General features: G+C 46.0%; 4 protein-coding genes across 5 annotated transcripts; 1 reads left to right on the top strand and 3 right to left on the bottom strand.

The window, feature by feature from the left end:
- Window positions 1-46,792: 46,792 nt before the first annotated feature.
- On the bottom strand, window positions 46,793-63,002 carry GOSR2 (golgi SNAP receptor complex member 2). Of its 2 annotated transcripts, XM_066588015.1 has the most exons (6): window positions 62,846-63,002; window positions 60,789-60,853; window positions 58,801-58,909; window positions 53,589-53,721; window positions 52,142-52,282; window positions 46,793-47,226 (listed from the first exon to the last, which is right to left on the bottom strand). In XM_066588015.1, exons 1-6 carry the CDS (start codon window positions 62,872-62,874, stop codon window positions 47,065-47,067), a joined length of 639 nt encoding a protein of 212 aa, XP_066444112.1. In that variant the 5' UTR covers window positions 62,875-63,002; the 3' UTR covers window positions 46,793-47,064. The 2 variants fall into 2 exon arrangements, with proteins under 2 accessions (XP_066444112.1, XP_066444113.1); XM_066588016.1 differs by lacking the exon at window positions 52,142-52,282.
- Window positions 63,003-65,271: 2,269 nt separating this feature from the next.
- Window positions 65,272-203,926, top strand: LOC136587544 (proto-oncogene Wnt-3). Its single transcript, XM_066586187.1, has 7 exons — window positions 65,272-65,406; window positions 66,042-66,156; window positions 86,936-86,990; window positions 170,845-171,086; window positions 192,831-193,096; window positions 197,047-197,530; window positions 203,442-203,926. Exons 4-6 carry the CDS (start codon window positions 170,930-170,932, stop codon window positions 197,524-197,526), a joined length of 903 nt encoding a protein of 300 aa, XP_066442284.1. The 5' UTR covers window positions 65,272-65,406; window positions 66,042-66,156; window positions 86,936-86,990; window positions 170,845-170,929; the 3' UTR covers window positions 197,527-197,530; window positions 203,442-203,926.
- LOC136587542 (protein Wnt-9b-like) lies at window positions 124,606-141,046 on the bottom strand. Its single transcript, XM_066586186.1, has 4 exons — window positions 140,933-141,046; window positions 131,138-131,394; window positions 129,555-129,820; window positions 124,606-128,689 (listed from the first exon to the last, which is right to left on the bottom strand). Exons 1-4 carry the CDS (start codon window positions 141,010-141,012, stop codon window positions 128,231-128,233), a joined length of 1,062 nt encoding a protein of 353 aa, XP_066442283.1. The 5' UTR covers window positions 141,013-141,046; the 3' UTR covers window positions 124,606-128,230.
- A 1,664-nt stretch (window positions 203,927-205,590) lies between the features above and the next one.
- On the bottom strand, window positions 205,591-277,108 carry NSF (N-ethylmaleimide sensitive factor, vesicle fusing ATPase). Its single transcript, XM_066587809.1, has 21 exons — window positions 276,996-277,108; window positions 247,135-247,220; window positions 244,426-244,525; window positions 241,765-241,804; window positions 228,731-228,897; window positions 226,377-226,484; window positions 225,108-225,183; window positions 219,716-219,871; window positions 216,664-216,863; window positions 215,550-215,715; window positions 215,387-215,461; window positions 215,119-215,306; window positions 213,780-213,875; window positions 212,365-212,521; window positions 212,144-212,277; window positions 210,195-210,261; window positions 210,035-210,114; window positions 209,792-209,926; window positions 209,593-209,706; window positions 207,985-208,040; window positions 205,591-206,515 (listed from the first exon to the last, which is right to left on the bottom strand). The coding sequence occupies exons 1-21, from the start codon at window positions 277,005-277,007 to the stop codon at window positions 206,488-206,490; spliced, it is 2,241 nt and encodes a 746-aa protein (XP_066443906.1). The 5' UTR covers window positions 277,008-277,108; the 3' UTR covers window positions 205,591-206,487.
- Between the last annotated feature and the right edge of the window lie 11,250 nt (window positions 277,109-288,358).

Below are 288,358 nucleotides of genomic sequence, written 5' to 3'. Positions count from 1 at the left end.
CTTTCTGTGCCAAATTCTGACCTCCCATCAGCACGGGGCAACAGAAATCTGGATTTATCTGACTAGGTGATGTTTTCCAACTGCTCAGTGATCCAAAATTTGAGCTCTTTTGCTCACTGCAGTCTCACCTTTGTTTCTCTTAGACACAATTGCGCTGGAACTGGTTGTCTGCTGTTATAGCCCATCTGTGCTAAGGAATAGCGAGTTGTGCTGTCACACGAGTTGGAGAATTAGTATTGTATTTGACTGTAATTTTCTTGACTGTGTACCATCTGTTCATCAGAATCATTCTTGACATACTCCTCTGACCCCTTTTGGTGACGTGTCGGATCCCCCTTTTCTGGATGTTTTGCCTTGATCACACCGTTGTCTGTATACTCTGCACACCATTACATGAGAAAACCCTACATGGTTGGCACTGTCATCCTGACCCCGGCTAGTCTAACACCGATGACCCGGCCTTGTTGGAAGTTACTCAGATTGCTGGATTTTCCCATCTAATATGGATTCACATGAAACTGATCCACAGAAAACTTGTCATGTGACTCCGGGGTCACAGGGATAATTTCAATACTGGGAAGCTCCAATCATGCAAGGATCGGGGGCTCTAAAAAAGTAGATATTCAGTGTTATACTAGTTTTAAGCCTCTGAATGTAAAAAAAAGCATTCTGGCTCATTAACAGCATACAGGTTTATGGCAAATAGTGAGCAATTGACACATCAAGTACATTTGGAAGTTAAAGAACTTTTAATTGTTATATTGAGCTTTTTCACATAAAACTGGGTACCTTCTTTAAGGCTCATTTAAACACAACGAGCCCCATTTAGCTCTAGCCAGGCGCTGGAGCGGAGAACAGCTGGATGCAGAAGACAAGCGGGGACACCCCGCTTGTCTTCTGCATCCTCTACTGGCAGCGCAAGGTGATCACTCATCTTGAGCGATCATCTTGCGCTGTAAATGACACAACGATGATCGCTCAAAAGTCGCTTGAGCGACATCTTTTGAGCGATTATCGTTGTGTCTAAATGGGCCTTTAATCTTTTGTGTACCCCCCCAACCACATGCCTCCCAACCATCCTGGATTCTGAGGGACAGTCCCAAATTTGAGACGCTGCCCCGCAGTTCCAGGCGACAGGAGGTATGTCATACTTCACCCCTCAACATGTAAAAAAAAACATATTATACTCACCTTCTTCGCTCTCTGCTCCACTTGCCGTCCCTTCTGTTCCTGCTGATCTCCCTGCAGTCACATGCTACTGCAATTCCTGGCCTCATAGTTAGCATTTAGGATAAAAGGGGCATGGCCGGTCATAAAAGTTGGCCACATTGCATGTCCCTAAATCTGGCTTTCCTTTCACAGCTCAAACATTGGGAGGTATGCACCCATTCATTGCTTATACTCATATTTTATCGCCTGTTCCCTACTGATGTCATTCTTCCATTTACAATAATCAGAGACAAGAAAATGAATGCAATTCCCAAATATGAAGCAGTAGCAAATATCAATGAATGGTAAAGAAGACGTGGTCAGGCGGTCAAGGAGTGTCATTAACGAGGCACGTGACTGGCAGATGGCCAGGGATTATGCAAGGGCAACAAGAAGACTGTTCTGTCTGCAGTAAGGCGTCTGCTCCATCACTCAAGGAGGTTTTATAGACTGTCATATTTATTCACAAGCAAGAGCCCAGATCTTGTGAGAAGAGCCAGCAGTCTTCACGGGCTGCTGCAAGCGCTCCGCGGCGGACCATTACAGGACATATCTGCAGTAGAGGTGTAATGAGGCATATTATACACTGTGCATGTCATATGTTATTGCCATATATCTCTGATTTTGCCTCTTTTACCATATCGTCCCTATCTCCTCTGCTCGAGGCTCATAACTATGGCACCATATTGCATTGTATGTAGACATTGCAAGTATATGGTTGCAAAAAAAAGTGAACCCTTTGGAATTACCTGAATTTCTGCATTGATTAGTAATAAAATGTGGTCTGGTTGTTATCTAAGGATTCCTTTACACCAATACTTTTGGGTTCAGTTTTCCTGCTCCGTTATGAGACCAAGAAGGTGGTACCCAGTGGCTGAATGGAACCGACTAATGGCAGAACTGAACAATGCTGAACAGACCCCATTGACTATAATGGGGTCCGTTGAGTTTGTGGCCCGGCTTCTGGCATCGTACATGATTAAATAGCACAGCATCATATTTTGTCCTGTATTTTAATTGAACTTCAGATGAACAGAAACTCCAAGACTGATGTGAATGAGCCCTTAGTCACAATTATACAGTAGACAAACACATTGTAACTAATAACACACAAACAGTTGTACCGTTCATGTCTTTTACTGAACACATTGAGTAATCATCCACAATGCAGGGAGGAAAAGTAAGTGTACCCTTTAATCTAATAACTAGAGATGAGCGAACCTACTCGGCCACGCCCCTTTTTCACCCGAGCGCCGCTATTTTTGAGTACTTCTGTACTCGGGCGAAAAGATTGGGGGGCGCCGTGGGTGAGTGGGGGTTGCAGAGGGGAGTGGGGGGGAGAGGGAGAGAGACAGGGCTCCCCCCTGTTCCCCGCTGCTACCCCCCCCTGCTCCCCCATGCCTCCCCCCGCCCCCCGAATCTTTTTACCCGAGTACGGAAGTACTCAAAAATCGCGGTGAGCGATCGAGTAATCGCTCATCTCTACTAATAACCCGTCGATTGCACTTTAGCAGCATTCTGTAGCTGCAAATTAAATTTGCAGACTGTTAAGGAGGAATTTTGGACCATTCCTCCCTGCAAATGTGTTTCAGTTCATCAATATTTCTGGGATGCCTTCCATGCATAGCTATTTTCAGGTCATGCCACAGTATTTTCATAGGGTTAAGACCAGGGCTTTGACTGGAGTGTTATAGGGAGGGAACAAGAGGCACATGCCCCAGGGCTTCCATCACCTTAAAGGGGTTTTCCCATTAAAGTCACCTATTCCCTATCCACAGATCAGCACACACGAATGCCGCATACAAATGGAGCTGTGTTGCACATGCACAAGAGCCACTCTATTCGCTTTAGTGAGAGATTGCCATGTGCAGCGATCTCAGTCTGTCCCACAGAAGTAAATGGAGCAGCAGTCGAACATGTACACCAGCAGTCCGTTCGCATGGGTCATTCAGGGTGCGCCGGTGTAAGGTGATGCTTATTTTTTAACAATCTTTTATTATTTTTTAATCTGTTTCTTTAAGAAAAGTATGTTAAGTGCCCCATCATAATGCTTTGGCACACAGCGGGTGCCTGTGTGGTATGTGTGGGGGAGAAAGTTAGAAGAGCCCTTGCTTTGTAGTGAAGTAGTGGCGTGAGTGCTGCAAGTGAGTCCCTGGCGCAACAAGTAAAGGAGGCTCCCATGTGTTTGAGATAGACAGGCCTATTACCGAGAGTTGAGAGCGAGGCCAATCACCGTGTGGAGAAGTATTAGGAGCCTGCTGCCGATGTCTGCCAACTGAGGGAAGTCCTGAGGTCAGAGCGTATCAGCGCCAAGATCTCCGAGTTCTATGTATCAGCCCAGCACCTAAATTGTCACTGCACTAGGCCAGCTTAAAGGTCCCTTTATCATAGACTTGCCTGTCAGGTACTAAGTTACCAGACAGGCAAGTCTATGGTTGGGCCAACAGCTCCCCTACGACTGATAGCAATTCTGCAGATACCCTGATCCAGTGTTGGAGCCATAGCACGTTACCAACTCATGGTAATTCTTCACTGGTCTCGAAATCGCTGGAGGTCCCAGCAGTTGGACCACCAACAATCAGACATTTATCCCCTATCCAGCAAATAAGGGCTGAATATCTGTTATGGAAAAACCTCTTTAAAGGATCTTGGAGGTCTATACCAGCTTCTCTACCTATGCTAGCTGGGTCTTCCAATCTGCTCCTTGCCAGCAATTTCCATTTCAACCCATGGCAGTCACAGTCTACAGGTAAAGTAACTCACCTCCAGAGAAAAAGGGTACCTTGATGGCTGTCAATAATCTTATCTAGGCAAGAAGAAGCGGAGTAAGTGAAGTACTGGCTTAGCTGTTCCCATTACTCTCAGTGGAGAGGCCTATGGACATGTGCACCAACCTCTTCTATACACTATCCTACCAAAAGTATTTAGACATCCCTATCAGTAGAATGGATCGTGTCTTATTAGCATGTCATATTTCCTAAGCCATGCTACATTAGATGTATCAGAAATTGTTTTTGATTGGAACTGCATGCTATTGGATATACAGATTATACAGCAGCACAAAGCGCAATACACTGGCTCATCTACAATGGTGCAAGGAGCGTCATCATTGGACTGTTGAGCAATGGAAGAACGTCTTATGGAGTGTTGAATCACACTGCTCAGCTTAACATGAGATGGAGGTACCTCTGTGTAGAAGATCCTGGGTTTCAACTTCTGCCTGAGTGTGTTGTGCCAACAGTTAAGTACGGTATGGTCTGGGGATGTGTTACGTGGCATGGTCCCAGTCCGTTGGTTGTAGTGACAAGAACACGAAGGTGTACACTGACAGTCTAGACAATAATGTGCTGCTGACAATGTGGTAATACTCTGGGAATGGTCGGCCATACTTCCAACAAGACAACGTGCCTTGTCACAAATCCAACGTTGTTTTATGTTGGTTTGAGGATATGGATGTCCCATGATTGGACGGGCTGCACAGAGTCCCAAACTGAACCCTACTGAACATCTTTGGGACGAACTGGAACGTCAGGTCAGAAAATAATGAACTGCATCCATCTTCTTGGAGAGAACTCACCAGATGTTTGCAGGATGAATGGAGAGAAATACCAACTGAAGTGTATCAGACATTCGTGGGAAGTATGCCACACAGAGTTTCCGATGTCATTAGGACCAAAGGAGCCCCAATAAGTATTAACCTATGGAAATAAATACTACTTTTGATTCTTACTCAGGTGTCCAATTACTTTTGTTAGGACAGTGTAGGGTGCAGAGTGTTAAGGCAGCAGAATGCAGTCCTAAGCTCTCACTCACGACCTGAAGATTGCAGGTTCAATCCCTGCTTGGTTCAGGTAGCCGGCTCAAGGCTGACTCAGCCATGCATCCTTCCGAGGTCGGTAAAATGAGTACCCAGCTTGGTGGGGGGTAATAAAAGAATTACCTGAAAGCGCTGCGGAATAAGTTGGCACTATACAAATAACAAGTCCCTTCCCCTGTATGTGACTACAATAGGGTGGCATAGGAGCCCCCTCTAAATGCTTAATCTGTCCCTGCCTGGTCTCTCCAAAACTAAATAGTAGATACCTGTAGCAAACTTAGTGCCAAATTATATTAACTGAAATTTTATAGAACTGCTGGATACTGAGCCATCAGGCAGGCGTGATCTATGGAGCATCTGCATGCCTCAAATACTCCGTCTTGCTATGGATGATCACACATTGCTATATACACAGGTTGCACCATTCGTCTGCAGTACCACAGGTGACGGAGGTGTCTTATTCCTGCCACACTGAGCAAGCGACGATCCAGGAAATCCCTCTACACCTAGACCATTGTTTTATTCCTTGAAGATATACTGTACCTGCACTAATTTCTTACAAAATCTCTGTGTAATGACTGTTATCTCAGCCCCCACAGAGTTCTCTGTTCATCCGCATGGCTTTTTATAGTAAGAAGTAGTGATTGGAGTTTGTGTCACTTCTCACCTGTTACTATAGCAACTCCGTGCACGGCCGTTCTATCCTAGGGTGTCTTTTGGGATCTACCCCCTCCTTCCTTCCTTAGTTACCCTTAATTAGTCCATATTAGCAGCGAGCGAGGTGGCTCCTTGCCAATGTTTAGGGTCTCTGCGCCCCCACAAGAAACGCAGTACCTTATATACGTTATGACAGACATATGATGAACTAGATTATTCATATTCTTATCATTACTATTAAAGGTGAACTCCTCAGAAAAGCTGAAAACTTTGCTCTGAGTGGCATCTTCATTTTGCAAAATTTTGTTGACGCCATTACTGGGAGCCCCCTAGTGGGAGGAGCGGGGCCTGAAGAAATGGTGAGGCACTGCCATAAGAACTCCATCTAGTTACTTGTTTCGAATGTTGACAAATAACAATGTGTGTGCCAAAGAGAAAAGGGTGGAGCACTCCTGAAAATATTCAGCTGTAACACAGTAACATATTATGTTAGGCTGAAAGAAGACAATGTCTATCTAGGTCAGCCTGTTTCTACCCACCCTTCCTTGTTGATCCAGAGTCCACAGACATGTGATAGTTCGGTGAAGTAATAGAGGGGTATTCCATAGATGGGGTGTTCTTTCACTTTTCACCTTTCCACTGGTTAAGTGAAGATGGGTAGATCAGTAGGGTCCGACCACTATAGTTATTTCTGTCAGCCCTATTGAAATGAATGGAGAAGCACTGTGCATGTGTAAGGGGGTGGTGCTTTCTTGTTAACCTCCCAGTGTGCAATTTATCTCTTCACTTTATAATGGTTTCATTGCTTTCTATATTAAGTGCAATATCACTTCAAGAAGCGGGTCGGTGGCTGCGAGTGCGAACAGGAGGATTACATGCGTCCTGTTCTTCAGAGGAGTTTCATGCAGAATTAAAGCAAGATGTGTTGTCTGTTCCTTCTACGGGGGATACTACTGTGGCGTTCCACCTCTGGATACTCTTCAAGCTGCCGGAGTGCTTTAGTGGTCCGGAGCCCACCTGGGTGTATTTATGGAGCAGTTTCCTTTGTTCCTGTGCTACAGCTGTGAGTGGATATTGTGTCGTTACTTTCAGTAACCGAGTCCTGAGCGTTCGGATCCCAAGAATACTCTTCCTCAGCAATCCATATCAGAAGTGAAAGCTCAGTGGGACTTTTCCATTGTTTCTTGTAAAAAGGGGAAAACCATGATCGAGGGATGTTGATCGACTATTGGTTGTGTCTATTTGCAACTGTTTAATTGCTGTACCTTGAAAAGCCCAGAGACTTTTCTTACCCACCATTTTCCATTTTATTTTGTAAAGTTTTAAGCATGGAACTGGGGTTCCCCCGACTTTGAGTAGCTGGAGAGAGATACGGATGCTCGGGAATATGTGCACCTGGCACCAAACCGGCCGATAGGCCACAGTCATCTGAGAGAGGTGGAGAGACAAGGGAGAGGGCAACCTGACCTTAAGCCTGGAAGGGTGTCCAGTTAACAAGAGATACTGTATAGTACCATCTCAAGAGGGAAACACCACCACCTTAACACATGTGTGGCCAGCACTCGATTGACTCTGGTTGGAGCAGCAATCCAACAGTGACCAGAAGTGGAGCCAATGGGTTCAGGTTGGGACTCTTGCAGCAGTCCAATTGTGGAACATCCATATCCTCAAACGAACATAAAGCAAAATTGAATTTGTGACAAGGTGTGTTGTCTTGTTGGAAGTATAGCTGACCATTCCCAGAGTGTTACCACATTGTCCACAGCACATTATCATCAAGGTACACCTCTGTGTTCAGGGTTCTTATAACTACAACCAACAGAACGAGTCACATGAAACATCCTCAGACCATAACGGAATCTCTACCATACATAACTGTTGGCAGAACACACTCAGGCAAAAGGAGTCCCCAGGATTCTCCACACCCAAGTACAGCCATCTGTTTTTAAGATTGAGTAGCACGATTGGCCACTCCATACAACATTCTTCCATTGCTCAGCTGTCCAGTGACAAAGTTCCTTGTGTAATGCGTTGGCCTAAGCGGGAGGCCCGCCGTGATGGGGAAGACCACGAGGAGACCAAGATGGATGTCACGGGTAGCTCTGTGATCTCTCCTGCCAGCGTCGCCAGCTTGGTCTAGCTCAGCCGCCCGCAGTACATAAACGTAGCAGTGAAGAATGTAAATGTCACGTGATGCCAGCACCCCTTTAAGGCCACTATTCACATGACGCGAAATAAAGAGTGCACAGTCCAATAATGAATTTTGCAGAAAAACAACCGGAGGTGCACGGTTGTACTTTTTACTCACAACTTGGCAGCTTTAAACTTACATCAAGTAGTTACTGATGGTAAAACAACAATTTTTCTGTACAGTTTCTTTCTTCGCCTCCACACCTTCACCGTTACTCTCTTACTAGGAGACACTCTTCCCTCTTAACGCAGATTGTCTTTAGCCCAGTTATCTGATAGACCGTCCGTGGGGTGTGCACTCCAAACTTATTAGCAGCATTCACTCAAGTTTCTTGCTCTTATTCTCAGACTTCTTAAATGACTTTCCTTCTCTTTTCCTGGCAGAAGGACCGTTATTCCACGTTTAGCTTAGCGCAGGAACATCCATCTCCTCCGACTACATTTTCTCAATCTTTTTTCCTCTAAACTCCACTTCACAACTACTCACGTCTTTCAACCATGTCACTCACGCAGTTAAAGGGATACACACAGAACTCACTCCCAGCAGGCATCCATATACATACGCACTACAGCTTCAGCCATTATACTTGCATCATTGTCGTTGGGCTGATACATTGCACTTTGTGATGGACGACTTGTATGCGGAGGCACAACTCATATATCCGATAGGGTGCAGTTCCCATCACAAACAATGGCTGACATCTCCAATGATATGCATCTTATGTAGCATGGTTTAGGACACATGACATGTTAATAAGACACAATCCATTCTACTGATTGGGGTGCCCAAATACTTTTGGAAGGATGTGTGTCAAGAAAAATCCTTGAGGCCGTTTAGTGCCAGGCACTTACCATCCCCTGCCAATTCTTTCCTGTCATTTTCTGTTGCCAGTGGATTATCTACAATGGGATTCAAGAAGGAGAAGTAATTTAATTAACGTCAAGCTTGAGACACTAAATAAGTTGTAATTTGAGGGTTTTGGAGATTGACTGGTCTTTGCATTCTTGAGATGGAGTTCTTCTTTAATTGACTGTTCATTATACTGAAATCAGACATAACATGCCAACTGAGGCAAACATTTCACAAGCCTCTGTTTGAAAAGCCCCAGAACAAGGCCAGTGCCCCCATAAGGCTGTTTTCACATTTGCGGCAGAGGATCTGTTTTCCTGCTTTGCTCAGGGAGCAGAAAAGGGAAGTCACCTTGGCAAACAGGTCAGTCTAATGACGGGACCAAACAGCGCTGAACGGACCCCATTGACTATAACGGGGTCCGTTCAGTTTCTGCTTAGCTGCCTGGAATATTACCGGGAAAAAAGTGCTGCATGTTCTTCATACTTTGCGGTATGTTTAGATGCTGGTGGAATCCCCATCAGTCAGACATTCTAAGTCTACATAGTAACATAGTATGTAAGGCCGAAAAAAGATAAATGTCCATCCAGTTCAGACTATTACCCCCTAATGTTGATCCAGAGGAAGGCAAAAAAAACTAATGAGGCAGAAGGCAATTTGCCCCATTTAAGGGCAAAAATTCCTTCCTGAACCCAATCTGGCAATCAGAATAATCCCTGGATCTATACCCATTTTTAAGTTATTAATGATTATAACATAATATTGTATCGCTCAAGAAATACATCCAGACCCCTCTTGTACTCTTATCAAATTTGCCATCAGCACGTCCTCAGACAGAGAGTTCCATAGTCTCACTGCTCTTACAGTAAAGAACCCTCTTCTATGTTGGTGTAGAAACCTTCTTTCCTCTAGACATAGAGGGCGCCTCCTTGTTACAGTCCTGGGTACAAACAGATAATGGGAGGGATCTCTGTATTGTCCCCTGATATACTGCATTTATACATAGTTATTAGATCTCCCTCCAGACATCCCAATTTTGATAACCTCTCTTGGTATTGTAGTCCGCCCATTTCATTTATTACTTTAGTTACCCGCCTTTGTACCCGCTCACGCTCTGATATGTCCTTCTTGAGTACTGATGCCGAAAACTGTCCACAATATCCCAGGTGTGGTCTGACCAGTGACTTGTAAAGAGGAACAAGAATGCTCTCGTCATGTGTCCCTAGACCTCTTGTGATGCACCCCATGATCCTATTAGCTTTGGTAGCAGCTGCCTGACACTGGTTGCCACTTTTCTGCCCCAACTTATCCAGACCCTCCTTGCGTCCTTTCTTGTTTTTAAATCTTTACATAGTTTTGTGTCCTCTGCAAATATTGATATTTTACTGTACAATCCTTCCACCAGGTCAATAATAAAGAAATTAAAAATAATAGGGCCCAATACTGCCCCCTGTGTTCCCCCACTAGTAACGGTGACCCAATCAGCGTATGTACCATTTATAACCACCCTCTGCTTTCTATCACTGACCAGTTACTTACCCCCTTACACACATTCTCCCCCAGACCGAGCATTCTCATTTTATATACCAACCTTTTATGTGGCACAGTATAAACGCTTTGGAAAAGTCCAGATACACAAGATCTGATGACTCTCCTTGGTTCAGTCTAGAACTTACCTCCTCGTAGAAGCTGATCAGGTTGGTTTGACAGGAGCGATCTCTCATAAACCCATGCTGATACGGAGTTATACAGATATTTTCCTTGAGGTCCTCCAGGATAGCATCTCTTAGAAACCCTTCAAACATTTTACCCGCAATAGAAGTCAGACTTACCAGCCTGTAGTTTCCAGGTTCACTTTTTGACCCCTTTTTGAATATCGGCACCACATTAGCTATGCGTCAATCCAATGGAACAGAACACATCACTATAGAGTCCGTAAATATAAGAAACAATGGTCTGTGTATCACAATACTTGATTCCCTTTAAAACCCAGAGGTGTACTCCAACGGGATCCGGTGATTTGTCTATTTTAATCTTTAGTCTAGTCCATCAGTGTTAAAGTCCTGGAGAACCCCTTTGAAATAGATTATGAGCCCCAGTGAAGGATGTGGTTGCTGAAATTTTGGATGCTGTGGCAGGACTAGACTATTGAGGCTCTGTGGCGAGGAAACACAGCATAATAGCACCTACTCCAAATGTTGTCTGCATTTATTTGTTTACACATTAATATATCCCATACTTATTACACAATCACTTGATCTTCTCACTGGGGCTCACACGTCCACCTGTAGCATGTTTTTGGAGTGTAGGAGAAACCAAAGTACAGGGAAGAAACCTACACAAACTGAGGGAGAACAATCAAACTACATGCAGATGTTGCCCTTGGTGAGATTTAAACCCCAGCGCAGAAAGGTAACAGTGCTAACCACTGAGCCACCATGCTTCCATGGGGTATATTATAGGGTTTAAATGGGTTTTCTGGCACTACACTATCGATTACCTATCCTCAGAACACGTCATGAATAGTTGATTGGTGGGAGCCCACCGAGTTGGATCACCACCGACTTAGTGGCGTTCACGTGAGCACAGCTGTTACTTCAGTCCATACCAGTAACAGCTCCGTACATTGTATAGTAGCTATCCATGGTATAGCAGCTTAATTCCATTCACTTGAATGCTTACTGACTAAGGCTTCTTTCACACGAGCGCATATTGGCTGGCCGTTTTCACGGATGGCCGATATGCCCTGTGATCTGATGCACTGGATTCCAATGCATCAGATCACATGGGCATATTTGCAAGACGTAAAAACGCCCGGCCAAGCCAATACAGCGGCGGGCGTTTTTACGTTGGGCCTAAAACATAGTCCTGGAACTATGTTTTCGGCCGGAATATGTCGGCCACTGCATGGGCTCCTATGGGAGCCCATGGCAGCAGCCGCAGGTGGGAGGGAGTTTAGCAGCATCTCTGCTAAACTCCCTCCCTCTATTCCTGTCTGCACGTTCTGTGCAATGGGAGGGGCGGGGCGGAGCTAAGTGCCGATCCGTCCCTCCTCCTCCCATTGATGGCTATGGACAAAGGGGTGGAGCGTGGGCAGAGCTAAGCTCCCACCCTATCCCTGCCCCTTGTCCATCACCATCAATGGGAGGAGGCGGGGCGGACCGGCACTTGGTTCCCCCGAACCCCCTCCCATTGCGCAGAACGACCGGGGAGGAACAGAGGTGAGCCTGCGATGGGGAGGGAGGAGAAATGGGCGATGGCCTGGGGCCTTACCAGGCCATATGAACGGGCGCACAAACATTTGATTTGTGCGCCTGTTCACCAAATTTTACACTCCCAACGTAGCGTATATCAGCCGGCTGTGAAAACTGCCGGCCGATATGCGCTTGTGTGAGAGAAGCCTTCTGATACATGTAGTTCACCATGAAGGTCTGCCACTTTGTATCTACTCTGTGTGGGATTATACACCAAGCAGCTACCCCCCTTTATATTAAGAGGCTGTGTGAGTGTCTGTCTCATCGGTGTCCCTCCCAGGTGCAATTAGCTCCCTCATTTGGTAGTTTGCTACCTGCATGCTGAGGGATGCAGTCATCTGCCCTCCTTAGTCAGTAAGTATAAGGCCATTTTCTTTGATTGTTTTTATGGTTTTATATTTCCCCATCTGTGACGCATTCACTTGAATGCGACTAAGCTGTTCTCAGGCCATGTGACTGATGAACGTGACATCACGTACCTGAGAAGAGAGCGCAGCCCTCACCCTAACACCATAGACTCTTCAGGAGGCTGATTGGTGGGGATCCCAAGAAGCGGACCCCAGACGATCAACTATTGACCTATCCTGAGGATAAGTTGTAGAAGGATGGCAAAAGTTTCTAGCGATGTATGAAAAATGTTTGGTTTATTCTATATTATTAAGTTGTGTACTGTTACCTTAAGAAACTGATTGCAGGGAATCACTGTCAGTCTGATGAGTGTAAGAAAAGCAAAGTGCCTCATAAATATGGGGAAGATGCAAATGCATTGTATTGTGCAGTTGATGGAAGAAAGCTGTATACAGTGATATAGGGATTTCAGGATCACATTTACGACCGGGCCCGTAAGCCAGGGGGGTCCAAAGGCCCCCACCACATTGGCAAGCAAAACTACACTCACTAGGCCCACAACCCTATAACTCAGATGCACACAAACTAAACTTAACACCTGTACCTGCCGATGTCTGACTTCGTGTTTGGCATCTATAGCGCACCTAACATGGGAGGAGAAGTCGGATGCACTGTACACTCTGTGCAAGCAGTCAAATGTTGGCATGTATAAAGGCCCATTTAGACACAACGATTATCGCTCTAAATTCGCTCAAAAGCGGTCCAGCTCTGTTCTCCATACCTGTATAACAGCCGGGCGCTCCGTGCAGAAAACATCTGGATACAGAAGACAAGCGGGGACACCCCGCTTGTATTCTGCATTTTCCGCTGGGAGCGCTAGGCTGTATGACAGCTGGGCGCTCCCAGCGGGGAACAGCTGGATGCAGAAGACAAGCGGGGACAGCTGACGCTTGGAGCGGGAAAACAGCTGGATGCAGAAGACAAGCGGGGACAGCTGACGCTTGGAGCGGGGAAACAGCTGGATACAGAAGACACCCCTCTTGTCTTCTGTTTCCCTGCTGGCAGCGACAGGTGATCGTTCATCTTGAGCGATCATCTTGCACTGTAAATGACACAACGATGATCGCTCAAAAGTCGCTTGAGCGACATCTTTTGAGTAATTATTGTTGTGTCTAAATGGGCTTTAATTGTTAACTTTAGTTAATCTTCCTTATTTGCAGGTCTAAAGGAGAGATAACACACAGACCTGTGACCCCTTAACATCAAGTTAGAGATCATAAAACTGTCACATTCCTTACCTAATTAAGTATTTACTTCTCTGCTCATCTTGTCTGGTATTGGTTTAAGTGCAAATTAGTCTCACTATGTCTGCGCCTTTTCATGTGTGTACATTTGTATGTATATATATATATATTTATATATATGCCCCATCCAGATCTGCTTCATTATGCCTGAGCAAGGATCCTGAACAAGGATCTGAAAGCTGGCTATAACATCATGCATTTTTGTTATCTATTAAAAGGTATCATACCTACAAGATTACTTGGCTTCTCTTACTGAGAACAATCACTTTAGTTCAGAGTTACAGCAGCTAGAAGGATGTAGTAGAGGGCAGATTTTCCCCATTTAGTGGGGATGCAGAAAAGGGCAAATTGTCAGCATGTAGGGGGCAGGGCACAATAACTTAGTGGGAACAGAAGAGGCATTATTACTGTATGGGGCACAAAGTGGGGCACTAGTACTATAGGGAGCACCAAGAGGGACATTGGAGATAGAGGCAGGACATAGAGAGTGTCCAGAGATAAGTCATTGCTTGAAGACGTTTTATAGCAGTCTGGGCCCAAATGAAGAAGAAAAGGACATCCCCAATTGGAGAAAACATGACCTGTGATCACTGGAGGTAAGTGAACTGTAATCACTATCACAGTGAAGAGCTGGCATCTAACTACTATCAGCTGATGGCATTATTTAGAGATGCCGTATCTGAGCCCGGGGACCAGGACCCCAAGCTGAAGTTTCGCACCAGGGCCTATGAGCCTTTAGCTACACCCCTTGCTGTGAAGGCTAGCACAGGCACTGTGGTAGGGGAGAATTCACGTGGGCCCCTGTTGTGGTATGTCCAGAAGGCCGACACGAGAGACAAAGTGGTGCCGGTTACCTTGACCAGCCATGACTCTGCTATGTCAGCAGTTGGAAGTGCATCTAAAGGCTGTCTCAAGGTGTTTCCTTACACACCTGTGAACATTTGCCAGTGAGAGAGGTTATCTTCAGGCAAGTTTCCGTATTACAGCATCGACAAAAGAGAATATGGCAGCGTCTTTTCTGTACTATTGTACCTCCAATCGATCAAGGATTCAATACGCTTGTTATCAGAGCACTCGCCATGAGCCAGAACCCTCCGAGGATCTACACCGATGCTGGTAAGTGGCCCTCATCCAACTCGGTACTACCCCATTTATATAAAGGACTGGAAAAGTGTACCCTCCTGACTGGTCTGTAACTTGTAACAAGGCCTTCAATAGTCCTGGAAAACTCCTTTAAGATGAGCATCTTCTCATATGGCACATAAGATGAGGCTACACTGAATTGTTATGCATCATCATTTGGGCGCGCAGCTGAAGATCAGAACTGATCATATCAGACCTTGGCTGTAATTAGTCTTACCTCTGTGGACTGATCCATGTAATTGCTTATTGATTCCGATAGGTAATAACATGTAGGTCTGATAATGATCTTAAAGGGGTATTTTAGACATTTACTATTGATGACCGATCGTCAGGATAGGTCATCAATAGTTGATAGGCGGCGGTCCACCGCTCACGATCCCTGCTGATCAACCGATTCTCCATCCCGTGGTCAGTGCAGCATGGCCGGGCGTCCACATCTGTAGTCAGAGCTTGAAGTGCTTCACTCCCATTGAAATCAGTGGCGGCGATGCCTTCTATTACACTTCCGGTTCTGACCTCTGTAAGGGGATATAGCCATGATGTGATTTGTTATTTCAGCATGGTGTGACATTTGGGTAATTATGCCTGTAATCCAGATCATAGAGCTTGAAGATTTAAGGCCTGTGTCACACGTGTGTATTTGCGCACATATTTGTGCACGCAATACAATATGAATAGAACCCATTGAGTTGAATGGGTTCATCCACATGTGCGTATTTTTCCTTTGCATTTCAGCCGTATGCCAATGAACATGACATTGCATGGAGAAAAAAGGCAGTACAATATCCCAAAAAGAATAGTTCATTCTGCAAAAACGCCATGCTTGTACACGCAAATATGTATACACTCATGTGATACCGGCACATACAAGGGGTCTCTGTATGTGCCCACTCTTCCTCTTATCTCCTGTAATCTTTGGTTAGGTTCCAGGCAGAGAGATAGACTGAGTGACTTCAGTGAGAGAAGAACGTGCAGCAGGTCCGCTGCAGAACACGGTCTGGACCCAACGGGCATAGAAGAAGAAGCAATGCCCCAACTGCATTGTCTCTTGGAACGGTCACATGCAGGGGGTCCTCTAGATATTTAGCTTGTGGCGGGCAGTACCCGGCTTGATTCTGTCAGTTACTAAGCGGTACTAGTTAACTCGGACTGTGAGTATCCAGATCGCAATATACGGTGTTGAGCGCAATTCTGCTAAAGGACTTGAAACTTTGGTTACACTCACTCGGGGAGAGGGCTCTATTTTTGGTTCAAACGGCCTTGTTGTAATTAGTGCTGACATATAATCATTGCATAGACTTAGAAACTGTTGTACGGTCGGACCGTAAAGTTGTTAATAAACAGTTCAAGTTTGTACAGCAAGGATGTTTAACGACTATTTCTACACAGAGGACATCCCCACCACCCTCAGCATCCCATAATTCCCTGGGCACAATTTAGGTATACTAGCCCGAACATACCAGTACTCGAATGGCCGACGGTCACAGATAACCCCATGGTGGATAGGGAGTCACCCCAGCCTACATCCAGGTCAGCGACTCCCTCTTCACTGCAATGAGGATCCGGAAGAGTAATAAAAGTCAATGTTTCCACTGATCTCAATGGGAGTGAAGCCATCTATTACACTTCTACCTCTGACCACCCATGCGGATGGCCAGCTCCTCTGCACTGAGAACAGGCCAGAGGATCAGCTGATTGGTGGGTATCCCAAGCAACTATTGATGACCTATCCTGAGAATAGCTCATCCATAGTAAAGGCCCGGACTACCCCCTTTAAGGTCAAGGATATAACAATAGCCGACCAGGCAGCTGAAACGACCCATCAGTAAAGGTCCCCATACACATTAATCAATAGACTGAATCCGCTGATTTCGACCTGACCGGATAACAACCGCCTCACAATTTTCCCCCAACAGATGATGTTTGGAGAAAGAAGGATTGGATGTGTTGAATATCAATGCCTGATCCTTTTGTTCCACTTGGGGATAAGTTGCTGCCAAAGCTGTCTGGTTTTACTTTTGCAACGTCCCGTAGGGTGACCCACACACATCGCATGCTCTGAGGAGCTTGGAGGGCAAGATGCTGGCTTGTCACGGCAGCATTTACCACGCTCCCTCACGGAGGGACGCATGCAGCCAAGGCCAGGGCAGCACTGGGCCTCTTATGGACCCCTCCAGCATGGGGATGCCCAATAAACATTAGGACAGGTGAAGGGGTTGTCAGGGGTGATGCCACCGTTCCAAAGTACCCCGGAATGAAGATCGGCAGGGAAAATAATGAGCCACAGACAGGAGTATAGTACCTAAGGTCCCAGGGAACAGTCAGGGCCTGGAATAACTTTACTGGATAACAACTCCACAGATGCAAGGCAAAAATATGCAGTGTTCCAAGTGCAGGTAGAATTGGAAATACATACAGACAAACTTGAAGATGAGTACCTCCCCCAGCGGTCCAGACTTCAGGACGCTTGGGCGTGAACAATTTAAGGAAGAAGAGTACCTCTGCACTGGGCCTTGTGTAGGAAAGGCTTAGGACTAGCTCACTCCCTCTCTCACTTACTGATCATGCTGATCCTTGCGCTCGGGAAATCTCTCCTTCTCTTCCATTTTCAGCATATGAGGGCTGAAGGTGCCCCCATGTGCATCTGTGCTTTGCTCTCAGATGGAAGCCCAGAGTGAAGAACTGTTAGAACTCCTTTCCCGCTCTCAATCACTCACATTCATAGCCTCTCTCAAACCACGTGATAGGACATAAATTGATACATATACAGACAGTCAGCTCACACTTTGCAGACATTATCCTCTTACTTGCTGCAGTTGTGCAATGCTTATAACTGAATGACAAGACAGTTTTGCACAGAGCATCTACGTAAGACATACATGTATGACATTATGGAGGGGGCCAGGAAAGCATGTACTAGGCCACTACACTTTTACTATTGATGACTTATCCTCAGGATAGGTCATCAATAGTTGATCAATGGAGGTCTAACACTTGGGATCCCTGCCGATCAGCTGATCCCTGGGCCTGCTGTCAATGCAGACGGTGCTGGAAGCAAATAGCACTGTCTATACTACAGTGGCCCGATTTGCTACTACAAGGCAAACCTCCCATGGAATTCAATGTGAGTTCTCCTGCATTCGGAGAATAGATCATCAATAGTAAAAGCCTGAGTCAACTTCTTTAAGGCAGCTCAGTCCAATTCAAGTGAATGGGATTAAGCTCCTATACCAGGCACAGCCACTGCGAAATTTAAAATGCTGTGCCTCATATGCAGTTAAGAGGCCACTACGGCGGCTTCTTCAGCTGATCAGCAGGGATCCTAAGTGGCTGACCCTTATGGATCAGATATTGATGACCTATTCTGAGGACAGGTCATCAATATTGGAGTCCTGGGAATCCCTTTAAAACGTACCTATCATTTTCAAAAACTTTTGACGTATCAAAGTGACATGTCAAAAATTTTGATTTATTGGGCCTGGGCTCTGAAATCTCTCCTGGGCAGAAACAAATGAGTAGAGCACTCAGCTGAGCACTTTTGCCCTACATTTGGCGATCAGTAAGGGTATCAGCACCCGGACCCTCACTGATCAAAACTTCTGATACATCACTATGATATATCAAAAAGTTTTTGAAAATGACAAGTACCCTTTAAAGAGCCACTACGGTGATTTTTTTTTCCATTCATTATGTAGCAACCCCCCCATCCCAGTATATATAAGGGAGCTAGTGTTACCTTGATTAGTTATTTCTTTCTGTCTGAAACTCCTGGGCTCTTTTTCCTCAGATGGTCATGTGATCTCAGTTCTGTCCAGCTCAGATCTACTTGGCTTTATGTGCTCTGAAATTAGTCAGTATCTCAGTTTGTGTGATGCTGTTACAAAACTGGGGTGAAAGGCACTTCTATCAATGATAATCACACAGTTCTTTTCACACCATTATAATAGAGGAGATCACAGCTCATCCTCCTGACTATATAGTTATAGTCTGTAGCTTATTTTGGTAAATGCAGAAGGCAAAAATGGTAGAGTCTCAGCTGTTGCTGTGCTGATGCATCATGGGATAGATATGAATCTGAAACAAAAATATCTCATTCTCAAGAGGGTGCCTGATACGCATCAGACAGGGGTTGCCCTACATGGAAGTGACTGTAATACACAAAGGAGACCTTCAGCGTGCGACAGACAATCAGGTGAGGGGGGCAGGCATGGAAAAATGTGTTTTCACCGGAGTGGCCCTTTAAGAGTGAAGTTCAGGGCAATCACTGTTGGCAGAATGATTGCTATCTGTGTTTATGACCAGCGTGATGTTGATGGGTCATCTTTTCATCGCTATCTGGAAACAGACGGGAACATTTGTGACTCATTGAAATACTTATTATGTCTGTAAACTGGTTGGTAAAGATTTTTGGCCATGTGGAGTATTGGCCTCGAATTACCTCACGTAACTGCGCCGAAGAATAGCTCTTCTACTAATGGATATTTATGTAAAGTTCTTACAAGGATTACTTCTATGTCTCGGAAAAGAGGTTCTTCCTTGCAGAAAATTGAATCTAATGACATGTTTGCCGAAACAGCAAATGTTAGAACATTAAAAAAGAAGAAAAATCCTAAAAAATACTTGAAGCAAGTCTGAGACTTCATCGCGTCCGACAATTTATGGCCATAGAAAAATGATCTCACTTCTGGTCTAATGCATATAAATGACCGGTATTACATGAGGTCCTGTGTTAATGTTACTTTGCTAGATAAGATGCTGGGAAATCAATTTTTATTATCTCTCAAACACTGCCCTCTTCTGGTCACAGGCTAACTTGTAGCAAAAACCCACAAACTTGTGACAGCAATGATAGATCGGCATGGGCATGAATATAGGGGGCTATAGTTGCAGTTGTGCCCAGTCATTGAGATTGAAGGGGTCCAAAAACTTCATTTGTCCCATACGAGGAGACCAGTGCTGGCCTTAGGTTAGATATCGGCCTGTGTAGAATTTTTTTTCGCGCCCCCATCATCATAAGCAAAAAATGATATATATTGCGATCTGCCTGTATACTGCTTGTATAAAAAGCAGCATACCCACACCTGAACAGCTCAGTAAATAAATACTGTACTGATATTGTACATAAATACAGCACCAGAGGCAAGCTCAGTACATAACTAAAGCATCAGAACCAAGCTCATAGCATAAATATAGCACTATAACCAAGCTCAGTACATAGATATAATACATGAACCAAGTTTAGTAGATAAAGACAGCACCAGAACCAAGCTCGTAGCATAAAGATACTGTACCAGAACCTAATTCAAATAATAAATACAGTACCAGAACCAAGCTTATAACATAAATACAGTGCCTGTACCAAACCCATAACATAAAAATAGTAACAGCTGCGGGTTTGTTGGTTCATGTCCATTTGTATGTTTATTTTCTGTCAGTTTTGTGTCAGTTCTGCTGAGTTTGTTTGCTATTTCTGCGCTAGGGTGACCCTTAGGGTCCTCTAATAGATGTGTCTTGCTAGTGTAGGGACTGCAAGACATGAGGAGCCTTGCCGTGGCCTTGCAGCTTAAGTTCATTGGCCAATGTAAGAACCAATTCCTCATACTTTTATAGCTATAACATCTTCTTATGTGTACAGATATGCATGGCGAGTGAGTGTCATCAGTCGGTTCCTGTTTGTGTCTTTGCCACCATGTCCAGTCTGAACTCTGTTTCAGGTCCATGTGTTTGTGATATACCCGCCTTTTTGGGCACGTTTGTGTGGGCCCTGTGCTTATTTGCCCACACGAACGTAACAACGATCTTCTGGCCGGGCGGACCTACGGATGGCAATCAGCCACAGCCTGCATTCGCCTGGTACTCCCCTTACAAGCTGATAGCCAGCACCCCTTGAGACCGCATGGGTTGCACATAGCAAAGGAAGGCCATGGAGGAGATCAATACTATAAATGATGTGCAATATTTGGAGCATACCGTTACATTCCTTGCATTAGGGCCTTGGATCTTCAATTTGCACCTCCGTCAGTTGGCTCTGTAATTTGTGCAGGGCAGATGTTTTAAAGTGCCAACCTGGACTGGAGTTTGAGATTCCATTCAGCAGGGCAATAGCGCCAGCTGAAATTTTTCCTATAGAGCATCTAGTTAATGGGGTTCTCTATTTGGACAATCCCTACTTTTTTGGAAAGGTGTCTTGACAATAAGATGACCTCCTGTTAGGACTCATCTGTAATCTGTAAGGAAAGCTGGCATTAAAAGTTTTTTGGGGACATAAAAACAAATTATAAAGGGTTAAAATGAAGAGAAATTGAATACTTACATGTCCTAGTAGCTCCTTGTCCAGCACTGCAGCCCCGGTGCACCCCGGTGCTGTTCATTGTGCATGTAACTGCTCACAGGCTTCAACTGTGATTCTTCTACGCCGCTCCCGGCTTCTGTGCGGCTGGCACTGAATAGAGAACCACCAGGATAGTTAAATATTCAACTTCTCTTCATTTTAACCCCCTATCATTTTATCTTATTGACCAAGAATTCTCTATGAGCATTAAATTTCCCTGCAGTGCCTCTACAGGGGATATAAGGCACTGCGCAGAGTCCAATCACATCAATGGGTTGTGTGTGTAATACAGGACAGGACAGGTCCTCCAGAGCGAGAGACACTCTTTGTAACCGCTCTTCACTCTGACCAAGAGATGAGGACCCTGAACAGAGAGTGTATGAAAATGGACATAGGGGTCTGTTTCGGTGAGAGGCACATAACCATTTTCCAGTCTACCACGGCGTCTATAGACATTGTAGATTTTACAGTGGCCTGAAGCTCCTCGGCTGACTATGAGATGGAATAATAAGTGTCTGGAGGTTATTAGGCGGTTACTATATAATCAATTCTCTAATACCCGGGAAGAAGATAGCTGCACGGCGAAGATACATTTTAAATGCGGGTTCTGAATATCTCGTCATCGTGTTACAAGCGGCTCGACATCTGTGGGTGTATATTTACAGAGAAGGGATTTTTATCTGTTTCATTGCTGACTACTAATTATAGGAGCCTCGTGTTATCTGACGGGAGAAGACACGGTCTGTGGGATGCAACAAGAAATACAGTATATGTGGTAGGACGTGTAAATAGAGGTGATCACGGAGAGCAATGACAACGCAATTAAACCTTCTGTGATCAAAATGCTAACAGTGAACAATGATAAATTCATGGGTGGTATAGATTTACTGTAACACTGGCCTACAACAGACATAAGTGCAGGGGGGAAGGGCAAGCCTCTATGCTGCCTGAGGCAAAGTGTGAAATGCTAGACCCCCCCCACACACACTAATTTTACAGGCATTGAAAGTGCCAATACCTAACACATATTTATCCATTGAGACTTGTCTGAGGTGGCAGAGCAATGATACCCACAGTTGTGGTACCAACAGTAAGTGTTCCCCTTAGTGGCCCCAATAATAATAGTGATCCCCTTAATGGCCCCAGGAGTTATAGAGATCCTGTTAGTGGCCCAAGTAGTAATACTGACTCTCATTAGTGGCCTCAGTAGTATTAGTGTCCCCCATAGTGTCTGTAGTAGTAATAGTGACCCTTGTTAGTGGCCCCAGTAGTAATAGTAACCCCCGTTAGTGGCCCTAGTAGTAAAAGTGTCCCCCATAGTAGCCCCAGCAGTAATAGTGTTTCACACATGGGTCCAAATAGTAATAGTGACCCCCCCTTTCTAGCTCCAGTAGTAATACTGTCCCCCATAGTGGCCCCAATAGTAATAGTGACCCCCGTTAGTAGCCCAATAGTGACCCTCCACCAGACAGCAACCCAACAAGCATGTAACTCACTTGCTCTGTAGTTGTAGTCTGGCGGCAGCGAGGGCTGCCACTGTCGCAATCAAAGTCTTTCACCAGGCCTGGAGACCTAACACCAGCGAAGAAGAGATCTCCTCCAACCTCAAATTCCTCAGAGGAGAAACCGTTTCCTGCTGCTACAAGGGACCTTCGCCAGATCAGAATGGAGCCTTTCTTTGTACCGTGGATCATCATCTACAGAGACAACCTTGAGGCTAGGACTGCTATCCCTCCAGGGTTGCATTCCTATGTGAGAGACTTTGAAGACCCCAGAGTGCAGCTCTACTTCAGTGCTTGGATGTGACCAACCTCAAGGGTAGAGTGGACTACCCTTGGTATTTACTCCTGCGGAGGACTCCAGCACCATGTCCCATTAGACCATTCTACGGGGCCAGGAAGAAGAGTGCTGTGTTGAGCTGCAGTCTCCTGAATGAGCCTGGAGGTAAGACTTAAGGACCCAGACAGTCCATCGTCCCTGGCTTCATTAGGAATAGGTTCCTGGACTAGCATCCCAACGTCCACCGGTTGCACTACAGACTCAGAATCTAAGGATCCAGCGGGGCCACCTATCCGTCCCAGAAGCACTTGGTGCTAAAAGAAAAAAAAAGACTCCCGTGTAAGAGAGACTTTGCTATACTCCATTTATTTTCTTAATTTAGAGTATTTATATTTCAGGACTTTATGTTTGTTTTGCCAGTTGAAACTTAAAAAGAAAAAAAGTCATGTTTATACATATGCCTACTTTTCTGTAAGTTTTTCATAGAGTTAAAGTAACATTACCATGTTCAAGGTTTAGTGCAGGAGAAAAAGAAAAGAAAAAAAAGTCCAAGTAAATTTGTTTGCACTTAGGGATATGTATGCTTGCTTAGAGTGTGTGTAAGGTGTATGTGAGACATCCAGTCTAGACGCGAACCTACTAATTACAAAACGCTCCAGTGTCAGTCTGTGATTCTTATCTGTTCCAGGAAACACAGCCTTGTTAACATTTTTTCTCTTAAGGCAGCTCAGCTGGGGGTATATACTTCAGGTTAGCGCCCTGCACGAGATCTTTGGGCAGTGATGGTCATTCCACTTACCCTTCATTTTGTCTAACCTACCAATCGCCCTTTTTCTATTTTGCATGTAGCTGCAGTGATGTGTCTCTTTCTTTTGTCTTTAGGGAGAAGAGTTATGTAAGTGCCCCACGGCTTATGTTAGTGCAACCTGGATTATGTCTAGCCTAACAAATTTTGTCTCAAAACGGTATGGCCATACCAATATTTCCTATACTCTGTCATAAAATTACACTACATATAAAGTAGTCAGACTACACTTGGAAGGGTGAAGCTTTGAGTAGCAACTGAAGGGGGGAGTTGTGTTTACAGGTGTCACCTTGCGCGCTCCATGATTGGGTAGAGGTCTCCAGAATGTTACCGGTACCAGGTAGAATGCTGAGAAAACGTACACTCGAGACTATAAACTCTGTGTTGAAGAGTCGCCAGGTCAGCTTTTTCTTAAGAAGGGGGGAGCTGTAGCTCTAGCTGCCCTCGGCCCTTTGGACATGTCCCTGATTACCCTCCAGGTGGGAGACGGTAGGGCCACTGTGACAAGGCCTACAACTATACCCTGTCTCCTAGGCTGGGGCCCGATCCTCGGACGCTGCATAGGATTAAGGGCAAGTGAGTTAAACACTTGTTGGCTGCTGCCTGGCCAGCACACAGGTGCAATTATTTTTTTCTGGCTATTAACTTGTCAAGTAAAAAATAAATACAGGCTGGATGGTCGCCCCTCTGAGGTTCTGCAGACTTCTGCCTCATGGTAGGGGCACTGCTGCATAGGTGGTAGCTATAGGATCCTCCTTACTTTATCTTACTGGTGGTAAGTTCCTTTAATGTATAAGCATTATAACATTGCAGTAATGCTTTAAGTTCTTAGGCTTATACATAGGAGGCCATGTAAAGCTGCGGTATAAAGTATAGGGGATGGAGAGTTCAGTAGCTGAAGCTTCTGATGATACGGGAGCTATATTTCAGATCACCTATGACTCTAAAAAAACAATGTAGCTTTAGTAAATGATAATAGTTCTCTTAGGCCCTGTGCACATCTGTGTTTGAAGCTCCGTTCAGAGCCTCCAGCGCAGATTTGTCCAAAAATCCCAGACAAAATAGTGCAGCATGCCAGGGCATAGAATGGGAGCCGGATGTGCCCCATTTTAGTCAGTTAGGTCCAGTCCCATCATAGGACAGATCTTTCTCTCAGAGGATTCCGTTTTTTCTGTTGCCAGGTTGGAGCAAGAAAGCTAAAACCCTGAATACAGATCTGAATGGAACCTTAGTGAGACTGAAAAGCAACCAAATAGTCAGCATTAACCTATTATAAAGGCATTTACTATGGCTGAAAAAGTTATGGGGGCACTGACTGTGGCTGGCAATGTTATGGAGGCATAGGCTGCAACTTGCAAAGTTTTGGAGGTTTGGGCTTCAACTGCCAAAGTTATGGAGTCACTGACTATGGTTAGCAATGTTATGGGGTTATTGAATGCAAATGAAAATGTTATGGGCCACTCAATGAAATCACAACGTTCTGGGGTGATTGGATTGGAATGGAAACATTATGGAGGTAGTGAAGGTAAATCACAATGTTGTGGGGGAGAGTAATGTAAATTGCAATGTTATGGGCAGAAGGGGTATGAATGGTCACATTTTCTTTAGGCTTTGTGCACACCTGCATGAAAAAAAAAACATCTATGCCTTTTTCATGTGTGTGCAGCTCCCTGTGGCCTCTGTATTCGGTCCGTATACAGCCCATGTGTCCGTTGTTTTCTCAGCATGCCCTATATTTTTCACATGTGCAATAAAAAGCCTAATTCTTTTTTTCTGTGTCTTAAAAAAAAGCCGTCTGTGTGCTCTTAGTTTTTTTCCCCTCATTGATTTGAATGGGTGAGTCTCATCTGTAAAACGGATCAGAATAGTGCATGCAATGAGTTTTGTCACGCATGAAAAAACTCACTAGTGTGTGTTGCCATATTGAGTAACACGGGTCCGTATGCTGGCAGTGTCAAGTCCGTTGGGTTCAGTTCACGGTTTCAGGGCTCAGTCACATGAGCGGAGGTCCGCGCGTATTTCTGCCCGGAAAAACGTCCGCACCTGTCAAGAAAAAGAACATATGGGTGGCAATGGAGCTGGTCATGCGGATTTTTGTTCGCACGTGGTGCGGGCATTTTTCCACGCAGAAATACGTGCGGATCGCCGCCCGTGGGACTCAGCCCTCAGTCTTTCTGTTTCTGGAGCCAAGAAACTGAAATAAAACGGAAACAAACTGATCCGTTTTCCCCCCATTGATTTCAGTGGGGCTTCAAAAAAAATGGAAAGCGAACGGAAAGGCTTCCATTACGTCAGGTTTCCACTTTTTTTCTTACGGAAAAATAATACTGCAGACTGCGCTGTTTTCCTGTCCAAAATAACGGAACGGAAGCAAACTGAAGCCTTTCCATTCTTTAAACACAATTGAAATCAATGGGGGAAAAAATGGATCCCTTTTTTTAAGTTTTATTTCAGTTTCTCTCCCCAAAAAATGGGGCAGAAAGATAGAAACCCTGAACTCAGGTGTGAAAGCAGCCTTAGTATATGGCAGTATTATGTACTGTCACATAAATGTGTTCGTATGTCCAACACCCCTTTTCAAAACCCTCCTCCTTATGGGTCCAGGGGTGTAACTATAGAGGATGCAGGGAATGCGGTTGCACCCGGGCCCAGGAGCCTTAGGGGGCCCATAAGGCCTCTCTTCTACATATTGGGAGCCCAGTACTATGAGTAAAGCATTATAGTTGGGGGCCCTGATACAGGTTTTGCATTGGAGCCCAGAAACTTCAAGTTACGCCTCTGCATGGGTCTTCTTCCCGGAGGCTGATTACAGGTGTCTTGCAGCTAAGGGACCTCTTGATCCTTCACTTCTATGGGTGCTGCCAAGTTTGTGCCTATTTTATCCCTTCGTTAGCAGCTGAAGTATCATATATACTCTGCAGTGCATCCACACATGAACATATTCCGATATTCATTAGCAGCGATGATCTGGACTCGTTCTGTCTTGTGTCGGCTGTGAGGAGCTTCCCTGAAGTTCTTATTTGCAGTTGCAGTAATGGTTGGCACATAGAGATTTGTCAGTTGCTAAGGCAATGGAAATGTGTAAGATCTGAAGACTGGTCACCTCCGAGTGTTCGTTAATATGGTAATGGTCCCTGGAGATATTAATATTCCAGTGTGCTATCTTCTAATGTCGGCTGTTTCTTAGTAGCAGAGAAGTTGTATAATAATAACCAAGATCTATGCTCAGCCCCAAAACGCGTCAGTTTTATAACATGTTATAGAAATGAATTCTTATAGTAAGGCATACACATAAGGCACATTGCTCATTGACTACACACATAGATTTAGGTATACACAATGTATAAGGATAGTATATAGTGCCTTGCAAAACCCTAAGGTCAATAGGTTTTACTGGAGGACAAACGACACTTAAAGGGTCAAGAAAAGCCGAGATGGGAAAACCCGGAAGCTCTTTTCCAACCACCTGTCGGAAAGAGTTGAGCGCTTAGAACAGCACCGTTTCCATGGCTTTCAATGAAGTGAATGGGAGCTATAGAAACAGCGTAGCGCATCATGCTACACTATTTCTGTAACACGGAAAATTACAGCCACTGTATAGCTTTCTTTCACTTCAATGAAAGCTATGGAAACAGTTCTTTGTATAGGCTCTGGTTGGGTGGCCTGTAGCCACCGAGATCGGAATACCCCTTTAAGGTGCCCAGTCTGCGCCCAGACTTTTTGTTCATGGGTTCTGTCTGGATCAGCAAAAATGGCATCTAGATGGAACCATAGTCTTTCGTTGCTAAAACAAAGACGAAGCCTGCAAACTTTGGTTTGCGTTTCAGGAGGTTTCTGTTTGAACCAGGGCTGGCACGCCTAGGGCACCACCTTGCCAAGGTGAGAGGGGGCACCATTTTATTGTTAACATTTTTTTTCTTGCAACACTTAAATTTCTATACATTGAGTTCCTCCATCAGAGATGGATGTCCTCATTGTTACGGACGTCCTCGAGCAATGAGCCTCTTTTGTATAGCTCACCGATCCTAATTCGTCTTCCTCTGCTACCGGTGCCTGTGTTGTACTGAGTTCCAATGCTGCCCATGTCAGAATGTAATGTACGTTGGTATCATGATGAATCTGGGGTCTGTATTAATGATGGGGTTTGATCTGGGGTCTGTATTAACCCTTTCAATCCACTGTCTGATCTCTGAAGACATTCTGATTGAAGGCTGTAAGAGCTCCGATGTCGGAAGACGTCCGGCAGGGTATTCTTACTGTATATTACTGGCCGCTATGTTGTCGGGGGACCTATCCAGCATGTCCCATACTGCAGTACTGGCTCTAGCCATCAGACAGCGCCATTGTATATTGGCAAAAAGAGAAAGCCCCCTAGGAAACCCTGAATCCAAAATTGGATTGTAAAGGGTTAATGTTGTGGTCGGACAAGAGGTTTGTATTAATTATGGGGCTGTATTAAGGGTCTCTATTAATTATTGGATTAAGTAAGGGGTCTGTATTACTTTGGGGTCTGAATGCTACTTCTGCACCCATTATAGCTATATCCCTGGCTCCACATGTCTCGGCAGCAAAGTCTGCTGCATTCAGGAGAGGTCGCCAGAATGCTCTGGGCCAAATGGAGAAGAAAAGTATAGGTTTAAATATATATATATTTTTTTTAATCTTAGAGTAAGGTGATTTTTAATTTGAATCTAGGGGTTGTGACTGAGGCTAGTGGGCCTAAAGCACCGAATCACCCTGTCCAATGCCAGAAAACAACAGAAACCTACTCACACAGTGACCAAAGCTTGCAGATTTGGTCTCTGTTTTAGTAATGAAAGACGATGGTTCACTCTAGATGCCATTTTCGTCAATCCAGATGGAGCTCTGAGAGGAAAAGGCTGGGTGTATTCTGAAAGGCAGTGTGAACCTACTCTAATGTGTATGGGCACCTTAAGTGTCATTTGCTATGAAATGGTATGGCTTTTTGCAGCAGAATTAACATTTACTCTAGAAGCTCCGTGGATGGGATTTTAGAATCCCATCCACATGCCACGGAGAAAATCCACAACGTTAATAGACTTGCGGCAGGTCAATCTATGCTGTGGATTTTCACTATGAATTTCGATCTTTCAAATAAAGTTGTTTAATCAGCATCAAAATCAATGTCAAAATTTGGTGAGCATCTGGTGCCAATTTTACGCTGCGCATCTGCAGCAAATCCGCTGTGTGTGAAGATAAGCTAGGGGCAGCATGGTGGCTCAGTGGTTAGCACTGTTGCCTTGCAGCACTGGGATCTTAGGTTCAAATCTCATCAAGGACAACATCTGCATGGAGTTTGTATGTTCTCCCCATGCAGATAGTTGCATATAGATTTTGAGCCCCAAATCTATGATGCTCAGGTTCAGACATTTCTAAAGACAATGTGGTTAGCCCCATAGTTCTACCCAGGGGCGTACCTAAGAGCTCAGGGGCCGGGGTGCAAAAGTTCAGCTCGGGGCCCCTACCCCCATATCTAGATCGTGCTGCAAACATGATCTAGCCCCTTGGCCAGAGGTATAACTTGAAGCTCCTGGGCCCCAATGCAAAACCTGTAACAGGGCCCCCAACTATAAAGCTTTATTCATACTACTAGGCTTACTATATGGAGAAGTTAGGCCTTATGGGCCCCCTAAGGCTTCTGGGCCCGGGTGCAACCGCATCCCCTGCATCCTCTATAGTTACGCCCATGGTTCTACCCAGGCTTCAGTCTGGATGCCACTTTCGGTGATCAGGCAAAACCCCTGAATGATGTGAACTAAGGCGCAGATTACTATTGGATTGTGCAGTGGCATGCTATCAATGTAGGCAGACTACATGACTGATGGGCCTGTGGGTATGTAGCCGAAGGTCCCCCCTACTGCTGTTCCTTGAGTGCCCACAGAGGGGACACCAGTAACCCCAGGGCTATGAAAGCCCCATAGGGGGACACTAGTACCACGGAGGGGTACATTAAGTTAGTGGCAGGATGGTAAGAGTGCACAGAGATGAGTTATAGCAGGAGGAAACCTAATGGACATCTAAGGATCAAAAACGAACTTCACCAAATAGAGAAGACACCACCTGTGATCACTGGAGGTAACTGCACTGCAGTCACTATCACTGTGTAGAACTGGTATTGGAATATTATATGGTGACTGCATTATTTAGAGGTATCTTTGACCTGAACAGCTGTATCTAATCCAACCTCATTATAGCTATGCTGCCTCTAATATAATTATTATTTTTTAATAGGGGACCCAATTCTAAGTTTTGCTATGTATGTCCCAGGGCTTGTGGATATGCCATGGATAGTGCCCCTTTATACGCCATGGATGGCTGCCATTGAGGGGGAATGGTTCCAGATACTAGGAAACTCCCACTTAAATGCACCCCTATTTGTGTTCTCTTTATTTCGGTTAGATAATCAGCCGAACATGTGATCGCACAAGGGGCGCACAAACTTTTGCATAGGACTGTATATAAGTATGGAGCACATAAACTTGCTTTTGCAGCCCTAGATAATATCCCTCACTCTTCTGCATGCTGTAGATTAACTTGTCTTCACTGTATAATAGAGAGGAACACACAAAGTCCCCAGACTCCTTACTATAGGCCCCCATCCCACGCACTCGCTTCTCTATACGTCTACTACATAGTGATTGAATACTTTATGTATGAAGCCATTAGGGTTGAACACTATTTTAAGGCTGTTTAAAAATAGCATCTTTGCGGACCCTTTGCATTATACTGCAGAGCAGCGCTCATAGCGGGGCGCCCATATTCACTGTACTGGTTACATCACATAGTAGCGAATCCAGGACCTTGTCCACCTCTGCACCAGGCTTTGTGGTCTGATTGCTTCTAATTAACTGTCAGTGGGTTTGTTATAGAAGAGAGGAGGCGAGCGGCATTATTGATCAGTACAGACTCCTGGCTGGTAGCCTGCGGGAGGCCGGGGGTGACAGCAGGCATTGCTCAGTTCTTTTGTCATTCACTGTCTGTAATGTACTTTAATGTGCAGTAGGAGCGTTGACAGGAGGCACCATGGGGACAGTACTAGACCCTTTATTCTTCAGCACACCCGCTTACTAGTTTTACATCCGGCAGATGTGGTATGTGCTACCCTGCTTGTGTACTCCTGTACATACCTACATACCTATGAGGCTAGGGGACCCCCGCCAATCACTGTATGAGATAGTAGCACCCCTTCAAGATCCTTATTGCACCATGTTACGAGTCTAATATATGCCTTTTAACCATCCGAAATCTAATGGGACAGTCCCAGATTTCGGACACTGTCCTGCTGGCCTATGAAGAAAGCCACATGTCCTGATTTTAACTGTTTCTGCTCCACTATCAGTTGCATCCCAGACGCGCCAAAGCAGAATGATGAAGTGGCCCCTACCAGACACTGCCACCCTTTACCAAGCGCAAGATCGGGGAAGGTACGATGCAGGAACAAGGGGCAAAGCCATGATCCACCTGGTGAGAAAGATGGGTGAGATAACACTTAAAGGGGTCCAAGTTAATTTTTTTTATATAGTTTTGCCTCCCCACCCCTGCCCAAATATATATAAAATCAATACACTCACCATGGCGCCATCCCTTCCACTATTACTGCATGGGGGCACAAGGGGTCATTCCTACTGTGAAGCTGGCAAAATAACTATAAAGGGTCAATAAGAGGGGAATTCTTATCAAGAAGCACTATTGCTGTGTGAAGACACTAAGGGGACATTTGTACTGAAAGGGGGCATAAAGAAGTACAATTACTGTGTCTCACACAATGGAGGGCACTATTACTGTGTGGGGGGCACAAACTTGACTGGGCAGGATTGGGCATGCATTGCCAAAGATAGGACAGGGTTAGGGCATGGCGTAACGTAAAAAAAATTGACGCACTTCAAAGAGCTTGTCCTTCTTTCTGGTAAGTATGGCAATATAGTACTTTTTTAATGCAAATCTATTTCCCAGATCAAAAAGAGAGGATTTAAGGAGCAAAGAGTCCTGATTGTGGATCTTTTTGGCTTAAAAGTCGGGACTTGGGAGGTCTGCGTATTCCAGGATGCTCCATAGACCGCAGCATTGCCTTAATTGGGGCAGCGCTGATCAGGGGCATGAACACTACAATGATCATATGTCTGCCGTTTCACCAGTCAGTTGCTCTACATGTATGACATATCCATAGATACCTATGCATGTGAGGTTTGGAGTGGCAGCTCTGAATGTATTCCCACCCCCATGGGGTGAGCGGTCCTATCATCTTTGTTGGGTATATTGATCTCTCATGTGGCATAGGTTCTCACACTCCAGCTAATTAGCCAATTACGGTACATCTTTTGCCATATCTGGCGGTTTGTATTTCATGTTTCCTCATCATTATTTTGTCCTCCAACATTTTGAAGTTTCCTCCTGATCTCGTCCTACTGCTTCCAACGGAGACAGTTTTGTCCAATACCCCCAACAACTAAACTTGTCACACCAGGGAGATATATATATATATATATATATATATATATATATATATATATTATATATGAATCCTCTGCACACCAGGAATTAGTATTTTGTAACATTTCTCTTCTAATCGTGATATGACTTTATTATCTTGTAGTCCAGTCTCCAAAAGGATTTAAAAAATTATAGCTGATTTCTTCCAGACTCCTATCAAGAACTTGTGGTGAATGGGCCTGAGCTGCAATACCACACATAACCTGTGGGAAGGTGTGGCGCTGATTTTGGAAGCTGGTTCATATTGTTAAATGGGCTGTCCAGTTGTTGGTCCATCCTTAATATAGGTCACACATAGTAGATTGGGTGTGGGGTCTATTGCCCGGGAACCCTGACGATCAATAGTTCACCTGATCTGTGTGTTTGTGCACTGTGCTGATCTCGGCAGGAAGCGGACAGCTCCATTCTTACTGCAGTGGCCAGGCTTGGTATTACAGGCAAAGTTGACATTCACTTCAGTGGGAATTAAGCCTGCAATAACAAGCCTGACTACTGTAGTAAGAACAGAGCTGTCTGCTTCATGCAGAAATCAGCTCAGTATACAAGTGCACCAGCGCTGTGAACACCTGATTGATGGGGGTTCCAAACGACAGACCCTGGCCAATCAAGATATTGCAAGCCTATGCTGAAGATAGACCATAAATAGTTTTCAATTGGATAACCCCTTTAACATCTAGTGTTGTTCTACTAAATTGAACTAAATAGAAATGTCCAGCTCTCATCCCAGTGGACAGGCGGAAATTCTGCCCTTGGAAGCTGCCATAGGATTGCGTTAGCAAACGCAATCCTAGGCAGACGGCTGCGGTTTGTCCGCGCGAAATCTTGCGCGGCAAACAAACCGCAGCATGCGAGCCCCGCACACAAACGTCCCTCGCCGGCTCCGGTCTGCGCATGCGGGGCGCGGGTGAGTACGCGCTGCTCTCTGCAGGCACTCGGGTCGGGTCCCAAGGCGAGAATTCTCGCTGCCGGATCCGACCCGGCCGTCTGCAGGCGGCCTAAAGCTTTATTTAAGTATAAAAAATTGTAAAATTAAGGCATCCTGGTTAGCCTACTAGTTTCAAACCACTTGCTAAGAGTAGGAACCCTGTGTGATTTGAAACTAGTAGGCTAACCGGGATGTCCGGATTCTATTATTTTTTAATATATGAAATAATAATGCTGGACATTCCTACTTGGAATTTAGCGCTACTACCTGCCCCCGTCCGGGTTCATCTAGCGCCACCAGTTTTTTAGGGAACTTCAGAGACCACTGAGTGGAGTTGAGCTTGGTAAGCAGTACTGCTACCGAATTGCTACTTGTAACAAGGTCAGGTAGTGTCATTTGACACCTGAGTGGCCCCTCCCAGATGCAATCTGCATACATTTTGCATACTGTTTATAGCTGCTATGGATGGCAGGAACAGTCAAAACGCCAAGTGTAGCTCTGTGGCCCAGTTTGGTACTGCAGCTCTCTGCCACTGAAGTGAATAGGAGAGAGCTGCAACATCAAATTGGACCACTGCACTAGGGAAACCCCATTGATCTGCTATTGGTGACCTATCTTGATACTTTTGATCCTAGATAATAGTTTGGGATGCAAGCTTCATGCTGCATAGTACATTCTTCGTTCAACATCGGCAAGAGTTCAGCTGGAAAGGACTTTCCGCACGGAAATTCTGCGACATCTCCGCTGCATGTGAACCCAGCCTAAGGCTCCGTTCACATCTGGATAAGGAATTCAGTGTTTCTGTTCCATCTTAGATGAAGAAAATAGAATTGCAGCTGTGACGGATCTGTCGCATGAAGGACTATTGGGTTCCATCACGATGTACATCATTTTATCTGAAAAAAATTGCGCTGTACACTGTTAGTATAAAAACGAAATGTCCCCCCCAGTCTTAGGGCTTATTCACACAGGCGATTTTCACATCCATGTGCCTATTTGCAACTGACTGCATACAGACATCACACGGACCCATTATAGGCAATGGAGTGACGGTCATCCATTCAAGTAAGTTGAGAATTAAATGCAAAGACTGGGGCTAGTCACAACTTTCTAGTTCTCAGTTGCCTTCATGCCCCTTCCTGTAGTGTGGCATACATCTGGGCCAGCAGTTCTTTGGCATCACCATGTACCGATCTTAAGGAGCCTTCTATCTACCATGTTTCACTTTAGGATTTTTAAAGGGCTTGTACCGGAATTTCAAGTTATCCTCTATCCAGATAACTTGCTGATCGGTTGGAATCTCACCCACCAATCCCAAGAACGGAGGTCCCGTGTCTCCCATCCTACAGTAAAGAGGATATTGAATAGCGCGATTGTCACAGAAGCACACGACTGCGCCATTCATTTTTAATGGGACTAATGGAGATAGCCAAGCAGGCAAGCGCTCTGGTATTTCCTTCAGCTCCATTGAAATGAATGGAGAGGCGGATGTGCATGCTCAGCTAGCGCTCTATTCAATGTGACGTCACTACGGTGGGAGAAGCGACACAGCGGCGGTGAGAGGCGGAGGACATCAGTGTGCTCGCTGTTTACCACTGATCACTGCTAAACTATTCTAGAAAAAAATAGGGCCGCATTCCTTGTCTTTTTGTACATGAGAAAAAAAACGGATGACATAAGCATAAGGCCGCTTTCACACAGGTTGCAAAATCGCACAATTTTCCAGCGATGCGATAGCGCCAGAAATTGAATGTTTGTGGAACCCATGTTTTTCAATAAGTTCCTTCACATTAGCGATGTTTTCAGTGATGCGATACTGCGAGGAAAAAAATCATGGCACACTCTATATTTGAGCACTTTGCGATTTTTTTTTTGTAGCCCATGTTTCCCTACTAGAGATGAGCGAACGTACTCGGTTCGGGTGTTTTTGGAGCCGAGTACTGCTTTTTCCGAGTAACTGACTACTCGGACGAAAAGGTTCGGGGGTGGGGGGGGGGGGGCGGCGTGGTGGAGCGGGGGGTAGCAGTGGGGAACAGGGGGGAGCTCTCTCTCTCTCCCCCCCCCTCCACTCCCCTCTGCGCCCCCCCGGCGCCCCCCCGAATATTTTCGTCCGAGTAGTCAGTTACTCGGAAAAAGTGGTGCTCGGGTCCAAAAACACCCGAACCGTGTACGTTCGCTCATCTCTATTCCCTATAGAGCCTCCTTGTTTATCGCATCACATTGCACGAACTAGCGATTTTCATTCGATGCAATACATTTTTAACATTCCCTACCCTAAGCATAAGCTCCAGCTGCATCCCTGAAAAAAAAAAAAACATACTTACTTAGGCTCAGTCCGGGTCCTCCTGCTGCTCTCCGGAGCTCCATTGTGCATTCTGCAGTGCTCATTCGCCCACAGAAGATCACTTCCTGGTTTCGAGTGTCATAAATCCTGCCTCCAGGAAACGATGGCTCTGATTGGCTGAGCAGCGCTAGATGACCCAATCAATGCAACGCCTGATGAACCAACACGTAGCTGTGATTGGTTCATCTATCGCTGCTTTGATTGGCTGAGCAGAGGTTGAAGAACCAATCGACAGCCAGTGCGTTGTGGAGGCGGGATTTATGAATTGGTTGAGCCATGGCATTGACTGGCTGAGCAGCACTAGATGAACCAATCAAAGCCATCGCTTCCTGGAGGCGGGATTTTTGAATCCCACAACCGAGAAGTGATCTTCGAGGACAGCAGGGTGCGTCGCAGAGCTCTGGAGAATAGCACAAGGACCCAGAACAAGCCTGCTAGGCAAGTATTCCTTTTTTTCAGGGAATGCAGCTAGGGCTTATTTTCGAGGTAGGGCTTAACCTTCTCACGATTTTATTACAGGCAGCAGCAATGCAATGTGCGATTTTTCACAAGAAAATGCATCGCTGTCGCTATAAAATTGTGGGAATAAAGCAGCGATATCGCCGCAAATTTTGTAGCGGCGATATCGGCTGTCGGCCATGTGAAAGAGTCCCTACAACCATACACAATGCATAGGGATGCAGCACAGACATACAGACGGATTAAAATCAGTCCGTTTCTTCACAGACCAAAATTGGGCACACCCGTGTGAATAAGCCCTTACTAGAGGGTCTCCTTCCCAACTTCGCACGATGCCTCCTGTTTGCCGCTGCTCCCCCTCCTGCAGGGTTATGGCTAGAGGATGCTGGGACAGGTGTATCCTGGCTATTGTTGATGCGTTGCCCAGAGGTTCAGCTTGTCCTCAACTCCGGGCGGACACTGAAAGACAAGGAGGAATATCTGTAAATGCCACAGCGGCTGGAAACCGTGCGAGTCACTGCGGACACCGCCTATGCTCAGAGCGCAGGACGAGCGGCCAGCACGGTCTTACTACTATCAATCTTTCCTCTGTCCATCATGTTTCACTGTTCCCTTCCGTCTCCTCTCCATCAGGCTGTTGCTTTTTTCCCATTCTGCAGCTGAGTGGAAACTCTCTGCCGCCCTTCTCCGCGCAGTCCAGCTCATAGTCTATTCACACGCTATCCCGACCAGGAACACGCAGCACACATGATCACGTATGTCGGGGCTTACAATAAGAATTGCAACTTTTTAGATGCAACATCTGTAGAAGTCGCTCGTTGCTCGCTGAACAAGGAAATAAAAATAACTGGTTGCTAGGAGACGCTGCGCATTTTTTTACTAAATAAGGAGAAAACTGTAAGAATCCGTAAATAGATGTATGGTTATGTAGAAGAGTTCAGGATTTTGTTTCCTTGCAAATAGAGCTAAACACGGGGACCAATCCTATAACATCAGTCTATGACTCCAATTACTTCATGTAACCTCTACCTATATCCCATCCCATTACTCCTATAAGCTCCCACTATATCTCCTATATATAACCTCCCCTATATCTACTCCTATTACTCCATATAAGCTCCCACTATATCTCCTATATATAACCTCCCCTATATCTACTCTTATTACTCCATATAAGCTCCCCCTTTATTTCTTCCCATTACTCCATATAAGCCCCTCTATATCTCATATATATTGTCTTCCCCTAGATCCCCTCCTATTGCTCCATATAAACTCTGCTCTATCGTCTCCTATTGCTCTAATATCTCTCTATAGTTACCTGCTATTATTCCATATAACCCACCCTGTATGTCCTCCCATTCAGAGGCGTAACCTGAAGCTCCCGGGCCCCAATGCAAAACCTGTAACAGGGCCCCAAACTATAATGCTTTATGCATAGTACTGGGCTCCCTATTTGGAGAAGTGAGGCCTTATGGGCCCCCAAAGACTCCTGGTCCCAAGTGCAACCGCATCACTTATAGTTATGCCCCTGCACCCATTACTCCATATAACCTCTCCCTAAATCTCCTCCTATTATTCCATATAAGCTACTCCTATGTCTTTCCCCATTACTCCTCATAGGACTCTCTATTAGAGATGAGCGAGCGTACTCGGATAAGCACTACTCGCTCGAGTAATTGGCTTTATCCGAGTATCGCTGTGCTCGTCCCTGAAGATTCGGGTGCCGGCACGGAGCGGGGAGCTGCAGGGGAGAGCGGGGAGGAACGGAGGTAAGATCTTTCTCTCCCTCTCTCCCGCCCGCTCTCCCCTGCTCCCCGCTGCGACTCACCTGTCAGCCGCAGCGGCACCCGAATCTTCAGACCCGAGCACAGCGATACTCGGATAAAGCCAATTACTCGAGCGAGTAGTGCTTATCCGAGTACGCTCGCTCATCTCTACTCTCTCTGTCTTCTATATATAACCTCCTCCTATATCTCCTCCCATTACTCCATATAACCTCTCCCTAAATCTCCTCCTATTATTCCATATAAGCTCCTCCTATATCTCCCCCCATTACTCCTCATAGGTCTCTCTATATCTTCTATATATAATCTCCCCTACAGTATATCTCCTCACATTACTCCATATAACCTCCCCCTATATCTCCTCTCATTACTCCATATAACCTCTCCCTATATCTCCTCCCCCTATTACTCCATATAAGCTCCTCCTATATCACCTCCCATTACTCTATATAATCTCTCCTATATCTCCCCCATTACTCATCAGCTCCCCTGATATCTCCTCCTATTGCTCCATATAACCTCCTGCTATATTTACTTCTGTAACTCCATATAACAATATTAATAGTAATCTTTATTTGTATAGCGCCAACTTATTTAGTAGCGCTTTCAAAACACATGGGGGAAACACAAACAATCCAACAGTTACATGTAGTATTCAATTATTAGGAACAGAAGGGGAGGGGGGGGGGGGTCCTGCACCAACGAGCCTAAATACAACATGGAGAGGATGATGCAGGAGGTACAGAGGCAGGGGATGTACACGGTAGGCAAAGTGGAGAAATGTGGGGTGCCATAGATAGACCGTAGTCCAGGCGTGCAGTGTGAGTGGCAGTGGGCATGTTATAGGGGGTGAGGGGGAGGATTAGGTCAGTCGGTTTGGTATGCTTCTTTGAAGAGGTGCGTTTTTAAGGTGCGTCTGAAGTTCTGTGCGTCGGGGATTGTTCGGATGTTTTGGGGTAGTGCATTCCAGAGGATCAGTGCTGCTCTAGAGAAGTCCCGGAGGTGAGCATGTGAGGTTTGTATTAGGGGAGCGTTTAGTCTGAACGTGTTAGCGAATCAGAGTTTGCAGGCTGGGTGATGTATGGACAGGAGGAAAGTGATGGGTACTAAAGCAAAGGAACTATGGGTGGAGACATGAGTTGGCCGAGCTTAGTGACAGGGAACTCCCAGGGCACACCCGCCATAAGCTCGCGTGGTGGACAGTACAGTGGCCACATTCCCCCCTTCAGTCAATTCTGAAATAGTGGCACGTGGGGAGCTTAATGAAAACTAAAGAGACTTTAAACTTTAGCAGCGGCTGCACGGATAACATGACTGATGCCGCATGTCGCTTCCTCCTCCAGGGGGGAGGAAGCTCCCCGCTGGCTGCACGTAAAACTTTTCCGGGGTGACAGTTACCCCACTGATTCCGCAGAGACCCACAGGCCGAACTTGTCCGAGCTCCCGCAGAGAGCTTTTGCTGGGTGACACTGAGCCCACTGATGCCGCTTGTCGATCCTCGTCCAGGGAGTAGCACCAGAGATGTACTGGCCCACAGCCCGACCTTGTGTACGCTACCTGCCAGTGATGAGGGACCAGATGCCGCTGAGGTCAGAGCAATCTGGCGACACGAGAAGGCACATTCCAGGTGATGGGGCAGAACATGGGCTGTCAGTCCTCGGGAGGCACGCCCACCATAGCGCCCCAGGGAGTGCTGATTACAGCTGAGGTGCTACATGGGCATTCTCTGTCACTCAGCCCGGACAACCCATCTCTCCACCGATTGTTTCCGTTGGCGACATAATGCATTAGTACCGAAGCGATGTAAAGTGGCGCAGTGCCATGGAGAGCTTTGTTGATGAGCTTTGATGAGTTTGAATTTAGTTCTGTAATTAATGGGCAGCCAATGCAATGACTGGCATAGTGCAGGGGCATCTGAGAAGCGTCTGGATAGGAAGATGAGTCTAGCTGCCGCATTTAGTATATATTGGAGAGGGGAGAGTCGTATGCCAGATACTGATATGGAGATATTGGGGGAAGTTCGGCTAGCAGAGGGTGGAAAGACGAGAAGGTCGGTTTTTGAGTGGTTAAGTCTGAGAAAAGGGGAGGACATGGTGTTTGAGATGGCGGACAGACAGTTGGAAAAGTTTTGGAGAAATGGTGTTGAGATATCACAGGAAAAGGTGTACAACTGGGTATCGCCAGCATAGAGATGATATTGGAGGCCAAATCTGCGAATGGTTCATCTTATTAGGGCTGTGTAGATAGAGAAAAGGAGAGGGCTGAGCACAGAGCCTTGGGGGACCCCAACAGCGAGGGGGAGCGGAGAGGAAGTAGAGCCAGCGAAGGAGATGCTGAAAGAGAGGTCAGAGAGATAGGAGGGGAACCAGGAGAGAGCAGTGTCCTGTAGGCCAATAGAGTGGAGCATAGCAAGGAGGAGGTCATGCTCAATAGTGTCAAACATTGTGGAGAGGTCAAGGAGAATTAGTAGTGAGTAGTCACCCCACAACTTGGCCGTCATGAGGTCGTTTGATATTTTTCTGAGAACAGTTTCGGTTAAGTCTAGAGGGTGTAAGCCGGACTGGAGGGGGTCGAGGAGAGAGTTTTCAGAGAGAAAGCGTGTGAGGCGAGAATAGACTAGGCATTCTTAAAGTTTGAAGATGAAGGGGAGATTTGAAATGGGCCAGTAGTTGTCAGCGTTGTCGGGACAAGGCTCGTTTCTTTTAGCAGAGAGGATATGATGGAATATTTGAGTGAGGAGGGGAAAATGCCTGAGGATAGCGCGTTTGCGTCGTGAGCCAGGGTTGCCGTGGTCTGCAGCGGAAGGCTCGGGTCACGAGGGGTGCTGCTTTATCCAGGGCGTGTATGAGGGTAGTGTAATAGTGTGCGGCAGCTAGATTGGGACATGCGAGGAGAGAGATGGGGGACAGGGAAGACAGTAAGGTGTCAGTAAACTATTGGGTGTGGACAGTCTGGAGGTTCCTGTAGTTGCAATAGGTAGGAGCATCTGGGGAGATGCTGCGGTGCCTGATGGAGAAGGAGAGGAGGTTGCGATCCGATAGTAGGTGGAGGGAGTTGATGAAGTGGGCAGCGGAGCAGAGGTGGAGGAAAATTAGATCAAGGGTTTTGCATCTCTGTGAGTGGGGGAGTCTGATAATTGTGATAGGCTAAGGGAGGAGGTGAGCGTTAAAATCTGGGATCCAGGTGGGGAGCTGGGGTAATTAGTGGGGATATTGAAGTCGCCCAGGATGAGGGTTGGGATTTAACAGGATAGGAAGGGCGGAGCCAGGCGGCAAAGTGGTCTAGGAATAGGCAGGTGGGACCCCAAGGCCAGTAGATAACTGCGACTCACCAGGACAGTGAACGGAAAAGTGGTAGGGTATGAGCTTTAAACGACGGGAAGGTGAGTGAGGGAACCAGGGGGATAACTTGGTAGGTGCAATTCAGCGAGAGGAAAATGCCTACTCCTCCGCCACACCTGTCATCCAATCTAAGGGTATGGGAGAATTGAGGCTGTCAATTACTCCGAGCCTGGGTTGGGATTGGTTAGAGAGAGTTAATACGGTCCCAGATTGGTTGGCGCAGTCGTGGATACTCAAGACAGTTTGGGGTGGTAGAGGGGAGATGGAAACGTAAAAACTGTGTGCCTTACACAAGCTCTGCAGTCTGGACTCTTATTTCACTGTTGCATCACGCTCAGAGGCACTGGCGTCACGTTGAACTCTTATTAGTGTTGGTTGCAGTTAGCCTTGTGTAATCTATCTACTGCACGGGCCATCGTTCAATGCAGAGTAGCCACCACCGTTGCAAGGCCTGAGTTGGTAGAAACCCACTCGAGTTACTCCTGCCAACTTCAGCTTGTTGCATATATACTCCCCTATATCTCCTCTTATTACTCTATATAACCTCCCTCTTTATCTCCTAAAACTCCATAAAACCCCACCCTTTATCTTATATTCCTGCATATAAGCTATCCCTAGATTTCCTATGCGCCATACAGCCTCTCCCTATATTTCCCTAATTACTCTATATTACCTCCCCCTGTATCCTCTCCTATTGCTTCATATAACCTCCCCCTATATCTATTATTCCATAAAACCTCCCTTATATCTCCTCCCATTACTCTATATAAGCTCCCCTTATGGATCGATATAAACTCTCCCTACATATCTCCTTTTGCTCAATTTAACCTTTTCATATATCTCCTATTACTCCATATAACCTAACCATATACCTCTCCCTTAATTTCTCCCCATTACTCCATATAACCTACCCTATATGTTCTCCCTTTGCTCCGTGTAACCTCTGCCTATATCTCCTCATTGCTGAATATAGCCTCCCATTATAGCTCCTATTACTCCATACAACCTCCCCTACATCTCCTCTCCTTACTCCATGTAACCTGCCCCTGTATCTCCTTCCATTACACCATATAACCATCTTCTAGCGTTCCTCTTATTACTCTATATAACCTTCCCCATATCTCCTCCTAATGCTCCATAGAGCCTCCCCATATCTCCTACTACTCCATACATCTTCTCCCAATGGTCAATGTAACCTCTCTATATCTCCTCCTATTACTCCATATAACCTCTCCCTATATCTTCTTCCACTACTCTATATAAGCCCCCCTACATTCTCAGCATATGGAATCAATATCAGATTCACGGAAGTCGTTGGAGCCCCCAATGATTAGCTGATTGAAGTGAGCACCATCCTTACTTCCCTGTATTCTAGGCAAAGCGTTGTACATTGTATAGTCACGATGCCTGGTACTGGAGATGAATCCCTCTCACTTGCATCAGATTGAGCAGCTCTCAAACCACGTGACCGACGAACGTGATATCACTGGCCTAAGAGGCCACAGCGCTCTGCAATCAGCTGCTCCATAGCGGTCTCAAGTGGCAGACCCCCCCCCCCCCCCCCGATCTGATATTGATGACCTTCCTTTATGACAGGTAATTACTAGAAGAATCTCCAAAATCCCCTTTAATGAAACGATTGTCTTGCCTCAGCTTAAGGCTTCAATCACACAGGCAAGAGTACTGCACATGTTTCTTGCGTTGTGAGACGCACAAAACTCGCACGAATATGAACTCCATTCGTTTGAACGGACTTCTTCACATGAGCAATTCTTTTTCCTTACAGCGATCCTGGAAGGATAAAAAAAAAAAAATCACAGCAAGCTTTAACTTTAGGCGTCCCTTGGAAAGCTTCGCTTATTGTTTCCGATAGGACCGTAACCCTTTCCAATCCACTGTCTGACGTCTGAAGACATTATGATTTAAGGCTGTACAGCTCCGATGTCAGAAGACGTCTGTCGGGGTTCTCTTACTGTATATTACCAGCCTCTCTGCTGTCGGAGCCTATCCAACGTGTCACCTCATGCAGTACTGGCCTTAGCCAGCATATAGCGCCATTGTATAACAGCAGAAAAAGAGTAAGCCCCATAGGAAAACCAGGATGCAAATTGGATTGGAAAGGGTTAAAGACATCGCATGGCACTAATCATGGGAAACACTTGCAATCCTCGGACGCATGTGAAATACGTACCTGAGGATCACAATTTCATAGAATGCAAGGCGTTTTTGAATGAAAACCGCATGCTGGCAAGGGTGATACAGGGCCAAGGATCTCAGCCAGATATCACGCTTGTCTGTGTGAATGTGGCTTATGGTGTATTTCTAAAAATTGCACAGAAATAGAACACATTGGGGGAAAATTTACTAAGCCAGATACTTCTGACATTGGGCTTAGTACGCATAATGCATCCCGGCAGCTCCGTGTGCCTTCTTAGAAAAGTCTGGCCTGGTGTACACTTCTGGTATATTTTTTGCCAGTTTCCGGTATAAATTATACATAACTGTCGGTCCAGGGCGGTCACTTTTGAAAAAATGATGGGGCTGGTGCAAAAAGGAGAAATGTCTCAAAAGTTTGCAACTTCTGAAACACTTTGTAAACATGCCTTTAGGCTGCATTCTCACAGGGCAGTTCGGCTGCCTGCAGACGAGCGGAAATCCCGCCGCGGGATTTCCCGCGGGATTTCCGCCGCTGAAAGTCTGCATAGGAGTGCATTACAATACGCACTCCTATGCAGACGGCCGCGGTTTGGCCGCGCGAAATCTCGCGCGGCAAACAAACCGCGGCATGTTCTAATTTCCTGCGGGGCACGCACTCACCTGGCCGCCGGCTCCGGTCTGCGCATGCGCCGGCTGCGCGGCAGCCGGCACATCAAAGAGCCGGGGCCGCCAGGCGCGGGTGAGTACGCGGTCGTCCCTGCAGGCTCTGGGGTCGGATCGCGCGGCGAGATTTCTCGCTGCCGGATCCGACCCGCTCGTCTGCAGGCGGCCTTCAGTTGCAATAAAATCCATGTCGCAATAAAAGTGCAATGTTGAAACAATGTGTTTTTACTATGTTTGTAGTAAAGTGTTGCAAAAAAAAAAACGCACTCAGTTTTGCAAATCCACTTTTTGGTGCGGGTTTTATTGCAACTGAACTGTCCTATGTGAATGGAGCCTTCCTGCTGTCTTCTGGAATAGAGGATACACAAAGGTAGCACATCTCGGATTACCTTTCCTATTCCCCACCTCATACCTTGATCAGCCAACTTGCAAAACAATAACATACCACTAGAGGGTGCTGTTTAATCATCACTAGATTCCCTATGGCTGTCACATACATATTTCTATGCATACTATTAGATATTATGCAAGCCAACTTGCTGCAAAAGTGCAATCATTCATTTGAAAACAATGAGATCAGATCTGCCGTTTGATCCGAAACCAAGTATGGTAATGGACCATAACAAACAGCTTGTGTCAATGGAGTCTAGAATGAACTACACATACCTATATGTACATTCCAGATGCTGAAAAATTTAGCAGTATTCATACAGCCGGCTGTGCCAAGCTCCGAGGAGCAGTCATAAGGGCTCTAGATGTACTCACATAGTCCCTGCCTGAATGAGCCTCTCCTTACCAGGTATCATTAATCAGTTGTCAGATGCGTAGCTGTGTCTTATCACCCACCGGACTGCCTGCCTATTCTGTTTGTGGGTTCTAGCAACTTAAAGGGGTTTTCCAGGGAAATACTATTGATGACCCTTCCTCAGGATAGGTAATCAATGGTTGACCCAAGCCGATCAGGTGCTTGCTGTCAGCGGCACCACACAGGGCTGCTGCTCCAACCCATGTGTAGTGGCCAGCGCTTGTAACTGCAGGTGCAACTTTTACAGTTACATGCGCTGGCCACTGCATAGGGGTCGGAGGAGTAGTTTCTGCTCAGTACTCCTGTTTGGCGGCGCTGACAGTGGGTGCTCGGTCAGCTAGGGGTCTGAGTGGTGGACCCAAGCTGATCAACTATTGATGACCTCTCCTGAGAAGAAGTCATCAGTAGCATTTGCCTCTGATGCAGACATTGACTATTTTATGACCGATTTCGCTCTACCACACTGCAGTATGACAGCTAAGAGTGCCATGATGGGGATCGTCAAGAGCTATTGCATGTGCCATGTTCAGCTTTAGCCGTTTTACCTGCGCCAACTGTCTGCCAATTTAACAAGCAGTTAACAATTAACAAATAGTATGTCAATCAGCTCGTTACTTCCACTTACATGCAGCAGAGGATCGGTAGTATGGGATGATTGATCAAGAGTACGTTCCCATACCTATACATCCCTTCTGTACAAGGGAGATGCTCTGCTGAGAAGCGAGCGTTTATATGCTAGCATAGATCCAATCGACTGATGAACAAGTATTTGCTCATCTGTAGGCTGATGGGGGATATATTCCCAAGGGCCAATGATCAGGCAAACAACTGCTCCCGCCTGTTGATCTATGCAAATAGGAATATGGAACAATGCCTCTACAGCGCCCCCTATTAATGGGCGGCATTCCTGCAAGTCAATCTCTAACCTTCTATCAGGCCTTGTAACAATGACTGGGAATATGAGCCAGAGTCTTCTCCAGTAGGAACCATGTACGGACAGACTGTTTTGGGGGTTTTGACCCTCATCGGTGTGCAGTAGGTCCAGCTCACATCAAGAGGCCTTAAAGGGGTTGTCCCGCGCCGAAACGGCTTTTTTTTTTTTTTCAATAGGCCCCCCGTTCGGCGCGAGACAAACACAAGGGATGGGTTAAAAAAAAAAAAAAAGTTTAGTACTTACCCGAATCCCCGCTCTGCGGCGACTTCTTACTTACCTTACCAAGATGGCCGCCGGGATCTTCACCCACGATGCACCGCGGGTCTTCTCCCATGGTGCACCGTGGGCTCTGTGCGGTCCATTGCCGATTCCAGCCTCCTGATTGGCTGGAATCGGCACACGGGGCGGAGCTACGCAATGCCACGTAGAAGGGGGCGGAGCCAGAACGCAGCTCGTGCCGAGACCCAAGAGAAGGGAGAAGACCCTTCTGCGCAAGCGCGTCTAATCGGGAGATTAGACGCTGAAATTAGACGGCACCATGGAGACGAGGACGCTAGCAACGGAGCAGGTAAGTGAATAACTTCTGTATGGCTCATAATTAATGCACAATGTACATTACAAAGTGCATTAATATGGCCATACAGAAGTGTATACCCCCACTTGCTTTCTCGGGACAACCCCTTTAAGACCTCTTTCACATGTACTGAAATTTGCAGCAGAATCCACACCAAACTCAGCTGGCAAATGTCAGCTACCCTCCGCAGATAAACTCTCTCCCCGCTGACAGAGAAAGGGAGGGAGAGGGAGTTTAGCAGTGGGGAGCGCTAGAACAATGAAGGGCCTCCCCGTGAGGATTCTTTTCATTGTTGTGGCGGTTGAGGGATTTCAGGGCTGCCGCGTCTGTTCACTGCAAGAAGCTGCAGCCGGCCATGTAAACTCATGGAGAATAGCCGTGACTTGATTGCGGTTATTCTTCATTCACCCCAAGTCCACTGGGACTCCCACCAATCACTTGGGGTCCCACATCCTCCAATTCCTCCTCACTGGCACACAAAGAACTCTAGGCTTACGTTTGCAGAAGACGGTGTGATCATAGCTAGGTAGAAGAACTTTGTGCCCAGTACATACCTGGCTATGATCACTCTCCTGCATGCTCCTCAGAGTAACAGTCCGTCAGCCAGCTTATGTCATAGCGCCGTGTGGCGCCACATACTTTAATAGACAATGTGCAGTTGAGTAAGAGACGTATTAAATACACTTAGGAACATCGGCATCTCTAGTTCGTGAAGCATTAATGTCTGTTAAAAGTCTATGTTCTTCTGAAAAACTTTCCACCTTCTTCTGCTTCTAGTGGCTTTACAGAGATTTCACAGCGTACGATGGTGGGGAGGGTTGGAGGAGCACAGAGAGGAGGCCGAGGCACAGTCCAGGGAACAGAGGGTTAATCCTCCAGCTCATGTCAGGTATTTGAAGACCAGGAACATGACCACGCAGGTCAGCAGCATCCCTCCAATCATGACGACCTTGTCCTGGAAGGCTCGCTTCTCGATCAGCCGCATAACCGTGTTGGAGAGGCCGAGCATGTTAGCAACGTCCAGGATCTTCTTCTGGGTGCCCTGCGGAAGGAAAAGGAGAAATGGGGGGAGGAAAGTAAGGGAAAGCAAACAGGGGTGAAGAAATGGCATTAGCAGACCCCAAAAAGCAGTCCTTACTATGTGCACATGCTCAGTAGTTCGCCCTATACATCCAGTACAGGGGCTCACAGTGGGGGAATGGGGGTGCAAGTATATAAAGGACTTTCGCTTATGCAGCTCATCAGAAAAGACAGATCCCCTTTAATAGCTAAAATAATGGCTGCCTCTACGGGGCCCTTTAAGAGAGGACTGTATATCACTTATTGAGTTCAATTTAAAAAACAGAATGCCATTAGCCCCCTCTAGTGGTGACTGCAGGTAGCCATATTTTTTTTGTTTAAAAGGATACTCCCACTGATGCACAGGTTAGGTGCTAAAACTCTTGATTGGTGGGCATCTCACTGCTGGGACCACTTATGAGAACAGACGTTCTCTGTTCCCTTCTCTGCACCCTTTACAGTAAGGGCTTCCTCACACTGGTGCATTTGGGCGCAGAAAATATTCAGCGCTAAGCACAGAGAATAGAACCTATTGATTTCAATAGGTTTCCTCTGATTAACGTGTTTTGCGCGCACGGTAAAAAGTAGGACCTGTTCTATTTTTCTGCAAAAAGTCCCATTGAAGTCTATGGGAGGTGCGAAAAAACAAAGCGAAGGGTGCGACACTACATAAAACGTAGGGGGGAGGGCGTTGGGACACAAAAGATGCAGGGGTGGGCTTTTTTTGCGCAAAGGCTCACGTGAAGTCGCCCTGAGGAGGAGCTTGAACATATGTGCTCTATACAACTGTATGGGGCTGGTGAAGATGGCCAAGTACAAGTGCTTGGCAATCACCAGCAATCCCAATAAAATGAATGGCGCGGCAGTGTGCACGCTGGGACCGCTCCTCCGTCCTACTGCTGCATTTGCACGGAGCATTTTGAATTAGTCTGGAAGCACTTTTGAATCATAGCAGAACCAGTAAAAAAAAGAAAAAAAAAGAAAAAAAACAAACCCGCATGCGTTTCTGATGCACTTTCGTTACTGTGGGTAACAAACACCTCACAACAAATCCAAAATGCCCCGTGTGAACACAGCCTTTCAGAAACACTTCTTATCCATGGAAGCCAAATCCCAGTGCAGCTTCAGTTTAAAGGGATTGTCCATGAGAGAGTGCCAATCTCACCCATGGGCTGGGCCTGGTGTTAAAGGGGCTGTCAGAGTTAGGGCTCATGTCCACGGGCAAAATATGATTTAGGATCCGCAGCGGATCTCCCGCGTGCGGATCCGCATCCCATAGGGATGCATTGACCACCCGCGGGTAGATAAATACCCGCGGATCGTCAATAAAAGGGATTTAAAAAAAAATGGAGCATGGAAAAATCCGGACCATGCTCCATTTTCGTGCGGGTCTCCCGCGGGGACGGCTCCCGCGGGCTTCTATTGAAGCCTATGGAAGCCGTCCGGATCCGCGGGAGACCTAAAATAGGAATTTAAAGTATTTACCATCCGGCGCGGGCGGGGAAGGTCAGCTGTTCCTCACGGCCGCATCTTCCTTGCTTCGGCTCGGCGGATGTGCCCGGCGCATGCGCGCGGCACGTCGGCGACGTGCCGGCGACGTGCCGCCGGCGTCAGGAATTCCTCCGCCGGCCGAAAATGAAGATCCGGCCGTGAGGAACAGCTGATCTTCTCCGCCCGCGCCGGATGGTAAATACTTTTAAATTCTTATTTTCGGCGCTCATGTCCGCGGGGCAGGAGGGACCCGCTGCAGATTCTACATGTAGAATCTGCAGCGGATCTGATTTTCCCCGTGGACATGAGGCCTTAAGGAAACTTCCTGTCACTGGGTCCCCCATGCGTTTAAATAACAAGTCAGTTACTCATCAGTTACTCCCCTGTCTCCAATCATCCTCCGGTCTTCACTGTCTTTTTACAGGCTGCTGTGACGCCCCATAAACCTACTGTAGCAGCCAATGACAGCACTCAGCCATGATTGCCAAGCACTGTCATTGGCTGCTGCAAAGTAACGTCACAGGGAGACCTGAGCTGGGAGAGCTAAGTAACTGATGATTTGTTCTTTTAAAGGGAATGGGGGACCCGGTGACAGGAGTTTCCTTAACTAGGACAACCCCTTTAATGGTAATGTTGTGGAGCCCAACACAGGCCTGAGATAGAGAGGTGCCATTTCTGGGAAAAGCAGACCACTTATCTTGGACAACCCTAGAGGCAACGAAGCCAGTTTTTTGGCCATTTTAAATAGAGAGCTCAAAATATCCTGCAATTGCAGAAGCAGCCCAGCGCCCGGGTCACTGGTTATGGCATGAAGAATTATATAGACTGCTCGAAAAATTAAGGGAACATTTAACTCCTTCCAATCCCCTGTCTGACGTCTAAAGACATTCTGATTGAAGGCTGTACGGCTCCAATGTCGGAAGACGTCCGGCAGGGTATTCTTACTGTAGATTACTGGCCGCTCTGTTGTCGGGGGCCTCTTCAGCATGTTCCCCCTAGGAAACCCCGAATCCAAAATTGGATTGCAAAAGGTTAAAACTGCACATCGGACCTCGATGAATGACAGATTGAAGTTGAAAATCTGGATATAAATTATCTAATCCACTGAGAACAAAAATGACAAACGGTGAACGGAAACAAGATCACCACCTAAATGAGAGTCAGAGTGCAAACCCGTGGAGTCTGTGTAGGACAGTCTGGTCAGAAACACGCAGACTAGTAGTCGTTGTGCAGGGCTCTGGCAGCGCTGCTCCGGTTTCCCCAGTCCTGATGTTGGGTTGACGCCTATCACGGCCCTCTCCTCGTATAATGCCAGTATCTGCTCCACGCTCTGGAGACACACCAAACCTTCTTGTGCCGGCACATATGGATGTGCTGTCCTGGAGGAGGATTGATTGGGCTGCAGGTAGCACCTTGTACCAAAAGTGACAAGGACACCAGCAAAATCTAGAACTTGAGAAGAATTGGGAAGGACAAGGACAAAGTGGAATTGTCTCCCACTTTTGGGGTGTCCCGCTGTCACTTTCATTTGCACCAAAGCAGGTGAAATGGATTCCCAATCACTTCTGCTTCCTACCCGGATAGATTGATATCCCGGAGTGACCTGGGGTTATACAGAGATGCTCAAGTGTTCCTGAAAGACTTTGAGCAATCTATGTTGTGTAGTCGCTCTACCCTTATAGTCATGTACTTGTAGAAACCTGTTGGATAGTCATGGATACAACAGACTACAACTAACAGTATGTGGACTATGGGAGGTTCAAGACAACAGCGTAAAACACAATTGTTAATGTCCTGCACAGCAATGAAGATCTAGAGAACCACCAGCAAATCCATCAGCTGCAAGTCAATCCCAGGATGAGTGCCGGAAACGGAGTGAATGAAGCAATAGGGGGGAAGACCCCACTTTAATGTGGCAGCACTTCTGGAAGATGTGACTTCTTGTAGGAGCAGAAACAGACTTTCAGGAACTTTGGTAAGAGGGTTCGCCAGGAGTAGATAAAAGGTATGTTGCCCCCAAAAACAGCACCACTCTTCTCTATGGAAGTGTCTAATTCTGGACAATCCCTCAAAGTGGCTGGTTCTTGAAACTAATGGAATAGTCCGGTTACCGGACAACATTGCCCCCTACAGCTCTAATTGTGTTAATATAAAAAGTGAAGTACCTACCCCTCCTCTGCCGTTAAGATCCAGCGCCGTATGCCCACTGTGGTCCCGTCGTTTGTTACAAATAGTGATGTCATCAGAAATCACCTGACTGCTGCAGCCAATCAAAGGCTGCAGTGTCACCGCTTTGAACCCCTGGCATTATGGCGCCTAGGATGTGGGCGTTGATGCCAGGAGAATAGGCGGTGATGCTGCAGCTCTGAGGCAACTTCCAATGACCTCATCAGCAACAAACATTGGGACCACGGCGGAGTTACAGCGTTGGATCGCAGCAGCAGAGAAAGGGCAAGTACTCACCATCTTGTTATTTTAACACAGTTGGAGCTTTAGGGACAATGTTGTCAACCGGACAACCCTTGTAAGTTATACCCCATCCATAGGATAGAGGAAAACTACCTGATCATTAGGAGTCTTACAACTGGGACCCGCCAATCAGGAAAATGGGGTCTGGAGTGTTTCTGAATGAATGGAGTGATGGCCGCACATGCGCAACACTCCTCCATTCATTTCAATGAGACCAACACAGAAAGTAGAAATCAAGAGCTCTGCTATCTTCAGCAGTCCCACCAAAATGAGTGAAGCAGCAGCAAGCATATGCGACGGATCACTCTATTCGGGGATGCTCCAGACCCCAACCTTCAGGTTTCCCAGCGGTTGGATCCCCAATGATCACATAATTATCTCCTGTTCTATAGATCGCAAATAACTTAAAGGGTAACTAAACTTTTTAAAGCTTTTGACTCATCACAATGACATGTCAGAGGTTTTCAAATCGGTGGAGGTCCAGCTGCTGAGAACCCCATCGAGTGCCAAAACAAATGGGCTGAAGGGCTCATCTAATTGCTGTGCTTATTTGGCCGTTTCCATCACTGCTTGGAGAGGTGTATAGGCTCCATTGAAAGTCTATGGAGCCCATACACAGTTCCCAATGAATGGGCACAGCGTCCAGCTGAGTACTTCTGCCTGTTGGTCTTAGTGATCGGTGAGAATCTCAGCACTCTGACCCTCATCGATCAAACCTTTTGACATGTCACTGGGACATGGCAAAAGTCTTAAAAAAGTTTAGACATACTTTAATGGGGCAACCCCTTAAACCTCACTGCCACCAGTTTATCACACGTTTCCTGCTGCTTCTAGTGTTTTATGTGAGCAATGTAGAGAGGACGGTCCGCAGTTAACAGCGCACTGCCATTTCTCTTCTCCTTTCCCCAAACTTAATCTTGTCCCTTCTGATTCCCCACCTTTAAGGTCTTCCTTTGGTCCCTCAGCCCTTCCAGTATACTGGTCCCACTCCCCAGAAGATCGTCCATCCCTTGGTGGGCATTACGGACGGATGAATTAAATTGGAGGGTCTCATCAATGTGTATTGAGGTCTCTGAATCCTGTGTGAGAAATGGGGAAGGGGGTGACCCCAGTGATTATGTCATATTTAAAGAAATCAAATAGTGTTAAATGATATGATCATTAGACAATCCATCACCCAGACTCATGTAGTAAGTTATTGACTCAACTGCATATTAGAATATCTTGCATGAAAAGCCGAAAACAGATGAAAAACACTGTGAATCCTATCCCCGTTAGCGCATACAGCTTCCAATTGGCCGGGAGTGCATAGATGAGCGATGCTCTGCCTCCAGATTATCTAGTGGGACTTCAATCTGCAGAACTTGATCTTTCCTAGACCTCTTCATGTTAAAAGGGCTTTTTCGCACCAAAAGAAGTCATCACAGGATGGGGAATAACTAGAGGATTGGTGGTTGTCCAACCACTTTGACCCTACCAATCATGAAAATGGGGGTTTCTAAAGGAGCCTAAATGAATGGAGCGATGGTCATGCATGCATACTACCACTCCATTGATTTCAGTGGAACTGCAGGGAATAGCTCAGCACTTGACTCTGCGATCTCCAGTAGTGCCATGGAAATGAATGGAGCAACAGTGCACATATACAACCACCGCTTCCTTTATTCGAGGGGAGATAGGGGACCTCCGTTCTCATGATTGATGGAGGTCTCAGCAATCAGAAAGTTATATCATACCCTGTGAAAAGAGGATAATTACTCTAGTTAAACTCTAAAAGGGGTTATCCCACCTAAACTTTTTATAAAGCTTAGCCATATGAACATGCCAGAAGTTTCAGAGGTCAAGGTGCAGAAACAGTGGCACAGTGGCATCACTACTCTGTGCCATGTATGGGCTCCATAGAAAGTTTATACAGTCCATACACTCGTCACAACAGCCAAACGGGCACAGTGCTCAGCTGGGTCCTTCTGCCTGTTCGTTTTAGCAATCAGGGAAGTTCTCAGCATGCAGACCCCCACCAATCAAAACTTCTGATATGTCACTATGACGTGCCAAAACTTTGTAAAAAGTTTAGTTATACTTAAAGGAATTGTATAGAATTAGAAAAATATGGCTGCTTGTCCACATGTTCTGCTCCTATAAACTTAATGGTGAGGACTTGCAATACCACACCCAGCCTGTGGACATGTGTGGCACCATTTTTGGAAGGAAGCTTTTCTAATCCTTTCCAACCCCTTTAAAAATGGCTCTTAGAAGGAACTACAGTGAATACATAGTTTGTGCGCTCTCTTCTCGGACTAGTAAGTAAACATAGTAACCCCTAATAGCAACATAATTATATATATGAATACAATGTAATTAAATGTAGGTGGAGATCAAACTTACATTGGTGGTGTAAGACCGTGTCATCAGCTCCTCTCGCTCTCTTTCCTGTTGCTCTCGGGCATAGCGCCGATGCTGAAAGTTTCGTAATGCCGTTTGTAAATGCTGCACGTCATATTTCAGCTGATCCACTCTCCTATTGAGACAAGCGAGCATTAGTCCAGCGGGTTCCATATAAGCTATTATCCCATGTTATATAGAGAGGATACAACACTTTCTTAAAGGGGTTGTGCCACGAAGGAAAAAAAAACAAAAACTTTTAACCCCGACTATGGGTTATATATCTGGTACTGCAGATCAGCCCCATGTGACTACTGCAGCAGGTGATTGGATACAGAAGTCATGCGGTTGGATGGCCGACATCAGCTATAGGGAAGAACAGAGGAGGGAGGACCAGAAGGAGTCGAAAAAGGATCTGCCAGCCAGGAAGCCAGCAGATCAGCTCCTTTAAGGTGGCCATTTTTGCAAGAGCGACAACCAGAAGGGACGCCACCTTGATAGTCACCTTTGCACTATTCTCTCAGTAACGGATAGTCATTGCTCATTGCATCAGCACGGTCAATGAATCATTTTTTAAGTAGCTGTAACAAATCTTGCTGCATATTTTTGTAGCTGGGGAGCGAGCCTCCCGGAAGGGTAATGGTTTATGCTTTATGTAGCATGGGTGACTTATACTGTCCCTCCGGGTATAAGGTCTCACTGCACATACTTGACAAAGACCCGTGTGGGGTCGATACGTGGCTTGTACATCCCCTCCTATCATGGACGATTAAAGGAACTTCTTTTATATATTGATGCTGCCCATCTGTGATCTATTCACTACACATACTGACCCGATATAAATATGTTCATGAAAGATCAGCGATCAGTTATCAAGAATTACAGCGGGATACAGCTGATATGGTTTCAGCTGTATCCTGCTCCCTGCAGAATGCGTTCTTCATCCCCCGCTTGGAGCGCTCGGCTGGGGAACAGCTGGCCCCCGCTTGTCCTCCGTATTCCCCGCTGGAAGCACTCGGCTGTATAACAGCCGGGTGCTCTGAGCAGGGGAACAGCTGGATGCAGAAGACAAGCGGCCCCGCTTGTCTTCTGCATACCCGGTTCGTTTGAGCGATCACCTTGCACTGTATGTATGTATGTATGTATGTATGTATGTATGTATATATATTAAAAAAAAAAAAGAGTAACTGTCTGTTTACTGTGAATGGAGGCGGGTGGCCATAAGAAAACGCTAGCAAAGAAGCAATAATTGCTGGGATGTAGATACTGAAAATGGTGGAGCAACCCCGTGGTGGCATTTCTTGGTCGCCTAAAGACTAATATCCGTGAACGATTAGTAGCAAACATGCATGTGTGGAGGCGCTGCTGACCAGCCTAGACCGCAGATAACAGATCATGCAATATATTGGAAATAGAAAAAAAATCTGGTGGTGGACGCAATTCTGCAAGAAGAAGTAACAGTAAAAGTTGGTATTATTTATCAGGGCTCCTTCACACTGGTGAGGGCGATATCAGTCCGTATCGCCCTCACCATCCACGTAAAACCTGTTAATGGGAGACGTTTTCACGTGAAAACAGCCTTGCAACTCTGCAGGGCTGAAGGAATCCCCCCCAGGGCTGTCACAGCAGAGGATGGCGGTGCCATGCAGGAAAACATCGCTAATGTTAATGAACCCATTCAGAAGACTGGGTTTCATTACTACGAGATTTATGCATCTCGCAAAGCACAAATCTTGCGGGAATTTCTCACCAGTGTGAAGGCAGCCTTAAAGTTAAAAGCCAGAAGAAAAACGCGTTGCGAGGCATAGCCTCTTCTTCAGTTATGCAGGGGTAAAACATATTCGGCTATGGATAAGATACTTGTGTCTAATGGCCAATATGGTGGGACACGGCCGATACAGTGAGGTAGGAGGTGAGGGAGAACTGAGAGTAGCTGTTACAGCAAGTGTTTGCTACTCTGAATCCACCCCCCACCCACCCCCAACACCCCCCACAATAAAGAGTACCATTTAAACTTTTACTGCTACGTCTTGGAGAACCAGAAGTTCAGTTCCAATAATTGCTGGGATGACAGTTGGGCACCCAAGCACCCAACAATCGTCCCATGTGAAAGGAACCCAAGTCTATTAAGCCCCGGTCTTCGCCAAGTTCTGGGCTGTCCTGGCACCCAACAACCACTGGCAGCCCCTGATCATCTTCCGAGCAGTGATGGCGTGACAAAAGGGGAATTGTCCCTGCCTGTCGACCAGCTGAGGTGCCATGGTCAGCCTATCTAAATGGTTAATCAGATCTAGCTCTGATCATGGTCACTGCCAGTGGGCGTCAGCTTTTTTTACACAGCTGTGACCCAGTGGATATGGAGTGGCTCCCAGGCCCGCTACACCCCCATGCGTCACAGAGCGTATATTTATGCCCTTTTGCACAAAAGGGTTAAGTCCAGGGTTCAGTCCGGCACAGGGAGGGTTAACAGAGGTATATACCTGCTCAATATGGAAACTAGAATCAGAACACCATACACAGGAAACCTGCTCTGTGCCCTTTTTCTGACCTGCTTCAATTAAAAGCTTCCCAAGAACGCCCTGGGGAGGGGGGGTGGAATCCGAGGAGGGGGGTCTGCATGCCAGCCTCACAAGTATTCTGCTTCTCACTCCTTACCACCCCCCCCCTTCGCTTCTCTTCTTAGTAAATTATTATTCTGCAGCTACTGCACCTTTTTGAAGTTGAGGTTATAACGGGAGATAGCATCGGGGAAGTTTTCTGATTTGAAACCATAAAAATAATAATAATTAGGATTATTGGAGCAATGACGTGTAAAGAAGTGCTTCCAGGTTCCGTTTCACGGTCGGAAATTTATAAAAAGCTTTTTAACCCCTTTGTGTTTTTTTTTTTATACAGCAGTGAATTGTAAAGTCCTTAAACTACAGATAAGTTTCACTTTGGTTACAGAGCAGACTTCGTGACAATACATTGCAATGTGCAACGTTAAAGGGGTTGGCCAAGTAGTGCCTTATCCACCATCTATCTGATCGGTGGAGGTCCGACTGCTGCGACCCCAACTGAGCAGGAGACTCCAAATGAATCTAGCGGTGATCAAGCGTGCACACTAGAGATGAGCGAGCATACTCGCTAAGGACAATTACTCGATCGAGCATTGTCCTTAGCGAGTATCTCCCCGCTCGGAAAAGGTTCGGCTGCCGGCGCGGGTGAGAGGTGAGTTGCGGCCATGAGCAGGGGGGAGTGGGAAAAGGGAGAGAGATCTCCCCTCTGTTCCTCCCCGCTCTCCCCCGCCGCTCCCCGCCCACAGCCGAATCTTTGCTCCCAAGCGGGCAGATACTCGCTAAGGGCAATGCCCGATTGAGTAATTGCCCTTAGCGAGTATGCTCGCTCATCTCTAGTGCACACTACCACTACATTCGTTTCGACTTGACTGCTGGATATAGCAGAGTACAAGCGTTCAGCAATTTCTGGCGGTCCAACGGAAATGAATTGAGCAGTAATGCGTACGGGTGACCAACGCTCAATTCATTTGCACACCTTCGGGACCCCCGTTCTCCTGATCAGACGGGGTCCCAGCAGCCAAATCCCCATTATTCAGATAGTTATTAACTATCCTGTAGATGAGGGAAAACTTCTTTTGGAGAGGAAAAAAAAAGGATAACGCACAAACGTAAAAAACGCATAGATGGAACGAATCCGGATGCCAAGCGCATTGAAATAGGAAACGCATTCGCCTGTGCGATCAAACCCTTACACTAGGACTCCATGGTGACTTTTGGCTATGTGACCCAAGATCTTGATATAGCATAGCTGAGATTGTATATATTGAGGAGTGTTGTCGTGCGAACATCCAGCAGGGTTGGATTTCAGACGCGTGTCACGTCACAGTGAGTTAGGGGCTGCAACATGACCCCAATACCATCATTAGTTGCTACATTCTGATCTTATGTAGCGGGACCGCAAGTCGATGTGTAAGTGTTCGGATTAGCTGCGCATTCGTTGACGGTTTTCACTGTGGAAATTCCACAACCTTTATGGCCTAAGTGATGGCATCCTAAGGCTAACTGCACACAGGGGCGAGCAGGATATCGGGCCGAAAAACGCGGCCCGATAACATGCGTTTTACCTGCAGATGTGAGGCGATTTTCAGCCCACAAACCCCTTGCATCGCTTCTGTGAAATTTCGATCCACTCGCAGGAGTTGATCAGAAGCATCTTCCATTGATTTCAATGGGAAGCCTCTAGAGATGAGCGAGTATACTCGCTAAGGCACATTACTCGAGCGAGTAGTGCCTTAGCCGGGTATCTCCCCGCTCGTCTCTAAAGATTCGGGGGCCGGCGGGGAGATCTCTCTCTCCCTCTCTCCCCCCCCGCTCCCCGCCACAACTCACCTGTCACCCGCGCCGGTCCCCGAATCTTTAGAGACGAGCAGGGAGATACTCAGCTAAGGCACTACTTGCTCGAGTAATGTGCCTTAGCGAGTATATATTCGCTCGAGTTTGGAGAGTCCCGCAACGCACACAACTCATGCAAGATTAGTGCTCCTGTGAAACCGGCCTAAATCTATCACCCCCAGCGTTCTGTCTAGGTTTAGCTCCCATAACAACCCCTCTTCCCAATTCTTATACTGGCTTGATAAAGGGCTAGTCCAACCCGAAACATTGCTGTATTGTATCCACACGGGAGCAACAATAAAGTTCCTACACAATTACTGCATCAGAATCAAATGTGTGATGTTGTTCTACCTCGTATTTAATAGCTTAGTGCCAAAAGTCAGAGCCATTGCTGCCGTCTGACGAAAGTGCTGCAAATATACTACTGCACCAAAAGTAATTGGATGGCTGAGCAAAAATTAAAAGTAGTATTAATTTCCATATGTTAGTACTTAGTGGGGCTCCTTTGGCCCTAATGACATCGGATACTCTCCGTGGCATGCTTTCTACTAAAGTCTGATACACTTCAGCCGGTATTTCCCTCCATTCATCCTGCAAATGTCCCTGTATTGGAAAACATTGCCAGAAATGTAGCAAAAGTACACCCTTATGGCAAACGTTCAGTCCAGTGAATACGGCGACTTTAAAAAGTATTTCATTTATAAAACCCTAAGCGATGTCCTTGTATGTGAAGGGTGAAAGTACAAATATTTCATGCCGGATGGCTCGTTAATGACCGATACAGTTACCCAATAGATTACACAGCGGAAGCCTTCATTACTCACAGTTTGGCATTCTGCCGCTTGCTGGGAGGTTCCTTGCTAGACAAGATCTCCAGACGCTCCAGGTTACTAAAGATCTGGTCTATTCTGGCTTGGATCTCGTTTTCTACGACTGGCAAAGAAAAGGTCAACAAAAAAAAAAAACAGATGGTCAGTTAGAGGGCGCTGTCCGAAGCTGGGTAGTGTCCTGCCATAAGTCTAATGGTCTCAGTACAAATATAATCCTCCACATGGGGGAAGGGCATTTATTAGCTGCGTCGCCTCATTTTTCAAGTAAAAGAAAGTTGCAAATTTTGATGCATGTCATTTTTGCACAAAAAAAGTGATTTTTCTTACCACTCACCAATTTTTAAAAAGTGGTTAGAAAAGTGGCTGGAGTCCCAGGAGGGGGTGTGGCCAACAGCTTCCCAGAGGCTTAAGGCAGGAAAATGGAGAACATTTTTGCACAACTTTACCCTCACTGGTAGATGTTGATTTTTTTTTAGAACAGACCAAAACAAGTAAAACTTTTAATAATCCTGATGCAATACTTCCAACGCAATTTTATTTAAGACTGGCATGTGAAAAAAGAAAAGCAGTCTCCATAATTATATTTTGTATTACGTAGGAAGGTATTAACCCTTTCCAATCCACTCTCTGACGTCTTTCTACATTCTGATTGATGTTTGTACAGCTCCAAGGTCAGAAGACGTCCGACAGGGTATTCTTACCGTCTATTGCCAGCCACTCCGCTGTCGGAGCCTGTCTGGCGCACACTGGCTTTAGCCAGCAGATGGCACTGTTGTATAACAGCAAAAAGAGAAAGCCTTTTAGGAGACCTTGAATCCAAAAGGATTGGAAAGGGTTAAAGAGGTTTTCCCACTCAAGACATTTATCCACTAGTCACAGCATAGGGCATAAATGTCTGATCGCAGGGTGCTCCGATCGTTGGGACCTCCATTGATGCTGAGATCTGCACATCCCGATTGAGCCATATGAATGAATGAATGGAGAGGCAATGTCTATGCATGACCACCGCTCCAGGGATGGTGGAAGATTGCCGAGCGCATCACTCTCCCTGCACATCAGCGCTTCATTTAAATGGGGCATTTGGTGTGCGCAGATCTCAGCATCACTGAGGGGGTCCCAGAGATCAGACATTTAGCCACTATCCACAGGATAGGGGGATAAGTGCCTTTAGTGGGATAACCCTCTAAAGTGGTTATCCCAAATCTACAATAATCTGAAATCCAACGAATAGAGGATAAGTTTAGGATCAGTGGGGTTCTCACTGCTGATACCCCATCGGTCTTGAGAACAGGGGGTCCTAAATCCTCCCCCAGGTCCTCACTGTGAGCTAGGAGATTGAAGGAATGGTAGTCGCACTTGCAACGTACTACTCCATTCACTTTCAATGGGACTGCTGGCTATTTCAGTCAGCCCTTTAAAATGAATGGACCAGCGTCTGCGCACGCACAGCTAGCACTCCATTCAGTTTGACGTCACTGCAGGTGGAAGAAACATCCCTGCGGCGATGTAAAGAAAGGAGCATGGGACCCCCGTTGTCAAGATTGGTGAAGAACCCCACCAATCATAAAGTTAATGTCTATCTTTCGGATAGAGGATAACCCCTTTAAAGGAGGTTGTCCAGTTGGGATATTTCAGACTATAGATGGTCCATTCACAGGATAAGTCAGCAATAGTAGATCAGTTGGGTTCATCAACAGGGACCTCTGCCGATCAGCTATTCTCTTGGCCAGTGCACTTTTGCAGTGAGACAATATCTGCAGGAAGTAGACAGCTCCATTCTCACTGCAGTGGCCAGGCTTGGTATTACAGGCCATTCACCTCAATGAAAACTTTGCTTGCAATACCAAGCCTAGCCACTGCAGTGAGAATGGAGCGGTCTGCTTCTTGCACAAATTAACTCAGTGCTAAGGTGCACAGCTGATCACCAGGTGATAGACCTCCCAAACTATTTATCCAATCTACTATGGAGCTATAATACTTACGATGTACAGACTGTTTGTCTGATGACTCCAGCCGTCCCATCTGACTCTGAACTTCATGGACATGTCTAAAAGAAATAAAGTACAATAATCATCAGCATAAAAGCCCATTTACACCAGCAGATAATGGCTCAAACCAGTTTGCAAAAAAAATTATTGGTATTCAAGTAGCTACTCAGCTAAATACCAATTATGTATGTAAATGAAGCCTTCCCTGAATGCAGTTATTAGCTCAAGGCTATTATCTGCGCTCAGATCCTTTGTTCTCCACCGGGGAAACAATGCTATCAGCACTCCCCGATGTAGCCGCTAAAATCAGCTGGTCAAAATCCGCACCTATGGATTTTTTTTAATGTGGAAATCCCGCGAAATTTGCCGCAGCGGACGATCTGCAGAGTTTTTACCCCGCGTAAACATACCATTAGGGCGGCTTCATATGTTCCTATGCACAGTCGTGCACACCTATGTATTTTTGCAATGGCCGAGGCTTTTTTGCGTATGTATCAACCTATATTTCTGTGCTTTTCATGCACGCAGGTCGTGTTCAGATGAACGCACTCCGATTTAAATGGCCAATGTAGCCTAATGAGTTCCAGAGGTGTCTTTTCCCCCGCAGATTTGCGCAATGTATTGCACACCTACTTGGGTATTGCGCACACATTTGAGCTGATCGGACACCCACAGTCAGTGCGGCTTCACATTGGGGTACAGAGCGGAAGCTGCTGATCTGACCCGTGCGGTAGCCAGCACTTTTAACTGCAGCCATCATTGATCTTAACGAGAGCTGCGCCTGCAATTACAAGCACCGGCCACTATGCAGGAGCCGGAGCAGTAGTTTACACTCCGTACCCTTGTGTTATGGTGCTAACAGAGATCGTCCAATCAGCTGCAGCCAAGAGAGTGATCCCCAGCCGATCAACTACTGATGATCTAGCTTAAAGATAAGTCATAAATAGTATTTTCTGGAAAACCCCTTTACCCCCACCGTGCCCGTGTCTATGGCACCAGCAGGCGTTGGTTTTTTGGACTACAAATTACAGAGCTAAAAAGTGTATTGTAATCCGCTTCTCGTGGCAATCTGGATGATCGCTCGGCCGTTAGGGAACAGAGACAATAGCGCAGCAGTCTTAAAAAAACGGAAATTAAACGGAATTTTTTTTTTTTTTTTACATTATAGACAATGGGTGACAGAAAAGACAGAACACTCCGCGTGGTTCCGTTTTGGATGCCCATTTAATAGATCTCTGTTTAAGGGTACGTTCACACGGCGCGGAAACACTGCGACATTTTCACAAAAGTGCGGATTTTGACGGAAGATCCGGAAGATCAGCGCCGAACGCGCGGCAAAACCGACTGCAGATTTCAAATCAAAGAACGGCGCGGATTTTGACTCGCTTTTGGATGCAGGATTTTCTACTGCAGAAATCCCCTAAACACGCTGCGCAAAAAGTTAGAAAGACGAGAGCGCAAGAACAGATCCGTTAGAAACAAATGTAAAACTGATACAAGTATTTTTTTTTATTTTTTTTTAAATAGTTCCAACTTCTGGATTCGTAAAAAAGGAGAAAAAAACTGAAGTTCCTGTTTGATTCCGTTTTTCTTGTCAGTTCATAAAAAAACCCCAAAAAAAACACAGATCAGCCTCAAACATTGATATGAGCGCACCGTCATACGGAGTACATTCACACCGTGGCTCCATCTTGGCAGGTGAAAAACCAAGAATACCGATACCGCCAGACGTGCGCCATACCAGCGCCAAATAGACCCCATTGACTATAATGGATTCTATCCAACTTCCGGCATTCCGAGCGGCATTTTCCCAGATGAAATAGCGCAATTTGCGGCACACCATTTTGTCCGGTGTTCTATGCCGGGTGAGCGCCAGAGATCCGAACGGAACCTCCAGCGCAAATGTAAACCTACGCCAAACGGAGTTACCTTGTATGTACGGATGATAGAGAGAAGGATACATGAGCCAAACAATAACAACAATGATATAAATCAGCATATTAGTAATACTGGTAGGATAACAACACGTGGTGATGGAGCTCCAGACTCACTTGTTGCTTTGGTGGTACAGAGCCTCCATGGCTCCAGCTCCTAGAGGTGGCCAATCTCGGCTCGGTAATCGATTACTTAGGGATCGGTAATCAGCAATCTACGCTGCTTTGCCTAGTTCCACTGTTCCCACACGTCATCACTTCCGGGTTCCATCAGGCCCCCTGAGCCTGGAGGCTGTCTACTTCACTGCCCGCTGCTAACATTAAAGCGATGCAGCAAAAAACACACGCCCTTTGTAGGTGAGCGGGGTTACGGCTATTATAATACTAGGTAATTGAATAGTGACTATTGGGAATGACGAAAGGAGATGTGACTGGGGTAGTATTGATACAGGCAGTGGGAAAGTAAAGGCTCGGGGGCTTTAGGGCTGTTGCTACGGCAACCAAGCGGTCGCTTTTATGTAGCTGCAGGCTATTGTTACTGATAAGCCTGCGGGTTAATAGGTGTATATATATATATATATATATATATATATATATATATATATATATATATGTGTGTGTATAATAAAATAAATTAAATAAACATCTAATATATATAAATATATAAATTACGTAAATATATATATTTGAGAATGTCCAGTCGCCCTGCAGTTTACAAGCTCGTTCGAGCGGCGTATTTCGGTCCGTGAAAATGAAGCGTATTTATGGACCAAAATACGCTGATTCCCTGTGCATTTCTGCCTTTGTTTTAGTTTCTGGGAATAGAACTCATTGTTTTTAATGGGTTCATTCGCAGCCGCATATTTTTCACGCAATTTTGGGTCACATTAAAAAAAAGCCGCAGCATGTCCTGTTTTGGTGCTTATGACGCACCAAATAGCCTATTGAAATTTTAAGTCGCAGTAAGGGCTCATTCACACACAGGTGAATACGCAGCATATTAAGCACATATTTTATAGAGCGAACGTGAACAGATAACGCGGCAAATAGAACCCATGGATTTTAATGGGTTAATTCTCACTTTATTTCTTTGCACCTGTTGTTTTCACGGGCGCAGAAAAATAGGACCTGCGCTATCTTTCAGCATTTTGCGCACCAAAGACCACCATAGAGGTGTATGAAAAGTGCGCTAACACGCACATCTGCCCGCATGAGTATGTATGAAACGCAGTGTATACTTGTGATCACTGGCACCTCGTTAGGCAAATTAGGCTTTTAAATCAGGGCGGGGTGATTCCCCTGCAGTGCCAACGTAAATACGCTTCATTAAAAAAAAATGCGCAGGAGCGAGTGTATCACGTTACACGCTCGTCTGTTGAAGCCTTTGCGTACATAATACACTGTGAATTGTTTTTAATGGGTTCATTCGCAGCTGCGGATATTTTCGGTTGCGTGAAAAAAATGCAGCATGTCCTATTGTGGTGCGTATTACGTAGCGAAATACGCTGCGCTTTTATGCGTGTAGAAGAAATGCGCAAGGAATCAGTGTATTCAAAGACTGAAATCCGCAGTACGCCCATGTGAATGAGTCCTTAGGCTTGTGTTGCTATGGTAACACGTGAAAACTTTGCACTGAGTGTTCTTCTCATGTTGCAAGTTGATAATAATTTAAGGGCTTGTTCACATCGGTGCTTCTACCGTTCTGCCGCGTCTTAGGCCGCCCGCACACGGCCGGGTCAGATTCCGCATGCAGGATCCCGCAGCAGAATCCGACCCTGTGCCCGGGCGGTGTTCCCTATGTATCCGTCCACAGTCTTTTAATCTGTGTTTCGGATGTGCCGGCCGTCGTGCCTGTGTATATGCGTAGTATAGATTATGCCGCGTTGTCGCTAGGTGATGACGTGGATCCCGCAACTTTTCCGCAATGATCATTGCGGAAGTGCCGCGGGTCAGACGGCTTCCATTGACTTCAGTGGAAACCATCCATGCGGATTTTGCACAGAATTGCAGCACGCTGCGATTTCTCCTGCACAAGTGGAAGATCGCAATCGTTTCCCACTCATGTAGAGGAAATCGCGTTTTTCCCATAGTATACTATAGTGGTATTTGCTGTGGAATCCGGAGGCAGTAGCTGCTGGCACTGGGGGGTGACACGTATCCCGCAATGCTTCCTCAGTTCTCTCGGCAGAAGTGCCGCGGGACAGACGGCTTCCATTGCCTTCAATAGAACCCGGCCGTGCGTAATCCGCTGAAAATCGCAGCATGCTGCGATTTATTCTCAGCGAACGGAAAAACACAATCGATTTCCGCTTGTAAAAATGAAATGGCGTTTTGCCATTGACTACTTAATTGGCTGGAGTCTGGAGGCAGACGCCCGCCGTGGACTTAGCAATGTAAATACGCCCGTGTGCAGGAGGCCTTAGTGATACAAATTTTCTCATTGAGTAGCGGCACATTGGATGAAATTTCCCTAAATCCACATTATGTAAAATAAATCCGCCCTGCTGTGCTGATTTCAAACATGTAGGATGTCCGTTTATTCCACGACAGTTTTTTTGACTCCCATGTGGACGTACCGTGAACGTATTTCTTCAGTCCTTATCTTCCAAACGATCTACAATTGGATGTGGAAAGACGCTAGTGTGTTGTAGAAGCACATGGAAGATACTGTGGCCAAGGTAATCATATAACTTCTAGTGTGGCTGATTCTGACAATGGCATTTAAAGCGGTTGACCAGTTGTAAACTATTTATGGCCTATCCTTAGGACAGTCCATCAATAGTAGATCTGCGGGAGCCTGCTGCCTGGAATCTCATCTGATCAGCTGTTCAGCAGGCTGGTGTGCTCACCCATTGTGCAGATTTCGGCAGGAAGCAGACTACTCCATTCTCACTGTGGTGGCCAGGCTTGGTATTACAGGCAAAGTTACCATTCACTTCAGTGGGAACTTTGCCTGTGATACCAAGCCTGGCCACTGCAGTGGTCAGAATTTGGCACAAGCAGCATGAATCGATGACCCCTTCCTGTCAACTGGTCAGAACATGTCAGCACCTCCATCTAATTTGTGGTAACTCCAAGACTCTTCCTGTTTGACTGGTCCAATATTCCTATAAAAGCATTTCAACATCTGCTGGATATCTATGCCACGATGGATGAATTCCTGCAGTTCTGAAGGCCAAAGGAGGTCCGATGCACTACTAGATGGGGGGCTCTAATTCACTGTGGAATGTTAGAAATGTGTTGGGAGCCTGATGAAGAGACTCCTTTTCACTGAGCATTCGCTAAGTTGTTTCTCACACCTTGGTCTATACAGATGATGAAACTCCTGCTTGGATTGGTCCCAGGCCTTGCAAGACCCCTGCTTTTTTCCATGGAGAATTTGACGTTGTACACAGAGTTGTGCCATCTCCAACTGACACTTTATTGAGGTTAGTTGGCCTTTAAGAGTTGTCACTTTAAGACGGATCTCATGAACAAGGGGAACGTGAATATAAAAATATTCAAAAACATCTCATTTTTGTGGCTGTTTACGTTCTATGCCGTCACTGTTTGATAAGTGTCATTCTTCGTCTCCTAGATTGGCTTCCAACTCTACACATGGATGAGACCTTATCATCTTACCCTCCCAGAAAAGAGCGTGTTAGAACCTCTATCCCTTCACTCTTGACAGATCAGCGTCTATTGCTCCCCTTCCCAAAAAAGATCAGAACTTGTCACTCTCCTCGCTTTCCCAACTACAGACCTCCACCCCAAGGGCAGAGGCTGCAGATTTTTGGGCAGGTGTGTCACAGGGGATGAGAATTGTAACATGTCATGGACTGAGCCCGCGGGTACAAATTTGGACACCGATGCTGAGGGGAGGAGGGATGGGGTCGGGGGCGTTCATGTAGTCACAACAGCCTTGGGGCGGACGCAGTAGGACTTAATGTTTTTAAAGTGACTGTGTATTGTAAATAGGATAAAAGAGTTACCGATCGCCGAGCATGCACTTGCCTCAGGGTCATTCTTATTTTTAGAGCCCCCCCACATATAAAAAAAAAGCAAAATACACTTTTTTTTGCCTATTTTTAATGTCTGAAAACTTCCTTCTTGGAATTTCTGGGTCAAATTAGTTATTAAAATCCTGTTTTAACTTACTTGAATAGAAGAATGAGAGACTCTAATAGATGTGCCTGACTCTACGTACGTGCAGGTATTAACCCAATGTCATTTAGCGTTAATGAGGATTGGCATCACATTGCTTTGTCACATTGGGCTTGTATTGTGAGTGAACACAACTAGTAGAACCCTGTTTCAGATCAAATTTGGCTAAAAGTTCAGTTCGGCACAAACATGAACCAGGCTTTTATCAAAGTTCTACCCAAAATAGGGTTCTACTTTATTTGGTGCGCTCACTACTACTGTAGTCCTAAAGACTGGTGTATAACACTGCCATAAATTCCCTTTATAATACTCGCGACTATAAACCCTTTAAATGCCCTGTACGATGTTCGTGGGTCCTGCACGGCCTCCCCCGCGGTGAGTTCGGGGAAGCTGTGCAGGTGTCATGGCAGCCGGGAGCCTTCTGAAAGGCCCCAGGGCTGCCTTAGCAGACTGCCTATCAAGCCATCCCCGTTGAGTGGCTTGATAGACTGCCTGTCAAATCGCAGTATGATGTAATGCTATAGCATTACGTTACACTGCAGGAGCGATTAAAGCATCGCATGTTATAATCCCCCAGGGGGACTCCCCTTTTGCCATATCTATAATAAAAAAATCGAAATCATAAAAAAATACATATTTGGTATCACTGCGTCCGTAAAAGTCAGTTCTATCAAAGTAGTGCATTATTTTTCCCGCACGGTGAACGTCGTCCGAAAAAAAAAATAAAGAACGCCAAAAATGCACTTTTTCAGTCACCCTGTCTCCCAGAAAAAAACGCTATAAAAAATGATCAAAAAGTCGTATGTATTCCAAATTAGTACTAACAAAAACTTCAGGACATCCCGCAAAAAATGAGCCCTCACTCAACTACATTGACAGAAAAATAAAAAAGTTATTGCGCACAGAAGATGGCGTACTGACCCATAGAATAAAGTTATCTTGTCGTTTTTGTTGCAGTTTGTGCGTCGTAAAAACAAGACGCACTGAAAGATGGCGGAATGTCGGGTTTTTTTCATTTTACTCCAATTTTTTAAAAGTTTTTCAGTACATTATATGGTACAATAAATAGCACCATTGAAAAATACAATTCATCCCACAAAAAACAAGCCCTCATACAGCGACGGCGATGGATAAATAAAGGAGTTATGATTTTTTTTTAAAGGGGGGAAGAAAAAACGAAAATGGAAAAAAAGGGGCTGCGTCACTAAGGGATTAAACAAGGAAAAGAAGTCCATGGAGAATCCGCTGCACTTCTGCACCAAATCCATGTCAAAATCAAGATTTTTACTGCTGCAGAAAATCTGTAGTGAATCTGCAACATGTGAAAATATCCTTAAGGCCTTATTCACACGACCATATTTATGCTGGTATGTAGCCGGGTTTAAAATTTGCCCAAAAATCGCGACTATCCAAAGCATAAGATTCCAATGTATTCATTCAGATGAACGATTTTTGGGTGAGTAAAAAAATCACATTGGGAGAAATAACACATACGTGACCGTTTTCAATCGCCGATTTTATACGCCGCGTCAAAAGATAGGTCTTGCGAGATACGCACGAAGCTCCCATAGACTTTAATGGAAGCGGAAATAAAGGTAGGGAGTTACTCTGTGTACAACACTGGAAAAGAACACAGCTGGCCTGATTTAAGAAGCCATCATGTTGTGGAGACGGGATTTATGAATTGACCAATCAATGCTGTGGCTCAGCCAATTCATAAATTGCATCTCCACAAAGCAATGGCTGTGATTGGCTAAGCAGCAGTTAAAGAACCAATCACAGCCATCACATTGGTTCATTGAGCGCTGCAATCCTTGTCTGAGCAGTGCTCAATAACCAATTAGAGCCATTGTTTTCTGGAGGCGGGATCTATGAATCCCGTAACCAGGAAGTGATCTTCTGTGGGTGGCGGAAGACTTCAAGAAGCGTGTCGGAGCTTCGGAGAGCAGCGAGAGGGACGTGGACTGAGTCTGCTAGGTAAGTATAATAAGACATCCCCTAAAAATAAGACCTAGCACCTCTTTTGTGGCAAAAATTAGTATAAGACGGGGTCTTTTTTTCAGGGAAGCAAGGTAGTACGCAAGCTTGGGCATCTTTTGACACAGCACCTGCACAGGATTTCATCAGAGGACAGAAAATTAATATGCCTGTCCATCAAAGCCCGGGGTATGCCTGGCGCGGCGATGCGGAGCAAATCTCATTCTTTTTGCCAAATTGTAATGCAGCATGGGAAAACTTCAAAAGAGGATTGTAAAGGAATCGGGGCACATATACAACAGTATATAGTGACTAGCTGATATACTCGACTTCGCCCGAGTTAATTTGGTACTGGTGTTTATCTGGTGTTCACACGGAAGATCTTATGAAGTCGTGCTAACTTTAGAGATACGGAGGAAAAAAATATGTTCACCATTTTGCATGGTTCTTTGCATTACCCAGGAAACACCACGTGGAGGTAACCATGCAACGTTTCCTTTATATAAAATGACATCAGGAAGTGAGAGAATAAGATTCCGTACGTAAAATTTGGATGCTAATTCTTTTGCGCTTAGAATTGAATAATCGAGTTGGGACCCATTAGCTTTTCCTATTTATGACATAATTTATGCTCATGCCAAATTTCTATGACATCGGGAAGTGAGAGAATTAGGTTACGTACGTAAAATTGGACGCTAGTTCTTTTGCGCATAGAATTGAATATTCGAGTTCGGACCTCTTTACTTTTCCTATTTTGGAGATAATCTATGCTTATGCCAAATTTCATATTTCTCCGACATCGGGAAGTTGGAGAATTAGTGGCGAGTCAGTCAGTCAGTCAGTGAGGGCTTTCGTCTTTTATATATAGAGATGTGACAATCTCATTATCAACACTATTACATGCAAAGCTTAGATTGCATGGGAAAAACCTGATGACAGGTTCCCTTTAAGAGGTTTGTATGTTTAGACAACCCATGTTTAAATGAATCTAGTCTATCACACTGATATTCGCATCAGATCCACTAATATTCCACATCTAGTGCAACCAAATGGTGTTTTCACATGTATCAGAAAACGTCTGCACACTATGGAAAAATGTTCATGCGCAGAAAAGCTGCGGCTTGGCCCCTTGGATGGGGATAATCGTCTTGTGTCAGAAATCCAAGTGTCGCCCTCAAATTTCATCTGCGGATCCTCTTATAATTACAGTACATGTCAGATTTGCCATAGAGAAATCCTCCATGACCGGTGAACATGCCTTAAAGACTATGGACACTTTTGGGGGGAAATTTTTAAAAAAGAGAAAATGTCAAAAGTTTTGATCAGTGGGCATCCTGCTGTTGAGACACTCTGATTACTAAAATGAAGAGGCTGCAGCGAGCGTTGCGTTCTTCGGCTGTCGATGTTCCTTTTTTGCTCCTCTCGGTAGCGGGAATATGGGTGCATAGATCTCTATATAAGTCTATGCATCCGCCTTCAGCTGGTAAGCGGACCCGACAGACAGCAAAGACAGTCAAAGGGGCACAGCATTTTGGTGAGTGCTATACGTAGCTCCTTCATTTCAATGATCAGCAATGGTCTTAGATCCCCACTAATCAAAACTTTTTTGACGTGTCAGTACTTTTTAAAAAGCGTTGTTACTCTTTAAATACACATATTTTGGGGCGACATTCATTTTTGCAATTGGGCTTATTTAAAATTTTTGCACACTTTGTTGTTTGCAATTTGTACATATCCCTGTATACAGAAAGTGCAGTCTAAGGCCGCCAGCACACAAGTGTTTTTTTCATCTGTATGTCAGACATGAAATAAACCTCAGACACCATACAGACCCATAATAATGATGCAGTACACACTACTGAGTTTTTTTCACGTAGGCATCGACTCATTGCATGCACCATTCTTAACTGCAATCACAGAAAACTGCCATTACTTACTGAGTAAGGAGTGCATGTAGATGCATCCTCCTCTCACCATGCAGGTAGTTGACTACCAAATGAGGGAGCTAATTACACCAGAGCGGGACACCGATGAGACAGCCACTCACACTGCCTCCTGATAATGAGGGGGGTGGATGCTTGGCGTACACTCCCACACATAGTGGATACAAGGTGCCAGACCATTCTGATATACTGTATGTAGTGCACCATGCAGACCAGCAACCTATTAATGACGCCATGATAATTCGGCGGGTTGCCCTGCACTTCCATCAGCAAACCGCATTGGTACTGCCACCCTGGGCTCCCCCTGGAGTCTTAAAGCTACGCTGCATGTGAATGATAGATAATAAATGCAAGGCATTGGTTGGATGTTGGCCAAGATACATGAGCCCACTAACCACTTCACGGTTCCTTGCGTTGTAGTGGGTCCCTACACTAATATAAATGCATCACAGAAGGGGAAATATAGAAAAAAAATTAAAAACAATCACAGGAAAACGGACATTACTTATTGAGTGAGGAGTGCATATCGATGCATCCTCTCACCATGCAGGTAGCTGACTACCAAATTACCTGTTTTACGGATGAGACTCGCCCATTCAAGTCAATGGGGAGACAACAAAAACCTGTCCTATTATAAGTCCGACATATATTTACAAGAGGCTCCGCAGCAGAAATGCAGTCCTAAGCTCTTACTCACAACCTGAAGGTTGTGGGTTCAATCCCCGCGGGGTTCAAGTAGCCTTCCATCCTTCTGAGGTCGGTAAAATGAGTATCCATCTTTTACCTAGGGGATAAAAGATAACTGGGAAAGGCAATGGCAAACCATTCTTTAAAAGCAGTCTGCCAAGAAAACGTCACCCTAGGTGTCAGTCAAGGCTCGGTGCTTGTGCCTGGGGACTTTACCTTTACCTTACTGTAAACTATGGACGGTTAGGATGTCTATATAGTAAAATTGGCAAAGGGTGAGGATGCAACTCGGTAAAGCAATGAATGCTCTCAGCTGCTCCTGGGGCCCCTGATATTTGCTTTTTTCATACACCAAATATTTCTGTCATTCTTGACTATATTAGTCACGGCATTAGTAGACAATATATGTTTTTTGTGTCTTCTCCCTGATTTCCCGTAATAGAATTCTATCACTTTTCCTTTTTATACTGAGTTTGTTTCGTTACTTTCTGCAGTATTTGCCTACATAGAAGTCCGTTTGCTTTTTGTTGCTACATCCCTTTTAATCTGGTACTAAGAAGCCCCTCTTCACATATCCCTTCCAGTGATCAGCCCTCTGATTTGTACTTATACGCGTAATTAGCAACAATATACTTATCCCTTTACTTCCAGGTCAGCGGATTAAACCTAGTCGTGATCAGTGTGCCAAACTGGCCGGCACATGTGATGAGAAGGTGGTTAGTATGTGTGTGGGGGCAATTACTGGTCCATTTTCCCAGGATAGAGGGAGACTGGAGGTTGTAACCCCTCTTAATCGGGTCAAATGTACTTACGTATCAATTTAGTGCGAAGGTATTTGATCAGTAACGATTTTATGCCTCGCACGGAACATCATGACCTTCGACAGCGGGATGACATCAGCATCCTCGTCTTGTGTAGCCGACATCAAAGATGTGAAAGACGTTTCAGAATCTTGAAGTGTAAAATAAGTTTCTTATTCTTATTGTGCAGAGATGATTTGCTCAGAAGCGATTACCACTAAACTCAGGCGAGCAGGGCACAATCGGCGCACTTCCAATGAAGCCTATGGCTGTCATTCAATTAAAGGAGTTTTACAGTCTTTTTTTTATACTTTGCAACTTTTTGAGTTACTTTGTGCTTCAGTTCTACAACATATGATTGCTGTCAGTGAATAGAAACTTTCCTGTTTACATCTGTAAGCTGAAAACTTGCCAGACCTTACCCCAGCTAAAGTCCCATTTACACGCAGCGATTATCGCTCAAAATTCGGTCAAAAGACCGCAGATGAGCGATCATTGTTGCATGTAAATGCTGCCATCGTTTACTTTTCGGCTGAACGATGATTTTAAGGTGAGCTTAAAATCCATCGTTCAGCTGGAGAGAAGATAACTGTTCTCTGACCACCTTTGCATTCCACTCTAGTGGAGAGCTTCCGGGTTTCCAGAGTCAGCTTTCTGCCTCTGCCGGCCTGATCCATCTGCTGGTTGGCTGATACAGCAAATCCACATTAAATCCCTAACAATAACAGGATCCACAGGTTGTGTTCTCCACGGGAGTCGGAGATTACATTCTGTTCTGCTGACAGCCTGTGCGAGAATAAAGGAGCTGTGTGCAGAGCTCAGACCACATTCTGTGCTCTCCAAACAGCTCCCAGAGGCCCCTTTACATGCAAATTAAGTAATAAAGTGTTAATGGACATTAGTGTCCATTAACACTATGCAAAATGATCGCTAAAACTGTCAATCTTTCAATCATTTGAAAGATTGTCTTTGCATGTAAATGGGCCTGAAGTTCACACTAGCGCTTTTTGTTTCCGTCCAGCTATTCCATTGTAGGAGCAGCTGAATGGAAAGAAAACACTTTAGTTTGTATGCCTACAGGTATGCATTGAAATTGAAGACCTTTTCAGTTAATTTTCTGTTGCCATTCCGTTTTTAAAACTGAAGTTAAAGTACAGCGATTTTGACTGTAGTTCAAAAAACAGAACTAAAATAGATTGCAACTTTTCCTTTTCTTTTTACAGCCCTGTCTACGGAAAACAGAAACAAAAGGAAACTTATTAGAGATGAGCGAGCGTACTCGGTTCGGGTGTTTTTGCACTCGAGCACCGCTTTTTCCGAGTAACTGACTACTCGGACGAAAAGATTCGGGGGGCGCCGGGGGTGAGTGGGGGGTTGCAGAGGGAAGTGGCGGGGGAGGGGGGGAGAGAGAGCTCCCCCCTGTTCCCCACTGCTACCCCCTGCTCCACCACGCCGCCCCCGGCGCCCCCAATCTTTTCGTCCGAGTAGTCAGTTACTCGGAAAAAGCGGTGCTCGAGTGCAAAAACACCCGAACCGAGTACGCTCGCTCATCTCTAAAACGTATCTGTTTGCTCTAATTTCTCATTTACATTTTATTTCCTTTTGGCGGCTCCCACAACATAACAGCTAGGCAAAAATAAATTCTAACGTGAACGTGGTGCTGTTTTTGGGAGAAAGCAGCCATGTGTTTTTTAAATCTTAGCCAACCCCTATGAATTAAAGCTATGGAAAGAACATTTTCAATGACTTTATATCGTGTCATCATATGGGGAGGGGTAAGAGATAATATGTAGAGTAAGGCCAGCTTCACACACGTGTATTTGCGCATGCACTAAGCAGAGAACAGAACACCTTGACTTCAGTGGGTTCATTCACATTTCCGTTTTTTACTCACGCATTTCGGTCATGCAAAAAACCACAGCATGTTCTATTTTTCTGTGTATTTGTGTACCAAAGGTTCCCACTAAATTCAATGTGGGGTACACAGATGCATGCGCAATACGCAAGGCCCCCTCCTTTTCTCTATCTACACAGCCCCTATTGCGGACAAACCATCAGGAGTTTTGGCCTCCAATACCACCTCTACGCCGATGACACCCAGCTATACACCTCTTCCCGTGACATCTCTGCACTTTTCCTCCAGAACATCACTAACTGTCTGTCCGCTGTCTCTAACACTATGTCCTCTCTCTACCTAAAACTAAACCTCTCTAAAACTGACCTACTGGTGTTTCCCCCCTCTACTAACCGACCTCATCCTGACATCTCCATCTCAGTGTGTGGCGCCATAACTGCCAGACAGCATGCCCGCTGCCTTTGGGTCATATTCAACGCCGATCACTCATTTACCCCCTACATCCAATCTCTGGCCCGGACATGTCAGCTGCACCTTAAGAACATCGCAAGAATCCGCTCTTTTCTCACTGTGGACACGCTAAAAACGCTCACTGTTGCCCTCATCCACTCTCAGCTCGATTATTGCAATTCGCTGCTGATCGGCCTCCCCTGCACCAGTCTCTACCCTCTCCAGTTCATCCTGAATGCGGCTGCCAGGCTCATCTTCCTGTCTAGCTGCTACTCGGACACCCCTGACCTGTGCCACTCACTGCACTGGCTGCCCATTAAATACAGAATACAATTTAAACTCGCTACCTTCATCCACAAAGCCCTCCACAGCGCAGTGCCACCCTACATTGCCTCCCTCATCTCAATCTATCACCCAGCCCGGGCTCTCCGCTCTGCTAACGAAACTAGACGGTGCGCCCCTCTAATTTGAACTAGACTCCGCCCCCAAGACTTCTCCAGAGCAGCACCAGTCTTCTGGAACGCACTACCAAACGATACCCGGGCAATCCAGGACTCACAAAACTTCAGGCGTGCTCTAAAAATGCACCTCTTCAGGGAGCCATACCATGTCTCCTAAGCCAAACCCCTCTGTACTCCGCCTGATAACATGCTCCCTGACCTACTGACTGCAATCCCTGCCAGATATCATCAACTGCCCCTGCAGTCATACCTATTCTGCCATCACACGGCTAAATGTCTAACCATTGTCTATATGTATAGCACCCCTCACTCTCCACCTCGCCATACCGCGCACATCTCCAGCCCCTTTACCTTCTGTATCACCCCATTATCTGTAGTATGTAAGCTCGTTGGAGCAGGACCCCCACCCCTATTGATTCCATCAACTGATGATTACTATGTAACCGTGGTTCTGTAATTTTTGTACTTTTGTCTTTCTGTATCCCCCCTGTCTATGTAAGCGCTGCGGAATATGTTGGCGCTATACAAATAAAGATTATTATTATGAAACACTACGTAATAGCACGGTAAATAGAACCCCTCTTAGACTCATTAAGACTAATTAGCAATTTCAATCGGCGCATCGTTGTTTGCCGCGCACAAAAAGTACAGTAAAATGCGTCAGTGCGCGCGTAAAAAAGCATTGTTCATGTCACAAAAACGCTATGCCCATGTATGTGCAAGTTTGTGTGAAGGGGGCCTAACTGGAAAGGGCATCTCTCTCGGGAACCGACACTTCCATGCATTACATAGTAAGCTCATTGATGTTAATGGGCGCTATGTAATACTTCATTTGCCCCGTGTGAGGTTGGTCACCATTTAATGATTGACTGCTATAGTCATGTGACATGACATCTCAATGGGCATGATGCTGATGCCCAATTATTAGTTTTTGATATCTTGCACAGCAAAGTTTTTTTTTTTTTCCTGATGTCCAACCTTATATCTGAAATCTCCTTTTAGGGCTCACACCCACTTGCGTTTTTTTAACGTTGCGTTTTTTTTAAAGTGATTGTTAGTGGGACTTTCTAATGTTAAAAACGCATCGCAAGTCGGCGCTTTGCAATTTTTGCGCGATGCATTTTTAACATTAGAAAGTCCCATTGACAATTGTGTAAAAAAAACGCGCAAGAAAAACGCAAGTGCGCAGGAGCCCTAAGGGAGTAAGCATTATTTCTTGAAGAGAATGTGTCATCAGAAAGTTACATATTGAATAAATCAAGTTTTTATGTTAAATATATTCTTAAATAATTATTTTCATGACAATTTATTTAACTTTCAAGATCTCTATTTTAAAAAAATCCTAAAATCCTGCAGTTTTCCACCTGGCCACTAAGCCTAGTAATAAGGTGACACTTCTTGTTCTGTAGCAAAAACTTTTCATCGGTTATCTCATGGTCATCACAGGCAGGATTACAATGAAGGGTTACATCTATATACAGATGACATATGCACATAGGATCCACCATTCACAATAGGTGATGTCACAGCTTACCTCCTCCTTCTTCCTGCAGAGGTCACAGAGCATGCCCACAACACTCTACCATAGAAGTTAATGGGTCAGATACTGTCCATTACATGAATGGCCCATGAGGATGCTGTAGAGCATATCTCTAAATGTTACTAACTGCAGTTCAGGCAGGATGGACACCCTCATCATCATGTACAGACAACAGAATGAAAAACTCTCCAATCAGAAAATAAAAGCAGATTAGAAAAATTGAATATATTTCAGTATTTACTTTTAATTAGCACAAAAATTGTAGGAGTTACATTCCCTTTAAGGCCCCCTTAATCACGTCGGCCGACGCTTTCCATAGCATTGCTATGGAAAGCGCCGGTACCTGTCCATGAGCGGACAATCATTGCGATTCTCCGCTCGCGGCGGGCAATTTGTGGCATGCTGCGAATTGCCCCGATTCTCCGCGGTCAGCCTATCTATTAGATAGGGCTGACCAGCAGAGATTCGGGAGTGGCTCCTGCTCCCGGACGGCGGGATACCGCATCGCCCGTGGACAGCTGGCCTAAAGGACTTTTATAATATTAATTTGCTAAAGCCTAAGGTCACCATACACATTAGATGGATGTTTGCCAAAGCCACCAATTTGAGCGGTACTGGTCTGCCCCTTAGTGTGTATGGGGGCGCCCTCACTCTCTTCTGACAGCAGATGTTGAGCATGTTGAAGTTCAATGTGCCTGATTCTTTTTATTCTCAGGGGAGATAAGCTGCCACCAGAGGACTGTGATAAAGGCTTACTTCCCTCTCCCCATTAAGAGCACATACATTCTTTATTAAAGGGGAAAGTCTGGGGAGAAGAGATTGTATTGAAATTTGCTCAGTGCTGTATATAAAAACATAAAAAAGGCATACTCCTGTTTTCTGATGACCCACAGCTTCCATTCGAATAGTGCCCGATCCCCCACTGTATTCTTCCAGCTCCAACAATGACGTCCCGTCACGGGGTCATGTGATCTCTGCTGGCAACTAACGGCTGATCCTGAATTACATACAGATGGTAATTGGCTGCAGTGGTCATGACCTTGTGACGGGACGTCATCACTGGAGTCTGAAGACGAGTGCAGTGGGGAACTGGGTCAAGGGTCTTGCCTGTTGCTGTGGGCACGGATGGGTCTCTTGTAGGATAGATAAGGCTGTGTCCCATGTCAGACTCTGGCTGACCCCATTGGCGGTATGGCTTGGCATCTTGATGGGATTAAAGAAAACAATCATTACGATCCTGCTGTATACATAACTGTTTTATTGGAAACAGAACCGAACAGTCACAAACAGTTGTCCACTTTCGATGAAGGACTACGCTGGAGGTCACTATCTCATTAGGGGGTTTTGCTTTCCTTTGGATCAACATTGGGGGTAAATAGGCTGAACTGGATGATGGATGGATTTTTGCAGCCTTACACTCTATATTCCTATGTTATATACAGTCTTATGCTGAATAGACACCACAGAAGATGAGCAATGTATGGACTTAACTCCAGCACTGTGATGAGAGGTCTCGGCATCATCTCAGTAGCAGACTGGTAGAGGACCCTCATCACGGTTGTCCATAATGACGCAAACCTCTCAGTCTACCTTGAAAGCGCCTGCTTAATCACCGCCACCTGTGCCCACGGCTTGGATGTGGGAAGGTAGACAGGCACGCCATTTGGTAGACAGAAAGTAGAACATGACTAGCCCAGGGCAGACATAAGACGGACAGCGAGAAGTGAGAAGTGGGAGAGAGAAGGAGATTATCCTGAGTGACAGTCATCAGTCTCCCCTCCGGGCACCGACTCTGACATCTCCATCTTACACAACACGGACCTCACAAGGTGTCTCTAACATACTCACCTCAGCTCCGGGGTGGCTAGCCAGTCTATGACTTAGAGCAAAGGAGGGCAATTAACTCTTAGCTTGCCTAGAGGTTTATATTTTCGTTATTCATCAGTCGGAATTTTGAAAGGGGGGAAATTTTGATAAATTCATATTCTGGGATTCCTAATTATTTATCTCCTTTGTGAAGGACCTGATAGACTAAGGGTCCGTTTACGCCAAATGAGTATCGTTTGAGCGAGCGAATGACGCCAGAGTTCATTCGGGCAGCTTGGTTAGACCGGCAGATACATAGTTGGCTCGTCCAAATTATAAATTGTACAGTTGTTCACATTTGCTGTATAAGTGACCTATTTCAACTGAATGATAAGTGAATGAGCCAACGATGATCTGCATAAAATGAATGGCGAACAACAAGTGAACAATTCTCGCTCGCCATACGGCCGTTGGACTGTTTAGACTGAACGATTATCGTTCCCTTTCACTCTTTGAGCAATAACACTGTGCAACGAATTTTCATAATTCACATGTTTCTGTAAAATTAAAACCTGCTGATTCCACCTGTAAAACTGAATAATGGCGGCACGTCTTGTTTTCAAGTTATTTAACCCCTTAGTGACCAAGCATTTATTTTTACATTTTAAAAAATTGTAACTCCTTCATTTATCTATCAACATCGCTGCATGAGGGCTTGTTTTTTGCGGGACATGTTGTGTTTTTCAATGGTACTATTCATTGTACCGTATAATGTACTGAAAAACTTTGAGAAAGTTCTAAGTGGAGTTAAATTCAAAACAAAAACAAAATTCCGCCACGTTTCAGTGCGTTTTGTTTCTACGGCCCACAAACTGCAACAAAAATGACACAACTACTTTATTCTAAGGGTCAGTACGATTACTACGATACCAAACTTATGTAGTTTTTTTTTTTTTGCTGTACTACTTTTATTTTTTTTTCAAAGACATTTAATTTTTTTTTATTATACTCTGCCACCATCTTCTGCGTGCAATAACTTTTTAAATTTTCTGTCCACAGAGTTGTGCAAGGACTCATTTCTTGCGGGACGTCCTGTAGTTTGTGTTACTACCATTTTGGAATACATACGATTTTTGATCACTTTTATTGCATTTTTTCTTAAAGACAGAATGACCAAAAAAGTACATTTCTGGCGTGCTTAATTTTTTTTTCGGACGACGTTCACCGTGCGGGGTAAATAATGCATTGCTTTGATAGATCAGACTTTTACGGACGCAGCGATACCAAATATGTATTTGTTTTAAAATTTTGATTCTTTTATTTAGTCTAACCAATGACCTGTAAAAACCCAGTTCATTCATTACAGCTTACTGGTGGATGATCCGCAGTGTTTCCTCCATGTGGAAACATACCCTATATATTACATAAACCTACCCTTATAGCGTTCTGTCAGCACGCGGTGTGCAACAGTGATTGCAATATAGTTGCACAATCTCTTTTATTATTCTTTTTATTAAGCAGGGTAATGGTGAGACAACTGGATTATTTGTATAGGCAGATTTCCAAAAAATACAATACAACGGCAATTGGATTACATTATTCCCCATAATTGTAAAACCTTACGTGGCAGAAAAAAATGGATATCATATTTGAATTCAGCGCACTAAAGTTACTATGAGCCGCCCATCTGCTTATCAATTACAAAAATTGTGTTGCAGTGTAATCGTTCCGTGTAAAAGGGCCTTCACATCATGGCAGGACTTTGTTTCTTTTACATAATTAATTGTGTTACTGTAATTGCATCTACTTACTGCTGGTTTCAGATCAGTTACACATTTGGACTTGTGTCAGGTAGACTGATGTGGATCCACCTTGCAACGCATCAGTTTGACTTTGGGCTATCTACATAGCACTTAGGAAACCCCAGTTTTCACCCTTGACCTCTCCAAGTTAGATTAGGTCTTCGCTGCAGGTCCTAAGCCCTTACTCACACAGATAGTCCGAGTTGTGTGGCTGTGGATGCTGCAGGCGGAGGCACAAGGTACCTTATGGTGTGAACAGGTGTGCATCCAAAGGACAGGTAATGGTGAGGGCTGGCTGCACAGGTGCAGTAACAAGGTCCACGCAGAAGGTCAGGGCAGGTAGCAGGCAATAACAAAGTCTAGAATCCAGGTCAAGGAGCACAGAAATCAGAATTGACAGCAAGGCAGCCAGAAGTCAGAACTGGAATACAAAAACAGGCTTTGTCACAATGGCTATAGGAGACTGATTGCTTAGGCATCCTCCATGATTGGAAGATGCCTAATATAGCTGGGGTGGCTGGTGGTTGGAGGGGGAGAGAATAGGGGAGCATGTGCTGGCCCTTTAAGAAAGGGAGAGGAGAGCACACAAGCCCTGCAGGCAGGCATCAGGAAGGTGTCGCATAGAATGGGGTTCTTTACTGTAAGAGTAGTGAGACCATGAAACTCTTTGCCTGAGGATATGGTGATGGCAAAGTCGATATAAGAGTACAAGAGGGGCCTGGATGTCTTTATTGAGTGATACAATATTATACGAGGGGCTGCTGATAAGTCTTTGGCTTTGTGTTCTTTTTTTGTTTCTATTGTAACAAATGTTACTTCACATGAAAGCCTTATGTGTCTAATATATGTTTTCAAAATGTTGTGTTTGTAGCTTATGGCGACAGTGATCGAGGCACGCAGGAAAACAAAATGCCGGAGTCTAAGGCAAAATTCACAGCAAATAAGAGCAGAGGAGTGATAAAATTCTGCAAGGAAAGTCTGCGAAGGATATTCATGGTGATATGTCGCAGACATTGGGGGGTCAATGCCCTTCATATTCTACAGTTAAGAACTGGGTTGCCTAATTTAAAACGGGCCACTTCAGCACCAATGATGAGGAACGTCCTGGACGACCGAGAGAGGTTGTTGTTCCGGAGATAGTCGATGCGGTGCACAACCTCATACTGGAGAATCGGCCAATTTCAGCTAAAGGAATAGCCGACATCATGGGGATTTCTGGTGAACGTGTTTGTGTCATTATCCATGAACATCTGAACATGAAGAAGCTATCTGCAAAGTGGGTCCCCAAATGTTTGACAACAGATCAGAAAAGCATGCGAACAAAAACTTCCCGGTCCATTTGTCAGCGTTTCTGGACTGATAAGAACTTCCTGGATCGACTGGTCACTATGGAGGAGACCTGGATTTATTCGTATGACCCTGAAACCAAGGAGCAGTCAAAAGAGTGGAGGCACAGCGGTTCTCCTCACCCAAAGAATTTCAGCCACTAAGGTGATGGCGTCTGTGTTCTGGGATAAGGAGGGCGTGCTGCTGGTGAACTACCTTCAAAATGGTTCCACCATCAATGCAAGGTATTACATTGAACTTTTGGACCAATTGAAGGCAGCTCTGAAGGCCAAAAGGTGCGGCAAGGTGTCCAAAGGAATCTTGTTCCTGCAAGACAACGCCTCCGCTCACACTGCACATGTGACCACGGCAAAACTGGTGGAGCTAGGCTTCCAGCTGGTTGACCACCCACCTTATTCACCAGATCTAGCTCCCTCCGACTATCATCTCTTTCCAAATCTGAAGAAACTCCTTAAGGGGACCAAATTTCACACCATTTCTGATGCCATGGCTGCTACGGATGACTGGTTTGAGGCACAACCAAAATCCTTCTTTTTGCAAGGCTTACAGAACTTGGAATACCGATATAAGAAGTCTGTTGGCATCAGTGGAGAGTATGTGGAATAAATGTAGAGTTTCATCTTCTTATCTCGTTTCTTTCTGGGTAAAGCCAAAGACTTATCAGCAGCCCCTCGTATGTTATAATCATTATTAACTTCAAAAGGGTCGTTGATCCGGGGATTATTCCGATTGCCAGATTGGAGTCAGGAAGGAATTTTTTTTCCTTTAAATGGAGAAAATTGGCTTCTACCTGATTGATTTTCTTTGCCTTCCTCTGGATCAACACTGGGGGTTAATAGGCTGAACTTTTTTCGGCCTTACATACTATGTTGCTAATGGAAGAGTGTGGCATGCAGTGTGTGGACAGTAACAGTTCCCAATCGCGGCCCCAGCAACAGATCAGCGGGGGAGCGATGGCGGCACGCTGTGAAACCTTGTTACTAGAATGTAACTAGTAAGTTTCGGTCGATGACTGCGCAAAGGAATGTTTAAGGTACGTTCACACATAGCAGCAGAAAATCCACACCAAAATCCATATGAAACCGTGTCAGTTGATGTAGTTTTTGACAGATTATTTACCTATTTTATTAAGTTTTATGAAGTTTCCAACAATTCCCGACTTGGCAACGGTTAATCAGTAGTTGAAAAGTAAAATACATATAAAATGAGGAAATATTATCACAAACAGACATAGTAGAGAAAAATACACATTTGTAGAACAGGCCTTCAATTCGGCTCAAACAACAGCTGAAGACAAAAAATGCCTAAACAAGAGTAACGCCAGGAACAACTCGTCCGCAGATATATAATACACAGTTCTGAGATAACCAAATATCAACACAGCTAAGTATAGCTTGGCAGCCTAAGGCCGTTTTTCACACGGCTGAGAAAATCGTGTGAGATTTGTGCGTTGCGAGACGCACGAATATGAACGCTATTCTTTTGAACAGGGTCATACATAAGAGCGATTTTATTTCCCATTGAAAAAAATAATTGCTGCATGTCCTAACTTTGGGCGTTCCCTTGGAATGCCTCGCATGGCCCATTGTTTTCAATGGGGCCGGCGTAGCAGCGCACAGCACACGAGCTGATTGTGAGTGTGATGTGATGTCAGGTTTTCCCATAAAAAAACAATCGCTACTTGGGAACGCTACTTCCCTGAAGTGATGTGAGGCGGTTTTAACACAAACATTTTTAAACTCACCAGCGCTGTTGCCCTCATGTGGCGCTGGTAAATCCGACTCTTTTCAGAGTCCTCCGCATGCACTTTTCCTATAGAATTGTATAGGGGAGCGCACACACGGGCTCAAAAAAGAGTCAGATTTTCCAGTGTGATCTTCAGAGGGCGACAAGGCTGGATTGCGAGAGTAGCAGCACCATAACTTACTTTATGGCGCTGTGAGAACGTGATAGGTTCCCTTTAATACCCTTTAATGCAGTGGTCTCCAACGTTTGGCTCTTCAGGTATTGCAGAACACCTAATGCATACTAGAAGTTGTAGTTTTGCAGGACCTGGAGAGCAACAAGTTGGAGACCCCAGCATTGTCCCATAAAATTAAGTTATCCTCTATCTACAGAATATGGGACAACTTTCTGATTGGTGGGGATCCGACGGCTGGGACCCCCACCAATCATGAGAACTGGGATTCTGATGGTGAATGGAGCAGTGATCAAGCTTGTGCATCACTGCATTCATTTCAGTGGGACTTCCATAATGCTTAAATTCGGCTTAAATACTCCAGCCGTCCCACTAAAATGAATGGGGTAGCGAAGTGCCTGCATGAACGTCATTCACTTTATTTGGGGACTTTCGGGACTCCTATTCTCATGATCGGTGGGGGTCCCAAGCTGTCTTATCTTCACTGATCTGATTCTGTGAATAGGGCTTAACTTCATTTTGTGGGACAAACCCTTTCATAGATAACTTCAAGCAGATGATATCTTTCTAAGGGGCCAGTAAAACTGACCGTCATTGCTTGAATTTCCTTAATAGGAAAAAGTGGTTTGAAAAAATAAATGTTCCAGACCCTCTTAGGAGCTGCAATCCTTCTCAAAAGAAACCAACATTTTAGGGAATAGCTGTTCATCAGAGTGGAACCACTTTAGGACATCTGAAGATGGTCTCTTGTTTATGGATTCCACCACAAACGTCTTGTAGAACATTAAGGTTATTTTCAGGACGTTGCCTTGTTTTCATTCCCTTTTTGCTTCGCTCTTTCAGTTGACAAATTAATAGTAAAACATCATGCAGATGCATCATAGCGGAGCTTATATCCCTTCGTCATAATCACCTTGTTTCATACTGAATTATTGTCACAACTCACCGGCACATTTACTCAACACACTTCCATCAATCTCTACACGGTTCACTGCGATATTACGTGTGTTTGTTTTTCTCTTTTCATCATTCTATAATGCTATGTTATTACTGGTTACAATTAATAGCAAATTTTTCTGAGGTTGTTCTAATGCGAAAAACCTCCAAGTCAATTCTTTGGGAAGTTGTGTAAATGCCAATGTGGCCACCAGTTTCCTGAATGCCAAGTTTGCCTAGTTATGCTGTAATACTGGATTGGAAGATGCATACTAAATGGTTACTCTATTAGAGACCCCCATCTAGTAGTGTGTTGGACCTTCTTTGTCCTTTAGAACCGCTGTGGAGTACATCAACAGGTATCAGAAGACCCAGGGTATGCCAAGACAACATTCCCCACACCATTACTCCAGCTCCACCTGCTTGACAAGAAGGGGTCATTGATTCATGCTGCTTGCCCCAAATTCTTTATAGCCCCTCTGTGCTAAGGAACGATGAGTTCTGCATGCTACTAAGGGAGTTCATTAAAGATTTCCCCTGACCTCTTTCTATCGCAGGATGCTGAAACTGCACATGTGTAATGATAAAAGTCTCTATAGGTTACCTGCCAATTTGCAACTCTGCACTGATAAGGGTCTTTCTTCTACAGGTGCTGAAGCTGTGCGAGGTCTGATAACGGACCCAGTGGAATACAGAGCAGTCATCAAGTTCCTTTACTTGAAAGGCCACACACCAAGGGAGATGTTCGATGAGATGAAGGAGGTCTATGGGGAAGATTCCCCATCAGATGATGTAGTCAAGAACTGGCATCATCAATTCAAATGTGGTCGGACTTCAGTGGAAACGGCTCCAATTCCAGGGCAACCCCACTCCGCTATCGAAGAACACACCGTCCAGTAAGTGGAGGCTGCCATTTTGGAAAATTGCAGTGTAACCATTCGTGACCTAGCCCATAATGTTAAGATTAGTGTCCATGGAAAAAATCATCCAAGACCATGTTCATATGCATAACTGGTATCCGCTCGCTGGGTTCCCCAGCTGCTCACACCTTTCCAGGAGCAGGAACGAGTCGAATACTCCTAGGCTCTTTTGACGATGTCCCATGGAAACCAGGAGGACTTTTTCAACAGGCTGATCACACAGGATGAAAGCCGGTCCATCACTGTGATCCAGAGATTAAAGTCCAGTCGATGCAATGGAAGCATCCGGACTCACCACCTCCAATGAAGGCATGTGCCCAACCCTCTGGTGGCATGGTCATGCTCACAGTCTTTTGGGACCAGCATGGAGTAGTCTTGATGGGTTTCTTAGCAAAGGGTACCATGATTACTGGGGCATACTGCGCTTCACTGCGGCAGAAACTGTGGGAGGCCATCAAAACCAAGAGACGTGGCATGCTCACCAAAGGTGTCCGCCTTCTGCAAGACAATGCCCCAGTTCATAACTCACATGTTGCCCAGATAGAAGCACGCTGTGGCGGCTTTGAAACTCTACAGCATCCCTCTTGATCACTGGACCTCGCACCATTGGACTTCCACCTCTTTCCAACAATAAAGTCATTTTTGAAGGGCGAGCATTTTCCTGATGATGAGATTCTGATTGCCGAAGTCAAAACGTGGCTTTTGGAGCAACCAGTCAACTTCTACAAGTGAGGTGTTTACAGATGCATAAACGGATGGGAGAAGTATGTGTCCCTAGGTGGCACCTATGTAGAGAAGGACTAATAGCTGGCCCAAGTTTCGTTGCTCTCAGTTCACAGGAAATGGGTCAGGGAAAGTCTTTAATGAACACCCCTTGCAGTTGGCGCACCAAGGTTGTATTTAGGTGCAATTTGCTTGACTAGGCAGTGACTGTTTATCAGACTGATTCTTGATATTCTCCTCTGATCTCTTTCATCAATGATTTTTTTTACATTCACAAGATCCCCTCTCACTGGATGTTTTTCCTTGATCACACTATTTTCAATATACTCTCCACACTTTTGAATGAGAAAACCCCACAAGGGTGACTTGTTAACTTTACTCTGAAAAAGACTTAAAGGGGCCGTTCCATGAAAATAAGTTATCCCCTGTCCGCAGGATAGAGGATAACTTGCTGAATAGAGTTTGAGAGCACTTGTGTGACTGCTGCTCTGTTCATTCTTGAGATGTTCTTGAGATAATTGGGGCTCCCAATGGTCAGACCCCACTGATCAGCTGGTTCTCCCCTACCCTGTGTCTACAATCTTTGCTGTTCTTATGAGCTAGAACTCCAAATATCTTACATAGCCAAAAAGTTAAATGATAACATTCTGGCTTCCTGTAGCCACCACTAGGGGGAGCTTACTGTATACCACTGTTGTATTGATTTCAATGTATAAATCATATGCAGGAAGCTCCTAAGCGGTGGTGGCAGAATATTGTCAATTGATTCATTTAATGTCTGTGCAGGGGATATGGAGCTCTGTATATATATAAAAAAAAACCTCCAACCACTAAGAACATGTATTAATCAGCAAAAATTTCCATATTAGGTGCTGCTAATATTCAGTTTTATTTTTCAGCAGGACAATCTGAAAATCTGAAGCAGGACCTGTAGGAGGCTAGCCTTAAATCCAGGTGTGTTTTACCTCCATGGCCACTAGTGATCTTTGTGCTATTTGATTGTACTGACTTGATGAGTCAGTTGACCATGTGTATTACTTAAATGCCTTCACTAATTTATATGTATGCAATACTTATTAGGTCAATGTTTCATATGTTCTTTGATCTCAGTGGCAGTACTGCTGTCGTAAAATGCCTTCGTGGACAGAGCATACGGGTGCAAAGAATACAATGGGGTTCTACCTGAACCGATTATTAATGATTTCCGCATTCCACAAGGAGAAAATCATGTTTATAGCTGACATGCAGAGTAGTCCGCGCTGTTTGTTGTTAAAATTTTACTGAAAACACAAACTTCCTGCCCAAAACAAACTCTAGCCCTCGGGGTATAGATTCCACATGACTATTGGTGAAGGACCCGCTGCATAAGGTTGTACATGCACACGATGGAAAATACCATTTGTGTTATATATAGTTAGTTTAGTTATAGTAAAGGAATTTATTTTATACAGTTTTACACCAGCTCCAATGTGTCGGCAGTGAAAAGCCCTGTAAATAACGGGTTGTACAAAGTGTGGCATAATCTGGGTCAGTCCTGCTGGTGCCAATATGTCAACATTCTGTAGAATTGCCAGACTGCCAGTTGGGCATTGAATCAATGCCAGAAGGTTGATCCCAGCAACAGTAACTTGTTGGCACTGTTAAAACTGTTAACGCCCTTTAATTCCTTCCCTTTAAAGCAGTATTCCGGGACCTTGATGCCTTTACTTCTTTTAACATGTCCTGCAGACTCAAGCAATTTTGCAAAATTCTTTCTTTACCTGCTCCGCTTAGATTGGCACCCCCTGGGGCCGGTCACATGATTCAGAGCAATTTCAGAGCTTTCTACCTATGTCATATCCATGTTCTAGTACCCTGTTGTACCGCCTCTAGGTTGGATGCAAGATGTGATACAGGTGGGCATAGAGGCTCTAGTACCCTGTTGTACCGCCACTAGCTTGGATACAAGATGTGATACGGATGGGATTGGAGGCATACAGGTTCTGTTTGGTATTCTGCTGCATATTGCTCCACATTTGCTGTAACTGAGCCTCTAAAGTAAACTCGTAAGCTGTCAAAATTGGCATCCCAGATGGTCCCATACATGTTCTATTGGTGGTAAATCTGGCGGTCGAGCAGCCATGGAAGTGTGACAATGTTGTGGGGGCTTCCTATGACCCACCTTGTGTGTGTGGCCGAGCATTATCCTGCTGCCTCTTGGAACCCGCCATCAGAGGAACACATGTGGCTGCAGGATGTCCTGAGCATATCACTGAGATGTCATTGTCTCTCGCACCACTACTAGGCGTGACCGATTGTTGTATGCGATGGCCCCTGAGACCATCACACCAGCAGTGGGGCAGTGTGCCACTCCACAGCAAAGGCAGGATTGAGGCCTCCAGACACGAACACGGTCATCATCGATGCCCAAACTAAACTTGGATTTGTCGCTGAAGACAACCCGGGTCCACCCTGTAGTGTCCAGTTTCATTATTCTCGACACCATTGCAAATGGAGACGACGGTGGATTTTAAAGGCAGTACATGTAATTGGCGCAGTGAGACCAAGTGTTCTTTAGCCAAGTGCCTGGAAATAGTTCCAATAGACACAGGGGCCTGTCACTTGTCTCTGGATGGTGGACATCTTGTAGCTGCTTGTGTTTGTTGGACCATCAGACGCTACTCTCTACCGGTGGTCTGTCGAGGGCTTCCTGAGCCCAGTCACCTTGTATGCCCTCACGCATCCACTGGTCCCAACACCCCCTGTGTGACAGTCTGGTCAGACGCTTCTTTCTACTGGTGGTCTGTAAGGGGCATCCTGAGCACGGTCACCTTGTGTGCCCTCACGCATCCACTGGTTCCAACACCTCCTAACAGTCTGGTCAGACGCTCCTCTCTACTGGTGGTCTGTCGGGGGCGTCCTGAGCCCGGTCACCTTGTGTGCCCTCACACATCCACTGGTCCCAACATCTCCTAACAGTCTGGTCAGAACGGCCGGTGGAGGACAATTCATTGATATGACCATCCAGCTTCTCACATCCCAATAATGCGCCTCTCTCAGATTCTGGTAAAGGAGTGAAATCTATTCTCTTCATCATGGTAGCTTCTAGTGGCCAACAAGCTATACAAGCGGGAGAAGAGGTCACTACACACAAGGAGCCTCCGAGAGCCTTTTATAGGCCAAGGGGGGAACCACTTTTAGGGCCTCCGGTAACAAGACCGTTCATCTAAACACCACAACTCTCATCATTTGTATATCTGCCTGAGATGTAACTGCATGCTGAATTTTGCAAAAGGACAACTCCTAGGAGCTGTTTTTTTTACAAAGAGTGAAAAAAAGCTATTTGAATTTTGTTTCGCTGTAATTAAACTGAGCAGCAGAATAAAGTTGAAGGGGGTATATACTATAGTTAACCTATCTTTAGTTTGGGTCATAAGTAATTGATCTGCTGGGGTCTCAGCACCCTAGCCGATCAGGTGATCAGCCGATCAGGTGATCAGGACCCCACTGTCAGCTCTGCTGCACACAGGACTATGGAGCAGAAGCTTCATGAAATCAATGACAGCAGTGCCTGTATTTACAAGTGCCAGACAATGCAAAGGGGTTGGAAGCCATCTGATTCTGCTGTGTCCCTTTGTATTGTGATGTGACAGCTGATCGGTTGGGATCGGCAGACCCTAACTGATCAACTATTTGTTGACCTATCCTGGGGATAGGTCATCAGTAGTATCTTGGGGACAGGTCATCAGTAGTATCCTGGGGATAGGTCATCAGTAGTATCTTAGGGACAGGTCTTCAGTAGTATCCTGGGGATAGGTCATTAGTAGTATCCTGGGGATAGGTCATTAGTAGTATCCTGGGGATAGGTGATCAGTAGTATCTTGAGGACAAGTCATCAGTAGTATCCTGGGGATAGGTGATCAGTAGTATCCTGGGGATAGGTCATCAGTAGTATCCTGGGGATAGGTGATCAGTAGTATCCTGGGAATAGTTCATCAGTAGTATCTTGGGGACAGGTCATCAGTAGTATCTTGGGGACAGGTCATCAGTAGTATGCTGGGGATAGGTCATCAGTAGTATCCTGGGGATAGGTCATCAGTAGTATCCCGAGGATAGGTCATCAGTAGTATCCCGAGGATAGGTCATCAGTAGTATCCTGAGGATAGGTCATCAGTAGTATCCTGAGGATAGGTCATCAGTAGTATCCTGAGGATAGGTCATCAGTAGTATCCTGAGGATAGGTTATCAGTAGTATCCTGGGGATAGGTGATCAGTAGTATCCTGGGGATAGGTGATCAGTAGTATCTTGGGGACAGGTCATCAGTAGTATCCTGGGGATAGGTGATCAGTAGTATCCTGGGGATAGGTCATCAGTAGTATCCTGGGGATAGGTGATCAGTAGTATCCTGGGGATAGTTCATCAGTAGTATCTTGGGGACTGGTCATCAGTAGTATGCTGGGGATAGGTCATCAGTAGTATCCTGGGGATAGGTGATCAGTAGTATCCCGAGGATAGGTGATCAGTAGTATCCCGAGGATAGGTCATCAGTAGTATCCCGAGGATAGGTCATCAGTAGTATCCTGGGGATAGGTCATCAGTAGTATCCTGGGGATAGGTCATCAGTAGTATCCTGGGGATAGGTCATCAGTAGTATCCTGGGGATAGGTCATCAGTAGTATCCTGGGGATAGGTCATCAGTAGTATCCTGGGGATGGGTCATCAGTAGTATCCTGGGGATAGGTCATCAGTAGTATCCTGGGGACTGGTCATCAGTAGTATGCTGGGGATAGGTCATCAGTAGTATCCTGGGGATAGGTTATCAGTAGTATCCTGGGGATAGGTGATCAGTAGTATCTTGGGAACAGGTCATCAGTAGTATCCACCTATCCCCAGGATACTACTGATGACCTATCCCCAGGATACTACTGATGACCTATCCCCAGGATACTACTGATGACCTATCCCCAGGATACTACTGATGACCTGACCCAGGATACTACTGATCACCTATCCCCAAGATACTACTGATCACCTATCCCCAGGATACTACTGATCACCTATCCCCAGGATACTACTGATCACCTATCCCCAGGATACTACTGATCACCTATCCCCAGGATACTACTGATCACCTATCCCCAGGATACTACTGATCACCTATCCCCAGGATACTACTGATGACCTATCCCCAAGATACTAGTGATGATGACCTATCCCCAGGATACTACTGATGTGATGTCCTATCCCCAGGATACTACTGATGACCTATCCCCAGGATACTATTGATCACCTATTCCCAGCATACTACTGATGACCTGTCCCCAAGATCACCTATCCTTTAAGTTCTGGCAATGGCATTTAAATGCACCAATCGACGTTCAAAGGTGCTGAACCTCTACCACACTGTCGCGATGAGATCGCAAGGTGCCGTCCAGGTGTCTTGGCAGCCGGGGGACTTCTAAAGCTCCCCCCAAGGTTGCCATGTATTTCTGACTATTACTGCTGGCAGAAATACCATATACAGCAATACTGAAGTATTGCAGAATATAGTATGAACGGTCAATAGATCGCATGTTCACCTTCGTAAAATTCCGATCTATCATAATAATGCATTATTTATGTCACATGATGAACATCGTAAGAAAAAAAACACAATGCCAGAATTGCGGTCACCCTGTCTCCAAGGAAAAAATGTAACGAAAAGCGGTCAAAAAGTTGTATATACTCCAAAATGGTACCAATAGAAACCACAGGTCGGCCCGTAAAAAACAAGCCTGCACACAATCCCACCAACAGAAAGATGAAAAGTTATGGTGGACAGAAGATGGAGGTAGAAAATAATTTTTTTGAAGATTTGTTTTTTAAAAGTAGTACAATCAAAAAACCTACCTAAATTTTGTATTGTCTAGAGATGTGCGAGCACCCAAGTGCTAGGGTCCGCGTTATTCAAGTTGAGCTTTTCGTAAAATTCGAGAGCTCTACTTGAGTAATGAACCCCATTGACTACAATGGGAGACTCGAGCATTTTTGTATGTGGGACACCGGGTCCTGAGCTTTTTTTTTTTTTTCTTGGTTCGTGTTCTCTCTCTCTCTCTCTCCCTCTGCCTGCCTGCCAGCCCAAAAAATTGCCATTGACGCGTGCTGCGTCGTGGCGGGGAGGGGCCAAAACAGGCATGTCACAACGGGGAGGAGCCAAAAACTGGGGCGGGGTCGAACACGGCGTGATGCTCGTTCGAGTAGCAAGCACCATCGAGTACACTAATACTTAAACAAGCATCAAGCTCGACAGAGTATGTTCGCTCAACTCTAGTATTGTCCTAATTGTACTGACCCACTGAAAAAAGTTACCATGTCATTTTTGCTGCAGTGTGTGCACCATAATAACTCTACCGAAGATGGAGAAATTGTGTTTATTTTCCATTTCACTCCCCCTGGAAATTTTTTAAAGTTTTTCAAGTGCATTATTTGTTATATTACATGGCACCATTAAAAATGACAACTCATCTCACAAAAAACAAGCCCTCAGACAGAAAAATAAAAGTTATAATTTTTTGAAATTGGGGTGGGGAACCGAAAATGGGGGGGGAAAGGGTTGCACCTTTAAAGGAGTTAAAGTATGCTTTTTTTCACAAACGCTGCAGCGAGGGCACCTGTCTGTGGCCGGGGCAGCATGAACCTAATGATGGGTTCACATGCAGTTGTTGCATTATATGGTTTCCAAAAAGCTATAGTGCAACAAGCTGGCACAATATGGATCACAGCCCGCTCTGTGATGGCACAAGCCGCGGTGGAAAACATGTACGGTTGGTGTAAGAGCCGTATTCCTAGCGGACGTCTCACCCTGCATAACACTGAAGCGACGCTTGGCTGGGATGAGATACCGCTGCATTCTTGCTGTAAGCAAAGCTCTAGTATCAGATGTGCCTGATGTTTTACAGCAGGAAGGAAAAGGGGTCAAGTTGGATGGGACAAGCCACTCTTATCTGCCATCAAGTTCCATCTCCCCATACAACAAACATGTATTTTTAATACCGGCCCTTGTGGCCTGCAGTTTCCGCTGTCTGCTCCTCTCTCAGCTGCTGGCTACCCCGTACATCACGAGAAAGCAGCTTAATCCTCCCAACCCTTCAGAACGGGGCATTACGAGCTTTAGTCTAAAAGTCCTTAATGGGTTTTTACAAGAATGCTCAGACGCTTCACCTCTCCAAGCTGTCACATTAGCTGGAGAGCTGATACCAGAGAGCGGGGAGATGCTGCTGGGTCATAAACCAGTTTTTTTTTTGTTTCGCTCCAGTTTTCAAAATAAGTGTTTTTTGGCTTATAGCATCAAACCTGGGAACAGGAGAGTGACAGGTAATGATCGGAGAGGCGAGCTAGGGTGGGCTAATGCCCCTCTGCAGCAATCATCTGACACGAGAGGCCTCTGCAGTCATTTCTGCTTCTCTCCCATCATTTAAACCGGATTAATCAGAAGCGGCGAACAGCAAAGAACTTTCCTTTTCAGCTAAAATTTGCCAAGTTTTTACATGCTTGTTTTCACTAAGTTAGTGGAAGGAGATTATATAAGTTGCAGGTTATATCATATGCTGTACTACTTTTCTGTGATACGCTTTGCGAGTTGTGTGTTTTAATATATGTTATTGGAGGAACGTTATAGGGCTGAACACATGCAAGCTCAATGTATATTAAAGGGGTTTTTCAACTTTTAGATGTCCCTCTAGTTCAGTGGCGCTCCTGTGGTTCCAGAAGCTCCTGCAGTGTTCATGGGACGGTTCATCGTTCATGTGACCACGGCAGCCAATCACTGGCCTCGGCGATTATGATCATGTCTGCATGAATGGTACGTGATCGCTGAAGTCAATGATTGCCTTCAGTGATCATGTGAACGATGAATGGCCAATGAACACTGCAGGAGCTTCTGGGACCAGAACAGCGGCACAGAACCAGAAGGACATTTACAAGGAGAGTATAATTCTTGTTTTACTTTATATGGTTAGGGTGCATACACACATGACGGATTTTGGTGCGGATTTTGATGTGGATCTGCAGCAGATTTCACCTTTGCAATTGAAGGGGTGAAGTCTGCTGCAGATATGCACCACAATCGGTGCCAAATCTGCTACGTGTGAATGCACCCTATAGACTCACACCCACTGGCGATATGACTTCCCTGCGTTGCGAGAGTGAGTGAAACGCATGATAATGAAACCAATGATTTTCAGTGGTTTCAGTCTCATTAGAAGAATCTGCGATATCACCCATTGTTTACAATGGGGCCAGTGGCAGCAGCGCTAGCCCCATAGAAAACATAGGGAGTACATTGCGCTCCCCTGCCACTGCTGTCACAGTGACCACGGGGATGAAGGAATGCCCTGTCACAGCTGTGGCAGAGGTCCACGATGCTATCTTATTGCATTCAATCGGGCCGGCACTGCTGCAGCCACATTGAAAGCAATGGAATGAACGCCACCACTGCGGTGATGTAAAAAAAAAAAAAGAACTCACCTAGAAGAGCCGTCCGGCTCTACTCTCCAGCCCCGGCAGTGTTCTTCTGTCTTCTGGTGGCCGGGGATTGAAAAATCCCCGCCTCCAGAAAGCGCTGCCTCTGATTGGCTGATCGCTGTGGCCAATCAGAGGCAGTGCCCAGCCGTCATTGAATAACAGCTGAGTGCTGCCTGTGATTGGCTCAGTGCTGTGGATTTTGATGCAGATTTTGGTACAGTCAGCAGCAAATCCGTCACATATGTGAAAATACCCTTATGGGTACGTTCACAAGTCGCGGATTTGAACCAAAATCTGCAATGTATGTTGTGCTGCAGATTTTAGTGTGGATGTACACCATTTGGTGTGGATTTTGACGCTTTTTTATGAGGAACCACAGCAGATTTCTCTACTCAATTGAAGGGGTGCATTCCTCTGCAGATCCACACCACAGGTATGTTCATATGATGGAAATCACAGCGGAATCTTCCATCTGAATTCTGCTTCTAAAAACCGTGTCAAAATCTGCATCTTTCTTGCGAGGTTTTTAGTGCAGATCTGCACGCGGATCTAGCTCTGTCAATGGGCGAAGTTCACGTGCGGAATTCTGATGCGTCAATAAGTGACATGTTAGATGCAGTAACGGGATTTTCTGTACCAGAGTTCTGCAAATGGATTTTGCCAATTGACAGGGCTAGATCCGCGTGTGGATCAGCGCCAAAAAACACATCAGAAAGACACAGATTTTAGAGGCGGAATTTACACAGAAAATTCCACCGTGAATTCCGCCATGTAAACATACCCTTATACTAGTCCCATTCGATTGTCCTTTACACTTTATAAGAGGGTCAGGAGTCCGTAAAGGGGAACCTACCTACCGCACATCTTAATAAAAGTCTCAGGGTTTTCTTCACTACATGGACTGGCGGCTGACCTGGCGGGGGCGTTTCAATTCTACAGCAGCACAGCCAGCAGCAATTAAATTAAGAAGCTGATGATGATAATGGAGGTGCTGCATATTGCTTGTGCCTACCTCTTCTAGGACTCCTTCAGGTCACCTCCAGACTCTTGACAGCCACTGGCCCCAGATCCAGCCAGATCTCCCCCGGCCCTCTACTTCTGCTGCTGTCCCTGGCTCACTGCTGCCCCGGCTGGTGGGCACTGCTCATGCTAGTACAGAACGGCACTACCCATGTGTGTGACGTCATCGCACTGCACAGTATGGCAGGGGAGGGTGCTGTGCCCTGCATGACTTATCTGCAAGTGCATCTAATGGGGGTGGGGAGGTAGTGGGCACCATGTACTAGTGGCAGGCAACACAGTGGTGGTAATCTAGTGGCAGATTAATAGGGGCGTAAAGGACAGCTGTAGGACCCTCTAGAGCTTCAGGCAAGAGGCGGCTGCCTCTATCGTGCCTATTTTAATCCACCATTGCGAACAGACTCCGGACAGCCCAGACAGAGAAAATTGTTTGATCGCGCTTACAAGCATGAGCAGATCCAACAGTTTTGTTCTCCACCACCCAGACACAGGTGGCACCTTCATTACAGACCCCTGTATCTGTCCAGACCATTTCTAGGCACTTAGCAGAAGAAGACTGGGTGTCACGCGCCCATTATGTATCTTATAATAAAATTCCAATACCATCGCCTTTATGTGCTAGACGGCGATGGAGTGGTCTGTGGTGACTCATCCAGGTTCTATTTGGGAGCCGACGACAGTTGTGTTAGAGTGCGGAGGCCTTGTGATGGGCGCTTCAATCTGCCTTTGCTGTGGAGCAGCACACTGCCCCCTGCTGGTGTAATAGTCTGGGGGCCATCGCATATGACAGCCAGTCACCCATAGCAGTGGTATGAAGGACACTAAAAGCTCAGCAATAAGTGACAAATCCTGCAGGCAGATGTGTTCCTCTCATGGCGGCTTCCAACAGGCATTTTTCAGCAGGATAATGCATACAGCGAGGGTTTCCCAAGCATGCCTGCATCAGTTGTCCACACATCCTTGGCCTAGCATCTGGTCAGCACATTTATCGTCGATCGAGCATTTATGGGATCCACTGGGACACCATATTTGGCAGCCTACGAGTGTGCAGGATCTAGAGGCTCGGTAGTAATATCTGTGCTCAAATGTGCTAAAGGATACCATGCGGACCCTGTATGCCTCCAGGCCCACCTGTATATCATCATGTATCCAGGGTAGAGGTGGCCCAACAGGGTACTAGAGCCTCCATGATTGCCTGTCTATCATCATGTACCCAGGCTAGAGGGGGCCCAATAGGGTACTAGAGCCTCCATGCCCGCCCGTATATCATCATGTACCCAGGCTAGAGGGGCCCAACAGGGTACTAGTGCCTCCATGCCCGCCCGTATATCATCATGTACCCAGGCTAGAGGGGGCCCAATAGGGTACTAGAGCCTCCATGCCCGCCCGTATATCATCATGTACCCAGGCTAGAGGGGGCCCAATAGGGTACTAGAGCCTCCATGCCCGCCCGTATATCATCATGTACCCAGGCTAGAGGGGCCCAACAGGGTACTAGAGCCTCCTCTGAATTGTACAGTTTCTCCCAATAAACCAATCCTTTCGCTCTAATATTGTAATCCCTTACATATATCATCATGACAATCACACAGAAAGTTTCATTTGATTCCAACAACAACTACTTAGTGCATTATTTGTTTTCTCGAATAATGCATATTATGGTCAGACGATGCCCGACTAGAGAAAACAAATAAGGCTCTGTTCACATCCGTGTTGAACAGCGCAGATCTGTCTCAAAATCCTGGAGGAAACAGTGCTCCATGCTGCGTTATTTTGTCCAGCAACATGTTGGAGCCGGAGGGCATGACGGAAGCCCTACGGATCCCATTATAGTCTGTTGAGTCCATCATAGAACAGATACGGCAGTCCATTTTCCTTCTCCCATGACCTATTTACAGGGTAGGTCATTAATAGCTAATTGGTGGAGTTCCTCCTCCCAGGACCCTCATTGATCAAGTATTTGCAATGCCAGCTGTCACCTTGTATGGGGTAAGAAGCACATAGCTCCATACATTGTGCAGTGATCTGCTGTGGTATTGCACTGGAGTGAATAGAAGCTGTTCCTGTAATACCACGCCAGGCCACTGCACAATGTACGGAGCTTAGTGAAGAACTGACCAACTAGGGTCCTGGGATTTCTCCTGGGACTTCTGAGTTAAAGGGGTTTTCTCATTAAAGACATTTATCCCCAAGCTAATGGATAAATATCTGATTGCTGGGGGCCTGAGCACTGGGAATCCAAGAAATCTTAAGCACCCGAATCCATATGTGAATGGAGCAGCTTAGTGCATGCTTGACTGCCTTTCCATTCTCTTCTATTGGATGAAGGGAGATTGCTGAGCGCATCAATCTTCACCTGTCATATAAAAGTGAATGGAGCGGCAGTTGAGCATGCACACACGGAGCATTTGGGTGCACTGCTCTTGTAATCGCTGGGGCTCCTAGAGCTTGATCTCCCAAGGATCAAACATTTATCTCCTATACTGTGGATAGTAGCTAAATATCCTTTACGGAGTATTCCAGACATTCTACCCTTTGCAATATTGAGACCTATGCTCAGGACAGGTCGTCAATAGTTGATCAGTGGTGATCTCCTGCTTGAGACCCTTGGAGATCAGTCGATCTCAGCCCACGCTCACTACAGCGGGCCAGAAGTGCAGTAGAAGGAATAGCACCCATCATACTACACTGCTCCTACTACGTCGGGGTCGGAGCTGGAAGTGTAATACGAGGCCTCACTCCCATTGAAATCAATGGAAGCTATACCTTCTATTGCATTTCCCTCTTCAACCCCAATGTGGACATCTGGCCCCATTGCAGTGAATGTGGAGGTTGAGATCAGCTGATCGCCAGGGGTCCCAAGCAGCGAATCCCTGCGGATCAACTATCGATGACCTGTTCTGGGCATCTGAGCAAGTAAATGAGCTATTTAAATTGTTTTTTGCAGACAGCTGAAAGTTTGTAAATTTGGCAAATAAACCTAATTTGCAGTGGGAGTTGAATAGTTTTGATTGCAACTGTATATAATCTAAACCGCCACCCAGTTGTATAGTGCAATACATTATCCTGATAACTTATATGCAACTTATCCCTATTTAAATTTTGCAAGATATCACAATTGAGTAAATGGTTGGATGTAGAGAAAAATGCAAACCTACAAAATGTTGTTCTTTACAGAGAGTGATGGGAGGATATACTAACCAAAATAAGGTGAGAATACAAGAACTGGGATGCAGATAGTCACCATCTGGAAAGTACAGTAGATTCTGCAAATGTGCAAATACTACAGAATCATTTGATTGAAGGGTGGAGTAACTGACCTATGGCTGAAGTAAGGCCAACTGAGGGGTGCACAGGAGGAGCTTAGACCTGACTAATGAGATAAATGTGAGAAGTGGCCGGAGCAGTGTCCAACTGTCCAGGATTGGCTTCTGCCCGCGAGTGTTGTAGTCTCTGGGGAGTCGGGACATACCTAACACCTGGCTTTTTGAGTCCTTCATGGGAAACCTTGTATCCTCATCATCCACCCAGTTTCGGCTGCTCAAGATCGGCCTCTCAGACAATGCTTTATCTCCCGCTGTTGCTGACTGGTACTCTTTTCGGTCTCCAGGCTTGGTCTCACCACCACAAGAAGAAGCAGATCTGACATCCTTCTTCCAACTTTATTAACGTTTTATGCAGAACTTGTTTTCTCCCTGGGCACTGGGAGGGTATAATTGGTGGACCTTAGTAGGACATCCCCACCTCTCTAACTCGCAGGCCTCTGGCCCAGCGCTTCACATACTCAGTCTACTTTCATTTTCTCTATAATGATTCTCTCCGCCAGAGGGCAGGGACCGCCTTCCAATTTATATCACACCCCAGTTGCTAGGGTGACTGGAATAATTCGGCACATTGTACCAGCCATGGATTTTCCTTCCCAGCATCCGGGGGGCGCAGTATTAAAACAAATGTTACCAAAAAAACAATATTTTAGGGAACAGTACCTCAAAATGTTCATGTGCAATATGACACCTTCTTACATAAATACACTGGACCATTTACGAGATAGATACATTCTTCAGTATAAAGGAACCATTGACATAACGGTATGGTCAACCAGAACAGAGATACCACCATTTACTGCCCATAAGAGGTAGAAACCAAGATGATCAACCAGAACAGAGATGCCACCATTGAATACCTCTATGAAGTGGAAGCCTGCTGAAGCTGGTACTCAAACATTCTAATCTTCTTAAAGATACAAAGCTATGCATTAAAATAAGAGTCTGCATCTCGTGTTTAATAAAATTCTGGAACCCCTTGCATTTCAGCTCCGCTGCTCTGTCCATGGTGCTTATCTTATTTTTCTTTACCCTCTCATACTGAATGGCGTCATTACCGATCACCCTATCTAGTAGCACTTTGGACCTTCTTTGGTATTCAGAACTACAGCATTTTGTTGTGGCGTCCATCCACAGGTATCACGGGACCCAGACTATGCCAGAAAACCATTCCCCACACCATTACTCCACCACCCTGAACTGTAGACCCCTAACTGGAAGGGTTCATCAATTCATGCTGCTTGGATCCCTGATCTGGATTCATATGATCAGGTGATGTTTTTCTGGGGGCCAATGGTACTGGAACTGGCCGTCTGCTGTGATAGTTCATCCATGCTAAGGAACAATGCATTGTACATTTGGATATGTTAGTTGGAGCACCAGAGTTGCATTCAGCTGCAACTTGCTTGACTGTGCAGCACCTGTTCCTCAAACGATTCTTGGCATCCTCCTGCGACTCCATCACGAATTGTTCACATCCACATGATCCTCTCTTACTGGATGTTTTCTCTCAGTCACACCATTCTTGGTATACAATACACTCCACTGCACGAGAAAACCTCACAAGGTTGGCAGTGACATCCTGGCCCCGGCTAGTCTAGCGCCAATGAGCCGATGAACTTCTGGAGATGCATTGATCGTCAAGGGTACCTTTAGATTGTTGGACACTTGCTGGATCCAGTTTAGTAACTAGGCATTTTCTGATGTAAAGATGGGCCATGGTGTGGTTTCCACCCCTATTAATGTTACAAGGTAAAGATAATTGTACATTATTAAAAACTTAAGTTATTATAGGGAGGGAAAACCCAATAAATGAGTTGCTTGTAGCTGTCACCTCTTATATACGGAGTTAGTATGAAATGTACAGTACATTTTATCCTAGAATGAGACATCCACCTATGATGGAAAACGGTGTAGTAGGTGGGGTGAGAGTCCCTTTTAGTGAGGTAGGGATTTAGAAAATTGAATTTTATAGGCTTTGCTTCTTAACACAGGAGGACCAGGTAGTTACATAGATGCTAATATAGGGATTGGGCCTGTCTAAAATAATGGGAGTTTATTTTAAATGTCTTTTACATTGAGATTAGTCTTCATTAGTTTGTATGCTTTTCAGCAGAACTTGCAGAAGGGTTGTCCCACCACAGACAACCCCTTTCAAAAAGGAAACGTGACCTTTAAGATACATAGGGGGTGAATGGGTCGGGGATGTCATTGTCTCTCTCCATACCATCCCCCAACCCACTCACCCCCTAGGTGTGTTTACACACTTTTTGGGTGCTCTCCTTAAGGGGACACAACACCCCTCCTGAGCCACGTAGCAGTCCTCTCACAAACTAAGCCAGAAACCTACTGCACACTGATGAGGGGCAAACATCCCGAAACAGCTGTATCTGCATGGTTATCTGGCTTCCTACTCCCAATCATTGTTAAGACTTGTTAGAAAGTCACATTGATTTGTAGGAATGTTGCCATCCAATAGGTGGCGCTGCAGAGATATTTTTCCATCTTCCTTATTTGCATAAATTGTCCCGACACCCCTTTTGGATGTTCTCCTTGGGGAGAGACTATACCATCCCCTGACCCACTCATCCTGTAGGTGTCTCCACACACTTTTTGGGTGCTCTTCTTAAGGAGACACAAAGCCCTTCCTGACCCACAGTGCATCAGGTGAAATTTGACAATGAATGGTCATTCCAGCCAACCAATGACAGGCCACCATCGTCTGGAAGTAACACTGCAATTTTCCATCTGATAGACAAAGATCTTTCATTTGCACAACGAGTCGCAATTCCATCTACCTGCGACATTTCCTGTGTAGTTGGAAGAATACGAAGTCAGAGATGGAGGTATAGAGTAAAAGAATCAAAATTACAGCAGTAGGTCCCTCAGCTAGTGACGGTACTCTTGCACTGGTCTTACCAGTGGGCACAATTTTAAGCCACCTTACTAAATGTGATGGGAACAAGGTGATGCTTATGGACTGATAGCTTGATTACAAAGTCTTATCCGCCTTTATACTGTGAATCTAGAGTTGCAGGTGAAGATAGCCCTGAATGCTCTAGAACAGTGTTTCTCAACTCCAGTCCTCAGGGACCCCCAACAGGTCATGTTTTCTGGATTTCCTTAGTATTGCACAGGTGATGTAATGATTGTCGGTGCCTCAGACATTGCCACATGTGTTCTTACTATAGGATATCCTGAAACCATGACCTGTTGGGGGTCCTGAGGACTGGAGTTGAGAAACACTGCTCTAGAAGGAGATGCTAGAAGACTGTACTCCTGTGACCCGAGTCTAAGCCCAGACTATTGGTGAAATTGGCCATGAATGATGTTTCTTTGAAAGAACATTTCCATAAAGATCATTTGTCTGTTGCCCGGTATCATTGAACCTGTATGGACAGACTATTAACATATGGACTATGATGGCCAGCATAGACTGAAATGTGTATGGGTGCGTCTCCTTACATGCGCTCGTTTGTTAAACCTAGTAGTTTCAGCCATCATTTTTGGATGAAATCCCTAATTCCTAAGGCCATCAGGTATCAAATATCTGTATATCCGTGCAAAGATGGAATTGTAAAGTTAGAAACTTTTTGACTGTTGAGCGCTAAAAATCAGATGGTCAAATTCAGCTTGCTGCTTTCAGGCCAATCTAGACAAATCCCATGAGCCGGGTAGAGTCAGTGCACCCAGACATTTGCTACTGGTGCCTAAACAATTGAGGTTTTCATCGATTTTTATGGAAATTCCTATTACCTGGATATTAAAATGATCAGATAGCTTCCTGGAGGAATCTATCTGTCTTCTGAAGTCAACAGCCACTTGTCAACTTCTGTTTTAGTTAATAATTGTAGTGGAGATGTGCACCAAGGAAGTGGGTCTGCAAACTAACATTATCATGCAGCTTTTTGTTAATATTATTGATTAAAGACTCTAATTAGAGATGAGCGAGCGTACTCGCTAAGGCAAACCACTCGAGCGAGTAATGCCTTATGCGAGTACCTGCCCGCTCGTCTCTAAAGATTCGACTGCCGGCGCGGGTGAGCGGTGAGTTGCGGGAGTGAGCGGGGGAGAGAGAGGGAGAGAGAAAGCTCCACTCCGTTCCTCCCCGCTCTCCCCCACCGCTCCTCGCCCCCGGCCAGCAGCCGAATCTTTAGAGACGAGTGGGCAGGTACTCGAATAAGGCACTACTCGCTCGAGTAGTTTGCCTTAGTGAGTATGCTCGCTCATCTCTAATTCTAATCCTTTCTTATTTTTCTCGGTGACATAGCTACACGGGCTTGTTTTTTATGGGCCGATTTGTATTTTTCAATAGTACCATATAAGGTACCATATACTGTATTGGAAAACTTGTAAAAATTTCTAAATGGAAATGGGTAAAATGGGAAAAAAAGCAACTGTGATATTTTTTTTTTTTGGGGGGGGGGTAAATGTAGTTCTGCTTAAAAAAAAAAAAAACCTTTTAAAAAAATAGCTTTTTGTTGCCATCTTTGTTGGGTCATGCTTGACCACATACTCTCCTCATGACTTGGTAAACTTTGCGATGGCGCAATTCACTTTTCTTCCTTGATTTTTCTATGCCAGGTATTGACTCTGTTAGTCTTCGTTTTCTTCTCTGTACTATGGGGCACCAAATAACCACCAACCAGGGCCAGGCCATCTTGCTAACCAGTAATTAATATCCGTTCTCATTCAACCTATGAGATGTAAAGATATGGTGGTTGTTAGGTCATCACTGCCTGTGTGGATGATCATAACATTTGGTGGTGGGGGGTTTTCAGCTACCTCTCATACTAGGTGGTGTAGCTGCCGCCACCTTAGGCACCTGTTTCCAAACCAATGAACTGTGCATGTGTCCTTTGGCAATCCGAGTTGGAGGCCATATGGCCTAATTGCTGCTGTCTTGGCGGCCCAGTAAATAGGGAGTGCCCAATGATAAAGACTGTTTGTTTGCTTGAAGAAAGAAATGGCAAGGCAATAATGGTAGCTAATATGATTTAGGCCCTGTTCACATGGGCGCCGCAGCATCGCCATGAGAAAATCACAGCGATATTGCATCGCATGCAAGGATTTTTGTGGGTAAGGGGGGCTTGAAATATAAGCCCTACCCCATAGATAAGCCCTAGCTGCAGAAAAAAGTCTACATCTCCTTAGAAGCGCTGTCCAGGGCTCCGCTGCAGCTTCCTACCGTATCCCCTGCACTGTTCTTCATCATCTCTTCTGGCCATGGATTGAAAAATCAGTGCTTCCTGGAAGCACTGGCTCTGATTGGCTGACACTTAGCCAATCAGAGACAGCCCTCGATGAATGACTGTGATTAGCTCATTGAGCGCTGGCTGTGATTGGCTAGGTGTCAGCCAATCAGAAGCAGCGCTTGCAGGAGGCGGGGATTTTTCAATCCCTGGCCAGAAGAGATGAAGAAGAACAGTGTCAGGGATACTGGAGGAAGCTGCAGCTGAGCCGGACAGCGCTTCTAAGGTGATGTTTTGTTTTTTTTTCTGCAGCCAGGGCTTAGGTTATGGCTTTGACAGTAGGATTTCCTACTGTCAAAGTTGCATTGCGCCGCATGTAAATCGTGTTTTCGTGCAATACAACAGAGAGGAAGGCTCCATAGGGAAACATGGACTACAAAACCTCACGATTCGCGTGCATATCGCCGGACCCGCAAGGCTTTTGTGTTGGCATGTCACATGCTACAAAACATCACACGTGTGAATTAACCCATTGGAAAGCATGGGCTGAACGAACACGATTTGTCGCATTGTCGCAACACGACAAAATTGTGCGACTTTGTTGCTCGTGTGAACGAAGCCTTATGGTGTGGTTGTTACTGTGTTACATTACGCACATAGGATTTGAATGCATTGGATCTCCAACTACCCAGGTGTGTTATCAGTGAAAAAATAACCCTTTTCCATGCAACATTTTTTTATATAACTCTCTTTTAATTAGGTTTTATAAATAGTAGAAAATACTAATTCCTAAGCAACTTTCATGATATATTTTTTGTTACTTTCACGTTCTTATTGCTTGTTTTTTTCTGCTCTGCACTTCCCGATTCTTTTTTTTCATGCGGTCACCATGGTAAAGCTACTTGCACATGGATGTTTTTTACGTTCGATTTCTAGACTGACAAATTGGTCCAAAAGTCAGATGGAAATAGGACCCGTTCATTTGAATTGGTGTAGCACACAGGCTTTTTTTAAATTCGCATTGGTAGTCCGGGTCAAAAAAAAAAAAATCATAGTATGTCCTATTCTTATCTGGTTTTTAAATGAGAACAGCACATGTCAATGTGCAGTTTTCAACACATCTTACAGCACACGAACGGTATGTCTGAGTGCTGACCGATGCGAGATGTGCCTGTGAATCTCAAGCTGAACTTTTAACCCTTTCCAATCCACTGTCTGACGTCTGAAGACATTCTGATTGAAGGCTGTACAGCTCCGATGTCGGAAGATGTCCGGCAGGGTATTCTTACTGTATATTACTGGTCACTCTGTTGTCGGGGTCCTCTCCAGCGTGTCCTATACCGCAGTACTGGCTCTAGCCAGCAGATGGCGCCATTGTATAATGGCAGAAAGAGAAAGCCCCCTAGGAAACCCTGAATCCAAAATTGGATTGCAGAGGGTTAAATTGCCTGTGTGTAAGTAGCCTAACCTGCATTAAAAATGCATTGCACTTGCATGAAAATCAAATGGCTTGCGATGCACTTTTTTAATGCTCCCATAAGAAAATAAAGGTCAATTCTTGGAGAAGAATGACACATAATAGGACATGCAGCGATTTTTGTAACTTGGAGACTTTGTAACTGTAGACTCTGCAGCCAATGACAGAGCACAGCACATGATCACTGAGCTCTGTTATTGGCTGCAGCACATGTGACGTCCCGTAAACTGGGCGGGACTGCCGCCAGTACACAAACAAGGAGCAGAGCGCCAAGAAGCGGTGCAGAACACAGCGGGGAGAGGCAAGTATAGGTCTTTTTGCTCTGTTACTGCTTGGGGAATGGGTTTTACACCAGACGTAGAACTCGGACAACCCCTTTAAGTTACATTTGGTGGATTAGCAAGAAATAAGGGACAGATGGAAGAGAACGTGACTGCAACATCAGACAACACGGGGTTTGTTTGTAGTGTAGTACATAGCCTTTAACCATCATTTCCCTTGGAGGGTCGAGGGGCTCTGCACAGAGAAGGCAGGAAACCCTTTTATCTTTGCCGGCAGGAATAGCTAGCATTCTATGTAGACTATAACTGGGCCGTGTCACATATCTTGTGTTAGACATAATGTATAATAGCCCGTCTCTATCTTATATGTCATCACAAAAACAAGCCATATAGATTTTTATGGTATTAGTGATATTTCCTTTTATGACTATAACTCCTCTATAAGGTCGCATGGCCAGCGCCGGGGTTATCCGACTACAATAGATTCTGGTGGGATTTAGATGTTTTCTCATATGGGATATGAGACAGAAAGTAGCTGGCCTGCCAGGAAATTTGAGGCTGGGCAAACAACATCACAGTCTATCTTTGCAATACAAGTTGTTACTGGGATAGTGGGGACTGAGTTGGAATACCTACACCCCCAGGAGAGCAGCCTTGAGTGCCCTGGAATAACAATAATAGCATGGGAAATGGGAAGTGTAGCATGCCGAAAACACAACCACGCATCGTATGCGATCTCCACTGCAAGGGTTAATTCCATGACCTACACCAGTCAGGACTAAAGCCATTACTGGCATTCCAGCTCACTGTATTACTTTTAGTAATACCTAACTATCCCCTAGCAGTCACAGCAGAGGTGATTGTGGTGATTGGAGTTGCATTAAGTTATGACTTCTCAAAGAAAAAAAAGTTTCGCAAAACTTCTTGTATTCACTTGTTATTAAGGAGGAAAAAAGAAGTATTGATTGGTACCTATAAATCTGAAGATGTGACACATAAAGAACAGAAAAGGATTGTGAGGCTCTAAAGTTATCCATTCATATACAGTAAAACAGTGATTGGGCGATATGGACGATTTTGGCCATTTTTAGCCTACTGACATTTGGAAAAAGTTACAAGCTATTCTTTGCTACGGCTCCAAGGTAAATTCTATTGGTTCTCCAGGTTGCACAAGGCATATTGGGGCAGAAAACATAATTACTGTAATACATCCAAGCTGGATGCAAAACACCTCATTCAGAGCTAACCTAATGTGTTGTCCTAATGTGGAAAACACAAGATATTTATAACGAAACCAAAAATTGGAAAACCGGAACCGGAAATCTGACCGTAACCTACTAATGTGATGAGACTTTACCTAAAAGCAGAGACCTTGCCCTGATGAGGGCGACCCTGATTCTCCCTAGTTAGAAACAGGGATATTGTTTGTTACAATAAATAACAATACATGCGGGGTAGATGTTAAACAAATATACAATAAGCCAGATGAAATACCAATGTAGAAATAGCAATTAGTTAGGAGATAGATGTTACAACACCCCAAATATCGTTAACACTAAACAGACGTATCTGTAGAACAGGACAGAGGCTGCTGTTTTGACACCTTCAGACTAGAAGTATAACCGGCATCTTCAATGAGGAGGAGCCAGAATAAATGTGTACAGAAACACGCTGATTGGCCGGCTGATACATGCACCTCCCAGTTGACCAATCCACCCACATTCCAGCAGAGAAGTGCTCATGTCAGCATCTAACAGTGGCTTGTGGATCACGTGAGCTGGCACTGCGATGTCACCTCCGTCCCGATTCAACATGGCCTGCAAGCCATAATATACTGACCCTTTATTAATGAGAAAGCGGCTTCAGTCCGGTCCCCGTCGCCCCATGTGATCCATACTTTAGTCCGTCACCCCATGTGACCCATACTTCGGTCCGTCACCCTATGTGACCCATACTTTGGCTAGCTGGATTCTCCAGCAGACTGGAAGTCACTGTACTCATTCCTGTGAGACTGACTCTGCGGCTTTCGCAAGGCATGAATGGAGGAATTCTCTTCCGGTCCACACAGCAGAGGCAGGAGGATTCAACTAGTCACATGGGACAACAGAAGAGCGGAGCATCATTCTCATCATTGAAGGGATCAGTCCATATATTATCTGCCCAGATATATGTATGGTAGTTGCATACCAGTGAAAAAAAAAACTTTTTCCCATCGTCGTCCTATTTAGTCCAACAAGCTACTAGAACAATTGGTTGGTCGGAATTATCAAAGGTTTATATGTATGGGCAGCTTTACACATTGTGGATAAGAATCGAGCAATGTCTGTGAGTGACCCAGTGTTGGGAAAGGTAGATACGGGTAGCTTTAAAGTGGTAGACCTGTAGAAAAAGGTTATATGGAGGAATGGAAGTTCTTAAACATGTTAGGGTTGGCACAGGTGATTTGGTGTAGAACAATGGATAAAGGTGATATGGGGGAAGAGTTATAGAAAAAGACTTGGCACAACAGGTTAGATAGTACTCTGAAGATATGTGCCCAGGTGTGGGACAACATATAGGGAATTAGTGGTACAGCCACTGTAATTGGGTCTAAATGGCACAGGACACAGGGTCTATTATAGTAGGGGGGGGGGGGGGGTCTATAGCATTGTATTTAAGCTTTCTAGTTACACGTATGCATTTGTTCCTCTTCTTCTTGCCGTGGTACATCTGACTTTGTTACCGTAATTCTTAACTATGAGTTCCTTAGTCTTTTTCATTACAATTGGTAAGAAGTTCTTGTCATTCTGTGAAACCTCAATAAAATTCTTAAAGGGTTTTTTCAGGCAAATGCTATTGATGACCCATCCTCTTCTTTATATCCGTATCTATCTGACGGTTGGCTTGTCTACTGGGGTGCATCAATAGGCACATCATTACCTTGTTGTATTGTTAAAGGGGTTGACCACATGTATAGGAAAGGGCCTCAATTTTTTTTTTTTTTTACAAAAACAGCACCACTCATGTCCATTGGCTGTATCTGGTATTGCACCTTGTTTACTTGAATGGGCATAACCTGCAATCCCAAACATAGGCATTGGGCCAGAGTGGCACTGTTTTTGGTGTAAAAACTTTTTTTTGTTCTTCTTCTGATCCAGGAAACCTCTTTAAGAAGTTATAGCTGAACACTGTTTAACAAGTCATAGTCAGTATTTTCTAAACCAAAAATAGGAATTAGCAGTTGGGTGAAGGTGGCACCATCTTATATTTTCTTCTTTATCAGAATAATTGGAATGGAAGGCTTTTCCACAGATATCAGTGACATACTGACGGGGTCTCCTCCCTGTACCGGGGACATTAATAATCCAGTAGGAATTTTGATGAGGCTCTTGGAATTTTCCGCAGCACATTCCTTTCCCAGAGGCAGAAATGAGTAGACCGGCACGTGAGTCTTAGCTGACAGGCCTTGTTTACCCCCAACGATGAGGGCGGCTCTGAAGATCTGAAAGTCGTAATGGGTCAGACCACAGTCTGAGAGAATTTCCTAAAAAATTCTTTGAAGGTGATGCGGGGATGATAGATGCGACTGCTCTGCCCACTATTCATCTCTGCTGTCCTTCTGAGCGTCTCTGTGCCCCTGTCCACTCATATTCATCCTACTAGAGCTATAGCTTATTCTCTAATTCATTGTGTCTACAGCTCCTGACGTTCTCCTACTTCCTGGCGTGTGTCTTTTGACTTCTTCCATATCCTTCCTTTTCTCCCTCATCTTCCTTCCTTACTCATTCATCACTTATTGCATCGCCATGTCTCATTTTCTTTGTCTGTTTCTCAATGTGCTGCTATCCGTCGTCCTATCAGAATACTCTCAGTATCTCCGTCTTTATCTTCTGTAACACCTTTTTTTCCATTTTCTCTCTTTCTTCTGTATTTCCTTCACTCTTTTATTTCCTTTTCCGTGTTTCCTTTTAGCTCTTTCCCCTGTTCTTTACCTCCTTACTTCTATTGCTTTTTTTCCTCTCTTAGGTCGGCTTCACACGGGCGTATTTGCACGCACAAAATTTGCGTGTGCAATAAGCTGAGAATAGAGCTCATTGATTTCACTGGGTTCGTTCACACTTCCGTATTTCCACGCGGATTTTGGTTGCACAAAAAAAAATAGAACGTGCTCTATTTTTCTGTGTATTTGCGCACCTAAATCCCCATAGAAGTCAATGGAGTTGCGCAATACGCAAGGAGATGTGTGAGACGCTGTGTAATTGCACAGGAAGAAGAACACATCTGGAACTCATTAAAACTAATTAGCCATTTCAGTTGGTTCGTCATTGTTTCCTGCGTGCAAATAAACATGCCCTGTGGGTGCAAAAAAGTACATTAAGATACGCCCAGGGGCCTAACTATAGAGGGTGCAGGGGATGCGGTTGCACCCGGGCCCAGGAGCCTTAGGGGGCCCATAAGGCCCGTCTTCTCCATATAGGGAGCCCAGTGCTATTAATAAAGCGTTATAGTTGGGGGCCCCGTTACAGGTTTTGCATTGGGGCCCGGGAGCTTCAAGTTATGCCTCTGAATATGCCGATGCACGCTCATTCTGCAAAAGCACAGTGCTCCGGAGAATACGCATACGCTGATGTGAAGCCAGCCTTAGGCCTCATTTACACAGCAGAGTTGTCGTGGAATACAGGTGGATTCTGCGCCAAATTTGCTTACTATCCATCTTCTGTGGATTTCAATGGGAAAATGCACTTTCTACCTCTTTTCTATTAATTTCTTTCTTTTTTGGTCTTTTTTTTTCTTTAACTCCTTTCCTTCTCTGTTTTCTTCTGTTTCTACTCCTTTCCTTCTCTGTTTTCTTCTGTTTCTATTTCCTCTACTTTCGTTCTCTGTTTTTCTTCTTTCTTTCTATTTTTTCCATCTCTCTTTTTCCTTTTCTGCTTCTGTATCACGTTTTTACTTTCTTTTTATTTATTTTTCTCTTTCCTTCTCTCCATTCTTTAATTCTCTCTCCTATTCGTCTTTATGTTTTCTTTTACATTATTCCTTCTCTTTGTTTACTTTTATTATTCTGAGTGTTTTTATCTTTTTCTTTTTTAATTGTCTCTTTCTTTTCCTTTTCTTTCTCCCTTTTCTCTTCAGTTTTTCTCCTTTTTTCTGTCTCTTTCACTCTTTATTCTAAAAGTTGTATTATTACAGAAACTTTGTTTCTGATAGTGTTTCTCTAACTTTTTATTCTGCATCATTTTATCTCTATTCCCTCATCCCCTCCTTATTTCCTTCCTTCTTTTCTGCTGTCCTCCTGTCATCCTTCCTTTCCTTCCACCCTTGCTTCCTCTCCTCCATCCTTCCTCCTCCCTTCCTCCTTCCTTGCTTCCTTCCTTCCTTCCTCCCTCATACTTTCCTTCTGCATATTTTATCTCATTGTGTTGTTCTGTAACTTCACTTTTCCTTGCATTTTTCCTCCTTTTCTCTGCCTCCCTCCCTAAAAAGTTCTATCTTATCCTTTATGTAATTACTGTGCAGCGCCGGGGAGCGGGCCCCACAGCCGAGGAGACAGCGGGGTAGAGAAGGCCTTGTCACGGGGCTGTACCATCTCCTCCCCTGGGGGTAGCACGGAACCCGACCAAGTTACTGCTGGGGAAGTTTCACGGGATAACCCAGACTGTGGACTAACTTAAGTCCTTTTTGTCACTTGTGACGCCACCATTCCATCCTCTGCGGTGAATCCAGAAGTTGTGAATAAAGAGTCCACATACAGGGATAAAGTTTGAGAGTAAAACCAGTTGAGCTCATTTACTTGTAGAAAACAGTTACAGTCCAAAACATTACACATGCCAGCAGGGTTCTAGTGCCAACACAATGGTGGTGCGACATGGAGGATTGACAGGATGTCAGATGAGTTCACAGTCCCAGTTATCTGTGGGGTTCTGCTCCCAGCCACTCTCTTTCCCTGTCCAGCTCTCTATTGGTCAACACTCATGTTTAGAAGTTGCACTCAGCACTGCATGGCGGCTCCTCTGACTCTCTCCTTCAGTGCTTAGTGGTAGCACTGGCACATCCTGGGTATGCTGGTCCCAAGCCAAGCAGAAGGGAATCAATCAGTGTCTGTGGGGTTCACTCACTTGCAGACTCTCACACTTCTGCTAGACTGCACACTGACTCCTGCAGGAAGACTAATTAACTTGCACTCACCTTGCAAACACATATAGGAAAACTGATCTTGTGACACACAACAAGATACATTTTTCAGACATAACCCAAGCATTAACCCATTCAGTGCTGCAGAGGCGCAATACACATCAAATTCACTCACGTAGAAGACACTGACAATACAAATGCCCAAGACAAACACATTCATACTTATGGAGGGGCCCCGTTAACTCTGGGCCACTACAACTGTACTTAACACTGTTGTTTCTAATACAGTTTCTCCTACGTTTTTATTCTACATCTTTTTACCTCTATTCCTCCCTTCCCCCTTCCTTCATTTTTTCCTTTCTCCTTCCTTCCCTCATACTTTCCTTCTGCACATTCTACCTGTTTGTTGTTCTATAACTTTTTTCTTTCCTTCACTTCTGCCCCTTTTCTCTGTCTCCTTCCCTCTCTATTTGCAATGTTGTATCTTGTCCTTTATGTATTTACTTTACTTAACACTGTTTATTTGTTCCTGATACTGTTTCTCCTACTTTTTTGGTCTGCATCTTTTTACCTCTGTTCCTCCTCCCTTTATTCCGTCTTTCTTCCTGTTTTCCCTCTCTTTCTTCCACTCTTCCTTCCTTCCTCCGCCTTCTCTTCCTTCCTTCCTCCTTCTCTTCCTTCCTTCCTCCACCTTTTCTTCCTTCCTTCCTCCTCCTTCTCTTCCCTCTTTCTTTCCTTCCTTCCTTCCTTCCTCCTCTTTCTCTTCCTTCCTTCCTTCCTTCCGCCCTCCCTCCCTTCCCACATACTTTCCTCCTGTGTCTTTTATCTCTTTGCATTGTTTTGTATCTCTCTTTGATGCTCTGTACCATTTTCTTTTCCTCCCTCTCTGCTTGCTTTCTCCTTTCCTCCGCTGTATCTCTCTCATCTGTGTTGTGGGATTGTGAGACCTCAGCACTGTCTAACAATCCCCCATCATTTTTCCGACTCCCCTTAGGGAACACTTGGCCTCCCAGATTGATCTTTACGTCTTGCTTTCCCACACCTGCAGTCATGCTCCTGCCACAGGACTTTGAAGCACTTGGAGACATGAGCATACTCATGTAGACACATGTTCATACACTGTCATGTACCCACACATATAAACAGTCACAACCATGCTTATACATACATATGGTGAAGTATAATATAGACATATGGGAACCATGCACATGAATGGCGGTCAGACCTGGATTGCTGACATCCCTCGTTCACACAAACAAATGTGAAAAAGTCGATGCTTAAACCCTTTCATTTACAACCTCAAATCCCAAAAAGTTGAGACGTTGTGTAAAATGTAAATTAATGTGAAGAAAAAAAAGATTTGGAAATGTCATCTAACCATATTGTGTTCACAGTAGAACATAGAACATATCAGAACGGGAAAGGGAGACATTTTTCCATTTCATAAAAAAAAAATTAACTCATTTAAAAAAAGTTGTCTCGTCTGGATGGGAGGATATGTTGTTCTACAACCTCTATATACTGCTCAGCATTGATAGTGCCTTTCAAGATGAGTAAGCTGCCCATGCCATTGGCACTAACGCAACCCCATGCCATCAGATTTGCAGGCTTTCGGACTGTGAGCTGATAACAAGCTGGGTGGTCCCTTTCCTCTTACGTCCACAGAACACGACATCCGTGGTTCCCATGAAGAATTTCACATTTTGAAAGCTGAGCCATTGCACCTAAGCCTGTATTATAAAGGTTATCGTATAGAATATATATAACTTTGTGGGTGGTTCTGGTGCTGTACTTATGTACTAAGCTTGGCCTTGGTCCTGTATCTATGCTATGGGCTTGGCTGTGGTACTAAATTTATGTTATCATCCTGTTTCTGGTGCTATATTCATGTTATGGCCTTGGTTCTGATACTGTATTTATGTACTGAGCATGGTTCTGGTACTGTGTAGTTATGTACTGAGATTAGTTTTGGTGCTACATTTATGAACAGTTTAAGAGTGGAAAGACACAGTGGGGCTGGCTACACACAGTCAAACCATGCCCACTTGCAGTGGCCAATGGCCGCGCAGTTTTGCCAGTATTTTGTGTGCCCATGATTTGGCTGGGTGCAGGCAGCTTCCACTGCAGAAAATCTGCGGCAAATCCACTACATATGAATCCTCATGGGCCAGTGTTCTTTCCTGGCCCCCAAGGCTAACATTGGCCAGCCAGTCACTGTACTGCACCGCACTTGGGTGGTAGACTGCAGCTCGTCTTTCTTGCATGAGCTGACCTCCAAACGTTATTTTAATTAGTGATTCTTACTATTATGGGTAAGTGGGGGCGCCAAAAAAGATTTTGCACAGGGCTGGTTTTGCATCAGTAAACTGGTTGGAAACAATGAAACCAGGGGCGTAACTATAGGGGATGCAGGGGATGTGGTTGCACCACTGCGTAGGACCCTTAGGGGGCCCATAAGGCCCCTCTTCTCCACATAGTAAGCCTAATAGTATGAATAAAGCATTATAGTAGGGGGCCCTATTATACATTTTGCATTGGGGCCCAGAAGCTTCCAGTTACACCTCTGATTGAAACATTTACTAACCTCATCCTAGAAACTACTTCTTATGCTTCTAGAATGTACCCTCGGTCATGTAAAAGTTGTGACCTTTTCACTCTCCTGGACAATGAGTCTGGTGACTGGGAACTTAGGAATGAGTTCCTGGTTTTATGACTAAGTAGACCATAGGTGTTTCCCATCATTCCTCAAGCCCGTACATGAGGCTTTCGAATGATACAACTAATTCAGTCATTTAGACGTTGATTGTTACATATTTACATGATATAAAAATGTCATGGGAGAAATGAAATGGAATATAAATGCATTATCTATCATTAGCCTAATTACTGTCAAGTAAAGGCAATTACCTGCCATGGTTTATAATAAATCATTCATATGTTGTCTGATGCACTTAGGAATCGGTTTCTGGATTAATGTCTCAAGTATTTTGCATTAATACTTTTGTGAAACTATAGAGATATTTAGTCATCTTCAAGACATTCTTAGAAAGAGGCACATGATACGTTTAGTGAGAAGATGTGCCGTTTAGTATGATTGCTTGTGCTTTGGTGTCATTGGCTGCATTTCATTGGACCTTTAAAGAGGAGCTGTCATGTAAAGGCAGCGTGGCTGGCTGCATAGCTCTGCGGCCCACTGACTCTAGCATCACTTATCTTTGTTGCATACTCACCTCCATTTGCCTCCTATACAGCTTCTTCTTATATCTGGCTCCCGGGCCAATGAATCTGTCAAATAGGCAGCCCCCACCGCTCACTATCATCAGGTAACGTCAGATTGTCAATGAAGTCTGACATCACCCATTGACTGCGGTGTGGACTGCCCACTTGACATATTCACAACTCCAGGAGCCGAATCTAGCAAAAAGTCATATATGGGGTAAGTATGAAGAAGAGAAAAGCAATGATAGAGTCAGTAGGGCCTTGGCTTGCCAGCCACCCTGCTTTTACAGCATGATAGGTCCTCTTAAAGGGGTTGTCTCGCGAAATCAAGTGGGGTTATACACTTCTGTATGGCCATATTAATGCACTTTGTAATGTACATCGTGCATTAAATATGAGCCATACAGAAGTTATTCACTTACCTGCTCCGTTGCTAGCGTCCCCGTCGCCATGGTTCCGTCTAATTTCGGTGTCTTCTTGCTTTTTTAGACGGGCTTGCGCTGTGCGGTCTTCTCCCTTCGGCTCCGCTCGGCAGCATCGGCGTTTTGGCTCCGCCCCCTTGTACGCGTCATCGCGTAGCTCCGCCCCATGACGTGTGCCGGTTTCAGCCTCCTGATTGGCTGGAATCGGCACATAACCCCACTTGATTTCGCGAGACAACCCCTTTAATTATTAGAAGATCAAACACAATTTTTCAAATGCCAGTTTAGGCTGGAATGAAAGACAGCTACACAGACTTTTTCTTTGTCGGAAGGATTATGCACAGAGACATAACTTGAAGCTCCTGGGCCCCAATGCAAAATCTGTAACAGGGCCCCCAGCTATAATGCTTTATTCATAGTACTGAGCTCCCTATGTGGAGAGGAGAGGCCTTATGGGTCCCCTAATGTTCCCGGGCCCGGGGGCAACCGCATCCCTTGCATCCCCTATAGTTATGCCCCTGACTATGCATATTCAGGCATTACACTGATTCCTTGAGGGCTCTTTCACACGATGGTAACGTTTGTGCGCCCATTTAGACGGCATGGGCCCCTGCGCATATACGCCAAGGCCGCCGTGCTGTTGCCCCTTCCCCTTCCCTCCTCCTTGCCGGCTCGCCTCCTCTCTCCTCCCCTCCAGCTGATGCTCTGCCCCTCCCACTGCTGGCTGCGGACAAGGTGAGGGGGCGTGAGCTTAGCTCCGCCTCCTTCCACCCCCTCCCATTGCAATCAGCCAGAGACGAGGAGAGAAGTGGGAGGGAGTTAAGCAGCCATGCTGCTAAATTCCCTCCTACCTCTGGCTGCTGCCATGGGCTCCCATAGGAGCCCATGCAGCGGCCGACGTATTCCGGCCCAAAAGATAGTTCCAGGACTATCTTTTGGGCCCGATGTAAAAACACCCAGTGCTATATTGGCCCAGCCGGGCACTTTTACATCGCGGGAATACAGCCACATGATCTGATGCATTGGAATCCAATGCATCAGGTCACAGCGTATATTGGCCGACCGTGAAAACGGCGGGCCGATATACACTTGTGTGAGAGAGCCCTAAAGAGATATTCCAGTGACATTAAATTATCTCCTATCCATAGGATAGGGGATAATAAGCTGATTGGTAGAGGTCTGACAGCTGTGACCTCCACTAATCGTCCTGTGTCCCCCTAGAGACCCACAAAGTGAATGGAGCAGCAGCACACATACTCTGCCACCGCTCATTTGATTCATAATTATTTAATTTTTCATCAATTTAAGAAGAGCGCTGGATATTGCAAATGGCTTGAACTCCGCTATTTTCGGTACTTCCTCTTGTAAATAAGGGTTTTCTCACTAAAGTCATTTATCTCCTATCCACAGGATAGGGAATAAATGTCCGTTCATTTGGGTCCAACCACTAAGATCCTCAGTGATCCTGAGAATGACGCATCCCAAATTCCCTATGTGAAGGCCCAGCGCACCGGTCCAGAGAACTGCTGATTGATAGGGTTTCCATACGAAGGACCCCTGCCGATCTCCTCGATCCTGAGGATAGACTATTTATAGTTACCAAATGGACAATCCCTTTAAGTGCCAGCACATTCAACAGCGCAGTAGATGGATGGTTATCGCTGACATTGGTCCTTACCGCCTCTCTCTTAAGGCCCCCATACACATTAGTGTTTAGTCATCCAACTATTGCCAAGGGAACTAACACATGAGTAGTGCTTCTTTTATTGTTTTAACGCATTTGCAGCCATTTGCAGAAAATGTTAAAAAAAAATTTCACACTTGGACAACCCCTTAGACCAGACCTGGTGATATTACTCGCAACTAGAAATGAGCGAACACGCTCGTTTAAGGCTGATGCTCGAGAGAGCATTGGCCTTTTTGAGTAACTGCTTACTCGTTTGAGCACCATGCGGGGGGGCGCGGGGGGGAGGGACAGAGAGATCTCTCACTCTCCCCCCCCCCCCGCCGCCCCCCGCATGGTGCTCAGATGAGTAAGCACTGCAGTTACTCAAAAAGGCCAATGCTCTCTCGAGCATCAGCCTTAAACAAGCGTGTTCGCGCATCTCTACTCGCAACTCATCTCCCTGGACCTGAAAGCTCACACTTGAGTTACATGCAACAGTAATATATTTGCACCCATATGTCATTGATATAACACAGAATCTGCTCGTTTGCACTGAGGTGTTTATTGCTATCATTCTAAGGCTGATGACTGCTCCTTGCTTGGTCTTCTTTGTATCCAGTCTTCCATTATGAGCGCTCTAATTTCTTATTCTATTAAACAGTTGAAGGTCATTTTGGCACCATGTTCTTCGCTACTTCTGGTTCTTCCTTATAACTTGATGGTTTCCCCTGAAGGAATGTTGCACTTTTTTGACCTAGACGAAAGTACATAAAAATTTAGAATTACGGGACATTTCATGGTTAAATTAAAGGTACCGTGGGGCAGTTTCACAAAAAGGAGTTATGTGAATTTGGCGCAAGTACTATATATTGCCATACACCCATCATCAGTCATTGCTTAGGACATAGAGCATCGCATAAAGCAGGGGTCCCCAACTCCAGTCCTCAGGGACCACCAACAGATCAGGTTTTCAGGACTTCCTATGGTAAGAACACCTGTGGCAATGTCTGAGGCATCGACAATAATTACATCACCTGTGCAACACTGAGGAAATCCTGAAAACATGACCTGTTGGTGGTCCCTGAGGACTGGAGTTGGGGAACACTGCCCTAAAGGATTGCAGTCCCATGGACAATATGAGATGTTCCTGCAGTCATGTCCTGTAAATTGGCTAGGCCACGAATCCAACACACTGCTATTTAATGGAGTTGTCAAGTAGTGATGGCCTCTTCTCGGTATAGGTATCATTTATGAACCATGATCATTCTTACCTAGAACTTGTTGCGCTTCTCCACCTTAAATTTTGAGTGTATGAAACAGGTGGTTTTACTTGTTTTTGCTTCCTTGCTTTGTTGCTTTTTGTCGATGGGGACACATCCGTGCACTGAGCAATAAAACGCTTTGGCCTTTTTGCTCTTGCGGTGGGAGTCGTGGTGGGTCCCCTTGGTGGGGCTGCTCTCCGGGTACGGCACCTTTAGACTTGAGTTGCTAAGAGCAGCCCCATGAATGCTGCACGATAGTTTGGGTTCTTCATGTATGTGTTTGTGCTTACTATGATAAGCACAGCTTCTTTTCCAGCATTTGTGGACATTGTTGTGAAAGAAGCAGAAAGTGGAAGATTTTGGTGACGTTGGGATGGCCATGATGTCTTCTGAGGACAAAGCAAAGAAGTCATTACAAAATAGTCAACACAGTAGAATTCACGTTACATACTTGCGGGTGGAGCGGGGCTGATCTGACATCGGACACTGCTGGTAGGATATATTATCTATGTTCCTTTAAAGGATAGGCAACCAGAAGTTTGGACATCGTGATGCACAGAAGAAACTGCTCCATAACTAAGACTGGGTTCACACCAAAGCATTTGGTTTTCATTGTTTGGTTCCTAGCAGCCAACCAATGGAAAAAAAACAGACGTACCGGAAGTAGCACATGCCAAACCCAACCAGTGTCCAATGGACCCCATTCACTATGATGAGATCTGTTGGGTGCCGGCATGCCAACCTGCATTTACTGGGCAAGATAACGCATCGTTTTGTGACGGATTTGCACCAGAGTTTCCGATTGGACCCACCGGAGCAGAAATCAACATAGTCTAATCCAGTTCCGCTGTGTGTTGCTCTATTTAAAGGGGTTGTTTGGCATTAGAAAACATGGCTGCTTTCTTCTAGAAATAGTGCCACTACTGTCCATGGGTTGTGTCTGGTATTGCAGCTCTGCTCCATTGAAATATATGGGTCTGAGTTCAAATATCACACATAACCTTTGGACAAATCATTGACAAGCACTTTAAATGATCAAACTAGACTATGGCCAACTGGGACACCTAATAACCAACTGTTCTCTAGGCTGGTGTGCTTGTGCACTGTGCTGATGTGTGCAGGAAGAAGACAGCTCCGTTCCCACTGCAGTGGCCAGTCTCAGTATTGCAAACTAAGTTCCCATTGAAGTGAATGTAAACTTTGTATGTAATACCAAACCTGGTCACTTCCACAGCAAATCTACCGCATGTAGTGACAGCAAACGGGTGTATTGAGAATAGTGAGGATTTGTTAGAATCCAAAGTATGTTAGAATGTGTTTACATGGGCTAGTCAGTGAAAATCTGAATGTTTTTCCACTGATTTCCCTACGATCTTAAAATGCGCAACTTGCATCAGATGCATGCAGATTTTGATGCCGAATTTTCTGCGTCTTTAAGTGCATCATGCAGAAAAAATTTTGCATCTGTTAAAGATCCCTTCGGAGATGTTCCGTAAACTCATCGCTTCCGGGGAAAGTAAAGAAAACTTACTTGATGGTGGATGTGTAGAGCAGGCTAGACCTCAGTCATCCTGAAGATGTTACAGGAGTTGCAGCACTGATGTGATACTACTGCTCACCAGAGGCTATAGAATGCAAACCTCATAATGACAGCCTTATGACATCACAACTCTTGGTTTTTTTCCTTAACCCTTAATAGACAAGATTGATAAGACTACATAGGTTTTATTGCTAGACTGTAACCATGGAAACACATAGGTCTGCATAGAAGCTGTAGACCCAAAATACTAAGTGTGTATCTGTGCTATCAGGGCTGGGGCAAGGAGGGGATGGAGAATTCCGGGTGAAACCATTATATATATATATGCCAAGGCTGCAATACCGTTGGGCGGGGGGAGACAGTTTAGCTTTGCTAAGCTGTCTCCCCCTCGCCGGCTCCCCTCCTCTCTCCTTCCCTTCAGCTGTTTGCAATGGTAGGGGGGCGGAGCTAACCTCCAGCTCTCTCCCCGCCCCTTGTCTGCAGCCAGCAATGGGAGGAGGGGAACGGGGCGAAGCCCCCACCCATTGAAAACAGATGAAGGGAAGAGGAGGAGAGAAGGGGCAGGGAGTTTAGCAGTCACGCCCTTCACCGGCCGCTGTCATTGGCTCCCATTGGAGCCCATGCAGCAGCCGACGTATTACGGGTACAAAGATAGTTCCAGAATGATCTTTCCTGCCCGACGTAAAAGCGCCCGGTGCTATATTGGCCAGCCAGTCACTTTTATGCTGCGGAATTACGTCTGTGTGAAAACGGCGGTCGATATACGATCGTGTGAATAAGCCCTTAGGCCTTATTCACACGAACGTATTTGCGGAGGCATTTCCGCACGTTAAAAAGTTGCATGTATAACGTGACCAAGCGATGCCTTTGCTTTCAATGTCTTCGTTCAGATGAACGTGTTTTTTCTGCGCAAAATATTTATGCGAGAAAAGATAGCACCCGCCCTATCTTCCTCGGACATATCGTTTATACGGCGCATGAAAGGATAGGTCTTGCCCTATCTCTCGCTGTATTACGCAGCGAATTCCCATAGACGTCTATGGCATCTGGAAAAAAGAGAGGGGGAGGGAGTCACCCTGCGTACAACGCTGGGAAAAGAAGACAGCTGTCCGTAATTAGGCACTTGGTTGCCATTCTGAGCATTTCTTCCATTCATCGGTTCAACGTGTTTTTCTTACCTGCCCGCTGCAGCGCCCGGTGGGAATGGCTTTAAGAACGCCAATTATGATTGTGAGTGGAGCGTGTTAAAAATTAATTCATGCGTAAATACATTCCATACGGGCGAACATATTTACGCATACGTTTGTGTGAATAAGCCCCTGTCATTGCGTATAGCTGTGTGCCGCCTATATCTCATAGCTTGCGCGCTGCCATAATACGCTCGTGTGAGCCCGGCCTTAGGCCTCTCTCACACACACCGCTTATTACCTCGATTGCTCTTATTTAATGGGGCTTCTCAGACTCGAATGCAGCGTTTGTAACAGCATGATTTTTGAAAGCTGTCCGTTCTATTTTTCAGCGTTTACGCATTTTTTTACGCACCCCATCACCAATCCAATAATGGGGAGTTTCGTTAAAGAGGGGTGCCGCTCGAAATCGCGGTAAAATGAGGCAGTTCCGAGCGGCGTTTAGCATGTATGAGAGTTGACCTACATAATGCTCAAGCAGTTCATTGACTGTTACAGTGTATAAGGGCGGCTTCACACGGGCGCATCTGCGTACGGAGAATAGACAGAGAATAAAACCCATTGATTTCAGTGAGTTCGCTCACATTTCCTTTTTTTTGCTCTATTTTGTGCACATTTGCGCACAAAACAGCCCCTTAGAGTCTATGGGAAGTGCGCAAAGGAACAATACCCTGCGCAATTCTGTGAAAAAAAGAGCCATCTGATGGGCCTCATTAGGCTAAATAGATATTTAAATCAGGAGTGTTTGCATACCGTGCCTAAATGAACATGTCCTGCGTGTGCAAAAAAAAGTACAGTAAAATACGCCGACACATGCAAAAAAGCCTTGTGCACAGCGCAAATACGTTGTGCTGAGGCGTGCGCAAAAACCTGTCCGCTCGTGTGCAGGAGCGATCCACTGGAAACAGTCAGTTTCAATAATAGTCTCAATGTGGATGTTGGATGTTTCCACTGCACCCTGTAGGTTTTGGAACATAACATATGAGTTCGTGTATACAGTATCTGTTGATGGACTGGACCTTCCTGTTCGTGAAGACCCTTCTAACCCACTGGCGCAAATATAAAGATATTTGTTGAGTCAGCTAAAATATTATTCCTCTCCCATACATAGGCAACGTGTAAATGGACAGGAATGTGGAAACCCTATAGAAAACATACAATGTACGTGCCTACCGCCTGCGCTGTAGTACGGCTGCCGCGCGCCGGACTCATACAGTGCTGTAGTTGTATGAAACCAGCTGTAGGCCTCATTAACACCAAAGTTTCTACGTGCCTTTTTGGCCGCGATAAAACATTGGCCGAAAACCGCGACCGTGTGAAGCATTCAATTCCATTTACATGAGCGATTTTTATCCAAATTAACCCCTTCACTGTATGGGACTGTGGTTGCAGGTTTTTAAGTGCACACAAATGTGCGCAATTTGCGCGCAAAAAGTAGAGTAAAAAGCGCATTTGCGCTCACAAATATGCAATGCCCAATGTCAGTAAAAAAATTTGGACCGAATACGAACAGATAATAGCCCATGTGAATGGGGTCTTAGACTGGGTTCAGGTCAGTGTTGTCATTTGCGATTTTATGACCATCATAGCAGTAGAAAAATTAAAATGATAAAGTGGCGGGTCTGTTACATGATCAATACCAACAGGGGACGCCATTAACCTATATGGTGATCTGTTGGGGTCCATCATGGTATACTTCATATTATCAGGAAAAAGGCTGTGCTATCTGTTTCCAGCAAATGTGATGGAGGCTCCAATGCAGATGGGAGTTCAGCTTTAGACTGGATTGTTGTGGGCTTATGGTGCCCATGTACCTTCAGAGTCTATCTGCCGAATGACAGCTCTTCACACCATCATTCCTCCAAATACATGAATATTCAGCTCAGCCAAGTGTTGATTTAGTGGGGAATAAAGGATCAGTGTCAAAATTCCATGTACCCAATCTTTTTTGTCCTCTGACCTCAATTGATGTCACCAGATTTATTGCCAGTAGAACGCGTATGCTACCATCTAGCATACCAACTGCGACAGCCTACATGTTTGTATGATCTAGAGACTCAGTTACAGCAAATATGGAGCGATATGCTGCAGGATACCATACGGAACCTGTATGCCTCCATACCCGCTTGTATCACATTTTGCACACAAGCTACAGACAGTACAACAGGGTACTAGAGCGTCCATGCCCGCCCGTATTACATCCTGTATCCAAGTTAGAGGTGGTACAACAGGGTACTAGAGCCTTCATGCCACCCGTATCACATCTTGTATCCAAGCTAGAGGTGGTACAACAGGGTACTAGAGCCTTCATGCCACCCGTATCACATCTTGTATCCAAGCTAGAGGTGGTACAACAGGGTACTAGAGCCTCCATGCCTGCCAGTATCACATCTTGTATCCAAGCTAGAGGCGGTGCAACAGGGTACTAGAGCCTCCATGCCTGCCAGTATCACATCTTGTATCCAAGCTAGAGGTGGTACAACAGGGTACTAAAGCCTCTCTTCAAGGGGTCAGTTTTCAACAATAAAATCATCCTTTTGCTCTGATATTGTAATCACGTAGGCTAACTTCACACGAGCGAGTGTGATATGGGTCTGTGAATTCCGCCCCCATATCGCGCTCCCCACCATGTGAAATTCCCATGGTTGAGAGGCGTTTTCATGGATCCTCCGGTGCAGCTCTCACAGCTGTGGCAGAGGATCACAGAGTTTCTCCCATTGATTTCAATAGGGCTGGCACTGCAGCCGCTGGCCCAATTGAAAGCAATGGGAACTGCGATGGGAGAGCACGCCGCAAGATAGAACGTGCCGCGATTTGTTGCCTGCCTAGCATCACTGTGCCGTGCAGGAAAACATCACCATTCAAAAGAATGGGGTTCATATTTGTGCATCTCAAAACGCACAAATCTCACATGATTTTAGCGCCTGTGCGAAGGCAGCCTTACTTATATCAACGTTACAGTCACACGTAGAAAGTCTCATTCAATTCCATCCAGAGGCGTAACTTGAAGCTGCTGGGCCCCAGTGCAAAATTTAGAACTGGACCCCCAACTGTAAGGCTTCATTGATAGTATTGGTTTGCAATATGGGAAAGAGAGATATTATTGGCTCCCTATGGCTTCTGGGCCCATGTGCGACCGCACCCACCGCACCCCCTATACCTACACCCCTGATTCCAACAACTCCTTCTAGGGGTGGATTGTTTGGACAATGAGTGTATTTACTATTATATAGACTCCGTTACAAATACAGCGGGTGTGGAAGGATTCTGCTGCTTCACAGTAGCAAACAATTTCGCCCAAGCATCACTCTTCACCCAAACCCGTAGTTCACATGGAATTAGAGGGGAGACCAAATGAACGCTGAAATGTATATAAGAAGTTCGGTCTTTTAATGTACATTAGATTAAAGTAACTTTTTTTCATTTTAGTGTTCCTTTAGCGGACATAACGACAATGATGGAAAATGTTTTCATGCGCAATATGATTTATGGAACAATTTAAAAAAAATACACAAAAAGTCATTTACAAAAAAACAATGGTTTATACTGGAGCCATATATAAACAGATTTGAAGTGCAGCGTCTCCTATGTACATAGTGGCAAAAATATAAATATAAATGAAAAACCAATAACCTATATACAATCCTCTAAGACAGACGGGAAGTGGTTTCAAGCAGCGGTAATACTGCGGCTTTAAATAACTTAAATACTTGTAGATTTGTACACACGAGGTAGTAAGTGCGGGCCCGCTACTTTGTAATGTGAATTCTATAGGGTAAGGCCCGATGCTCGTTATTGTTGATACCTAATTAGAGATATGCGTGAAGAAACGGACGGGTAAAAACAAGACGGCAAAAATTTACATATATTTTTACATATTATTTTACCATGTATTAATGATAATGAGAATTCTACTTATGGCGGCTAGTTTGTAGGGCACAGGGTTCATATTTGCTATATAATCATTACCCTGATAGGTCTTCTAAGAGGGTTATTAGTTTTAATTACTCTCCTCTATAATCTGCATTGGAGACACAGTGATATCTACTGTGACGATTGGATGCCACCATGTATTGCATGGTTGTCCATTTATTTAAATGGGCACCGTGGCCACACAATACACCCTGGTGAAAATGGCAGATTACTGAGGAACCAGACTATGGCCATCAGCTCATTGCTGGGACAACCCCTTTGAATACGGATATCTATAAGATGCTGATAAAAGTTTAAAGGGGTTTTCCAACACTGGAAACAAAAGTGGCTGAGGGTTATGGAGGGCACAGATTATCAAACTAAAGGCCCTTTTACATGTCTCAATTACCAGGCATGAATATTCATTGGGCCGTGTAAAAGGGACAACAATCAGTGGGCAAACAAGCAAATGCTCCTTCATCAGCTATCGTTTTTTTTTAGCAAGCATTAAAATGCTTGCTGGTCGGCTCTACATCTCCTTGTATGAACAGGGAGATCTACAGCTAGCTCTATAGGGATGAAAGATCACAGTGACGATTATAGGTCCCCATGCCAGCAATTCTCGGCCCGTGTAAAAGAAATGTAAATGTGCCCCAGTCAACATGATTGATGATCACCGCTCGTTACATCAGGCCATGCCAAAAGACTTTGAGGCATGGCCCTTGTATTCATCCCAGCCATTTTGGTCCCTGTCGTTCCCAAACCAGGAAGTTGCTGCAGTGGTCACATGCCGTTCATTGTGCACATGAATGCTCAGCCAATCACAGGCTTCAGCGGTCACGTGACGTTCAGAGCTGAAGAATGTGATTCGCTGAGCATTCACATGCACAATGAATGGCAGATGGCCACTCCAGCAACTTACTGGTTCCATAGTGGTGGGGGCCGGAGTGGCTACAATGTACAACTGAGACATCTGACCCATAAGGTACCTTTTATATGGGACAACTATTGGCCTAATAATCGCTCGAAAGAACAAACTCAATGGTTCCGTATAAATATGGCCACTGATTGGATGAAGAGCGATAAGCCATAAGTTATTTTATTTCAGCTTACTAGTTGATGGTTGACCAAAAGTCGTCTGGTGTAAAGTCACAGTTGTTCGTATTTGAACGACTTGCAAATAGTTGGCAAGGAGATCCCCTCTATGAACAATCTCTCAGCAAACAACTAATGAACAATCAATGCTCTGTGAGCAAGCAGATGAACAACCTTCGTTCGTACGCTTCAGCAACATTTCTGAGGAGGGATGTAGGGGGGGGGGGTCGAGTGGTAACCGGTTCTTTAACCTCTTTCTAGGCCTCTCCCATATGACCAATCTATATCTTGCTTTATAATCTTTGTATGACAAGTTACTAGAAAGTTCAATTTTCTACACTATAATACTATCAGTAGTAAGCCCACAAATAGGGAAACATAATTTAGGTAAAATTACTAAGTTTTCCCAGAAAGTTGTCGTCTTCAGGGTGCTTTTATCACACTACTGTACTCAGGTTGTAGTCAAAAAGCCTGGTTCAGCACTATATCTCACTACAGGTGTCCAATCAAACTACTAACAACCAACGTGTGTGAGTGAGTGGGTTTGTGAGTGACTTACATGCTCCGCCCCTGATCACATGACAATGGCCTCATCAAAGGTCCTTCATCCCCAGTGAGGCAGTTACATGATCCGCCCCTGATCACATGACAGGGACATCATCACAGGTCCTGTACGCGCATGACTGCTGTCCGGCTAGGTGTTCGTTAGTATTCCATAGCAACTGAGGACACAGGGGGTTTGTAGTCCGCCCTTAATCTGCACAATGATGCAGGACCTTTGATAACGTCACCGTCATGTGATAAGGGACGGAGCATGTAACTCCCTCACTGGCGATGAAGTACCTTTGATGACGTCCGCTTCATGTGATCAGGGGCGGAGCATGTAAGACATTCACTCGGGAAGAGCGTCACAGTCATGTGATCAAGGGCGGAGCATGATGGTGACGTCATCACAGGTCCTTCAACTCCAGTGCTGTGTTGCTTCTGATCCCTGTTGTATGGGATGAACAATGTATGTAGCAGTGCTGTGTGTGTGATGTGCATGTAGCAGAGCTGTGTGAAACACTGGTACTATAATCTCCTAATAATTACTAGTATTGAAATAACAATAGCATGGATATGCTACAGGATGGTATGGCATAGAGACCCCTGGGGGCCCCAGAACATTTGCATTTTGTGTCCCTATAAGAGAGAGAAAGTAAGTCTGAAACTGCAAAGTTGAAGGGTACCATGTGAGAAGCAGGGATCCGCTTTCCATGTCTCTCTATGTCCCGCAGGACCGCTGCTATGACTGAAGTACGGAAAGCCTACTCAAAGTTGCCTCCTTCTGCTACAATACATGTAAGGAGCCGTCGTTGGACCCGAATTCATTCCAAGAACTCTCAACGTTGATCTCCTGCAGAGGACTGTGGATGACTTCCAGAATAATCTAAACCCATCATAGGAGAAGGAGGCCACTTCCAGTACGCTTTCTTTCCTTCAGTCATAGCAGCGGTCTCACGGGACGTAGAGCTTCTCTTATGCTACTCTTCAACTTTGTAACTGGGTTTTACTCTCTATCCCTTACAGGGGCCACAACACAAAATTAAAATCCATGTTCCAGAGCCTACAGGAGCCCGTACAGCATACCATCATGTTGCACATCCATGCCTTCATATTCATGCATGCTATTGTTATTTCAATATAGGACACCAGTACTGAGATTTAGCGCTCGATCAGGCTTTTTGACTGCACCCTGTATATGCGTAATAGGTCAGTATATGCATCAGATGGTGGGACATATAAGAAAATATAATATAGCATGGCGCGATCTATAACCCACTAATTATATTGTCAATGGTGTCCATGCTGTAGAAGGCATTCGATGTGGAGACTTTCCAGTACAGAACATAGTCCGTGGATCCAAACATTAGTGTACTGCAACAGCAGTCTGGTCGGAGGCCAAATAAGAGGATGAGGAATCACCTCTTTCAAGTCCATGGTGTCTGTCTCCTCCACTTTAATGTCATTGTTTGCAGGTGTAGGTGTCTTGTTGCTGTACACACTTCTGACACTCCACATGGCAGCACCAATGTACTTGGCAGTGGCAGGAAAAGGTGACCATACGACTCTGAGTGTTGTATCCTCTTCCACAGCACAGGCTGTCACAGGTGGTCTCCCGAGAACATACTCTCCCCGACGTCCCAGGTGATAAGCGACTGCCACGACAGAAACTGGGAGAATCCTCAAGGTAGACTAGATCAGTAGATCGTGGAGAACGCCCAGCGAAGGAGTGTCCTAAAGACTCGTGGCCTCCCACTGCCTCATTGGTGGCTCCCAGGACTTTGATTGCATTGTCATACTTTACTTTGAGTAAAGCTCCTGTTTCGTGAAAAGGGGAGAGTTGTTTCCAACATGTTCGGACGGCGCATGAACCAGACACTCCATGGCACTTACATGTCGTCTTTAGCCCACTCTTTACGGCCTGAAGAAGAGCAAAATATAAGACATTAATTGTCAGGTTATAGAATTGCTGTAAGTCTATAAATACGTCTGCCGGTTTATTTCCTCATGTCATATAGAATAGTAACATTGTATAACTATTCTACCTGTTTAGGGGGATAATGGAGCAGGAGAAGGACTAGGGTATACGGATTACCAGAAAGCTTAGCAGTAGCGCTCAATGCCAAGCAGCAGCCGCTAAAGCAAGTTTTTCTGTGCATATGATCCAAACAAGTTGACGAATTATACCTACTGCAAAGCCTTATATTGATATTCTTATGTTATGTCATGCACACCCCCTCAGGTCCTGCACCAGGCATGTACCACGCTACACAGAGGATATGCAGAAGGTTTAGCAGGAGCACTTAATTGCAAGTAGCAGCCACTAAAGCAAGCTTGTAATTGTTGTGTCCACCTATAAATCTTCACTACTGAGAGTCAACGATGCTGTAAACATGAATGCTGATAGGAGCTTTGTTTTGCTCTTGCCTAGCAAAGATAGCATCCCTGACCCACGTCACAGGCCTCTCTCTAGCAAAGCCAGAATCCTGCTGCACACTGATGAGGGGCAAAAACCCCGAAACAGCTGTCTGTACATGGAGTCTGGCTTTGCTTTCAATTCCCTGTAATTGTTACAAGGCTTGTATAAAGAGTCTAATATTGACTTGAAGGAATGCTGCCTTCCAATAGGTGGCACTGTGGAGGTATTCTTCCATCTACCTTTTTTGCATATTACCCAGAGGAGCGTGCATGACCTTTTAGGTCTCCTCACTCACTTTCTAGGTGCAATCCCTGAGGAGAAAAGATAGCATATAGGTGTAACACAGCTTCTTCGTGGGTTTTCTCACCTTAATTCCAGCATTGGTGTTATGCAGATCCACCTTGGCTCTCATGTCTCTTCCTCCTTTTCTTTGGCCCAAGAAGTTCTGAAGGAAGCGGGTGCTGTGCCGTAGATTATCTCCACAGACCCCCCACTGCCATGCCCGCTGGCTCTCTAGCCCCGGAGAATCATCGCATGTGCATCGTTCCATTTTACCTCCACTACAAGCCTTAGCTAGCGAGTGCGTCAAGGCCGCAGAAGAAACCGCATATAGGAAAGCTGTCTCTTTAAATCCTGGGGGAACAGTGCATAGGATTACATATATGAAAGGGCATCATGTATGAGATATTTTGTCATGCTGAGGTCTTAGTGCCAATAAGAGTATTAAAAGGGTTTGGGGGACTGAAAGAACAAATTATTGTGGGCAGGAAACTTAGCAAAAAAAATAGACACTACTCACCAATTAAATGGCCTCCCGACCCAACGGAGCCACCCCAAGTCCCACTGCTCCAGTCCCAGTAGCTACTGCAGTGACCATATGACATTCATTCTTCATGTGTCCAGCAAATCACTGGCTTCAGCGATCAGATGCTATTCATGGTGATATCAATGAAGTATTAACGCTGAAGTCATGGATTGGCTGTATGGTCACATGTACATGTATGGCATGTGAATGCTGCAGCAGTTCCTGGGATCAAAGCATCAGGGACTGGGGCTACTGCACTGGACAAGGAGGCCATTTACAGAGAACCGGTCACATGTGATAAGCACCATAAGCTAAGTTATAGTGCATATAGGACAGGTACCACAGAGTCTGAGGATGTACTTCTTATACTTACCCAGCTGCCCGTTTCCTCACCGTCCGCCCTGGAAGTCGGCGCTTGGCCAGTGAGCCTGACCCTTTCCCTCAGTCAGTGCGCATGCACACACTGTTCTCTATGGCTCGCCAACCGAAAACGGGCTTTCAAGGCTGATAGCAAGGAAACAAGGAAGCAGATAAGTATGAAAACATCCCCCAGACTCTTCAGCTCCTGTCTTATAAGCACCATAGCAGAGTTTATGGTGCTGATCATACACGACAGGGTTCCTTTAAAGCTAGGGCTACATGGTGACTTTGGCCATGACACAAATCGCACAGTCAAATATCGCACTGTATCCCTTTGACCTTGCAATCTAATAGAAGTGAATGCCATAGAGTTTTGCCTTGCAAGTTGCTGCGACACATAGTGGAAGAAATACATTCATTTTCGGATTTCTTTGCAATCTGTGGATCATAGGAACTTGTGAGTTGCAATGTGACTTAACTTCTTAGCTTGCAAGGTCACTGAGCTACAGTGCGATCCTTGGCCACACAACCTGTGTTGTGCCCAAATCCACTGTGTATCCCTAGCCTAATGGCTGAGTAGTGTTTATTTTTTATTTTACATGTCATGCACATAAAAACATTTTTTTTTTGGTCCCAGAAAACTTTTTAGGAGGATATTACTACCCCTTTAAACCTTTCCCTATGCCAATAAATCAAAGCAACTCTCATATATGTCTACCACAAAGGAAGAGGGGTTGCACCTTCCCCCAAAGTATGGTTTGCTACACGGACATTGACGTCCTTACCTCTTTTCAAAAGGCTTCCCCTGCCCTGTAGACTGCAGTTCCAACGCTCACTCCGCAGCTGGTATTGGCATTCCACAATGCCCAATCGAACAGCTTCCTTAAGAGCTTCTGCCAAACCTGGTTCCTTCCGACACAATCTCCTTTGCTTTCGAGTGAGGGGCAGCAGATCACACTGTTTGAGGTGAGGACGGTTATGGTTGTTGCTAATCACCGATGAAGGTGAAGTGTAGTGTGAGAGTGACTCCTTGCTAGTCAGCCTGTGGAGAGTCCCAAAAAGAAAAGGGTCATGTTTTGATGGCTGTTTAGTATCACACATGGCCAATGTTGACCACACCAGGTCTAGCAAAACCCATCTACTGGTATCTAGGCATTTTGTGCCTTGGGCAGATAAAGCAGATCACGGTAGGCTCCATTCAGGATTGTACTTGTCTTCTACCGCTACAATCCATCTTGCCTAATAATGACCCTCTTAATTTTGTGTTGGTCATTATGGTGCAAAGATTATTTGAGTCCATGCAAACTACTGGAACTGAAACTGAAAGAAGCAGTGCAAAACCAAAAACATTAAGGGAGTACACCTTTAGGGCTTATTTACACAAGCGTATATCGGCCGCCGTTTCACGGCCAGACGATATACACTACCATCTGAACTGTCTTCCCCTTCCCTCTCCCTCACCTTCTCTCTCGTCCCTCCGGTTGTTTGCAATGGGAGGGGGCAGGGTGGGAGTGGAGCTAAGCTTCCACCCCTCCACGCCCCCTTGTTCATAGCCAGCAATGGGAGGGGTGGGGCTTAGCCCCACACCCACACCTCCCCTCCCATTGCAAACAGCCTGAGGGGAGGAGAGAGGAGGTGAGCCGGTGAGGGGGAGGGAAGGGAAAGACAGCTCAGATGGTAGTGTATATAGGCCGGCCGTGAAAACGGCGGGCCGATATACGCTTGTGTGAATAAGCCCTTAGGATCACCGAGGGTCATGAATGACTAAATGGCTAACAACAACAACAAACTACCACTTTGGGCTGTTTGCTTGGTTGTTTTATCACACTCTGTAGAAGCAACGTCATACCTAATGTGCCTACAATCCATTAATCAACGTAAATACAGAAAAGGAATAAATGAGGGTTTTGGGCATTTACTGTTGATGACCTTTCCTCAGGATAGGTCATCAATAGTTGGTCGATCGGAGCCCACTGCTCGGAATCAGCTGGTCCTCCGGTCAGCTGTCATCATCGGGGTCAGAGTCGGAAGTGTAATAGATGGCTTTGCTCCCATTGAAACTTATAGGAGCAATGCCTTCCATTACTATTCTGGCTCCTCATTGCAGTCAGAGCCAAAATAAGTGTAATGGGAAGCAAAGCTCTGCTGCACTAACAGACGGCCAGAGAATCAACTGATCGTTACAGATCCTGAGTGGAGGGCTCCCACTGACCAGCTACTGATGACTAGGATGAGGATAGGTGATCAGTAGTAAAGGTCCATAAACCCCTTTAATTTACTTGTTTACTAATGGATTGTAGGCTGATTATGTATGGAATTCCCTATGGCACATACCCGCCAATCAGCTGATCCTCCAGTCCTCTGTCAGTGTGTTAGGGCTGGATGTCCACATGGGAGGTCAGGGTTGAAACTGTAATAGACAGCTTTGCTGCCTTTAAAATCAGTTGGAGCAATGCCTTCCAGTACACTTCCGACCCGATGAGGACATCCGACATCTGGCACTGACAGCAGGAAGGAAGATCAGCTGATCAGCGAGGATCCCGAGCCTTGGGTCCCTGACGATCAACTACTGATGACCTGTCTTGAGGAGAGGTCATCAATAGAAAATGCCCCGGAAAACCCATTTACACCTCTATATATGGACTCCAGCAGAACACAGGACCATAATCAATAACCGGGTGGACGTATAGGAACCCGTTTTTAAATTTAACTTTTATTGTGTTTCATTTAAAATAAAGGTCCATATGCAAAAATTGGCAAACACTGAATATTCTGCTGGAGGACTTATTTCACAATGCTGCTGTGGAATATTCCGTCCAGTGTGAAAGGTCTCTAAAGGTGGTTTCACACACGGGGTTTTTGTGCCAGTTTTTCATGCAGTTTTGAAAGAAAGCAGAAAGTGGAGTGGAAAATCTAAAGGAAGGATTCCTCCTTCCTGCTGGGTCCATCTGGCTTTGGCTCAAAAACTACATCAAAAACTGCAGCAAGGTTCTTCCAAAAAGAAAAACTGTGAATGAAACCATCATAAGAACGATCAGTCGCTTTTTTAAAACCAATAAATGATCTCACTTTGATCATAAACTTCTGCTCAGTGATTGTGTATAATTGGGATGCACGTTCCGCACTTTCCTTTATTTATCTGTAATATTTTCACCCACCTCACAAATTTCAAGTGTAATGCGCTACCTATTACAGTGACTCTTCTTCATGCACTACCTATAGTACACACAGGAGCACAGCTATAGAATATTCTAAATACATTTTTATGTATAATATTAACAATTTTGTAACATTTTTACATCTAAAGATTATTATTAGATTATTTATTATATAAATGTTCAAATGTGTTATATTCCAATCCTGATATGGAATGTGTGGTATCTATGTATCTATCTCTAATCTATCTCATATCTATCTATCTTTTCTCATAATCTATCTATCTATCTATCTATCTATCTATCCCATATAGCTATCTATCTATCCCATATCTATCAATCTCGTATCTATCTATCTATCTCATATCTTTGGATTCAAGTATTTTTATTAGGTTTTATCTATCTATCTCATATCTATCTATCTCATATTTATCTATCTATCTCATATCTTTGGATTCAAGTATTTTTATTAGGTTTTATCTATCTCATACCTATCTATCTATTTATCTCTCTGTCCAATATCTATCTATCTATCTATTTTTCTGTCCAACATCTATCTATCTATCTATCTCATATCTAGCTATCTCATATCTATCTATCTATCTATCTATCTATCTATCTATCTATCTCATATCTTCTATCTATCTCATATCTTTGGATTCAAGTATTTTTATTAGGTTTTATCTATCTCATATCTATCTATTTATCTCTCTGTCCAATATCTATTTATCTCTCTCATATCTATCTATTTCTCTGTCCAATATCTATCTATCTATCTCATATCTATCTATTTCTCTGTCCAATATCTATCTATCTATCTATCTATCTATCTATCTATCCAATATCTATCTCATACCTATCTATCTATTTCTCTGTCCAATATCTATCTATCTATCTATATATTTCTCTGTCCAATATCTATCTATCTATCTATCTCATATCTATCTATCTCATATCTATCTATCTCATATCTTTGGATTCAAGTATTTTTATTAGGTTTTATCTATCTCATATCTATCTATCTATTTATCTCTCTGTCCAATATCTATCTCTCTCTCATATCTATCTATAAATTTCTCTGTCCAATATCTATCTATCTATCTATCTATCTATCTATCTATCTATCTATCTATCTATCCAATATCTATCTATCTATCTCATACCTATCTATCTATTTCTCTGTCCAATATCTATCTATCTATCTATATATATATTTCTCTGTCCAATATCTATCTATCTATCTATCTTATATCTATCTCATATCTTTGGATTCAAGTATTTTTTATTAGGTTTTATCTATCTCATATCTATCTATCTATTTATCTCTCTGTCCAATATCTATCTTTCTCTCATATCTATCTATCTATCTATAAATTTCTCTGTCCAATATCTATCTATCTATCTCATACCTATCTATATATTTCTCTGTCCAATATCTATCTCTCTGTCCAATATCTATCTATCTCTCTGTCGAATATCTATCTATCTATCTCATATCTATCTATCTGTCCAATATCTATCTATCTATCTATCTATCTCATACCTATCTATCTCTCTGTCCAATATCTATCTATTTCTCTGTCCAATATCTATCTATATATCCAATATCTATCTATCTATCTATCTATCTATCTATCTCATAGCTATCTATCTCTTTCATATCTATCTATCTATCTCATATCTATCTATCTATCTATCTATCTATCTAATATCTATCTATCTATTTCTCTGTCCAATATCTATCTATCTATCTATCTACCTCATATCTATCTATCTATCTATCTATTTCTCTGTCCAATATCTATCTATCTATCTACCTCATATCTATCTATCTATCTATCTATCTATCTATTACTCTGTCCAATATCAATCTATCTCATATCTATCTATCTATCTTTTCCCATGATCTATGTATTTCATATCTATCTATTTCTCTGTCTAATATCTCTATCTATCCTCTATCTATCCATCTATCTATCTCCTATCTATCTATCTATCTATCTATCTATCTATCTATCTATCTATCTATCTATCTATCTATCTATCTCATATCTATCTATCTATCTATTTATCTATCTCATGTATTTATCTATCTCTCTATGTATCTCATGTCTATCTATCTATCATAGTAGAAATTTATCATCATTTCTAGCGAGAAAAAACATGCTCATGAAAACGAACCCATTAAAATCAATGGGTAAGCTTTGTCACGTTTTATGGGCGTCAGTTTCACGTGCGCAAAAAACATGCGCATTCACGTTTGTCTGCTTAAGACCTAAATCTGCAGCAAATGGGTGATGTGTGAACACACCCTAACTGTACCATGCAGATGTGTCCTTCCTTAACTTGTCTCTAAACTCAACATATTCCAAGTTGTGTGGCATGAGATCAGGGGCGTAACTATAGGGGATGCGGGGGATGTGGTCACACCTGGGCCTACGAGCCTTAGGGGGCCCATAAGGCTTCTCTTTTCCATACAGGGAGTCCAGTACTATGACTAAAGCATTATAGTTGGGGGCCCCATTACAGATCTTGCATCGGGGCCAAGAAGCTCCAAGTTACGCCTCAGCATGAGATGCTGAATAGAGATGAGCGAACGTACTCGTTACGAGTACTTGCGCACCCGAGTACCGCCATTTTCGAGTACTTCAGTACTCGCGCGCAAAGATTCGGGGGGCGGCGTGCCGGCACGGGGGGTAGCAGTGGGGAGTGGGGGGGAGAGGGAGAGAGAGAGGGCTCCCCCCTGTTCCCCGCTGCTACCCCCCGCACCGCCACTCCTCTCCCCGCCCCCCGGCGCCCCCCGAATCTTTGCGCGCGAGTACTGAAGTACTCGAAAATGGCGGTACTCGGGTGCGCAAGTACTCGTAACGAGTACGTACGCTCATCTCTAATGCTGAACTATGACACGCAAAGAGTAAAAATAGAGGATATGTCTGATTGATAGACTCCTACAAAAACCTATGCATTGATGTCTGAGGTTTTTTACTGGATGTGTAAGATTGATTTTGTATGACACTGTATATAACTTAAAGGGGTATTCCAGGGATGGGATGTATTTTTTCAGTTTTTGCCTATCCATTGGAAGGGTAAAAACTGATAGATCGCTGGGATTCGACCGCTAGCACCCCCACTTATACTGAGAATGGGGGACCTGTGTCCCCCCTATTTCACAGTTCAAGTTCCATTCTCCCATCTCTGTAGTCTAGTAGGGAATGAAGCCGCTGGTCGTACATGTGCAACAGCGGCTCCATTCCTCTGTGGAGCAGACACATAGCTTACTCGGCTATTTTCATCAGCCCAATGAAATGAATGGAACAACGCTGCTACACTACAGAAATGGTAGAATGAACCTGGAACTGCAAAAAGCGGTGGGGAATGGTCTCCCATTCTCGGGATCGGTGGAGGTCCCAACCGTCAGACCCCCACTGATTTATCAGTTTTCACCCATCCAGTGGATGAGTAAAAACTGGAAAAAAAATCCCATCACCGCAATACCCCTTTAATGGGATTCAAGCTAAGTTAGGGCTTATTAACAACACAGGATGAAACACTGCAGCCTGCCGTGCTATTTGCCCTGTAAAAAGCCAGACAGGCAAACCGAACCCAATCTGAGCTTTTACAGTCAATGGGGTCCATTTGGCGTTACTCAGTTCCATCATAAGGTGGATCCTTTAAGGCAGTGGATTCTGTTTTCCTGATTTGTTATGGAATCCACGGTCCAACTATGAACAAGGCAATCACTACGTTTTTGTGAAACCAGATCTGGTTCCGTCCTCCATGCAGAAAACTACATGGGGACGGACACTAGGACGGAACCTGGATATCACCATTGGGGAGAATACGCGAGACTCTTTGGTCTCCATCACACAAAGTTTCCATCACTGTCAGCCAGTGAACAATATTCATAGGAATGGAAACTATGCGAGTCGGACACCGAAGAGGTCTCTGCCCACATATTCTCTCCTAGGGTGCCGTCCGGGTTCCGTCCTGCTCTCCATCCCCATGCGAAACAGCACAGATATCATAAGACATAATGCGAAACCAGCCCAATGACTTGATAAACTCTTCAATTTTCACCAAATTGATCAAATATTTTGGAGAATTATTTAATTTTTTTAGAGTTTTTTAGACTAAAAGAAACATTTTTTTTCACAAATGTAAAGAGGAACTAAACATTTAGACTTTTTTCAGAGCTTTCAGTTAACTTTAAACTCATTTCACTTTTTTCATCTTCTTAACCTCCAACATTCCCCATTATTCACATTAAATTCTCAAAGAGATCATTTATTATTGTATTTTACTCATTTCTCCTCCTTTGATCTGAAAGATGGACAGGAGAATTTGCCTCCACCAATATGTTGAATGCTACATTTAGTAAGGCTGCTTTCCCATGAGCGAGCGCAATACAGTCCGTGAACCTTGTGAGAAAAATGCGTCACATTGTATCTCTGCTCCTGCGATTTTCATGCACCATTTTTCATGTGCGTGAAAAAAAAAATTGCTTGTTTTTTTAATAGTGAAGACGGGGAAAAAAAAAATCGCATTTGCATGAAACTCGTATTTACATGCGAGTGCAATGCGATTTTTTTTTTTAACCTCCCATAGGAAATAGGACATGCAGCAACTTTTCTATCTCAGACTATGAGTCCGAGAGAAAAATCGATCATGTGAATTGCATCATTGAAATCAATTGGTTATTTTCACGATATCTGACCATACCGCAATCCGTTAGATATCGCAAATGAAAATCGGCCATGCAGAATTTACACGGCCGAGCCTGATATTGGAACGAGATACTTGGACCAATATCGTGCTTGTAAACATGATTGCTCTGTGATTGTGATGCGTTTGCGAATCACATCATATCTCTGCACATGCAATGTTCATGTGCGGGAAAATTGCATGGTGTTCCAATAGGAAAAATAAAAATTTAAGACAATGGGTTCTTCTCACCATGTACAGAAATTGCGCGTGAAAATTGCGTGTGGGAATGTTCCCTCTGAGAGATTTTAATGTTGCAACTTTTGGAAGTTGAGTGAATGCTTCTATTATCATTGCACATTGTGAGGAGCTGGAGGACGGCGGTATCTGCCCCGCGCTCCCATCACCTGCGCTCACCCATATTATGGGAGTTTATGAATGTAAATATTTGAGGGACATATCTTCATTTCAAGGTCTCCAAGCTCAGCAGAAATCAGCAAAAGAGCGAGAGAGAGAATGAGATGTTCTACGCAGGGAGGGGAAAAAAACGACTCTGAGAAAACAGGAAAGGGAAATCTCTGGGATAGAAGTGTGAGAAAAGAAGATGAAAAATAGGCATTTATTGGGCCGCCTTAACCCTTTCTAAGGAAAAATACAAAAGATTATATATTTATGCCAGGTAGTATAATGCAACATTTATACTGCATTCTTATATTACATAGAAGAACTTTTTGTTGAATGATCTTAATCTTTACCTGATCCAGCGCTATATCATACAGGTGTCATATACTAAAATAACAGTAGCATACTTGAATAGGAAGGCATGGTGGTTACGCCATAGGATGGTATGGAGCACAGTCCCCTAGGGGCCCCGGAACATGGATTTTTTAATTTTGTGTTGTGGCCCCGGTAAGAGATAAAGAGTAAAACCCAATTGCGAAGTTGAAGAGTAGAACGTGAGAAGCAGAAATCCACATCTCTTAAAGTCCTGTGCAACTATTGCTACGACTGAAGTAAAGTGTGCTGGACGGGGCTTCCTTCTGTCGCAATACATACGTGGAGCCATCGTTGTGTTCATATAAGGGACTCTCAGTGCGGATCGATACCTGAAGCTCCTGCAGACAACAGTGGATGACTCCCTGGATGATCTGCTCCTGTTGGAGCAGAAGGAGGGCCACTACTTTTCTTACTTGGGTCCTAGCTGCGGTCCCATAGGACTTAGAGCGACATCAAAAAAGATTTCCGCCTCTCACATGCTACTCTTCAACTAGCTATTGGGTTTTATTCTCTATCTCTTGTAGGGGCCGCAACACAAATCCGTGTTTCAGGGCCCATGCTCCATATCAGTGTGTAGCACATATAGAACTTTCTATTCAAATATGCTATTGTTATAGGACATCAGTATTGAGATACAGCGGACGATCAGGCTTTTTGACTACTATATATATATATATATATATATATATATATATATATATATATATATATATATATATATATATACATATATATATATATATATGGTAGTCAAAAAGCCTATATATATATATATATATATAATATGCAGAAAATTTTTAATACACTTTTATGTATTTTCCTAGTACAAAACGTCTTGTTTAGCTTTCCTATTAGTTTTCATCATATTTCAATCACTTTTTTTTTCTCATTTGCCTTTCTGCAGCGCAGCATAACTATGACAAAGGTGAAAGCTTTGCAGATAATCTTTTCACTGTGAGAATGTTGTTATTACTATGATCAGTCTAGAGATTATTACCTATAACAAGGATGAATTATGGAAGATAGTGTGTGTATATATATATATATATATATATATATATATGACACAAACATGATTGGTCATCAGTAGTTTACAGAAATCCCAGCCAGGACAGTGCAGAATTCCTAGATAGGAACTTAAGGGACTTGTAGTACCATCAAAGGTTTTCAAATGCTAATACCAAGACTAGAGGTCTGAAAAATACCTATATATGGCATACTGGTACTTTTAGTTCCTCTAAGGCAGTGGTCTCTAACCTATGGGACACCAGCTATGGAAAAACTACAACTCTTAACAGTCAGGGAGTTGTGGTTTTACAATGGGTGGTAAGCAACAGGTTGGGAGATTACAGCTCTACAGATTTGTTAACTATTTAATCAGGTGATAGCAATACTTTGTTACCCCAAAAGTTTAAATAATAACCAGACACAGTGTACTTGGACTTGTCATCCCCCAAAGAGCTTTATATAATAGCCAGACATGGGGTGCTTAGACTTGTAGTCCCCCACAAGGATTTATATAATAGCCAGACCTGGGATATTTAGACTTGTAGTCCTCCAGAGGTTTATATAATAGCCAGGCACCAAAGAGATACAAAATAATCAGATAGGAATCCTGAGGCTTGTACTCCCCCACAGGTATACATAATGACCAGAGAGAATACTAGGACTTCTAGTTCCCCCAGAAGGATACATAACACCCACATAGGAGATCCTGGGACTGCCAGTTCTCTCCAAGCTTTATGTATAAGTGTAGGGATTTGCATTACATATGCACCCCCATCACATCCTATAGTGCTCTTCTGTTCTCATACACACGTCTAATACAACTGACCTTCAGTTACATGTAAGCTGCCATGAAGTACAGGAGAAGAATACCACTTGTGGGCAGCTGCAGATTATTACTAGGTAGATGACAGCAGAACACCAGAAAAAGTGGTTTCTCACCCAAAATAGGAGTCTCCGGGCTGTCCTAGAAGGGCGAGGAGGGGCAGGGCGGCCAGGAACAGGTGGAGGCCGGCCGGCATGGTGCACTCTGGGCTCCGCTCCTCATCTCTCTCCTCCTGCGGCTCTGATCACTGGACGCCGCTCACTTCTCATCAGTTTAAAGGGACAGGACACACCTCGTTGCTGATTGGCTACCATCTGACACACCCATATTCTGGTTGGATGAACAGTCAAGGTGTGGAGAGGGGGCGGGGCGTGTAGTGTATTAGACTGCGAGTGACAGCAAGTGTACAATGTGAGTTATCTATCTATCTCATATCTATCTGTCTATCTCATATCTAATTATCTATATCTATCTATTTGTCTATCTTATATCTAATTATCTATCTATCTCAGATCTATCTATCTATCTATCTATCTATCTATCTATCTATCTATCTATCTATCTATCTCAGATCTGTCTATCTCATATCTATCCATCTATCTATCTATCATCTATCTCATATCTATCTATTATCTAGCTATCTATTATATCTATCTCATATCTATCTATCTATCTATCTATCTATCTATCTATCTATCTATCTATCATCTATCTATTATCTAGCTATCTATTATATCTATCTATCTATCTCTGTCTCATAGCAATCAAAAAATCAATCTACATGTCTGTCTATTTATATATCTCATATCTATCTATCTATCTATCTCCTATCTATCTATCATATCTCCTATCTATCTATCTATCTCCTATCTATCTATCTATCTATCTATCTATCTCATATTTATCTATCCATTTATTTCATATCTATCTATTTCATATCTACCTATTTATATTTCTGTCTAGATATTTCATATCTATCTACTTCCTATCTATTTATCTATAATCTAACTATTTATCTTGTATCTGCATTTCAACCAAAGATTTCAATGTATTGCATCTGCACTAAAATTCAAATATTGCACACTTCAGTGTTACCTAAGCATGCATGTTCTAAGTATAAAAACACTAATAAAACCCGAGTATACAATTGTGTAGAGCTGAGCTACAGCCAGAAGAGGGAGACAAAGTCCATTTAGCCATCTGGTTGCAGCTGTAATGTGAGCTCTCCACCACTAGGAGCATACCCAGCACCTCTTCTCCTTACAGGTGTAGCACATGACTTTTTCCTTTCAGTTCTTATCAGCACTCTGAATTGGGTACTAGTAAGGTGCAAATAAGGTGCACATCTGAATTTCGGTAATATGACTAAAACACATGACAATTGCCTACACTGGAGTTCTTACAGTGGAAATGTCAGGATCTAATGTGTATTGTGGTGTCAGGCGCTCTCAGGCATCTACACTCTATTTTAGCTGTACTTGTACTCGGGACGACATAATCTCGAAGAGAACCTGTCCCGTCCCCACAGCACCATAAATAAGTTATGGTGTTAACAGCAGAAAAATGCCGGCTCCGTAAAAAGGATTCTCCTTCATTTCACAGACTTAAAAACACTTACTAAAGGGTGTCGTGCGAGGCTGTGTCCGCAATAACACGCGGTTCGGAAGCAATTACCTCCTTAATCACAGCTTTCCGGACATTAGAATGCCCCTCCTTAAGGCGTGTTTACACGGAACGATTATCATTCAAAAAATCAAATGAGCGAAAATGAAGGATAATCGTGTAGTGTAAACGCAGCCAACCACTGGGCGACGAATAATAAATCATTCGCTTTTCGTTCATTGTTCATTTCATGCAGGCATAAAAATCATTGTTGCTTCAATCACTAATCGTTCGGTGTAAATACTGATTGTTCAGACTTACGAACACAGCGAATGGCAGTGACTGAGCAATTTCTCATTTGAACGAGCCAAGAATGTATCTGCTTGTATAAACAGGTTGTCCGAGCGGGCGGGCGAACTCTGACATCGTTCAAACGAGAAATCTGCAGGTCTAAATGTACCCTTAATAACAATGTTGTTAGCTGTTTAGTCGTTCTCGACCCTCGGCGGCCCTAAAGGTGAGCTCCCTCCATGTTTTTCGGTTTTGCACTGCTTTTTTCAGTTGTGTGATATCCATGCCAGTATCCACTCTGACAGTATCAGCCGTCGTGTCCTTTGGCGGCCGGGCCTTCTTTTGCCCCTGATCTGTCCAAGCATTACAGATTTTTCTAGCGACTCTGCTTGCATTACATGGCCAAAATCCGTGAGCCCGAGCCCAGTCATCTTGTCCTCCGTGAGTCTGAGTCCGGTCATCTTGTCCTCCGTGAGTCTGAGTCCGGTCTTCTTGTCCTCCTTGAGTCTGAGTCCGGTCTTCTTGTCCTCCTTGAGTCTGAGTCCGGTCATCTTGTCCTCCGTGAGTCTGAGTCCGGTCATCTTGTCCTCCGTGAGTCTGAGTCTGGTCATCTTGTCCTCCGTGAGTCTGAGTCCGGTCATCTTGTCCTCCGTGAGTCTGAGTCCGGTCATCTTGTCCTCCGTGAGTCTGAGTCCGGTCTTCTTGTCCTCCGTGAGTCTGAGTCTGGTCATCTTGTCCTCCAGTGAGTCTGAGTCCGGTCATCTTGTCCTCCATGAGTCTGAGTCCGGTCATCTTGTCCTCCGTGAGTCTGAGTCCGGTCATCTTGTCCTCCGTGAGTCTGAGTCCGGTCATCTTGTCCTCCGTGAGTCTGAGTCCGGTCATCTTGTCCTCCGTGAGTCTGAGTCCGGTCTTCTTGTCCTCCGTGAGTCTGAGTCCGGTCTTCTTGTCCTCCTTGAGTCTGAGTCTGGTCATCTTGTCCTCCGTGAGTCTGAGTCCGGTCTTCTTGTCCTCCTTGAGTCTGAGTCTGGTCATCTTGTCCTCCGTGAGTCTGAGTCCGGTCATCTTGTCCTCCGTGAGTCTGAGTCTGGTCATCTTGTCCTCCAGTGATATATCGGGTCTTATACGAGTCAGGACTTCTCTGTTCGTTACTCTCCTCATCCAGGGCATATGCAGCAGCTTTCGCCAGCACCACAGCTCAAACCCATCAATCCTCCTACTATCAGCATTTTTTGCAGTCCAGCTTCACATCCATACATGGCTATGGGGAAACAGTGGTTTGCATTATCCTGCGTTTAGTTGCCATACTGATATCCCTATTTTTCCAGATATTGTCCATGCTTCACATTGTGCTTCCCTCCATTGCTATCCTATGTTTTATCTCTGGCATAGATTCTCCAGCCTGGTCAATTATTGAGCCAAGGAAGATGAAGTCTCGCACACATTCTATGACCTCATTGTCCATTTTAATTTGAATTTGGCCATTTTTTGCATTTGTCATAATTTTAGTCTTCTTTAAATTTGGGTAGAGGCCCACTTTTTCACTTTCAGTTTAGTCTTCCATATCAGCGGCTTCAGACCAGTAATTGACATATGGTGCTGTTATGGAACATGACGGAGCTATTTTTTATCCTCACCCGCTCCCTGGTTCTTGCAATATTGTACAGGCACTGCTAATCGGACACTTTTCCCAGTGCCATGCTCGCGCTCTCCCATATACTTGTATAGAAGAGCAAGCATGAAAAGAGTTGGATTAGTGCCGTGCACAATCTTCATCAGGGGGCACCGCAGGGACCAGAGAGCCGGTGAGTATAAAAAATACCTCACCTAGCTCCGATCAGCCGTGTAAAAGTACTCCAAATTAGGTCCGTTGTGAAGGATTAATGTCAGATTGCCGGGGGTCCGAGATCTGTGTGCCCCAAATCCTTCATGAGAATGGAGCTGTAGTTCACATGCATGACCACCACTCCATTTCATCTGAGTGAGTTGGAGGAAGATTGCTGAGCACATCCATCTCCCTCCATCCCATAGAAGGGAATGGAGCATTAGTGCTCTATTCTTATGGATGATTCGGGGAGTACAGATCTTGGGATCGCTGGGAGTCCCAGCATTCGGACCCAATGCGATTTGACATTTTTCCCCTCTCCATTGGCTAGAAAAAATGTCATTAATTAGAAAACCCATTTAATGTTCATGGCCTAACCCAGTGGTCCCCATCCTGTACTCCCAGAACTACAAATCCCAGTATATGCTGATAGCCACCTGCTTGTAGTCATAGTTTTGCAACACCTAGAGAGCATTAGGTTGGGAACATGGGGTGTCAGAGATTTCTGTCTACTGCTTATCCCTCTATTCCTGAACGGTTACTTTATTAGAGCCCCTAAGGACCAATGCGCTACTAGATGGGAGTCTCTAATAATGCAGCCATTGACGATATGTTGGTTTGGCTCCCATGGGGGGAGAGGAAAGGTTGGAAGTGATAACTGCTAGACAAAATCGACCGATATCAGCTGATACAATGTATTGGCCAACTGGACATTTTCTGATTCTTGCAATTTCTTCGTAAACATTCTATTGATTGGTAAAGATACAAGTAAGCATAGGGCCCAATGCCCACGGACGTACTTGCACTGCAGGATCCGGAGCGAGTGTTCGCCTATGGATCCCGCAGCAAATACTCCCCATAGGACATGCAAGGAAAACGCTTTTCCCTGTCCACAAACGGAAATCCACAGCTATTTTCCGCTTGCAGGGAAAAATCGCAGCATGTCCTATTCAAGTGCGGGCCTCTCACAGACGGCTTCCATTGCAGTTAATGGTAGCCGTCCGTCCCGCTGAGAGTCGTGACGGATTCGTGTTATCGCCGGCGTGACTCTCTGCACTGCGCATGTGCGGTGCCGCGCCAGCCGATACATCCACAGAGCAGAGAGGAAAGAACTGACAGGTACGCGGGAGTCAGTGCCGGAATCCGACCCGGCCGTGGGCATTCGGCCTAAGGGAAGGATCCTTGTACAAAAGCATGATTTGGGCCCTTACCTTCCAACTGCCAGTTAGTGCACATTGTAGTTTTAATATGCTGCCTAGTGTTGAGCGAACCGTACCAAGTAGAACCCTGTTTGGGTTCCTCTAATACTAGTAATAACAGCGGTGATAAATCTCTATGAAAATTGGTCAGATTTTAACATAGAAATTCAGGACCACAAGGTGACAGTGCTAACCACTGAGCCACCATGTTTCTTCTTCCTTTTCTAGAAGAGAAGGAGAAGAAACACAAAGAGAACATACAACATCTTTCTTTTTTTTCTTCTTCTTATCATCCTCTAGAGAAGGAAGAAGTATGGTGGCTCAGCGGTTAGCACTGTTGCCTTGCAGTGCTGGTGGCCTAGACTCCAAGGACAACATCTGCATGGAGTTTTATCATGTCCTTGGTCAGATCTGAACCCAGGACCCCATTGCTTCAAGGCAACAGTGCTAACCACTGAGCCACATTCGTTGAGGGACCACCACCATTGTTGCTGTTGTTTCAGGGCTCTTGGACCTTGTTTCATACTAGTTTTAGGGGTTTTATGGACTTTGGCTCAAACGAACTCAGACTAAACTGAACTTTTTGCCAAAATTTGGCCGAACCAAACTTTCGAAAAGTTTGTTCATCTCTGTTCACTATACAGCCTGTGATAAAGGCTGGCTGCACACGGGTGGATTTGTATTACAGAATCCGGATCGGGGCGTCCGCCTCCGGACTCCGCTCCAAATACCCCCCACAGCATGTAATGTAAAAACGCTTTTTCCTCGAGCGGAAATCAATTGCGATTTTCTGCTTTGCGGAGGAAAAATCGCAGTATGTTCTATTTCTGTGCGGAAGTCAATGGAAGCCGTCCGACCCGCAATGAAATTGTGGAAAGGTCGCGGATTCCGTGTCATTTTCTAGCGATGATGCAGGAAGAGTCAGGTTTAAAAAAAAAAAAAAATACTGCACTTCGCATGTCTGACAGCTCGCCGTGCGGATTATCCTCCGTATAGGAAAAGAAGAAGAAAAGCTGGTACACGGGTCAGATTCTGCTGCTGGCTCCCACATGCAGAACCCGACCCAGTCATGTGCAGCCGTCCAAAAGTCGTAGAAAAGTTCAACAGCAGGTTGTGCTACTTGCGGTGCCTAGTTTCCCCCCATACTATTCCTGTCTTCTGCCACCAGATGGCAGTGTTCTATAATCCAAAAATCCACTCCTTTTATTCCAGTGCACAAAATAATGTTTATACAGTAAAAACCCAATAATGACCTTTATTACTCTGCAGAACTTGCCATATTATTCTGAAAACTACAGGCTTTTACAAAGTGTAAGCTTTATGCATGTTATATATTAATATATGCTGGCAATCGCGTCACAATAAAGTGCTGCAGTATAACCAACCAAACAAAATTAGTCGTCGAGGTTTATAAAACACGACACATCGTTGCATGCAAGGTTTATTATGGGTACTAAATCACGTCACAAGGGATAAATGTCTATAGACCCATCTGATCTACAGTATTACCTGTTGGGGACACAAATGGAAACCATAAGTGTAACCAAGTGTCTGGAGTTAGGTGCTCGTGTAGTACACGCTATGAGCTATCAATCTGAGCAGGGGTTAATCAGACATCTCCCCCCTCCAATTCTTGGGGCTGTATTGAGCCCCTGGCTGGTTGTCCCGCAGTTTGGGGTCTCCCGGGAGACGCTCCCAGCAGGGGGTTTTTCACTTTGGCTTAGGGGAATGCTTAAACTTCACAAATGTCCTGAATATGGCCCAAACCCATCTGCTGGAGCAGAGGTCACAATAAACTGCAGAGTGTGTGACCCTTCAAGTAGTCCGGAGCAAGAGAGCCACGGCTTGATTTCGGGGAAAAGAAACAGAAATGTCCCTGCAGTGGTAACTGTGGCGAATGATGAATGTTCATGTGCGGCACGGTCCGACCCCTCCTGATCACACCAAGTCTGCATTTGTATCTTTCAGACTGGCCATTCAATTCATGAGCCACAGGATGGGCGACTGTATCCCAGTAGGGTTACAGGCATTTTGTTACGTCTGTGCAAGGCGCCACAACAGCGATCTAAAAGGATGAATATACACACAAAGTACAAACACAGACAACATAAAATAGCATATAAAGGATCAAAAACAGGGAAACTGACCCAAGCCAACTAATACAAGAGATGCCTGCCTATAGGCAGAACGATTGCCATGATGAGGGCTGCCCCATGTCAGAAACCTGGGGTGACCTTGACTTTCCCAAATTAGCTTTAACTTTAGATCAATCAGGGAACCAGATCAGACCAAAGCTTCAAATAGTGTGACCAGATAGGGAGTCAGACCATGTGAATAACCAGCGTCCTCTGTGAGGAGGAGCCAGAATAAATATACACAAATTAATAGCAATGGATTGGCAGGGATGTCACACCTCCCAGCCAATCAATAAGCCCATACACAGCAGGAGATGTGTCACTGTCAGTGCTCAGTGCCGAAATGACAGAGAGCATGATGATGTCACAGGCTGGAGTGGACTGTGTGACATCACCCTGGACCCGATCCTCACACTTGTGGCTGATGACCTTGACACATTTAAAAGTTGTGTGAGGAAATGTTTTATTTCTAATGATTATGGTCAGAAATCAATCTGTTAGCTCCAGAGATGCAAAGATGTATGCTGAGCTACTATCCCGCTGCTTGAACACCATTCCAATCTCCTGTGTTTTATCTAAGTTGGTCTAAAATTCTGTTCGGATTTGTTTCTAAATATTTTAGAGCAGCTAGAGGCCCTGGTGCCCCATTGTTAAAGAGGTACACAGCACCAGTTTCAGAAAATAGGGCACTCATAGGTTCCTCTTAAAAACCTGACAGGTTCCCCTTAAGACTGCCTGTCCACGGGTGATTGTTCATTACGTTACCCGCGGCAATAATCCAGCCGCGGGTAACGCAGTGAATGCTTTCCATAGCGTTGCTATGGAAAGCGCAGCCACCTGTTCACGAGCGGAGAATCATAGCGATTCTCCTCTCGCGGGATTCAAATCGCTCCATGCCGCGATTTGCCACGGTGAGTTTATCTGTCAGATAGGCTCACCACAGAGACCTGACAGCTCACCCCCCCTCCTCCCCTGCGGCGGAATATCGCTAGCGATATACCGTCACGGCCGTGGATGGGGGGCCTAAAGCATATCTTTTTAGGTAACGGTTTAGAATAAGCTCTACATGAGGAATAGCACTGTAGCTGGCCATTATATGACTTGTATCCTGGATTTACCACCAGATTTCCCCTCTGAACCTCCATCACTAATTCTCAGTCTTCCATGAGTTGGTGGGTGTAGACTGCTGCTATGATGTCTCTGTATACTACACACATAGGAGAGCAGGATCTCTTCTCTATCTCTAAGCTGGTGGGTGTAGACTGCTGCTATGATGTCTCTCATACACTGCATACATAGGAGAGCAGGATCTCTCATTCTCTTTCTCTGAGCTGGTGGGTGTAGACTGCTGCTATGATGTCTCCATACACTACAGACATAGAAGAGCAGGCTATCTTCTCTGTTCCTGCGCTGGGGGGTGTAGACTGCTGCTATTATGTCTCCATACACTACAGACATAGAAGAGCAGGCTATCTTCTCTGTTCCTGAGCTGGTGGGTGTAGACTGCTACTATGATGTCTCCATACAATTCATACATAGGAGAGCAGGATCTCTTCTCTATCTCTGAGCTGGTGGGTATAGACTGCTGCTATGATGTCTCCATACACTACAGACATAGAAGAGCAGGCTATCTTCTCTGTTCCTGAGCTGGTAGGTGTAGACTGCTACTATGATGTCTCCATACAATTCATACATAGGAGAGCAGGATCTCTTCTCTATCTCTGAGCTGGTGGGTATAGACTGCTGCTATGATGTCTCATTACACTTCACACATAGGAGAGCAGGCTATCTTCTCTGTTCCTGAGCTGGTGGGTGTAGACTGCTACTATGATGTCTCCATACAATTCATACATAGCAGAGCAGGATCTCTTCTCTATCTCTGAGCTGGGGGGTGCAGACTGCTGCTATGATGTCTCATTACACTTCACACATAGGAGAGCAGGATCTCTTCTCTCTATCTCTCTGTAGCACAACCTCATAAGTAACAGCAGCATGGAGAGCCTTATACAGCAGTACTGAGCAGTATAGTTGTAGATCGGCTGCACATGACCGGGTTGGATTCCGCATGCGGAAGCCCGCAGCGGAATCCAACTCTGTGCCTGGCCGGCGTACTCACGTACCTGTCGTTTCTTAGAGCCTTGTGTGGCACAGAGTGTTAAGGCAACAGAAATGCAGTCCTAAGCACTCGCTCACAACCTGAAGATTATGAGTTCAATCCCCGCATGGTTCAGGTAGCTGGCTCAAGGTTAACTCAGCCTTCCATCTCTCTGAGGTCGGTAAAATGAGTACCCAGCTTGGTGGGGGGTAATAAATAAATTACCTGAAAGCGCTGCGGAATAAGTTGGCACTATACAAATAACAAGCTTCTTCTTCGCTTCTGTACTGCAGATAGTCCACACAGCTCGCCGTCAGATATGCGCAGTACAGATTTCTTTTTGAAACCCCTGCTTTTCCCGTCTCATAGACGAATCTGCGACCTTTTCCCGCAATGTTAATTGAGGAAGGGCCGCAGTTTGGACTGCTTCCATTGACTTCAATGAAAGACGTTCGCGCGGAATCCGCGAAAAAAATTAGAGCATGCTGCGATTTCCATAGCATGCTATGAAAGGTATTTGCTGTAGGATCCGGAGGCGGTCATTCGCTCCGGATTCCACAATGCAAATCTGGTCGTGTGCAGCCGGCCTTACTAGAAGTTGCAACCACATCTTTGTGTGAGTCTCTCTGTCTCCTTCCTGCAGCTCTCCCCCCCCCTTTCCTCTCCTCTCTCCATAGACTTCTATGTACAGCATGAGACAGCAGCAAGCAAAAACCTCACAACCTTTCTGTAATCCTTCTCAGTGTTACTAGAGACAGACTTCACATGACAACAGACAGTGGACAGCAAATTAGAAGGAAGAGAGACCCCTAGTGGACAGCACAAAAACGTCATTTCAGGTAAATAAAGTGATTTGCATTTTTGCTAGTTATCAGGTTGGCTGTCACATAAGTGCAAGTTTGCTGAAAAGCCTGTGACCATTTAAGTGACTTTCTAATATACATTAGATGCAAATTCCTCACTGTTGTCAAGATCTCTGCTTGCTGTCATTCAGTAACAACCATCATTGCTTACTTCCACAGGTTCAGAATCTTTCCTGGTCATGTGATAGATATAGAGGTGCTTGGCTCATTACAGCTCTGATTACTATACCGTAACGCGCCATACACCTGCATGATCATCACATGACTGTGATGGGTTATTACACGCTGGAAGAAAAGAATATGTGTCCATTTAAAGGGGTTTTTCAGTTGTAAGCTATCGGTGACGGATCTCAGTGCCGAAGAGCTGACTGCTTACTTCAAAAAGAAAATTGATGACATCCGTCAGGAAATAACTTCCCAACCCCAGACTAGCCCTGACCCTAGTCTTGTGAGCACTGCATCTAGCTCCTGCTGACTGTCTGTACTCAGACCAGCGACAGAGGAAGAAGTCTCCAAATTGCTCTTCTCTGCTCGCCCCACCACCTGCGCTAACGACACCCTCCCCTCACACCTCCTCCGATCCCTCTCCCCAGTGGTCATCTCCCATCTCACCACTATATTCAACCTCTCTCTGACCTCTGGCATCTTTCCCTCTTCTTTCAAACACGCCATCATATCCCCACTGCTTAAGAAGCCGACTCTGGACGCGACTGATGCTGCCAACTACCGACCCATCTCAAACCTCCCCTTCATCTCCAAACTACTAGAACGGCTGGTTTACTCCCGCCTTGTAAGCTACCTATCAGAGCACTCTCTCCTAGACCCCCTACAGTCTGGCTTTCGACCTCAACACTCGACAGAAACTGCCCTTACAAGGGTATCCAATGACCTACTGACAGCCAAATCGAGGGGCGATTACTCCCTACTGATCCTCCTCAACCTCTCCGCAGCATTTGACACTGTTGACCACAAACTCCTCCTCAGTATGCTACGCTCCATTGGCCTAAAGGATACTGCCCTCTCCTGGTTCTCTTCCTACCTATCTGACCGCTCTTTCAGTGTCTCCTTTGCTGGCTCTACCTCCCCTCCTCTTCCCCTTGCTGTTGGGGTCCCCCAGGGCTCGGTCCTCGGCCCCCTTCTTTTCTCAATCTACACAGCCCCTATTGGACAAACCATTAGGAGATTTGGCCTCCAATACCACCTGTATGCTGATGGCACCCAGCTATACACCTCTTCCCATGACATCTCTGCACCTTTACTCCAAAACATCACTAACTGTCTGTCCGCTGTCTCTAACACCATGTCCTCTCTCTACCTAAAACTAAACCTCTCTAAAACTGACCTGCTGGTATTTCCACCCTCCACTAACCGACCTCCTCCTGACATCTCCATCTCAGTGTGTGGTGCCACCATAACTCCTAGACAACATGCCCGCTGCCTTGAAGTCATATTTAATTCTGATCTCTCCTTTACCCCCTACATCCAATCTCTGGCCCGAACATATCAGTTGCACCTCAAGAACATCGCAAGAATCCTCTCTTTTCTCACTGTGGACACGCTAAAAACGCTTACTGTTGCCCTCATCCACTCCCGGCTCGATTATTGCAACTCGTTGCTGATCGGCCTCCCCTGCACCAGACTCTACCCTCTCCAATCCATCCTGAATGCGGCAGCCAGGCTCATCTTCCTGTCCAGCCGCTACTCTGACACCTTTGCCCTGTGCCAGTCACTGCACTGGCTGCCCGTTAAATACAGAATTCAATTTAAGCTCGCTACCTTCATCCACAAAGCCCTCCACAGTGCAGCGCCCCCCTATATCGCCTCCCTCATCTCAATCCATCAACCAGCCCGGGCTCTCCGCTCTGCTAACGAAACCAGATTGAGCGCCCCTTTAATTCGAACTTCTCATTCCCGCCTCCAAGACTTCTCCAGAGCAGCACCGGTCATCTGGAGCGCACTACCAAAGGCTACCCGAGCAATCCAGGACTCACAGAACTTCAGGTGTGCTCTAAAAACACACCTCTTCAGGGAGGCATACTGCATTCCCTAAACAAACCCCTCTGTACTCCACCTGATAACATGCTCCCTGACCTACTGACTGCAATCCCTGCTAGCCATCATAAACCGCTCCTGCAGTCATACTGTTTCTGCCGTCACACGGCTAAATGTCTGACCATTGTCTATGTGTATATCACCCCTCACTCTCCATCTCGCCATACTGTGCACATCTCCTGCCCCTTTACCTTCTGTATCCCCCCATTACTTGTAGTATGTAAGCTCTTGGAGCAGGACCCTCACCCCTATTGTTTCCATCAATTGATTACCTTGTAACCGTGGTTCTGTAATGTTTGTATTTTGTCTTTCTGTATCCCCTGTCTATGTAAGCGCTGTGGAATATGTTGGCGCTATACAAATAAAGATTATTATTATTATTATTGATGTTATCCAGCCCATTGACAGTGAATTGGAGAACAGCTGATCAGTTAGATCCCTACCAGTCAACTGGGGGATAGTTCATCAATAGTAAAGTCCTGGTAAAACTCCTTTAAGTTAGAGAGCCACAGATTGGAGCTCACCGGGTACAGCATGGCAGGACCGGTACAAGTGGAAAGTCTCAGGGCTGTATATGAAGCTGCAGTGTAGGACTGGCAATACCCAATAGCATCCCAGGGCTTTGCAGAACATATAACCGTAAACTAGTGCTCGGCATCACTAGTGCAAATCATCTGTCACCAGTGGGATGGTACAACAATGGTAATACATGGGGCACAGTGTATGCAGACTCCCAGATCACATCGAAACACCAGGGGAGATGATGAGTAGGAGGCTGCATAGATGAGTTTTGCTGGGGAGGGGGCTGCTAAATTTAGGGAGGATTCTCTTACCTTGTCTCATAGCTCCGGGATTGGTTGTCTGATGACATCCAGCTTTCCTCTCCTTGTCACAGTCAGGGGGCAGAGTATAAAATGCCGAGCACCACTTGTCCCCCCAAATAGGCACTCAGCAAGAGGACAAACCCAGCTTCTCATGGGATGCTCCTCACTTTCCCACCAAGGTCTCCTGACTTCCCCATCTCCTCCATCATTCCCCCCATGGACAGGCTCCATACTTTGCACTTCCTCTGGCTCTTCTCAGCAGCCCCCGTCCTGGCAGGTTACCCCATTTGGTGGTAAGATCTCATTGTTTACCCTTATTTACTGTCATTTTATTTTATCCAGCGCAGACGGCACTTGGTATGGTCTACTCGGCAGAGCTGAGTTTGTCATTTAGCTCAATTCATTAACATGATATCCAAATGCACTATAAATAATTTTACATGGGACTGCCGAAAAACTACTTGCATTGTCTGAACTTGAGCATTATCACGATGGCAGTTCAATGACACATTCAGCTCTGCTGCATCAGCACTTTATCTGCTATTTAAAAAGTTAGTATGACAATCTGCATAAAGTCTTCGGCTGATTTTTTTTCGTGATAAATCTTTGCTTGCGGTAATTCAGCTTTTGCGGTTGAGGAATTGATACGTTTACGTATTTCATGCATGTTATTATTAAAACCTGATGCAAAAGTATCCTGAACAACGGGAAAACCGAGTGCGGAGATATAACATGTATCCTGTTCTCTGGCAACTTGTCTTCCCTTCTCCAGTGTAACAGTGCAACAATGTATCAAATGCTGCACGATGATACATTTATCATGTTTTTAAACATGTCTTGAGATATTGTGGGAATTTATCATGGCTGTTCGGTAGTTTACGATCATCAGAAAGTCACAAATTTCAAAGGTTTTGTGACTTTTTGCGGTATACAGCTCTCACTGGACTCTTCCAAAGTGCCTAGAAAAGGGGGCGGGGTTTGAGTGGAGTGAGAGTTTTAGACAGAATTAAGAAAGGTGACTTTTTAAAAAAGTCAGAAAAGTTGTGGCAATCTCACTGAAGTAGCTCGTCGGCATAAAAAGTAACGCCTCATTTCTAGATCTATTTAAATATACAACTAATTTATTGTCAGCGTGCGACATTTGATACGTTTATCGCAAATAAGGCAAAACGGTCTCCAGCAAAACCGACTTCCGAAAAAATTAAAAAAATGATGACATATCCCCATGGAGATACTATGTACACTGATCAGCTACTGGAGTGGGATTGCGAGAAATTTTGTGACTTTTTAAAAAGTTTTATTTTTTTTAAAACTTTAAAACTTCCCTGCACTTAAACCCCGCCCACTTTTCCAGACTCTTTTGAAAAGCAGACTAAGGCTGCATTTAGATGAGCGTATTTAACTCCGTATTTGGTGCATATTTTGTGGACCGTAATATGATGCTAGTGTAAATCCGTTTTTTGTATATTGTATATTAGTAATGTGTGTTCATGAATTTGATATTGTTTAGTAAAATTGATATATTTTTAGAAATTTTGGCCGTTTTATTCCTTGATTTTTTTGGTTGGTACTAATGTAAACCTATGTATGTATTCACATGGCCGTATCTTACATGGCCTTTTTTTTAATTACATGCAGTATGACCTTTTGTTTTCCGTATTTGCCTCCATATTGATATTATTTTCTGTTGGGTAAATACGAACCAGTATTCGCCCTTTAGAAGACAAATAATGCGGAGGCAAATACTGATGACACATTGATGACAAGCTGTAGTAATGTTATCTGTAACGCGTCCATATTACGGACACGTTACAATACACTCATCTGAAACCAGGCGGAACATCTGTCCTTTTTGGTGCAAATGAATAGTAAATTTGTCTAAATTGATTTACACCAAAACAAAGCGCAGTTTATGCCAGAATTCCGGCACAGCAGCAGTAATAAATGTGCCCCATTGTCTATATGCTTAGTGCTCATATATTTTCACTTCTGCTGTATCTGCCTATATAGCCTGATATGTGTGCTGTGCATATATAGATCCATGTTATATCACGGATTATTGCATGGAGCTCATAGTTCTGCTCCAAAGCTTTACAACCCACCAGCAATAATGTAAATGTTGGCAGACTGCTGGGTTACAGTGTATTAATGCAATTCTTGTATTTCCCAGGGATTGTAGTAAATGATGGTAATAACGTTATACATCACAACAATGGAGCTTAATTTGGGGTCTTCTGCTTTTATGTAAAGAAATCTTAATTATTGTATACAGAAAAGTTCTGGAACTTTCTAAGACTCGCACTGCATCTTCACTATTTGATAGGGTGCATACACTGAATGCAGAATAGTCCCCCTGACAGAGCACAAGAGTGTCTTTTGGCCTCTGTCAGTTCGGTATATGTGGGTATACCTTCTTTAACTGTATAGAAAGCTGCACTTTACTATACAGAGGCATTGCACACTGGATGATCTGTATGAGCAAACATGAAAAGTTTGTTTCTGCTGGTTCGCGGAATTTTGAAGTTCGGTTCAGTCTGAATTCATTCAAGCTGAACCAGAACTTCACCAAAACACCTAAAACTGGTGTGTAAGACTGTCTAAGAGCCAGAACAGCCCCGCATAACACTCTTAGGTCACCTAGGAGAGCATCTCAGAAGAAAAAGGAGGAGGAAAAAGAAGGAAAAAAGTTCCTTTCTTTTTCTTTCTTCTCCTTTTTAGTTTTTCTTTTTGCTTTTCCCTTTTTTTCGTTGTTTCTTTTTTTCTGTCTTCCCCTTGGCTCTTCTTCTTTTTCCTTCTCCTTTATTCTTCGTCTTTCTTTTTCCTTCTTTTAGCAAAGTTTGATCCAAAACCGGCTTCTACTGTTTTGGTCATTCAACTCTACTGTGCAGTATACTTTTTCTTTTAACATTGATGCCTATGGTGACGTATGCCAGTGCCTATAATGTTGCATACAGTGGGCAACCCTCCTAACATATACCTTTAATGGAAGGCTTGAACACAGTGTAGAGTCTAACAACATTTGGGGGAGAATTAGGCTCCTGGCACACTAGGGTTTTTCAGTCCGTGTGCTGTCCAATTAAAAAACGGACGAGACTCAGACTACATACGGCCCCATATTAGTCAAGACACACCTTTTTTTTTTACACGGATACATGGATTGTGGAGAAAAATCTCATGGCATGCGCTATTCCGATGTGATTTATGGATGAGACTCGTCATCTCAAATCAATGGAGATACAAAACCATGGACAGCAGTCAGAAGCCATCTGGGTGTTGTCCATATTTATTAAGAGATACAAAAAAAAAAGATTGCAGGTGGAACTGCACATGTATGAAAAAACATCCGATTTTATGGGCGCAACACCGGCAACTATTTTACAAGCAATGGGCTGCCAGCAAGCGCTGCAGTTATTTTCAGGGAAGGGCTTAAAATATAAGCCCTTCCATGAAGATCAATCCAAAAATGTGTTAAAAAAAAGTGTACTCACCTCTCTGCAGCTGCTGGGGCTCAGCCATGTCCAGCCGGCTCTTCTCCTACACTGCTCTGAGGATTTTTCAGCGGGCCAGAAATTAAGTGCTCTGATTGGCTGAGCACACGGAACAAGCAGAGGCAGCTCTCAGCTGTCATTCAATAGCTGAGGGCTGCCTCTGATTGGTCACAGTGCTCAGCCAACCAGAGGCAGCCCTTTCAGCAGGCGGGGATTTTAAATCCCCGCCTGCTGAAAGCTCCTCATAGCAGTGAAGGAGAAGAGCTTGCTAGACGCGGCTGAGCCACGGCAGCTGCAGAGAGGTGAGTATAAATTTTTTTAAAGACATTTTTGGATTGATTTTCAAGGAAGGGCTTATATGTTATTATTTTTATTTATATTTATTATTATATTAGAACAGTTGCATCCACAGTTATTTCTTAAGCATTTCTGTGCCTCGTTAGCTATGGTGACGGTTATTGGACTGGCAGCACCCTACTAACTATTCTACATTAAACTATTCCGAATATTAGGATCATATCCCTAATATTCGCTCCACCCTTCTCTTCTCTTGAACAACCCGTCATTGTCCCTGAGGTCCTGTAGCATCTGTGATGATGGCTGACCATTTTGGTCACTTCCTCAGAGCTGGATAAAACAGCACACACATCCTTGATCTGCAGCCACTCCACAGGTATCAACTGACCGACCTCCATACAGCGTCTGCTAATGGCATAAACCATCTGGTACTCTGTGATCGCTACTTCTGCTGACTTAGCTTCTACAATATATGCAATGTAGAATTCCACCGTATAGGCACGTCACAGATGAGACGGTTGGGTGGTGGTCCGAACTGCCGCTGCACCTCCGCTAGACTAGAGGCAGCTGGGTGTGAGCGCTGATAGTGTGAGTACAGTTTCCTGGCCTTTTCCAGCACTGGATGTAAACCTGGGTAATTGTTTAGGAAGCGCCGCACCACCCGGTTCATCATATGGGCCAGGCAAGGTACATGTGTGTGAGATTGCCGAGGCGAAGGGCTGCCAGCAGGTTGGCCCTATTGTCACACACAACCTTGCCTGGCTTCAGATTGTGTGCGGTTAGCCACGTGTCATCCTCGACTTGCAGAGCCATCAGCCGCTCTTCGGCCAAGTGACTGCGCTCCCCTAGATATATGAGTTGTAGGACAGTATTTTGGCATTTACCACATATAATGCTGTATGGAGGTCGGATTTTGTCACATACAGATATCTGTCACCATGTGGAGGGTGTTGAAAAGTGGTATGTACAGGTAGAGGAGAGGCGTGAGGAAGGAACAGACAAGGATGAATGTCCTGTAGATCTTGAGGGTACCATGAAATGTGGATTACTACTTTCGGCTTCATGCCCCACCTGCAGGACATTGACCCAATGTGCAGTTAAGGATTTGTAACACCCCTGTCCATGTTTGTTGGACTACATGTCTGTGTTCAGCTGCACCCAACCACTGACAATGTTCTTGAATACCAGGGACATTTTATCACTCACATGATATTGCAGGGACACCGCTTCGGGCAAAGAAATAGTGGCTGGGCATCTGGCACTGTAGGTTAGTACGGAGCGTCACGTTGCAGAAGGCATCTGTGTCCACTAGCATTTCCATTGCCAGCAGCCGTGCAGTGCTTGCGTTCAGACTCTTTGCTCATGGGGGATGGAGGGCTGCTGACCTGGGATACGCTGGAATATGGGGTAGATGTCAGTGTCTGAAGCCTGCAGCCCAATCATCAACTGCAGAGGCCTGAAGTAGGCATGCTTCTGCCCCTACACAACACTGTGCTCAGCGTCCGCTGCATGACCAGCTACAGCAGCAGAAGAGGGAGCTGAATGAGGCCAACTCTTTGTCCTCTGGCTCAGGTCGGCTCTCCAAGGCAACGGGTGGTGGCAGTTCATGTGGCTATTCAACCATGTTGTGTTGAGGTGGTTTACGTTCTTAGTAGTACCTGAAGGTGGTGGCATTGCCCTCTTGTTTTTCTGTTATACCCTACTCACTGCCTTGGCAGAGCGCTGCCCCGCAATGTCCCCTTCTTCCACTCCCTGCGAGCTGCTATCATGACTCTCCCTGCCTCTCCATGTTAGGTCAAGTACCTCATCCTCTTCCAACTCCTCCTCCTCGTCCTTCTCCTCCTGAGTGAACTCTATGTCACAGTGAGTATTGGGAGCTGCCACCTCTGTTTCCACATCCCCCTGTGGACACTTTGGCCACACTGACCCACCATCATCTTCCACTTCGGAGGAAAAAATTAGTTAGGCATTAGTGCATACAATGTCTTGGTCTTCTTCCTGTGGCTGTTTGGACTGATCAGTTGACATCCATGATACTGAATGATCAAACAGATCTGACTGATCCATGTGGACTGCTTCTGAGGCTGTGGGGTATTTGGCATGGAGTAAAGTAGAGGGGGGGATGCTCATGGCCGACTGGCGCAGACTGACTGCTGTGTGTCTGTGACTGGGAGGAAGAGGAGGTGGTGGTACTTCAGGCATGTTGTGTTGGTATTAGTGTATCTTGTCACCACCTGAAGTTGAGGTGGAGTCAAGATACTGAGTGTTTGACAGGGGGTTGCCACCCCCTGTTCCTGATTGGCTTTCCGGTTGGCTCCCCATCCTGCCCCTCACAGGTCCTGTAGCCACTGGCATCCGGCATGGAGGAACCGCTGTATCCCCGTCCTGGCCCTGACAACTCCTGTAGGCAGTGGCGTCCGGCGTGCAGGAAGGTGACACGCGGAGGTCGGCAGCTATCAGCGCTGCTGCCGACCAAACTACGGTGTTCACGAAGCTCAGAGCGGCTGGTGTTCCGTGTACCCTGCTGCTGTCCCAGGGAGCGGTGAGCGGCGATGCTGTGGAAGGGAAGGCTGAGCGCCGGCAGTCTGCACTTCACAGCTGCAGAGTGCCGGAGGGGCCCTGCTTGATTCCTGGAGAGCAATGGCGGAAGCTGCGGTCCAGGAGTGTATGTGTAGAAGGCTTAAGTGCAGCACAGCGGCGGGGGACATCAACAGGTTATCGGACGCCAATGGTGGCAGCAGCAGGGCAGGAGTGTATGTGCAGCAGCCTTAAGAGTGCACAGCGGCAGGTGGGGCCTGCATTAATGAACCGAGCACTGTGCTTGCTCCACGGACACACTGTGGGATAGAGCGGTTCCTTCATGCCAGTGGCTACAGGACCTGTGAGGGGCAGGACGGGGAGCCAGCCGGATAGCCAATCAGGAACAGGGGGCAACAACCCCCTGTCAAAAACTCAGTATCTTGACTCCACCACAACTTCTGGTGGCGTCAAGATACACTAATACCTGTTGTGTCATCCACTGTTCCGCGTGCTGCGGATGTAACACATGGGAGAACCACTTCTAAGGAATGGTGCCAAGCTTGCCTTGCCTCCTGCAGAACGTGGAGGTGTTGCTTCATTGGGAGCCACGTGAAGACCCAATTTGGCCTCTCCTCTACCACCACCACCAATGACACGTCCCCTACCCCTTGCTTCCTTCACATTTCCATTTTATTTATTCACTTTTGTTCAGGTTTTTTTGGTTTACTTTTTAGCGTAGTTTTACGTAACTTATCAGCTAATTTAGTAGTTAGCAGAAAACCACTGCTAGCTGCATAAGGCCGGTTTCACACGACTGGATTTAAAATGCAGAATCAGCGATCATGACCTGCGCGGACGATCCGTGGTATTCTGCATCCATTAACCAGAATATAGCATTGGTATGTCCGCACACATGAGCAGACAGCGATTCCGATTTCCGCTCACAGAAATAAAGTCGCAGCATGCTCTATTCTTGTGCGGATTCCTCACAGACAGCTTCCAGTGACGTCAATGGACACCGTCTCACCTGTGGTCCATCCGCAGTTGACATTGTGGATAGGTTGTGGGTACCTGCGTCATCAACCAGCGACGGCACGGGAGAAAAAATCTGTACCGCGCATGTCCGACGGCGAGCTGTCTGGACCATCCACAGAAACAGATTTAAACATTTTCGCGCGGACACCAACCGCAGTCGGAGACGGATACTGCTGCGGGCTCTTGCATGTGGAATCCGACCCATCTGTGTGAGACCGGCCTAAGGCCTGCAATTAATTTATAGCGACCAGACATCTGAGGCCGCAGACATCCACCGTGTGTATTTGCTGTTTCCCTATTTCAGTTTTCTTTTTGTTTTATATTAACAAAAAAAGCACTGCCAACTAAAGCCGCAATCCCTGGGTGTCACAATATGTGAGAACAGAAGGCCACAGAGCATAGCTGGTATGTTTGTGAGCTTTTACTGTTTGGTGCAGTGTAGTTGATTTCCCCATCCCCCACAATATATCCTCTGAAGAATATCTGTCCCTATTAACAACAGATCACATATTATATAGATATATAAACGTGATACAGCTTCTCTGTCCTGTGCCAAAATGGCCACTGGTTACACTGTGCCTATGTCACCGTGTTTCCCTGAAAATAAGACCTGCCCTGATTTTTCAGGATTTGCGAGGAAGTTTGAAATATAAGCCCTATCCCGAAAATAAGCCCTAGCTGCATTACATAAAAAATAAAAAAGGGAATTCATTACCTAGGAGGCTCGGTCCAGGTCCCTCCCGCTGCTCTCCGGAGGCGGGATTTATGAATTGTCCAATCAATGCCTCGGCTCAGCCAATTTATAAATCCCACCCACACAATGCAATGGCTGTAATTGGTTCTTTAACCGCTGCTCAGCCAATCAATGCAGCGCTCGATTAACTAGTCACAGGCATCGCATTGGTTCATCGAGCGCTGCATTGATTGGCTGAGCAGCGCTTAAAAACCAATCAGAGCCATCGCTTTCTGGAGGCGGGATTTATGAATCCCTTAACCAGGAAGTCATAGAAATTAGATGTCAGCGCCTTGTATCATTGGATGGTTTAAGCATAAGGGGAATATAGGGTTAACTCACCTGGTGCTCAGTGGGTCTCCCGATATGGAGAGCCCACTGGCACCTAGTATCCACGAACACCTGTAAAAACCACCCTGGGTTCCTGATCCGGATCACCGGAGATCTGAGTCTTTTCCTAACACTCCTTCTGGAGTAACATAGAATTTGGACTTTATTCCCTGAAAAACTCAGCTCTGCTGCATCTGGGAAATGAGAATGGAATTGTGCTTGTTGCATAAGAGTAGAGAGAGGGTTGTTGAGCGATCAAAAGGTAAAGAAAATACCCCAGTCATGTGAGAAACCAGATCACCATACGGTGATGGCTCTTGAATAATGATGTGCTTTGACCCCAGCTGAGATGCTGTATAAATGTATAGGATCTGTCGTGATGCAAAAAAAACAGCAGGTGTGAATTTTGCCTAAATGCTCCTCGCAGCCCCTGCAGGGCAAATGTGGTGTTACATCCTCATGTATGTCTGGATATGTTATATCAGGTTGATCTGCCCTATCTAACTCCTACAGCTCTTCTCTACATGATGACTATATGATCTAATATATGGATGATGTCTTAAAGAGACTTCCCTTCCCCTTTAATTGGGCCAGAAGTATGTCAGGCCTTGTGTTAGAAATGCTCTATATTTGTTGCACCATTGTATAAAAATCAGAGATAAGGTACTTGTGTTACTCTTTTTTGGAAATTCTGTGAGAGTGGGCAGCAACAAAACAAGGACTTCATGTTACGTGGCGGCGGCCGCTGATACTTAACGGCATACAAGCAGCACTGTCCCCAAGCTGGTGAGCAGTGAAGGCGGTGCCGCTGGGATAGACAGCAGCAATGTGTGCTGCTATGTATTGGAGAAGGGCAGTGAAGGACCACATTGGAAGTGGCGGAGGCCGTTGCCAGCCAAAGTCTATATGTTGAGCTGGGATGGGAACCTCAGAGGCAAAGCTTGAGAGCAGCACCACAGTTGCAGAGGCTGCAGCATTAGGGGCAATGGGGATACCTCAGGACTATGAGAGACTGTGGCCGGAGGAGATCTGTACCGGAACTCCCTGAATTGAGCAGGGAGGATATGGTCAACTTCCCATAAAATTATGGCCTACAGCCTTTTTTTAGTGACTTGTCCCTCGAGCGAGGGTTTGGAAGATCTTATGGCCTGGAGTCAGCGAGAGGGCAGCATGATGCAAGGAGCTGTGATATAGAAGATAAAAGTGTAGTTGAAGTGAATCTCCCGCTATTGGGTAGTAAGTGGGCTCCCCATGAATCAGTGTGCACACCAGAAAAGATTGTTTGAAGGTTCAACAGTTTGAGGGGTTGCGGGTGTATCAGGCACTAATGAGTAATGCGCTACGGATATACACGCGGGATGTTATGGCGCTGCAAGTCACCTGACCGGTAAAATGCACAGCAGAAGAGACCTTGAGGTGAATGATAGCATCAATGACGTTGAATGTTCCTAGTGTAAGGATGCTGCCCCGAAGGGCAGGTTGGGTCGGGCATCTTCAGGTATCTAGTCGAGATGGTGTTGGCCAATGACCATTAAATGCTGTGAAGGTGACTTGCTGCTGCCGAGGGTTAAATGCTATGTACCACGTCTATTTCAATCAATGATCAAATCATAATGCCCTTCTATGGAGTGACAAGACCATTGTTCAGTAAAGTTCAATTTTTATAAGTGTCGCCTCCGTCTGTCACCGCCGCGCCATAACACGCCATCCCCTACCTGCTTACATATTGATCAATGTCTGCAACTCTCATTAACAGACAAATGCCTGAAATGGGCTGAATCCCCGTGCGGATCTGCAGTGTATCTGCAATTTGTAGAAGTGGAAAAATCTGCGCTGGATTCCACCATGTGAACATACACTTAAGGCCTCCTTCACACGAACGACAGTCACGCAATTTTGTTGCGTTACTACAGTGCTACAAATTACATGTATGTGAAGCCCCTGCTTTCCTATGGGTTCCTTTACATGTTTGATGTTTTGTAGCATGCGACATCCCTCACGGGTCTCACGATATGCCCGCGACTCATGAGGTTTTGTAGCCCATGTTTCCCTATGGAGCCTTCCTCTCTGTTACATTGCATCACACGAAAACCGGAAATCTTACTGTCAAAGCCCTAATCTAAGCCCTCGCTGCAGGTAGAAAAAAAAGTGTGTATATCACCTTAAACATGCTGTCTGGCACCGCTGCAGCTTCCTCCCGATCCCCGGCACTACTCTTCTTCAGCTTTTCTGGCCCGGGATTGAAAAATCCCCGCCTCCTGGAAGTGCTGCCTCTGACTGGCTGACGCTTAGCCAATCACAACCAGTGCTCAATGAACTAATCACAGCCATTCATCGAGTTCTGGCTCTGATCAGCTAAGCATCAGCCAATCACAGCCAGCGCTTCCAGGAGCCAGGGATTGAAAAATCCCCGGCCAGAAGAGATGAAGAAGCCAAGTGCGGGGGACCAGGAAGAAACTGCAGTGGAGCCAGGGACAGCGCTTCTAGGTGAAGTATGCTTCTTTTTAATGTCTGCAGTTAGGGTTTATTTTCAGGGTAGGGCTTTGTAGCGCTACAAAATCGCGGTATTGCCGCGAAAAGATGCAGTGATGTCGCACAGACCAGCGATGTGATATGGCTGCAATTTTCTGGCTGCGATGCATTGGAGCATCTACTAAACTTTGTACACCATTTTCCTGGGGTACAAAAATTGCCATTTTGACATACGTATCAGAATTGTGACTTTTGGCGGGCACAAAAATGTCAGCACGTGGCCCATTACATTTACTATAATGTGTGCCAGAAACTGGCGTGCATTATAGCAGAAACCTATGCCAGCGTAGATATCAGTCTGACGTATGAAGGTATGGCTAGACATGACAAATATATTAAGAGGCTCGCACTTCTTAATACATTTGTTGCACTGCGACCGGCTGACGGATTACTAAGACCGGTAGCCTGTAAAACTAAGTAAATATGGCAATTGTATCAAGGTGGCATGTGTGAAAATAGAAAACAGTCTGTATAGATTCAGCCTCAGTAAATAAGGGTCTACGTACACTGACAGCAAGCAGAGAGTTTGAAAATGCTTGAGGAATTGAAACTTAAGAAATTGCATAACTTTTCATATGTCTTTCAGCTTCGTTGCCCCTGTAGACTTGGACGACCACTAGGTGTTGAGCAACATCAATTCTCAAAACATTTACACAACATATAAACTTGTGCCACTTGTCTGTGATTTGCTTTTGTCCATGGCCACGAGCGGAGAATCGCTATGATTCCACTCCGTAGTAGTCCAGGTTTCTGGGTCATGACACCCCAGCAATCAAATTTCCTTTTACTAAGTACCTGCAAGTGATCTGGGCAGATACAGTGGCCTGCAATGCAGGTACACGAATGGTAGACAACAAAACGGCTGGATCTGCTAATGCTCGTCAGATGATCCTCTCTACTGGTGGTCTGTCCGGAGGTTCACCATGCGTGTGTGCCCTCACATGACCACTGCTCCCAACACCTCCAAACAGCTTGGTCAGAAAAGCCCAGGTGGTGGGCAATTTGTCGAAACAACCATCTTGTTTCTCTCATTCCAATGATGCGCCCCCTCTGAGAAACTGTTAATTGGGCTAAATGTCTTTGAGTGCATCGTAGAGGATGTCTAGTGGCCAATGAGCTCTCAACAAGAGGTACGATATACAAAAGAAACCTCTGAGCGCCTTTTTATATGACAATGGTGGAAGCATTTTTATGGCCTCTGGTAGTAAGGCCCAGTGTCTTAAAAGGTAAAGGTAAAGTCCCCTAGTGCAAGCACCCAGTCGTGACTGACTCCTAGGGTGACGTCTTCTTGGCAGACTGTTTTTGCGGAGTGGTTTGCCATTGTCTTTCCCAGTCATCTTTACCCCCAATCAAGCTGGGTATTCATTTTACTGACCTTGGAAGAATGGAAGGCTGAGTCAACCTTGAGCCGGCTACCTGAACCCTGTGGAGATTGAACCCACAACCTTCAGGTCGTGAGCGAGAGCTTAGGACTGCATTAACACTCTGCACCACACAAGGCTCACCCCAGTGCCTTATCAGACCACTGTCATCCTTTACATACCTGCCTGAGACATAACTGCAGGCCAAATTCTGCCGCAAAGAGTGTAAGTATTATACTCTCATCACTGTTTAGGTTCATGTAACATCTGCCAGTCAGCAGCCCCATGTAACAAATGACATGCTTTCCCTTTTTTCTGGTTACATCATCACAATTGGCGCTGGCCTTATGAGGTGCTGCTTGTAAGTATCGCTAAGAGAGTCCATATTGACAAGTATCTGCATGATACATACACTGGATACATTGAGTCTATTTACGGTGTCTCTGCGATGTCTCAGATTGTGGATAGGACTGACGGATTTGCCGCCGTATTGCTGGTGAGGAATGTTTTCCGTGTGGATTATGTAGCCATGGAGGCCGCGTTACAATAAAGTTGTGATGTACTTTTCTCACCAATATTTGGGCAGTCTATGGGGCGACACGGTGACAGCGCTGGATGTTATCAGCCCAAGAAGGATTACCCCAGCTGCATGAAGTAGGATGGGATAGTAGTAGGTAATATCCGGGGCATCCTAATCCGTTTTATTGTTAGAGGATTAGGCTGTAGGATGATCAGTATTGTCTAGAAAGGCTCTGTCTGGTGGGATACACTGAGGATATGGGGGTCTTAAGCCCTTTGTAATGAGGTCTCCCCGAGGAACAGAAGAGGAGGATCGCTTATGCATGTAGTATGTCCGGCTATTAGTATCTAAAAAAGGATTGGGGGTACATATATCCTTGAAAGCTGCAAGCTACATTGTTATCGGAAAGTTAGAAATGGTTCCTATTGTGCCTTCATGATAAAATGCCTTTCGGAAGAGTCCAAGAACAATTGTATTGGATGCAAGGGCTTATTAGAGGGAGCTGGAGCGGGGACAACTATGTTTGGACACGAACATTAGCCCAAAGAAGATGAGAACAGCTTAGATCAGTTCCTCAATTTCACTCTTTTCATACGTCTACCACCACCAAGATGGATTCCAATACATATACCGCTTAGATACGATGAATGACTGGTCATTCCTCTGTAGGTCTGTATATACTGCGGCAAGAAAGAGAAAGTGAAGTCTTTGGAATTACCTGGATTTCTGCACTGAATTGCAGTGTAGGATGATCACATCCTGACCCCTATGGAGATGCAGTTGCAAGAACTGAAAAAAGCTGTTATGCAAGGCATCCCAGAAATATTAATGAACTGAAAAATTTGCAAGGAGGAATGGCCCCAAATTCCTCTTAAACATTGTGAAAATATTATCTGCAGCTACAGGAAACATTGAGTGGAGGTGATTGCTGCTAAAGGGGGGAATACAGGTTATTAAATTCATTGGTACACTTAGGCCTCTCTCACACATGGACGCGACTTTAGTTTTCGACCACAGATCCCTGCGGCCAACAGCATGTTTTAGGACATCCCATCGTTGTGATAGGTGATGAGATGCGGTAAACGGCCAAAGACTGAGATAGCGCTCGAAAATCAGCGTCCAGCACCACGATCAAACCCATGTCTGCGAGGCCCCATTGATTTCAATGGGAACGTTATAGCGCAGCGATCAAAATGCCATGTTAATCGTGGTAAAAAGCGTCTGCGTGAGGGAGGCCTTAGGCTGGGTTCACACAGGCCGGATTTGCCGCGGAAATTCCGCGCGGAATTTCACCGCGGCAAATCCGCCTGCGGCCGCTAATCTCGGGGTTAGCCAGCCATGTGGACGAGATGTCTGAGAAATCTCATCCACACGGGACGGCCAATCCCCTGCTGTAAGTCTGGCTGAAACCGCGGCTGCGGTTTCAAAAGATGCAGCATGTCTATTTATTGTTTACTTCCGCCGTGCTCTCCTCTATGGGAACGTCGGCCGCAGCGGAAGAGCGAGTGGCCGGGCCGCTTCAAAGCTGCCGCGGGTTTTTCCGCGGCGGTTCTCCCGTCGGGAATCTCGCAGTTTCGGCTGCGGTCAAACCGCAGGATTTCCGACGGGAATACGCCCCGTGTGAACCCAGCCTTACTGGTTCTCCCTGCACTGTGGATGTTACTCAGTGTTCTCAATAAAAGGCATGAACGGTACAACTGCTTGTGTGTTATTAGTTACATTGTGTTTGTCTCTAATTGTGACTTAAATAACATTCAGACTTCATTTATTAGTAATCAATGCAGAAATCAAGAAATGCCAAAGGGTTCACTTACTTTTTCTTGCAACTACAAGTTAGAAGTGTAATGAGGAGAGGAGGTCATATGGTGAATCCAGGCTCCCAAGCCACTGAAACAGTGGCATTGCCTATCTGTGGGGTAGAAGCAGTACTTAGGCATATTCACACCTGCGGTTCCAGTCTATTTCCATTCTTCAGCTTCAGCCTGAGGGTGCCTACCCACTTGCGATTTTTTTTCCTGTTCTTGTCCATTTGGGGTTTTTTTTCTGTTTCGTGGGGTTTTTTCACATAGGAACTGTCAGTTGCATATATCTCCTTATTTTTCTCTTAATGCACCCATAATTGTCAATGGAGGGGTGCAAAAAACGCCCCGAAAAATGCGCAAAAAACACCGTGGAAAACGCCGCGTTTTTCACGCGCGAAAATCGGCAACGCAAGTGGGTAGGCGCCCTTAGTGGAAATACTAGAAGTGCCGGATTTGGCAGATGCCAGACCTAAACAGTGCAAATGGACCCCATTGATTATGATACGGTCTATCCCTTTCGCTTCTGACATTGCAACCAGCATTTTCCCGAATAAAATAGCGTGGCATGTCGCACTATTTCATCAGGGACTTTGTGTTCAATCCGAGCCTCCAATACAGATGTAAACCGAGCCTAAGTCATCTAAACAATGGTGCCCGACAGGAGATGCCTGGGGATGGTAAGGGTGTTTAGAAAGGAACATGGGGCCCATAATTTCACACTTCCACCAATAGGGAACCATCCTTTGCCATAGGTGACAATTGGTGCCTTCTCCCCCAGACCCAGCAGCATTGGAGTGGTCTGCCTCTATGGCAGGTAGGGTGGCCAGGGGATCTGCACATTTGCAGCTGGTGGCTAACTCTAGCTTGTTTTCTATTGAAGTGCATGCTTGGTGCAGTCAGGTGCTGCCGTCACATCAAGTTGCACAAATTGTTTGACTCCAATGGATGCTTACATTGTCCAAAAGCTACCATCTAGCCCTACTGTAAACATAAGAAGTGCCCTGGTGAAGTAGAATTACCAAAACCAGTCAGTGTCGGACTGGGGTGCCCAGGACCCACCAGTAACATTCATTCTGGGAGCTCACTGTACAGCTGCATGCAAATATTACCTGATCCCTGTTCACAAAATTCCTTGCCTCTGCATTTTCCATATACTTCAATAGAAAGGTGACTGTTTGCATGCGGCCCTGTCTCCGAGGTATATGGAGAATACAGTGGGCAGGCATTGGTAGGCTCCATTCACCCAATATATGCAGATCTGTGCAGGGAAGGGAAGTAAAGGGGGGAAGGGGCTAAAAAACAAGAGCAGGAATTTCTTTGCACAACTTTTATTAAATCCCCTACACTGAGCTAACAAGACAATTGATTCTGTGTAGTAAGATGAATGCTGTCACTTTACTACCTGAGATTCCGCATGATCTTGTAGTTAGACCTAATTCACACGGTCCGCATGAAAGAAATCGCAGGATGTCCTCTTCTCATTCGTTTTTCCAGATGAGAAGATCACGTGCAAGGTCCTTGGATAGCACATATATGGTGTCCATGTGCTAGAATCTCAGGTGCAACTCACACACAGCAGTCTAAATGTAGCCTAAGGCCGCCTGATCACGGGCGGATTTGCATTGCGGAAGCGAGCGGAAATAGATTGCGATTCCATGCGGCTTCCGTGCAGATGGCTTCCATTGAAGTCAATAGAAAAGCCGTTCGTCCCGCGAACCTTCTGCAATCATCATTGTAGATAGATCGCGGGATCCGTGACATCGCCTAGCGACAGTGCTGCATAATCTGTACTGCGCACGTGCGCCGGGCGCACATCCGCAGTACAGATCAGGACAGGTACATGGGGGTCACTGGCCGGGCACAGGGTCGGATTCCGCTGCGGGTTCCTGCATGTGGAATCTGCCCCGGACGTGTGTAGGCGGCCTAAGGCTAGTTTCACAAGGGGCGAGGGCAATATCAGGCCGGTAATCATGGCCCGATATTGCACTTTCCACCATGTGAAAGCCCTGTTGATGCAAGGCGTTTTCATGTGAAAACAGCGCCTTGCATCTCAGCAGGTAATCCCTGCATCCCACTGCTTTCAATAGGGCCGACGGCAGCAGCGGCGGCTCCATTGAAAGCAATTGGAGAACTCTGTGAGCTTCTGTGACAGCAGCAGTAGGGGATTTCTTCATCCCCGCAGGAAATCCCTTCACCTCAGTTGCGTCTGAAGGGAGTTCCCCGACGCATTTGAAGGGATTCCCCGATGGGATGAAGGAATCCCCTGCCACGGCTGTCAACGAGGATCACGGGGTTCTCCCATTGCTTTCAATGGGGCGGGTGCTGTTGCCACCGTGTGAAACCGGCCTGAAGATGATCTAGTAGGAGTAGAGGGAGATTTATCAACATGAATGCAAGCAATCAGATCTGCAGCTCTCATGTACCAGAGAGCAGACAAGAAACAAGAGCTGCAATCTGACTGACAGACCATGACTGGATTCTCTACAGACCAGACAAAGTGACTCTTCTCTTCCTTTTCCAACCATAGGTCCCTGGCCTTGGGGCAGCAGTACAGCTCCCTTGGATCACAGCCCATACTCTGCGGATCTATACCCGGCCTGGTGCCTAAGCAAATGCGATTCTGTCGAAATTATATTGAAATCATGCCCAGTGTGGCAGAAGGAGTAAAACTGGGGATCCAAGAATGCCAACATCAATTCAGGGGCAGGAGATGGAACTGTACCACTATTCACGACAGCCTCGCCATCTTTGGACCAGTGCTCGATAAAGGTATTAAATGATATACCACCACTGATATAACATAAGTTCCAAGACACTAATGCTGATCTTTATTTCCGTACAGGACACAGGAGTGGGAGGCTCATGTTATGGCAGAACTTAGTCCCAGGTCATTCTCCACTGCCAGTCCCAGTACTTTCTAGGTCAGAGTTGCACAACTTTTATAGGTCTGAGGGCCACATTGCCATACTGAACCACTTCCAAGAGCTGCAAGGGTATTCCTATCTGAGCCATTTATGGTAGAGCCTAAATATAGGCCTTGATAAATCGAAGTAGGTTCCACTTCCAGGACTCCCACTTACTGGGAGAATACTACTAAAATTGGGTCACCGACCCCCGCCCCCTCCCTTCCCAATCACGTGGCTCTCTCCATAGTAGATGGTGGATGTCCTATAAACTACAATTTAGAGAACTGCAGTAATATATGATACCTCTAACTCATATTATCTTGAGTGCCAAAAGGTCAAGAGACTTCATTCTCCTAATATATGGTAGACCCAGACATGGCTACACAGTGCAGCCTTACTACTTGTCCTAATATATAGGAGACCAGACATGACTACACAGGGCACCCATAGTATTTGTCCTAATATATAGGGGGACCCAGACATGACTACACAGGGCACCCTTAGTACTTGTCCTAATATATAGGGGGCCCAGACATGGCTACACAGGGCACCCTTAGTACTTGTCCTAATATATAGGGGGACCCAGACATGACTACACAGGGCACCCTTAGTACTTGTCCTAATATATAAGAGACCCAGACATGACTACACAGTGCACCCTTAGTACTTGTCCTAATATATAGGGGACCCAGACATGACTACACAGTGCACCCTTAGTACTTGTACTAATATATAGGGGACCCAGACATGGCTACACAGTGCACTCTTAGTACGTGTCCTAATATATAGGGGGACCAGACATGACTACATGGTGCACCCTTAGTACTTGTACTAATATATAGGGGACCCAGACATGGCTACACAGTGCACTCTTAGTACGTGTCCTAATATATAGGGGGACCCAGACATGACTACACAGCGCACTCTTAGTATTTGTCCTAATATATAGGGGGACCCAGACATGACTACACAGTGCACCCTTAGTACTTATACTAATATATAGGGGGACCCAGACATGACTACACAGTGCAGCCTTACTACTTGTCCTAATATATAGGAGACCAGACGTGACTACACAGTGCACCCTTAGTACTTGTCCTAATATATGGTAGACCAGACATGGCTACACAGTGCACCCTTAGTACTTGTCCTAATATATAGGGGGCCCAGACATGGCTACACAGGGCACCCTTAGTACTTGTCCTAATATATAGGGGGACCCAGACATGACTACACAGGGCACCCTTAGTACTTGTCCTAATATATAAGAGACCCAGACATGACTACACAGTGCACCCTTAGTACTTGTCCTAATATATAGGAGACCAGACATGACTACACAGTGCACCCTTAGTACTTGTCCTAATATATAGGGGACCCAGACATGACTACACAGTGCACCCTTAGTACTTGTACTAATATAAAGGGGACCCAGACATGGCTACACAGTGCACTCTTAGTACGTGTCCTAATATATAGGGGGACCAGACATGACTACACAGTGCACCCTTAGTACTTGTCCTAATATATAGGGGACCCAGACATGACTACACAGTGCACCCTTAGTACTTGTACTAATATATAGGGGACTCAGACATGACTACACAGGGCACCCTTAGTACTTGTCCTAATATATAAGAGACCCAGACATGACTACACAGTGCACCCTTAGTACTTGTCCTAATATATAGGAGACCAGACATGACTACACAGTGCACCCTTAGTACTTGTCCTAATATATAGGGGACCCAGACATGACTACACAGTGCACCCTTAGTACTTGTACTAATATATAGGGGACCCAGACATGGCTACACAGTGCACTCTTAGTACGTGTCCTAATATATAGGGGGACCAGACATGACTACATGGTGCACCCTTAGTACTTGTACTAATATATAGGGGACCCAGACATGGCTACACAGTGCACTCTTAGTACGTGTCCTAATATATAGGGGGACCCAGACATGACTACACAGTGCACTCTTAGTATTTGTCCTAATATATAGGGGGACCCAGACATGACTACACAGTGCACCCTTAGTACTTATACTAATATATAGGGGGACCCAGACATGACTACACAGTGCACCCTTAGTACTTGTCCTGATATATAGGGGACCCAGACATGACTACACAGGGCACCCTTAGTACTTGTCCTAATATATATAGGAGACAAGACATAACTACACAGGGCACCCTTATTACTAGTCCTAATATATAGGAGACACGACATGATTACACAGGGCACCCTTATTACTAGTCCTAATATATAGGGGACCCAGACATGGCTACACAGTGCACTCTTAGTACGTGTCCTAATATATAGGGGGACCCAGACATGACTACACAGTGCACCCTTAGTACTTGTCCTAATATATAGGGGGCCCAGACATGGCTACACAGGGCACCCTTAGTACTTGTCCTAATATATAGGGGGACCCAGACATGACTACACAGGGCACCCTTAGTACTTGTCCTAATATATAAGAGACCCAGACATGACTACACAGTGCACCCTTAGTACTTGTCCTAATATATAGGAGACCAGACATGACTACACAGTGCACCCTTAGTACTTGTCCTAATATATAGGGGACCCAGACATGACTACACAGTGCACCCTTAGTACTTGTACTAATATATAGGGGACCCAGACATGGATACACAGTGCACTCTTAGTACGTGTCCTAATATATAGGGGGACCAGACATGACTACACGGTGCACCCTTAGTACTTGTACTAATATATAGGGGACCCAGACATGGCTACACAGTGCACTCTTAGTACGTGTCCTAATATATAGGGGGACCCAGACATGACTACACAGTGCACTCTTAGTATTTGTCCTAATATATAGGGGGACCCAGACATGACTACACAGTGCACCCTTAGTACTTATACTAATATATAGGGGGACCCAGACATGACTACACAGTGCACCCTTAGTACTTGTCCTGATATATAGGGGACCCAGACATGACTACACAGTGCACCCTTAGTACTTGTCCTAATATATATAGGAGACAAGACATAACTACACAGGGCACCCTTATTACTAGTCCTAATATATAGGAGACACGACATGATTACACAGGGCACCCTTATTACTAGTCCTAATATATAGGAGACAAGACATGATTACACAGGGCACCCTTAGTATTTGTCCTAATATATAGGGGACCCAGACATGGCTACACAGTGCACTCTTAGTACGTGTCCTAATATATAGGGGGACCCAGACATGACTACACAGTGCACCCTTAGTACTTGTCCTAATATATAGGGGGCCCAGACATGACTACACAGGGCAGCCTTAGTACTTGTCCTAATATATAGGGGACCCGGACATGACTACACAGTGCACTCTTAGTATTTGTCCTAATATATAGGGGGACTCAGACATGACTACACAGTGCACGCTTAGTACTTGTCCTGATATATAGGGGACCCAGACATGACTACATAGTGCACCCTTAGTACTTGTCCTAATATATAGGAGACAAGACATAACTACACAGGGCACCCTTATTACTAGTCCTAATATATAGGAGACAAGACATGATTACATAGTGCCCCCCTAGTACTTGTCCTAATATATAGGTGACCAGACATGATTACACAGTGCAGCCTTACTACTTGTCCTAATATATAGGAGACCAGACATGACTACACAGGGCACCCATAGTATTTGTCCTAATATATAGGGGGACCCAGACATGACTACACAGGGCACCCTTAGTACTTGTCCTAATATATGGTAGACCAGACATGGCTACACAGTGCACCCTTAGTACTTGTCCTAATATATAGGGGGCCCAGACATGGCTACACAGGGCACCCTTAGTACTTGTCCTAATATATAGGGGGACCCAGACATGACTACACAGGGCACCCTTAGTACTTGTCCTAATATATAAGAGACCCAGACATGACTACACAGTGCACCCTTAGTACTTGTCCTAATATATAGGGGACCCAGACATGACTACACAGTGCACCCTTAGTACTTGTACTAATATATAGGGGACCCAGACATGGCTACACAGTGCACTCTTAGTACGTGTCCTAATATATAGGGGGACCAGACATGACTACATGGTGCACCCTTAGTACTTGTACTAATATATAGGGGACCCAGACATGGCTACACAGTGCACTCTTAGTACGTGTCCTAATATATAGGGGGACCCAGACATGACTACACAGCGCACTCTTAGTATTTGTCCTAATATATAGGGGGACCCAGACATGACTACACAGTGCACCCTTAGTACTTATACTAATATATAGGGGGACCCAGACATGACTACACAGTGCAGCCTTACTACTTGTCCTAATATATAGGAGACCAGACGTGACTACACAGTGCACCCTTAGTACTTGTCCTAATATATGGTAGACCAGACATGGCTACACAGTGCACCCTTAGTACTTGTCCTAATATATAGGGGGCCCAGACATGGCTACACAGGGCACCCTTAGTACTTGTCCTAATATATAGGGGGACCCAGACATGACTACACAGGGCACCCTTAGTACTTGTCCTAATATATAAGAGACCCAGACATGACTACACAGTGCACCCTTAGTACTTGTCCTAATATATAGGAGACCAGACATGACTACACAGTGCACCCTTAGTACTTGTCCTAATATATAGGGGACCCAGACATGACTACACAGTGCACCCTTAGTACTTGTACTAATATAAAGGGGACCCAGACATGGCTACACAGTGCACTCTTAGTACGTGTCCTAATATATAGGGGGACCAGACATGACTACACAGTGCACCCTTAGTACTTGTCCTAATATATAGGGGACCCAGACATGACTACACAGTGCACCCTTAGTACTTGTACTAATATATAGGGGACTCAGACATGACTACACAGGGCACCCTTAGTACTTGTCCTAATATATAAGAGACCCAGACATGACTACACAGTGCACCCTTAGTACTTGTCCTAATATATAGGAGACCAGACATGACTACACAGTGCACCCTTAGTACTTGTCCTAATATATAGGGGACCCAGACATGACTACACAGTGCACCCTTAGTACTTGTACTAATATATAGGGGACCCAGACATGGCTACACAGTGCACTCTTAGTACGTGTCCTAATATATAGGGGGACCAGACATGACTACATGGTGCACCCTTAGTACTTGTACTAATATATAGGGGACCCAGACATGGCTACACAGTGCACTCTTAGTACGTGTCCTAATATATAGGGGGACCCAGACATGACTACACAGTGCACTCTTAGTATTTGTCCTAATATATAGGGGGACCCAGACATGACTACACAGTGCACCCTTAGTACTTATACTAATATATAGGGGGACCCAGACATGACTACACAGTGCACCCTTAGTACTTGTCCTGATATATAGGGGACCCAGACATGACTACACAGGGCACCCTTAGTACTTGTCCTAATATATATAGGAGACAAGACATAACTACACAGGGCACCCTTATTACTAGTCCTAATATATAGGAGACACGACATGATTACACAGGGCACCCTTATTACTAGTCCTAATATATAGGGGACCCAGACATGGCTACACAGTGCACTCTTAGTACGTGTCCTAATATATAGGGGGACCCAGACATGACTACACAGTGCACCCTTAGTACTTGTCCTAATATATAGGGGGCCCAGACATGGCTACACAGGGCACCCTTAGTACTTGTCCTAATATATAGGGGGACCCAGACATGACTACACAGGGCACCCTTAGTACTTGTCCTAATATATAAGAGACCCAGACATGACTACACAGTGCACCCTTAGTACTTGTCCTAATATATAGGAGACCAGACATGACTACACAGTGCACCCTTAGTACTTGTCCTAATATATAGGGGACCCAGACATGACTACACAGTGCACCCTTAGTACTTGTACTAATATATAGGGGACCCAGACATGGATACACAGTGCACTCTTAGTACGTGTCCTAATATATAGGGGGACCAGACATGACTACACGGTGCACCCTTAGTACTTGTACTAATATATAGGGGACCCAGACATGGCTACACAGTGCACTCTTAGTACGTGTCCTAATATATAGGGGGACCCAGACATGACTACACAGTGCACTCTTAGTATTTGTCCTAATATATAGGGGGACCCAGACATGACTACACAGTGCACCCTTAGTACTTATACTAATATATAGGGGGACCCAGACATGACTACACAGTGCACCCTTAGTACTTGTCCTGATATATAGGGGACCCAGACATGACTACACAGTGCACCCTTAGTACTTGTCCTAATATATATAGGAGACAAGACATAACTACACAGGGCACCCTTATTACTAGTCCTAATATATAGGAGACACGACATGATTACACAGGGCACCCTTATTACTAGTCCTAATATATAGGAGACAAGACATGATTACACAGGGCACCCTTAGTATTTGTCCTAATATATAGGGGACCCAGACATGGCTACACAGTGCACTCTTAGTACGTGTCCTAATATATAGGGGGACCCAGACATGACTACACAGTGCACCCTTAGTACTTGTCCTAATATATAGGGGGCCCAGACATGACTACACAGGGCAGCCTTAGTACTTGTCCTAATATATAGGGGACCCGGACATGACTACACAGTGCACTCTTAGTATTTGTCCTAATATATAGGGGGACTCAGACATGACTACACAGTGCACGCTTAGTACTTGTCCTGATATATAGGGGACCCAGACATGACTACATAGTGCACCCTTAGTACTTGTCCTAATATATAGGAGACAAGACATAACTACACAGGGCACCCTTATTACTAGTCCTAATATATAGGAGACAAGACATGATTACACAGTGCACCCTTAGTACTTGTCCTAATATATAGGAGATTAGACATGACTACACAGGGTACCCTTAGTACTTGTACTAATATATAGACCCAGACATTACTACACAGTGCACCCTTAGTACTTGTCCTAATATATAGGGGGCCCAGACATGGCTACACAGTGCACCCTTAGTACTTGTCCTAATATATAGGTGACCAGACATGACTACACAGCGCAGCCTTAGTACTTGTACTAATTAATGGGGATCCAGACATGGCTACACAGTGCACCCTTAGTACTTGTCCTAATATATAGGTGACCAGACATGACTACACCGGGCACCCTTAGTACTTGTCCTAATATATAGAGGACCCAGACCTGGCTACACAGTGTACCCTTAGTACTTGTCCTAATATATAGGAGACCAGACATGACTATACAGGGCACCCTTATTACTAGTCCTAATATATAGGAGACAAGACATGATTACATAGTGCCCCCCTAGTACTTGTCCTAATATATAGGTGACCAGACATGATTACACAGTGCAGCCTTACTACTTGTCCTAATATATAGGAGACCAGACATGACTACACAGGGCACCCATAGTATTTGTCCTAATATATAGGGGGACCCAGACATGACTACACAGGGCACCCTTAGTACTTGTCCTAATATATGGTAGACCAGACATGGCTACACAGTGCACCCTTAGTACTTGTCCTAATATATAGGGGGCCCAGACATGGCTACACAGGGCACCCTTAGTACTTGTCCTAATATATAGGGGGACCCAGACATGACTACACAGGGCACCCTTAGTACTTGTCCTAATATATAAGAGACCCAGACATGACTACACAGTGCACCCTTAGTACTTGTCCTAATATATAGGGGACCCAGACATGACTACACAGTGCACCCTTAGTACTTGTACTAATATATAGGGGACCCAGACATGGCTACACAGTGCACTCTTAGTACGTGTCCTAATATATAGGGGGACCAGACATGACTACATGGTGCACCCTTAGTACTTGTACTAATATATAGGGGACCCAGACATGGCTACACAGTGCACTCTTAGTACGTGTCCTAATATATAGGGGGACCCAGACATGACTACACAGCGCACTCTTAGTATTTGTCCTAATATATAGGGGGACCCAGACATGACTACACAGTGCACCCTTAGTACTTATACTAATATATAGGGGGACCCAGACATGACTACACAGTGCAGCCTTACTACTTGTCCTAATATATAGGAGACCAGACGTGACTACACAGTGCACCCTTAGTACTTGTCCTAATATATGGTAGACCAGACATGGCTACACAGTGCACCCTTAGTACTTGTCCTAATATATAGGGGGCCCAGACATGGCTACACAGGGCACCCTTAGTACTTGTCCTAATATATAGGGGGACCCAGACATGACTACACAGGGCACCCTTAGTACTTGTCCTAATATATAAGAGACCCAGACATGACTACACAGTGCACCCTTAGTACTTGTCCTAATATATAGGAGACCAGACATGACTACACAGTGCACCCTTAGTACTTGTCCTAATATATAGGGGACCCAGACATGACTACACAGTGCACCCTTAGTACTTGTACTAATATAAAGGGGACCCAGACATGGCTACACAGTGCACTCTTAGTACGTGTCCTAATATATAGGGGGACCAGACATGACTACACAGTGCACCCTTAGTACTTGTCCTAATATATAGGGGACCCAGACATGACTACACAGTGCACCCTTAGTACTTGTACTAATATATAGGGGACTCAGACATGACTACACAGGGCACCCTTAGTACTTGTCCTAATATATAAGAGACCCAGACATGACTACACAGTGCACCCTTAGTACTTGTCCTAATATATAGGAGACCAGACATGACTACACAGTGCACCCTTAGTACTTGTCCTAATATATAGGGGACCCAGACATGACTACACAGTGCACCCTTAGTACTTGTACTAATATATAGGGGACCCAGACATGGCTACACAGTGCACTCTTAGTACGTGTCCTAATATATAGGGGGACCAGACATGACTACATGGTGCACCCTTAGTACTTGTACTAATATATAGGGGACCCAGACATGGCTACACAGTGCACTCTTAGTACGTGTCCTAATATATAGGGGGACCCAGACATGACTACACAGTGCACTCTTAGTATTTGTCCTAATATATAGGGGGACCCAGACATGACTACACAGTGCACCCTTAGTACTTATACTAATATATAGGGGGACCCAGACATGACTACACAGTGCACCCTTAGTACTTGTCCTGATATATAGGGGACCCAGACATGACTACACAGGGCACCCTTAGTACTTGTCCTAATATATATAGGAGACAAGACATAACTACACAGGGCACCCTTATTACTAGTCCTAATATATAGGAGACACGACATGATTACACAGGGCACCCTTATTACTAGTCCTAATATATAGGGGACCCAGACATGGCTACACAGTGCACTCTTAGTACGTGTCCTAATATATAGGGGGACCCAGACATGACTACACAGTGCACCCTTAGTACTTGTCCTAATATATAGGGGGCCCAGACATGGCTACACAGGGCACCCTTAGTACTTGTCCTAATATATAGGGGGACCCAGACATGACTACACAGGGCACCCTTAGTACTTGTCCTAATATATAAGAGACCCAGACATGACTACACAGTGCACCCTTAGTACTTGTCCTAATATATAGGAGACCAGACATGACTACACAGTGCACCCTTAGTACTTGTCCTAATATATAGGGGACCCAGACATGACTACACAGTGCACCCTTAGTACTTGTACTAATATATAGGGGACCCAGACATGGATACACAGTGCACTCTTAGTACGTGTCCTAATATATAGGGGGACCAGACATGACTACACGGTGCACCCTTAGTACTTGTACTAATATATAGGGGACCCAGACATGGCTACACAGTGCACTCTTAGTACGTGTCCTAATATATAGGGGGACCCAGACATGACTACACAGTGCACTCTTAGTATTTGTCCTAATATATAGGGGGACCCAGACATGACTACACAGTGCACCCTTAGTACTTATACTAATATATAGGGGGACCCAGACATGACTACACAGTGCACCCTTAGTACTTGTCCTGATATATAGGGGACCCAGACATGACTACACAGTGCACCCTTAGTACTTGTCCTAATATATATAGGAGACAAGACATAACTACACAGGGCACCCTTATTACTAGTCCTAATATATAGGAGACACGACATGATTACACAGGGCACCCTTATTACTAGTCCTAATATATAGGAGACAAGACATGATTACACAGGGCACCCTTAGTATTTGTCCTAATATATAGGGGACCCAGACATGGCTACACAGTGCACTCTTAGTACGTGTCCTAATATATAGGGGGACCCAGACATGACTACACAGTGCACCCTTAGTACTTGTCCTAATATATAGGGGGCCCAGACATGACTACACAGGGCAGCCTTAGTACTTGTCCTAATATATAGGGGACCCGGACATGACTACACAGTGCACTCTTAGTATTTGTCCTAATATATAGGGGGACTCAGACATGACTACACAGTGCACGCTTAGTACTTGTCCTGATATATAGGGGACCCAGACATGACTACATAGTGCACCCTTAGTACTTGTCCTAATATATAGGAGACAAGACATAACTACACAGGGCACCCTTATTACTAGTCCTAATATATAGGAGACAAGACATGATTACACAGTGCACCCTTAGTACTTGTCCTAATATATAGGAGATTAGACATGACTACACAGGGTACCCTTAGTACTTGTACTAATATATAGACCCAGACATTACTACACAGTGCACCCTTAGTACTTGTCCTAATATATAGGGGGCCCAGACATGGCTACACAGTGCACCCTTAGTACTTGTCCTAATATATAGGTGACCAGACATGACTACACAGCGCAGCCTTAGTACTTGTACTAATTAATGGGGATCCAGACATGGCTACACAGTGCACCCTTAGTACTTGTCCTAATATATAGGTGACCAGACATGACTACACCGGGCACCCTTAGTACTTGTCCTAATATATAGAGGACCCAGACCTGGCTACACAGTGTACCCTTAGTACTTGTCCTAATATATAGGAGACCAGACATGACTATACAGTGCACACTTAGTACTTGTCCTAATACATAGGTGACCAGATATGATTACACAGTGCACCCTTAGTACTTGTCCTAATATGGAGGGGGAGCAGACATGACTACACAGTGCACCCTTAGTACTTGTCCTAATATATAGGAGATTAGACATGACTCCACAGGGTACCCTTAGTACTTGTCCTAATATATAGACCCAGACATGACTACACAGTGCAGCCTTAGTACTTGTACTAATATATATGGTAACCAGACATGACTACACAGTGCGCCCTTAGTACTTGTCCTAATATATAGGAGACCAGACATGAGTACAGGGTGCACCCTTAGTATTTGTCCTAATATAGAGGGGGACCAGACATAGCTACACAGTGTACCCTTAGAATTTGTCATAATATATAGGGGCCCAGACATGACTACACAGGGCACCCTTAATACTTGTCCTAATATATAGGGGGCCCAGACATGACTACACAGGGCACCCTTAGTACTTGTCCTAATGTATAGAGGACCTAGACATGTCTACACAGGACACCCTTAGTACTTGTCCTAATATATAGGGACACAGACATGGCTACACAGGACACCCTTAGTACTTGTCCTAATATATAGGGACACAGACATGGCTACACAGGACACCCTTAGTACTTGCCCTAATGTATAGAGGACCTAGACATGTCTACACAGGGCACCCTTAGTAGTTGTCCTAATATATAGGGGACCCAGACATGACTACACAGGACACCCTTAGTACTTGTCCTGATATATATAGGGGACCCAGAAATGGCTATACAGTGCACCCTTAGTACTTTTCAAGATGCTAATGACTACTTGTCTGTCAATCCGTGTGTGTGTGTTATATGCAGTGCCTGTGATGTCCGTTACCGGCTCTTAGCCCCGCCCCCTGCTCACATTACGATGACATCATCACAGGTCCTTTATCCTCCTTCTGTACTAAATGAGGGATTATGGGCAGACTACATCCCCCACAAACCCCTGTGGCCTCAGTTGCTATGCATACAGCAGTACTCAGTCTGGAAGTTTGTACCTGCTTGTGAGATATCTGGACACCTGTGTTTGTTGCTTAGTCATTCAGTCATTTACGACTCTTCGTGACCTCGTGGACCATCCCACACCAGGGCTTCCTGTTGGCTGCCATCACCTCCAGCTCCACCAAGGTCCAGTCCGTCACCTGAAAGATATCATCCATCCATCTTCCCTTGGTTGGCCCCTCTTCTTTTTGCCTTCCACTTTCCCCAACATCAGCATCATCTCCAAGGTATCCCGTCTTCTCATTATGTGGCCAAAGTACTTCAGTTTTGCCTTTAATATCATTCTCTCCAGTGAGCAGTCTGGCTTTATTTCCTGGAGTATGGACTGGTTTTATCTTCTTGTGGTCCAAGGCATTCTCCGCATTTTTCTCCAACACCACAGTTCAAAAGCATCTATTTTCCTTCACTCAGCCTTCCTTATCGTCCAGCACTCACATCCATAGGTTACTATCCATAGGACACCTTTGTAGAGACTCCAATAAATGACACCTCACCAATTTACTCATACATAGCTCGTGTGCTGACAGGACCTGTGATAATGTCACCGTCATGTGATCAGTCATGACTCTTAGCTAAATGAGGGATTATGGGTGGACTACATCCCCCACAAACCCTCATGGCTTCAGTTGCTATGGATACAGCAGTACTCAGTCAGCCAGTTTGTAACTGGACACCTTTGTGGAGACTCCAATAAATGACACCTCACAAATGTCCACATACATAGCTGGCGGTGTATATTGACCAACAACATTGAAGGATAGTTTTTCACTGCTATCCTCACATCTCTTGAACATGACATCATGTCATCTCAAGTGCTAATGCCGCCAACACCAGTTAAGCCTTCATCTAATCGTGAACCGTTGTCCAGTGTTGTAACAAACCATCGCAGTCATGCAAAGATATCACCACAGAGGGTTCAACGCCGCTGTGAAGCTAATGCAGCCTACATGACACAGCAACAAGCCATTATTTCACCTCAGCCACCAGCTGAAGTTCGTAAAACACATGTAGCTCATATGTAGAAGCTACGAGCAAACATGTCTCCTCAGCGAGCTGCTGAAGTTTGCAAATCACATTTAGCTCATATGCGAAAGCAAAGTAGCAGAGCTGTGTCTGTGATGTGCATGTAGCAGAGCTGTGTGTATGTATGTCTGTGATGTGCATGTAGCAGAGCTGTGTGGCGCATTGCACCACCAAAAACACTGGTACTATAATTTCCTAATAATTACTAGTCCTAATATATAGGGAACCCCGACAGGGCTGCACAATGAACTCCTAGTACTTGTCCTAATATACAGAGGACCCTGACATGGCTACTCAGTGCCTCTTGGTACTTGTCCTAATATATAGGAGACCCTGACATTACTGCACAGTGCACCCATAGTACTTGTCCTAATACATAGGGGACCCCGACATGGCTGCACAAAGCACCCCTAGTACTTGTCCCTAAATATAGTGGACCTATACATGACTACACATTGAATCCCTTCGTACTTGTCCTAATTAATAGGGGACCTAGCCGTGTCTACGCAGTGAATCCTTAGTACTTGTCAGAGCTCAAACCTCCTGCTCCCAGATCGGTGTCTCTCTCTGCTGAGCTATCCAGGCCTTTGGACAATTTCCTTTGCATACCCTAGCTTTGTTTCATGATCCTGTTTTACCTAGTTCCTGCCTCCCTGTCCTAAGCTCTGTCCTGCTCCTGATTAAGCCCTCTATATAAATCTGGCCCTCTCCCTTCATGCATCGCGTGATTATTGTGCTCCAAGTCTTGATCAAGCTCTACTTCTGCTTGCTCCTCTGCGATCCTAGAGGAGCCTGTAGTGACCACCCTGCGGAAACAAGTGACACGGGCTCCAAGACTTCTATGCCTCCTACCAGGAGAAGTTTGCTGGATTACAGACCTTGGGGCTGGATCAACAGAAGGAGATAATTATTTTACAGAAACAACTGTTGGATTTGCACCATTCAGGCTCGGATATTCGCACGCCACTGCCAGCCAAATTTGCGGAACATCGTCGCCAATACTGAGGTTTCCTAAATCAATGCTGAATCTATTTTAAGATGCAGCCCACCTTGTTTACCAGTAAGCAGAAAAGTATTTTTTTATCATCAACCTCCTCACTGATGAGGCGCTTGCCTGGGCCTCAGCATACGTAGAGATCAACAGTAATCTTCTTGATAGCCTCGATGCCTTCACGACTGTTATCGGTCAAATCTTTGATGATCCGACCTGCCGTGCCATGGTGGAAGGCAGATTACATAACCTACGACAAGGGAGACGTTCTGTTGCAGAGTATATGGCAGAATGTTGTCGCTGGGCTAATGATACCACATGAAATCTAGCTGCACAACAGAGCAAATTCTACCGGGGATTATCTGAGTGGGTAAAAGATGAACTTGCCAGATTGCAGACTCCTGATAACCTGGAAGATTTCATTCAGCTGTGCATCCAAATTGACCAGAGACTTTCCGAGCAGCAAAAGGAGAGACTGCGGGATTTGGGCACCAACAACCCTTACTCCTTCAGTCAATCCACGTTGAGTCCCCAGCCGAGGAGTAAAGCTGCACCAGAACTGATGCAGACCAATGTCATCCGCAAACCCCTTTCCACCACTGAGAAAGAAAGGCGCCATGCTGAAAATCTGTGCCTTTATTGTGGAACCTCAGGACATTATGCCCTAAACTGTCCAAATAAATTCCAAAGGAGTCTCGCCCTAGCCAACGTCAAGACCATGACCAATCCCGCTCTAACGAAACAAGGAGATATCGCCAAACACACGTTTGCACCGGTAATTTAAGATGGTATGAAAACCCTTCCCTGCTTACCCATTTTGTGCTCCCAATAGAGATCTTAAGAGGGAATCAGAGGACGCAGTGCTCAGCGATGTTGGATTTAAGAGCGGGAGAAAACTTCATGGACTTAAAAGGGTTCTGTCATTAAAAAAAATTCTATACTCATCTATTCCTCCATAGTTAGTCTCCTTACGGCATCTTCGGTTCACTGAGCTTCTCCAGTGCCCAGGGTCACCTCACTGCAAGCCAGCCAGGCTTGTTATGAAGCTGGCATTCCTTGCATTCTCCTTTCTGCAAGTCAGTGAAGGTCATGTCCCTGTGACGTAGCCTTCACTGGCTAGGAAGGAATGCTGATCTATTGCAGAGACAGTGCGCATGAGCAGTCTCAGCAATAGCTTGGCACTCTGTGCTGGACTGTGACGTCTCATGTATTGCGGGGCAGGAAGAAGACTGCCTGTGAATGTACATAACATCACAGGAAACAGAGGAATCAGCCAGCTGGAGGTGAGGTGACCTCATCCTGGGACTGCAGGAGACAGGAGAAGATAGGTGAGGTGAAGATCTTGTAAGTAGACTGACGGGGAATTAATAGGTATGTATAGAATATTTTTTTCTAATCACAGATCTCCTTCAAGATTCGCTCTAGACAAAAACAATGCAAGCATACTTAAGCCCATACCGATTGCTGTGGAAATCGTGGATGAGTCACCCATGTCCTCTGGATCAATCACCCAGGAGACAATCAAACTGCAGCTCCGCATGAAACCTGACAACCAGGAAGGAATTAGCTTCCATCTCATCTCATCTCCTACATTTTGGGTGATTTTTGGCATCTCTTGATTCTCTACTCATAATCCCTCTATCAACTGGAAATCAAGGATCATTGCCTTCCCCTCAGAGTACTGTAAGGAGTAGAACTTTAAGATGGCACCATCCGCCCATAAACCAGATCCCGAGGATAGTTAACAGGACCTTAAGAAGTGACTGGTTCAATACTAGATGTTCAGAGATGTTTGCAGCAAGAAGAAAGCTGACCAGCTGCCACCTCATCAGCGCTACGATTGCCCAGTGGAGTTGCTGCCCGCTGCTTCTATTCCGTTCGGGCGGATCTACAACTTTTCAGAACCGGAGTTGAAGGTACTTCCAGAATACTTGGATGAAAATTTGAAAAAGGGGTTTATTTGACTAGCTTCTTCCCTGGCTGGGGCGCCCATATTTTTCATGGAAAAGATTGACTGAACCTTGTGACCATGTATCGATTACAGGTAATTAAATAAGATTATGGTCAAGAATTGCTACCCACTCCCTTTGATTCCAGAACTATTAGAGAGACTTTACCAAGATCTTCACTAAACTAGATCTAAGAGGGGCCTTTAACCTTGTATGAATTCATTCCTTTAGGTCAGGGTATGGTCATTTTGAAATACCTAGTGATGCCATTCGGCCTTTGCAATGCTCCTGCCACCTTCCAGTACTTTATCAATGACGTATTTCGAAATCTATTGGACCTTTTCATAGTGGCGTATCTTAACGATATCCTTATCTTCTCTGATGAATTGGAAGAATATCGCAGGCACGTTTGGGTGGTCTTGGAACGACTCCAAAAGAATAATCTCTACATCAAACTAGAGAATTGCGAGATTGAACAGACCCGAATGCAATTCCTGGGATAATTATTTCCCCAGACAGCCTAAGTATGGACCCCAGCAAGATTAAAGCCACCCTAGATTGGCCCATTCCAAAAAATGTGAAGGAGGTACATACCTGATCAGTTTTGCGAACTTCTATAGAAGATTTATTAAGGATTTTTCAAAAGTCATCCCTCTCATCACCTCCCGCACAAAGAAAGCACACAGATTCTCCTGGTCCCCAGAGGCACAAATAGCTTTTGAGAAACTAAAGACTCTGTTTACTTCAGCACCAGTACTGATCCGCCCAATACCGGAAGTGCCTTTTGTTGTTGAGGTGGATGCCTCAGACTCCAGAGTGGGAGCCATCTTGTCACAAGTCGGAGATAAGATGCAACAGCATCCTTGAACATTTCTGTCCTACACCTTATCACCCACAGAGAAAAACTATGATGTCGGAAATTAGGAGCTTCTGGTCATCAAGGTGGTTTTCACCGAAAAGAGGCACCTCTTGGAAGGAGCCCACCATCCAGTAACGGTTCTTACTGACCATAACAACTTAGAATTTCTCTGTACTGCCAAGAAGTTATCTGTGAGACAAGCACAATGGGCCCTGTTTTTCTCCATGTTCAATTTTATCGTGTTCTACTGCCCCAGTTCCAGAAACGGCAAGGCGGATACATTGTCCAGGATATTTTCAAGTCTGAATAGAGGTCAAACACAGATGACACATTCTTGTCCCCCAAATTTTTTTGGAGTATTCTGCACTCTGAAGACCTTCTAACAACGTTTAAGGGAGGATACAAAAATGACCCTTTTCTGAGTAATCCTTCTAAGGATGTAAAGCTCTCTTTCAAAGGTGGACTTTAGAGGTGAGAACACCAACTATATGTTCCTGAGGCTGGTCAACTTGAAGTCCTCAAACTAGTCCATGATTTCAAGCTTGCTGGTCACCTTGGGTTCACAGAGACTTTGGAACTCCTGCTTCGTTCCTTCGTGGCAACTGCCGGAGTATGTGCTCGGAACAAGACGCCATGAGCCCTCTGGGTTTCCTACAACCTCTTCCAGTCCCATTCAGGCCATGGGGATCTATATCCATTAACTTTATAATGGATCTGCCCTCCTTGAAAGGAATGACTACCATCCTGGTTGTCGTTGACCAACTTACAAAGATGGCTTATTTCATCCCCTTAAAAAAGATTCCCACCACCCAGCACACCATGGAGTTAAGGATCCGGGAAGTTTTCTGATTACATGGAATTCCTGATGATGTGGTCTCTGACACAGCAGTTCAGTTCATCTCAAATTTATGGAAACATTTCTGCCATGAACTACCGTGAAACTCTCCTCTGCTCTTCATCCTCAGTCTAACGGCCAAACCGAGAGAAAAAAAATCGATCTCTGCTGCTTTATCTCCCATCTCCAAGACGACTGGGTGGATTATTTATGGACAGCGGAGATTACCTAAAGCAATGCCCAACACAGTTCAGCCAGCCAGAGCCCGTTCTATGCCAAATATGGTACACATCCCATCTGTATGCTTGGTTTTCCTATCAACACCCCTGTCTTGACTGTCAATCACAGACTGACGGTGGTAGCAGAAACCAAGAAGGAATTGAAAGAAGCCTTACTGGAAGCCCAGAATGCCTATTAAAAAGCAGCCGACTGACACTGCCAAGTAATTCCTACCTTCCAGGTTGGAGAAAAATTCGTTGAGCTCTTACCAGTCTCAGTGAGGGTCAGCCATGTTGCATTTCGGTTGAAGCTCCTGGACAGCCTAAGTATTTACCCTGTTTTCCACGTGTCCCTGCTAAAACCATTCCAGGAAAATGGCTTTGTGGGAAGTCATTCTATCAAAGACATCCTCCCGTGAAGGTGCATGGCCAGGAACAGTTTGCGGTGGAAAGGAGCTTCACAGGAGATATCCAAGGGAAACCGCAACCTGAAATGACCGGAGGCCATCCTCGAGGAGGTGGGCTAATATCAGGGCTTAAACCCACAACCTCCTGTTCCCAGATTGGTGGCTCTCCCTGTTTAGCCATCAGGGCCTTTGGGCAAATTCCCCTGCAACCCTTGCTTTGTTTCATGATCCTGTTTTACTTAGTTCCTTCCTCCCTGTCCTAGCTCTGTCCTGCTCCCGATTAAGCTCTCTATATAAACCTGGCCCTGACCCTTCATGCATTGTGTGATTATTGTGCTCCAAGCTGTGATCAAGCTCTACTTCTGCCTGCTCCTCTGCGAACCTACTGAGACCTCCCGTTGCTGACCCCTTGCCACCCTTCTGACTACGCTATCCGCCTCATCCATCTGTACTGGAAACTGAGACCTCCGCTTGCTGACCCCTGGCTTCCCTTCTGAATATGCTACCTGCTTCCTCCAACTGTGCTACAAACTCAAACCTCCCATTGCTGACTCCTCGCTCTTCCTTGACTACTCTCCAGACCTATACAGGGCTGCATAGTACACCATTAGAACTTGTACTAATATATAGAAGATCCAGACATAGAATCATAGAATGGTAGAGTTGGAATGGCTACACAGTGCACCCTTAGTACTTGTCCTAATATACAGGGGGCCTAGACATGACTACACAGTGCACTCTCCCTACTTGCCTAACATATAGGTGACCTATACACGGCTACACAGTGCACCCTTAGTATCTGTCCTATTTTATAGTGAGAGAGACATGGCTACACAGTGTATCCTTAGTACTTGTCCTAATATACGGGGGGCCCAGACATGACTACACAATGCACCCTCCGTACTTGCCTAATATATAGGTGACCTATACACGGCTACACAGTGTACCCTTAGTACTTGTCCTAATATATAGGGGGCCAGACATTGCTACACAGTGCCCTCTAATACTTGTCCTAATATATAGGGGGCCAGACATGGCTACACAGTGCACCCTTAGTACTTGTCCGTTCCTGTTCTCCTGCTATGTGCTACCCCTCTTCACCCTGACATAGAATGATTGGAGCCACACAGAATGGCATTGTGGGCTGCATGTGGCTCCCGTGCCATATGTTGTGCACTGTGCTCTAGAGCCTTTCGGCTATTTCCACAAGATGGGACGGAACTTCGCTCCTATACCAGTTCTGGCGTTGGGCTTCATCTGGACGGCAACATACCAGACATATCACTGCCCGCATGATAGAGGGAGCCGAACCTCACCCTGGCAGCACCCTCCTCTTCTCAATAACCCCTTTCCTACTGCTGGTCTGGCAGGGGGAGGGGGCGGGGCCTAGCGCTGCTGCCATTGGCCAAATGTCTGATTTCCTGTAAGCTGATGCATCTTTAGAGGGGGAAGGGGGGACTGCTCACCCTCCTTACTACAGGATCGGTCGGGGTCTCAGGGGTGAGACCACAATTGACCAGCAAATTATAAATTGCAATTCTGGCACAATCCCTTTAAAAATAAAAAAACCTACATCCTACTGCTCCGTTCTTCCAGCTCTGTCACTACTGTTCTCCCCACTGGACTTTGTTTACAAACTGCAATGGTGATGTGTTTATATAGACATGTGACCACTGCAGCCAATCACTGACCTCAGCGGTCTCATGCTCCATACCGCTGAGGTCAGTGATTGGCTGCAGCGGTCACATGTCTATATATATATATACACATCACCGATGCAGTCTGAAGTTTAAACAAAGACCAGCAGGGAGGACGAGAGTCGCAGCGATGGAACGGAGGGGTAAAATGATTTAGGGCTCATTCACAAAAGCGTATTTATGGTCCGTATGAAGTGCATATTTTTTATACACATAATTGGAGAGTTGAAACCACATTGCTTTACATTGGGGTATTCAGCTACATTGGGGTATTCAGCTACATTGGGGTATTCAGCTATGCGGTTTTACGCACGTGAAAAAAATGGCAGCATGTCCTTTTTTGGTCCATATTACGCCCATTAAAGTCATTGGTAGCGGGTATATACGAACGATATGTGCGTACTTACACATTAAAGCAATGGGGCCTTCTTGCGGGTTTTTTTTTGCACTTATGAAAACACAATGAATACGTGCCCAAAAAGGCAATACAAACGGAATACGTACAGTTTAGGTTTGTGAAAAAATGGCGTATTTCACGGATTGAAACTGGATACGTTCCCGTAATTTTTAAAAATATTTTCTGCCCTTTTCCAATTTTACTATAACTTGGAAAACCCCTTAAGGAAGAATTTATGGAGCCATGTGCATTTTTGCAATTTATTTCTGCTCCCGTTCATTGGGTAGGTGATGCGGAGGGCGCCGCTCCCTGACTTCCATGTTTTGCTTCCACTCTCTGACTGATTTGTGCATCGTAAGATGTCCAGAGATGAGCGAGTTCCCAGCGCTGACAAGAGGCTGTGCAGGTTCTGCTCTCACACAGCTCCCGGCTCAGTAACACCAAGTGAATGAGTGAAATGAGCTTAGTGCGGGATGAAAGGGGTTTAAGCCTCCACCCCACTGTGAGGCTGAGAGGGGCTCGGAGCCCAGCAGGACTCCAGGACTATTCACACGCCCTTTCACTGCTCCCCCCAGAGAGAAAGGGGTCTACGCAAGCAGGGGACAGTGCACAGTCTACACACAGTTGCCCGTTGCTACGAAATGGCAGGGAAATGGCAGTCTGGTCACACGCAGGTCCCAGAGACGTCCATCATTATATCTCTAATACACTGTGACACCAGCACACAAAGGGGAATTGAGGGTCTCAGCAGGTAACTGGCCGCACTGGTAGGAGGAGGGAGAAGTTTTTTTTTTTTTAAGAATGGGGCTTAATCCCCTCCTCTGCATCGTACAGAGATCTCTACACTTTGCTCTCCGGTATTCTTCATGCACATCTCTCTCGTATCCGTGAATATAGCAATATAACGCGGTGAAGTTCTCATTTTTGTGCATCTTTCTTGTACTTGGTTGTGTATTTCAGTAGGGGGCAGTGTGAGGCACAATAGAACATCGTCCGTCAAAATGTATGTAATTATTATGTGGATTTTTACAAATTTGTTGTAGATACTTCCAACAGTTGTTGGCCAACAATTCCACCAATAGTTGAATGTTCTCCTATAAGGATGCTGTGTGTCTGTGTTTCATTCCTGCCCTTTGTCTTCTCCAGCCACTCGGGAGTCTGCCTTTGTTCATGCCATCGCTTCAGCCGGTGTGGCCTTTGCTGTGACTCGCTCCTGTGCGGAAGGCAGCTCCACCATCTGTGGTTGCGATTCCCACCATAAAGGCTCCTCAGGAGAAGGCTGGAAGTGGGGAGGCTGCAGCGAAGACGCAGACTTTGGGGTTCTGGTGTCTCGGGAGTTTGCAGATGCCAGAGAGAATCGGCCAGATGCCAGATCAGCCATGAATAGGCATAACAACGAGGCGGGACGAGCGGTGAGCAAATAGCACAAAATGAGAATGTAGGGAAAAAACTAAAATGACAAAACTCAAGACGCTGAAATGTCAGAACTTACCAAATAGTCTTATTTACACTGAATGATCTCTGCATTAGGGACACCTACTCATGAACGGGTTGCTCCACCTTTTTGGGTGATAACGGCTTTCAGACGTTGGGAAACATCCTCCATACTCAATTCGATGCCTGCTCCGTCAGTTGGTGCATAACTTGTGGATAAGCAGGAGCAGATCTCAAAACACTGTACGGCATATCCCAAACATGTTCAATGGGGTTACAGTCAGGCAAGTTTGGGGGCCAAGGCAGAGTGGAGAAATCATTGCTGTGTTCCCCCAACCACTCCCTAGTGATCCGAGTTCGATGACATAGAGCCTCGTCCTGCTGAAAGATGGCACTGTGGTCCTTCCTGAAGATATGAGTGCAGATGGTCACTTGGCCAGCTAAGAGGTTCCTGTAGCATTCACCATTCGAGGATTATAGTATGATGACCAGCCGTTCTAAGCCATGCTAGAAAAATGCTCCCCAGACCAGGACACTGCCACCAACAGCCTGTTAAACCCCAACAGTACACCCATGGGATATGACTTCATGACGTTTACGCCAGATGCCGCCCCTGCCATTCATATGGTTTAGCAGGAAACGGGACTCCTCATTCCACATCACCAAGGTCCATTGATGTGTTTTCTTGGCCCGTGTGAGGCATTGTTGGCGATGACATGGGGTCGTCAGGGGCACCCTTATTGGTCTTAAGCTATTGAACCTCAGTTGACATATAATGAGCCAGGGCTGGAGGCTAGTGTCACGGTGGCTAAAGTCTCTAACTCCCACCCAGTGCATGATGGGGGACAAGAAGTTATGTGCTGGTCCCTGCTCCTGGAAATGATGTTGCAGTGTAGGGTGCAGGTTCCCCAGTGGAAAGGAGCTAAAGGAGTCAGGGAGGGATTAACAGCAAAACTTACTTTTTTTGCAACTTCAGGTGGAATACATGGTGGCATTTCCCACAGATCCAGGCTCAGATATGGCTGAGGTTGTGACTGGAGATACCATTGTTTTTAACAAAATTCCTGTACTGCTTATCCAGGTTTTTCACTGGAAGACTCGCACAACGTTGTGTCTGCCACCTTGCCCCTTCCTCAGAAATAAGTCTACAGATGATTTTCCCCTGACCAGCTGTCAGCACTTGTTGCTTTACCTCCTGTTCTCTCCTTTCTGAAGCTTCTGGAACCGTACAAGGGTTTTTAAAAAAAACCTTCTAGGTTCCTCCCAACAGCATAGAGGTGAGAGGTGGACAACTGCACTAAATAATGCAGAGTAACTGAGGCGGTTCTATCCCTGTATATTAAACTCTCTGATCCTCCAGTCACCAACTCCAGTATGGACATCAAGACGACATTATAATATATGAAACCATCAGAACTTATAAAAACACTTAAAACATGTATTTAACATGTCCTATTTTCCCAGAGCAAGATTAACACTTAGTAGTGACAACTCTGGGTCACAACAGACACAAGGTACGCCGCATGGTCATTGTGCAAATTTGTCTAACTTTCCCGCTGTTGTACTGTTGGCTCAGTTGGTTCACCCTGGCCCGTCATCGCTGAGACACCAGACATGCCACCTGATGCTCGCCTCTAGGATCAACCACACGTGGCCTTCCACTGTGTGATCGTTTGCCGGATAACTATCCATGGTTTCATTAGTCTTGGTACACTCTTGATATTGTGCTTTGGGAACGGTTTCAGAAACACTGGCCGCACACTAACGGGCGCCAACATTCTGCCAGAGTCACTCCAGTCACCACGTTTACCCATGACTGTCAAATGTTGCCTTCTTTTGTGCAGAGGAGAGGTCAGCACATTATCTGAGAGCAGATCGTGACGTGGCCATCACTTGGTACCACGTTACTAATCACAAGATGCCACGTGCCAGCTGTTCCCAATGGAGTGATCGTTCAGTGTATAGATCTAAATTTAATAGGACCCTATGACTACATGATCAGACTGCACAGGGTATGTTTGTAGTCTGTAACTATGGAAACACATAGGTCTGCGCAGGAGCCATAGATTTAAAAAAAACAAAACTGTACTTTTTTTTTTTTTACCAAAATTTTGCTAAATTGCTTAAAAGGCTATTCTAGCACTTCAAAGTAAGAGTCATATGCTTCATAAGGCAATTTTATGTAAGATTGCAATATAATGTTATAACTTGGTTTATAAACCTGCAGAGATATCACATTACCTGTGCCCCCTTCCGTTCCCTCTTAGTTCTCTATTGGTATCCACTGGTTACGTCCTGCATACTCCACTGTTTACTGGACAGGCATGGAATCATAGAATGGTACAGGTGGAAGGGACCCCCAGGGTCATCGGGTCCAACCCGCTGCTCAGTGCCTTCAAATTCTGTAATGAGGACACAGTTTGTACAGATGTGAATGTGTACTTGTCAGTAAGGGATTGTGGGAGATGTAGTTTTGGAACTCCCTGGTGGCCCTTTTAACCCCTTCCTGCCACAAGACATAAATGTACTCCTGGCAGAGGGATAGTTAACGCAACAGTATGTTCATTTACGTCCTGCGGATAGTCCAAAATCAGGAGAGATCCCGCGCTATCTGGCAGCGGGAGGCGGTTGTCACCGATAGCCGGCCTTCTGCTACAACAGCGGGGGTGTATCGGAGCAGCGACCCTCACTGTAAACCCCTTCCCTGCCGCAATCTATGTAGATCGCAGCATGTAAAAGGTTCACAGAGGAAGCATGCTCCCTCTGTGATGTCATCAGACTCTCACCTCTCAGACTCTTGGACTCAGGAGTCATGCATTGCCATTGCCTATGATTCCTATAACAAGCGATAAGGCATTGCACAGCAGAAGTCCTGCAATGCTTAATCACAGCGATCATAGGTGTAAAAAAAAAAAAAAAAGTTTAAAAAAAATTCTTTTTATGCGCTTTTTCCCATATTAGCATAATATTTTATAGTAAATTAAAATCCCACATATTTGGTATAGTTGTATCCGTAATGACGCGTACAATAAATTGAACACGCTTTTTTCCCTGCACGGCAAAAAGCGTAAAAAAACTGAGGCAAAATGCTTATTTTTTTTCATTTTGCCTCACAAAAAATGCAATAAAAGTGATCAAAAAACCTGTATGTACCCCAAAATGGTAGCAATAAAAACTACAGCTCGTCTCGCAAAAAGTAAGCCCTCACTGGCCTCCTTCCATGGAAAAATAAAAAAGTTACAGGACTTTAAATGTAGCATTTTAGAAAAAAAAATTTTTCCAAAAAAAGGGTTTTTTTTTGCGAAAAAGTGGAAAAACCTAAAAAAATAAGAATTTTGGTATCGTTGTAATCGTACCCACCCGCAGAAAAAATTAGTGTGTCATTTATGCTGCATGATTAACGCTGTAAAAAAAATTTAAAATAGTCTATGGCAGAATTGATGTGTTTTCTCTCTGTTATCATAAAAAAAATTAATAAAAGTTTTTCAATCTAGTCTATGTACCCAAAAATGGCACCGATAAAAACTACAGCTCGCCACGCAAAAAGCAAGCCCTTATACGGCCGCGTCGATGGAAAAATAAAAAAGTTATGGCTTTTAAAAAATGAAGATGAAAATCCACCAAAAATCGTTGCCTCCTTAAGCCCAAAATAGGCCGTGTCATTAAGGGGTTAAATAACAATGTAGAAATCTGAAGCCGGCTGGAAAGCAGCGGTGGAGCCGGTTGGCAAAGCAAGGCATTGCAGTTCAGTATGACGAGTTAGATGATGTTACTAGCGATAAGTGGAAAAGTTGGGGACATTTTGCCCAGTTCCGGAATACCCCTTTAATTAATTCTGGTTCCTTGGAGCAAAGAAAAAAATTTAAAGAGTGGACAAATCCACATTTTCCCCTTCAGTAAGTGCAGTGTTTGTATTTTTTCCTCTTAGACCATCTTGGATCACATGCATCTGAAATGTAAGTGTCACGGTCTTTCCGGGAGCTGCGAGGTGAAGACTTGCTGGTGGTCCCAGCCCGATTTCCGAGCTATTGGTGATCATCTAAAAGACAAATATGACAGTGCCTCCGAGATGTCGGTGGAGAAGCATAGAGAGTCCCGTGGATGGGTGGAGACCCTCAGGGCCAAATATTCCCTATTTAAACCTCCCACTGAGAGGGATCTGGTGTACTATGAAACTTCCCCCAATTTCTGCGAACCCAACCCAGAGACTGGCTCTTTCGGAACCCGGGGACGCTCCTGCAACGTGACTTCCCATGGCATAGACGGCTGCGACCTGTTGTGCTGTGGAAGGGGCCACAACACCCGGACAGAGAAACGCAAGGAGAAATGCCACTGCATCTTCCACTGGTGCTGCTACGTGAGCTGCCAGGAGTGTGTGAGGATCTATGATGTCCACACCTGCAAGTGACAAGGTACTGGGAGCCTTCCCGAGACAACATAAAAAACCGCTGCTGCCAACATATATTTAACCCTTTCCATTCCAATTTTGGATTCAAGGTTTCCTAAAAAGCTTTCTCTTTTTGCTGTTATACAACGGTGCCATCTGCTGGCTAAAGCTGGTGTGTGCATGCCAGAGAGGCTCAGACAGCAGAGTGGCTGGCAATAGATGGTAAGAATACCCTGTTGGACGTCTTCTGACATTGGAGCTGTACAAGCTTCAATCAGAATGTAGGAAGACTTCAGACAGCAGATTGGAAAGGGTTAAAGGGGTGTTATGATCTGTAGAAAAAGCTTGCCCCGTGGCAGAGAATAACATAAAAAAATAAAATAGCCATTACTCACTATGCCTTCGGTCCGGGCAACTGACCCGACCCCTTCCGCTCCAGTTCCTGCCGAAACAGAAAGTGATGATGTCACTTTCATCGCTCACATGACTGCTGCAATAATTCTCTGGCCTCTGTGGTCATGTGTGCATGAATGGCTCGTGACCGCTGAGGCCAGCGATTGGCTGCAGCGGTCATGTGAGTGATCAACATAACATCATCGCTGCCTTGGGGACAAGGGCAGAGGGGACAGGGTTGGTGATGCTGGCCCGGGGCACAGTAGAGGGGTGAGTAATGTCCATTACATTTTTTATACTATCCGGGAGCTAGTGGGGTTTTTTAAGCCAGAAATCTCCTTTAATTTTGTTGATTCACTGAAAACTCAGATATTTAATGGGTTTTGTAGGATTACAGAGACATGGCTGCTTTGTTCCAGAGATGATACCACACTTGTCTTGTATTGTAGCTCGGGAACGCGATCTTTTCTCCTTAGGGAGAGCACCTAGAAGGTGAGTGAGGAGACTTAGGAGGCCATTCATGCTCCTCTGGGTAATATGCAAATAAGGGAGATGGAACAATACCTCTGCAGCGCCACCTATTGGAAGGTAGCATTCCTGCAAGTCAATTTTAGATTCTTTATACAAGCCTTGTAACAATGACTGCGAACTGTCATTGTTACAAGGCCTGTATAAAGAGTTTAACATTGACTTGCAGGAATGCTGCCTTCCAATAGGTGGCACTGCAGAGGTATTGTTCCATCTCCCTTATTTGTATTGTAGCTTAACACTATTTGTGGGACTGACATGTGGGGTGCTTTTTACTTGAAGAAAGTAGCCATGTTTCTCTAACCCCATACAACCCCTTAAACCTCTAAAAACACTGAAGGGACCCCATGGATGTCTGTTCCAAAGCCTGTTAAAGGGGTTGTCCAGGATTAGGAAACCACGGCTGCTTCCTTCCAATAACAGCACCACACCTGCTAATACTGTCTGATCTCCAAGGGGTTGGACGAGCCGCAGTCACCTCTTACTGTATGAATCTGTACACATTTGAGTGCTGTACGGAGCTGTAAGAGCGCTGCCCCAGAGCAGCACGAGGTCTCAATTTGCCTTCAGTTTCATAGAAGTTTATTTTTTTGTTGATTTCTTATAAAGAAAAAAAATGGTGTTATATTCCTTCAGATCCCAAAAGTACAGCAGTATTCTCCTGCAAGAAGAAATCGGCTCTAGTGCAGTATATCTCATACTAACAGAGCCCCGTACGGCGGCCCTCAGAGGCTGCTCATATACACTATCCTAGTAATTGGAGCAAGAATTAAAACTAGTACCAGATTTACTTCCATAGATTAATACTTAGTGGGGGTCCTTTGGTTCTAATGACATCGATACTCTCTGTGACATATATTGTACTGAGTAAGAGAAACCAAGTAATCTTGTAGATAGGATATTTTTTACAGTGAGCTTTCGGGATATCGATCCTTCATCAGGGTAATGAATTAAACTAGTTTGGATGGCACATAATTATAATATACAGATGCAGAGGGGAGGGGGGGGGACGACACCCCTCTTGATCTAAATAAATGTTCACACACAGAAATTTGAGACACAAAACAGTCGGAGCAGAGAGAAAAACACTAAATCAGTCCACTGAGCTGAGGAATGTGACAGTTTTAGGAATCTGTATGTTATAATTATGTGTCATCCAAACTAGTTTCATTCAACATAACCTGCCGAAGGATCGATATCCCAAAAGCTTGCTGTAACATGATGTATTTTTTGTTAGATTGTGCGATTCGTCACTCCATAGAATGTTCTTCCATTTCTCAACTGTCCAATGACAACACTCTTTGCACCACTATAGATGGGCCTATGTATCTTCTTTGAGACAAGTCGGCAAGACATTTGCAGGATGAATGGGGGGAAATACCAGCTGAAGTGTATCAGACAACAGTGGAAAGTATGTCACTAGGACCAAAGGAGCCCCAATAAGTATTAACATATGGAAATAAATACTACTTTTGATTCTTGCTCAGGTGTCCAATTCCTTAGAAGGATTAAAGGGGTTGTCCCGTGGCAGCAAGTGGGTCTATACACTTCTGTATGGCCATAATAATGCACTTTGTAATGTACATTGTGCATTAATTATGAGCCATACAGAAGTTATAAAAAGTTTTATACTTACCTGCTCCGTTGCTGGCGTCCTCGTTCCCATGGAGCCGACTAATTTTCGCCCTCCGATGGCCAAATTAGCCGCGCTTGCGCAGTCCGGGTCTTCTGCAGTCTTCTATGGGGCCGCTCGTGTAGAATGCCGGCTCCGTGTAGCTCCGTGTAGCTCCGCCCCGTCACGTGCCGATTCCAGCCAATCAGGAGGCTGGAATCGGCAATGGACCGCACAGAAGCCCTGTGGTCCACGGAGACAGAGGATCCCGGTGGCCATCTTCAGCAGGTAAGTATGAAGACGCCGGACCGCCGGGATTCAGGTAAGCGCTGTGCGGGTTGTTTTTTTAACCCCTGCATCGGGGTTGTCTCGCGCCGAACGGGGGGGGGGGTTAAAAAAAAAAAACCCGTTTCGGCGCGGGACAACCCCTTTAATCTTGAAGTGATCCTACATTGCTTTAAAGAAAGTCTGTCAGCTATATTTACTACATCAAGCGAATCCCAATATATATTGTGCTACATACAGATGACTGTAATTGTATCTTATTTTCCTGCTTGCTTCCCATGCGGAAAGCAAATTGCTGGACAGTTCCACATCCAAAATTGACCAGGCTCTCTCGCCTCCATACTTGCAAACACGGTCCCAGCCTTGCCAATTGATGCCTTTGTGCATCTTCACCAGTGCCGCATTTGCAGTTGGGCAAATATGCATGATATCATTGAGGCTATGGAGACGTCATTCATGCACCAAAACAGATATGGTTGCAAGTCTGGAGGGCGAAAGATGCCGGATGACTGGCTGTAGAACCACTTATCAGAAAGTTCCACACTTTTTTTTTTATTACACACGTGAGGTGGCGAGTTTATTTTTTTTTGTAGGAAAGTAAGAAAGCTACGATCACCGTCATCTGCAGTTAGCACAGCCTAGGTCACAGACTTCCTTTAGAAATTCGGTTCCTGTTGGAATCAGCCAACACAGCGTAAGTCTATGTATCACCGACAAACAAGTTTAAGTTAACTTTAAAAAGCTTCACAAATAGTATTTAAAATTGGTTATCAAGATTAGATGAGTGCAGCCCTACGTCCCCCTGCTGGTCAGCTACTGGAAGGACGTGCAGCACACTGGCAATCACCACAGATTGCTCTTTGTAGCAGTAATGCCTGGAATTACAGCTCAGTCCCATTCACTCCAATTGGATGAAGCTGTAGTGCAGTGTAATACCAGGCACAGCCACTAGGAAATACACTCATTGTCAAAAGGGAAAGCCCTCTCTTAGAAGGAGTTGTCAAAATAGAAAAACTTTCTATGTGTGATTGAAAGGTTGATAAAAGTGATTACAATACCAGAGAACCGACCCCTTGAAGGGAGGCTTTAGTACCCTGTTGGGCTGCCTCTAGCTGGGGTACAAGATGTGATACGGACGGGCATGGAGACATACAGGTTCTGTATGGTATCCTGCGGCATATTGGTCCACATTTGCTATAACAGCCTCTAGATCGTGCAAACTCAGAGGCTGTGGAAGTTGGCGTCCCAGATGGTCCCATACATGTACTATTGGTGATAAATCTGGTGACCGGGCAGTCACAGAAATGTGACAATGTTGTGGGGGCTTCTGTGACCCACCTTGTGTGTGCAGCCAAGCATTATCCTGCTGCCTCTTGGAAGCCGCCATGAGAGGAACACATGTGGCTACAGGATGTCCTGAACATATCGCTGAGCTGTCATTGTCCCTCATACCACTACTAGGGGGGGCCGACTGTTGTATGCAATGCTCCCCCCCCCCCCCCAGACCATAACACCAGCAGGGGGCAGTGTGCCACTCTCCAGACATGAACACGCTGTTGTCAGTGCCCAAAATAAACCTGAATTTGTCACTGAAGACAACCCAGTTCCACCCTGTAGCATCCAGTTTCGTCGTTCATGACACCACTGAAAACTGAGGCTACAGTGGGTGACAGTACATGTAATGGGCACCAGGAAACCAAATGTCTTGCAGCCAAGTGTCTGGAAATGGTTCGGACAGACAAAGGGGTGCAATGATGGCGCCACTTGTCTCTGGATTCCAGACAACAAAAAAGTTGGAGCTGCTTGTTGGAAATCAGATGGTCTGTCGAGGGCGTCCTGAGTCCGGTCACCTTGTGTGCCCTCACACACCCACCGGTCCCAACACCTCCTAACAGTGTGGTCAGACGCTCCTATCTACTGGTGGTCTGTAGGGGGCATCCTGAGCCCAGTCACCTTGTATGCCCTCACACATCCACTGGTCCCAACACCTCCTAACAGTCTGGTCAGACGATCCTCTCTACTGGTGGTCTGTAGGGGGCATCCTGAGCCCGGTCACCTTGTGTGCCCTCACACATCCACTGGTCCCAACACCTCCTAACAGTCTGGTCAGACTATCCTCTCTACTGGTGGTCTGTAGGGTGCGTCCTGAGCCCGGTCACCTTGTGTGCCCTCACACATCCACTGGTCCAAACACCTAAGTCTGGTCAGACCCTTCTCTCTACTGGTGGTCTGTAGGGGGCATCCTGAGCCCGGTCACCTTGTGTGCCCTCACACACCCAGTGGACCCAACACCCCTTAACAGTCTGGACAGAATAGCCCTGGTGACGGGTAATCCATTCGATACGACCATCCAGCTTCTTACACCCCAATAATGCGCCCCCCCCCTCAGACTCTGGTAACAGGGTGACATCTCTTCTCTGTGTCGTAGAGGCGTCTAGTGGTCAACAAGCTCTACAAGCGGAAGAGGTCACTGCACACAAGGAGCCTCCGAGAGCCTTTTATAGGCCAAGAAGGGAACCACTTTTAGGGCCTCGGGTGACAAGACTGTTCATCTAATCACCACAACTCTCAGCATTTGTATATCTGCCTGAAATGGAGTTGCATGCCGGGTTTTGCGGCAAAACAACAACTGTCTAGAGGCAGGATTGTTTTTTTTGCAGTGAGTGTATCTGGCTCTGTGCCTGGTAAACAAAGAGGTCACTGTGTTAACATTATGCAGCAATGCTCCCTCTAGTGGTGGCTGCAGGTAGGCAGAACCTGTGTATAAAGCAAACTATAGAGGGAATTTGGAGCTGTCTCCGTAACGGAGTCCCCATCACTATAAAGATATATCAGGGATTGTTCATGTATTTGGCTCTGTTCTAGGAGACAAACTGCAAGTGGAAGTGCTGGATCCGATGCATACCATACCCAAACGGCGCAAATTAACTAGAATGGGTTCCATTCTACACTGGTATGCAAGCTGGTATTTTCACAGAACGAAGTAGCGCTACATGCAGCACTATTTCAGCCATGGGGGTTCCAAACAAATCTTTAAGAAATAAATCAGAGAATTAGATCTGGATACACGCCAACACCAATACCTGTTATGAATAAGTACTTGTTCTCTTCTCTGCAGACACCTGAGAATCTGAGTCATCCTGATGAAGAGCGACCATTACCACAATCACCGGGTTCATAGGACACTCCAGCTGGGAACCCTTGACTGATGCAAGAATCCATCTTGTTCCCTGGAGGCATCTAGACACCTTAAGACTGGCTGGCGTCTGACGTCATCACATTCTCCTCCTACACGGGGCAGCCGAGTCGGCCCTGCGGGTCACGCCTAACAAGGGATGATAAATAGCGGACAATCAAGTGGTGGGATTGACAACAGATCTGCAGTTCTTATATCCAAAACTGAGCTTAGGTGCATAAAAATGCAGCAGCTGAGAGGACGTCGCCGTGCGCAGGCTTGTGGCGTACTTCGGTAACGCATCGGGAGCCGTGTGACCGGGCGACATCAGGCTTCCAGCAGTCCATCCAAAGCTTTCCATCCGCTTCATAGAATTTTATATTCAGAATCCTTTTTATAAGTCTTATTTATTATACAGTGTGTATATTATGCCATAACTAAGAGTATATATAATATATTATAAATATATATTTGGAACAAAGTCTTTGCTTGGCCTCGCTAGCGTCATTTCAGAACCTCCAAACGTTGCGATTAAAGGGAATTGGCCACAAATAGAGATGAGCGAACGTACTCGGTAAGGCCGATTTCGCAATCGAGCACCGCGATTTTCGAGTACTTCACTACTCGGGTGAAAAGATTCGGGGGTCGCCGCGGGGCGTGGCGTGGTGGAGCGGGGGGTAGCAGCGGGGAACAGGGGGGAGCTCTCTCCCTCTCCCCCCCACTCCCCTCTGCAACCCCCCGCTCACCCACAGCGCCCCCGAGTACTTTTCACCCGAGTAGTGAAGTACTCGAAAATCGCGGTGCTCGATTGCGAAATCGGCCTTACCGAGTACGTTCGCTCATCTCTAGTCACCAACTTCATGGCGCCGTCTGAGATTTCCATTTTTGATAAATTTATGCTATCTGTCGCATCGCGTTGTAAGGAAACTGCTCTCCATTATGTGCCCAAAGATCAGGAGTTCTTGGTATTACCTCCTGTTAATGATTGACAGCTTTCTCTCCTTTACTGTGCATAGGGAGAAATCTGTCAATTGGCTGATGGAGGCGGAGTTAGCACACAGTTCATTAATACTTAGGACTCCTGAGCTTAAGCACATAATGGAGAGGACTACTTCCTTACAGTGCGATGCAAGTGCTGCAACTAATAAAAGCGTAAATTTCTCAAAAACATTACAGCAGGCAGCCATAAAAGAAAATCTTGAAAACCAAGTTTGTCACTATTTTGTGCTGCCCTCTTAGAGGTGCTGACAAATTGTCCTTAAAAGGGGTTTTCCAGTAGATAAAAAGATGACAGTTTTACCAAAACAGCGCCTCTCCTGTCCATGGGCTGTGTCTAGTACTGCATGTCAGCTACAATCAATTACTTTGTTAGGATTGAGCTTCAATACCAAACACATCTTATAGACCAGAGGGGCACAGATTAGGTGATAAACATCTGATTGGTGGGGGTCTCGCCACTGAAACCCCATAGTCCCATGTTGTCCTCCTCTTGTCACTGCAGGCTGTCTGCACCCCCCGCAGTGAGGAGGAGATTCCACATGCCGTGCTGCTCCATTTACGTCAATGGGACGTCCGAGCACTTGTAGTCAGCTATTTCCATCAACCCCATTGAAAATGAACGGGATGGCACTGTGCGGGCACAACAACCGCTCCATTCGATCTCCTCCTCCTCACTGGGCAGGGGATGCAGACAGCCTGCAGCGACAAGAGCAGCTCCGCACGGGACCCCCATTTCTCAGGATCTGCGGGGGTCTGAGTGATGAGACCTCCATTGATCAGACTTTTATTACCTATCCACAGCATGGGTGATAAAAGTCCGTCTTGGTACAATCCCTTTAATGTTTCACACCTTCTCCTTCCGCACTCACATCGAATCCATTTCTTCCCAACCGGGGCGGGTTCCGTTCCACAATTTCACTTCTACTCACCGCAGCTCTCTGCAGTAACCACTGGAAGAGTTCTGTGTCCAGACACGGAATAAAGCAGCTACTTCTGTCTCACAGCAGGAAATCTCAGCAGCTGCCTCTGATCAGAAGAAAGGCTGCTTTGGATGAACAGGAATCAAGTTCCCAATAAAAAAAGGAAACCGATATCCGATAAATAATTTCTTTATTGCAATAATTGTCCAGCTGCAATAACCAACAGATCATTTATTACAACATAAAATCCACAATAAAAATATACATGTACTGTGGGACGGAGGAGATGACATGTGTCTGGAGATTGGGGGGTTAAGTAGAGGTAAAGCAGCCACGAAACCACAGCACATGTCACTTATAGGGAAAGACACTGAAGGGTGGGGGTGGGGGGGCTGAGAGAGGGGTGAAAGAAACCCACACAGCATGTCCACATCCACTGTGAGCATATCCAGGCATGAGAGATGAGTATATCCACGACCGGTCTTCCCGACAATTAGCACTACTAAACATGACCCCGAATACTACTTGCCTATTGTGCAGGCAGCCACCTTGTGATATTCACCACCACCCTACAATGAACTAGTAAGATTGTATAGAGGGATACGTTCAAAATGGCTGCCTACGCTCTACAAGCCGTACACGTTTGTGATCCCAACAGGAAGATAAAACAACATGGCTAGTGGAATATGGCTAAAGCACCACAGCTTGATTTGTGCATTCACATCAACCAGACGTTGCGTTGCCGGGGTGTACATGTGTTGGCTCGGTGATGTACGGTTACTGCCGGCCCCTTGAGTGCAGCCGCTCCACCGATGAGGAGGTTATATTGTGGTTACATCATGGTCGCAGCATTCATACTAATCAGAAGCTGGGTGAACCGAGAACAGGTCTGATGGCTTAGACAAAAGCATAGTTTAGAACTACATGCACATCCCGTGTGGTACAGAAATAAGGGAGTCAGTGGTGTGCTTCTAGAATCCGACCTTCCCCGAAACAGCCAGTGGTGGGTGGAATGTTACTCATTCGGACGATGACGACGACACCTTCCCCCAGTGCTCCCGCCCTGCTGGTTAATCGTAGTCACGGCGCACCGGATCTCTACAATGGAAAACAAGCAGCGATTGGAAGATATTCGGCATTTCTTTTCAAAAATTTAATATGTGTAAGAGAGCCAGGGCCAGCCCCCGAGCCCTAGCGGCAGCCGCCAGTACCAGTCCATGAGCCCTAGCGCCCACCGCCAGTACCAGTCCACGAGCCTTAGTAGCCACTGCTAGTACCAGTCCATGAGCCCTAGCGCCCACCGTCAGTACCAGTACCAGTCCACGAGCCCTAGTAGCCACCGCTAGTACTAGTGGCTGCCGCTAGCCCTTGCAATTTAGAGCTGCAGGCAGGGCTGAACACACAAGTGGAGTTGCATCCAGCAATTAGGCAGCAGTCGCACTGTGCTTTCTGTGCAGATTAACGTATCGATCACAACAGGGTAAATAAGTGTGCAGGACACGTTTTCACAAGGGAAAAAAAAGTATCTTTAAAAAAAAAATGTATACATTTACACACTTGTTTTATGAAGAGAAGCATCTTCAAAACTTAGTTTGTCTACTTTCTTGATCCCGGTCCTTGTACGTTTCAACTTTTCTCTGCAGTATACTAACGTAGTTGACTACAGAACAGTGCCCCCCCCCCCCCCCCCCCCCAAGAAAGTTTTTTCTCCCCACTTCTTTTAAACTGTTTTCTAATGGCCTGATGTATGGCGCAGTATGCGGTGCTGCACAATACATTTTTTCCCTAGTAAACGTATACATCTTTAAATCAGGCATTTTTCTCGATCTTCCCCTTTCCTTTTGTTATAATGAACGTATGCTGCAAACGAGGCCTGAATTAGCATTCCTCTTTACAACGTTTGTGACATGGTTTTGGGGTTGCCATAATACTACATATGTAGGACTGACATTTTTGGTAGGAATATAGTTTTCTTTATATAGGATTCACATAGCAGAAATAGTAAGAATTGACCAAAACCGCAACAAAAACACTGCATCAAAATCGGCGCCATTTGTGCGGTTTTTGATGCGGATCCACATCTGGATTTTTGGCTGTGTGAGAACTTACCCCAATACAGTTTTATGGACAAATCTCAGGTTAAGAACATAGGAGGAGCATGATGCTGTGAAAACAGGTATGAAAACATCACAAGTTTTCGTTCCCATACCAAGTTTAACACAAAAAGGGGGCGTGTCTTGTCAGAGTGGGCGTGGCTGCACAAACCAACTCATTTATATACAATTTATGCCAGAACCTGGGATAAATTATACCAGAAATCTACTCCGTAGAACGCTTTGTAGGCTCCCAGAGATGCCAAGATGCGCCTAATGAATCAAGAGGTGTGCGCCTCTTCATTAGCAGCATCGTGTGCCAGTTGGGATCATATTAAGATTGGCGCTTGAAATGCCAGTTTTAGTAAGTACCTCCCAGAATGTCCAAATAGGAAAAACAAGGGTAGGATAGTATCTCTGCTAACCTACAACCCCAGCAATACCCACTATATATATATATATATATAAACTTACGCAGCTTCTTCTTTCAGCAAAGCCAGGAACTTGCTGACACGATACTCTGGGTCCATCTTAAGTAGAAAAGCAGAAATCAAAATTAGTGATCCGGCATAAATCACAACCCAATCACTGAGGGGAAAGTATAAGAAGCCAAATATGGAGCAAGAAGCATCAGCAATCAGCTAGTAGGGGAATGGTGGATTAGTCAGATCAGATGAGGCGTTGCTCACATGAGTGTTTGCCCTGGCCGAACGGATCAGTCTGATGGCGAAGTAGGACAGCGCTGAACTGACACATTTTGGGGCCAGTCTCTGTTATGCTGACTAATATTTTCCCAGACCCCCCCCCCCCCCTCAAAAAAAAAAAAAAACAACACAGGATATGGGATAACTTTATGATCGGTGGGTGTTGAACTGCTGGGACATTCATCAATCTAAAAAATGGGGTCCGTGCACCAACCAAACAGAGGCTGCGCATCTGCACCAGCGCTCCATTTAATTTCAATGGGACCAGTGGAAATTGCCTTGTACTTGCGCTCAGTAATTTCTGGCACTCCCATAAAAATGAATGGAACGGTGGTGCGCAAGCATGATCTATGCTTCATTCAAGTGGGAACCTATCAGACCCCAGTTCTCAGGAGATGATATATAGTATATGTGATGGTCACTGGTAGCCCAATTCCTGGCAAATAGGAGTGGTAACTCTACTTTGGGTGATCCAGAAACAGAGCAGCCCCATCACACGGCTGTTTCCCTAATGCCCATTCATTATACACAGTGAGCACACATGTACAGACTTCACTACTCCAGCAGAAGTAGGAATGGGACAACCCTAAGACGACATCCACATGGGACGTATTTGCTGCAGAATGACCGCAGAGGAAAATCCACACCATTTGGTGCGAATTTTGATGCAGAATTCACCCCCCTCATTTCAAGAGGTGGAATCGACACTGAAAATCCCATGTAATAACGGACACGCTGCTGATCTAAGAATCTGCAGAGGATTTTTTCCGCCGTGTACGGACAAGATTTTTAAAATTTCATCCACTTTGGTGCTATTGTGCTGTAGATATTCCATGCGGAGGGCCCACATGGAAAATCCAAGGCAAATCTGCCAGTGTGGACATGGCTCACTATTGATACTGAACTATTAGACCCGAATTAAGCAGATATTTCTGAGATCTAATCAAAAAGCCATAAATGTCCCTAGATAAAATAACGGATTTTTGTTCTAAAGGCCCATTTACACGCAACAATTATTGCCAAAAAGAACAAATTTGAGCGATAATTGTTCAGTGTGAATGCGAAAAGAAGCGCTCACTTGTCATTCGCGGTTGTTTGACTTTTCAGTCAGCTTAAAAAATCTTGTTGGCTCACTGGCTTCTCGTCCTGTGTGACAGCTCCCGTTCAGTGCTTCCCATAGGAGGTGAAGAGCTGAGCGAGAAGCGGACAAAAAGCCTGCGATCCAGTGGCAAGTCTTTCCACTAAAATGCTCTACGCGAGCGCAGACGACCTTAGCGGTGACGTCAGCGCTCATGCAGTCATTCAAAAGACTTTCGGCCCGTGTAAAAGGGCCTTAACCGTAAAAACAAGTCGCCCCACTCCCGTGTTTTCTCCTCACCTGCATGGACATCTCGATTAACATAAGAAGCTTCTTGATGCCTATGTAAACCTTCTTGCCCTTGACGTGCTGAGCAATAATCGAGCGTTCATTGTCCTTGAAACTACCCAAAAGCTGCAAAAACATCCACAAAATAAATATGTATAACTGTCCAGGAAAGAAAACTCAAGCAAGCACAATGTCCATGTGATGAGCTCACCTCCAGCGCCTCCATCAGCTGATCTCCTGTGCGGATGTTTGGAATATGTACAGTGGTACTGAAGGCGTCCAGCATCTCCATCTCCTGGAGGACGTCCTTACGGCTGGTAGTGCCAATGATCAGGAGTTTACGACCCTGAAGGGGGATGGGAAGAATCAGAGACGTGTTCAGCCCAACACACCACAAGTCTATTCTTCACAATATACGATCAAATAGGTTTCCAGGCCGGAAGCAACATCTTACCTGTGGTGGAGCTTTCTTAAGAAGCACAAGTAACGCCTGGAGGACCAGATTAGAGAAGCGAGGACCAATAGGAACATAATCTGCCAAGAAAACCCAGTAGATTATAATCTCGTATTGTCTGCTTGTACAGAGCCAAGACTTGTGGGGTCTGTGGTCTCACCTAGCAGTCGTTCTATATCATCCACCACAACGCAGCTCAGCTGGGACTTGTAAGCATCATCAAAGATCTGGAAAAAGGCCAGAACAATGCATTATTTTCACAGGTGAGGAAAAAGTGATAAAATCCTGGGTCTATGCGGCTGAAACCCACGCCCATCCACACTAGCCAATGGTCAGACTTGCCTATAGGAGAGCAGTACTATCAGCAACATCTGTACAGGCGAGTTGGGTTTCGGTCCCATTGTAGGACCATACTCAAAGGGTTATTTCCTCCATTAACGACCTTTAGGCCTCCTTCACAAGGGCTACAAGGCTACAAATCGCATGCATGTGAAAAGCCCATGCTTTCCTATGGGTTACTTTGTACATGCAATGTTTTGTAGCATGCGACATCCTGACCGAAAAAAACTTGCGGGTCCGGCGATATGCACTCGAATCGTGAGGTTCTGTAGTCCATGCCTTCCTATGGAGCCTTCCTGTCCTCTCTGTTGCATTGCATGAAGACGTGGTTTTCGTGCGGCGCAATGCAACTTTGACAGTTGGAAATCCTACTGTCAAAGCCATAACCGAAGCCCTAGCTGCAGGGTATCAAAACCAAAAACAGTATACATCACCTAAGAAGCACTGTCCGACACCACTACAACTTCTCCCCGGGTCCTGGCACTGTTTCTCCATCTCTTCTGGCCAGAGATTAAAAAATCCTGCCTCCTGGAAGCGCTGCCTCTGATTGGCTGATGCTTAGCCAATCACAGCCAGCGCTCAATGAACGAATCACAGCCATTTATCGAACGCTGACTCTGATTGGCTGACGCTTAGCCATTCACAGCAAGCTCTTCCAGGAGGCGGGGGATTTTTCAATCCCCAGCCAGAAGAGATGAAGATGACGACGACTGCCGGGGACCGAGAAGAAGCTGCAGCAGAGCCCCGGACATCGGTTCTAAGGTGATGCATTCTTTTTTTTTTTTTTACCGCACCTAGGGCATATTTTCGGGGTAGGGCTTATATTTCAAGTGCCCTTTCCACCTGAAAATCCTCGCATGTGGGGCTACAAAGTCGCACAACATTGCAGTACTACAAAATCGCGGTATCACCACAGTGATAGCACACGTACCAGCAATGCGATGCAGTGTCGCCCGTGTTATGGAGGCCTTATGCCTATCAAGAAGTTAAGGAATAAAGGTCTGAATGCTCGTGGTCCAACTGCTGGGACCTCCAAGGATCCATAGAACGGTGCAACGCAAAAGTCCCATGTGACTTAAATGCCAATGTGCATTCACTTCTACGGAATGAAGAGATTGATGCATTCAGTTATCGCTCTCGGTTCACATGTGCGCCACTTATGAGATCACTTGGGGTCCCCGCGGTCAGACTCACAGTGATCATAAAGAATTGTCCATACTGGGAAAACCCCTTTAAACTTGTACAACCAGCAAAGAGGACATTAGGCCAGATTCACACAGCCATCTGCGAGCTGTGCCAAGAAACTCAGGCGCAACCTGCATCACACCGCATACTGACAACCATCCCTGTGCGGTCCGATCTCCTGGGACTCTTTGTACACTTCACACCCCATTTCTTTTCCATAAAAATGGACAAGAATGTGGTTGGACTAGAAATCTATCCTGGAGTTACTTGTTACGTTTTTTGGGTTTTTTTGACCCATGGCTCACATAGTGTGACACGCTGGCTCAGTGGTTAGCACTATTGCCTGGCAGCCCTGGGGTCCTGGAGTTCAAATCCAGCCAAAGACAACATCTGCATGGAGTTAGTATGTTCTCCCCGTGTTTGTGTGGTTTCCCTCCAACCTAAACAGCATATTCATAGGGAAGTTAGACTATGAGCCCCAATGGGGGACATCCAGTGACATACAGCGCTGCAGAATATGTATGCGCTATATAGATGTATAAAATATGACCAACCCACATACCAGCGCACTGTTGGAGGTCCTACCTTCTTGATGGCCTGGCATTTGGCAGTCTCAGAGAACCCAATCATCTTCTCAGGTGAACAGATCTTGATAAAGGGGAAATTAGAGTCCTCTGAGATCTTGGCGGCTAGCGCTGTCTTGCCACTATGTGGTGGACCTGAAGTAAGAAAGTCGCATGATGTCACGATGGTCAGGAACTCTTTTCTTAAACTAGTCTCCTAATAATACAGCTCTAAGAACCCACCTTCCAGTAAGACGCTGACCAGGGGTGTGCGATCACTGTTCTTGGTCTGTTGGACCAGTAGTTCCCCATCATCCAAGACACGAGAAACAGGGTCTCCCCATGTAATGATACCGTTCATAATAAAACTTGCATAGTCCTCCTGGTTGGTCCCAAAGGCCTAAAAACAGGAGATGTCAAGAAGCAAAGCAGATGGAGAGGTCAGTAATCTAAGGAGTCCAGCCAAGTCTACAATTGTGCTACATGGAAAAGCTGCTGCATCTACAGACACATGTTGGTGTATACTCCACCATACAGACAGCTTTACACGGGGCAACTACTGTCCGAGGGGTCTCTCAATAAAGGGAATGTGGTCAACAGCTGCTCCGTGTACATATGACCCCCATTTTGCGCCCCCCACTTAACGCCCATTAGTTCCAGAAAACACAAATACGTGTGAGTGATCCTCGACTGAACAGTCCCTGCTGGTTTTTGGACAGACGCTCGTTTCTACTGTCTCTGGATGGTTTATTTAGCCTTTGACAGAATAGTCAGTGCTGCAGCCTCTCACGTATTTATCAGCACTCCGTGGACTCCTCCACCAATAAGTAGGAGTTGGATTGGGGGGGGGGGGGGGGGTGACATTTCAAATACACGCCCGCCAAAGAACCTCCCACCCCCAACTAGTTGTCAAATGATATCTCGGTCCTTGTAAATGCCAACGATTCGTTCAGCAAATGCGCAACTGAATGAGTGAACAATCATCGCTCTCTGTAAAAGCACACAAACCGTAATTTAGCTTTAGTGACTATTTCCAGCAACTGTGCAGATGATAGCTGTCCCACACAAGTCCACCCTAAGACCACTTACTGTTATCAGGATCTTAGGCCTGGTTTACATTGGTCAAGTAGATGGTCGAATAGGCAAGCAAGTTAGTAAAAGCACGACCACTCGACGAGGGTCAACACATTGGCTGAGTGGACTGTAAGCAGGCAAGCACTGGGGAGAGTCGGGAGGTAGACAGTATAGCTGCTCACCCACTGGCCCTCTCCTACTCTCCAGGGAACTCGCCTTGCACTCTCCTTGTGTAGACGGATAGGTAAGTGCATCGTACAATGTGGAGGTGAGCAGGAGGGGGGATTCTGTTCTGGGGCCAGTAACTTGACTAATATAAACATTAACAAAAAGGTGTAAGGGCGAGTCAAGTACTAACCATCTAAACTGGGCCCAGTTACTTGACCAATGTAAAGAAAGAAAAGTAATTTCATGATATGGTGCCACGTGTGGAGACAGTATGGCGGCACAGAGATTGCCCACAGCTCCATGGTATGGGGACTCAGTGTGCCTCTGTATAGCCTCCCATACACGGCTCTGCTATGTGCCTACAAGAGTGCCGAGAGTAGAAGACGCAACCATGTTCATAGCACAACACAACTTACCGGCTTTATGTCATTTTCCAGTGACGTGAGAAAGTCTCCTCGAGTCACCTGGAGCCGTTCGGCCTTCTCCATATCAACCTCTACTTTGTTAGTGGCCTGATGACAGAAAACAGATATCATTCATGTGGTTAGAAATAAACCCTCCTATTGCACAAGTTCTGCATATATTCTCACTGTCACCAAGAGGACTGATTTTGGGCACTTTCGCCACCCGATGCTTCAATCCTATAGGTCAGGTACTTTCAGTTCCACGCTCCGGTAAATGCCGCATCATTCGAATACTACTTTACAGATAGTAACAGGTGAGATGTGCGGGCCGGAAACACCAGAAACTAAAGTAAGCAATTCCTCCTCTGCCGGCTAATAAAAAGACCGGGCGGCGGTGCTGCTCAAATATTGTAAGGTGCTGAAAGACAAACGAATACTGACACTAACAGACGGGAGGAATAGTCACAACACCGGGAAATTCCTGCCCACTAAATGGATTAGCACTACAGACTACTTCAGCCCTTAAAGGGATTGTACCAGAATAGACCCATCATCTCTCCATAGCACATGTGATAATATCTGATCACTAGGGGTCTCACCACTGAGACCCCCAATCTTCATAATGGAGGTCCCATGACACATTGTTCTCATCACAGCAGGCTCGCTGCACCCACCAACAGCAGATGTGGAGAGTAAGTGGAGGACAGGCCGCAAATGTGCGGCATCGCTCCATTTATTTCAACGGGGCGGATGGAGACAGACACATACAAGCACTCAAACGCTATTTCTCGGCGTTTCCACTAAAGATAAATGGCGCTTCAGCGTACATGTGCAACCACCACTCCATTCACACTTAAGTCACTGTGGGTGGGTACTGCGAGCCCACAGTGATGAGGAGAGCGTCATGGGACCCCCATTCTCAGAATTGATGGGGTCTCAGGGGAGAGACCCCCACCAATCAGACTTATCATGGAGAGGTGATAAAAGTCCATTCTGGTTCAACCAGGGGTATTCTGGTTTTAGGTAGCTGAAATCTATCCGCTGGAGAGGTGATAACTGCCAAGTCGGTAGGACTCAGACCAATGGGATCCCTTGTCCTGTTTGATTGGAGAGGCAGCCATCTTCATAGTCTGCTTCAAAAAAGCTATAACAGCAGCGAGGTGTATTATACAGTACAACGCACCCATTACTATACAGCATCACTTGGAGTTCTGCGACAGCCACTTACATACTTGCCCTGCAGGCTTGCACTTTTCCACGGTCTCCTTATATAGACCGGCTAATCTTTAAGAAGCCCCTTGAAGTCCTAATGATGCGTGGTGTCAGTTCACATTTTGTGTTACCGTCTCACCTTGATGTGTCGGTTCATGGCGGTGGACTGAGCTGCCCTCACAAGACCCTCCAGCTCGGCTCCACTGAAGTTTTTGGTCTCTTGAGCCAATTCAGGTATTTCTACGTCCTGAGACAGCAGACTGTGCTCCCTCATCCGGGCAGTGTGGATGTGCAGGATCTGGACACGACCCTTCTCATCAGGCAAACCTGTAATGATATATATGATGAATATGACAGAAGCAAGGCAAATCATAGGTGGGTATATATATCTCATATGGCCCACTCACCTATCTCCATCTTCACTTCCAGCCTTCCAGGTCTCAGAAGAGCTTCGTCTATCAGATCTGGCCTGTTGGTCATACCTAGACAGATGGAGGTGGTAAGACGCAGGCAAGACTAACCCATAATTAGACAGGAGTGTTGGTGGCGCCCTCTTCCAGTTCAGCTCACCTATGACCAGGATGTTATTGAGCTGCTCCACACCGTCTATCTTGGAAAGCAGTTGGTTGACCACAGTGTCATGGACGCCGGTGCTTCCTGCCATGCTTCCTCTCTGCTTACATATGGCATCGATTTCATCAAAGATGATAATGTGCAGCCCGCTGTTAGCACCAAGCTGGAGACACAAAGATGGCAGAGGTGGCATAAGCAGATCGAGAGTAGGAGGCGGCATCTCAGTTACGCTGGTGACACACAAGTGTATTACAACATGCATCCATCATACAAGCGAGTCTGACTGCGGGTATCCTGACCTGAAGTCCAAACACCATAGGAAACTATGCTGCCCAGAGCTCTGGTCTAGACGCCCGTGGTCTCAGGCCGGGACACCCAGCCATGTTACAGATGCATAAATGGCCATAATATAGTGGTCATCGGCCTTAGATCCGGTAGCCATATGTTAGTTCTGTCTGGTCAGCCGTTTTATGCCTAAACTGGCCACAACGGATGACATTTTTGTGCACTGGTCCAGAGCTGTGCAAGTGGCACAAGGAGACATCAGACATCTAACCTGATGCCCCAGATGCCATGAGCCATCCCATGGAAGACTATGGGACCAGCTCTGGTATTAGGTGTTCACTACGGCGGTGCGGAACAACGGATGAGCAAATATATGGAAACCAAACTCTTAAAAAGAGAAGGATCATCTGTGCAACTGTTATATCTGCCCCAATGCATCTACAGCCTAAAAAAGGAACGTTGCAAATTATAATTAAATATCTGTCATTTTGTGGCTGCAGCTTCTTTGCAGAACTATTTGCCTCCACGGTAGCAGACAAACCGCAGCGTGTAGTCTGATCCTGCCCTTCTATTGCTATATATCTGTTCCATACCAATGTAAGTTAGTAAGAAGGGAATAAGACTACTAGGTAGTTTGCTTGTAGTTAGTTACCATGGAGACACATGGGTCAGCACAGAAGCTGTAGACAGAGAATGGTAGGAGATTTTTAATGAAGACTATTTGCAAAAATGTGCTTAATTCTTCATGTTCTATGCACAATTGGCTGCCTAGGAGAAGATTCCTCAAACATCTTAAGAAACCCCTGAGCTAGACTAGTTTTCTCACCCTCCTCTGTTCCTCTTCTGCATCTGCAAACAGCTTTCGGATGTTGGCCTCGGACTCTCCAACGTACTTGTTCAGGATTTCGGGTCCATTAACGATTTTGGGTTCCCGGGCATTCAGCATCTTACCGATCTGTCTAGCCATGAGGGTCTTTCCACATCCAGGGGGGCCGAAGAGAAGAATACCCTTCACGTGCTTGCACCCTGCAGATTGGGATAGATCACCAGATTACTGTAAAGTCCCTTAGCACCGATGCATGCCGTATGTAGTATATATGTCACAATACAAGTAATACTCTGTGCAGCAATGCATTCTGGGATTACATTTCACTGAATAAGCTGTGCAGACCCTGAACCAGCAGCTTCTGGGGGATGTGAGCTCAGTAATCAAAGGACCTCTGACTGCCGCTGCAGAGGAGTGTAAAAGATGGACAGAAAACCTTTTTCCTTCAGGCCTTGTTCATGAGGCGGAATATACCACAAATTTGACTCTGACCTCACATGGAATCCATACCAAATAAGAGGCAAATTAAGCATTTTCAACCAAGGAAGCTTTTTAGTCCCGATCCGGCCCTGTCGGCGATCACATGATCACTTGGTCCCATACAGGAAATGGCGCTACAACTTCCTGCATTCTCTACATGGCGCTTATTGAGCGCTATGTAGCCGGTAAAAGAGAAGCAGTGCAAAACCACTTTTGCCTTCTCCTTTGGGTCCTCGGCTATTTCTGCTGAGCACCAGACCCGCTCCATCAGCGATGCAGGATCCTTAATCTCATGCTGTATTGGTATGGTCAGCTGGGATCAGCATATGGTTATGGCATATGGTCCTTAATGGGTTAAAATGCAAAACCACAACAGAAATCCGAAGGTGGTCAGCCTCAGGTTTCTGCTGTGGATCATGTGGCAGATTCATGTCGGTTATGTCGAGCGAACGCTGCCCGAAAAGGGGTTTCTAAACAATTTAAAGAGTTATACAATTATCCCCCAGCCCCAAAGTAATCCTTTTCTATTTACTTATCGTGACACCAGTGCCCATGTCAGAGCTCCAGCCACATGTCATGTGACCCCCGATATCATTGAGTCTGGCCTGGTTGACGTTCTGTAAAAAGGTCAAATGGGCTTCTAATGTAGCGGTCCTGGTTTGTTTACGGGAGGTCACTCATGATGCCCCTTTTCAGGTCCTCATTTTGCCTGCAGCCATCATGTGGGTAAACCACCCCATCACCGCTGCAGCCAATGTACACAGAGCAGTGGAAGGACGAGAGCGGTGATGGGGAAGCAGCAGGGGAGCATTCTTTCATTTCACGGCAGCTAATGGCTTTGGGCTTGCAATTTACTTGGTCTGTTGAGCCGTACACACCATTACCAGAAGCCTGGTATAGGTTTGCACTTAGGTCTCGGTGCCAGTTGCCCCTATGCCACATGGAGGGACGGTACTAAAACCAAGTCTGAAGCCCCAGCATGTGGCGGTCGGACAACAATAATAACAGACGCCCCTCATGTTCTCTACTCACTGTCCGAAACCTCAGTACTATCCGATGTGTGATCTTACAGAAGTGCCTATTGATCAGTCCTGATCCCCAGTGTCAGCAGATTCCAGCAGCTGCCGCCCCGTCTATTAGCTGCCAGTGATGACAGCCATGTTTGGGTAGAAGAGGACAGCTGTCATCCCGGCCTAATCCCCTAATAATATGACCTTTTCCTGGGATGCAGGTGAGAATGTACAAGAAACACACAGTTCAAGGGAGATAAAGTCTACAAGACAAGCCTGCTGGAGGTGATGGAAGAGCGGGGAGACGGCAGGAGCGCCTTTTACTGGAAGCGAACTGACATTTACGACTATCAGCTTTGTCATTAGAGAGAACAGGTGCAGCCGAGTCCAAAAGCGACAGAATTAACCAAGTGTGGGCCATGGGGCACAAAAACCGACTTACCGGCAGGACTGGAGCGCATAAGAATCCATGCCGCTTGTAGTTCAGGTCAGGATACCTGCGGTCAGGCCGGGCCAGTCGTCTCCATTACAGTTGTATAGATGCGGCTGGAATACTCGATGGTGCTGGTGTACATTGGGGAAGTTAATATACTTATCCGCTGCTTCATTGAGGAGTCCGGTCCTGTCCACCGTTGTCCCTCATGACCTACAGTGTGACTGGCCGAAAGCTACAGACGACTGGAAGTCAAGGTCTCCATTCACTCTTAGGAGAGTCGCATTACGGCTCTCATTGGAATCAATAGAGAAAAAGTCATTTCCAGTCTGCTGTAGGATTCCGCTATTCCCACCGTGGGTCCCGTGGCACAACGGGGGACCGGAGCAGGACATGTCTCCTCAATGAAGCAGAAGTATATTAACCCTTTCCAATCCGGTATGACGTCTTCCTACATTCTGATTGAAGCTTGTACAGCTCCAATGTCAGAAGACGTCCGACAGGGTATTCTTACCGTCTATTGCCAGCCACTCCGCTGTCGGAGCCTCTCTGGCGCACACAAACTGGCTTTAGCCAGCAGATGGCACCGTTGTATAACTGCAAAAAGAGAAAGCCTTTTAGGAAACCCTGAATCCAAAATTGGATTGGAAAGGGTTAACTTCCCCAATGCACGATATATGACAAAAAATGATATATAAATTCCGAAGTGTCCATGTGTTGCTCAGGATACAATGCATGGAAAGGTCACTTTTGTTGCACCCCTTAATACCAATATACCTTATTTCACTGAGTCAATGGATATAAAATTAACCCCTTCATACATTATCCCAGCTGGTTACTCACATTAAAAGGGTTTTCTACGCAAATACTATTGATCAGCTAAGGTCCACAACTCGGGACCAGGGCAATCAACTGCTGTCAGTATACAGGGGTCAGAACGGAAGCTCTGACCCCTGTATACTGGCTGGTGCTTGTAACTACAGGAGTGGCCGTCATTGACTTTGATGACCTATCAGTATTTGTCTGGAATACCCCTTTAATGCTATTTATAAAAAGATCTGACGGGTCCCGACGATCCCATTGTGACGAATTCTGCTTCGCAGACTTTCACCATATTACAAACACTCACCCATCTGTTCCACAATCTCTGGTGGGAAGACCCTTGAAGCGAAGGCTCGTCTAAAGATGTCAGAGAACTCCTTGTCCAGGCCGCCGATCCCCATCTTCTCGAAGTTCCAGTCTGGGTTGATGATGGACTGACGGTCCTGTTTGGTCTTTGATTTGCCTATATGTGTAAAAGTAGAGACACAAATCAATACGGATATCCGTCCTGAGATCAGGAGGGGCCAAAAACCAGAAACCTCTAGAGGACATCTTACTGGGGAGGGACTGGGGTCTCCCGTTTCAGGGATTAGTGGAGGCCTTACCAGTCAGACCCCCAATGATCTACACACCTTAGAAAAAAAAGCAATCACCTAGGAGGAGTTATTGGAATGGAATAAAACCTTCTCTGTGATTGTAATGTTGATACAAGTGATTACGATATCAGAGCAAAAGGAGAATTCATTATGGAGAACTGACCCCTAGAAGGGGGGCTCTAGCACCCTATTGTACCGCCTCTAGCTTGGATACAAGATTTGATACGGGCGGGCATGGAGGTTCTAGTGCCCTGTTGTACCGCCTCTAGCTTGGATACAAAATTTGATACGGGCGGGCATGGAGGTTCTAGTGCCCTGTTGTACCGCCTCTAGCTTGGATACAAGATTTGATACGGGCGGGCATGGAGGCTTTAGCACCACCTCTAGCTTGGATATAAGATATGGAGGAATGCAGGTTCTATATGGTATCCTGCAGCATATTGGTCCACATTTGCTGTAACTGAGCCCCTAAATCATGCAAACTTGTAGGTTATTGGAAGTTGGCGTCCCAGATGGTCCCATACATGTACTATTAGTGATAAATCTGGTACCACTACTAGGGGTGACCGACTGTCGTATGCGATGCCCCTTAGACCATCTCACCAGCAGTGGGGGGCAGAGTACCGCTCCACAGCAAAGGCAGGATTAAGGCGCTCACTCAGAGGTCTCCAGACACGAATACGGCCATCGTTAGCGCGGGGACAATTCATGAATACGACCATCCAGCCTCTCCCATCCCAATAATGCGCCCCTCTCAGACTCTGGTAACGGGGTGAAATCTCTTCTCTGCGCCGTAGAGGCGTCTAGTGGCCAACAAGCTCTACACAAGCGGAAGAAGAGGTCACTACACACAAGGGGCCTCCGAGAGCCTTTTATAGGCCAAGGGGGAACCACTTTTAGGTCCTCAGGTAACAAGACCGTCCATCTAATCACCACAACTGTCATCATTTACAGATCTGCCTGAGATGGAACTGCAGGACGAGTTTTGCAGCAAAATGACAACTTCTTCTGGGGGGTGGACTGTTTTTGACAAAGTGTAAGTGATAGGCTAATGGCTAGAATACCCCTTTAAAGAGACTCTGAACAAAGATGGCCGCACCAGCCTCCTGCTACACTGTGAATTAGTAGAATATACCTGCTCTGACTGACCAGTGCCGCCCATGTGAGCAGTGCTGGCCAGTCAGAGCAGCAGGTAGGGACATGGGGTCCATTTACAAGGGACGACCTGTCGGGCAATGCGCTTTTACACGGGAGTGATCACTAAATGCAGGCGGAGCGGGCAGGAGATCCCTCCGGCCAACCACCTCCGTTTACAGTAATCAAGCAGTCGTTCATAGACGGACGTCCTGTTTACATGTGGTTGTCATGTGGTCTCTAGGTGTGCATAAACTGAATGACGAGTGAATTATCATTCAATCTGTGCACTAAACAATCATCGTTTGGATTCTGGCCGATTGTGGGAATCTGAACGATTTGTTAGCCGGTGCAAAAGGGTCCTTAGACGACCGACATACAGTGTGCATCACATCAGAAGAACAGGTCGGCCATCTTTGTTTGTTCAGGCCTAGAGATTGGCCTTAAGTCATCTCAGGCAATACTTCCATCCTGACATCCCTTCATTATATCCGGTTCTGGACAGCCAGGTGGCAGCCCACCCACCCAGCCACCACTACATCTATTACCCAGGATCAGTAGCATCCTCTGCACGGTGCTATAACCCCAGTCTCATATCATTGTATAAAAAGGCAGATTTGCCATTCGGCCCTCTAGGAAGGTAACGATCTTCACAAGTGCTTTACTCTCACTTTATTTTATAGGGGGCTATTTGTCAGCTCAAAAAAGGACCATAAATTCCCAGTGAAGTCATCCCTTGCGGATTGTATCTGACACACTGCCCTCTGCTGTCCATTGTGTGCAGTACCGTATCTGAGAACTGTGTCAACGCTGCCACCTACTGGTCAACTGAAGTAAAATATATCTATGTAATTAAACAACTGCAGTTATTCCCACTTGGGGCTCATTCACATCAGTGTTATACAACCATAAAAAAAAAGGATCTGTTAAAGGTGACCCTGTAAACTACAGGCCGGTAAGTCTGACTTCTATTGTGGGTAAAAATGTTTGAAGGTTTTTTAAGAGATGCTATTCTGGAGGACCTCAAGGGTAATGGCTGTATAACTCCATAACAGCATGGGTTTATGAGAGATCGCTCCTGTCAAACCAACCTGATCAGCTTCTATGAGGAGGTAAGTTCTAGACTGAGAAGAGTCGCTGGATCTTGTGTATCCGGACTGTGCCACATAAAAGGTTGGTATATAAAATGAGAATGCTTGGCCTGGCTGAGAATGTGTGTAAGAGGGTGAGTAACTGGTCAGTGATAGAAAGCAGAGGGTGGTTATAAATGGTATATACTCTGATTGGGTCACCGTTACTAGTGGGGGAACACAGGGGGCAGTAGTGGAGGGGGATGTGGCACCATTACTAGTGGGAAACCCCAAATGGCCAGTACTAGGTAGTGGTCACCGTTACCAATGGGGTACACAGGGGCCAGTATTGGGCCCTGTTCTTTTAATATATTAATGACTTGATAGAGGGACAGTAAAATATTAATATTTGCAGATTATACAAAACGAAGTAAAGTAACACGAGAGGACGGCATACGGCTACATATAGATGTGTATACGGCTACATATAGATGTGTATACGGCTACATATAGATGTGTATACGGTTGCAGAAGGTTCTGAATAAAATCGGGGGTCTCAGCAGAAAAGTGGCAAATGAGGTGTAACCGTGATAAATGTAAGGTTCTGCACACGGGCAGAGGAAATACGTGTCACCATTACACACTAAATGGGAAACCACTGGGAACACGGACATGGAAAAGCACTTGGGGATTTTAGTTAACCACAGTTTAGACCACACATGCAATATTGTTTTAGGCACTGGCACTCAAAAAGCACATGTCAAAGCTTGAACGAGTACAAAGGCGGGCAACTAAAGTAATAAATGGAATGGCCGGACTACAATACCCAGAGAGGTTCTGTAACATGAGGGTGCTTTAATAACTATGTATAAATACACGGGGGGACAATACAGAGATCTCCCATCATCTACTTATACCCAGGACTGTAACAAGGGGGCGCTCTCTACATTTAGAGGAAAGAAGGTTTCTACAGCGACATAGAAGGAGGTTCTTTACTGTAAGAGCAGTGAGACTATGGAACTCTCTGCCTGAGGACGTGGTGATGGCAAATTGGAGTTGGGAAGGACTTTTTTCCCGAAAATGAGGAAACTTGGCTTCTATCTCACAGGAGGATTTTTGCCTTCCTCTGGATCAGTACTGCAGGATAACAGGCCAAATTGGATAACTAAATTGTCATTTTTTTTACAGTCTTACATACTATGTTATTATGAAATGGATAGCAAACTGGAATTAAGGCACAAAAAAAATCCCAAAAACCGAAAGTATTGTTGCGATTTAACCCTTTTCAATCCAATGACAGGCCTGCCCCGACATCATCATTTTTCTCCACAGCTCCGATGTCGGGACAGACCCGACACTGCAGTGCAGGAGTGCATCTGCACCCGATCATCAGACACATCGCGTGCATATGCACTCCTGCACTGATCCTCATCAAGGACCCCCGAGGAGAAGGCAGAAAGGGTTAAAAACCCTTTCTGCCTTCTCTTTTACACATTACATAGCGCTATGTAATGCACGGAGATTCTGGCTGGCGATCATGTGACTGCCGGTGTCACCTCACCCCCAGCGGTCACATGAACGCCGAGTCGGGAGCCTGAAGGGAGAATGCGGAAGTATTACTTCCGCATTCCGACCGGCGATCATGTGACCACCGTTGTCACCTGACCCCCAGCTGTCATGTGATCGCCAAGCCGGGAGGCTGAAGGGAGAATGCGTAATACTTCCACATTCCCGCCCACGGTGTAGTGACCACCTGCACCCTCCTGAACTGTCAGATCAGGAGGGTGAAGGGAAAACATTTTTTCTCATCCATTCTCCCCAGCTCCAATTTATTTGGAGCTGGGGAGAATGGATTAGAAAAAATAAATGGATTGGAAAGGGTTAAAATAAATTACACACACACACACACTATAATATATATACACACACACACACACACTATAATATATATATACACACACAATATTTATATATATTATAACTGGTCCGTTTTGACATTAGAGGATGATTTTGTCCATCTTCTCTTCTGCGCATGCTCATTTAAAAACCAAGTCTGTTGAACAGAAACCTTTCCATTCATTAATAAAGGGTTCTTTCCAGTTTCCATCAGCAGAAAAAAAATTTTGATGGATCCATGAAATGGATCAGTTGAAGGAAAAGTTAAGCAGCGGATGCAAATGGAACCCATCTGTTCTGATCCTTTTTTACCGAAGCAATCTGTTTCCTTATGCTTTTAGCTGTAGTTTTACGATTTCGCATGCGTGCGGTGATTTAACAGATTTATAAACCGGAAGCCAGCCCAAGCGGATACAAACGGAATAGTTCCATATTGTGTCCATTGCTCACTCACACGAGATCCAGTTAAAGGATGAACTGCAACGGGGGAATAAAAACAAAAACCTGAAAGCCCATTTTGTCCGATTTCCCTTTTTTGGGGCAGAACAAAGTCCCGCACCTCAGTCTTTTCTTACCTTCACAGAAACAGAACCCGATGCGACAGAAGCAAAACTGACTGAAGTCCACTGACATGTGGGGATGTTACTAGATCCTTCTTTTCTGCTCTTCAGATGGAAGCAAAAAAGACGGACCGCTGATGTGAACGCAGACCTTCGTACGAGGTTTAGGACTGGATCAGACTTCAAGGATGGTGACCGGTGGGTTTTCTTCCCTATGCAGTACTAGCTCCGCATATTTACAGGTATGACCAGGAGAGGAAACCACTCCGCCCCCCCCCGCCCCCCGCATCATAGTAATGCCATCATAGGTAAGCCGACGGTGATCTCACTAGTAGATGCTACAACAGGGCTCCTCCTTAATAACCAGCCACCGTCCTCACACCGTAAGAGGTCTCCACTTCCCATATTCTATAATCCGTAACATTTTCGGTGTCCGTACTCACCGGTGAGGTTTAGCGAGGAGTTGTCGGCCTTCTCAAACACGACCTGACTGTTCCCCAAAACCAGACCTGCCTCGATCTGCAGAAGAGAACACATGCAATGAGCTACGGAGACTCGGCAATAAGGTAGAAGACGGACAGAGACCGCAGTCCTGACTGACACATATGAATAAGGCGATGGAGATCAGGGAATCCCGAACAGCACAGCATGTAGGATATTTAGGCAGCGTTCCCACGGGACGGAAACACTGTGGAATGTCAGCAGCGGGGCCGCACAAATTCAGCAAGATATCCGCAGTGGAAAGGCATCTTCAATACCCATGCCATTCAGTGCGGGTTTGAAGCAGCTTGCCCGCCTCTATTCCGCTGCGGCCATCTCTCCCTATAGATCAGAGGTAGCCCGCAGTGGAAACAGCAATACAATTGACATGCCGCGGCTTTGAACTCCATGCGGCATGTCAGTTTCAACGCGGCTTGGCCGCAGCGGACTGTCCGCAGCATGTAGATGAGATTTTGGCAAATCTCGGCCACTTTGCTGCTTAGTCTCAGGCTTAAGATTACAGGCGGAATTTCCGTGCAGGAAGTCGGCAGCCATTCCTCCCCGTGTGAACCCAGCCTAAAAAGAGTAAATTCCAATTTGCCACATGCTTGTTTTATCTACTGACTTTACATCAGCAGGAATAAAGCTGTGTTTACACGCAACGATAATCAGTTTAAACATAAATTGTCCCGTGTAAAAGGGGCATAAGATTCTTATTTAGCACAGCACCTGGTGGCCTACCCAACATAGAGGTAGAGCACATAGCTGGCATTAGACTATAGTGTGAGAATATACAGCACTAGACTGCTTTACATGCTTATCACAGATCCTACCTGCAGCCACCACTAGGGGGAGCTCACTGCAAACAGATCTATACAGTTCTCATTGAGCTCAATATTGGCTATACAAATTAATGGCCATACAAATTAATGGCCATACAAATTAATGGCCATTTAGATCCCCCTAGTGGTGGATGCCTGAACTTAGGCACATCATAAGCAACATATAGAAGCAGCTTTGCTAGAAGGGAAGGTCACAATTTTCAGGCAGGCAATGACACTAGAAGATGATGTGAAAAGCAGAAGAGTTCGAAGACTGGTGTCTTTATAATAGGTGGTTGAACAATGAGATTGTGGAACCCGGCGAGGACAATATAAGTAACAGGAAATGCATGAACGGTTATACATGACATCAGTACATGGGGTTAGAGACCCCAGAGCCATCAGCGGTACCTTCTGCTTCTTTCCACTAGACGGCTCCCCCTTCAGGATGCTGGGATCCATAGCCTCGATGTCTTTCACAACTAGTCCGAAAAGCTTCTCATTGAAGGTGAACACCAACTACAGAGGAAAACGTGGAGGAATGTAAATCAGTTGTACAGCAAAGAAACACATAGCTGATTTCTTCTAGAAACAGTGCCACACCTACCCACAGGTTATGTGTGGTATTGCAGCTCTGCCCCATTCACTTCAATGTACAGGGACAATGAAGGTATATAGATGTCCGCAGTATATGCAGTGTATGAGGCAGATTAAAGAGCCAAGCGCATTCCGTAAAAGGTGGGTACTGGCTGTCTGACAGCCGACACCAGCCCAAAACAATCACGGCTGTTAACCCTTTAAACGTCACTTTCAATTCTAATAGCAGCATTTAAATGTTCCCATAAATCAGGATTGAAATGTCCCAAATGGCCCCTCTGTGATGAATTCATCGAGGGGACGTCCAAGAGTCATGGCAGCCTGAGGTCTTCTGAAGGCGCCCAGGGCTACAGTGACTGCTTGCCTATTAGGATGTGCCTGTGGCACATCTTAAAAGGATGCCTGTTAATATACAATAGAACGCAATGTCGCAGTATTTAAAAAAATGCAAAGATTGGTATCGCTGCGTCCATAAAAGTCCAGTTCAATAATCACATTATTAATCCCAAACTGAACGTAGTGTAACCACGGGAACATAGTCACCAAATCCCGCCAGAAAACGTCATATACGCGTGTCAGACTACCGCATTCAGATGCAAGTGTAGTATACAAGTATTCGCATAAGCAAAAGACCGACCTATATTTATTTTCATGTTAGGAATGACGGATTCAGTTGTGCTTGTAGCATCCTTCACCTACGCCAATATACTCCGTGTATCTTCGTATACTACAGTTACATCTCAGTGTGATAGCTTGACGTACGTATACAACATTTTACAAACGTCTTGCGGGATTTGGTGACTGTTCCCACGGCTGTGCAGCCAAAGTGCCTGATGCTGAATGATATAGATGGCGCCATGTTGGATTTGCGCGCTGTGGTGAAGGCTGATCAGTGATGACGTAAGTGTATTACATTCATTTCCAGGAGGGGCCTCTGACTAATTCTACTTGAGTCGCCAATATGTCGATATATACCGTTTTTTTGCTTTATAAGGCGCATCGGATGAGGAGACGCACCCCTGTTTTAGAGCAGGAAAATAGAAAAAAAATATTCACCCAGAGAGACCGTGGCGGGCGATGGAGCAGAAGGCGGAGCTCCATGTCACAGCGGCGCTTGTTCGGCAGGAGAAAGGGAAGAGGCTGCTTGGTGGAGGCGGGGAAGCAGTAGTTCCCGCCTGCGCTCACCACCAATCAGTGGCACGTATGGGCGGCAGTGGGGAGGTGAGAAAACTGGTAAGTGATCGAACATTTGTTCGCGCGACCGCACGTTTAGACTCGCTATCAAATGCCGATGCAACGAATTTCGTCACGTCCTCTATATAAGATGCAGCGCCTGTTGGCTTAAGTCAGGCGGTTGACTCTTGCCATAATGGTGCAAGTAATATAGCGTGTTTCTGTATAAAATTACCCTTCTAATGATGGCTTTTATCCTTGACTAGTCAAGGGACATACATAGTCAGGGGATACAATTACTCCAAGGAACGGGGGTAATGAGGCGGATGACAGGCGTTATCCTGCTTGGTCATGAAAGGTACGGAGTCATGAGATACACAACCAATTCGAGAGCTTTCAAACTGGCAGCATTGGGATAGAGACTAGTCTCTCAATACAGCGCCTAAGCCTGCTCAGCCATGCTACCACCCAGGCGTCCATTGGCTGCGTCCTCCACGATTCCAGTGTCATTATTGCCCCCTGGTACTCGCCTGTCTTTAGTGAGGAAGGGAACCCTATAGGTGACGGGCTGCATATAAGTTAAGGCTTGAACGTGCCTCCTTTTCTTTGGGGGTAGGGCAGTCAATAGAACGGTTAACTCTGCTTTGTTTACCCACCTCAGTGGGGTATAGGGGAGAGTCCAGCCTCCCCGCTATTACCCCAAGTCCAGAAGGTGCTTGAAGTCCAGCGAGAAAATAAGTCTGCCTCCTATATCCACTAAGCTAAAACTGGTTGGCTTGGTGTCTGAAGGAGGGACATGGTTGGTAAGAGGGGCCAATACGTTTTTCTGCTTAGTGTCCGCCTCCTAGTGGCAGTAGCTGTAACCATGGTCAAAGCTGTATCCCCCCCATGATATGGAAGAGGAAGCTATGATTCATTGAAAAGTGGGATAGGAATGGCATACCAGAACTGCAAAACGTGATCGCCAGTCATGAAAGGGTTAAGCAGACATTTACCTGCTGCCCCACAGAGAAAGCTTGGTTATTGAATTGCTGGATAAACTCCCCAGCCATCCGATCTGTGTCATATGGGTTGGAGTCGACGCTCTTCTTCTGCAGGAAGTCTACCTCGATGGTCATGACTCCAACGCATTGCTTGGCCTTGTCGAAGTTGTACACCAAAACTAGAAATCGAGGAGAGAGTAGAGGGAAAAATATAAAAAAAGCACACTCTAATTAATCATGTGACCCTATTATATACAGAAATATAGCAATGGGGCTGGGTCCCATAGTAGAAACTATTACATCATATTAGGAAACCAGAAGAACACTGCCACCTAGTGGCACCTTTTCTATTTACAGTTAAAGGTTTACACAGTTGCTTGGAAATGGTTAAAGTTTTCCATTAGCAAAACACAAATGGCGCATCCTAAGCACAGGCAATCAATGGTTGATCGTTAGGGGTCTTCTCCAAGCTCTGTCATGTTGCTAGGCGTCAGACCCCCATAGATCAAACAGTAATAGTGAAAGTGAACATTATGGAGCTTCTCCACAGTTCATGTATGCCGGAGGGCCAGAACGGGGATCACACAGGAAATGAGAAAAACTTCTGGTGTTTAGAATATATTGGAGGTCATTGGCCATTCCCAACACGCAGGACAGACACCGCGGAGGCCTTTCCCAACTGCCAGAGGGTCCCTAGCCATCTCTTCCGACCAACTAATATATATATATGTGCGCCGATAGAGATCGGTGAGGGTTTGGCCTTTGCGTTACGAGCTGTAGTTTTTACATATGACTTTTTACATTTTTACTGCATTATTGGGAGGGTGAAACAAGTGACTAACAGACATATTGTGTAAACCAGAAGCCGACAGCCAAGGAGTGAGAGATTGCTCATTAGTCGCTAGTTGCTTAGTTTCAGCTCACTGAAGCGCAAGTGCTAATGAGCAACTTCTCGATCAGAGTAAACAGGCAATCGTCCATCTATTAACGACTGCCTGCTCAGAGTGCATGGAGGCGGTCGGAGTTTCCCAACTTCAGTCCTCAGGGACCCCCAACAGGTCATGTTTTCAGGATATCCTATAGTAAGAACGCCTGTGGCAATGTCTGAGGACTGACTATAATAACCTGTGTAAGGCTGGATTCAGACGACCGTATATCGGCTGGGTTTTCACGCCGGCCGATATACGTCGCCTCTCTCTGCAGGAGGGGAGAGCCAGGAGCAGTGCTCTGAGCTCCCGCCCCCTCTCTGCCTCCTCTCCGCCCCTCTGCACTATTTGCAATGAGGAGAGGCGGGACGGGGGCAGGGCTAATTCTCGTAATTTAGCCCCACCTCCTTTCATTGCAAATAGTGCAGAGGGGTGGAGAGGGGGTGGAGAGGAGGCAGAGAGGGGGCGGGAGCTCAGTTCCTGTTCCTGGCTCTTCCATCCTCCCCCCCCCCCCTGCAGATGAGGACACCGTATATCAACTCGGCGTGAAAACCGAGCCGATATACATTCGTCTGAATCCAGCCTAATACTGAGAAAATCCTGAAAACATGACCTGTTGGGGTGCCTTGAGGACCGGAGTTGGGAAACCCTGCTCTACTGGATCCGGCCCTGGACCCCTGTGTGTAGGTGAGTAGTGACTGGGGATTTCCATCGTGTTCACTTTGACTATAAAGGTTTGATCCGTTGGGCGCTGACCTCCAGCAATATTATATCATTTTGGTACCAACCCTCAGAAAAAAAATTATTGTATCATTAATCTTGCCTAATTAACGCTGTTAGAAAAAAAGCAAAGGCGAAATTGATGCTTTTTTTTTTCTCCCAGCATAAAAAAAAAAAATTTAAGTACTACAATACATTATATGTACCCAAATAATTGTACCAATGGGAACTACAGCTACCCATGCAAAAGCCAAGCCTCATGTGGCCGTATCTACAGAAAAAAAGCGCTAAAAAGCTACGGACTTTTCAAAAGTGGAGATGAAACCACCCCCCCCCCCCCCCCTCCGCCGACAAGACATTTTTTTATAAATAATTGTTGTGTCCTTGGGATCAAACAAGCTGCTTCATTAAGGGGTTAATTAACAACCAAGGAGCCTCCATCACATCTTCGTGTCATGTAGAGGGTTCACAACACAATCTGCATCTTCCTGAACCTACGGCTCAGACACAGGGGGGCCACAATGTCTATATAAGATCAGATCTAATGAATTAATTACACTTTGGGCAATCCTACTGCTTGAAGGGCCCTTGATGATAAGCGGATCTCAGTGTGCTCCGCTACCAGATCCCCAATGATCAGTTGTAATCTATGGGGGATGCGGGCAGTAAGTGTTCCATTCCCTGCAGCAGCACCACAGGGGAAATCTATTCCACAGTCCTCATTAGCAATATGGCCATCCTGGGTCCTCCGGAGCAACGCTCTTTGATGCTGCTCCTCGCTCTGGCTAATAGATGGAGGGTCCCGGGTGGTTTTCTAAACCAGCCAGCTCCAAACTAAAGGGTGGAGGAAGCGATCACGCAGATTTCCTCGCCTGCAGACGCCCTCGCTGAATCCTCTTTATGGATGCACTCTAAAACCTCTTAATGAAAGAAGATTGTTAGTGTTCTGGAAAGCCATTTGACTAATTGATTTGATTTCTCACCGGGGCCTTTAGACCCGTCCGTGCGCAGCTTCAGGTGCCGTTATGTAACTTTAATTCAATGGCAAAGTAAGCAGAACACCTGAGGCGAGCGAGGAACGACGCAGGCAGCGCCCTCCATAGGGGAGAACACTGGACTACCTGCTCCACGAGATTAAAGGGGTCGGCCCAAAAGGCAGAACTAGGTCTCATGTAGATCAATACTTGTTTCAATTCAAATATTTTAAAAGAATAATCAATAATTAATTGATGGACGTCCCAACAAAGAATAAAGTGAACAATATTCTGCTGGTGGAGTCTCTGTGTACATACATTACTTATCCTGTACTGATCCTGAGTTACATCCTGTATTATACTCCAGAGCTGCACTCACTATTCTGCTGGTGGAGTTACTGTGTACATACATTGCTTTTCCTGTACTGACCCTGCATTACATCATGTATTATACTCCAGAGCTGCACTCCGTATTCTGCTGGTGGAGTCACTGTGTCCATACATTACTTATCCTGCACTGATCCTGAGTTACATCCTGTGTTGTACCCCAGAGCTGCACTCACTATTCTGTTGGTGGAGTCACTGTGTACATACATTACTTTTCCTGTACTGATCCTGAGTTACATCCTGTATTATACCCAAGAGCTGTACTCACTATTCTGCTGGTGAAGTCACTGTATACATACATTACTTTTCCTGTACTGATCCTGGGTTACATCCTGTATTATACCCCAGAGCTGCACTCACTATTCTGCTGGGAGAGTCTCTGTGTACATATACACATACTCCACCAACAGAATAGTGAGTGCAGCTCTGGAGTATAATACAGGATGTAACCCAGGATCAGTACAGGATAAATAATGCAAAAAGTCATATCACCCCAGCGCCCAGTACAGAATAAATACCAAAAGTTTCTTACTTTTTTATGTAGATTACACACAGAAAAGGGGTGTTTCACGGTGACCCCCGGCCTTTTCTTCCCCCTCTACGATTAGTGTATTTTTGTTTCTAATGCCATTACATTCCTAAGTAAATATTTGGAGGGAAGACTTTCGGTCTCCGTGTAAACAAACCCCAAATCCCTGCATTAATGATGGTGCCGGCAACCTTCCACTAAGCTTTCTAGAGTGCCTGAAAACCAGTCCAGACCCAACAGTCCTCACCGTTTGCTACAATGGTCTCCGGTTTGGCAATCCTAAAAAAAAAACCCTTCCTAAACATACTGGCTTATAATGTATCACCCTCTGATATCCTCCAGCCCTCACACACCAACTCCTTCTAGACACGAGCGCCAAGATGAAGCCCGAGGTCCGGCGATCAGTTCTACTTGTTTCCTGGAAGCGCTTCACTATTTGATGCTGATTTTATGCTTACAACTGGGATTTCAAAGAACATCTGATAGTCCAGACTATTTGTTAATCCAGACTCAAAGCCATTCTACACCAATTACAGTACAAGAGCCGCTTCCAGGTGGGTGGTAAACCCAGAAGCCACGGTGTAGGACGATGCTGCCGATCAGCGCCTGGGCTGCTCAGCATATAGAGTTCTATCACCATGGCAACCGGAATCTTCTCATCTCACCGAAAAGACACAATGTCTTCAAAGCAGCGACTCCCCTGAGTTATGTCAGAGGACAAGCGAAATCAAAAACCGGTGTAAGCTATAATATCTTAACTCCTAGGAGGAAGGACGGATGAAGGAGCACAAAGCTCCGGAGCGAAGACATTTGTAGATACACATCAGAGATCGGACAGAAGACGACATCATCCTTGAAGGGAGAAAAGACAAAATGCAACGTGGGCACGCACAGGGTTAATGATCATACATAAGGCTCCTTGGAGAAAGAAGTGCTGCAGCTTCCAGAGTATTGGTCTGTATGCTGGGAACATTTATGGCTGCTCATAAGCAGTGCCCCTGGCACTAGAAGACCGGCATATGGCCGTGCCATGCTTCGTGCGGGCACCGCCCTGTGTCTCCCTCGCCACGAAAACAATATTTCTTTCTAACTGCGACATCAGCCTTGAGGAAGCGCTGCAAAACGCGGCCATTAATGAGTTATTTAATATATTGTTACATCGCCGTCCAACAACGTGCGGCGTGAATCACGAGGTCGGCGGCCCGCGGGCGTCACGTTTAGTACTGAACACAGCAATTTGCTGTCACGAGCCTTCGGGTTTTATCAGTAGATTTAATGCAATCGGACACGATATCTCCAGATTTAGCCTTTAAAGGCGCGGTAAGGTCTGCGGCACACAGCTGTTTGCGCATGCGATACAAAGCGAATACAAAAAGTACGGTAAAACACGCACGCGCAAATACGCAAATCCCATTGGGCAAATAGGTGTCTTATACCCGTTCTACTGTATTTTTGATTGGAGTTTTGTTGAATGTAAGCTACCGTTCCCTGTTATCAGCCATTTCATGCTGGGGAGATTCCGACTGGCAAGAAGACCATAAAGATCGCTGTCTGAAGATTGATTATTATACTCTCCAGCGTTCTAAGACCGATAGTCAATAGTCTTGCAGCGTTCCGCCTGCGATGCGGCAAATGTGTTTGGCGGCATTTACACGGGCAATTTTCTTGTTGGGAGATGCACAAAAATCGCACGAAAATAAAAACCCAAATGAGTCTCTTTACATGCCCAGTTTTCCTGTCGCAGCGATGCTGCGGGATGGAAGCAAGTAGCAGGTTTTATTTTTCTGAGACTTCGCGGAGAACAGGCCAATTAATTCCTATGAGCAAGTTAAAAAAAACTCCGCGCACGCGACCGTTTCGTGCGATTTTGACATTTTCCTATTGAAACATGCGATTCTCATTTTGCGCGGCATTTTTTTCATAAAACGCATCCCACTCACAAGCGCAATCGCAGGTTTAGGAGGGCGAGATTGGTCTGAGTATCTCAAACAGATATCGCACTCCCCCGCAGAAACACAGGGGGCGTTCAGATGAACAGTCATCCACACAGTCCAAGCCCACCACCCTGGCATGGAGAAGGGGTAACCCTCTACAACACGCGGCTTGTCATGATGGGACCGTTCCTTTAAAAGGGTTTTCTGGGTCTCCTTCTGATAGGTGATGAAAATCAGATTTATGGGAGTTCGATTCCTGACACCCACTCTGATGTTTGAAGGGGTCATGGTACTTCTACAAACACTTCACTGTATACCGGGAACTGCACCGTATATTGTGTAGCCGCTGCGCCAGATACTGCAGCAATCCCATTCGCTTATATAGCACAGAATGGCCATGTGACCGACGAACGTGACGCCACAGGCGGCAGGGTTTGCATGAGCGCCGCGGTCCCTGCGGACAGCTGTTTGGGGAGATGTCCAAAGTCACTATCCAAGTTCTGGAGGAGTCTTAACTTTTCTAATTACTCAAACAAAACCAACACTTCTGTCCGACGAGAAGGACGACAACTTCAAAAAGGGACACCATCTTCATCCATACAAGTACATTATGGGATCAAAAGGTGAAGGGATGCGGCGTTCAGGGTGCTGCGCTTCATACTCACTGGATGCCCCTGTTCCTGCGGTGTCCCTGCGACATTGGTGCGCACAAGCAATGTGACTCTTTCTGTGCATGCACCGTCCATAGAGATGAATGGGAGGTGTGTGCGCACGCGCCAAATCTGTGGGGATACAGCGCAGGACCGGAGCACCCAGCGAGTAGGAATCCCCCCGTTCCCCACCTGTGAGTCAGATTACAGTCTTTATAGTTGCAGTGTCCCTTTAACAGCAGCCTGACCTGAAGGTTCAGGACCGCGGACAGCTCCGCCACATTACTGCAGCACACTGCGGCTCCGTTCTTGCTGTCCTAGCGCTTTCCTTCCTAGGAGGTCGGCGGTGACATTGTCACAGGCTCGAGTACTTGGAGAGAGATCAGCCGCTGTCTTGGGTTGCAAATGCAACATTAATGAGCAAACACCTAAAATCAATCTGAATGCTGATCAGCGGCGCTGAAGGTCAGTGGAGACGGTCGCCATGTCTATACTAGGGCTTTACTCCCGAGGCATCGGAGATGTCCCCGGAAGGACAAGTAGTCAACGGGGGAGTCAAAGTGCCTCAGCTCTTCAGGTCTACGGACAGCTTGGTCCGTCTACAGCTCCTGTGCATCGAAAAAGAAGAAGCAGCAATTCTGCAAACGCCAATCATTACTAAAGTCCTGCTATTTTGCAGACCTATGCAGTGTGATCCCGCGGTCATCCTCTCCTCCATCGGACCCCTACTTCTTGCTAATATACCAAAACATGATCAAGTAGGGACCGGATGGGAATATTCCTGCAGAATCAGCTTGTTTGCCGCCTGCTAGCATGGAGGTGCACAGGTCAGAATGGCAGCTGTACCCGTAAAACCATCTACCGAGTTTTCCCGAAAATAAGCCCTAGCTAAACTACATGGAAAAAAAACAATACTCACCTAGCAGTCGGTGTTTGGGTCCCTCGCACTGGGCTGCGGCGCTGCTGCAGGCTTCCGTGTCCTCCGGGCACACCGACAGAGCAGTTCTTCTTGGTAGCGGGGCTTGAATATCCCGCCTCCAGCAAGCTAATACTTTGATTGGTTAATCGAGCGCCGGCTTACATTGGCTGATGCAGCGCTCGATTAACCAATCACAAGCATTCGATGAATGGCTGTGATTGGTTAATCGGGTGCCAGCTATCATTGGCTGACGTGGCGCTCAATTAACCAATCAGAGGAGTAGCTTGCTGGAGGCGGGGTATTCAAGCACCGCTACCAGGAAAAACTGCTCTGTCGGCGTGCCGGAGGACTCGGAAGCCTGCAGCAGCGACGGTGACCATTGCGAGGGACCCAAACACTGGCTGGTAGATAAGTATTATAAGACACCCCCCAAAAATAAGACAGTGTGCCTCTTGAGACAAAAATTAATATGACAGTGTCTTATTTTTGGGTAAACACTGTAGTACTGCACCGCAGCTCTTCTTGGACTACCAGTTGCACACAATGCCTCAGTAGTCCATGACACTGCCCACCGCTATCCGATTGGTCATGTCTGCTCACATAAACAGCACCAACCAATCCTAAAGCAGCGAAAACAGATTACCAATTTACAGCGTCCGTCCGATAGTCAGAAAAGTGCTGCAGTTAATATTGCCCCCGCCCTCCGGCCCTGGTGAAGAGGGATGCTTTAACGACGACTTGAAAGGTTGCGTCATGCTTCATTGTAGCCATCTTGGAGCAATCAAGAAAATATGGTTGTAAACGTGTCCATTCCTTTGAAGGCCATGTTCACATGGAGTGTGACATCAAATCTGCATCTGAAACCTATTTCTTTCAATGGGGTATTTGACAGATTCCTCCCCCCACGAAATCCACGCTGAGGGAAAAGAAAAAAAAAAGTGACACGTCCCTTTAAGGGACTCAACGTTAGAAAATCTGCATGTGGATCTAGGCTGAAATCAAAATCGGTGTCAGAAATCTACAGCAACCACGGGGAGTTCAGACATGGATTTTCACTAAAATCCAAACGCAGTAATTCATACGGTGGAATGACCGATATTTCCACAAGGATTTGGCCACTAAAACCCAAAGCAGAAGTTTACAGCCGAGCGAGGATCTCCGCTGCAGCTATGGCTGCCGAGTGACCGCTGATCTAATGGGCAAATCAGCATTCAGAATTCTTTTTTTTGCACTCAACGCTGAAATCCGCGCCGCATAAACTACGCCACGGATTACCTTTAAATATAAGAGGATGCAGATTTGCTGTGAAATTTGACACAGAATCAGCAGCGATGCAGGAAAAAAGTCGTGACCTGTCCCTATCTTTGGGCGTGCTCTCACATCGCGCTGCGTGCTAGGTGCACCCAAGGGTGATGCAGGGTTACCCAGTGAGAGGAATTGCCAACTCTGTGATCCTCTGCCACGGCTGACAGCCGACGGGAGGATCGCTACTTCCCCGAAGTGATCTGGGATCTTTTTGATTCAAAAACACCTGGGATCCGTGGAGAAACTGCACATTGTTGAGTGCGATATCGGGCAGAGTTTCGCGGCCGGTTATCGCAGTCGCCCGTGTGAAACTAACTTATAAGAGACGTCATCATTCCTGACAAAGCCTCCGTAAAAACTTACATTCCCCATGAGATAACAAGTCTGGAACATCTTTTCTTAGCACTCATTTAGACTTGACGATTTTCACTCAAAATTCGTTCAAAGGACCAAAAATAAGTGACAATCGTTACATGGAAATGCGGACATCGCGCACTTTTCGTATTTCATATTTTAAAGGTGAACTTAAAATCCATTGTTCAGCCACAGAAAGATAAAGAGTCTCTCAATGTACTGCAGGCTGTGTTCTCCACAGAAGCTGGGAGATTACATTGTAACCTGCCAGCAGCCCCCAGGAGAGCAATGTAGCTGGATATGTGATTAATCACATGCTGGGCTCTACAAACAGCTCCTGGAGGCCCTTTTACATGCAAATGAAGATGATAGAGTTAATGGAAATGTAACACTTTATGCCAAAAGATCAGTAAAACTTTCAATCATTTGAAATATTATCTTTGCATGTAAATGGGCCTTTAGACCTGCGTGTTGTGCTGGTTGTTTTTAACTCATTTTGGAAAGAATAAAGTTGACAACTGGGTGTTACCATTCCGCTTGTCAACTCTGAGTCCCAGCACAATGAGCCCTTGTGCCATCACTGCGAAGAAACACTCTTGTGAAGGGGAATGGTAAATGTTCAGTTATCAATTTATTCATAGATTTTCCAGGAGGAACAACAGAGGAACAGCAGAGTTCTGAGTAAAGATGCTACAGAAGTGTTAATTGGTATTTTCCATGAAATAACAGACCGGCCTGTTAGGGAAGGAATCGACATTTGTTTTTTAATCAAAGCAGACCTCTCTAAACGAGCGGCAGCGATCACAAGAATACATCTGGCAACAGATGGAAGGCAACAAAACACAAAAAGACAACTAAACTGTATTTATCATCTGCTTAAAAACAAACCGATCTGCAGATTAACAAACATGCCGTGGGTGAGATCACCTTGCCCGCCCAGCCACGCCTGAATTTGACAGGAGTTTCTGCAGAGCCATCTGCTGCCCACGGAGCGCTCGGCACAAGCCCCACGTGGGCACCGCCATATGTCAGTGACTGCATGCGGCAATGGGCTCCAGCTCTGATCGCCAGGTCATTGCCTCACTGCTAGACCCACTTTCACCTCATCAGCCGCCTGCAATCAGTTCTTCAGATTACAGGTTATAATCTCTGCAGCTCATCGCATGTAAACTCCTGAGGGGGGGGGGGGGGCATTATGGAGTTCTCAGGACGCTGCCTGCATTTATACTAAGACTTTGGAATCTTCATGTTGGACACTTAATCTTTATTTCATAAATCTGCTTCCCTTCTCCTAAAATTATACTTCGTATTAGTGGATTAGCCCCTTCAGGCTGCAGCCTTTTGGTATTTTTACACCCCCACTTTTAAATAAATAGATAAACTTTTACTTTTTAGGCGAGTCCGCTCCTCGAAGGATAGTTTTTAAATAAAGGACAAAAAAAAACAAAACACAAAAACACAATTTGCCATTTCTGGAAAGCTTGTGCTCTTTCCATCCCCCCCCCCCCCCCCCCGCCCCCGCCCAAAAAAAAATAAAAAAATCAGATACTATATGGTTTCTTTTGGGGTTTTTTTTAATAGGTATGGGGAAATGTTTTTTTTTTAAATAAACTTTTACTACCTTTTATTTTTTCTAGTCAATAAAACTTTATTTAACTCACATTATTTTTTAGTCCCCATTGGGAAATTGAACTTGCAATCATTTGATCGCTCACTGTGATGCAATCCTAGAGTATTGCCTTATACCAGGTTCTGACAGTCTATCCTGCCTGTAATATAGCCCATTTTCTATATCACTACATTAATGTCAAAAAGTGTGTTCGGAAATATCAAGTCAAATTAAAAGGGTTGTCAAGGATCAAAAAAACATGACCGCTTCCCTCCAAAAACAGCGCAATACCTGTCCAAGTGGTACTGCAGCTCAGTTCCTTCACCTCAATGTAGCTGGGCAGCAATACCAAAATCAACGCACAGGTGTGGCGCTGTTTTTGGAAGAAAGCAGCCCTGTTTGGAATGGGTTAATGTGCCGCCATACTAGTCACACAAAGCTTAGCACTCAGTGACGGTACAATACCCCAGAGGATCTATTCAATTCACAAATAAAGCTCCCCCCCCCCCCCCCCCCAACCAGCGGCTAACAGGCTAATAAAATATGAGCATTAAGCCGAGGGAGCCGGGGCATCAGGGAGGGATTATTTATAGTACGCACAGACATCCTTAATTCCCCAGCGCCTCAATTATTAAGCGCGCAGCCGGAAACTGCCTTCTGGTTCAGTAAGGCAAGCAACGCAGGATTAATGCGAGGGAGCCACCGAATGACGGACATAACGCTCTGCGCTTCAGATTGTAAAGCCATAGTGAGAACACGTGACACGTACATAACGGTATACCGTCACAGCGGTGGTACGTGCCACAAGCACCATACAGGGACAGAACCTACAGCCGCACAATAACCAGACCTTAATGCCAACATCTCAGCCTATTTTACAGATCGATCACTGAGGCTTCCCCATCTTAAGGATTACCCATCCCAGCAACCTTCATAAAATCAGACTCATTACCCCCTCCCCCCCCTCCCCACGTCCTGCCATATCTAGACAGAGCAAATTCAAAGTGGCAGCATGTATACACCGAATGGCCAATTTATTAGAGTCCCCGGTCCTTTCATGACTCGAGCTTTCCTGTATGGAAATTCTCCCGTGACCCCGGAGTGAAGCAGAAAGTCACGTGAGGAGTTTTCTGTGGATCAATTTCAGTGTGAATCCACATTAGATGGGAAAATCCAGCGATCTGAGCGACTTCCAACGAGGCCGGTCATCGGTGCTAGACTAGCCGGGGCCGGGATGACACTGCCGTGGGGTTTTCAAACGCTGGAGAGTATACAGAGAATGGCGAGATCAAGGAAAAACATCAGTGAAAGGGGATTGTGTGGACAGAAACAACTTGTTAATGAAAGGGGTCAGAGGAGGATGTCAAGAATCATCCTAATGAACAGGCTCTGTACAGTCAGGCAAATTGCAGGCAAACAACACTGGTGCTCCAACTAACGTGTCCGAATGCAAAAATGGACTATAACGCCACATGACAAGTTCCAGCGCCATTGAGTCCAAGAAAAACAGAAAGACGAGACTCCAGACGAGCCCAAAAACTGGATCACTGAGCCGTGAAAAAACATTGACCGGTCAGATGAATGTAGATTTCTGTTGCATCGTGTCGATGAAAGGTCAGAATTTGGTGGCAGCAGCATGAATCGATGACCCCTTCCTGTCAGGCTGGTAGAGTACCCTCTGATATCTGTGAATGGGAGACCATGCCGAATTGCTGCGGTTCTGAAGGCCAAAGTAGATCTAACACACTACTAGATGGGGGTCTCTAATAAAGAGGCCATTCAGTGCTTAACTATACAGAAATAAAATTAGGTTTACAGTCTGGAATATATACTGACTTGTTATCAGTTACAATCCTGGGCTGGATTATAGGTGTTGTGCAGTATGTATCTCATGATCTGTCCTTACAGGGGTTATCCAATTATAAACTATCGATGGCCTATCCATACTCGAGGTCATCAAAAGTAGAAACAGTGGGGGGGTCTGTCATCTGGGATCCCTGCTACTTAGCTGTTCTCTGTGGCGGTGTGCTTGTGTACTGAGACCATTTCTGCAGGAAGTGGACAGCTCCATTCTCACTGCAGTGGCCAAGCTTGATATTAAAGGTATTGAAGTGATTGGACTGTAATACTAAGCCTAGCCACCGCAGTGGGAACGGAGCTGTCCACTTTCTGCAGAAATCAGCTCCCAACACAAGCACACCGCCACAGAGAACAGCTGATTAGCAAAGGCCTCAAGTGGCAGATGCCCACTAATCTGCTATGGACAACCTATCCTCTGGATTGGCCACCAAATTATAAGCGGACCACCCCTTTAACATGACTGGTTGAGATCCTGTCGTCTGGTTTTTTTTTTTCTCCAGTCTCTTATCGCTCACTACTGATGTGAATGTGGCTCGCTGAAGCAGCTGAAGGCAGAGATGGTATCTAACATTCATCCAGCTGACAGATGGTCTCTTGGGGACCAAACTCCGACATGAGGTCCACCGGTGATCAGATCCAGTATATCAGCCAAATAATGCCCAGAAATACGCCGTTTAGACTTAATGACTTTCTGAACTATAATCATTGCAACGAGCGAAAGGGAACAATAGTCATAAACCAACAAGGACGTCACCGGCTCATTCGCTCGGGCAAGCGAGAATCGTACGGTCCTCAGCGTGTAAAAGATGTATTACCCCTGACTACATCGTCATCAGTGACCGGTAATCTCATGCATACAACAGGTTCAGCATCTCTTACCTTCCACCTCTTGCCCGATGGAGAGACCGGCCCATTTCCTCTATAGAAGCAGAAGAAAGCAAGAACAATAATGTCCATTGTGAGACGGTAGATGCAATAATCGCTACAGTAACAAATACCAGTGAGCTTATTATGTAACTTTGTAGCATTCATGTTTCGTATCCTTTTTGCAATATCCCAAGTGTATTCCCCAGGCTGCGTCTTCAGGTTCCCTAGCAATCGTCTGCTTAGGGTATTTTCACCCAGGGTATAGAATATGTAGATTTTCCGCTGCAGAAATATCAGTAGTGCATTACGGTACCGACAAAGAGGATGAGATGTAAAGAGATCTCCTTCACACCGTGTAAAACAATCCACAGCATGAAGTGCGAATATCAAGCCTGCAGCGGCGATAGTTACCCTGTGTGCCAGCAGCCGCAGCAGAGCGACAAATCACTCGCTGGTCAGTCTCTGCTTTTAGCAGAACTAAAAACCAAGTGACTAGCGGCTCGAATAGACGGGAGCAGCTCAATCTCTGAGCAACTGCCTGTTTACTGTGAACGGAGTCGGGCGGCAGGAAGAGATCTCTAGCCCGCTCCGCCTCCATTCACAGAACGACTATTGCTCAGGAGCGAGAACTGGTGGAGAGGCTGTCGGGCACTTATGCCACCAGCAGTTGACCCATCTAAAAAGGTACCTTTTTTATCGGATATACTAGTGGTGGTGAACCTATGGCACGTGTGCCTTCTCTGTTGGCACGCATACAGATGTCTGGTCATCATGAAAGTGATTATCAACTGCGGCTCCCTGGCTGGTAATCACTCAGTGGCACTGTTAGGCTGGGGTCACATGGGTCGTATTCTTGGCAGAAATCTTGCGGTTTTGCCACAGCTTCAACACCCGCGGTCTCAGAGGAGAGCACGGCCACATCAAAAAAAAAAAAAAAAGAATGGACATGCTGGGTTCCGGGAATCTAGTCCACATGGGTGGCTAATCCTGGGATTAGTGTCTGCAGGCAAATTTGCCGCAGCGAAATCCCATAGCAAATCCGCTCCGTGTGAGCCCAGGCTTACTGAGGGCAGTGTGTGCACCCGGGATCCTCCTTCCCTGACCTCTCCTCCTTGGTTCCGCAGGAGAAGGGAGGAGGCGTCCGGGCGCACACACCCCTGTCTGCATCAGCAGTGCTTTGAAGACAAGGAGGTAAGCACATGGGTTTCATAGGGGTGGTGTGTGTGTGTGTGTGTGGGGGGGGGGTCGCTATTACTACTGGTGTTGATGTAGGGGGGCACTATATGCAAATTGGTGCAGATTGTGACTGGATTGAGCATGCGATGGTGGTGTCAGTATCATGGGAAAAGATAGAGAAATGTACTTTAAAAAAAAGAAAAAAAATTTGGGGCCACTATGAGGGAGTAATTGAAATAAGGCCAGTGTTTTTTCTTCAGTGGCCCTCTGGGCCTGGAGAAAAGAGTACAGAACCACTTCTCTGACTATCTGATGCACACAGTGCACAGTATGCATCGGTAGTCTAAGACACTACAAGCTGCTCCTCGATAAAACTTTAAGAGGGGCCTTGAGCGATACTATGTGATCGGTTATAATCAGTAAGAACTTCAGGAGGGTCGGTGTCCCGGGGATTATACCAAATGCCAGATTGGAGTCGGGAAGGAATTTTTTTTTTCCCTTAACCCCGTCAGTGGCAGGTTTATTATCACCATCTCATGCCTCACAGGGCAGGTTTTTTTTAAATAAGAGTCAACAATGCAATTTAATCTTAAGCATTTATTAAGGAATGCAGCAATCACGTCGCAACCTTTATTTGTAATGAAAGAATACATTAACACAATTTTGGAAAATAATATCCAAATTTTGGAGGAAGGAGATTTTCCAGGCGCGCCACTAAAGGGGTTAAATGAGGAAAATTTGTTTCTACCTCCTTGAGCTTTTCTTTTTGCCTTCCTCTGGATCAACGCTGGGGGGTAATAGGCAGAACCAAATGGATGTTTGTCTTTTATTGGCCTAACATACTATGTTAACATGTTAGTGGGCGGCACTAGTTAATCAAAGCAGGTGTAGTGTCTTAAACTAATGATGTACACTAATACGCAGTGTGCATCAGGTAGTCAGAGAAGCTGGTGCGGCCATCTTTGTTTCTCCGAGGGGTCACTTTAAATTTAATCTCAAGTCAGAGAACCCATTTAAAGCAAGTCTGTAATGTGAAATTAACCCTATTAGCGCTGTCACGTCAGTACATGGAGGGGCATTGTACCATGATTTCTTCCATCATGGAGAAATCTTCATTCTTCTGCCCCCCCACGCTGTATGCAAACGAGCCCAAAATCATATGTTGGGTGGGCCACTTGGCTCGTCCTGTGCTTCTGCTCTCGGTCTTCCACAGCCCCTTACCTTGCTGAATGATTGACAGCCGCCTTCTGCATACAGAGCGCGAGGCAGAAGAATAAAGATTTCTTCGTGATGGAAGCTCCGCCAGAAGGAATCATGGTATGAAGCCCCTCCACGTCTGACAGCTCTAATGGTTAAGTAGGGCAATTTCACATGACAGACTTACTTTAAGACCTTCCACATAATATTATGACTGCTCAGTAAGTAGGACTGAAGTATAGACCGCAGTGTGAGGCTCGTACAAGAGCTGCCAAGTGCATCATGAAACGTCCGTCTTACCTGAGGGAGGCTGAAAGCGATGTTGGTCGGCAGGACAGTGTGGTGGGTCTTGACGGTGAAGATATACCGGTGGTTTGGTGATGTCCTTACGATGACGTGCCTAGAAACAAATGACAGGTGCGTGAATATCAAGAGGCGTGAATGCGGCACGTCGTACAACAGGTGCCCTTATACTGGACGCTACACTGGATGGTGTAGTGTGTTTATAGCCAACCGCACCTCAAATACGGACCTTGGTTCCGTCAGAAGGATAGTCGCTCCAAAACCAATGCCGTTACCATGTTGGCACACCACCTCAGAAGCGGATGTTGGCGGTATAGCAATAGAATTCGAACTTTCCCGCCAGTATCGGGTACATTTTGTAGCTATGCGACGGATGGCAGCAGTGGGGCGGTCTGACAAAATGGCGCCTGATATAAAAGTGCGTATAAAGCAAAAGGGGTGTAACTGAAGGTCCATAAAATCCCCCAAAGTCGCTGCAACAAAGAGAAGGGACCCTAGAAAATACTGTAAGTGACAAAGTAAAGTGCTGGAAACTCTATTCTTGGGAAATCCAACAGTTCCTCTCAAAAAAATCATCACCTCAGCGACTGTCCCACATCAGGAGGCTGAGGCTAAATATTTAATATGCAAAAAAAAAACCATTTTTTCTTACGTGTTCACCTCAAGGTGAGGATTTGCAATTATTATTTAGTCGCTAATGAGCTAACTGGCTTCTCTGCGTTCAGGAATCCTCCATAATTATCTCGGATTGTTAATAACACTCTTCACAGCTGTGAATGTTCTGATGCAGCGGGATTTTCTATGAAGTCGATGAAAGCGCGTTAAAGGGGGTTGTCTAAAAAACTACCGTCATGTACTCCATGAATAAAAGGGGATCCATTTTGGATTCTCACTTTCAGTAACCGCTACAAGAAGCATCTTGCCCTCTGGAGCATTTGTCATGTTACTGGATTACACAATCAGCTAATGATCTCAGTGGGAATGGTGTAATACTTCATTCACCCTGCGGAGGCGCTGCAGAGAAAACAAGCACCAACTATCCATTTACCCCACATATTAAAACGGCTCACTGGGAAGCCCAGCAGCGGCACAGCCTATGATTATGGCATGGTCATCCAACCTCGCTGATAAAGAATTCAGACCATTTATACAGATTCTGGACAATGTAGGCTGCAAATAAGTCCAACCAAATTACATAAATGGCCGTGTACATTAGATCAGCGTTTCCCCAACTCCAGTGCTCAGGGACCGCCAACAGGTCATGTTTTCAGGATTTCCTCAGTATTGCACAGGTGATGTAATTATTGTCGGTGCCTCAGACATTGCCACAGGTGTTCTTACTATAGGATATCCTGAAAACATGACCTGCTGGGGGTCCCTGAGGACTGGAGTTGGGGACCGCTGCATTAGATAGTAGGTTGATGGTTGAACAACCATTGAACTAAAGACCTGCCTGGTAAACAATCGTTCCACTAACACAGCTAAACACATTTTAGTCCATATTGGCCGTTACAGTCATTCTAACTGGCCATACATGAGCAACGACGGCTGGCGAAGGACAGACGATCTATTGTGTATAGGACAAAAATTTCACACATTGCCGACTTCTTCCTAGAAGACAGTGTTGCTGGTGAGCTAAAGCAGTCAGTTGCCAAATTCCACCCATTATGGTTGAAATCATCATTTTTCATCAACTTTAGACTAACGTGCATGGGCATCCAATGACTTACTGGATCATGACCTCAGTAGAAGACTATGGCAGATCATCTGTGGTCTATGGCCACCCAAAATCATTCCTTGTATGGGAGGGCATCAGACCAGGCTTACACTTCAATTAGTGGGCAGGCTTCTATCTAAAATGGGACAGTCATGATGGGGCAACTGCTTCAGTCGTTTAAGGAATGGATGACTAATTAGATGACTTCTACTCAAGCGTTTACTACCCCAAATGCCTCCACCCGGCGCCACCCACTGCCCCAAGTGCCTCCACCCGGCGCCACCCACTGCCCCAAGTGCCTCCACCCGGCACCACTCACTGCCCCAAGTGCCTCCACCCGGCACCACTCACTGCCCCAAGTGCCTCCACCCGGCACCACCCACTGCCCCAAGTGCCTCCACCCGGCACCACCCACTGCCCCAAGTGCCTCCACCCGGCACCACCCACTGCCCCAAGTGCCTCCACCTGGTGCCACCCACTGCCCCCACCACAGTGCTGTACCACCCAATAACTCCTCCCTCATCAATATGTACCACCCTACCCATGCTCTCTGTTCTGCTTCTAATCTTATATTAACACCCCCCAAAACCAAGCTATATGAGCCTATTTATATAAAAGGTGGCCGGACCATTGTACAAAAGAAGCTCTGCTACCTCTTGCATCACCTCCATTTCCTCAGATTGCAAGCTCTTGTGAACAGGGTCCACACAGCATTAGTTCAGGTTACTAGTGATTTACAGAATATGATGGTTCCATAGAAATAAAAAAATGATGCCCAATGCTGAGCTACTACCAAGCAGGCTCTGCCCCATAGGTCGGTATACAGAGACATGACCGGCTCATCATCCCAGAACCGCCAGAGGATAGGACTCCCCAACGACCCTCGGGCCATGTCCGCTCGGTGCGGCTCTGATGTGCGGCTAGCTCACCATTCGTGAGCCTCCCCCATAAAAGGATATAAAAGCCACCATCTGTATGCATCCACTTACTGTCCGGACTGGAAGTCCTTCTCGTTGACCACAGCGCAGTTGGTGAGGGAGAGCTCGTCTGTAGGGCATCGCGCCGCTTGCATAGTCTGTAGGAAAACACAATAGTAATTACAACCCAGCGACATGAGGAGGATAATTATCTCCGAGTGCCAAGGGGCAGACTAAATACAGCCCTCAGTACGGGGAATACGGTTGTTGACTTGAGATAACCTTCTAACATCTTCCATTACTGTTCTTTAATGTCTGTGCAGTCAACTAAGCAACTTGGCAAACCCTCTTAATTAAAAATCTCTTACCGTTTTGTGTATGCAGCCCTATGTGTCTCCATGGTAACAGAGTACAAATAGACTGTGGTCTGATTCAGCATCCTTCAATACGCATGTTGGTATAGATTGTAAAGTAGGATCTGACTACGCGGGGTTTGTTTGAAGTCTGTTACCATGGAGATACAAAAATCTGCTTCACTCACACCCCCTCCCATTACAAACAGCCAAAGAGGAGGAGAGAGGAGGTGAGCCAGCGAGGGGGTGGGAAGAGAAAGGGGCAACGGCATGGCAGCCTCGGTGTATAAGTGCCGGCGCCCATGCTGTCTAAACGGGCGCACAAACGTTAGATTTGTGCGCCCGATCACGAGTTTTTATGACTCAGATGGTAGCGTAAATCATGAAACCGGCGGCTGATATACACAACCGGCGGCTGATATACACTCGTGTGAAAGAGCCCTCAGGGTGTTCTCTGCTTTGGAGAATCCATTTGGTTAGAAATGTATTATCAAAGATCACTTGCAAAGTGCCCCCCTACAATCAGCTGTAATGTAAGGGACCAGGGACATGAGTATTTATTAAGGTTTTATTTCCCTGCAGCGCCCCTACAGGTGTAATGAAGCATTAGACAACGCCCCCTGGGTTGCCTGTATAACACAGGACAGGATAGGTCCTCCAGAGCGAAAGACGCTCTTTATAACCGCTCTCCACTGCGGCCAATTCCAGGACATACAAACATACAACCAACCACTATCTATGCGACGCCGACCAATAATCCTACTAAAACTGAGACGGATGTACAGAGACTGGCCGGCTGCCGACAGACTACACTTCCAGGCAACTCGCCTGACATCCCCGACACTTTATCTTATTGATGCAGCAGCAAAAACTGCAGCGACCAGCACTTCCCAGGAGGATTCCTTTATTTATAGATCCCCTTATGCCGTAAATCCGACTCCAGTGAGTGAGATATATAAAAGTCTAAGGAAATCCGAATATTTGGAGATGTTTCTACCCCTTCATGTCAGTGATCGGTAGGGGTCCCTTCACCCGAACGTCCACATACAAAACGTCCGTATAACATCACAGGTTTTATAAAATGACAGCGACCCTTAAACAGAGCTGTCTAGGGTTAGAAAAACATGGCTGTTTTTTTTTTCAAACACAGCGCCACCCTTGTCCATAGGGTTGTGTGTGGTATTGCAGCTTAACTCCATTGAAGTGAATGGGAGCTGAGCTGCAATACAAGACAAACCAGCAGCCATGTTTTTCTAACCCTGGACAACCCCTTTTAAAAAAAAAAGTTATGCCAAGTTATAAAGTTATCCCCTATCCAAAGAATGGGGGATAACTTTATAACCGCTGGGACCCCCAACAATCCCGAGAACTGGCATCCCAGAGATCCTTAGTGGAGGTGACATATCTGCACCGCCGCTCTGATCATACTATGGGAGCATCGCAAATTGCCGAGTACAAGTGTTCTGCAGTCTCCGGCGCTCCCACTGAGATGAATGGAGCAACAGCACTCATGTGCAACCTCCATTCATGCTGGGACCGTCAGGCCCCAAGTACTCTGGATGGGAGGGGGTCCAACGTTCAAACCGCCACTAATCATAAAGTTATCCCTTATTCTGTAAAACCCCTTTAAAAGGGGTATTCTCATTTCGGGTATGCCACGAATACCTAATAGATGTGCGTTCCCACCCACTTCTAGTTCTGCCCCCATAGCTCGCTGTGTTGCGCCATTTGTGTAAGCCATACCCGCTCTTTCCAGGTTGGGGGCAGTGAGGGCAGACCTGCACCCATCAGACCTTTATGGCACATCCGAGTATTAGTACCTTTACACGCAGATTGCTATTCGGGTTGCATGCGGGGACATGTTTTATGCCGACACAACAAGAGGGAAGGTGATCCGATGATTTTAAGGCACCCGGTGGCTTTCAGATCAGCGAGCAGAACATAAATCACGTCTATCCCACTGATGTATGAACAAAGGCGCTCGGCTGTCACGCCGTCTCCACCGCCGTCCATCACTGTATTACTTCTCTCTCGTTCTGCACAGATTCATAGCTCTATTCTGCATCCGACGTACCGCAGGGAATACGTACCACGGATGGCGGGGGCAGAAAGCAACCAACGCCGGATTCATAAGGGGGACACTTCCAAGTGGCAACAGATGGGGCAAATGAAGTCTGGATTAGCATTGGATACGATTTGCTTCTGGGAACATCAATAGAGAAATGCAGACTCCATTAAAGGATTCTCCTTCAGGGGGCATTCACACGGGCGAGCGCGATCTCGGTCCGAGAAACTGACTGATATCACGCTTGTAGAATGGCGATTCTGGATGGAAGCAGACCGTACTAATCTTGGTCCACGTGCCATGGTCATTATCCAGTGAAGGTTTCTGTTAACCGGCTATTGGCTACCAATACGGTTACCACACGGGTGCCAACAAGACCCCAGAATAAAAGATCTACCAGATATGCCATTCAGGGGTCTAGGAAAGCGGACTGGCAACCTCTTCGAGAAGCGTAAAGCCTATTAAACTGGTAGCCGCTCAGCTTTCTCAGATGATTCCGTTGGGTTGACATCAAGCGTGGACAAACCCAACCGCACACCGGGAAGTAGTTGGCAAGTCAAGCATGTGATGCCCAACGGGTCATACTAACTAGAATAGGCCTTGGATGAGGGTATGTTCACATGCCAGTATTTTCTGCATCGGATCCACCTATTAACCTGCGGTAGGATCTCCAGGCTATTGTTCCATAGATCCGCACAAGAATTTGGCCCAGCAAATGGACAAATTCCACGCGAGGAACCTCTGATGAGCGGTCAATGCTTCACGCAGATCTGACATCCAGCACCCACTTCAGCAGCACAAACCGCGCAGGATAACCACTTTTAAGAGACGGAAGCGAAGAAGAATTGGATTCTGCCGTGTCAACATACCCCAAGAATCTGACAGTAGGGGACCGACAATACGGAGGCGAGCGACAGCAAGTGTTACTGGTATAAGGTGGTGCTTTCACGGCTTAAAGGGTTAACCCAAGGTCGCATACAGTACCACAGGTCACATCATCCGCTTGCGCATACAGAGGAGAAAATCCCTAAGGCTTTAGATACATTTCTGTAATCGGCTGACCCATTAAGACCGTAAGCTCGTCAAACTGGACACCGTTTCTTCCTCTTCAGCAGTTGTTCTTGACAGATCAAACATCCAAGAAGTTCCCGAATTCGTCGTGATCTTACGTATACTTGTAGGACGGCAATATGGTGGTCCTAGATGATCGTACAGCATCGCGTTACATCCCGGCGCTACCTGCTGCAGCGTACTAGGGCATCACAGAGAATGCTACTACTACAGAGGCCGGCAGGAAGGGCGCTTTTACACGGAATAATTATTGCTCAGATTCTAGCTAAATCTCTGGCCTGCTTCGCCTCCATCCACAGAGCAATAATCCCTGGGACCGCCTGTGTAGCCTCCATACACGGAGCGATAATCCCTGGGACCGCCTGTGTAGCCTCCATACACGGAGCGATAATCCCTGGGACCGCCTGTGTAGCCTCCATACACGGAGCGATAATCCCTGGGACCGCCTGTGTAGCCTCCATACACGGAGCGATAATCCCTGGGACCGCCTGTGTAGCCTCCATACACGGAGCGATAATCCCTGGGACCGCCTGTGTAGCCTCCATACACGGAGCGATAATCCCTGGGACCGCCTGTGTAGCCTCCATACACGGAGCGATAATCCCTGGGACCGCCTGTGTAGCCTCCATACACGGAGCGATAATCCCTGGGACCGCCTGTGTAGCCTCCATACACGGAGCGATAATCCCTGGGACCGCCTGTGTAGCCTCCATACACGGAGCGATAATCCCTGGGACCGCCTGTGTAGCCTCCATACACGGAGCGATAATCCCTGGGACCGCCTGTGTAGCCTCCATACACGGAGCGATAATCACTGGGACCGCCTGTGTAGCCTCCATACACGGAGCGATAATCACTGGGACCGCCTGTGTAGCCTCCATACACGGAGCGATAATCACTGGGACCGCCTGTGTAGCCTCCATACACGGAGCGATAATCCCTGGGACCGCCTGTGTAGCCTCCATACACGGAGCGATAATCACTGGGACCGCCTGCTTAGCCTCCATACACGGAGCGATAATCACTGGGACCGCCTGTGTAGCCTCCATACACGGAGCGATAATCACTGGGACCGCCTGTGTAGCCTCCATACACGGAGCGATAATCCCTGGGACCGCCTGTGTAGCCTCCATACACGGAGCGATAATCACTGGGACCGCCTGTGTAGCCTCCATACACGGAGCGATAATCACTGGGACCACTTAGGTGCCCGCCAATCATCCAGTCTAAAAAAGAACCCCTAGTAATAACTCCAACTGAGAAGAGACACTGAATCAGCAGGAGGCTGCTGGGATGTGAGCTCAAAGCTAAAAGAAGATACCTGCTCTGAGGAGACTTTCATGCCCTTTGTCATAGCAGTATTACGCAGGTGCTTTGGCGGCATTACACCACTATTATATGCGCACTCTATTGTACTATAATGGCACTTTATCACAATACTTTTAGGGTATGTCTTATTTTCAGGGAAACATGGTATTATATACACAATGGCCACTATATTAGAGCCCCCAACCCTTTCATGACTCGAGCTTTCCTGTATGGAAATTATCCCGGAGTGCGGCATAAAATCACGGGACAAGTTTTCCGTGGATCAGTTTCAGTGTGAATCCACATTAGATGGGAAAACCCAGCGATCTGAGCGACTTCCAACGAGGCCGGTGATTGGTGATAGACTAGCCGGGACCGGGATGTCACTGCCAACTGCGTGGGGTTTTCTCGTGTACCGGTGTGGCGTGTATATTGCTGATGGGAGGTCAGAATTTTGCACAAGCAGCATGAATCGATGACCCCTTCCTGTCGGCTGGTCAGAACATGTCAGCACCTCCAGCTAATCTGGGGCAAATTCAAGAAGCTTCCCGTCCGCAGGGGCCGATATCACAGCAGAATAATTTCGGCCCCTAATGGAATCTACGCCATGGAGCTGCAATTCTATCGACCAAAGGAGGTTCAAGGCGCTATTAGATGGGTGTGTGTGTGGGGTGGGGGTGGGGGGTTGGTTCTCTAATAGTGGCCATTCAGTGTAGATGGCCATTAATTATATCGACCGCCACGTAACGCCCCAGTTCTCCTACTGTGGAAATGTCTGGCTAGCAGCCTCCCTCAGCGATACCGGCTGATTGCCGGGGATTAGAAGAGCGGGCTTGTAGTGATCAGCCGCTATTCAATACTAATGTACTAATTCCTGAGATTACAGCCCATCGCGGATCTGTCCGGATACCAGACAGCACTGTAATAATTGATGGAAATGATCACACGGGGACGTGACGTGTAAAGCAGCACAATTCAGGCTGCCTAAACTCATGTCTTAAGCAGCTTCATGTTCTTCATCATACAATGTATTAAACTGGAAAGACGCCTTGTGAGCGAAAATACAGAAAATGTTCCTCCTTTCAGGGCAATTAAGAAACCATCATCAGCCGTTCATCACTGCTTTATAGGAGTGGTTATAAGGAAGGAACCATTACCTCCAAGGGAGAACATCAGTCTAATGTTGCTTAACAGAGCACTTTACAGACAGCCGTGTAGCGTCTACAGCCGTGTAGCGTCTACAGCCGTGTAGCGTCTACAGCCGTGTAGCGTCTACAGCCGTGTAGCGTCTACAGCCGTGTAGCTCCACATACACGGCTCGCCTATGTGCTTGAGGATGGACAAATACCAAGAACTCTGCCATTGTCCTCAGACCTAATTAATCTAAAACAGACAAGCTACTAGGAATGTGCCACCTTCTACAGCCGTGTAGCGTCTACAGCCGTGTAGCTCCACATACACGGCTCGCCTATGTGCTTGAGGATGGACACATACCAAGAACTCTGCCATTGTCCTCACACCTAATTAATCTAAAACAGACAAGCTACTAGGAATGTGCCATCCTGGAAAAGACTTGTTAGCACGGCTCAAGATGGCGACCAACATGGTGACCAATGTGCCCAAAAGTTTGCAAACAATGACCATATTTTTCAGCCTTAACGCCATTTGCGACAAGACCCACTGCCGCGTATTTGTAAGAAACTAAAAATCATCTCTGCATCTAGCGGACACCGGGCACATCTGCTAGAAGACCATGTCCCTTGATGCACATGCTGCCCGTCAGCAGCTAGAGAAGCTTTTAAGAGATGCCCATGGTTCTGCCGAAAAGTTACCCCTCAGTTCTGGGTGCATGGGTAAACTACAAGCATATCATACCATTGTCCCCCAAAATAATACCTACACTGAAAATAAGCCCTACCTTGATTTTTCTGGCTTTTCAGGGGAGGCTTGAAATATAAGCCCTCCCCTGAAAATAAGCTGCATTACATAAAAAAAAGGAATACATTACGTAGCAGTATTAATCCAGCTTCCTCCTGCTGCTCTCCGGAGCTCAGACCTGCTTCTTGCAGTCCTCGGCCACCCACAGAAGATCACTTTCTGGTTATGAGATTCATAAATCCCACCTCCAGGAAGCGATGACTCTGATTGGTTCTCAAGTGCTGCTCAGCAAAGCATCGCTCCATGAACCAATCAGAGTCATTGCTTCCTGGGGGTGGGATTTATGAATCGCATAACCAGGAAGTGATCTTCTGTGAGCGGCCAAGGACTGAAGCAAGCCCGGGAGACTAGCAGGAGGGATGCATACCGAGCCTGCTAGATAAGTATAAGACATTCCCTGAATATAAGACATAGCGCCTCTTTTGGGACAAAAATTAATACTAAACAGGGTCTTATTTTTGGGGAAACATCGTACTAATATATGTATTACAGTCACCCTACTAGAAAGGGCCATCTATTCTATCCATATATAAAATATCCACATTCATGACAATTACTTAGTGGAATTCAGAATAATAATTGTATTACAAAGGCATCAGATACAGAAGTTAGCCAGGATAAACCAACGTGGAGGTCCTTTTGCATGTTGCCCCACTGGCCTACTTCCGTACACACATGCTGAGTTTTTCCTAAGCCTCCACTAGCTTTTCTTTTTTCGTTAGCGCATGTAATTAAGCTATTTGCTGCTGCTTTCGCACCGCCCGCATCACGTTGTACATTCCTGTCCAGGACTCCGATGTAAGAGCCGAGAGGAGAACGTCCTCCATCCGCCCCTCCCCCCATTCTTGAGAAGCAGGTATTGCTTAGCATAGGAATCATTAAGTCTCCCCCCCCCCCCCCCCCTTACTATAAATGGTGGGCGGCCGGGCACTAGATGCGATTATACTATGGGGAGCATGGGCCCTGAATACAATTATTATATTGAAGGGGATGTTTGGGACCCCAACCTCATTAGATGAAGGAAGGCTTTTACCTCTGCTCCCCATAAGCCGCACCGGAGGCGAGTACTAAACACTCGTCCCCCTGTAACTATTAACCTGACAGTGTGTCAAGATCACCATTACCAGGGTTATTGATTTTATACCCCCACTGATACCAGGGAGCTGTACTAAAAGCAACCCTCCGAGCCTGGAGAAACAAAGATGGCCGCTCCAGCTTCACCGACTACTCCTAGTGGCCAACACTGGTTAATCAAAGCAGGTGTTGTATCTTAGACTAATGGTGTATACTAATACCCAGTGCCATCAGGTAGTCCAAGAAGCTGGTGTGGCCATCTTTACTTCTCCCGGCCGGAGGGTCGCTTTAAGAAAAGGAATTAGGTACAATAAAACCGGATATAGATTGGTACAGCAGCTCTAACGGCTCTCTAAAATGAGCTTTTTTTACAGCTCACCACAGGCATATCTCGCATGCGGATTTCCGCAGAGAGACAGACCTGCGGAAACCATTTACGGGAGATTGCGGATGCAATGGTTTTTCCGCGCAGATGTACGCAGATCATCCGCACAGAAGAAAAACCGGAACCGCACCTCCCTAATTGATTTTAGCCTTCAAATCCGCAGTGCATTCGCTATTGTATTTGCGGATGCACGGTGGATCGTCCCACCCCATTGACTTCTATTGAGGCGGCCGTACAAGTCCACACTGAAATGGAGTGCGCTGCGATTTGTTTTCTGCACCAAACGGTCCGCAAATCAAATCTGCAGGCTTAAATCCAATTGCGGTCGCCAATGCTTCCCTATGGCACTTTGAATTGCGGATCTTCCGCGCGGATGACCCATGTGGATTCCGTAAATCAAATCCGCCCGTGGAATTGGGCCTAAGTATGCTACAGCTGCCAAAAATCACAGCATCACAATAACTATGGAATGAAAAAAATAGTAACCTTCCTAAAAGTGCAAAATACAATATAAAACATAGGAGGATCTTGAAAAAAGCGCAAGGCGAAACACGGATCGGCGGCGTCCAACTGCAGGTCTGCTATTATTTATAGGTTATTTCCCCTTAAGAAGATATTTCATATATTCCATCTTGTATTTTTAGGCACCCCCCCTCTACTGCTAGCATTAATACTGTTAGGGGGGGCCAGGATACGATAGAGAGGGGTCCTGGGGCTGTAACCGCCCCCTCCCCAACTGAGAGGGGTTCCAGCATTAGAGAGGTGACTTCATGACTCCTCTCCATCCCTTTACTGTGCAGTTGAATACAATTACTCTCTGTTATCAGCCATTGGTCCTGGTCCATTAGAGTACACAGTCATCTCTAACTGTACAGTAGAGATGTTCCCGGTACCCAGCAGTCCCGGCGGCCCCCCGTGCAGAGATGTAATCCTGCATGTTCTGGCTGTGGGGAGAATCGCTGACTTGGCACTAATGTGCAAAAAGCTTTTAAAATGAATGAAATCCAGACAGAGTTATAGAGGAGATGATGGAGACCCATCCTGCAGTACGAGCAATGCCGAGCCGAGCTCCTCTGTAACACCTCCTGGCAGCGAGGAGGCATGAGATATGACCGCATTATATCTCAGAGGGCACTATAGACCCAGTCTAGACCAGAACAAAGGAAGGGTACGTTCACACGGCGGAATTCTCGGCATGAATCCCGCTGCATTTTTGCCCTGCCAATGGGCAACATACTCGTATATGTATGCAATTCCAACGGGGTAAATAAAAAGAAGTAGTGACGTCACTTTTTTAGTTCCCCTATCAGAATTACGCATGTGGATAAATGTGTGGATCTGCTCCAAAAACAGTGTGAAAACAACGCGTATTTTGACTCTTTTTGAACATATCCTACCAGCGTCCAGCAGACCCCATTCACTATAAGGTGGTCTATCGGCTTCAGGTTTAACCCCTCAGCAGTTTTCTGAGCTGAACATGCTGGCTATTCTGACAGTTACATCTGCCGCCGGCGCGGGTGTGAACACGGCAACAACCTCCTTACGCCCCCCGGGTGTACAATTACATCTTGGGCGTAAGAGGTGTATGGAGCCGATCCTGATCCATGCATGGCAGCTATCAACTGTCTTCGATAGCCGACCCCTGCCCGCAACAGCCATGATCAGCGTGAATGCCGATTGTGGCTGTTAACCCTTTAAATGCCCCAACTGGTGATTGGGGGTACCAAACAGCCCCTCACAATGAAATTGCAAAGTGCCGTTCAGTTGGTATGCAAAAGCATAGGGGAAAGGAGTTAAAAAACAAAAAGACACAAACCCTTATTGGAAAATATAAAGACATAAAAAGAAAAAAAAAATCAGCCTCCCTGCTGATTGTACCAGACAGTGCAATGCAGAATGGGAAATAAGGGCAAGGAAATCAGGACAGTGAACTACTGGCAGAATTTAACTACAATTGCTGCATATGTAAACGTCCAAGCTATCGAAGTAACATTTTTCCACATGGTTAGAGTCTGGAAAAAAAACAAAAAACACCAGAATTGCATTTTTTCTTTTGATCATCACATCTCCAAGGAAAGAAAAAAATATAAAAAGCGATCAACAAGTCATATGTAGTCCAAAACGATACCAATAAACTGCAGGACGATCTGTAAAAAAAGAGCCCGCGCACGTCTATAAGAACAGAAAAAAAAAAAAGTTATGGTGGCAGAAGTTTTTTACCCAAAGTTATATATATATTTTCAAATAGTACAACAAAAATGTAAAAAACCCTATATAAATTTGGTGTCGTCGTAATGGTTATGACCCATAGAATAAAGTTATGTCCTTCACAGAATCTAACAAATGATCCAAAAACAAGATCCCCAAAGATGGTGGAATGGTTTTCTTTTACCATTTCACTAGAGATGAGCGAACGTACTCGTCCGAGTATTAGCGTGTTCGAGATGCTCGTTACTAGAGGCGAGCACCACGCGATGTTCGAGTTACTTTCACTTTCATCTCTGAGACGTTAGCGCGCTTTTCTGGCCAATAGAAAGACAGGGAAGGCATTACAACTTCCCCCTGCGACGTTCAAGCCCTATACCACCCCCCTGCAGTGGGTGGCTGGCGAGATCAGGTGTCACCCGAGTATATGAGTATATGACAGAGATCAGGGACAGTGCTGCTGGTGCCGGAGCTGCTATAGGGAGAGCGTTAGGAGTATTTTAGGCTTCAAGAACCCCAACGGTCCTTCTTAGGGCCACATCTAACCGTGTGCAGTAGTGTGGAGGCTGCTTTTTGCAGTGTTGCACATTTTTTTTTTTTTGTATATCGGCCGTGCAGAGCATTGCGTCCTGCAGTAATTTTACATTGTCCAGGGCCAGTAGTGGTGAGGCAGGGACAGAAGACATATTTAGTGTATAAAGGCAGTGGGCCTTTCCAAAAACATTTGGGCTGCCTGTGACCGTCCTCAGTGTACTGGGTCTCTGCTGGGGGTAGTTGTCCTAATTCATACGCAGCCAGCTAAGTGTTACAGCAGGCTTGCGCAAAATTCTTTCCTGGCTCTGCTGTGCGTTCCGTAAGCAAAGTCAGCCTCCAACCACAGGCCAATAAGCGGCACATTTAATTACAGCGTTCTGTTTCTGCACTACTGGTAATACAGCATGCTGAGGGGTAGGGGTAGGCCTATAGGGCGTGGACGCGGGCGAGGACGCGGAGGCCCAAGTCAGGGTGTGGACACCGGCCGAGCCAGTGCGGTGGCCAGGGGTAGAGGCAGGGCCAGACCGAATAATCCACCGTTTCCCAAAGCACCCCCTCGCGCCATGCCACCCTGCAGAGGCCAAGGTGCTCTAAGGTGTGGCAGCTTTTCACAGAGACGCCTGACGACCGACGAATAGTGGTGTGCAACCTTTGTTGCGCCAAGATCCGCTGGGGAGCCACCACCACCAGCATGCACAGGCATATGATGGCCAAGCACCCCACAAGGTGGGACGAAGGCCGTTCACCGCCTCCGGTTTGCACCACTGCCTCTCCCCCTGTGCCCCAACCTGCCACTGAGATCCAACCCCCCTCTGAGGACACAGGCACTACCGTCTCCTGGCCTGCACCCACACCCTCACCTCTGCTGTCCTCGGCCCCATCCAGCAATGTCTGTCAGCGCAGCGTCCAGACGTCGCTAGCGCAACTGTTTGAGCGCAAGCGCAAGTACGCCGCCACGCACCCGCACACTCAAGCATTAAATGTGCACATAGCCAAATTGATCAGCCTGGAGATGCTGCCGTATAGGCTTGTGGAAACGGAGGCTTTCAAAAGCATGATGGCGGTGGCGGCCCCGCGCTACTCGGTTCCCAGTCGCCACTACTTTTCCCGATGTGTCGTCCCAGCCCTGCACGACCACGTCTCCCGCAACATTGTATGCGCCCTCACCAACGCGGTTACTGCCAAGGTCCACTTAACAACAGACACGTGGACAAGCACTGGTGGGCAGGGCCACTATATCTCCCTGACGGCACATTGGGTGAATTTAGTGGAGGCTGGGACAGAGTCAGAGCCTGGGACCGCTCACGTCCTACCCACCCCCAGAATTGCGTGCCCCAGCTCGGTGGTGGTATCTGCGGCGGTGTATGCTTCCTCCACTAAACCACCCTCCTCCTCCTCCTCCTCCTCCTCCGCAACCTCTGTCTCGCAATCAAGATGTGTCAGCAGCAGCACGTCGCCAGCAGTCGGTGTCGCGCGGCATGGCAGCTCAGCGGTGGGCAAGCGTCAGCAGGCCGTGCTGAAACTACTCAGCTTAGGAGATAAGAGGCACACGGCCCACGAACTGCTGCAGGGTCTGACAGAGCAGACCGACCGCTGGCTTGCGCCGCTGAGCCTCCAACCGGGCATGGTCGTGTGTGACAACGACCGTAACCTGGTGGCGGCTCTGCAGCTCGGCAGCCTCACGCACGTGCCATGCCTGGCCCATGTCTTTAATTTGGTGGTTCAGCGCTTTCTGAAAAGCTACCCACGCTTGTCAGACCTGCTCGGAAAGGTGCGCCGGGTCAGCGCACATTTCCGCAAGTCCAAGACGGACGCTGCCACCCTGCGGACCCTGCAACATCGGTTTAATCTGCCAGTGCACCGACTGCTGTGCGACGTGCCCACACAGTGGAACTCTACGCTCCACATGTTGGCCAGGCTCTATGAGCAGCGTAGAGCTATAGTGGAATACCAACTCCAACATGGGCGGCGTAGTGGGAGTCAGCCTCCTCAATTCTTTACAGAAGAGTGGGCCTGGTTGGCAGACATCTGCCAGGTCCTTGGAAACTTTGAGGAGTCTACCCAGATGCTGAGCGGGGATGCTGCAATCATTAGCGTCACCATTCCTCTGCTATGCCTCTTGAGAAGTTCCCTGCAAAGCATAAAGGCAGATGCTTTGCACTCGGAAACGGAGGCGGGGGAAGACAGTATGCCGCTGGATAGTCAGAGCACCCTCATGTCTATATCTCAGCGCGTTCAGGAGGAGGAGGAGGAGCATGAGGAGGAGGGGGAAGAGACAGCTTGGCCCACTGCTGAGGGTACCCATGCTGCTTGCCTGTCATCCTTTCAGCGTGTATGGCCTGAGGAGGAGGAGGAGGAGGAGGAGGAGGAGGAGGAGGAGGATCCTGAAAGTGATCTTCCTAGTGAGGACAGCCATGTGTTACGTACAGGTACCCTGGCACACATGGCTGACTTCATGTTAGGATGCCTTTCTCGAGACCCTCGCGTTACACGCATTCTGGCCACTATGGATTACTGGGTGTACACACTGCTCGACCCACGGTATAAGGAGAACCTTTCCACTCTCATACCCAAAGAGGAAAGGGGTTCGAGAGTGATGCTATACCACAGGACCCTGGCGGACAAACTGATGGTAAAATTCCCATCCGACAGCGCTAGTGGCCGAAGGCGCAGTTCCGAGGGCCAGGTAGCAGGGGAGGCGCAGAGATCAGGCAGCATGTACAGCACAGGCAGGGGAACACTCTCCAAGGCCTTTGCCAGCTTTATGGCTCCCCAGGAAGACTGTGTCACCGCTCCCCAGTCAAGGCTGAGTCGGCGGGAGCACTGTAAAAGGATGGTGAGGGAGTACGTAGCCGATCGCACGACCGTCCTCCGTGACGCCTCTGCCCCCTACAACTACTGGGTGTCGAAGCTGGACACGTGGCCTGAACTCGCGCTGTATGCCCTGGAGGTGTTTGCTTGTCCTGCGGCTAGCGTCTTGTCAGAGAGGGTGTTTAGTGCGGCTGGGGGAATCATCACGGATAAGCGTACCCACCTGTCAACCGACAGTGCCGACAGGCTAACACTCATCAAGATGAACAAAGCCTGGATTTCCCCAGACTTCTCTTCTCCACCAGCGGACAGCAGCGATACCTAAACAATACGTAGGCTGCACCCGCGGATGGAAGCATCGTTCTCTATCACCATCAAAAACGTGGACCTTTTTGCTTCATCAATCTGTGTATTCTATTCATCCTCCTCCTCCTGCTCCTCCTCCTGAAACCTCACATAATCACGCCGAACGGGCAATTTTTCTTAGGCCCACAAGGCTCACTCATAATTTTTGTAAACAATTTTTATACGTTTCAATGCTCATTAAAGCGTTGAAACTTTCACCTGAACCAATTTTTATTTTAACTGGGCTGCCTCCAGGCCTAGTTACCAATTAAGCCACATTAACCAAAGCGATTAATGAGTTTCACCTGCCCTCTAGGTTGGGTATGGGCAATTTTTCTGAGGTACATTAGTACTGTTGGTACACCAATTTTTTTGGGCCCTCACCTACAGTGTAATCCAATTAATTTTTTGCCCACCTGCATTAAAGCTGACGTTACATCAGCTGTGTTGGGCACTGCAATGGGATATATTTATGTACCGCCGGTGGCTTCCTGGCACCCACCCATGCTGTCGGTCCACATGGACTTCCCATTAGGGAGATGTACGTGCCTGTGTATACGTATAAAAAACTCGAGCCTGACTGGGGCATGCAGTGTGGGCCGAACCCCACCTGCATTTAATCTGACGTTAGCGCTGCTGTGATGGGCACTGCAATGGGATACCTTTATGTACAGCCGGTGGGTTCCAGGGAGCCACCCATGCTGTGGGTGCACACAGAATTCCCATTGCGGAGTTGTACCTGCCTGTGACTATTTATAAAAAACCGCGGTCTGACTGGGGCATGCAGACACCTTGACAGAATGAATAGTGTGTGGCACATAGGTTCCCCATTGCTATGCCCACGTGTGCAGCTCCTGATGGCGGTGGCACAGGATTATATTTCTCATTGCTTCTGTACAGCATTGTGGGCTATCGCCCCGCCCCTTTTAAAGAGGGTCGCTGCCTAGCCGTGCCAACCCTTTGCAGTGTGTGCCTGCGGTTCCTCCTCATGGCAGACGCACTTATAAATAGACATGAGGGTGGTGTGGCATGAGGGCAGCTGAAAGCTGCGCACGGACACTTTGGTGTGCGCTGTGGACACTGGGTCGTGCGGTGGGTTGGGCAGCATGTAACCCAGGAGAAGTGGCAGCAGAGTGTCATGCAGGCAGTGATTGTGTTTTGTTGGAGGTAGTGTGGTGCTTAGCAAAGGTATGCCATGCTAATGAGGGCTTTTCAGAAGTAAAAGTTGTTGGGGGGGGGGGCACTCTTGCCACTATTGTGGCTTAAAGGGGTTGTCCCGCGAAAGCAAGTGGGTCTATACACTTCTGTATGGCCATATTAATGCACTTTGTAATGTACATTGTGCATTAATTATGAGCCATACAGAAGTTATCAGAAATTATTCACTTACCTGCTCCGTTGCTGGCGTCCTCGTCTCCATGTTGCCGTCTAATTTTCAGCGTCTAATCGCCGGATTAGACGCGCTTGCGCAGTCCGGTCTTCTTTTCTCAATGGGGCCACTCGTGCCGGAGAGCGGCTCCGTGTAGCTCCGCCCCGTCACGTGCCGATTCCAGCCAATCAGGAGGCTGGAATCGGCAATGGACCGCACAGAAGCCCTGCGGTCCACCGAGGGAGAAGATCCCGGCGGCCATCTTCACCAGGTAAGTAAGAAGTTACCGGAGCGCGGGGATTCAGGTAAGCGCTGTGCGGATTTTTTTTTAGGTCCCTACATCGGGTTTGTCTCGCGCCGAACTGGGGGGCTGTTGAAAAAAAAAAACCCCTTTCGGCGCGGGACAACCCCTTTAATAGTGGGACCTGTGAACTTGAGATGCAGCCCACCATGTAGCCCCTCGCCTGCCCTATCCGTTGCTGTGTCATTCCCATCACTTTCTTGAATTGCCCAGATTTTCACAAATGGAAACCTTAGCGAGCATCGGCGAAATACAAAAATGCTCTGGTCGCCCATTGACTTCAATGGGGTTCGTTACTCGAAACGAACCCTCGAGCATCGCAAAATTTTTGTCCCGAATAACGAGCACCCGAGCATTTTGGTGCTCGCTCATCGCTACATTTCACTTCACTTCGAAGTTTTAAAAGTTTTTCGGAATATTATATGGGACATTAAATAGTGCCACTGAAAAACACTACTCTGTCTGTTAAAACATAAGCCCTCAGACATCTACAATAGATACAGAGTTCTGGCTTTTTGAAAATGGGGAAAATAACCCAAAAATAAAAAAAAAAAGGCCCCGTTATAAAATGGTTAATGAAACCCCACAGAAAAAAAAGTTTTTTTTGTTTCCAGCTCCGGGAATGAATGAACTGTCAAGCGGTCTTGCCTAGTGTAGAAGTCCCATGTGCCATACTTACTGGCATCACTGCGGCGGTAGACAGCAGCCAAGCGCCAGTATGACATGCATCGCTGCCCTGCATATGAGGACCATGGGAGCGCTGGGGCCAGAGGAGTGGAAGATTTAACCCCTTGCTGAAAAACAGTGGAACTGTACATACCGTTGCAGTGGCTTGCCACAATTTAACAGCAACATGATGTGGATGCCGTGACCTCAGGAGCTGCGCCTGCAACACCCACAAGTGGGCGCCAGCTATGCACATTGCTGATCCCTTGGATCGGGCTGCTTAACCCCTTAATAGCGACTGCAGCACCTAAGGGGGCTACAAGGGAGGGATGTGCCGCTGTGAGCCCATCAACATTAGAGCTGGAAACTGTGACAACCAGAGGCCGAACAATACAGAACTAATAGGATAACATTGGCAAGTGACGGGTTAATTTATGGGCTTACAGCGGTTTCTCAGAATCGCCCATTAGGAGCTGCATCGTACATTAATGGATTCTGTTGAGCAACGGATCACCCAGAAGTACCGGATCCGGCAAATACCAGACGGACTCCACTCACTAGAATACAAAAATGCCTCGCATCCACAGCAAGATCATATGTTAGGGAGCGCAATATCAAGCCGTGATTCACGGCCCAATATCGTACTTGCCCGTGTGGTTAGTTTAAATCAGCTTAACCACTAGGGATCCACCTTCCAGCTTCTCTGCAATCCACTCTCTGTGGTTAGGTACAGAGCTTTCTTAGTAACAAGGACACAGGAACTTTTAAAGAAGCAATAGGGGGGAGAAGTTTTTTCACAGGCTGCAGGCTGACAGATCTGCAGACACTGTGATAATCTCCACACTCACTCTAGTGGGTTTACTATTTGGCCAGTATGACTCTAAATGCCTAAATCCTGGGAAAGCAGAGGGGCGGGCATTCAGATACTGCCTTCCCTGCTGATTTACCAGACAGTGTAATGCAAAAATGGGAAATAAGGGCAAGGAAATCAGGATAGTGAACTACTGGCAGGATGCTAGGCTTACCCCACACCCCCTTCTCTGAAAGTGGATTGTGAACAGTAGAACAGAAAAATGGGAAAGATCACCTGAAAATCAGAACTTGCAGAAATGGGAGGGTAAGGAGAACCGGGTGCATTTAAAAAAAAAAAAAAACTTGTTGAAAACTCAGGTACACTTTAAGACCTGCCCTCTGAAATCTCACCGCCCTATTTGGACTGTTTGCGTCAAAGGCTCCCAAAACAGCCTCAACGTAGATGTTAACAAAGCCTAAAACCCATTCACCTTGGCTTGGGTTCCGTTTATCTGCTCCACTACGAAGCACAAAAACAAAACCCAGGAATAGCAGAACTGAACCCTCATACAACAGAACCAAAGTCCCCAAATGGACCCTATTGACTAGAACGGGGTCCGTATGGCTTTCTGCTGGATGTTTGACATGTCACAGGACGATGTAGCGCCGCATGCTGCACCATTTCATCCTGTTTAACCGAATTCAATGAATGAGGTCCCAAATGAAACCTCCAACGTTGATGTGAACAAGCCCTAAGCCATCAATGTGAGCAGTTAGTAGGGGTCCCACCACTTGGACCCCCACCAATCAGCAGGGCAGCTCATCCAATCAAGTGAACGAGTCCGAGCTGTAGTAGCGGACTTCGACACGCTGCAGTAAAGTGAACGCAACGGCCCTGTCCGTTCTGCAGATGCTTGGGGTCCCCAGAGGTGCTGCCTTCAATGTAAGACCCCTTCAACATATAACTCAATGTATTAAGATGTCTATTGCACCATCTCCATAAATCGGCGCCGCTATCCCTCAGTAATGGGAGGCGTGCGCAGCGCCGCCGCAGTCGGGGTCTATCTTGAGATTCTACCAGCAAGGCAAGAGATAAATAATGCAAACGGCTTCCAAACCGAGAATGTTCCTTGTGCTTGAACTGATAATTCAGCGACGATCAGGACAAACCCAACCTCCTCCCTCCTCGATCCCCGCAGCTGCACAGAATCCAGGTCACACAGGGCTTCTCCGTCACATCAGGAGCTTTTAATGAGAATCGGAGCAATCGGTGCCTTATGCTAAATCTGGACTCAGCCTGCAGAAATGACTGCAGAGTCACACCCGGCAGGCCTCGCCCCACATGGTGCATGTACCCCACTATGACTCCTGCCGTCACAGACACCCAGTCAGCTGTTTAATATAGGATGGCAGGGAAGGAAGGCTGCAAGAAAAGAGGAAGAAGATGCGGTGATAAGAATAGAGAGGACACCCCTCAGCTACACGCATAGCAAATCCAGGGTGCAGGGTGGCACTGCGGCACGTAAACCAGTGACCGTGTGTAGCTGGTGAGACCACAAGTGGGCATTAGATCAATCCATCTATACTGAATACCATCACAGTGACTCCATGGGGGATCCTGCTACTTAAATCCCATTCCTAAATACCCAATTAGGGGATTCTTAGTTAAGAGAGGGAAGGGGGGGGGCTGTTATTCAGGACCCTAGTCTATTAGCCAGAGTTAAAGGGGTTGTCTCGCGAAAGCAAGTGGGGTTAAGTACTTCTGTATGGCCATATTAATGCACTTTGCAATATACATCGTGCATTAAATATGAGCCATACAGAAGTTATTCACTTACCTGTTCCGTTGCTGGCGTCCCCGTCTCCATGGTGCCGTCTAATTTCAGCGTCTAATCTCCCGATTAGACGCGCTTGCGCAGAAGGGACTTCTCCCATCTGTTCGGAGCGGCATTCTGGCTCCGCCCCCTTTTACGCATAGCTCCGCCCCCGTCACATGTGCCAATTCCAGCCAATCAGGATTATTCAGATTGCCAGATAGGAGTCAGGAAGGAGGTTTTTTTCCACTTAAATAAGGAAAATTGGCTTCTACTTCATTGTTTTTTTTGGCTTCCTCTGGATCAACATTCAACATTGGGGGAAATGGGCTGAATTGGATGGACATATCTTTTTACAGCCTTACATACTATGTAACTATGTTAGACGGCTCGTTGATTTCAATGAGAAGTGTGTAATGCTTTATTTGCCCTGTGGGGGTGCTGCAGGGAATGGAATGCTAGGTTCCTCTAGAGACTTCAGGCGATCGCTAGGATTCCTGTAGCAAGACAAGTTAGAATTATTGTCTGGTGATTCTTCTATCTGCAATTTCCAAAGTAAACAACGAATTGACCCGTATAAACATATGGACGACTGCCTGCTTACTGGAAATGGAAGCCGGCGGGCCAAAATGATCTCAGGTCCACTCCATTTCCATTCACTAGTGATGCTTGTTCTTGAAGAGCACTGGAATGAGGATTATCGCTGGGACGACATCTTGGGCATCTACACCTAACAAGTCATCCCATGTAAAAGGGCCCCTAGGCACAGTACAAGACTGATAATCGTTGGGCCGACTTGTCGGGTATCTACACCCCACAGGTCATCCCGTGTAGAAGGGCCCTGAGGTTTGGTGTTCCTTTAGGCCTCATGTCCACGGGGAAAATCAGATCCGCTGCAGATTCTACATGGAGAATCTGCAGCGGGTCCCTCCTGCCCCGCGGACATGAGCGCCGAAAATAAGAATTTAAAAGTATTTACCATCCGGCGCGGGCGGAGAAGATCAGCTGTTCCTCACGGCCGGATCTTCATTTTCGGCCGGCGGATGAATTCCTGACGCCGGCGGCACGTCGCCGGCACGTCGCCGACGTGCCGCGCGCATGCGCCGGGCACATCCGCCGAGCCGAAGCAAGGAAGATGCGGCCGTGAGGAAGAGAAGACCTTCCCGGTCCGCGCCGGATGGTAAATACTTTAAATTCCTATTTTAGGTCTCCCGCGGATCCGGACGGCTTCCATAGGCTTCAATAGAAGCCCGCGGGAGCCGTCCCCGCGGGAGACCCGCACGAAAATGGAGCATGGTCCGGATTTTTCCATGCTCCATTTTTTTTTAAATCCCTTTTATTGACGATCCGCGGGTATTTATCTACCCGCGGGTGGTCAATGCATCCCTATGGGATGCGGATCCGCATGCGGGAGATCCGCTGCGGATCTTAAATCATATTTTGCCCGTGGACATGAGCCCTTAGAGCTTAAGCCCTTCTTAAATGGGACCATTATCACTCATTAGATTGAGCGGGTTGCACAATTGTGCTGTGTGAACGCATGCAAGAAAAGACCAATCAGCGGTAAATCTCTGATCGGATCTTTCACGCACACCTAAAAATCAGCGCTGGTCTGCCGCTGCATCATTTTGTGCAAAAAGCAGTCGGTCATCTACCCTATGAACGACGGCCCGTGTATTGTAAATAGAGGCGAGCGGACCGCAACGATCCCCCGGCGCACTCTGCCTCCATTCACTGAGCAATGATCATACCTGTATAAATGAGCAGGGAAGTCATTGCTGGGACGGCTGTCGGGCACTAAAGTGTAAAAGGAGGCATGCAGGCATAGGTGTGCTACATTCAAAAAACTCAGCCCCCCCCGATCCGTGTGCCGTCGGGTCTGCAGACCCTGAACACTGCATTTCGTATTTGCATTCACAAAAATGAGCATGTGAATTAGCCTCATTGGGTATTACGGGCCGTGCGATGCGCGGACCCGTGTGAGTAAGCCCTTCAGGGTATGGCCGCACGGGCTGGATACGCTGTGGATTTACGTGCAGGAATCCCGCAGCATCTTACGTGACCAGCAAAGAAAGGAGCGGGCAAAATCACCCGGGTACATACAGCCATGGGGTATTGGGGCGTAATGGAGGTGCTCACCTGGGGGCGGCTAGCATGTCATGCTGAGACTTGTAGTTTTGCAATGGCCCCTGTATTACTAGGCATTAGACGCCACGTTCAGGCGTGGGTCTTGCCAGGATATGGCGCTAGACTGCGAATGTCTGCAAGGTTATTCCTTGCATTGGCAGTAAAGAGTACAGGCCGGAGATGACAGAAGAGCTTCATTAATTAGAGAGCCATCAGCGAGTCACCGCGCTCCCGAATCATCAGCTGCGCCAGTAATAAAAGGGCTTCCATCCGCCTCGTAAACAGCCGCTCGGGGAACTTCTGCTTTTCGTGTTGATGAGTAACGGTGGGTAGGAGAGGATTTCATTACGGAGGGGAACTCCGACTAGTTGTGTGCCGTCTTGTACACGTCCCGGCCTCGTCCGGCCGATGGCTCTCATATAGTAGCAGTCTAGCGCAGGTTTACCAGCCCCTACATTAGTGCCCTCAACCCTGTGACAGCTGTAGCTAAACTGCGACACCCAGCAATCCGCGGCAGCCGACCCGGGCCCCCCCACCCCCGGCCGCCGACCCGGGGCCCCACCCCCACCCACGGCCGCCGACCCGGGCATTTAGAAAACTCATTTATGCACTTGTAAATTTTCAATGCAGAAGCGGGCCTGCAGGGGGCAGCGTGATGGTTTCTGTCGCTGATCAATGATCTTCCCCTTGGAATTCAATGGGAGGTGTCAAAATTTGCAACAAAAAAAAGTTTTACGAATTTTGCTTTGGATCCACCAGGAAATCCCCAAGTGCAGATGTCAGAAGCACGGAGGTTTTCCTTATTTGCACATAAATCCTGCAGATATTTTGTGGATTATACAAGATTTTTTGGGGCGTTTCCATCCCACGCGGGCGCACGCCTGGTGGGAATCTGGAGGACGCGGCCCGCATTACACGGACAGCCATTCATTTACAGCCCAGCCGTCATGCTATAGAAGCAGCCCCAAAGCTCTGTCCTCCCTCCTGCTCCCCCATATGGGCTCCTTAGGGTACCTTCACGCGGCACGATTGTCGTCCCAATCATCATCGCTCATGCGCTTTCCTGTGGGAACGATGGACTCTCAGTGAATGGAGATGGAGCGCGCCGGAGATCTCTTCTGCCCGCCTCCATTCAGAAGGAACAGGCAGTTCTTCATAGAGGAACGACTACCTGTTTAGCTGATAGTTGCTGGGATTTTAGGCGAGCTAAACCCAAGCGGCTCCGACAAGTAAGGGATCCCCGCTGCCCTGTGAGCCCCGTGTCTACAAGTCACGACAGTCACCGGTAATCGCTCTTTGGAGTGATCACTAGGGTGACTAAAGGCCCGTGTGAAGGTACCATTAGTTTCACTTCCAAGGGCTGTGAAGGTGTCAAGTGGGCGGCTCCAACCACTGTCAATCATGTGTGACGTCACATGCCAAGGGCTCCTGGGTTCTAATCATTCGTTTGAGGTCTCTTCTGGAACTACCAGGAAAAATAATTTTCAGAAAGTTTTCCGCTTCTGACTGGTATTATTCACTGACAGCAAGCAATGATCTTCAAAATGATGCTAAGTTTAAGGGGTTGCCCGATTAGTATTGCCGTTTTAAAATCTGAGGTAACAGGGTTAAAATATTAAAACTAAAGGGTACTTACCCGTCTTCAGCCCCGGCAATTCAGCGCTGCAGCCCTACGATTCCTCCAGTCTGTTGACGGTCGAAGTCAGGTGACCACTGTCAGCCAATCGGAGGCCGCAGAGTTACTGCGGTACTCCTGGCATTAACGCTCACATCCTGGGTGCTATATAACCCGGACTTCGTAACAGTAATGCCGCGGCCTCTGATTGGCAGGCAGTGGTCACCTGACTTTAGCTGTCAAGGGATCAGAGGAATCGTGTAGCTGCAGCGTTGGATCGCCACGGCTGAGGGCAGGTAAGGGGCCTTTGTTTTATTTATTTTTTTTATTTAACACTTTTCGCTCTGATCATAAAAAGCTAATTCTAACCAGACAAGCCCTTTGAACCTTCTACCGCACAATCCCATTTAAGCCTTTTTAGCAGTGAGATTTTCCAGTATTGCAGGTATTGCGGTGCACTACTTTGGTATGCGGCCAGCACGTCACGGTTAAAACTGGAAGAATCTTGCTGCATGAAGTCTTAAATGGCATTTAGTAGAAAAGCAGTTTCTTCCAGCGGTCAAAAGAGGAGCTATCAGCTTTAGGTAGCTGCCGGCTTATGCAACAGCGGGGAGCCCCTCCGCACCCCGGCAACAGCGGGGAGCCCCTCCGCACCCCGGCAACAGCGGGGAGCCCCTCCGCACCCCGGCAACAGCGGGGAGCCCCTCCGCACCCCGGCAACAGCGGGGAGCCCCTCCGCACCCCGGCAACAGCGGGGAGCCCCTCCGCACCCCGGCAACAGCGGGGAGCCCCTCCGCACCCCGGCAACAGCGGGGAGCCCCTCCGCACCCCGGCAACAGCGGGGAGCCCCTCCGCACCCCGGCAACAGCGGGGAGCCCCTCCGCATCTCAGTGCACCAGTGATGGGGTGTTAGCAGATAACGATTGTATATAGGGCATGTAATATGCCGCACGCTCTGGAAAGCTCTACACGACTAGACTGGCACTGACTCCTCGGCGGTATATACTCGCTCTCCATAATAACCAATCAGTTGATAAATTCGGCACACGATCTCCTGCTGTAAATTCCATCGGCCAGAATAGAAGCATCTCTCTGGCTGCAGCCGAACACTAAGAGGAAAGAATAAACTATTCATAGCCAAAGGATTGCTGATATGGAGCTGATGGGTTGGATACAATATATGTGATATCTGCAGCCTCAGAGTGTAAAAAAATGACCTTTTTTCACAAATTACAGCAAGCAGAGATCTTAAAAAAGGGAAAAGGGGTCAGAAAAGGAAACACGAAATGCCTCGAGTTATTATGGTCCAATGATTGCATAAAGCTGAACATTCCTGTAAAAGTACAACAAAGCGGCCACAAGTGAGTCGGTCAAAGGGCTAAACTGGAGCCCCCCGTCCTCTATAGGTCCTAAGGACAGATATGGTGGAGTCATCTTCAGCTAAGAAGGCTGTGCATGTACAATCCCATCCACCTCTATAGGAGCCTTCCGAGAAGAGTCGCACAGCAGGGGGGCGGGTGAGTTATAAGGGGCTCCCCGGACTCCACCTAAACTACAAGCACTGTAACTTAGTTGGTGGCGCTTCTAGTTGATGGCAGGTTCCCTTTCAGAAGGCGTCACAGTATAACCCCGAAATGTGACAGTTCTCAGTGCGGGAAACAAGTGATCCTGCAGATCGGATACATGTAAGGGGAGCGAAAACTAATTGTTACAATTGTTTCAAAACTACCTTGGTTTCTTCATCAGGCTGAGGAATAGCACAATCCACGATACTCCTGCCATCCCGACGAGGAAACCACAGCGGTTTGGAGAGTTGGCAGTTCAATATGCCCCATAAACAATCATTGGGCATCCGCAGCAGTAAAACACCTGCGGATGTCATTCTTCCCAGCATGCTGATCGCACACATGGGGGAAAAATGCAGCATGCTCCATTTTCTGCGGATTCCCACGCTGACAGCTTCCATTGAAGTCAATGGAAGCCGTCCGATCCGCGGCCCACCCGCAGCTGACACTGGATATGCCGCAGATCCACGGGAAAGCAGGACATTTGGGAAAATATGCACTGCGCGGCATGCCAAACGCATCCGCCATGCAGAAGACAGAAGATGCGGCCAGGATGGAGAAGACCCGCAGCGTCCGGACAGGTGAGTAAATGTCCTTGGCTGCGGGCACGGGAGGGTTCCACTGCGGATTTCTGGACATGAGGCCTAAATGTATCATGTCTGCAAGATCACTATATACACATAAATGAGCACAGACACGGTGTGATTAATTTACAGTACAAGACGAGCAGAAAGTAAATAATTAGACCTCTGATAGTGTATTGATGTGACAGTTTTATGGTCTCCAAATTGATGTTAGAGGGGGCCAAACCTCCGAATTAGGGGAACACGGGCAGACAGTCGCCTGAGTAATTGCTGGTGTCCCGTGTGAACATGGCACCCAAAAGGGCAAGTGAGTGAGAGGCGCTTACTTGTTGCTCACCTAAAAACCAGGAGGCTGTTGATCAACGTAAACTAGTTAGTCGACCGATTACCGGTTTACTCTGAATGGAGGCGGCTGGAAGACTTCTCCGGTGAACTCCCCTTCCATTCACCAAACTATGCGTCCTGCGTGAAATAATCATTAGGACAGGCCTCCTATCACTGCGCCAGATTTCTCTGATATCACACCAGGACTGCGTCAGAGTATCACAGATGGCGAGATATTCCTAAATTCTTCTGTCAGTGAGATGTAAAGTTGCCTTTTAATATAATCCCCCCATGTTATGGCACTGGCTTCCAATACGCTCGGCTACAGGTGACCCGTCTGTGTGGCGACGAGTTCTCACCCGTGCTTCAAGCCATTTCTCTTTTGGCAACTCAGCGGAACAGCCATGGGCAGCAAAATGGCACAGCGATATGCCAACCTTTCATGGTAAAACTGGCCTCCTGCTCCATCAAACTGGCCACTTCGGCTACATTGATGACGTCTTAATCATCTGGACCAACTAGAAACAAGAACTAATAAGATTTAGGGAATGTACCCAACCAGAAACCTGGCATTGGGCAACTCGGACAGAAGTCAACTTCTTGGACACCAGGATAACCCCAACTCACTTACACTTCACCGATATCAGAAGTGATGGGGAATCCGTGTCGCCTGCTTTGGCGCAAATGTAAGTGACAGCCGGAGAGGTGACAGCAGGACACCCCAAAAAAGGGACTGGAGACAATTCTTCTCCTTCCTGACTGGTTCTTCTCCAGTGTTGCTGGTGTCCTTGTCACTTTTGGTACGGGGTGCTACCTGCAATCACTTATACAGGTAGTCCTGCTCCTCCAGGACGGTAGATCCATATGTGCCATCTCCAAAGCCTGGAGCAGATGCTGGATGTTCTACCGCCCTTCCCAGCTCTCCTTGTATCAGGACATCAACCCAACATCAGGACCGGAGGAACAGGAGGAGCACTGCCAGAACCCTACACAATGACCTGCAGCGGACTACAGACTACCACAGGCTTTATGAGGACAGCAAGACAGCCAACATCCTGTAGGGGGCTCTCTGCCCACAGCCCAGCAACGGGCAGCTTGATTGGCATTCACCAGAACTGGCAGATCTGCCATTGGCGCCCCGTTCTCTTTGCAGATGAGGGCAGGTTTACGCAGAACACATGACTGATGGGAAAGTCTGGAGACGCCGGGGTTAACAGATCCAATGTGTGATTTAAGTGCCCCCTTTATTATTTGGAGCAGGGTCTTTCTCCACCAATCCCACCCCTCTCTGTTTATAATGCCAGAGGGTGATATGGCATCCATAGTTATATGCCACCTAAGTTAGCCAGTCACAGGGAAGAGCTGTGCCCGTGACGCCACCTGAATCTTGGAAAACTCCTTTACTTAGTTACAAACTACCCCACACACATAAAGATCTTTTACCCACAATGCCGCTCTCTAACAGTCCTTGCCCCCGGCCGCAGGGTTATATAATCCACAACTAGTGACATTTATACTGATACAACTTGGCACAGCGGGCATCCTGCACATCTGCAATGCCACCACCAGCAGTGACCACAGCAGCGCCGGCCCAAGCATCCATCCCCGAGCCGCGAAGATGAAGGATGAGTCTGAGACGCCTGCAAACCCCGGGGGAGAGCAGGAACACCTCGCCGAATAATAATGGCATGTAAATGATGGCAGCGCCTGAGCCCGACGAGCTGCCCTGCAAATCACACACACCCACTGCAGAACCCGGGCACAGGAAGGGGGGTGAGGCAGACTGGTAGAGGGGCGGCATCACTGCAGGTGGATGTACAGTATACAGAAGCATCAGATCTATAGATATCAGTGGGGGAGGGGCACAGTCACATACAGGAGCGACAAGACAATATCACACCCTTCCCTGTGTGCATATTACATGGCAATACAGGATGGGGTATACAGAGCAATACAGGAGGATACAGGGAGCCCCACCATGCTATATACAGTGCCGGACAAGTAGACACATGTAATATACAGTACAAAGTCATACATGATTCTATATCTATAAGGTCATATACTGTATAGTATATACGTCCATATATCACATTCTGGGAGCATATATTACATATTTACATCTATGCAGTATATATTATGTATTGATGGGTAGATGCCACATGACGTATATGTATACCCATGCGTATAAGTAGATATTGCTTAGTGTATATGTATATACTACATGTGTGAGCATCTAGTATAGCAACTTGTGTATATCCTGTATACACTATATGTGTATACGGTGCATCACATGTATACAGGTCAGCGCTCCTTCATATCTGTGTTAGCGGAGCCGAAAAACTAAATTAAAGGGGTCATGTGGGCTCGTTAACTGATGACCTATCCTCTGGAGGGGCCGCCAGTAGGGGATGACGGGGGTCCGGCTGATTGTTCGGCCCTGTTGTCCGATACGGCACACTGCATGTTTTCATTAGCGGACGGGGAGGAGGTGCGAGCATTGAAATCAATGGGGCACTGCTATGGCACCTCCTGCGCCCGCTACTGGCACCCTGTCCACAGCAGCGTTGAAGCACGGCGCCCCCAATGATTTCAGTGGCAGTGCAGCCGCGCACTCCCTGCCCCCTCCCCGCCGCACCTGACAGCAGGGCAGATGATCAGCTGGTGGACGGGGGTCCTGGGCGGCAGACCCCCGGCCATCAACTACTGGTGACCTACCCAGAGGAGACATCACTTGCATCGGGCGGGCTCAGAATTCTCTTTAAGGGTTTCCATTTTCCGCCCGCTTGTTAACAGATGAAGTAGTGCTGCGCACCGCGCCATTTATATCAGTAACGGAACAGGAACGCGCTGAGCGCAGAGAAGCCCAAAGTAATCAATGCGGAAAACACGAGCGCTAAAACGGAACAGACAAGACTAAAACGGGAACAGCCAACGCTGGAGTGAACGCCCCCCCGCAGGGTATATACTGGTATGTGTATACACTACGTTGTGTGTGTGGGGGAGGGTGGGGGGAGATGGTGAGTATACACTATGGGGTGGGGGGAGTATACACTATGGGGCGGGGGTGGGGGTGGAGTATACACTATGGGGTGGGGGGGGCGGGGGGGGAGACTATACACTATGGGGTGGGGGGGTGGGGGGGGGGGGACTATACACTATGGGGTGGGGGGGTGGGGGGGCGGGGGGGGGGGTATACAGCGCTCACCTCTGTGTTATGCATTTCTATATACTACGCGGTGCAGGGGGTATACAGCGCTTCACCTCTATATACTATGGGGTGTGGGGGTATACAGCGCTTCCCCTCTATATACTATGGGGTGTGGGGGTATACAGCGCTTCACCTCTATATACTATGGGGGATTCATCAATGTTTTACACCAGAATTCTGGCATAGCAGCACGTCGGCCCCCCAACGCCGATATTTACAAATTTCCTCGCTTCCATGATGAGAGGGCGTGGCTTTTCAGGAGGGGGCGTGGCCAACCGACACTTATGTTTAATTTATACCAGAGATGATGGACGGGTCGGCGCGGGGGGACATTTCTGTCGGGGGGGGGGGGGGGGGCTGAGATGCGCCACTCCTCATATCACGCACCAGTGAAATTAAAATGCCAGTCTTAAAGGGGTTGTCCAGGATTAGAAAAACATGGCTGCTTTCTTCCGAACTCAGCGCCACCCTTGTCTCTAGGCCTGTATGTGGTACTGCAGCTCAGCTCCATTGAACCCAAGCTGCAATACCAGACACAACCCACAGACAAGGGTGGCGCTGTGTTTGGAAGAAAGCATTTTTATACACTATCTCTATCCTCTATATATGTATGATGCGTTATCTATCATGTAGTACATACACACACTAAGCATATGACTGCATATTCTGTATCTGCACTGCATATCATGTATGATACACACTATACATATGATTGTAAGAGCATGCAGAATATACATTTATATCCTCCGTACAGCATGTATATAGGCCCTTATGTATATCATGAGTATTATGTATGTGAACACATTACATGACGCACCATTGTACTGTAGGATATACATCGTAGGATTGTATATACCTAGGAAGATATAATCAGCATATACTACATAACATGCATGATTATATACATACGAATGCTATAAGTAGTCTGTAATGTGCGTATACTACATATTATGCTGTATATTTAATAGCTCTATATCTGTATATACACCTGTGATATAATCTGTGTATACTATATAACATGCATGATGTAGATATAAATATGTCATAAGTGACAGAGTATATACTGCATGCGTATATGTACACGTGATATAATCTGTATATACTATATAACATGCATGATTCTGTATATATCACTGCATGCGTATATGTACACGTGATATAATCCGTATATAACATGCATGATTCTGTATACATAGCCTGTAATCTGCGTCTACTACCTGCTGTATATGATATCTAGTATCCCCGTGTGCATATGATGTGATGATACGGTGTATATGACATGGCATGTACTGCACGCGCGGTGTATATGACCGCCTGTATACACACTACTAGACATGACGCCGCTCCCGGCCGCGGACCGCATCCTCCTGCCATCACTGCCTGCACAGCGCCCATTCAGTGAGCGGCCGCTGCAGCACAGGTGGACGGTGCGCGGCGCGGGAGGAGGAGTGCTAGAGGTGGCCGGCGGCCGCCACTTACCCGCCCCGCCATGGCCGCCGCTGCTACTGCTGCTGTCCCCTCACACCGAGCGCGACCGGCTGCACAGCTCAACACTACAGCTCAGCGCCGCTCCGAGGGAGGGGCCTGTCGGGTCACATGACCGCTGTCAGAGGCGGACGTGACACGTCAGAGCGCAATCCCGGAAGTGAGAGTGGCCTCATAGCGGCGACATAACAAGGCTGGGAAGACATGTTTATGGTTATCTTCGAGGTTTTTACTTTGTTTTAATTAGTGATTGTTATTAGTAGTATTCTTAATTTAAAAAAACAACAACAACAACAATTCCGCATAGATGTCAACAGTATTATTAGCCTGGAACTTTCTCGATGAAAGGAAACAAAATGCAGTTGCGGTTTTGCAACTTGAAACATCACAAAAACTCCTAATTCCCAACTTTCTGTGCCTCTGCGGCTGGCAGATGTGGAGGCGGCTGTGGCCATGTTAGGTTATGTTCACATCTGCGTTAGGGGATTCTGTTTTCCTGCTCCGTTGTGGCTGAATAGACCTCAGAACGTATAATGGGTTCTGCTCGTTCCCTGTCTCCTCGCCGGTGAGCCGGTATACGGATATATACCGTCTGCGCTGACAGCAAGTGTAGCCATTCTTCATGTCAAAATATAGGCGAGCAGAACCCATCAATTTAATGGGTTTATTCACATTTCGGTATTTCGCACACACGCAATTCAGTCACGCAAAAAAAAAAACAGGACATGCTCTATTTTTCTGCATATTTGCACACCAAAGGTCCCCATAGACATCAATGGCGGTGCGCAAATGTGTGCACAATTTGCAAGGAGATGCGTGAAATACTGCGTAAGGCTGCATTCACACGAACGTATATCGGCTTGGTTTTCACGCCGTGGGAATGCAGCCTTAGGACTCCTTCACACGGGCGACACTGCATCGCTGCGAGGAAATCACAGCGATATCGCATTGCTGCACCGTATGATATCGCTGCGATTTTCTCGCAGCAATACCACGATTTTGTAGCGCTACAAAAGCACACGACTTTGTAACATCTGCTACTGTCAAAGTTGCATCACATCGCATGCAAACCACGTTTTCGTGCAATGCGATGCAACAGAGAGGAAGGCTCCATAGGGAAACATGGGCTACAAAACCTCGCGTGTCGCCGGCATATCGCTGGACCTGCGAGGTTTGTGTGTCGTTTTGTGGCAGGCTACAAAACATTTCATGTGTGAAGGAACCCATAGGAAAGCATGGGCTTCACATACATGCGATTTGTAGCATTGTAGCAACGCTACAAAATCCCACGACTTTGTCGCCCGTGTGAAGGCCTTACAGGCGCTGTCCGCTCCTCCTCGCGTCCCCTTGCATGTCCGCTAGACTTGCTTGTAATTTTCCCGCAGCGCTTCCTGCTTTGGAAGTTCAAAATCCCCGCCTCCAGTAAGCGCTGGCTCTGATTGGTTTTTGAGTGCCGCGGCTCAGCCAATCACTGCAACTCATGATAAACCAACTGCAGTTATCGCATTGAATGTCTGTGATTGGTTCTCGAGCGCTGCCTCTAATTGGCTGAGCCGCGGCGCTCGAGAACCAATCACAGCCAGCGTGTCTTGGAGGCGGGGATTTTGAACTTCCAAACCAGGAAGCGCTAGGGAATCACTACAAGCAAGTCTACCGGAGCTGCCGAGGAGACACGTGGCAGAGTTGACAGCGCCTGTTAGGTGATGTATTGTTTTTTTTAATGCAGCTAGGGTTTATTTCCTGAGGTAGGGCTGATATTTCAAGGCTCCCCCCCCCCCAACACAAAATCGCAATATCGCCGTGAGAAAATGCAGCGATATTGCACAGAACACAGATGCGCTATCACTGCGATTTTCTCGCAACAACATCGTTGTCGCCCGTGTGAAAGAGGCCTAAAGGTGTGTTCCTTTTGATAGGTCATCCATAGTTGATCTGCGGGGTCGGCTGGTTAGGGTCCCCGCCGATCAGCTGATATCTGTTACACTGTGATTGCGGACAGAGCCAGAAGCTCGGGTTGGTATTCCATTGATTTAAAAAAAAAAATCTGTGCCTGCAATACCCACCAGGACCACTGCACTACGGACAGAGCTGTCTGCTTCTGTTTCTGACTGCAATAACAGCGTTACAGAGATCAGCTAATTTGCAGGGATTCCAAGCATCAGAACCCCGCCGATCAACTATTGATGACCTATCCTGCAGATAGACCCATCAATAGTAAAGTCCCAGATAACCTTTTTTAAATGGCAATGTCAAATCTCCTGAGCAAACCATCGGTCAGGGCTGGATTAACAATGATGCTCTGGATCCAAGCCCCACGTTATCTGTCCTTCCGGGGGGCCCCCAACAGTCCGCAGTCTGAGGGAGACCCCTAACACTGGTGAGAAACAGTTAGGACCTTTCCGCAGCGGTGGGAAAAAAACGACATACTCACACCGCCGCCCGAAGCTGCTCTGAACGGCACACTTCCAGGTATGTGTGCAGACACGTGACCGGTGCTGGCCAATCCGTGGCCCCAGATGCTGGGGCAATATTCTATAAGGGGGGTCTGAGGAGCATTTTTTATGTATAAGGGGTCATCAAGGGGCAGTATTAATATATAAAGGGCGCTATTAATGTAAAAGGCGGCACTGATGGGCAGTATTATATAGGGAAGCACTGATAGGCATTACTTATATATAAGGGGGCACAGAGAAGCATTATTAATTTATAGATGGGGCACCGAGGGGCGCTAATAATATAAAAGGTGACACTAAGGGGCAGTATTGTATAAGGAGGCATTGCTGGGCATTATTAATATATGAGGGGGCACTGAGAAGTATTAATGTATAGAGGGGCACTGAGGGGTAGTATTATTGTATGAGGGGCACTATTAATATAAAAGGTGACACTGATGGGCAGTATTATATAAGGAAGCACTGATAGGCATTATTTATATATAAGGGGGCACAGAGGAGCATTATTAATTTATAGAGGGGCTCTGAGGGGCGCTAATAATATAAAAGGTGACACTGAGGGGCAGTATTGTATAAGGAGGCATTGCTGGGCATTATTAATATATAAGGGGGCACTGAGAAGTATTAATGTATAGAGTGGCACTGAGGGGTAGTATTATTGTATGAGGGGCACTATTAATATAAAAGGTGACACTGAGGGGCAGTATTGTATAAGGAGGCATTGCTGGGCATTATTAATATATAAGGGGGCACTGAGAAGTATTAAGGGGCACTGAGGGGTAGTATTATTGTATGAGGGGCACTATTAATATAAAAGGTGACACTGAGGGGCAGTATTCTATAAGGAGGCACTGATAGGCATTATTTATATATAAGGGGGCACAGAGGAGCATTATTAATTTATAGAGGGGCTCTGAGGGGCGCTAATAATATAAAAGGTGACAGTGAGGGGCAGTATTGTATAGGGAGGCATTGATATATATTAATAATGCCTAAGAGGGGACTAAGAAGCATTAATGTATAGAGGGGCGGTTTCCCGATGACCGACTATTGATGACCTCTCCTGAGGATAGCTCATTAATATTATTGCCTTCCCCCCATTCTCAAAAAATATATATATATTTATTTATGGAACAGAAAGGGTTATTATGATCATTTATGGCATACAAGGCAGCATTATTAATTGTAAGGGTAGAAAGGCGTCGTTGTTACCTACGAGGAAGCGGCAAAAAAAAACCATTGAAGTTACCTGCTGAAAGCCACTGAATTCTTTTCTATGTTCACTTTTGTGGCATCTAGCAGTACAGTAATCAATGCATGATATTAATCAGCAGCTGAATGTAATTGGAGAGGGGCGGCAGAGGCATCGTCATCTGTACTGCAGTACTGCTGCATCCTTGGCTTATAATGAACGGAAGTGCCCCCTAGTGTTCAACAGCAGATAATCATTTTCCACAGTTGAAATATATTAACTAGGGCACGGTTAAAGCAATCAGCTCCTATGGGGATAGTCAGACAGCTTTTCTGGCGACCTAAATGGAAAATGTAAATGTACTTGTTGGGCTTCAGTATGAACCTAGGGAAGATAGAATTGTATATAAGGCAGATTTCCTCTGTGACTGTCATGGAAACCAGAACTAGGTTGTTTATCACCCAACGTTCCAAATACAGATATACATTAAATGGCCGCATCTAGTAGAGGGTTGAACTCCTTTGGCCTTCAGAACTGCAGCAATTCGTCATGGTGTAGATTCCACTAAGTGATGAAATCCTTCTGCAGAAATATCGGCCCCTGTGGACAGCCAGCTTCTTGTGGTTGCTGCAGATTAGATGGAGCTGCTGACATGTTCTGGCCAGCTGCCAGGAAGGGGTCATCGATTCATGCTGCTTGTGCCAAATTCAGATTTTTTTTTTAAGCCATGTAAGAGCAGGTGATTAGGACTAATTAGCATTTTACAGTTCACAGTAAATGCTGGCAATGAGTTCATATCAGTATCTGACCTACAGACTTCTACGAGGGGGTGCTGATAAGTATTGAGCTTTTCCCAGAAACAATGGAGCTAGGAAGCTGTACATTGCAGGGTGGACTTGTCTATCTGTCTATATTCAAGGATGCGGAAATCAACTACCTATGATTTTAACTTTTTTTTCCCAGTTCAAAGCAAACATGGCGGCATTTCCAAAGACGTTCGGTGTGGTCGAAGCATACGGTAGATCCATAATCACGTTCCTGTTTCTCCAAGGGAAAAGTGCAAAGCAGATCCATGATGAGATGTCCCAAGCTTTGGGCGGCAGCGGCCCTTCATATGCTAAAGTTAAATGTTGGGTTGTAAATTTTAAAACTGGCCATTTCGATGTTGAAAGTGAGAAACCCAGTGGAACTATCCATGACATGATCATGGGGGACCGCGAATCAGCCAAAAGTACTGCTGCATATCATGTGAGAGGGTTGGGAATGAGAAGGCTTAGGCTGGGTTCTCACAGCGTGTATTCCTGGCCGCAGCGAAAAACTGTGAGATTTCCGCTGGGAAAGCGCTGCTTCAAAACCCGCGGCACTTAGCTGTGGGTTTTGGAGCGGCTTGGCCACGCGCTTTTCCTTTGCGTCTGGCGCTCCCATATAGGACAGCTTGCCGCAACGGGGGAAAAAAAGAATGGACATGCTGTGGACAGCAATTCCGCACCCCAATGGATTCGCCATCGTGTGTGGATGAGATTTCTGAGAAATCTCGTCCACATGGCTGGCTAACCCCGGGATTAATGGCCGCAGGCGGACTTGCAGCGGCGTGGCAAATCCGCCCTGTGTGAACCCAGCTTAGAGCCAAGTGGATCCCGAAACTTTTGACAACCCGCCTGACCTGGCTCAGTCTGACTACCATCTGTTCCCCAATCTCAAAAAACACCTAAAGGGACAACGGAGTGTTTTGGAGGCAACTAATGCTGCAAATGAGTGGTTTGACGAGCAATCGGAAAAATTCTATTAGCAGGGACTTAGGAAGCCGCAGGAGGGATGTCACAAGTGCATTGGCATCATGGCGGAATATGTAGACTAGTGGGGCCATTTCAGTATGGGTAAGGCTCAATACTTATCAGCACCCCCTCCTGTAACTTTTAGCATTCAGTATGGTTTTCAGTGAGTCCCTATGAAATGTTGGCTGTTCGTGACTTAGAGATAAGTTGTCCTAGAAAATGAAACATTCAGGTTGGCAGCCCTGCAGGGAAGCGCCAATCATGGAAGGGCTGGGGGCTCTGATAATAAGTGGCACTAACACTTGCCATACACATTAGAGTCACACCACTGTTTTGCCGGAGCGATTTGGTCGACCCCGACGGTGACGAAGGTCAGGACTGCTGACTTATGAATTAACCTGTAAATTACTAATAAGGGCCGGTTTGCCTAAAAAAAAATCTTTGTAAGGCCCCCTTCACACGACCGTATATGGATTTGCACGCACCTCAGTGCTGCGTTTTTGAGCACGTATGCAAATTTTTTTTACTGTAATGTTGATTTGCGCGCAGCAAACAAGACGCGCTGATTGAAATGGCTGATTAGTTCTCCAGCGGAATTATGCAACGAATCCAGCGTCTTATTGCGTATTGTGTGCGCAAGAAGAAGAGCGATATCATTTGCACACCTGCCTATTGAATTCTATGGGGAGCATGGGTGCGCACATGCGCAAGAACATACAGCATGCTGCCTTTTTCTTTCTTCCGTCGACGTAAATGTGCAGGCAAAATATGCGCATGCAAACGAATCCATTGAAATCACTGGGTTCTAGTCTTTTGTATTGTATGCATAAAGTTCGCGCGCGCAATTAAATCTGAAAATTTAGAATGGCCTTTGTCCTTTATTTTAAAAGTGTTTAACCCCCTAGTGACACGGCCTATTAGTGGTGATTTCAGTAGGATTTTCAAAAGTCATAACTTTATTTTTCCATCAACATATGAGATCTTGTTTTTTGCATAGTGAGTTGTAGTTCTTATTGGTACATTTTTGGGTACATTTAATGTATTGTATAACTAAGGTGACCAGATTTTCCCAGGGTCAAAGCAGGACAAAGGGGTGTGGTCAGGGGGCGGGCCTTATCAATCAAAATTCACACCTATAATACGAAGTTTGACTGTTTTTTTGGATACGGAAATGCTGCAGCATTTGTTGCAAAAATTTCTGTTGCGGATATATCCGCCACGTGTAAACATATTCGCCCTAATAGCAATAGTGACCCCCAAAGGGGCCTCAGTACTAATACTATTATTACTGGGGCTGATATAGGGAACACTATTACCAACAGTGTCCTCTAAATCGACCCCAGTAGTAACAGTGACCGCCACAGTGGCCCTAGTAGTAATAGAGCCCCCCCGAGACCCATATACTTACCTTATCCTGGTCTTCAGAGCACCGCTGCTCTTGCTGCAGAATGTACGCACTGATGGCAGTGTGTGCGCCCCAATGCCTCTTCCCTTCTCCTCTCCTCCTGTGGAACCAATAAGGAGCGATCAGGGGAGGAGAATCCCGGGTGTACCCACTCCCGTCAGTGTGTTCATCCTGCAGCAGCGCCAGTGAGTAATTACTAGCCAGAGAGACCTCGTAGGACTCTGGGGACAGCGGGACACAGTGTCCAAATGCATGTCTGTCCTGCCTAAATCAGGACTTCCGCTCACCTTTGTATAACTTTTATTAATTTTTCTGGGAGGGCATAGAAATAAAAAAACAATTCTGACTTTGTTTTCTTTGACAGCATAAATGACATGTCGGATGCGACGATACCAAGCATTTGGGTCTTTTCATTTTTTTGACATTTTTTAAACAGAGGAAAATCCACAAAAAGAGTTTGTTTTTTTTGTAAGTATTTTTTTTACTACTTTAATGTATTTTTCATGTTCCTGTAGGGGATTTGAACTTGTGATGCTATGATCGCACTGATAATACATTGCAGTACTTCTGTACTGCAATGCATTATTGCTAATCACAACGATCTCAGGCCATAGCAGGCTCAGAAGCCACTGTCTGGCATACAATTGCCATGGCAACTCATTGGCCCTCCTGTAATTACATTGTGAAGGGCTGATGACATCACAGAGGGAGCGCCCTTCCTCTGCGAACCCTTTATATGCCGCGAACAACATTGATCTTGGCCTGCAAGCGGTTAGCAGCGGGGATCTGTCTTCTCCCTGATCCCCACTGTTGTAGCGGGGGGCCGGCTGCCAGTCACAGCTTCTGTGTATGTCCATTCACGGTAACTGCTTCCCAGCCAGGACATACATTTACATCCTGGGGTGGGAAGGAGTTAATGTATACGTTATTTCTTAAGATGTCAGCAAGACTTCAATGTGTTATGCAAGTAGAGTGTAGAACAGAGTCGCCAAGGAACACACCTGTCAGTCGCAAGTTGCTGTTACACATCCTAGAACAAGGGGTGTCAAGCTCATTCTCACCGGGGGCCACATCAGTATTCTGGTCACCTTCAAAGGGCCGTCTATAAGGGCTTATTCACAGGGGCGTATTTGCGCTCCAAATTACGTGTGCATTTTATTGAGTAAACATCCACAGTGCAGGGAGAAAAAGTAAGTGAACCCTTGAATTTAATAAACGGTGGATCCCCTTTAGCAGTAATCACCAACACCAAATGTTTCCTGTAGAAACAAATTAGATTTGAGAAGGAATTGTGATTAACAAAAATGTTATTAATTTTGAAAAGGTCGAAACGTATTAATCATGGCTTTCAGCGTTACCTTCATGTATCTAGTCAGGGGCTTACATCACAGATATTGATTCTTATAAAAGGTCAAATAAAATAAGGTTTAAGCTACTTAACCCTTTCCAATCCACTGTCTGACGTCTGAAGACATTCTGATTGAAGGCTGTACAGCTCCGATATCGGAAGAAATTCGGCAGGGTATTCTTACTGTAGATTACTGGCCGCTCTGTTGTCAGGGGGCCTCTCCGGCATGTCACATACTGCAGTACTGGCACTAGCCAGCAGATGGCACCATTGTATAATGTCAGAAAGAAAAAGCCCCCTAGGAAACTCTGAATCCAAAATTGGATTGCAAAGGGTTAAAACAATTAACCCCTAATATTGTAAAACAGAACTAACCTGAACAGATCAGAAACCAAGGTAAGATTTTGAGGGGAGACGAAGGTATTGGGGAGAACACATAAGGAAAAGCTCTATGGGGTGAAGCGAGTTAGCTGTGCTTACTGCTTATCAGGTTGGTGCACCTATGTTGGAAAGTTAAAGTAAAGTCTTCTGTTAACTTAAAGGGATTGTCCCGCGAAAGCAAGTGGGGGTATACACTTCTGTATGGCCATATTAATGCACTTTGTAATGTACATCGTGCATTAATTATGAGCCATACAGAAGTTATTCACTTACCTGTTCCGTTGCTAGCGTCCCGGTCGCCATGGTGCCGTCTAATTTTCAGCGTCTAATCGCCCGATTAGACGCGCTTGCGCAGTCCGGTCTTCTCCCTGGTGAATGGGGCCGCTCGTGCCGGAGAGCTGGTCCTCGTAGCTCCGCCCCGTCACGTGTGCCGATTCCAGCCAATCAGGAGGCTGGAATCGGCAATGGACCGCACAGAGCCCACGGTGCACCATGGGAGAAGACCCGCAGTGAATCGTGGGTGAAGATCCCGGTGGCCATCTTGCTAAGGTAAGGAAGAAGTCGCCGCAGCGCGGGGATTTGGGTAAGTACTAAACTTTTTTTTTTTTTAACACATGCATCGGGTTTGTCTCGCGCCGAACGGGGGGCCTATTGAAAAAAAAAAAAAACCCGTTTCGGCGCGGGACAACCCCTTTAATCGAATGATATGTACCGTCAAAATTTGTTGAGGGTGTAGAGGATATCCTTGATGGTAAAGCTAGATTTCCTTAGAAGGATCGAAGATCTGGCTGTAGGATTCCAAAGACGCACAGGGAGTGAGTACTGGTGCCAGGATGACCCGGTTTTCTCATATACCATTTCATGGTCCATTAGGATAGCTGCCGGTTTCTCATTGACCATAATCCACGATAGGTTGGTAATGGAGAATATAAGAGTGTATACCTGAATCCAGAACCTGTGGAGCCTAGGGCAGTTACACCACATGTGTAGAAAGGCATCCTCCTCTCTGCATCCCCTAAAACATAGGCCTAACGTCCCTAGGAACATACTGGAGACTCTTCTAGGAGCCCGGTACCACCGCATTACAAGTCTATAACCCGCCTCTGTAATCGACATGTTACTAGAACGTTTTGCGGTTGATATGGTGATTTTATGCCAATCCGAACTTGGTAATTCCACACCTAGTTCCCCTTCCCATCTCCGCATGTAAGGGTGCATTCACACGAGCGTAGGCGTATTTACGTTCGCACGTGCGCAGCGTATAATCGCCGGAAAGAACGTTTTTCGGTGATCATGACCAGAGCTAGAAATCGTATTTTCGTTTGTTCCTACTTTGCAAACTATATTTTCGGCCATCGAATATGCGTTGGCGCGTATTTCGGTCGCATATGTTCCGTTTTTTTTCGGGTTGCCGTTTTTACGCGCCGTAAAATTGCCCATGCGAACGAATACATTCGAAACCAACGCCTCAGATGGTCACGTATATACGATTGGGCGCAAAAACGCGCCGTTCATGCGCTCGTGTAAACGCACCCTAAGAGAGTTTATCCGTAGGTGTTGTGAAATTGGAGTATAATTTGGCAATAATTCTAGGGCCACTGGCATTTGGATTACAAAGGCTTTTGAAAATAGATAACTCGGCCAGTTTTCTTCTATCTTCGGTAAGAGCCAATACATAATGCTAAATTTGCTGAAAACTAAAAATCTCTGTGTTTGGAATGGAGTGGACAGCTCGAAAGACCTCAGATTGTCTGAAGCCAAGTCTATCAACGAAATCAATCATTCTGGTGAGATCTCTGGCAATCCACCATTTGAAGTCAGTTCTGTTCATACCAGGGGGAAAGGCAGAATTACCAAACATACTGGATATAGGGAGGTGTCCAGAGATCAGGTTATATCTTTTTGAGAGTCTATCCCAGAGCGCCAGGGAGGAAGACAGAGCAGGGTTCATGACTGCTTTTTTTTATAATCCGCTCTATGCCAAAAGATACCTTCGAGTGATTGAGGGGGGGGGGGGTAACTGTCTATGCCACAATTGATACCCATTGGGGCTTATCATGATGGAAGAAAATGAAGGTTAACTGTGCTAGTTGAGCTGCGTGGTGATATTTTTTGCTGCTAGGGACTCCCTCCTGCACTCCGCGGTGCGTATAGGGTAGTCTGTTGGATAAATCTGGATTTATTCAACCAGATGACGTCAACATAGCATAGAAGCTAACGGTGTGATTGCTAACGCAAATAGAAGGGGCGATAAGGGGTAGCCCTGCCTTGTCCCCCTCTCAGTAGCAATCGTATCAGACTCAAAGCCCTGGATCCGGACCAAGGTGGAAGGGAAGGACTAGACAGCTTGAATTAGGGTTCTGTATTTTGTACCAAAGCCCATTCCTTCCAGAATGAAAAATAAGTATTACCAAGAGACCGAACCAAAGGCCTTGCGTAAATCTAAGCTAAGGAGAAGCCCTTGCCTGTTTTCCTCCCCATCCCAGCCGCATCGCACGGCCAAAATAATATCAATTGCCCATCTTGTTTGATTGGTGGCTTGTCGACCAGGAATGACACAAACGTGGTCTGGGTGTTTGTACTGATTGATGAAAGTATTAGGTCTGATGGACATAATTTTGGAGAAAATCTTTAGGTCATTATTAATTAGGGAGATTGGGCGATAGTTTTCGCAATTGGAGTGATCCTGATTAGGTTTGTATAATACATGAAAAAAGGCTTTATTGGCTGTAGGGGATAAATATGGAGTTTGTAGAAGAGTTGAAAAACCCAACAATGGGACCACCCAGGGGTGCAAAAAATG

Source organism: Eleutherodactylus coqui, chromosome 13, assembly GCF_035609145.1.
Source record: "Eleutherodactylus coqui strain aEleCoq1 chromosome 13, aEleCoq1.hap1, whole genome shotgun sequence".
NCBI classification, from domain to species: Eukaryota; Metazoa; Chordata; class Amphibia; order Anura; family Eleutherodactylidae; genus Eleutherodactylus; species Eleutherodactylus coqui.
Note: the sequence above shows the minus strand (reverse complement) of the source record. Positions and strands in the feature narration are given on the sequence as shown.

Coding starts and splice junctions, on each gene's coding strand:
- GOSR2 (XM_066588015.1), bottom strand. CDS start 62,874: ATGGAGGCTCTGTACCACCAAAGCAACAA. Junction 58,910..60,788: donor AGACAAACAGTCTGTACATC/GTAAGTATTATA, acceptor TTTCTTTGCCAG/TCGTAGAAAACGAGATCCAA. Junction 47,227..52,141: donor ACCAAAGGAAGACCTTAAAG/GTGGGGAATCAG, acceptor TTCCTTCCGCAG/GGCACCCAGAAGAAGATCCT.
- LOC136587544 (XM_066586187.1), top strand. CDS start 170,930: ATGCGATTCTGTCGAAATTATATTGAAATCATGCCCAGTGTGGCAGAA. Junction 171,087..192,830: donor TGGACCAGTGCTCGATAAAG/GTATTAAATGAT, acceptor TGTCTTCTCCAG/CCACTCGGGAGTCTGCCTTT. Junction 193,097..197,046: donor ACAACGAGGCGGGACGAGCG/GTGAGCAAATAG, acceptor TTTTCCTCTTAG/ACCATCTTGGATCACATGCA.
- LOC136587542 (XM_066586186.1), bottom strand. CDS start 141,012: ATGCCGGCCGGCCTCCACCTGTTCCTGGCCGCCCTGCCCCTCCTCGCC. Junction 131,395..140,932: donor CCCGGAGACTCCTATTTTGG/GTGAGAAACCAC, acceptor GACTCTCCACAG/GCTGACTAGCAAGGAGTCAC. Junction 129,821..131,137: donor GGGAAGCCTTTTGAAAAGAG/GTAAGGACGTCA, acceptor CTGTTCCCCCAG/GATTTAAAGAGACAGCTTTC.
- NSF (XM_066587809.1), bottom strand. Junction 219,872..225,107: donor CTCCTCGCTAAACCTCACCG/GTGAGTACGGAC, acceptor TTACACATATAG/GCAAATCAAAGACCAAACAG. Junction 215,462..215,549: donor CAATAACATCCTGGTCATAG/GTGAGCTGAACT, acceptor CCATCTGTCTAG/GTATGACCAACAGGCCAGAT.